Here is a 288,358-nt window from a genome sequence, read left to right as displayed (position 1 = left end):
AAAAACTGAAAAGTGGGGTGTGCAATATTATTCGGCCCCTTTAACTTAATACTTTGTTGCGCCACCTTTTGCTGCAATTACAGCTGCAAGTCATATGGGGTAGGTCTCTATCAGCTTTGTACATCGAGAGACTGAAATTCTTGCCCATTCTTCCCTGGCAAACAGCTCGAGCTCAGTGAGGTTTTATGGAGATCGCTTGTGAACAGAAGTTTTCAGCTCTTTCCACAGATTCTCGATTGGATTCAGGTCTGGACTTTGACTTGGCCTTTCTAACACCTGGATATGTTTATTTGTGAACCATTCCATTGTAGATTTAGCTTTATGTTTGGGATCATTGTCTTGTTCGAAGACAAATCTCCATCCCGGTCTCGAGTCTTTTGCAGATTCCAACGGGTTTTCTTCAAGAATGGTCCTGTATTTGGCTCCATCCATCTTCCCATCAATTTTAACTATCTTTCCTGTCCCTGCTGAAGAAAAACAGCCCTAAACCATGGTGCTGCCACCACCATGTTTGACAGTGGGGATGGTGTGTTTAGGGTGATGAGTTGTGTTGCCTTTACGCCAAACAAATCCTTTGGCATTGTGGCCAAAAAGTTTGATTTTGGCTTCATCTGACCAGAGCACCTTCATGCATATGTTTGGTGTGTCTCCCAGGTGGCTTGTTGAAAACTTTAAAAGACACTTTTTTTGGATATCTTTGAGAAATGACTTTCTTCTTGCCACTCTTCCATAAAGGGCAGATTTGTGCAGTATATGACTGATTGTTGTCCTATGGACAGACTGTCCCTCCTCAGCTGTAGATCTGTGCAGTTCATCTAGAGTGATCATGGGCCTCTTGGCTGCATTGCTGATCAATCTTCTCCTTGTTTGAGATGAAAGTTTAGAGGGACAGCCGAGTCTTGGTAGATTTGCAGTGGTATGATACTCCTTCCATTTCAATATGATCGCTTGCACAGTGCTCCTTGGGATGTTTAAAGTTTTGGAAATCCTTTTGTATCCAAATCCAGCTTTAAACTTCTCTACAACAGTATCACGGACCTGCCTGTTGTTTTCCTTGGTCTTCATGATGCTCTCTGTGTATCAAACAGAACCCTGAGACTATCACAGAGCAGGTGCATTTATAAGGAGACTTGATTACACACAGGTGGATTGCATTTATCATAATTAGTCATTTAGGACAACATTGGATCATTCAGAGATCCACAATAAACTTCTGGAGTGAGTTTGCTGCACTGAAGGTAACGGGGCTGAATAATATTGCATGCCCCAATTTTCAGTTTTTGAATTTGCAAAAAAATTTAAAATAACCAATAAATTTTGTTCAACTTCATAATTGTGTCCCACTTGCTGTTGATTCTTCATCACAAATTTACATTTGGTATCTTTATGTTTGAAGCATGATATGTGGGAAAAGGATGAAAAGTTCCAGGGGCCGAATACTTTCGCAAGGCACTGTATTTAAAAATTAAAAACAAAAAGGTGTACTCTCCTTACCGCTCACCTCCTGGCCAACACCATTCCCTGTCCGTCCTTGGCACTTAAACAGATTGAGAATAGTTAGGAGCGGAGGGTCTGGTGTAGTGTGTGGTAAGGTAAGAATAAGTGGGGTTTTTTTTACCCATTAAGCGGTGCTTTCTGGTTCAGAAAAATGGGCTGCCCGCTGGGCATGAAAGCATACCACAAAAAATACACATTGTGGGAAATGTGTATTTTCTAAAAATTAGAGTAGACTTTAATTCTACCAGATGATATTCACTCATCTCAAAATTCAGGAACAATAATTTATGCTTATCACAATGTAGGATACATATCACACTACTTAGCTTCCATGCTTATGTAGTCTATTGTATCATGTCTGCATGGCACTTCAGCAATTTACTGAAATGACTTCATCAGAATGAGTGTGGTCATAGTTATATTTAGATATCGGATGAAATGGAAGGCTTTTCTCAAATGAATGAATGTTTTATGGAGACATCGCTGAACTTGACAATCTAATCGCTTTATGTGTTCTGGCTTTTACAATACTGTATTACAACATCAGGAATATTGTGTTAAACATCTTTTGAGGTTTATTGGGGACAAAATATGGAAATGTAACTAACCAGTGATTCATACTGATACTGATCATGATGCAAACAAGTGGATGAACTTGATTGCCCTATTTTATTTTTTATCTACGCCTTCTACATCCTTTAGAAGCAACTCTGTACTGTTCTGTCGTTTAGCCCATTATGCATACAGGTATATATAATAAATAAGTCAAATAAATAAATCAGTAAATAATCAATAAAAAATTGCAAATTATTTAAAAAGAGGATATTTAAAATTAGGACACTCTACAATGTCATATAAATTGTAAAAACAGTAAGTAATTTTGAAAAAAAAAAAGATAAAGTAAAGTAAATGTTTATATTTGGTGGACCTATAATTATAATATTACCATACAATAAACACGTTTACCATAATCATAGGATGGCGTTCATAATAAAACAATTTCTGTTTATAGATTGCTATAGAGACACATGGGAATGCATACAAGCTGCAAATGCAAAAAAAACAGAAAATATTTAAGTTAATCTCAATTTATCATATTAGAGGATTAATGATAAAAGGCTGTTGGCAGTTTCCAACTGGAGTGTCTAGGGCCTATGGACACAAATGGCTCTTGGGCCCACAATATCGCTACATGATACCTGATAGGTGTTATCCTAGTTAGATTGGAGCATCATCTGCAAAATACTGATGACTGCTGCATATGTACTGTACCCACACCTTAAAAAGAATATTCGAAACATTAGAAGAAAAGGTATGTGGTTGTGAACAGAGGCAACTACCTGCCTTTGTACCTGACAGCGGACATTCATCTGCTCCCTGTCAAAAGAGCAGCAACTGTTGTCATGCTAAGTAAGGCTAGGCTAATATTTATCATGCACTAAACACTGGGAGCATAAACAGGGGTTTCCATGTAAATCTTTGAAATATGTAATTCGGACAGAACCTCCAGAGGAAGATTCCCTATAATGAGGCCGATGGAGACACTGTGGAAGCCATCTGGCCTATGATCCAGCACGGCAGTGTTTGTCTTTTTAGGCATGCATAACCGAGGCCAAATGGAGTCCCAAGTAACTGTTTCCTCATTATAGTACATGGATCCCTGAAGGGTTTCATCTGAATCTCGTCACTAGGAGATTTAGAGGTAAACAAAAAAGTAAGCTCTCAGTATAGAGCACAGGATAAATGTGATCCACAATGTTATGTAAAATGTTTTGTTTCCAAAAAAAGCTTCAAATCAATCCACTTAAAAAGCAAGTTACCACTTAGGTCCGTCATCTGTTAACAGAAATGTAGGGGTCTTCCACGTTACTGGTAGTATAAATGCTCTGGAAAGACAAAATAGCTCCTCATATCTAGAAAGAAATTCAACAAATTCTCACTCTCAAATCCAAATACACCTCTTACCTTCTTGTCCGCACAGTGTGCCTAAACCATATTTAGCATCCACATGTTTGACATTTCTGTAGCAATGAAAGCCCACCTAAGTTATGGGTGCATGTCTCCAAAAGCATTATCTTGGCATAATGTACTGTGCACTACAACATATTTGGCACTACAATGTACTGTGCACTACAGTGTATGGGCACTACAATGGCAGATTTTCAATTTTCACTCAGCAATGTCCACGGCTACTTTTTCCTGGAAAACACCCATGGAGTCAAAATTGTCTCTACATCTATAGATAAATTCCCATAGGAGTATAATTAAAAAAATGGAGTCACTTGAGGGGAGTATTTTGCTCCTCTAGCACTTAGGGTCTCTATACGGATTCTTCAAACTATACTAACAAAATCTGTGCTCTATATATGGATTTCTCATACTATTCTAGGAAAATATGTGCTTCAGGAGGCAAATAGCCCTCTATCCCTCCTGGGTCTCACAGTGTGGCTAAGCAATACTATACAGCCACAAATAGAGTATTTCCATGTGCCATTTTTATCCATTTTACAGTGTGAACATGTAAAATCTGGGGTTAAAACAAAATTTTTGTGATAACAATGTCATTACTTTTTCTTCAATACTCAGTGGTATAAAATTCTATGTGGCACACATGGTGGCAATATGCTCACTCTAAAAGACTAATATTGGTAAAATCATAAAATATATAGTTATTAAGAAATAAAACATGACGAGAGGAAAAACAATCATATTTAATGTCAAATATAAATATGTTACTAGGTATTAATTCTAGAAGTATGGAAGCAATTCCTCTGGCAGGGTAATATAGTATTTTTTGGCTTCATAGTGGATGCTTGCCCACAGTTGTTGGGTTGCCCAGTGCTGGTTATCAAAAATAGAAGAGGCCCCTAGTCATTTTTTTACTATAATTTCTTTATTTATAGCACAGGTGCCAGCTGATGAATACTCTCTCATTAGCTGATGCCTGTGACTAGAGAGAACCTCCTTACTGCCGGTCACAGCTGCAGGCTCATGCTGTCATTTGACAGCATATGAACCGCAGCTCTCTCAAAAGCAGTAACTAACTTACAGCCAATCAGAATTGCCGGTGTTCATCGTGCTGTCACATAGAGGACAGCATGAGAAACAGCCGATATTTGGGATGCCGAACCTAAGAAGTAACACTGCCTTCGTGGAAAAGTCCATGTTCAGGGTCCGTGTACAGGTGTACAGTACAGACCCTGAAGTTTACTGTTCGAATTCGCCCTTCTCTATTCACCTTCATTTTCCAATGAGAATGCATCAGTTGTAATATTCATGGGCAATTATTGGAGTTGTAACAATCACAACCATTTCTGGTGAGCAGCTCCATGATTCCCTTCTCATATGCACCTTCAATATCACCCTATATGCACTTCTCTCCCCTTTTTTTCTATGCAGCTGAAAATGTCACTTTCACCAGTAAGCTCCCCTCCACTAGAGATGAGCTAATCTTTTAAGATTCGGTTCGACTATGTTCAGCAAACTCCCCGATCAATGGGATTCAAAACCAAACACATAGACAACACCTACAGGGGGGTCCAAAAGCTGCTAATACAGCTCAAATTAGCGGAAGACACCAGGAAAAGTTTTATCAATTGACCCATCAATTGTGCTAATAATAAATAGTTTTAAAAAAATGACATGGATTATCCTGTTTTTTTTCATAACCAGCCAGGCAAAACTGAGAGCTGTGGGATGCAACTCTCATCTGTCAGCTTTAGCAAGGTTAGTTATCAAGAATAGGGGTCCCCACACTGTTTTTAAATGATTTAAGTAAATAATGTAAAAAAAACATTGTGGGGTCCACCCCATTTTTGACAACAGGCCAAGCTAAAGCTGACAGCTAGGGGCTAGTATTCCAGGCTGCTAAGGGGTCATGGATATTAGCCCCCCAGCCTAAAGATAGCAGCCCACAGCCACCACAGCAAAGGTGCATCTATTAGATGTGCCAATTCAGACACATTGCCCAGCTCTTCCCACTTGCACTGTGGAGAAGGCAAGTGAGATTCATATTTGGGGTTGATGTCACCTTTGCATTGTTCAGTGACATCAAGCTTAGATGTTAATAATTGAGAGGTGTTTATAAGACACCCCCATTACTAACTCCATAGTGATAATATATTAAAAAACACACACCCCAAATAAAGTCCTTTATTTGAAATAATTACAGGCTCCTTTATTGAACCTAAATTTAAACCATACTCACGTTATCGCCCAGTCCACTGAAGCCAATGTCTCCTGCAAATGAATTAAAATAATAAACAACAATATTCCTTATCTGTCTGAAGTGAAGAAATAATCCATAATGTCCCACGATGATCCTGATGACTTTGAATGTAGTCACTAATGTGACTGCTCTACCCGGCAGCCAGCAACACGCTGACAGTAGCGTGTAATCACTCCTGCAGTGTGTGACACTGAGCTGTGGTGAGAAAATTCACCAGAGTTCATCAGCTGATGAGCCTCGGATATTTCACTTACGGCACTTCAGATACGTGAGAACTGTTGAACTGTTTCCCATGGATGGTAAAATTTCACCCAAGTTTAAATATTAACTTATTATGAAAAACATCCAAACCTACAATACCGCAGTCCATATTTCGTTTGCCAAATACACAGGAGGAAAATATCCCAACTCACCAAAGCAATTCCACTTAGCGGTTCAGCAAATAGTAGTTGACTGGATAAGAAGGCCAGACCGTATTTTTTGTTGTTTTTACAAGAAAAACTGGAGACGTTCTCCCTGAAGAAACTAGTGTTTTCAGCCCCTGATCACTTCCTAAACTACACTACCTAATCTTTTTATCGCTAACTTGACAGATCTGGACTGAGGATTTCAATTAAAATACAAGATAGAGAGCTAATTTTTCAACCCAAGCCTCAAAAGCACCAGATTTTCATTAACAACCTTTGACCATCATTATCATGTGGGATATTGTCATTACTCCCAAGCATAAGGAACTTGCAAAACTGCTTACAGTAAATTAAACAACTGAAATTTTATTAAATTCAAGTGATTATATAAACCTATCTCACTGAAATCTGCTTTATATGGACCCTTTAATTAGTTGGAAACGAATAGAGCAGATACAAAAAATACTTAGAAGAGAACAACTTCATCAGCATGGGAAATGGAGTTAAACTGAAAATGTGCCTCAAAACATTAACAGCATTGTAATTACTCTTGTAAAACTTTAAAAATATATTCTCCAATCAGCTTTTGGAAATGTTAATAGTAGACAGATTTGCATTTCCAAATAAAGTGGTCCTGCCCTGTAATCCTACTGGTTCAAAATTATTCAGTGTGCTGCTCATATCACAGGGATGACTTCTCTTGTAGCTGTTTTAGTTCTGACCCAAAGTCAGATATGTCAGATCACCAGTGAGGCCGAATTAAGAGATTACGCCCCCAAATAACAAGGGCTTAGAGAAAAGAATGCACACTGGTTGTGAGCAAGTACTGTTCTGCTTTTTCATCCAAGAATGCTGTCACTTATACCATTTACAGCAATGTAACTCGATGCAATTCATGTAGCCCCCCCCGTTACCCAGGTCATGATGACTTTATTTACCATGTTACCAAAATATGTTTTTTCAGTCTCTTGAAAACATTGCACATGAGATAAGAAGTATAAAATCCTTGAATTGAAGACTATAAGGCTATAACAATATAAAAGCAAATTGTAGCAAAAGAGGGAAAAACATTAACCCTTTTATCTCACTTCCAGCCTCTATAGCTGGATTTTTAGATTTTCCTTCAGAATATGCATAAAACACAAATCTGTTGCCAATTGGACACTTAATTGTGTCTGCTACGATTCTTATACTTACAGGATATTGGAAATAAAAATCGCCACCAACAATCAATTAATGGATAAAAAAAGTTATTCATGTTTATCTGTATGACAATTGAGCCAGAAGGCAAAATAGAAGGGAACTTTTTTTTTGTGCTGTTGAGTTTTTTTTCCCAGGTTCAAGAACTCCTAAGTACCATAATCGCAAAACACTAACTGTACTGGCACTAATAACAGTAATACAAACTGATGGGGCAACTTTAATATTAAGCAAGAGCAAATCAATATCATGCGGTAGGGGAATTTTAGAATAAGTCTTCCAAGTAAGTAAATATTTTCCAGATCGATATTTATTTTGTTTATAAGGTATTCCATTTTGCGGACTTATTTAAAGGGTACCTGTCACCAGGAATAATTATGCGGTCCAGTGCCTGCAGGCAGCCAAATGCAGCTAGGAGAAAATTAACTTTATTCTCACCACCATTATTCATTAATCAGCCAAAGAGGTGGGGGTGGCACCAGTTCAGTCACACCCTGACTGACAGTCAGCTTCAATGTCGAACGTCAGTCAGGGCTGGGGGCGTGGTTACAGTGACTGCTCTGTATACTCAGAATAGTCTCAAAAGAAAAAGCGCACCATAAGAATTCAATGTACAAAATGAATAATAACTTTATTAGATAACTAATTATAAAAACATGCAATAAAGAAATATATGCTGTATATAAAGAGATGTGACAGTGGTAAACCGAAAGGTGGAACCACATTAGGATCCAGATCTATAATAAGTCTTATATGTGCAAAATCACAAAATCAATACACACAAAAGTGCAAGTGCATAGATATACATATAAATCTCAAAAGCCCATATAACAGACCACAAAAAATTGGTCACACTATAAAAACAATGTCAGTGAAGGCTGTATGCCAATACAGAGACAGAAAGTAGAAGGCACGGCGCCAAAACGTGCGTTGGGGTGAGTGGCAGCACTGGGTCTCAGGTATGATTCTAGGCTAACAATAAATTACTATGTACACAAATTTATGAGATTATTTCTGTTATACGGGTTTACCACTGTCACATTTCTTTATATATATACTAGCTATGAACCCGTTCTACGCCCGGGTGGTGACCATTTTTATTGATATAAGGTCTCCCATCCTGGTATGTGCTGCCCCATCCTATCCTGGAATGCATGGCACCCTTCATCCCTATCCTGGTATGCATGGTACCCCTCATCCCAATCCTGGTAAGCATGGTAACCATTCATCCCTATCCTGCTATGCATGGCCCCCTTATCCCTATAATGGTATGCATGGCTCCCTCATCCCTATTCTGGTATGTATGGTCTGCTCACCCTCCCCCAATCCTGATATGCATGGCATCCCATTCCTCATCCTGGTATGCATGGTCCCCCTCACCCCCCAATCCTGGTATGCATGGTACCCCCTCATCCCTATCCTGGAATGCAAGGTACCCCCGCATCCCTATCCTGGTATGTATGGCCCCCTCACCCCCAATTCTGGAATAATGGTCCCCTCACCTCACAATCCTGGTATGCATGGCTCTCTCACCCCCCTATCTTCTTATGCATGGTCCTCTCACCCCTCTATCCTGGTATGCAAGCTACCCCTCACCCCCCTATCCTGATATGCATGGTCCCCTCACCCCCAATCCTGATATGCATGGTCCCCTCATCCCCCAGTCCTGATATGCATGCTCCCTTCACCCCCTATCCTGGTATGCATGCTACCTCTCTCCCCTTATCCTGATATATATGGTCCCCCTCACCCCTATTAAACTGCACACATACAAAAAAAATCATTTATACTCACCTTTCTTTCCTGTGCTCCAGCAGTGCCTTGCTTTGCCAGAGGCCGGGGGAGGAGTATGGCTCCGGAGTACGTGCATGCCCATACAGCGCTGTCCGGCACCATATTGCTGAAGACACACTGCAAATGTGTCTTCAGTAAAATGGCGCCGGAAAGCACTACGCACATGGGTGATTCCGATGCCGAACTCCTGCCCAGTCTCTGGCAAGAAGAGAAGCGCTGCGGCAATGCTCCTCCCTGTCAGGTAAGTATGTTAGTATGGCGCCAGAGATCGCGGTATGCATTCAGTGTCTACGTGTACCGCGATCTCCGGCGCCATACACACTCCTCTTACCTCTTTCTGCCGGATGTCTTCTTCTGTCTGGAGCCAGACTGTGCAGGTGCATCGCGCTTGCGCAGTCTATAAAGGCTTCGGACAGAGTGAGGCTTGTAGCGTTATATTATATATTTCTTGATTGCCTGTTTTTATAATTAATTATCTAATAAAGTTATTATTAAATTTATACATTGAATTCTTATGGTGCGCTTTTTCTTTTGAGTCTAATACTTATGCACAGAATTCTATTATTTTGCACATTTGTATTAATCTTTTGGCCTTTACATTTTTGGGTGCTATCCTTTTTATAGGTTTCATACTCAGAATAGTGACTGAACCAGTGCTGACACACACAGGGAGAAATGCAAAGTACTACATCTGGGCAATAAAAATGAAAAAAGCAGATATAGAATGGGAGGAATAGGGCTAAGTGACAGCACATGTGAAAAAGACTTGGGTATACTAATAGATCACAGACTGAATATGAGTCAACAGTGTGATGCAGCAGCAAAAAAGGCAAATGCAATTCTAGGATGTATTAACAGAAGCATACAGTCTAGATCACGTGAAGTCATTATTTCCCTCTACTCCTCTTTGGTCAGACCTCATCTAGAATATTGTGTCCAGTTTTGGGCACCACATTTTAAAAAAGACATCAACAAACTGGAGCAAGTTCAGAAAAGAGCGACCAGAATGGTGACCGGTCTGCAAACCCTGTCTTATGAGGAAAGGTTGCAGGATTTGGGAATGTTTAGTTTGCAAAAGAGAAGACTGAGAGGAGACTTAATAGCTGTCTACAAATATCTAAAGGGCTGTCACATTGTAGAAGGATTAACTTTATTCTCATTTGCACAAGGAAAGACTAGAAGCAATGGGATGAAACTGAATGGGAGGAGACACAGATCAGATATTAGAAAAAACTTTTTGACAGTTAGAGTGATCAATGAGTGATCAATGAGTGGAACAGGCTGCCACGAGAAGTGGTGAGTTCTCCTTCAATGGAAGTCTTCAAAAAGAGGCTGGACAGACATCTGACTGGGATGATTTAGCGAATCCTGCTTTGAGCAGGGGGTTGGACCAGATGGCCCAGGAGGTCCCTTCCAACTCTACGATTCTATGATTCTATGATTCTATGACACTGCCCCATATGACTGAATACTGATTGCTGCCGGAGGAATAAAGATCATTTTCTACTCGCTGCATTTGGCTGCAATTAGGTGCTGGACAGCATCATAACGCTGTAAACTTGCAGATTAACCTCATGTCTGCAGGTTAACAGCGTTATTCCTGGTGACAGGTTTCCTTTAATTCTTGATTACAGTTTTCTCCAAGAGATTGCTCTACTAGTGCTCTACCATTATAGGGATATTTTAATCTGCCACTATTGTAATCTGAAGAGCAATTATTTTACTATCTTATTATATAATATATATATAAAAACATCTATCTATATATATAAATTTGAATGCATGTGTGTGTTTATCACCAATCAATCACGAAGCAACGTTCATTTCACCAGAGATGTTTAAAAGAAGCTGACCTGTGATTGGCTGCTATGAGCAACAGTTTTCCTTGCAACCAATCACTAAGCATCTTTCATTTCACCAGAGCTGTTTAAAAGAATCTGAGCTGTGATTGGTTGCTATGAGCAACAGTTTTCTCACTCCACGACAACACCTCAGCAGACAGTAACCAGGTGGGAAAAATCTAGCATCCCCGTAAATATAAGTTCCCAGCCATTATCTGCCCTCCAGAAAGGAGCAGAGAGCACATGACAGAAATGAATCCCCCCTCCCTGCCCATACTCCATCACACATCCTCCATCCCATATGCACATCTTCCCTCTTAAAGGGATCTCCGGTATGGAAGTTAGGACCGTTCCACTCAGCTCTGTGGTTCTGACCCCTGGCCTCTCTTAAAGGGATCATTGGTATGGAAGTTAGGGCAATTCCACTAAGCACTGTGGTTCTAACCCAAGGCTCCTATTAAAGGGATCCCCGGTACGGAAGTGAGGGCAATTCCACTCTGCACATTGGTACTAACGCTATGCCTCTCTTAAAGGGATCATTGGTATGGAAGTCAGGACAAATCCATTCAGCATTTTGGTTGTGACGTCAGACCTCTCTTAAAGGGATTCACAGTATGGAAGTTAGGGCAATTCCACTAAGCATTCTGGTTCGGATGCCAGGCTCTCTTAAAGGGATCTCCGGTATAGAAGTTAGGTCAATTGCCTTCAAATGCTCTGCAACTGACTCCAGGCCTCTATTAACCCCTTTACCCCCAAGGGTGGTTTGCACGTTCATGACCGGGCCAATTTTTACAATTCTGGAGGTCATAACGCTAGAGCCCTTCCATGGATCCTGGTGATTCTGACATTGTTTTCTCGGGACATATTGAACTTCATGGTACTGGTAAAATTTCATTGATATGACTTGCGTTTATTTGTGAAAAAAGACGGGAATTTGGTGAAAATTTTGAAAATTTCTCAATTTTCCAAATTTGAATTTTTATGCCCTTAAATCACAAAGATATGGTACACAAAAACTTAATAAATAACATTTGCCACATGTTTACTTTACATCAGCACAATTTTGGAACCAAAATTCTTTTTTGTTAGGAAGTTATAAGGGTTAAAAGTTGACCAGCCATTTCTCATTTTTGCAGCACCATTTTATTTTTACGGACCACATCACATTTGAAATTAATTTGAGGGGTCTATATGATAGAAAATACCCAAAAGTGACACCATTCTAAAGACTGCACCCATCAAGGTGCTCAAAACCACATTCAAGAAGTTTATTAACCCTTCAGAAGCTTCACAGGTATTTTTTGAATGTTTAAAAAAATGAATATTTAACTTTTTTTCACAAAAAAATTACTTCAGGTCCAATTTTTTTTATTTTACCAAGGGTAACAGGAGAAACTGAACTGCAAAAGTTATTGTGCAAATTTTCCTGAGTATGCTGATACCTGATATGTGGGGGGAACCACTGTTTGGGCGCATGGCAGAGCTCAGAAGGGAAGGAGCGCCGTTTGACTTTTTCAATGCAAAATTGGCTGGAATTCATATCGGACGCCATGTCACATTTGGAGAGCCCCTGATGTGCCTAAACAGTGGAAACCCCCCACAAGTGACCCTATTTTGTAAACTGGACCCCCCAAGGAACTTATCTAGATATGTGGTGAGAACTTTGAACCCCCAAGGGCTTCACAGAAGTTAGTAATGTACAGCCGCACAATTAAAAATTCATATTTTTTCCACAAAAATGATCTTTTAACCCCAATTTTTATTTTCCCAAAGGTAACAGGACCGCAAATGTTATTGTGCAATTTGTCCTGAGTATGCTGATACCCCATATGTGGGTGTAAACGACTATTTGGGCGCATGGCAGAGCTCGGAAGGGAAGCAGCGCCATTTGATTTTTTTGTCTGGAATTGAGTTCGGACGCCATGTCGCGTTTGGAAAGCCCCTAATGTGCCAATATAGTGGAAACCCCCTAATTATAACTCCAACCCTAACCCAACACACCCCTAACCCTAATCTCAGCCCTAACCCTAGCCTTAACCCTAACCCTAGTCCTAACCCTAGCCCTAACCCTAACCCTAGCCCTAATGGGAAAAAGGAAATAAATACATGTTTTTTAATTTTAATATTTTTCCCTAACTCCCTAACTAAGGGGGCGATAAAGGGGGTTTGATTTACTATTTACAGCGGGTTTTTATGTTTGGCAGCTGTCGCACGCTAAAAGACGCTTTTTATTGTAAAAATAGTTTTTGCATCACCACATTTTGAGAGCTATAATTTTTCCATATTTTGACCCACCGAGTCATTTTAGATCTTATTTTTTGCTGGACAAGTTGACGTTTGTATTGGTACTATTTTTGGGCATGTGACATTTTTTGATCGTTTTTTATTCCAATTTTTGGGACGCAGAATGAACAAAAACCAGCATTTCATGAATTTCTTTTGGGGGTGCGTTTACACTGCTCCGCGTGTGGTAAAACTGATAAAGCGGTTTTATTCTTCGGGTCAGTATGATTACAGCGATACCTCATTTATGCTTTTTTATGTTTTGGTGCTTTTATGCAATGAAAACTACAGTATTTAATATAAAAAATAATTATTTTTGCATCACTTTATTCTGTGAGCTATAACTTTTTAATTTTTTTCGCTGATGACACTGTGTGGCAGCTCGTTTTTTGTGGGACAAGATGACGTTTCCAGTGGTACCATGGTTATTTATATCGATCTTTTTGATAGCACGTTATTGCACTTTTTGTTAGGCATTATGATTACAAAGAATTGTTTTTACTTTGTTTTTTTTTCTTAGGGGTTAACTTAAGGGGTTAACTAGTGGGAAAGTTTTATAGGGGTGTCGTTACGGATGCGGTGATACTAAATATGTGTACTTTTATTAGTTTTTTTTTATTTCCAAAAAAATTAATTTATTGGGGAATTTTTTTTTTTAATTATTTAGCGATTTTTTTTTTTTATAAATTAATTTTACACTTTTTTTTTTTAACTTAATTACATTGTTCCAGGGGGGGCATCACTATAAGATGTCAGATCGCCGATCTGACAGTTTAGACAGTACTCTGTCAGATCGGCGATCTGACTGGAACTGCACAAGGCTTTCTCATGCCCGCTTTTAGCAGGCAGTGAGGAAGCCGGCCCCCTGAAGGCCCCCGAAGGACTCCATGGCCATATTGGATCACGGAGCCTGCAGGGAGGAGGACCCTTGGAGTGACACAGCACATCGTGTCGCTCCGGGGGTCGCAGGGAAGCACGAAGGGAGCCACCTCCCTGCGCGCTTCTATCCTATGCCCCGGTACACTGCAATCATGTTTGATCGCAGTGTGCCAGGGGTTAATGTGTCAGGGGTGGTCTGTGACTGCCCCTGACACATATTGTCGGGTGTCAGCTGTGATAATCAGCTGACACCCAGCCACGATCAGCCGCACTCCCCCCAAGGGCGCCTCTAATCGCTATGACGTACTATTCCGTCCTTGGGAGTTAAGTCCCAGGGCACATGGACAGGATAGTACATCATATGGCAGAAAGGAGTTAAAGGGATCATTGGTATGGAGGTCAGGGCAAATCCATCCAGCTCTTTGGTTTTGACCCCTGGCCTCTCTTAAATTGATCTCCAGTATGGAAGTTAGGACCGTTCCACTCAGGGCTGTGGTTCTGACCCCAAGGCCTCTTAAAGGGATCATTGGTATGGAAGTTAGGGTAAATCCCTCATCGCTCTGATTCTCACTCCAGGCTTCTATTAAAGGGGTAATTGGTATTGTCGTAGCTGCTTTTGTTCTGACCAAGCGTCAGCTGTCCATATCACCAGTGAGTCCGAATTGTGAGGTTTCTCGCCCTTCTGTTCACAAGCGCTTGAAGACAAAGTGACACACACACTGGTCGTGGCTAAATCACTTTATCTGACGTAATGAAATATAAGACATGTTTTTATACCAATTACGACAATATGTGACTCTATGGAGCTCATTTGGCCCCCACCATCACCTCAGGGTCGTACGTACCTTGTTATCATAACAAGTATAGTTTCCTTGAAGACAGAGACTACTAGTCTACATAAGAATAATTCTAGCAATAATAAGGCAAAAGGCAATTGAAGGCATTTAAAGGGATATAAAAGCAAACCATTAACTCTTCTATATCAATTTCCCCCTTTTGTAAATGGTATAACCTTTGCCACAGGGTCAGCTGATGTCCACAAAGAAGCTACTGTCTCATGGGTCTAGTACCCATAAGGGGGCTTCCTACCTGCTTCGCCCATCCACCCTCAGTGTGGACACTCACCTTCCCCATCAGCAATGGCCACCTGGGGTCTATGACACACTACAGAAGGTTCAGCCTTAGATTCTTTTTTTCACACATACATTATTCAGTAGCTTAAGTAATACATATATTAGCGCTTTTACGGCTACATAAAATAATAAGCAAAACAACCAAATTTGCATACAAGTCTATATAATGCCAAAAAAAAAATCCATCCTGCAAGGCCATTAACCCAATTTGCTGGATTTAGGAAAGAGAATGTGTTACCCCACCAGGAGTCTCTCTTTGCACTGTGTTGCTTTAACCATTGGTCTCTAAGTTCACCCATTTTGTCCATACTGGCCCTGATCTGGAGATTGCCAGCAGGGCCGATCTAATTACAACAGGTGGGACAAATTATCTGACACATTCCTCCTTCTTTTGCTGTCAGGTAATCTAGTACTTTAGTATGTTGGTTAGTAACTACGATTAATTGTCTCTGTATTGTATTAGTTTCATTAAGAACTTCAAGAATCTGGAAAATCTGATCGTCCAGGTAGTCGGTAGCTTCCACTAATTTATCCCACATTTGTGTTATGAAGGGGTATATTAGCATACTACGGAATATTTTATTTGTTATCCCCATTTCTACTAGATACGACCAGTGTGTGTGTCACTTTGTCTCCAAGCGCTTGTGAACAGAAGGGCGAGAAACCTCACAATTGGGACTCACTGGTGATATGGACTGCTGACGCTTGGTCAGAACAAAAGCAGCTATGACAGTTTGGCGCCCGACGGGGACCGTGGAAACCAGTCTATTCGGAATCCGTATGTGGGAGCTTCCTGGAAGGTTGAAAATGCAGAATCCAGGCTGCAGCAGGTGAGAACATTTATTCTTACATTGATTCTGCATCTGCAACCTTTCTAAGGATGTCTACATATCTCTGGGTAAGACTGTAACAGCATGGTTCAAAAGAACCCACATCACCAGTGAGTGGTGAGTATGTCTGTATGAGAGTTGAATAATAGAATAATAAGATAATAATTGTCATCTGTATTATCTGTTAAACTGTTCTGGCAATATACTAATATACTAACTGGTTGTGTACTGTGTCGCACAAAGCCTGGGATAGACTCTATGCAGTGGTTATTTTGGATTGCCAGTAAATTTGTATAAGGCTGTGGTTTGTGGTTGCTCTGGTTTTCAATGTTTCTTGTGTAAGAAGTGGGCTTTGGTGTTCTCGGAGTGTCAGTGGACACTGCTGTAGGTTAAAGTGTCAATCAAATCCAAAGTGCAAGATAGTCAGGCTGTGTGAATCCTTGTATATATGTCTATGAGAACCTCTGAATAAGATGAGAGATGAGTAATTGAGTATAAAAAAATCCGTGAATGAGCACGTATGAATGAATCATCACACATCATTTTTGTGTCAAGAGATTTGTTACCTTTCTAGTTGTGGTGGAATCCCGGACAGATGCGTTATAGATATTTCAAATCTACATCTGAGACTGAATGAATTGAGTAATGATATAGCTCGTGTTATATGTGGCATTACATTGTAAAGTTTCCTGAATGCATTTGGCCAGAAAAAGGGCAAGGCATGGTTAATCTCATTATACAGTTATGTACTCTTACAGTGAAATCCCATGATTTTGAGTTTCTTTGTAGAAATTGATTTTGCTAACTCTAAAGAACTAAGGAATTCTGTGAAGAACGCTGCATTCTGATGGGGGGGGGAAGGATGGCGCTGCGCAGTTTTTCTTCTCCCTTCGCTCTTATCTATGCTGAGTGTGAGCTGTGCTCAAAATTCTCTGTAATTCTATCCGTAAGGTACGCGCTGAAAGATTTGTGCATTTTAAAGCAACAGTACTTAATTAAAGTTGGAAGTTAAAAGTAAAATATGGTGCCTAATTTAGAAGGGAATTGTAAGTGATTGTTTTGTCATTATAAGTGATTGTTTGGTAATTGTAAGTGATTGTTTGGTCATTAATATGTTTGAACCTGCTTCTAGTTGTGTGATTGATTTGTATAGCAAATTGTGTATCAACAGAGGAGGTAGCCGACTGTACGGCTGATAAAGTAGGTCAGAGGCCTATCACACCTGGGCCTTCTTACTTTAGTCAGCGGGTTTTTTGTTGTGGGTGAGAGGCGAGGGCGAGGAGCCCTCTGGATATACCTTGGCAGGTTCACTCTGACTTGCTATGTGTGGGCTGTAAGACAGAGGTCCAGACACACAGAAGGGCATTTCAGAAGAAAGGTGAGCTGTCTAAGTTGAAGTAGCCTTCCCACAATCCATGGAGCTGGGCTAGAAGGAAAAAGGCCTATTCCTATCTAGTCAGCTGATCTAGCGGGTGAGAGGCAGAGAGCATTCCCGTTACATCCTGTAGGTCTACCGGGTGAAAGGCAAGGAGCCTTCCCGCTACACCTTGGCAGGCTCTCTCTGACTTGCTAAGTGTGGCCTGTAAGACAGAGGTCCAGGCACACTGGGAGGGCATTTCAGAAGAAAGGTGAGCTGTCGGCAGAAAAAGGTTGAAGCCATGGCAACTTTTTCTGTGTACAGTCGGTGCCCCCAATGAGATCCAAGACAGCTATGCAAATTGTAAAAGACAGAGAAGAAAGGAAGCAGTAAAACAGGTTGGACAGACATCTGACTGGGATGATTTAGCGAATCCTGCTTTGAGCAGGGGGTTGGACCAGATGGCCCAGGAGGTCCCTTCCAACTCTACGATTCTATGATTCTATGATTCTATGATTCTATGATTAATATTTAAAAAAAGGCAAAAATACCAGAGTGTGAATGTTTGGATGTACAAAAAGGCGCAGACAAGGGAAGAAAATAGCAAGTGAATAAATGATGCTTGAGAATGAATGTGCAGCAGTGTGGAAGGTGTATTATGAATGTTTTGATTGACAAAGTGTAACCAGAGACCCAGACAAAACAGATGGACTTGTAAACACTGTGATCAGACTCAGACAAACCCAGACTGAATAGCTACTTGTGTGACCTGTGCTACTGACCTAAGCGAGTTGCACTAGATCCTGTCCAGACAAGATTATAAGAAGCTGACATAATAGTGTGGATAGTGGGTAGTGGGGACATTGACCTTTGAGGAGTAAGCTGACAGTAGACATCAGACGACCAACCCCATCAGGACCTAGAAGTGTGACTAGAATAAGAAAGATGCAGGTGTATTATCCCTGGAGCCCCTCTGACCAGCTAGCTTTGCTGAAGCAGCTGCCTGACCCTGAAGACCAACCATTCCCGTTTTACAGACACATAAAGGAAGTACAGCAGACATATAAGTGTACCTGGGCAGACCTAGAGAGGTTGGTGAGTTTAAAGGCAGGTGACGCACTAGGACATATAATTAAGACACACACAGATGTGACAAAGAATCAGGCTTGGGGCATGGATGATAAATCTGCACTGTCTGGGGAGATGTACTGTGAGTCACTAAAACAATGGGCTATAGTGAAACAATCAGAGCAGTCCATACTCCTGACTGATGTGACACAGCCAAGAGGAGAGAGGGTAGAGATGTACTTTGGACAGTTACAGCTGAAATGGGCAGACATGGGGTACATTTGCATAAACCCATTTGATGTTAGAATACTGGTGAATGCATTCATTGACGGTATGAACAAGGACTTACGAGACGCAGTACAGACAGCCAGACCTGAATGGAGATATGTAGATCCGAAAAGACCTCCTTAGGGTAGCTAAAGAAGTTGAGCAAACAAGGACAATAAGACGACCTGTCATGTATGCTGGAGCACAAGGAAAAAAGTGAAGACGTAATAAGGGAACTAAGGACCTAGAAACAGTGAGGTGCTGGAATTGTGGTACTTACAAAACTTATTGTTAGTGACAATACCCCTATGAAATTACTGGGAGCAGATGTGCTGAGTGCGATCCCGGCCATCATACAGTACTATCCTGAGGGTATTACAGTCACAAGTCTCCTCTCAGATAAACATTTGTGTAAGATTGCGGCAATGGTGTATATGACAAAAGCGGTGAAACTAACACCTGACACCAAAATGCCTGAGGATGAGGAAATGGGACAGGTGCCAGACACTGTTTGGGCAAGGGGAAAAACTGATGTGGGTCGACTGCCCATTCCCCCTGTCATGATTAAAATGAAAGAAAGAACCACTCCTCCTTGTTTAAAGCAATACCCCTTGAGCCTAGCCAAATCAATTGCCCCGAGCAGAGATATTAGAGAGTATGTTAAGGCAGGGGTTCTGGTGCAAAGAAACCCCCCTCCTGGACTGCAAAGATCTTCCCCCTGCGACACCACTTTGTATCCCATTAGGAAAAAAAAGGACTCAAGGGTTTGCTGACACTTACAGAAAGGTTCATGACTTAAGGGCTATTAATGATGATACAGTGAGTGTGACCTCAGTCGTCCCTAACACACACACACAATACTGTCACAGATCCCAGTAATGTCAAAATGTTTCACAGTCATTGATTTAGCAGGTGCATTCTTCTCTGTACCCCTGCACCCTGACTGTCAGTATCTTTCTCCTTTACTCATAAAGGTGAACAATATTGTTGGACAGTACTCCCACAAAGGGGGAAAGAAATCCCCTGCCATCTATTCAGCAGCAATGGCAGGGATCCTTGAGTAGTGGCAATCACCTCATCCGCTGATTGTACTATTACAGTATGTGGATGACCCTAAGGGTTGCAAGCTCTCACGTGACAAATTACAGTATTACAAACAAAAGGTGACATTTGTTGGGACATTATATTGCCGAAGGTACCAGACACCTGACAGGAAACAGGCAATTCAAGATCTCCCTCTACCCAGGTCACATCAGCATCTATGCACTTTCCTAGGTTTAGTGACCTACAGTAGGCCTTGGATAAGGTCCGCTTCACAAATATTCCAACCACTTTATGACTGCTTGTCATCAGACCCGGGACCTCACACAAAATTGATTGTGTCTGTGCGGTAGGAGCAGCTGCACTACTACTAGGAAAAGCATGTGAGATCACACTGACGTTTCTTTTGACAATCTATTCCCCACATGACATCCATGCCATACTCGTACAAGTTCAACCAAAACATCTGTCTATGGCCAGACAGCTCCGACTTGAGTGTGCTCTACTAATTCCTGAGTATGTCACCCTCAAAAAATGTAACGTTCTGAATCCAGCCACCCTCCTGCCTGTGGATTCAGAAAAACGGGGAATTGGTGACCGTATTAGTGAGTGAGGAAGGATACTTTGACATGACACATGAACATGTCTGCATAGAACTGATGAGTCAGGAGACAGTTGGGTTTGCACACGTTCATGAAAAACCTGTTCCTAATGCAGACTTTGAGTTTCTTTTTTGTAGATGGCCCCAGATACCACCAGGATGGACGATTCTACACTGGATATGCAGTAGTATCCTCACATGAGGTAATCCGAGCGGAACCACTCGCTCCTCACATGTTGGCGCAGGAGGCAGAGTTGAAGGCACTCACTGAGGCGTGTAGAGCCGCTGCAGGTAAAGTCGCTAATATTTTCACAGATTCGAAGCCCATTAAAAATGCAGAGCTGGTGAAACAATTGATGGAGGCATTGATGTTACCAGTCCAGGTTGGCATTGTCAAGGTAAAAGCACACACAAAGGTGACTCCGTGGAGGTAGAGGGCAATAGAAGGGCGAACGAGGCTGCTAAAATAGCACAAGGCGGCCTAGAGAGAGCAGTGGACGGTGGTGGGGAGTCAGCGTATTCCAGCCACATTGGGTCTAGATGTCCTGAAATCCCTCCAGCAAAAGGCTGCCCAAACAGAGAAGGTACACCGGGGGAGACTGGGAGCTGAGCTGAACTCAAATGGAGTATGGGAGAATAAGGATAAAATGTGCCCACCAAAATCCCTGTTCCCAATCATGGCGCAAGCAGCACATGGCCCCACTCAAACCTCAAAAAGTCACATGTGTGCCATGGTAGATGCCTTCTGGATCGCTCCTGGTTTCAGTTACGCAGCCGCGAAACCTGTACAATCATGCCTCATCTGTGCACAGCACAACCCAGGTCCCTAAGAAAGCGACATCTAGGCCTCTCTACCCGTTTCAGAGACTGCAGATTGACGACATACAGCTACCAAGGTAGGAGTGTATGCAAATGTCCTAGCATGTGTAGATCTCTTCTCTGGTTGGCCGGAAGCCTATCCGGTAAAATGTGCAAATGCTAAAATGACTACAGACAAACTGATGAAAGAACTGATCTGCAGGTATGGTGTCCCAGAAGCCACAGAAACAGATAGGGGTACACACTTCACGGGAGAAATAATGAGGGAAGTCATGCAGGCCCCGGGTGTACAGCAAACGTTTCATACACCATATAGGCCACAAAGTAGTGGGAAAGTGGAAAGTGTTATGATTGAGTCACCGTAGGAGGCAAAAATTGAAATGCTAGCTAAGTCCAGAAAACCAGAGAAGTTGGCAGCTATCGGATTGCAGACCCCTGAACCTATCAACACAACTAGCAGTAGCCGTGGGGGGCTCCTACGATGCCCTAGGCCCCTCGATCACAGCCGGAGGACTACATAGCCTAAAGACAGAAAGGGAAGTCTAAACTGCCCCAGAGCAGACCCCAAAGCAAAAGGCAGCCCCCCACATATAATGACGGTGAAGCAAGAAGAAAGAACAAAACACAGACAGAAAGATAGACTGAGCAAAGATGGGGCCCCAGCTAGCTTAGATAGGAAAGGACAGGAAGGCTGCTGTCTGCAATCCGTGAAAAAACCCTATGAAAATAAGAGCCAACAAACTGACAGTAAAAAAGGCCCTGAAGACGCTAGGCTTCAAAAAAGGCTATGTCAGTACTCAGGAATATTCTGAAGACAGAGCAACAGGCAAAAGGAGATTCAGCTCACCCCAGCAGGGAATGGCAGAATCCAGAAAAGCAAGGAAAACAAAACACTAATGCAAAAAGGCAAAGCAGAAATCTTAGCTTTAGATGAGCAGAAATCAGACTGTTTTCCTAGAAGTCCACAGAGAAATCACCCGCAGGCCAGAAGGGCGTCGGCAGCCTTATATCCAGTCACTAACTCCACTCAGCCAGTCATCATCATCAGCCCCAGGTGTTTGACAATCAGGCTCACTACCTTTCTGCACCAGAAGAGGGAGTTCCTCGGGCCTCAGTAGTGAAGGGGAAAATGAACTCACAACAGTACCTCCCCCTTGAGGAGGGGTCACCGAACCCTCAACCACGCCACCAGGGCGATCAGGGTGAGCCCGATGAAAGGCACGCACCAATCTTTTTGCATGAATATCAGAGGCAGAGACCCAGGAATTATCCTCCTAACCATAACCCTTCCACTTAACCAAATACTGGAGTCTCCGTCTAGCCAGACGGGAATCCAGTACTTTCTCTACCTCATATTCCATGTTACCTTCAACCAATACAGGGTCTGGAGGTGCAACCCCCGGAACAACAGGTTCAACAAACCTCTTCAACAAAGATTTATGGAACACATTATGGATTTTAAATGTGACAGGAAGAGCCAAACGAAAAGAGACCGGATTAATAATCTCCAAAATCTTGTAAGGTCCAATAAATCTAGGCTTAAACTTAGGAGAAGCCACCTTCATAGCAATATTTTTTGATGATAACCACACCATATCACCAACCTTAAACTGGGGACCAATGGTCCTATGTTGGTTGGAAAACCGCTGGGCCTTTTCCTGGGAGAGAGATAACTTATCCACCACTTGGTCCCAGATCTGGTGCATTCTCTCCACCACAGTGTCAACACCTGGGCAGGCAGAGGGCTCCACCTGCCCTGAAGAAAATCGAGGATGAAACCCAAAGTTACAAAAAAAAGGTGACATCAAAGTGGCAGAAATAGCTCTATTATTTAAAGCAAATTTGGCCAAGGGAAAAAATGAAACCCAATCATCCTGATCAGCAGAAATAAAACATCTCAAATATGACTCCAAGGTCTGGTTTGTTCTCTCTGTCTGCCCATTGGTCTGAGGGTGAAAAGCAGAGGAGAAGGACAACTGAATTCCCAGCTTGGAACAGAAAGTTCTCCAAAATCTAGACACAAACTGGACTCCTGTCAGATACAATGTTCTCAGGAATCCCGTGCAAGCGAACCACCTGTTGTAAAAACAGGGGCACCAATTCAGAGGAAGACGGCAACTTAGGGAGTGGTACAAGATGAACCATCTTAGAGAACCTATCACAAATCACCCAAATAACAGTCATCCTTTGAGAGACAGGCATATCAGAGATGAAATCCATTGAAATATGGGTCCATGGCCTCTTGGGGACAGGCAAAGGCATCAACAACCCACTAGAGCGAGAACACGATTTAGACCGGGAGCACGTCCCACAGGACTGCACAAAATTCCTGACATCACGAGACAAGGAGGGCCACCAAAAAGACCGACTCACCAGATCTCTAGTACCAAAAATACCTGGATGACTAGCCAAAGCAGAGCAATGAACTTCAGACATCACTCTCTTCTTCCACTGGTCAGGAACATACAACTTTCCACTGGGACAACGCTCAGGTTTGTCCTCCTGGAACTCTTCCAGAGCACGTCTCAAATCGGGCGAGATGGCAGAAAGAACTACCCCTTCGCCTAAGATGGTAGCAGGCTTGGTCACCACAGGAGAATCAGCAAAGAAGCTCCTAGAGAGGGCGTCAGCCTTGACATTCTTAGTTCCAGGAAGAAAAGAAACCACAAAATCAAAACGTGTAAAAAACAAGGCCCACCTAGCCTGTCTAGGGATCAAGCGCTTAGCCGACTCTAGGTAAATCAAATTCTTGTGGTCAGTGAGGACCACGACTTGATGCTTAGCTCCCTCCAACCAATGTCTCCACTCCTCAAATGCCCATTTCATGGCTAACAGTTCCCGATTCCCCACATCATAGTTACGTTCAGATGGAGAGAACTTTCGGGAAAAGAAAGCACAGGGATTCATTTTAGATGTTAGAGGATCCTTTTGGGACAAAACAGCTCCTGCACCAATCTCAGAAGCATCCACCTCTACCTGGAACGGAAGTGAGACATCAGGTTGCAGCAAAACCAGGGCGGAGGTGAATCTTCGCTTCAGCTCCTGAAAGGAAGAAACAGCCTCCGGAGACCAATTTAACACATCAGCACCCTTCTTAGTCAAATCAGTCAATGGCTTGGCAATACTAGAAAATTTTGCTATAAATTTCCGATAAAAATTAGCAAAACCCAAAAACTTCTGGAGGGCCTTCAAAGGAGTGGGCTGAACCCAATCGTAAATGGCCTGTACCTTGGCCGGGTCCATTTCAATAGTTGACGGGGACAAAATAAATCCCAAAAAAGAAATCCTCTGTACTCCAAAAAGACATTTAGATCCTTTGACATACAGGGAATTCTCCCTCAAGATCCAGAACACAGTCCGAATATGTTCCACATGAGAATCCCAATCCTTGGAGAAGATCAAAATATCATCCAGATAGATAATCAAAAATTTATCGACAAAATCTCGGAAAATATCATTCATGAAGCACTGGAAGACAGAAGGGGCATTAGTGAGCCCAAAAGGCATCACCAGGTACTCAAAATGTCCCTCCGGAGTATTAAACGCCGTCTTCCATTCATCCCCATGCTTAATGCGAATAAGATTATACGCCCCCCTGAGGTCAAGCTTGGTAAACCAGCAAGCACCTTTAACTCTGGAGAATAGATCAGAAATCAGGGGTAACGGATACTGATATTTAACAGTAATTTTGTTGAGAGCACGATAATCAATACAAGGTCTTAATGATCCATCCTTTTTGGCTACAAAAAAAAACCTGACACCTAAGGGTGATGAGGATGGTCTAATATGACCCTTCTCCAACGCCTCCTTAATATAGGATTGCATAGCCTCGTGCTCGGGTACAGATAAATTGAAGAGCCGACCCTTGGGAAATTTACACCCCGGGCTCAGTTCAATTGCACAGTCATAACTCCTATGAGGAGGCAGAGACGCAGACTCATTCTCACTAAATACATCATAAAAGTCCGCCAAATAATCAGGAACATCATGCGACTGAGGAGAGGTGGAAAACACCGGAGCCTCACTAAAGGCACACCGACAACCCTAACTCACCACAGACACAGATTTCCAATCCAAAACTGGATTATGAATTTGTAACCAGGGAAACCCCAGAACAATAGTATCATGCAGATTATGTAACACCAAAAACCTGCAATTTTCTTGATGGTCTGAGGCGACCCGCATGACCACCTGGGTCCAAAACTGAGGTTTATTTTTAGCCAAAGGAGTAGCATCAATCCCCCTCAAAGGGATAGGCGTCTGCAGAGGTGTCATCGGAAATCCACAACGTTTAGCAAAATCCAAGTCCATTAGGTTTAGAGCTGCTCCCGAATCCACAAAAGCCTTGGTGGAAAATGTGAACAGGGAGCAGATCAGAGTAAGAGCCAGAAGAAACTTAGGTTGAACACCACCAACAGAAAACGTGTGTGCAAGGCATTTCTCGCGTTTAGGACAGACAGAAATAATATGCGAGGCATCTCCACAGAAAAAACACAACTTATTACGCCTTCTGAACTCCTGACGCTGCTCTCTGGAAAAAACTCTATCACATTGCATAGGTTCAGACATCTGTTCAACAGGTGGCAACACCTCTAGTGCAGCTCTGCGTTCGCGCAAACGCCGATCAACCTGAATAGCTAAAGACATAGAATCGTCAAGACCAGAGGGAACAGGAAATCCCACCATAGTATCTTTTACGGCTTCTGACAACCCCTTCCGAAAGAGAGCAGCCAAGGCATTATCATTCCAGGTAGTAAGTACTGCCCACTTTCGGAATTTTTGACAGTACAATTCTGCAGAATCACGACCCTGGTTCAATGCCAGCAGGGTCTTTTCAGCCTGATCAATGGCATTAGGTTCGTCATACAACAACCCCAAGGCCTGAAAGAATGCGTTCACATTAGTCAGAATAGGATCATCTGGTTTCAAAGAAAACGCCCAATCCTGGGGATCGCCACGCAGCAAAGAGATGACAATTTTAACCTGCTGCGCGGAGCTCCCTGACGAGTTAGGCTTCAAGGCAAAAAATAATTTACAATTATTTTTGAAATTCAAAAATTTAGACCGAGCCCCAAAAAATACATCAGGTGTAGGAATCTTTGGTTCAGCAGCATGTGAATGAGCAAGGTAGGCGGAAATTCCCCGCACTTCTGCAGCGAGCTGCTCCACACGATCAGACAATTGCTTTATTTCCATTGAGAGAAAAAAAAATTCCCCCTACGGCCTCAGAGATAAAGAGGAAAAAATATACACACTTTTTTTTTTTTTTTTTATACAGTTCTTTCCTGCAATTGAGTACCCTAGGATCTGCGGTAAGGCGGGTGATTCTGTTATGATTGAGTCACCGTAGGAGGCAAAAATTGAAATGCTAGCTAAGTCCAGAAAACCAGAGAAGTTGGCAGCTATCGGATTGCAGACCCCTGAACCTATCAACACAACTAGCAGTAGCAGTGGGGGGCTCCTACAATGCCCTAGGCCCCTCGATCACAGCCGGAGGACTACATAGCCTAAAGACAGAAAGGGAAGTCTAAACTGCCCCAGAGCAGACCCCAAAGCAAAAGGCAGCCCCCCACATATAATGACGGTGAAGCAAGAAGAAAGAACAAAACACAGACAGAAAGATAGACTGAGCAAAGATGGGGCCCCAGCTAGCTTAGATAGGAAAGGACAGGAAGGCTGCTGTCTGCAATCTGTGAAAAAACCCTATGAAAATAAAAGCCAACAAACTGACAGTAAAAAAGGCCCTGAAGACGCTAGGCTTCAAAAAAGGCTATGTCAGTACTCAGGAATATTCTGAAGACAGAGCTACAGGCAAAAGGAGATTCAGCTCACCCCAGCAGGGAATGGCAGAATCCAGAAAAGCAAGGAAAACAAAACACTAATGCAGAAAGGCAAAGCAGAAATCTTAGCTTTAGATGAGCAGGAATCAGACTGGTTTCCTAGAAGTCCACAGAGAAATCACCCGCAGGCCAGAAGGGCGTCGGCAGCCTTATATCCTGTCACTAACTCCACTCAGCCAGTCATCATCATCAGCCCCAGGTGTTTGACAATCAGGCTCACTCCCTTTCTCCACCAGAAGAGGGAGTTCCTCGGGCCTCAGTAGTGAAGGGGAAAATGAACTCACAACAGGAAAGACTAAATGGAACACTTAAACTGAAAATTCAAAAGGCCATGGCAGACACAGGAAAGAGCTGGGTGGGGTGCTTGACTCTTGCACTCTTTCCAGACACACTCCAAATAGAAACACAGGCTTGTCTCCTTCTGAAGTCCTGTTGGTAGTGCACCAAAGACTGGTCTGTACTTCCCACAGGTGCTACAAATGCAACACGGTGCTATGACAGCCTACGTCCAGGCCTTGCAGGAAAGACTTAATGTGGTGCATAAACATGTGTTCTCATACATTCCAGATCCTAATGCCAGTGCAGATGTGCATCAGCTGAATCCAGGTGATTGGGTGGTTATACGCAGAGACGTGAGAAGGAGCCTGGACCCACGATTTGACGGCCCCTTCCAAGTCCAGCTGAACACATCCACTTCAGTAAAACTTGAGGGAAAGCCCACCTGGATCCACGCCAGTCACTGCAAGAAGGTCCTGTCAACAGCAGAATGACTGTACTCCTCATCACCTTGCTGGCAGTGACAGGATTACTGCACTCTACAGAGACACAGGACAAACTCTTAAATGCTGATTGGGACAACAAACTTATTCGGCATCATGCTCTTCTTATAAAGGACATGGAAGGACAGAAACCGAAGGACTGTTGGATCTGTACACACAGCCCAGTATCTGCGAGGACTATGCCATACTTAGCCTTACCTCTGGAGCCATGGGAGGTATTAAGCCCACACTGCATACACAATGAGACTTGGACTCAATCTAGGTGTGCCCCGTGATATATCTGCCTCATTGGCTATAGTCGAATGGGCCGCTAATCCCTGGTTTCAGTTTAATATAACGTGGCCTAAAGGTACAAATGTGGTGGCGAGAATATGACTCAGATGTCGGTAATATGGTCACCAGGAGGAGGACTGAAATCCCTCACTCAGACCCTATTCCCAATGATGGACTGTAGTTCAGTCTTCAACACACTGGAGCAAATACCTGTGGTGAGGACAATAATTGCTTCCGCATATACACTCGCGATCAAACACAGGTTAATGATACGGTGTACCAAGATGGTGTTGAAGGATGTAAATCATCTACGGGTAAAATAAAAAGGAAAGAAAGGGGTAAATGTACATCTGGTGTAAGTGGAAAACAAATGAATAATACTTTGTGTGCCCATAAGCCTATGTCAGGAGTTTTGAGTTTATACCAATGTATACAGAACCCTGGTCACGTTTGTGTTCTCCCTGACTGAGTATTCTTGGTTTGCGGACATCGTGCCTACAGGTGGGTGAGCCCGCACATAAGAGGGGTTTGCACTCTTGCTAAACTGACACCAGCCACTTTCATAGTTCCTCATAGTAAAATAGACACCGCAGCAGTTCCAATTCACACCTCGTATAGAAGGGCTGCAGACAATAAGCCACATGGTAGGCCGCATCTAGTAGAAATGGGGATAACAAATATCATAACAAGTATAGTTTCCTTGAAGACAGAGACTACTAGTCTACATAAGAATAATTCTAGCAATAATAAAGCAAAAGGCAATTGAAGGCATTTAAAGGGATATAAAAGCAAACCATTAACTCTTCTATATCAGTATTGAAGTCAGGGCAAATCCGCTCAGCGCTCTGGTTTTGATGCCAGGCCTCTCTTAAAGGGATCGCCGGTATGGAAGTTAGGGCCATTCCATTCAGCGCTCTGGTTCTGACCCCAGGCTGAAGGGATGATGTGGGATATTAGGGGTAGTAGTCAGGTGGCTCTGGCTGATGGGATGATGTGGGATATTAGGGGAGTAATCTGGTGGCTCTGGCTGACGGGATGATGTGGGATATTAGGGGTAGTAGTCCGGTGGCTCTGGCTGACGGGATGACGTGGGATATTAGGTGTAGTAGTCTGGCAGCTGTGACGGGATGATGTGGGAAATTAGTGGTAGTTGTCCGGTGGCTATGGCTGACGAGATGATGTGGGATATTAGGGGTAGTAGTCCAGTAGCTCTGGCTGATGGGATGATATGGGATATTAGGGGTAGTAGTCCTGTGGCTTGGACGGGATGATGTTGGATATTAGTAGTCCTGTGGCTCTGACTGATGGGACTGTTGTGAGTTTATTTTCTGGTCCTCCAGTTGTGAGTTCTCCTGCCAGGCTCCCTCTGGTGGTAACAGGAGGTAGTGAGGCTGATTTAATCAGTAGAGATCTGCCACCTGATAATGAGGATGACGATTGGACCTCAGGAATCTCAGACTGGATTTAAGACAGCCGACTCCCTATTCTGGTGCTGGTGATTCCTTCTGGCTTGTCATTTCTTGGTTTTCAGCTCTGTTCCAGTCATCTAAAGCTAAGTTTTTCTGCTAATGTTCACACTTGATTTTGTTGGTATATTCAGTTTTTTGTGTGGTCAGCCAGCCCCGGCTGGGGCTGTGCTGAATATCCACTCTTATTTACCTGTATTTGCCAATTTTCTTTTTGCCCCTTATTTGATTGGCCTCTTTTTGCTCTGTCTCAGAATATTTCAGAGTGCTGATATAGTGGGAGAAGTCTAGTGAGTTCAGGGTCAATTTTGCTGTCAGAAGTTTTGGACATTATTTTTGTAGGGTTTTTTGCAGATTGCAGACACTGTCTTTCCTTTCCTATCCTTTCTAGTTAGTTTGGGCCCCATTGTTTGCTCAGCCTATTTTCCTGCCTGTGTTTGTGCTTTCATCTTGTTTCACCGTCAATACATGTGTGGGGGCTGTCTTTCCTTTGGGGTCTGCTCTGGGGCAGTTAGTTTTCCCCTTTTCTTGCTTCAGGCTTATGCAGTTCTCCGGCTGTGACGATGTATCTAGGATCATCGTAGGTACGCTCCATGGCTGCTGCTAGTTGTGTGGTTAGGATAAGGGATCTGCAATCTGCATAGTTACCAACCTCTCTGGTTTTCTGTGACTTAGCTTGTTTTGTTTTTTTATCCTCGGTGACCCATTCATAACATGGGACTATGTGGGATATTAGGGGTAGTAGTCCAGTAGCTCTGGCTGACGGGATGATGTGGGATATTATAGTGAATGTGGCTATGCGGAGTGGGCAGGGTTATAAACTCATCTTTATATATATATAGATATAATCATTATAATTTGTTATAACTAACCGTAGTTAGTTACTATGACCGGTGTTATGATTGGATCACCGAGGAGGAGAGCAAGCCCAAGCTAAGCCACAGAAAACCAGAGAGGTTGGTTACTAAGCGGTTTGCAGACCCCTGATCCTATCCACACAACTAGCAGTAGCTTAGGAGCGTGCCTACAATGATCCTAGACACCTCAGCACAGTCGGAGAGCTAACTAAGCCTAAGGCAAGAAAGGGGAAATCTAAACTGCCCCAGACAAGACCCAAAAGGAATAGATAGCCCCCAAACATATATTGCCGGAGAGACAAGATGAAAATACAAATGCAGGTTGGAAAATAGACAGAGCAAACGATGGGGCCCACACTGACTAGACAGGACAGGAAAGGAAAGACACTGTCTGCAATCACGCAAAAAACCCTGCAAAAAAGTCCAACACGTCTGATGCAAAAAATACTGAAGTCGCGCGATTTCGCCCACTATATCAGCAATCTGGTATATTATGAAAGCAGAGCAAAAAGAGGCCAATCTAATAAGGGAGAAAAAAAAACTGGCACAAGCAGTAACATATGGATGGTGATTCAGCACAGCCCCAGCTTGAGCTGGCTGACCCACACAAAACTCAAATAGACAAAACCAGATCAAATGTAAACAGAATAGCAAATGAACACTTAGCTGAACATGCAGGGACTGAGCTGGAAACTAAGACCTCAGGAGGCAGGAAGAAAATCACCAGCAGGGATATAGGGAGTCGGCTGTCTTAAATCCCAGTCTGAAACCCCAGATCTCCAATCGTCGTCCTCATTATCAGATGGCAAGCCTTTGTTAATCAGATCAGCTCCATTACCTCCAGTAACCACCAGAGGGAGCCCAGAAAGAGAACTCACAACCCCTCTGTCAATTTGACCAGCTCCACTACCTTCAGTAGTAACCAGAGGTAGGCCAGAAAGCGAATTCACAACAGCCCAGGCAGCGCCGGGCTCTTCAGGTTGTATATTATAAAGCTGAGTGTATGTATGTGTGTATGTATCACTCCACATAGCCCCACCCACTCCACCTAGCCACACTCACTCCACACGCCAAGCCCTGTATATTAAATATCTAATATATTTACATTTATATATATACTGTATATATATATATATATATATATAATTACAGTATATATATATATATATATATATATATATATATATATATATAGTAAATATCTAATGTATATATTTAATGGGTACATCTTGACCACAACAGGTTTCACTGCCTGTGTTGCACGTAGTAACCAATCACTAAGCATCATTCATTTCACCTTAGCTGTTTAAAAGATGAAAGCTGAGCTGTGATTGGTTGCTATGAGCAACCGTTTTCCTTATAGACAGTTGTGGTAACTGAGGCCTTTTATTATTATCATTTCTATGGCCTTTCTGAAAAGCTAAAATAACACAATTAATTACCATGCCGACACAGACCACTCTCTTACACAGACTGCAGGCGGAGCCTAGAATCAGGAACTTCTTTGTCTGGTATGAAGTTTCTCATTAACTTAAAAATTCAAACACAGATAAAAAAAGAAACACAAGACAGATTTCTCCAACCCAGGTATCATTTTAATCGATTTAACAGCGCCAACCTGACAATGCCTGGTTAATTTTACACTTATTTATACAGCTACAACTAATGTCACTCTAAAGGCCCCGTCACACACAGCGAGATCGCCAGCGAGATCGCTGATTTTGTGACGCCACAGCGATCTCGCCAGCGATATCACTGTGTGTGACATATATCAGTTACTGGCCCCCCTGCCGGTTATCGCTGATCGCACTCGAACGTCCTGGGCCATTTTTTGATCGCAGGTCTCCCGCTGGCCAGCGCGCATCGCTGCTTGTGACAACGAGAGACTAACGATTAGAGACGCTGGGGGCTGGTTTCCAATGTAAACAGCGGGTATCTAAGAGCCATGAGGCTCTTAGATACCTGCTGTTTACATTGGAAACCAGCTTGCTCGCTGGTCCTGATCGCTGGTGGGTCTGTCTATGTGACAGCTCACCAGAGATCAGCTAGCTATGTCCCAGGGATCCCATCCACGTTGGATCATTGGTGGGATCGCTAGGACATTGAAGCGTGTAACGGGGCCTTAAATTACACTGTGCAAATTGCAAGGTCAAACTGCTTCCTCTACTCTCACCAAGAGATCCCCTTAAGTCTCTCACAGGCACCACTGCAATATCAAACCATTTCTTGGCCATCAGAAAGTACAACTCCTGCTTCCAGATGACATCATTTGGAGCAAAAGAGAACTTTTTTCAACTGGATTTATGCCCACGTTCAAAGTTCAAAGACAGATTTACCACTGAATTGGCTCACTGCTTCCATTACAAGGAAAAAAACCTCAATTTCTTCAACTCTACTTCATGGGAAATGTAGAAGCAGAGGCTCAGCAGAGATGCTCTTTAATTCCGAACACTTGCCTTGATATTGTCACTAACTTGCAGCAGTTCATTCACTTAAACAATTCATGTATTCAACTTTTGAAGATTGCACTTAAATGCATGCCAAGTGATGATTAAAAAGTTGTACTCAGAGCTGACAAAACACCACAAGGTGAGCATCAGCGGTGTTTCAATGCCCCCACATTTGATGAGGTAGCCATTTTGTTTGTGGGTAATGAGTTTCACAGCCATGACATTGTGCTTCAGAAAAGGAACAATGGTTTGCAATGAGTGGCAGAAACTCACACATCCTATGATGCACTGCAATATCCAATTATCTTTTGGCAGGGACAAAATGGCTATCACTGAAATTCCTCAGACAAATCCTGCAACAGGCAACCATTCAGGTAAAAAGTGTCGGCCATGGACTTCTATGCCTATAGTATAATGAAAAAAACAAAAACAGGCAGAGATGCTTACCTGTATAGACAGGCCTCAATGCAAATGCAGTATCAGGGTGCAGCGGACCCAAGTAAAATGGCAGCTGCACAGGTGCAAAAATACCTAATGAAACAGCCAGCTTACATTCAGGGATTGGCCGTGTGGCACGCCAGTGCAAAAAAATATAATCCGTATGTGGCAATGTTCACACAGGGAATGCAGAGTGTTGTGAACTCATTTTCTGGTTTACCTCTGGCTTCTGGTGAGGGTGGTGGAGCTGGCTGTGTTGACAGAGGAGTCGTGAGTTCTCCATCCGGGCTCCCTCTGTTGGTAATAGCAGGTAATGAAGCTGAACCAAATGGCAGAGACCTGCCACCTGAGGAGGAGGACTGTGATTGGATATCAGCAGTCTCTGACTAGATTTAAGACAGCCAACTCCCTAATTTTGTGCTGGTGATTTTTTCCTGCCCTGAGGTTCTGGTTTCCAGTTCTGTTCCTGCCTTCTCAAGCTAAGTGTGCTCTGTTATTTTTTCACATGAGACTTGGTCTGGTTTACTCAGTTTTTGTGGTCAGCCATCCCCTTCTGGGGCTGTGCTGAATTTCCATTCTTATGTCTCTGTTTATGCCAGTTTGCTTTTTGTCCCTGATCAGATTGGTCTCTTTTTGCTCTGTCTTCAGAATATACCAGAGTGCTGATATAGGGAATTGAAGTCTAGCGACTTCATGGTTTTTGCTATCAGAAAGTGTTGGACATTTATTGGCAGGGTTTTGTGCGTGATTGCAGACAGCATCTTTCCTTTCCTGTCCTTTCTTGTTAGTGTGGGCCCCATCGTTTGCTCAGCCTATTTTTCTATCTGTGTTTGTGTGTTCATCTTGTCTCACCGACAATACTTGTTTGGGGGCTGTCTATTGCTTTGGGGTCTGCTCTGGGGCAGTTTAGATTTCCCCTTTTCTTGCTTTAGGCTTATTTAGTTCTCCAGCTGTGACGAGGCGTCTAGGATCATCGTAGGTACGCTCCACGGCTACTGCTAGTTGTGTGGATAGGATTAGGGGTCTGCAATCCGCTTAGTTACCAACCTCTCTGGTTTTCTGGAGCTTAGCTTGTTTTTGTTTTTCCTCCTCGGTGACTCATTCATAACAGCAGAGCATATGGTTCACAGCCTCTTAGTAACACCATATAGGGGAGCTGCCCAGTGCTAACTATAATGCATCCCGTGTGAACAGAGGCCACAGTTTACAGAACCATTTGGGCCCAACTGCACCCTGAAAAGATAAAAAGTGCACAAAAACATATCAATATATGTAAGGTATTGGTTAATATTATGGCCATAATATGTAAGCTGGCAAACTAACGTCAAAGTTCCTTACACTTGCCAGTCCTACTCTAACATGAAAACCACAGAACAGAGGAAAAATCCTCCAATATTTAAGAAAAAATGATATTGTCACTAATTTGCAGCAGTTCATTCACTTAAACAATCCATGTATTCAACTTTTGAAGACTGCACTTGAATGCATGCCAAGTGATGATTACAAAGTTGTAATCAGAGCTGACAAAACGCCACAAGGTGAGCATCAGCGGTGCTTCAATGCCCCCACATTTGATGAGGTAGCCATTTTGATTGTGGGTAATGAGTTTCACATCCATAATATTGTGCTTCAGAAAAGGAACAATGGTTTGCAATGAGTGGCAGAAACTCACAGGTCCTATGATGCACTGCAATATCCAATTATCTTTTGGCAGGGACAAAATGGCTATCACTGTGAAATACCTCAGACAAATCCTGCAACAGGCAACCCTTCAGGTAAAAAAGTGTCGGCCATGGACTTCTATGCCTATAGTGTCATGACAAGAGTTGGTGAGGAAAATCACATCCTTAATTGCAGACATCTCTTCCACCAATTCATCATTGACATGTATGCAAAAATTGAGAGTGAACATCTTCTGTATATCCAATTAAATCAAAAGAAGCAAAGAGCTGATGAATACAAATGTGGCGCCCCAGGAGTCCAGTTGAAACAGTAGCATTGCCTCCCTCACAAAGAGGAAAGTCATGCCTGGAAGCAAGGAGGGGTCCCCTTACCAGGTGTCAGTAGGAGAGAAGTCGAGCAGAGCCTAGGGAGTGGAGCTGTGATTAAACTCGCCCCAGAGCTGGCGTTAGGAACCGGATATCGGAGTCCGTGGTTGCGTGAGTACTGAAGTCCCAACAGCTATATTTGGAGGGCAGGGGACTGCAGGTCTCCTGGCCTGATCTAATACCTGGCAGCACAGCAGCATACCAGAGCCTGGAGCTAACACAAAGGAGCGGCACCTGTGATAGGCTTGAGCTGCCTGTCATGTGGGCAAAGGTTTGCTTTTAAAAACAGAGAGAGACAGACAGCAGCAGGAGGGTGAGCTGTTAGGCAGCGAGGAAAAAGGGAGGACAGCGCAGAAGGAAGGCCTCTGTATCTACCTGGCCAGGTGTATCCAAAATTGCTTCCAGGCTGACCCGTTCTCCATTATGATCTGTTACCAGTGCCCCGGTCTATACTATCAGCCATCAAGTAAAGGTAAACAAAACTACAGCCCTTGTGTCCTCCAGTGATGTCTTGCGCCCTGAGTCCTGCACCACAAGGTACACGAAGCCTGACATAAATGGAACCGGTAGCCCTGGGGCCCAGCTCCACCGGTGGGGAGCAGAACCATCCCAGCTGCATCACCATCAGCCCCAGCGGTCTCCTTTAGCAGCGTCAGCCATCCATTGCCGAACAACACAGGTGACATCACGTTTAATCCCATACACATAATCCCCATTTTACGGCACAGCCAGGGCCCCGGAGTTGGGTCACGGCCCCGTGACTTCCCCAAAGAACTGTCCGACCCAGTTCTGAGTACCCCACGGCCCTGCTGGGCGTGTCACATTCACCTTACAGATGCTGTGGCAAATGATGCTTGTTATAACTAACTAGACAGTTAGTTACTATGCCCGGGCAACGCGTTACTAAGCAAAAATACATAGCAAAAAATACTATTGAATAAATATATGTATGCATATGTAATTTGCTTTTTACCAAATGTGAATACAGAAACTTTGTAATTTGGAATTGATTAGAAATAGCGCTAATTGTACAGTACTTCTTAATTTTACTTTTGAAGCAGTTATTAAATGAAATAATTTTTAAAAATATAAAATGTTCAATATCAGTTTACATGCTAATAATTATAGAATTAATAATTGAATTACCCTGGAGTTACCTTTGCTTAATTTTAGACTATAATATTTTGTATTAAATGAAATCATACTAAATAATGTTTAATTTCACAGGATTGCTAACTTAATTCAAAATATATTTTTTAACTTCATGTTACCTGCAAAGCAAAAATAGTTTAGTTTATTCATTTAATATGTATGCGCACATTTTTAGTTATTTATGATGACAAAATTTTGTGCTTCACTCTGAATTCCAGACATCAAAGGAAAAAAAGTCCTTCACTGCAGGGAAGATTAGTGGAAGTTCCATATACTTCTAGATAAGTGAACTGGAGTAAAACAAATTATTACAACACCATCATGGGAAGCTGCAATTGCTACAACTTAACTATAAAACTTCTCTCACCAAGAATCCATCAACATTTGAAAAGCTTAATTAATTTCTTAAACAGCTATGTCTGGTAAGAATATATCTCAGGAGAGTTCAGTGAAAACATAAAAATATTATTGATATTGTTTTGGGGTATAATATGAAGTATGGGCGGCACAGTGGCTAGCACTGAAGCCTTGCCGCACTGGGGTCCTGGGTTCAAATCCCACAAAGGACAACATCTGCCAGGAGTTTATGTTTTCCCCATGTTTGCATGGGTTTCCTCCCACATTCTAAAGACATACTGATAGGGAATTTTGTGAGCCCAATGGGAGACAGCAATAACGTGTGCAAACTGTAAAGAGCTGCGGAATATGTTAGCGCTATATAAAGATTACTATTATTATTACTTCTGATTGGAGTATAAAAAACGTAAATTGAGTAATATGTAGGAATGCTGCTTTTGGAAGCATTTATTAGAAACAAAATGCTATAAAATGCTGTAAGTGGAATATACTACCATAAGTCTTTGCCTCCTGTCACTTTCACTATTTATTGTAACTGCAATAATATTGCGTTCTTGTGGATGAGAGGTTGTAGAACTGTGCTACGTAATCTAACTAATAGGGCAGGAAGAAAGGGAGAAAGGAACTACATGCTTCTGAAATGGGAGGAGTATAACACCCTTCCTTTATAAAATATTCATTGGAGTGTCTGCCTGACCAGTCCATAAGAGCCGGTGATAAACAAAATCCCAATCAGAGAACAATAAAACATCCGGACTCCATATCTATGAACTGGTCTAATATTTATGTTTCTCCCTCTCCCATAATCATAATTCTGCTTCACGTCACTTGTCTCATCTATTGCATTTTTTCTGTGCTGTTTTGTGCATAAATATGTGACTCTTCAGATTTTGTATTAGTCTATGCCTGATGAAGAGACCTGAGTAGTCTCGAAAGCTTGCAATGTGTTACCATCTTTTCAGTTAGCTATTAAAAGGTATCAACCACTGAGGACTCTCAATTCTGAAGATTTTTCATTGGAGTGGTGTTTTTTGCTCATATGGCTTATAGGGAATGTCAGCATGATTTCACCCCAAAAACTATTTAAAGTTGACCTGACAGTTGATACATGCTGCAGGATCCACGCACAGCATGTATTACACAGTGGCTGCAAGATCCAATCCGTATATGTTTAACCCCTTAAGGAGCAAGCCACTTTGTAGGTTAATGACCAGGCGTAGTTGTGAAATCTGACCACTGTCACTTTATGTGGTTGTAACTCTGGAACCCTTCAACGGCTTCCACTGATTCTGAGAATGTTTTTTTCATGACATATTGTACTTTATGATAGTGGTAAAATTTCTTCAAAGTTTCTTGTGTTTATTTGTGAAAAAAATGTAAATTTGGCAAAAATTTTGAAACTTTCACAATTTTCAAACTTTTAATTTTTATGCCCCTAAATCAGAGCGTTAGGTCACACAAATAATAATAGTTAATAAATAACATTTCGCACATGACTACTTTACATCAGAACAATTTTTGAAACATAATTTCTTTTCGTTACAAAGTTAAAAGGGTTAAAATTTGACCAGCGATTTCTCATTTTTTCAACAAAATTTACAAAACCATTTTTTTTAGGGACCACCTAACATTTGAAGTCACTTTGGGGGCCTATATGACAGAAAACACCCAAAAGTGCCACCATACTAAAAAGTCAAGGTGTTCAAAACCACATTCAAAAATTGTATTAATCCTTCAGGTGCTTCACAAGAGTTGAAGCAATGTGGAAGGAAAAAATGAACATTTAACTTTTTTTCCACAAAAAATGTTAATTCGGACACATTTTTTTCATTTTGTCAAGGGTATCAGGAGAAAAGGAACCACAATATTTGTTGTGCAAGTTCTCCTGAGTACACCGATTCCCCAAGTATGGAGGAAGACCACTCTTTAAGCGCACGGCAGGGCTCCGAAGGGAAGGAGCACCATTTAAGGTTTTCAATGCAAAATTGACTGAAATTGAGACTGGATGCCGTGTCGCATTTAGAGAGTCCCTGATGTACCTAAGCAGTGGAAACCCCACATAATTGACCCCATTTTGGAAACTAGACCCCTAAGGAACTTATCGAGATGTGTAGCGAGCATTTTAAACCCCCAAGTGCTTCACAGAAGTTTATAACATAGAGCCGTGAAAATAGAAAATCATAAATTTTACAAAGGGTAATAGCAAACAGGAAAAATTGTCCTCATTATATGGGGGTAAACCACCACTCTTTAGGCACACGGCAGGGCTTGGAAGGGTAAAAACACCAATTGACTTTTCACTGCGAATTGGCTGGAATGTCCCATTTGGAGAGCCCTTGATGTGCTTAAACAGTGGAAACCCCACACAAGTGACCCCATTTTGGAAACTAGACCCCTGAAGGAATGTAATTGGATGCATGGTGAGCACCTAGAACCTCCAGCTGCTTCACAGAAGTTTACAACATAGAGCTGTGAAAATTAAAAATCAATTTTTTTCCTCAAAAATCATATTTTAGCACCAATTTTTTTATTTTAACAAATGTAGCAGGAGAAAATGGACCCCAAAAATTGTTGTGCAATTTCTCCTGTGTTCGCCGGTACTCCACGTGTGAAGGAAGACCACGACAGGACCCGGAAGGGAAGGAGAAAGGTTTGACTTTTTTAACACAAAATTTTCTGTAATCGAGAGCGGATGCCATGTAACTTTTGGAAGGCCCCTGATCTGCCTTAACAGTCGAAACCTCCCCACAAGTGATACCTGTCACGTGGACCCATCCTGTGTGACACGACACGAAGGCCGATAACTAAAATAACAAGACGGGGCACGTGATACTGTCCTGTGTGACACGGCCCGCAGGCCGGTAACTAAAACAACAAGACACGGGGAAAGGGGAAACAGTGCAATGGTGGGCCCTGCGATAGGGGAAAGGGACTTGGAGACCTCCTGCACCTGAGTCAGTGTCCCTAACGCTCCTAACGTTCCCTATGCTGGTTCCGCACCGGGTGCCGCTCAGGATACCTGTCGCCCTAGCACATCCTACACCTATCCCTTGCTAGGGAGCTGGATGGCGCAGGCACTGGCCCCACCGCTGTACTAATACACACTAAGGAAAAACACAAACAGGGAAACACCACTTAGCTTTACTCTGTTGCACTTGCTCCTGGCAACAGAGTCCACCACCAGAATGCAGCTCTCCTCCTGAATCACTGTCACCAAGCTCTGTCAGAGCTACAAGGAAATCCCCTATGACTCCTTCCAAACCAGGACTAAGACAGTGCTGCAAGGAACATTCTCCAGCTCCTTCCTCCACCAAGGATGGTTGAAATTAACACTATCACCACCACTGATTGCAACACCTGTGACTCTTTTTTAGCAGAGCCAGCAATCACACCTGCATTATAAACATGTGCACTTAACTAAAGAAACAGAGTGCAATGACGCTCACCACCATCGGGGGCAAGCTTAGAACAAACGACACCACAGTGCAATAATCCTAATGGCCACCGGGGGAAAAAACCACACTTAAGCACAGCTTAAGAAAAAAAAAAGGTTACCTGTGCTTTATATCAGTCCTGATCCAGCATGGATCATGACAATACCACTTTGAAAACTAGACCCCTCAAGGAACTTATCTAGATGTGTCGTGAGCACATTGAACAACTAGGTGCTTTACAGAAGTTTATAACAGAGCTAAGAAAATTAAAAAAGAAACATTTTTCCCACAAAATTTTTCTTTTAGCCCCCGTATTTTTTATTTTCTCAATGGTAACAGGAGAAAATTGACCCCAGATTTTGTTGTGCAATTTCTCCTGAGTGTACCAATACCCCGTGTGTGGGTTAGAACTACTTTTGAGGCACAGTGCAAAGCTCAAAAGGCAAGGAGCACCATAATATAGTGCAGATTTTACTATTATTACTATTATGGTTTGAGGGTTTCATGACCCTCTGGGAGAGCCTCTGAGATGCCAGAACAGTAAAACGCCCCATAAGTTACCCCATTTTCCAAACTATCCCTCTCAATGAATTAATTTAGGGGTGCAATGATCATATTGATACCAGAATTTTATACCATTGGGCAATGAAGAAAAAATGATTACATTTTTACCACAAAAAGTTTTGTTTTAGCCCCAGATTTAACATTTTCACACAAGAAGTTGGTCTACCTTGAGCACATACTTTGGGGTTTCCATCAAAATCTCTGAGCTACTTGACAGATGAAACCCCTGAGGGATCCATTCACTATAATGAGGTAGCAGAGTTACTCTGGGCTCCGTCTGGTCTCTGTTCAGCATCATCATTACTTTCAGAGGTGCACAAAACTATGTTGGACTGCGTTTTTATGCATGCCGAAAAAGATGGACACTGCCGGATCACAGGTCCTATGGCATTCACAGTGCCTCCATCTGCCTCATTATAGGGAATCTTCTGCTGGTGGCTCTGTCTGAATCACTTATTTCACAGATATATGTGGAAACTCTGATTCAAGCGCTCAACGTAGAGCGCAGGATAAATGTGGCTTGTTGCGATCTTTGGAGGCAGAATGAACAAATCCACAGCAGGTGAAGAATTGGTTTTATTTTTATGACGTTCCCCGTGCAGTATATGTAATTAGGCGACTGTTCGTCAGGTCTGTGTGATTACAGCGATACCAGATTAATATTTTTTTTTATGTTTAGCTTCTGTCACACACTAAAAGATGCTTTTTTCGCAAAAAGTTTTTGCATCGCCATATTTTGAGAGCTATAATTTTTCCATATTTCGGCCAACAGAGTCATGTGGCACTTGTTTTTTGCAGGACAAGCTGACATTTTTATTTTTACCATTTTCGGGCACAAGACAGTTTTTGATCGCTTTCTATTCCAATTTTTGTGGAGGCAGAATGAATAAAAACCAGAAATTCAGGAAGAATTTTTTTATCCATTCTGTGTGTGGTAAAATTGATAAGGCAGTTCTATTGTTTGCGTCAGTGCGATTACAGCGATGCCGCATTTACATCTTTTTTAATGTTTTGTCGTTTTTACACAATGAAAAAATTATTTTTTCTATAAATTATTTTAACATTTCTTTATTCTGAAAGCTATAACTTTTTTATTTTTCCGCTGAGGGAGCTGTATGGCCCCATGTTTCTGGAGGGACAAGATGGTGGTTTCAGTGATAGTATTTTTACTTACATTCATCTTTTTGATCGCGTTTTATTCCACTTTTTCCAAACAGTATGATGATAAAGCATAATTTGCTACTTTTTTTAGTTATTTTACGGCATTCACTCAAGGGGTTAACTAGTGTGACAGATTTTTACAGACGCGGCGATACCAAACATGTGTATTTTTTTGTTTATTTTTTTTTTTTACACAAAAATGTGTATTTATTGGTGGATTTTATTATTATTATTATTATTTAATTTTTTTTTGCATACTGTATATTAAAAAAAGTTTTCTTTTTTACCTAGTCCCTTTATGGGACTTTCACTCTTTTCTCTTTGATTGCAGGTACAATGCATTGCAATGCACTAGCATTGCAGTGCATTATACATACACTCACTGGCCACTTTATTAGGTACACCATGCTAGTAAGGGGTTGGACCCCCTTTTGCCTTCAGAACTGCCTCAATTCTTCGTGGCAGAGATTCAACAAGGTGCTGGAAGCATTCCTCAGAGATTTTGGACCATATTGACATGATGGCATCACACAGTTGGCGCAGATTTGTCGGCTGCACATCCCTGATGCGAATCTCCCGTTCCACCACATCCCAAAGATGCTCTATTGGATTGAGATCTGGTGACTGAGGAGGCCATTTGAGTACAGTAAACTCATTGTCATGTTCAAGAAACCAATCTGAGATGATTCGAGCTTTATGACATGGCGCATTATCCTGCTGAAAGTAGCCATCAGATGTTGTGTACATTGTGGTCATAAAGGGATGGACATGGTCAGCAACAATACTCAGGTAGGCTGTGGCGTTGCAACGATGCTCAATTGGTACCAAGGGGCCCAAAGAGTGCCCAGAAAAAATTCCCCACACCATGACACCACCACCACCAGCCTGAACCGTTGATACAAGGCAGGATGGATCCATGCTTTCATGTTGTTTACGCCAAATTCTGACCCTACCATCCGAATGTCGCAGCAGAAATCGAGACTCATCGGACCAGGCAACGTTTATCCAATCTTCTACTGTCCAATTTCGATGAGCTTGTGCAAATTGTAGCCTCAGTTTCCTGTTCTTAGCTGAGAGGAGTGGTACCCAGTGTGGTCTTCTGCTGCTGTAGCCCATCTGCCTCAAAGTTCGACGCACTGTGCGTTCAGAGATGCTCTTCTGCCTACCTTGGTTGTAACGGGTGGCAATTTGAGTCACTGTTGCCTTTCTATCAGCTCTAACCAGTCTGCCCATTCTCCTCTGACCTCTGGCATCAACATGGCATTTCCGGCCACAGAACTGCCGCTCACTGGATTTTTTTTCTTTTTCGGACCATTCTCTGTAAACCCTAGAGATGGTTGTGCGTGAAAATCCCAGTAGATCAGCAGTTTCTGAAATTCTCAGACCAGCCCTTCTGGCACCAACAATCATGCCACGTTCAAAGGCACTCAAATCACCTTTCTTCCCCATACTGATGCTCGGTTTGAACTGCAGGAGATTGTCTTGACCATGTCTACATGCCTAAATGCACTGAGTTGCCGCCATGTGATTGGCTGATTAGAAATTAAGTCTTAACACACAGTTGGACAGGTGTACCTAATAAAGTGGCCAGTGAGTGTATATTGAAAGCTTCTGACACCATGCATGTTTTCAGAGACTTTCCGTAGCTTGATGACCCAGGGATCGTCATGAAGACCCCAGTTCACCATGGCAACGATCGGGCCTCGCGATGATGTCACAGGGATGTCGATCTGAAGGCAGAGGGAGCTCCCGTCCCTCTTCCTCCCTCATGAATGCTGCATTTGCACTTGATCGCATCAATTGGGGGGTTAACAGCCAGGGGTGGCGTGGACATTGCTCCAGGCTGCTAGTGCAGAAGCACAGCCACTGGCATTGCTGAGCTCCTGCACTGATTGAGCGGGAGGTGCTGATATTTCAGCATCTCCTGCACAATCATGCTGTTAGCGGTCAGTCAGATTGACTGACCGATCACAGCGATCTGCGTGCGGGGACTGACAGCATGGGTCCCTGCACTTCTTGCCATGCCTCTCAGCTGTCACAGACAGATGTTGGCACTGAACTGTCACTGCATGTTTACACGCAGTGATAATTTAAATGCATGATGGACACAGTCCATCATGGTGCGGGAACTGACACCTGGCCGTGACGGACTGTGTCCGTCTTTGAACGTTAAGGGGTTGACTTTGAAACACTGCAGTGCTTCAGAGAAAAATAGTTCAATAGCCATCATGGACTGAGCCACCCTATGGACTACACAGACAGGAGAGTTCATGGCTGGCTTCAGGTTTTTGTGGGCCCTCGAAGAAAGATTCTCAGTGGGCCCCTTTAACACATACCATGATTCATGATGCACAGATAAAAAATATAGGTATAGTACAATGCCAAAGATTTCATTTATTTCTTACATTACATGAGTGATATCCATTGTAAATTCTGCATTAGCTCATAAATAGGCTAATCCTTTCAATGCAGTGTGTGTACTTGGGTATTCAAATGTGTGCAGTCAAATGTGGTATAGTCCTTCATACAGTATTATGAGAACCACATAGTTCTCCATACAGTGTTTTGGCACCACAAATTCTTCCATACAGTACTGTGGGCACCATATAGTCTTCTGTACAGTATTATGGGAACCACATAGTCCTCCATACTCTATTATGGACACCACATAGTCCTCCATACACTATTATAGACACCACATAGTCTTCCAAACAGTATTATGGACACCACATAGTCCTCCACACAGTATCATGGGCACCACATAGTCCTCGATAAAGTTTTATTGGCACCAAATAGTCTTCCATACAGTATTATGGACCCCATATATTGCTCCATACAGTATAATGGACCCCACATAAAGCTCCATACAGAAAAAAGGGTACCATATAATGTTCCATACAGTATAAGGGGCCCCATATAATGTTTCATGTAATATAATGGCCCCATATAATGTTCCATAAAGTTTATAATGGCCCCATATATTGCTCCATACAGTATAATTACCCCATTTAATGCTCCATATAGTATATAATGAGCCCATATAATGTTCCATATTGTATACAATGGCCCCATGTAATGCTCCATAAAGTATAATGGCCTCATGTAGTGCTCCATATAGTATATAATGGCTCCATATAATGCTCCATACAATATAATGGCACCATATAGTGCTCCATTCATAAAAAAATAAATAATCAAATCCTCACCTTTCCTCGATCATGCGGCTCCGGTCTCTGCAGTATCTTCTGGCGCTCTGTACTGCTCAGATGAGGGTGTGTTTTAGTGATGTCAACGCGCCCTCTGCCCAGAGACGTCAGAGAGAGTCAGAAGATGCTGAAGATATCATAGCTGTTGGAAATGAGAAGTATTTGAGGAGGGTTGGTGCCAGCGCTGGCATGGGGCTCCCAGGACTCACAGGTCCAATAGCATGGCAGTGTCCCTGATGGCGCTGGATGAGTCCCCGGCAGCTTCTCTCTGTCTGCTGCCCTGAATTGTAAAATCTCTGCCTATATGCTGCTGGCGGGGGCGCAGTCCATTTCGGCTATTAAAATATGTTTTTCTCTGAAGTACTGCAGCGTTCCAGAGACAGATTTATATGGCAGGAATTTTACAGTCACTGTCTGATATATGGTTACCGTAGATTGGGCAGCATATATCAACTGTCATGTTCATTTTAAATGTACATGTAGCTTTTCCAAAGAAAAGTCCAGCAATACCTTTAACTACAGAGTCCATTTCTCCAATACTGAGAAATCAGCATCTGAATTGCTGTGCAAATGAAGCTAAAAGTTCTATGGTACACCGGAAGCCTCTGTCACTCCAACTTCATTCCCTGCCTAGTGGTAATCCTCCTGCATGACTTATGTCTCATATGCATTAAGTCACACTGCATACAGGCTGTTAGTAAAGCAGCAGGAGGTAAAACTGGGTGTGTAATAGAGCTGGAGTGACAGAGGCTTTAAATATACTGTAGCTCTTCAGCCCCATTTACATGTCAATTTCCTGCTGGTAATGTGTTTATTTTCATATAAAATACAAATAAGTGGCCTTATTTGTATTTTTTCCTTTTACATATAATGTATTAGTGCTAAATTTCTCAAGGATAGAATACATTTTCTTGTAAGCACAAACATACAGTAAAATGCAATAGATTTCATGATTTTCTATTTCACAAAAAAATCAAATGATCAAATGCAGTCTATGACTCTTTTCATATTAAGCTTGAAAATTAATTAGAGCATTGCGAACAAGAATTTTGTGGATGAATTACTATTATTATGAGTATTTAGTTATTCATGTAGAAATTGTGTAGTTTAACCTTGGATATACAGATTTTAATATATTATGGTTTATTTTGTTAATATAGTGAAAATTTTTGCTGATATGACTTTTTTTTCTTAGAGAAAAAATTTACCTTAATGGTTTTCAGTACAGTTATAATAACTAAGTGAATTTCCAGTATTTACCATATACATGATTTAAGCTTAATATTAATTTTTATCACATTATTATAAAACTTTTAGAGATCATATTTTTTAAATTAAAATTTGTCAACTTTGATTAATTTTTTAAAAAAAGTAGATTTAAGGCAAATTAATTTCTTTTGAATCTCAAGTTCCTATCAGCCTATGATTGTCCATTAAACATATGTAACACTTTGACCAAGGACTGTATTGAACCTCTTTATGGTTAGTCAATGCAAACACAGCCTACTTCACATGTCCTGATATTTCCAATACTAGAAAAACCAGAAACGGTTTTCTCCGTGTCCGTGTACCCTCCGTGTCTTCCTTATGCTCCAGCCATGTGACACATACTGGAATAAAATGCAGAATAGAAATTACACATTTTTACATGTTAAACATGTGCAAAGATAGCAATAGATAGTAGGGATGAATGAGCACTAAAATGCTTGTGTACTCATTTCTCAAACCAAGCAATTCCTAATGCTCGAATGCTCATTTCAAATAACGAGTATAGAGTCAATGGAAAATACAAGAACTTTTCCAACAGACCTCACAATGAGGTCTGGGGGGCAGGGAAAATGTTGAAATGGATGGAAAAAGTGCTGAATGGACAGAGAACAGCATGGAGAAGACCCTTGGAAGCATCTATGACTCTCAGATTGCTGTTGAGAACAATAGTGTCACACTTTTATTCCACTTCAAGGACTGACAATAAAACATTCAAAATTTGAGAAATTGGAGTTTACAGGAAAAAAATATTAAGAAACATTCTTTCCTGTATAATGACTTGTTTATAAGACAAAATGTTAAAGAGAATTTAACAAAATAATAATTTAAGTAAACCTCAATTGAATTTAGTATACATTTTTATTAATTTATAAAAAAAATTCAGTGTAATTTATGAAGGAAGCAAGAAGTGGTAGGGCATTCCACAGTCTGACTGCTCTAAGTGTAAAGAACCCTTTCCTGTTTATCTGCTAGAATCGCCTTTCTTCCTCCCGTAATGAGCGCCCCCTAGTCCTCAGTATAGTCTTTGGAAGGAATAAGTCATGTGCCAGTGTTTTGTACTGGCCACAAATATTTATAGTGGTTTGAAAAAACCACTATATTGTAATCCGAACGCTGCTAACTTATTATAGTGGTTTGAAAAAACCACTATATTGTAATCCGAACGCTGCTAACTTATTATAGTGGTTTGAAAAAACCACTATATTGTAATCCGAACGCTGCTAACTTATTCTTCTTCTTCTTATTTTCCAGTTGATTTCCGCAATTAATGCGGCCCGAACCGCTACACGCACAGACGCCGTTGAGGTGTCGTTTCGAAGCCAGCGTCCACGAGAGGTGTGCTAAGTATTTTTCGTGTCGATCGGATTTGTAGTTTTTGCGCAATTTGCGTTTGAACATTTTTTTTCCCGTCATTGGAATGCACTGTCTCCAATGCTTTTCAATGGGAAATGGTAAAACGTGCCCTGAGGCGATTGAAATGGCAGTTAAGCTCATTGATATGCGCAGGCAGACCCAGTTACTATGCCAACGCCTACGAACGTCACATGACATCCCAAGGACAGAGATTCTGCCACATAATATCAGCTCTTAAAGCGAAACCCACAGCACAAATGCAAATCTAGCTTCATCACATGACACATGCCCCTGAGAGAGAATGTGCGCCAAAGTGGATTTAGAAGCCCAGTGAGCCACCCTGGCTCTTAAAGGGCCGACGCGCCAAAGTGATTCTTAAAGAGCCAGCGCACCAAAATGAGTCTTAAAGGGCCGGCGCGCCAAATCGAAAGCTGAGTGACCCAAGGCTCCAAATCGGAGGCTGATAGACCCTGGCCTACAAAAAGGAGGCTGAGCAACCCTGGCATCCAAATCAGACCCAGAGTGGCCCCGCCCACCAAATCAGACCCAGAGTGGCACAGCCCACAAAATCGGACCCTGAGGGGCCCCACCCACAAAATCGGACCCTGAGGGGCCCCGGCCACAAAATCGGACCCTGAGCGGCCCAACCACAAAATCGGACCCTGAGGGGCCCCGGCCACAAAATCGGACCCTGAGGGGCCCCAGCCACAAAATCGGACCCTGAGGGGCCCCGGTCACGAAATCGGACGCTGAGGGGCGCAGGCCACAAAATCGGACCCTGAGGGGCCCCAAACACAAAACCAGACCCTGAGGGGCCCCAACCACAAAATCGGACCCTGAGGGGCCCCAACCACAAAATCGGACCCTGAGGGGCCCCGGCCACAAAATCGGACCCTGAGAGACCCCGGCCACAAAATCGAACCCAGAGGGGCCCCACCCACAAAATTGGACCCTGATGGGCCCCGCCCACAAAATCGGACCCTGAGGGGCCCCGCCCTCAAAATCGGACCCTGAGAGGCCCCGCGCACCAAATCGGACCCTGAGGGGCCCCGCCAACCAAATCGGACTCTGAGGGGCCCCACCCACAAAATCGGACCCTGAGGGCCCCCAACCACAAAATCGGACCCAAAGGGGCCCCGGCCACAAAATCGGACCCTGAGAGACCCCGGCCACAAAATCGAACCCAGAGGGGCCCCGCCCACCAAATCGGACCCTGAGGGGCCCCGCCCACAAAATCGGACCCTGAGGGGCCCCGCCCTCAAAATCGGACCCTGAGAGGCCCCGCCCACCAAATCGGACCCTGAGAGGCCCTGCCAACCAAATCGGACTCTGAGGGGCCCCACCCACAAAATCGGACCCTGAGGGCCCCCAACCACAAAATAGGACCCTAAGGGGCCCCGCCCTCAAAATCAGACCCTGAGTAGACCCGGCCACAAAATCAGACCCTGAGGGGTCCCGGCCACAAAATCGGACCCTGAGGAGCCCCAGCCACAAAATCGGACCCTGAGGGCCCCCACCCACAAAATCGGACCCTGAGGGGCCCCGCCCACCAAATCGGACCCTGAGGGGCTCCACCCACCAAATTGGACCCTGAGAGGCCCCGCTCACCAAATCGAACTCTAAGGGACTCCGCTCACCAAATCGGACCCTGAGGGGCCCCGCCCACCAAATCGGATTCTGAGGGGGCCCTAACAACAAAATCGGACCCTGAGGGGCCCCGGACACAAAATCGGACCCTGAGGGTCCCGACCCACAAAATCAGACCCTGAGGGACCCCAACCACAAAATCGGACCCTGAGGGGCCCCGCTCACCAAATCAGACCCAGAGTGGCCCCCGCCCACCAAATCAAACCATGAGGGGTCCTGCCCACCAAATCGGACCCTGAGGGGCCCAGCCCACCAAATTGGACCCTGAGGGGCCGTGCTCACAAAATCGAACTCAGAGGGGCCTCGCTCACCAAATCGGACGCTGAGGGGTCCCGCTCACCAAATCAGACCCAGAGTGGCCCCCGCCCACCAAATCAGACCAAGAGGGGCCCCGCCCACCAAATCGGACCCTGAGGGGCCCAGCCCACCAAATCAGACCCTGAAGGGCCGTGCTCACAAAATCGAACTCAGAGGGGCCCCGCTCACCAAATCGGACGCTGAGGGGCCCCGCCCACCAAATCGGATTCTGAAGGGCCTCAACCACAAAATCAGACCCTGAGGGGCCCCGGACACAAAATCGGACCCTGAGGGTCCCCACCCACAAAATGAGACCCTGAGGGGCCCCAGCCACAAAATCGGACTCTGAGGGGCCCCACCCACCAAATCGGATCCTGAGGGGCCCCGCTCACCAAATCGGACCCTGAGGGGCCCCGCTCACCAAATTGAACTCTGAGGGGCCCCGCTCACCAAATTGAACTCTGAGGGGCCCCGCTCACCAAATCGGGTTCTGAGGGGCCCCGCCCAGCAAATCGGTTTCTGAGGGGCCCTGCCCACCAAATTGGACCCTGAGGGGCCCCACCCACCAAATTGGACCCTGAGGGGCCCCGCCCACCAAATCGACCTCTGAGGGGCTGTGCTCACCAAATCAGACCCTGAGGGGCCCCGCCCACCAAATCGGACCCTGAGGGGCCCGCTCACCAAATCGGACCCTGAGGGGCCCCGCCCCAAGAAATCGGACCCTGAGGGGCCCCGCCCACCAAATCGGACCATGTGGGGCCCCGCCCACCAAATCAGACCCTGAGGGGCCCCAACCACTAAATCAGACCCTTAGGGGCTCCGGCCACAAAATCGGACCCTGAGGGGCCCCAACCACAAAATCGGACCCTGAGGGGCCCCAAACACTAACTCGGACCCTGAGGGGCCCCGACCACAAAATCGGACCCTGAGAGACCCCGGCCACAAAATCGAACCCAGAGGGACCCCAGTCACAAAATCGGACCCTGAGCCCCAACCCACAAAATCGGACCCTGAGGGGCTCCACCCACAAAATCGGACCCTGAGGGGCCCCGGGCACAAAATCGAACCATGAGGGGCCCCGCCCACGAAATCCGACCCTGAGGGGCCCCGCCCACAAAATCGGACCCTGAGGGGCCTCGCCCACAAAATCAGACTCTGAGGGACCCTGCCCACAAAATCGGACCCTGAAGGGCCCCACCCACCAAACCGGACCCTGAGGGGCCCCGGCCACAAAATCGGACCCTGAGGGGCTCCAACCACAAAATTGGACCCTGAGAGACCCCGGCCACAAAATTGAACCCAGAGGGGCGCCGGCCACAAAATCAGACCCTGAGGGGCCCCAACCACAAAATCAGACCCTCAAGGGCCCCGGCCACAAAATCGGACCCTGAGGGCCCCCAACCACAAAACCGGACCCTGAGGGGCCCCAACCACAAAATCGGACCCTGAGGGGCCCCAACCACAAAATCGGACCCTGAGGGGCCCCGGCCACAAAATCGGACCCTGAGGGGCCCCGGCCACAAAATCGGACCCTGAGAGACCCCGGCCACAAAATTGAACCCAGAGGGGCCCCAGTCACAAAATCGGACCCTGAGGGGCCCCACCCACTAAATCGGACTAAGAGTGGCCCCGCCCACCAAATCGGACCCTGAGGAGCTCCACCCACCAAATCGGACCCTGAGGGGCCCCACCCACCAAATCGGACCCTGAGTGGTTCCGGCCACAAAATCGGACCCTGAGGGGCCCCGACCACAAAATTGGACCCTGAGGGGCCCCGGCCACAAAATCGGACCCTGGGGGCCCCGCCCACCACATCGGATCCTAAGAGGCCCCACCCACCAAATCAGACCCTGAGAGGCCACGGCCACAAAATCAGACCCTGAGGGGCCCCGGCCACAAAATCGGACCCTGAGGGGCCCCACCCACCAAATCGGACCCTGAGGGGCCCTGGCCACAAAATTGGACCCTGAGGGGCCCACCCACAAAATCAGACTCTGAGGGGTTCCGGCCACAAAATCGGACCCTGAGGGGCCCCGGCCACAAAATCGGACCCTGAGGGGCTCCACCCACCAAATCGGACCCTGAGGGGCCCCGGCCACAAAATCGGACCCTGAGGGGCCCCACCCACCAAATCGGACCCTGAGGGGCCCCGGCCACCAAATCGGACCCTGAGGGGCCCCACCCACCAAATCGGACCCTGAGGGGCCCCGGCCACAAAATCGGACCCTGAGCGGCCCAACCACAAAATCGGACCCTGAGGGGCCCCACCCACCAAATCGGACCCTGAGGGTCCCCGGCCACCAAATCGGACCCTGAGGGGCTCCACCCACCAAATCGGACCCTGAGGGGCCCCGGCCACAAAATCAGACCCTGAGGGGCCCCACCCACCAAATCGGACCCTGAGGGGCCCCGGCCACCAAATCGGACCCTGAGGGGCCCCACCCACCAAATCGGACCCTGAGGGGCCCTGGCCACTAAATCGGACCCTGAGGGGCCCCACCCACAAAATCGGACCCTGAGGCCAAAGTGGCGCCTGAGATGCACTCACAGTTAAAACGGATCCTGAGTTGAAAGTCTTGCAGGGGCAGCAGGCAAGTCTCTCTTAAAGGGGCAGCCCGGGCACCATTTCAAACCACTATCTGTACTTCCTTCAGGAAATACACATCTAGTTATATATGTCAATGGGATCTCCTCTGAGGTGTCTTTTTTTCTAAGCTAAGGAAGCCCAACTTTTCCAACCTCGCATCATATGAGAGGCCTTCCATCCCTTGTAATAATCTAGTTGCCCGTTGTTGAACTGATTCTAACTTCTGAATATCCTTTTTGAAATGTAGAGCTCAAAACTGGATCCTGTATTCTAGATGTGACCTCACCAGGGATTTATAAAGGTGTAATAATACATTGGGATCACAGGATTTTATCTCTATTTATAAATCCTAACATCTTGTCTGCTTTTGCGGCTGCTGCTTGACATTAAGTGCTGCTGCTCAGCTTACATGTAACCCAAATTCCCAAGTCCTTCTCCTGTTCTGTGGTCCCGAGTATACTCTCATTTAATGTATATGCAGCAATAGGATTACTCCGGCCTAGCTGCATTACTTTACATTTATCTACAACAAATCTTGTTTGCCAAGAGTTTGCCCATTCAGTCAACTTATTCAGATCGTTTTGCAATATTGTAATGTCTAGATCAGATTTTAATATCCTATACAGTTTGATGTCATCAGCAAAAACTGCCACCTTACTCTCAATTCCATTCACAAGGTCAATAATAATGAGGATAAAAACAATCGGTCCTAGCACAGATCCCTGTGGCACCCTACTGCTGATTATATCCCATTTACAGAGCGTATAATTTATGAGAACTATTTGTTTCCTGTCCTTTAGCCAACTTCTTAACCATCGGCATATAGTTTCCCCTAGTCCTTGCCTCTGTAATTTCAGTATAAGGCTATTATGTGGAACAGTATCAAATGCCTTCACAAAGTAGAGGTAAATCACAGCCGCGTTGCCAACATCCAGATTTGCACTTACCTCCTCATAGAAGCCCAACATGTTAGTGTCATGTCGGACACTGTTCACACCAGGGTGTCCGGCAGACAGCGGTAATACCCTATTCCACTACAGTATTGTCATGTCAGACACTGTTCACACCAGGGTGTCCGGCAGACAGCGGTAATACCCTATTCCACTACAGTATGCTCAGGGACTTTGTTGGGTATTCTGTTCCAGTAGGGATAGGGTTAACCAGGTTGTCATGCTGGCTGAGGGCTGGGCCACGCCCTTGGTCTTTAAATAGTCCGTCCTGACTATGGGCGTCGCCGACTATAGCTTTTGCCTTGTGCTAGCAATACCGGTCAGCAGTGGTGGTTTTGGAGCGTCTGATATCTGGTGCAGTATATCTCTCAGTTGTTCTTTCTCCTATCTGTTATATATATATATATATTTGGTTGCCCTTGCACATTATTGTATTCCCTTGTGTATTAACGGTGTGGTGTTTCTTTTTCCCCTGTCCATACGTATTTGTGGGGTCTGGTGTCTGGTCCCCTCACCGGGTGGAGGGTGGTGGGTTCAGCTTAGGGCTGGACAGGAGACAGGGACAGGGTGGAGGCCCAGGCAGGCACACCTTCAGTGTAAACCCTGGGTTGAGGGACAGACAGGGTTTTCCCTAGTCTGAGGGACACTGCAGGGGTCCCGGGGTTTTAGCCTAAAGAAGCCTAGGCATGCCATGACAGTTAGTTAGACATGACTTATTCTTCATTAATCTATGCTGATTGTCAGTTATTATATTATTATCTACACTATATCTCTACAGGTCATCTCTTATAATGCTCTCTATTAAAAGAGAGTCTAAGATCATGAATGAGATACAGCAGTCTGTCAATTATTGAGCTCAATTCCCTCAGTATCCATGGATGAATACCATCTGGTCTGGGGGATTTGTTAATTTTGAAATTGCTAAGACGTAGATGTACTTCTTTTCATGTTAAACTAGTTATATCAGATGGTGAATATTGATTCTTGCCTTGTTGATTGATCCCTGTAGCAGACAGTTCATAGGTGAACACGGTTGAAAAGTGCCCATTTAACATCTCAGCCTTTTCTTTATCCTCTGTAATTATCTTGTTATTGTCATCTGTTAAAGGGCCAATAGCATCTGTTTTTTCTTTTTGGCATTGATTTATTTAATTTTCCAAAATTTTGGGATTTATTTAACTGCTTAGTGACCAAGCCAATTTGATACATTTAAGACCATGCCAATTTTTACAATTCTGACCGCTGTCACTTTATGAGGTTACAGCTCTGGAACGCTTCAACGGATCCCACTGATTCTGAGAACATTTTTTTGTGACATTATTTACTTCATGTTGGTGGTAAAATGTCTTCGATATGATTTGTGTTTATTTATGAAAAAAATGGAAATTTGTAAAAAATTTGGAAAATTTTGCAATTTTTAAACTTTTAATGTATGTGTTGTGAGGTAGCGCTGTCATTTAAGTAGGGGATCACTCGCTTGGCAGCCACAAAATCAGATCCAGCACAGGTTTTCCATAAACCAGTATAGTCCATGCGGTTTATTAAACATCATAAACCATGACCAGCAATATATAAACAGCATAGCGTCAATGACAGAGCTTCACTATGTTAGCAATGTCCAATATACAGGCTTTTCAGCCTCACAGTTATATCTCACCCCATCAGGGCTCTCTCATGGCTGCTTCTCCATACTGCAGACATTCATTCCCTCCAGGAAACTCTCAGGCACTTGCAGCCATTACTCACAGCGTCCACACGTGCTGTCAGGCAGGAAGCCCCATCTCAGCGGGACCTTCCACACTGGACCAACCGGGTCCAAGCATTCACCCCCATGTGACCTACCCTGGCCACATTATATGGTTCATAGCCATGCCCACTGGGTCACATAACTATGACCTCATCACAGGTCCTTCACACACACATATACACTTTACAATAGCGGTATTAAACACACCCCCTAGGTGGGTTTGTAGGTAACTAGTCCCTGACACATTGAACCAGCACCTCAGCAGTATCACTGCTGATTAACACACACATAAATCTCTATCTCAAGGCCACCCACCTTGAGATACATAACGGTCATTCAGTATCTTGCCATTCATCCACTCTCCTGGGACATCCATACAGTGCCACCTAGTAGAAACAGTGGTCACTACACCACATACCTCCCCCCTCTGTTCAAACTTGTGGGGTTGAACACACAACATTACACCAGGATCTCGAGACTGGGCACTCATTACACCTTGCCCCACAGGTCGAGAGAACCATCTTCTTCTATCATACGACCTCATCTCTACCTTAGGCCTCCCCGCTCCCAGCGGTCAGGTCAGAATATTGGCCCTGATCTTTGGCCCTCCAGTTACAGTCTGTCTGCATCATCAGACACTGTCTAGTCACCACATTCCTCTCCCTGTTTGTTCCATTCCCCGACCAGCTCCCCCCGGTTGGTACGGTCATCAGTCTTAGTTGGGCCTACTGTCTGGCCTGAGTCTGACCCATTCAGCGTCTCACAGGAACTAATGTCTCTCAGCATCATACTGCCAGTCGAACTACCACTTGCTGACATTCTTCGGACATCTGCCCTGTCACTTCTTGGTGGAACCCTTCGGGTCCTTGCATCTTGGGTTGAAGGCGGCCGCCACTTGGTGTTCCGAACCTCTTTATTGATTTTCCAACGGTCCAGCCTCAACTGCTCAATCTCTTGCAGGTACCCCACTCGATACTCCAAGAGCATCCGAAAGTTTCTCAGGCTTTCCACAGAGCCAACCACCAGGACGGGAATCCTACCCTCTTCACTGGATACCTGGTCTTCATCATCACGAGGGATCCTCACCTCACCACACCAGAGCTATTTACAAGGTCTTGCATTACCTTCCCGAATCTTCCAATGATTCTCCCAATCAGACCTTTGGGAACCGGAACTACCTCTTTCCTCAAACCCAACCGATCCATAGCCTCTCTTGCTAACTCTAGGCGTCGAGCAGCTTTCATATTACTCCGCCTAACCAACTATTTGACATGGAGACACTGCAGATGCATGTTTTTCAGGACAGACACCTGCTTTGCTGTGTCTTTCCTGGCTGACATTATCACCAACTGCCGAGTCTCAGGCGCCCAATGCACCTTACACGCTTTGACCGCTTCTTTGAAAGCCTCATGCACACCTTCCTCAGCACAGGCCTCTTGCATGTCTTTTGGTGCATCAATCACAAACTTGAAGTTCGTGGCCTTGCTCTCTTCCTGGCAAGGAGGCTTTGGCTTTACCACGGACACTTCCCTCACTACAGTTGACCCGACCGGGTGACTGTCTTCTTCAGTTCTTAGCTCCCCAACTTCATGAGATCTCATCTCTTCATGACCATCTGCCAAGACAGGCACCAGCAGCTCCGTTCCACCACCAGTCGGACCCGGCCGCTGTTCATCACTGTCAAAGTTCTTCTCCTGCAGAAGACCACTTGCAGTTTCTTTGAGCTCCAAGATTCTTTCTCGAGCTCCTCAACCCTGTGCTAGGCCATTTGTCTCAGGACTCTTTCTTGTTCGAGATGTCCTTCCACTGTCTCCTTTATCAGCTTTATCTCACGATCCTGTTCTCTTTTGGCCAGCACGTGTCTCACCACTACCTCTTTAATTATATTGTCAAAGGGTACCACTGGGTCAGTCCCACCAGGCGAGTGAACCGTCCCGTTACCGTTTAACCGTGTTTTCCCCCCAGTCGTCTCATCTCCCAGCCCACCATCCATCATATCACGAGACGTCAAGTCCGTAAGTTGGGCAGATGTACTTCTTCTTGCGGTCAGTTCTACCTCTGACCTGTCTATGTCAGGAGCCGTCACTGTCTCAGTGTCTGCTGGCCCCATTGTCCAACCATACATCATCAAACAAAACAAAGTCCCGGCCACTCTCCAAGGCATAGACTGTCACATGGTATCCCGCCCCCTTGGCACTCACCACCTTTGGTCCCCTCGAACATTACTCTGTCTACTGCATAGTTTACCGTGACCCCGTGTTTTCAGCGAATCCTGGCATTTTTCTCGGTCAGAGATAAAACGAGAGGAGTTCCTGTCAGAGTCACCTGACTCTCTGAGTCCAGTCTACCAAAGAATCCTTCCCGATGCAGCATCACGGTACACACCTGTGGCCCGTCATTATCTGGAAAATACATGCTGCACTCCTCAAAACTCATACAGACACACTGCAGTTCCCCAGACTTACCCACTGAGGCAACCAGTGCTGCCATTTCCTGAACATCCCTAATTTGGGTCACCGCCCCCTCCTGGGACTTCACCCCTTTTTGGGTCACCGCCCCCTCTGGGACTCCACTCCTTTTTGGTTACCACCCCAATTTAGGTCTCCGCCCCCTTCTGGGACTCCACTCCCTTTTGGGCTACCACCCCAATTTGGGCCACCGCCCCCTTTCGGGACTTCCCCATGTCCATTATACCGGTCTTCTCAGACCACAGTTCGCACAATACAGTTTGTATCTTTTACGATACCACACAAGACTTTGTTGGCACCACCACAGCTCCTGCTGTCACCGATCACAGACACCACCGGCTGCTGTTCACACACACAGCGGCTGTTGTCCTCTTCATAACCCTGCCAAGTTATAGGAAGCCGCTTGTCCCCTTTGTAACCCCACCGAGTTACAGGAAGCCGCATGTCCCCTTCGTAACCCCGCCGAGTTACAGCAAGCCGCTTGTCACCTTGACTCCCACTGAGCCACCGCAGGCTGAGTTGAGAAAAGAAAAAATACACCACACAAAAAACTCACGTGTCCTTTCTGTGTGCTATTCAGGATGTTCTGTCTCCTCTCCTGAGACCATCCAACACACAGGGCGCACCAGGTGCTATTCAGGGAGTGGCCCTCCTCCTAGGGTTTCCCAACACACCGGCCTCACCAGGTCCAGGGACTTAGCGGGTGCTCTTCAGGACACCCATCTCCTCCTGAGACTGCCCAACACTCACGCCTCACCAGGTCCAAGGTCATACCACATGCTCCAGGGATACGATTCTTCTCCTAGAATCTCCCAACACTGACCCTCCAGGACCTTGCTCACTGAACCCTCCAGGTGCACAGTCTCTCTCACTGACCCAGGTCAGTACAACATGAACACCTGTCCATTACCTGTGTCGGCCCCACAGGTCCTCGGATAACTCTTCTCCACAGAGACACCCTATCAATCACCAGTCTCTTTCTCACTGACCCCGGTCAGTACAACACGGTTTTCATGACCGTCACCTACTAGCCGCACAGGTTCTCGGACCCCTCTACCACAGAGGTATCCTATAAGTCTCTTTCTCCTGGGGAAACGGCCGCACTGGGCTCACCGATCCGGACAGTGCCTTACTCACTAGGCCGCCCCACGGTTCCAAACCACAGTGGCTTCGCCAACCGTCAGCCCTTCTGGCTGAGCGTTGCCCTTAGCAACCGACTTTGCAGTCCTCTTCCTTCGCTCCCAGCAACAAGGCTACAACAATGTCCATAGCTTTCTCCACCAATTGTGAGGTAGCGCTGTCATTTAAGTAGGGGATCACTCACTTGGCAGCCACAAAATCAAATCCGGAACAGGTTTTCCATAAACCAGTATAGTCCATGCGGTTTATTAAACATCATAAACCATGACCAGCAATATATAAATGGCATAGCGTCCATGACAGAGCTTCACTCTGTTAGCAATGTCCAATATGCAGGCTTTTCAGCCTCCCAGTTATATCTCACCCCATGAGGGTTCTGTCATGGCTGCTTCTCCATACTGCAGACATTCATTCCCTCCAGGGAACTCTCAGGCACTTGCAGCCATTACTCACAGTGTCCACACGTGCTGTCAGGCAGGAAGCCCCATCTCAGCGACACCTTCCACACTGGACCAACCAGGTCCAAGCATTCACCCCCATGTGACCTACCCTGGCCACATTATATGGTTCATAGCCACGCCCACTGGGTCACATGACTATGACCTCATCACAGGTCCTTCACACACATATATACACTTTACACTTTATTAAACACACCCTGGGTGGTTTTGTAGGTAACTAGTCCCTGACACATTGAACCAGCACCTCAGCAGTATCACTGCTGATTAACGCACACATAAATCTCCATCTCAAGGCCACCCACCTTGAGATACATAACGGTCATTCAGTATCTTGCCATTCATCCACTCTCCTGGGACATCCATACAGTCCCCCCTAGTGGACACAGTGGTCACTACACCACAGTGTTCTTAAATCCTTAAATAGTTATTAAATAACATTTCCCACATTTACATCAGCACAATTTTGGAAACTTTTTTCTTAGGACATTATAAGAGTTAAAAGTTGACCAGCGATTTCTCATTTTTCCAACAAAATTTACAAAACCATTTTTTAGGGACCACGTCACATTTGTAGTTTGGGGGTCAATATGACGGAAAATACCCAAAAGTGTCACCATTCTAAAACTGCGCCCCTCAAGGTGCGCAAATCCAGATTCAAGAAGTTTATTAACCCTTCAGGGGCTTCATGAGAACTAGAGCAATGTGGAAGGAACATTTTACTTTTATACAAAATTTTTAATTTGGAACCATTTTTCTATTTTTACAAGGGTATCAGGAGAAAATGGATCACAAAATTTGTTATGGAATTTCTCCAGAGTACTCTGATACCCCATATGTGGAGGAAAGTCACTGTGTGTGTGCATACTAGGTCTTAGAAGGCAGGGAGCACCGTTTGACTTTTAGAAACAAAACTTGTCTGGAATCAATGGTGGGCGCCATGTCGCATTTGTAAAACCCCTGATTTAACGAAACAGTGGAAACCCCCAATTCTAACAGCAACCCTTACCCCAACACACCCCTAACCCTAATCCCAACCCTATCTATAACCCAAAGCAAAACTCTAACCCCAAAACCATCCTAATCCCAACACCACAACCCTAACCCCAACACAACCCTAACCCCAACCCTAGCCCCAACCATAACCCTAGCCCCAACCTTAACCCTAGCCCAACCCTCATCCTAGCTATAACCCCAACTATAATCCCAACCCAGCCCTATCCCTAGCCCCAACCCTAACCCTAGCTACAGTGGGGAGAAAACTATTGTCATCCATCAATTATGCAAGTTGTCCCACTTAAAAACCTCCAAACATTCTACAAAGTATTGTCAAAGTCTATCTATAATCTACAAGAAATGGAACTTGGGGGCAAAAAAGTAAATCTCTGAAAAAAGCAAAATTCCTCAAAATTTGATCTTCGTGGGTTAAATATAAACTCTTTTCTAATACAATATCACACTTTTGACAAAGCAAGTAAAAAAAAATTTATTTGAGGAGAATTTTTATACTACACTGAAACAAACATGTCCTATCTCCCTGACTGTAAGCATAGCATTGTATCCTTTATTTGTTTAGGCCTAGAGATAAAAGATCCCCAAGATGACTTTCTGCCCACTTTACAGACTCCCCACCACAGTAGTTTAAAATTTCCTTTTATCTTCTTTTTAGTCGTGTTTAATCCCTTCATGACATCTGCCATACATACACGGCAAAGCCGTAAGCTCGTGTATGGAGTGGGCTAACAGGGTGAGCTTGTCCCATACTCAGCAGGTAAGTCCTGTATATTATAGCAGTGACTTGCCTCTAACCATCTTGGGTGGCATGATTGTTAACCTGTTAAATGCTACTGTCAAACTCTGACAATGGCATTAACAACATGCTGGCATGGAGGTGCTCCGTCTAAGAGCCCATCATATGACGTGATGTGTTGCTATGACAGAAAGGGGTAAACTGAAGGCCTCCATGCTTGTAATTGCGGAGCTTCCTTGAAACCCAGCCTTTGGCTTCAAAGAATACTGTAGTTTTTGCTACATGCTCTATTTACCTGCAACAAAAAAACATTGTCACAAGTGTGTCACGTCTTCCTGGGAAATCTGGGGTTAGGTGATCCTTGCATACTATGAATCACAGGTCTTCCATTTAACCTGTGTTTTGTTCCTCATATTAAATGGACTTTGTATCCTTTGATGCTGAAGAGGTTAATGACTCTGGTTTGAGACATACAGCTCTATCTCACAGCTGCTCCTGACCTGCTCGTTTTCTTTCTTTAAAAAACCTGGCTGCATCTTCTCATCCCTGCCTGTGAAAGTTTTACTTTCTGGCTTGCTGGAGTTGGTGTGAATAAGTTGGAGTGCATAGTTGCTACTGGAGATTGTTGTTTGCTGTTTTTGGGTGTATGCTTTCTCCATTATCCTATTCTCATTTCATTTGTATCTTCCTATCCATCCCTTTATTCCTCCCTAACCTTGGTGAGTGGTTTTGTATGCAAGTTGCTTTTGCTATCCCTGTTGGTCTTGCGTATATATACACTAACATATCCGTCGCAGGCCTCCTATTGGACATGGAGGGAACTGCTTAGGACGCTATCAGGAGCATAGTAAAGTCAGAAACTTGGGCCTCTCTACCTTTAAGAGTACCCATGGGACTGGGATAGTTAGGGTCCCAGTTCCAGGGACAGTTTTAAGGCCCCTCCTTCCTTACCGTAGACCATCACAGCGTGACACATCAGCAGATAAATACTATTTTTGACATGTGACAGGTTCCCTTTATTGTAAATAACTACATGTATTCATCAAATCTCTGTAACATTTTTTGAGTAAGGGAAACTGTACAGATATTTCTTCTCAACATATGTTTTACTACCATCTGTTGACTTTTACTTTTTTGTTAATGAAAAAGCCTCAAACAAAAAAAAGGATAAAAAAAAATATGCATGTTTCTGTATTGCTTTTCAACTCACCACAGGAATTAAATGGCTTGGCATGTAGCAAACTATGTGAAATAACTTCATGAAATGATTATGTGCTGGAGGTTTTTTTTTACAATTCAATTGGGGAAGAAATCTACAGTTTCTGCTGAAGTAGAAGAAATATTAAATTAAAACAATACTGTACGTCGCTGAGAGGTGGGCCAAGAGTGAATTAAGGCAATTCGTTCACAATGAGTTTGGCTGAAATGTTGCTGACTGCCAAATAAAAACAGTGCTATCCAGGCTATTGAACTTGGCTGGATCTGTAACAATCATTAAATTGGAAATCCTACAAAGTTTAGATGTAATGATTTTTTTTCAAGTATTCGAGTACATCTCTCCCAACCTTTTCATTTGCTAGTAATTGTACAATTGTGTGTCATTTCATGTAAATACATGGGTCACTAGTTCGTGTAATTGTCAAGTTTACTTTGATATTAAAGAAAAATAAGAACACTTTTTTTCGAATGATGTTCAAACCTAAAGCTATAATAAATAGAACAGCCGCACTGGGAAATGTTGATCTAACAATTAAGATAGAGATTAGGCATTACACAGTGTATCTCATAAGATATAAAGCTTTAATCATTTTCCTTTGTAACACAGCTTCATGGCATGTCATAGTTTTTAAAACATTTGCAAACCTGTTTTGACAGTAGGTTGCTTCAGACCAAACTTTGAGTGATCAAAGGTGGCATGTAAATGTAGTAACAAAAACTACTAATGCGCAATAAAAGGGGGATATTTCTGCAAGCAGATAACTAGTTTCAGGGAAAATGAAGCAAATATTTATGGAGATAGCGCATTTCAAATTAGTGATAGATGAGAAAACTGAAATTAACATGGGAAATAAAAGCAAATATAATGTTACTCAATCAAACTAGAAACCGTTGTAGCAGCAAGCTGTCTGAAATATACACAATTGACATTGCTTTTCATAGGCATGACATTGGAAAGGACAAAGAAGCAGACAGACCGAATAGTTCTTCAATATTTGTAAAAGCATGAGATGCAATCTTCCCTGTAATGGCATGGGCAGTTATTCTTTTTATGACATTTTCGTAAATATCTGTGAACTTGCAAAAAAAGTAGGCAGCGGACAGCATTTGTGCAATAGCATACAATTCACTGATTTACTAAAACTGTCTAATTTTAAATAGGGCAGTTATCTATTTTTTAAGTGTTTTGTCATGTTTCATTTTGTTTTTTTTTTCTTGCTTTTCATTACGTTTCATTACAAAACGGTCACAAATTCCCTCCAATCTAGGTGATGTTCAAATCAGTGCACTAACAGCCATGACGCTAGATTACATCTATCAAGACTTTTCTAACTATTCTATGTAATATTCAACTTGTCAACACATAAGGGGGTTTACAATGAACCTTTTCTAAACAAGTATTAAAGAAGCACTCAAATAAAAAAAATTCCTACTAATAAATTGCAAACAGAAAAAAAAACTGACCGACATATCCAAACTAGTGTGAACAGGTGCAAGCTAGTGACAAACAAGTCAATTAAGTCTTAGGCGTCGGGTTCCTGCCTCTGCACAGGAGGAATCCCGAGCCTTGTCCTCTGCGGTCTCCCATTCCTCTCCGGCCACAGAGGAGCCTGCTCAGCAGAGACGTCACTCAGTCTTGCTCTGTCTACTGCTGTTGGCTTTGTTGCTGCTGCCAATCGGGGTTCAGCTCTTGTAGCTTGCAATAGTCAGCAGTGAGTAGCTCTTGGGACTAAGTCCTTCTTTCAGCCCCCTGAGCATGCCTGTGGGAATTCCTCTCATTGGAGGTCTGAGGTGACATGCTCAGGTCCTATTGCTGCTCCCATTGGACCACTAGGAAGGTCCTGGAGGGACGCTGCTATAAAAGAGCTGCATGGCCCCACGGACATGCGCTAGTATAGACAGTAATTGGTAATGATGCTTGTGAACCGCTGAATGACTCATTATGAAAGCCCTTCCCTTTGATACGCATGTTGGTAGGGTTTAGAGTTCTGAGTCAGCGCCAAGTTGTGGCACTGCCTAGCGCCGCAGTGCTCTCAGCTACTCACACATGCTAGCGCCAGAGTGCGCCACTCTACCCAAGGCACTGCACTACTGCAGGTACTGCAGCATCCGTTAGAGCGGCGCAGTGCCTGTCCTATGTGCTTTGCAGGCCTGAGCTTAGGCTGGTAGGTGACATCCACCAGAGCTGCGCTGTACACACATAGTGCAATGGGCAATATTCAGCTGTGCCCTGTGACTGCTGGCAGGGCACGGTATTCTATGGGTGTCTGTCCACACACTGCTGTTGTGGTGCTGAGTGTTAGTGGGACTAGAGGAGCTCTTACCCTATGTCCTTGGGGCAGAGTCCTGTGTCTTAGCTCTAGCTCTCTCCTGCCGAGTCCTGTGAATTGTTCCAGTGGCTCAGTGAGGTAACTGAGTTCGCTCCTGTACACATCGGATAAGCGGTTAACCCGCCGGTGTCTAGTTAGTGCTCCACCATTACCAAGCGGCAGTTAACATCTCTGCACGGTGGACCCCCTGCAAACGCACCTCTATACCATCTTATATTATTTGGTGAGTTCCAAAAGCCCATAGCATAAAGTTAAGAAAAAATACCTGCACTCTGAAATGCTAAAAGCAATGAATTTAGAATATTGGAACGGTGTTACTGCCATAAACAATATGTGAATACTAGAATATGCAAATCTGAAATACGAAAAAATGGAACTGCAATATTTCTACAGAGAAAATGGAATGAAATGAAGGTATGTAGTGCATAAATAGTCCAATTAATGAGAGTCCAACAGCCACCGACAAGTCATACCTTATTGTTGAGAACCTAAACTGATATGATGCCTGTGCTAAAAGCCTACAAATTATAAGGCAGGAAGGAGCCAGATATTTAAAACTGTAATAGCCTGATGGGTGTAGGAGTGCTCTTGTTGGAGATTACTAGAAGCTTAAAAAAAAACTGACCGACACAGCCAAACTAGTGTGACCAGGTACAAGCGAGGGCAACCAAATCAATAACGCCAAATAAAAATTGCTACACTCTAAAATGCTAAAAACAGTGAATTTAGAAAATTTGAACTGCATTTCTATTTTTCTTAATTCATTGTTTTTAGCATTCCAAAGTGTAGCTATTTTTCTTAGCTTTATCAATTTGGTCATCATAGCTTGCTCCTTTTCACACTAGTTTGTATGTGCCAGTTAGTTTTTTCTGTTTTTATTAAACTCCTCTTTACTTGATCATTTCTATACCCATCAGCCTAAGGCTGTTTTAATTAGCTGTATCCTTCCAGCCCTATAAATTGTAGGCTCTCAGCCCAGGAGAGGTATCACATCAGGTTAGGGTCCCTGGATTTTGGGTGGCTGTTGCGCACTCATGAATTGACCAACTTATGCTCTAGGTACCTTCATTTTGTTTTGTGCAGCAAAATTGCAGTTCCTTTTTTCTGTGTTTCATATCTGCATTTTCTAGTATTCACATAATTTATATGGCAGTAATGCAGTTTCAATTTTTTTAATGGTTTAGCATAAATATATTGCAGTCATCATATGATATAGCACTTTGTATCCTTCTAACCAGTTATTTCATCTGTTTTGCATTAGGTCTATGACATCATATCATTAAAAACTGATGAGCTGAATCCTTCTATGCTCTATGTAGAAACAGGAGGTCAATTTCCTCTGCATGACTCATAAGTAGAGTTGAGCGACTTTTGGTTTTTTAGGGTCGCGTTTCGTTTCGTGAAACCCGACTTTTCCAAAAGTCGGGTCGAGCAAGATCGTCCGATTATAGGGAAAAGTCGGGGTCGTCCCGAAACACGAAACCCAATGTAAGTCAATGGGGAATAAAAGTCGGCAGTGAGAGGAGGACAGGAAACACACCTACAGTGCCCATTTGAATGCCAAAAGCATCAATTCTTCTTACTTAAGCTTGTCAACCTTAATTAACTTCATAATACAAGTTACGCACTGAAAAATGGGGGTTATTTGGCTAAAGTTGTGGGGGGGGAGGGCTGGCTGCAGGTTTTCATGTGCCCTGGGCAAAAGAGCGCCCCTTTAACACATACCACAACTCATCATGCTCCGATACGGCAGAGAAATAGCGGTATAGTACAATGAAAAATACCTCACTTTTTACATCTCATGACGAGGCCCATCTATTTCTCCATACAGAATCATTGGTCCCATATAATGTTTGAAACAGTATATGATGAGCTCCACATAATGCTACAGTATATGTTGGTCCCCATGGATGAAGCTCCACTGTCTTATGGGCCCAAATAATGCTCCAAACATAATGGGCCCCATTTCTAATGCTCTAGTGTATAATGGGCCCTGTAAATGCTGCTCCAGTGTCTGATGTCCACCTTTGGAATGTTCCAGTGTATGGTGGGCCCCATCTATCATTCTCCAGAGTATAGTGCTCCCCAAAAATTGCTGTCCCAACATTGAAAACAATCAAATAAGTCTCCTCGCTAGGGAATCCCTGTACTAGTCTAGACTCCTCGTCGTCCCCATCTTCCATCTCACTGCACAGTATTTCAACTTTGCAAGTGCTGTGATCCTGGGCAAGCAGGGGTGGCCTACTCATTGGCGACGGCACTGGCACAGGGCCCCTGATAGTACGGTGGTGTGTCTGATGGCGGGTGGGCCGAACCTGCACTTTCATCTGCAGCTTCCTCTTTGTCACCGTGTAAGATGGAACTGTATATGGGAAGGGTAACCTGAGTTTCATCAGGGTCAGATTCAGGCCGGGTAGCGTGCGAGGGGAATGTAGTGGTCTGGGTCAATGTACCAGCAGATTCATCGAGCAGTGGCTGGGCATCAGTGCACTTGTGTCGTCCCCAGGAGTACGGTCGCCACAGTGGCATTACCTTCTTCCTAGGGAGTGTGATGTCATGCTTGGGAGCAACGAAGGATCTCTCTAGCAGGTTAACTGATTGGGCGGCATTATTCCCACGAGTCATGACCCTCCAAACAGCGTTCATGAAGGCAAAGTGTTTGTTTTACGTGGGCAGTATGGTTGCAAAGCTGAACCTTAAAGGAATGTCCAGAAGGGCACCACCAGGAGTGGAGCCTACGGTTAAATTCGACTCCACCTGGGAAACCTCAACCATGCCAGCTACAGAACAGATGCACACATTGCAAGCTTAATTCCGTTAATGAACGAGACTCCGTCGTGCCCCGCGGTCCGAGTCCGGCTTACTAGAGGGACACGTGAGGCTCTGGCACATGAGATTGGCCAATAACTGGTGTGTCATGCCCTTACATGTCCGTGGCTGCATGTGCGCTACACTGAAAAGGCCAGCGTTTGCCGCTTACAGGTGCAGATAACCCGCTGAACAACGTTAGTGATGGGGATCACTGATTACAATTATTACCCGCAAACAATGATTTCCCAGTAAGTGCAGGTCAACCGCAGTTCCGGAATTAGGCCTAACCGTCATTCCTGAAAAAATGAAAAACTTACGTGTGCAAACCACAGGTGCTGTAGCTTGCTTAACAGCTCGCCAGCCGTTCTCACGCCCAGTATGGATTACACGTTATTGCACAAAGGTGAAAAAGGGTACCGTATCCCCGGATAACATGTATGGATAGCGTACACATTCAAAATATATGTCTCAGGAGGCAGGCTCAGACGGTGTTAGGCCCAGTATGGATTGCACGTGATTGCACAAAGGTTAGAAAGGGTACCGTATCCCCGGATAACATGTATGGATAGCGTACACATTCAAAATATATGTCTATACATCAGGAGGCAGGCTCAGACGGTGTTAGGCCCAGTATGGATTGCACGTGATTGCACAAAGGTTAGAAAGGGTACCGTATCCCCGGATAACATGTATGGATAGCGTACACATTCAAAATATATGTCTCAGGAGGCAGGCTCAGACGGTGTTAGGCCCAGTATGGATTGCACGTGATTGCACAAAGGTTAGAAAGGGTACCGTATCCCCAGATAACATGTATGGATAGCGTACACATTCAATATATATGTCTCAGGAGGCAGGCTCAGACGGTGTTAGGCCCAGTATGGATTGCACGTGATTGCACAAAGGTTAGAAAGGGTACCGTATCCCCAGATAACATGTATGGATAGCGTACACATTCAAAATATATGTCTCAGGAGGCAGGCTCAGATGGTGTTAGGCCCAGTATGGATTGCACGTGATTGCACAAAGGTTAGAAAGGGTACCGTATCCCCAGATAACATGTATGGATAGCGTACACATTCAAAATATATGTCTCAGGAGGCAGGCTCAGACGGTGTTAGGCCCAGTATGGATTGCACGTGATTGCACAAAGGTTAGAAAGAGTACCGTATCCCCAGATAACATGTATGGATAGCATACACATTCAAAATATATGTCTATACATCAGGAGGCAGGCTCAGACGGTGTTAGGCCCAGTATGGATTGCACGTGATTGCACAAAGGTTAGAAAGGGTACCGTTTCCCCGGATAACATGTATGGATAGCGTACACATTCAAAATATATGTCTCAGGAGGCAGGCTCAGACGGTGTTAGGCCCAGTATGGATTGCACGTGATTGCACAAAGGTTAGAAAGGGTACCGTATCCCCAGATAACATGTATGGATAGCGTACACATTCAAAATATATGTCTATACATCAGGAGGCAGGCTCAGACGGTGTCAGGCACAGTATGGATTTGACGGCCCAGATTGCACAGCGGAGGAGCAGGGAGAGGTAAAGATTGCAAATGCTGGGGCCCTGCCCAAGCAAGGGGGGCCCACTCGTGGGCGTCGGTACTGGCACTGGGCCCCTCATAGTACAGCGGTGTGTCTGACGGCGGGTGTGCACCACCACCGTCAGAGACACTTGATTGCACTATGAGGGACCCTGTGCCAGTGCCCACGCCCAAGAGTCGGCCTACCCACCTGTCCAGGGCAACGGCACTCGCACGGTGTCGTGCGCTAGGTGGTGACCCCGGCCATGGGGGGGGGGGCAGCACAGTTAGGGAGTTTTAGAAAGTGGCATATGTTGATGTTGGACATTCAGCTGATGCAAAAGGCGAAATAGGTGAAGTCCCAGGAAGAGGTGGACCAAAGCAAGCCATTTTTCTGTCACCCTATGTGTCATCAGGGGAAGGTTGGACAAAATCCTTGGAAACCCATGCATGGTTCATTTTAATGAAGGTTAGATCATCCACATTTTGGGTTGACAGACGGGTCCTTTTTTCTGTCAGGATTGATCCAGCTGCACTGAAGACTCTTTCCGATAGCACACTTGCAGCTGGGCAAGCGAGCTCCTGTAAGGCATATTGGGCCAATTCAGGCCAGGTGTCCAGTTTAGCGGCCCAATAGTCAAAGGGGAATGACCTGTGTGGGAGAACATCGATATGGGAGGAAAAGTAGTTTGTAACCATAGTTGACAACTGCTGTCTCCTGTCACTTTCCATCAATGCAGTATTACCAGTTGTGTGAGCGGTATTTGAAAAATCAGTCCACAACATTGTCATGAAACCCCTGTCTCCAACGCCACTTCTGCTGTGTGCACCACGAACACCTCTGCCAAGCTGCCCCCGGCCCGTACGGCTCGTGTGAGAACCATCACCGCTGCTGTGTGCTGGGAATGCCTCAAGCAACCGATTTACCAGAGTTGCTTGTTTATTAGCCAATATTAGGTCAAGGTTCTCCTGTGGCATGATGTTTTGTAATTTGCCTTTATAGCGTGGATCCAGGATGCTGGCCAACCAGTAGTCGTCATCGTTCATCATTTTGGCAATGCGGGGGTCCCTTTTTAGGATCTGCAAGGCATAATCTGACATGTGGGCCAATGTTCCCGGTGTCAATGATGCACTGCGAGTGCTGGGTGGAGGAGCACTTTCTGGCAAATCCACATCCCTCCAGTCACGCACAAACCCTGTACCAGACCTTGCCACGCCAACATTTTCACTTGCCCCACGAGATGCATCCTCCTCCCCTAAGTAATCATCCCCATCATCATCCTCCTCCTCCTCTTCTTCCTCCACCTGGTCCAGGAGAGGTCCCTGAGCAGACAATGGCTGAATGTCATCAAGGATTCCCTCCTCCTCTTCCTCCTCATCAACATTGGCTGCAGACGCCTGCTCCTTAAGGTGCGTCAAAGTTTGCATGAGCAGACGCATAAGTGGGATGCTCATGCTTAGGATGGCGTCGTCTGCGCTTACCAGCCGTGTGCATTCCTCAAAACACTGAAGGACTTTACAGAGGTCTTTCAGCTTCGACCACTGCACACCTGTCAACTCCATGTCTGCTTTCAAAGTGCCTGGCCGTGTATCCTCCCACAAATGCATTATGGCCTGCCTCTGCTCGCACAGCCGCTCCACCATGTGCAGGGTGGAGTTCCACCTTGTTGCAATGTCGATAATGAGGCGGTGGTTGGGAAGGTGGAGCAATCGCTGCAGCTTCTGCATACGAACGGAGTGTACAGGCGACCGGCGGATGTGCGCGCACAGTCTTCGCACCTTCTGGAGCAGGGCTGTTAACTCCGGATAATTTTTGAGGAAGCACTGCACCACCAGGTTCAAGGTGTGAGCCAAGCAAGGTATGTGGCTGAGTTTTGAAAGGGCTATGGCTGCCGCAAAATTACGGCCGTTATCACTAACTACCTTGCCTGCCTCAAGATGTACACTGCCCAGCCATGACTCAGTTTGTCGCTTCAAGTACTCGGCCAGCACCTCGGCGGTGTGTCTGTTGCCCAAACACATCATCTGCAACACAGCCTGCTGACGCTTTCCACTAGCTGCTCGATAGGGGGACACATCGTGTGCAACAGTGGCAGCTGCAGATGGAGTGCTCGTACGACTACGCTTTGTGGACGAACTTTCGCTTCTGGAGGAGGAGGAGGAGGAGGAGGGTCAAACGCCTACAGCCAACTGTTTCCTATACCGTGGGCTAGGCAGCACTGTCCCACCACCGCTGTTCCCTGTGGACCCTGCATCCACCACATTAACCCAGTGCGCAGTGATGGACACGTAACGGCCCTGGCCATGCCGACTGGACCATGCATCATTTGTGAGGTGCACCTTTCCGCTCACTGACTGCTTGAGTGCATGGACAATGCGGTCTTTCACATGATGGTGGAGGGCTGGGATGGCTTTGCGAGAGAAGAAGTGGCGACTGGGTAGGTCATAGCGTGGTACTGCATAGGCCATGAGTTCGCGGAAAGCTGTGCTTTCCACCAACCGAAAGGGCATCATCTCAAACGAGATTAGTTTTGGCAATGTGGGCGTTCAAACCCAGTGTATGCGGATGAGAGACTGAGTACTTTCTTGACCTACTCATAGTGTCTGGGAGGGTGAGCTGGACTTGAGAGCTGCATATGGTGGAAGTAGCGGTGGACAGGGCGGACTGAGAGAGGGTTGATGATGGTGATGGAGTTGGTGTTCTTTCTGATGGCCTAGAATCAGTCTTTCGTTGATATAACAGTGGGATTCCCTGACTGCTGTGGCCTTGCAACGACACCTCAACATTTGCTGCTGTGCTAACCGGTGGGCTTACAGTGGGGGAAACAATGTAGCGTTGCAGACTACCTTCGTTGTGATCAGTTGCACATGTGGCACTTGAGGTTTGGTGTTGTGTCCACGCTTGCAAGTGCATGCTGGTTAAATGTCTAAGCATGCAACTGGTATTCAAATTTTTCATTTTTTTCCCTTGGCTAAAGGTCTTTGCGCACTTCTTACAGATAACCTTGGCCTGATCATGAGGATTTTGTTCAAAAAAGTGCCACACTGCACTCTTCCTACTTTGGCAGACATTTTGTGGCCTAGCACGCTGTGATCTTTTGACCCTCTGGACAAGCTGTCCAGCAACTCTTTTGATGTTTGGAACCTGTCTTTGGAGTGCTACGGGCCTGCCAGATAACAGCTGTTGCGATGTCGATGTCTGCTGTGGATGCTCCTCATCTGAGCTATTGGAAGCAGCACCCTCTTCCCCCAATGGATGCCAATCTGGGTCAACAACTGGGTCATCCATCACCTCCTCTTCTATGTCATGTGCACCTTCCTCTGTGTCACCGTGTATGGTGGTATAGTGTGCTGGAAGGGGCACCTGAGTCTCATCAGGGTCAGAATCTGGCTCCGTACACTGCGAGGACAATGTAGTGCTCTGAGTGAATGTACCAGCAGAATCATCCATCAGCGGCTGTGCATCAGTGCACTCCATGTCAGATTCATCTTGGCCTGGGTAATTCACCATTTGACTTGATAATCCAGGCATGGTATGTGAAAACAGCTCCATGGAGTAATCAGTAGTATGGCCTGCGTCATCCTTCAATCTTGGTTGGGGTGAAGGACACAAGGAAAGGTGTGGTTCATGAACATGAGCCTCCAATGACGACTCAGTGCTTTTACTTTTTACAACTGAAGAAGAGGAGGCGATAGAGCTGGAGGCTGAGTCAGCAATGTAAGACAAAACTTTTTCCTGATGCTCTGGCTTTAAAAGCGGTTTGCCAACTCCTAGAAAACTAAGCGTTCAAGGCCTTATGTAGCCAGACGATGATGCAGGCTCAACACCTCCTGCATTCGGTCCTATTTTGCTCTTGCCACTACCATCAGATCCACCACCAACACCATCATTACCAGCTGCCAACCCCCGCCCAATTCCACGGCCTCTTCCACCAGCCTTCCTCATTTTTGGTAGAAATGTAGACAAAATCCAACAAACTATATAGTAATGTAAAACAAGGTACAAGGTGTCTATAGGACAGGGGAGATTTTGAATTTCTGCAGACACTTGTGGACACTGGACACTTTTGGATTGTGTGAGGCCAACTGATATCTGAGCGCTATGTGACAGGCTCGATGGCACAGCTGTGACCAAAGTGACTAGAGGATAAGGGAGATTTTGAATCTCTGCACACAATTTTGGACACTGGACACTTTTGGATTGTGTGAGGCCCACTGATATCTGAGCGCTATGTCACAGGCTCGATGGCACAGGTGTGACCAAAGTGACTAGAGGATAAGGGAGATTTTGAATCTCTGCACACACTTTTGGACACTGGACACTTTTGGATTGTGTGAGGCCCACTGATATCTGAGCGCTATGTCACAGGCTCGATGGCACAGCTGTGACCAAAGTGACTAGAGGATAAGGGAGATTTTGAATCTCTGCACACACTTTTGGACACTGGACACTTTTGGATTGTGTGAGGCCCAATGAATATCTGAGCGCTATGTGACAGGCTCGATGGCACAGCTGTGACCAAAGTGACTAGAGGATAAGGGAGATTTTGAATCTCTGCACACACTTTTGGACACTGGACACTTTTGGATTGTGTGAGGCCCAATGAATATCTGAGCGCTATGTGACAGGCTCGATGGCACAGCTGTGACCAAAGTGACTAGAGGATAAGGGAGATTTTGAATCTCTGCACACACTTTTGGACACTGGACACTTTTGGATTGTGTGAGGCCCAATGAATATCTGAGCGCTATGTGACAGGCTCGATGGCACAGCTGTGACCAAAGTGACTAGAGGATAAGGGAGATTTTGAATCTCTGCACACACTTTTGGACACTTTTGGATTGTGTGAGGCCCACTGATATCTGAGCGCTATGTCACAGGCTCGATGGCACAGCTGTGACCAAAGTGACTAGAGGATAAGGGAGATTTTGAATCTCTGCACACACTTTTGGACACTGGACACTTTTGGATTGTGTGAGGCCCACTGATATCTGAGCGCTATGTCACAGGCTCGATGGCACAGCTGTGACCAAAGTGACTAGAGGATAAGGGAGATTTTGAATCTCTGCACACACTTTTGGACACTGGACACTTTTGGATAGTGTGAGGCCCAATGAATATCTGAGCGCTATGTGACAGGCTCGATGGCACAGCTGTGACCAAAGTGACTAGAGGATAAGGGAGATTTTGAATCTCTGCACACACTTTTGGACACTGGACACTTTTGGATTGTGTGAGGCCCACTGATATCTGAGCGCTATGTCACAGGCTCGATGGCACAGCTGTGACCAAAGTGACTAGAGGATAAGGGAGATTTTGAATCTCTGCACACACTTTTGGACACTGGACACTTTTGGATTGTGTGAGGCCCAATGAATATCTGAGCGCTATGTGACAGGCTCGATGGCACAGCTGTGACCAAAGTGACTAGAGGATAAGGGAGATTTTGAATCTCTGCACACACTTTTGGACACTGGACACTTTTGGATTGTGTGAGGCCCAATGAATATCTGAGCGCTATGTGACAGGCTCGATGGCACAGTGTGACCAAAGTGACTAGAGGATAAGGGAGATTTTGAATCTCTGCACACACTTTTGGACACTGGACACTTTTGGATTGTGTGAGGCCCAATGAATATCTGAGCGCTATGTCACAGTCTCGATGGCACAGCTGTGACAAAAGTGACTAGAGGATAAGGGAGATTGGATTGCTTTTAAAAAAGCAGTTTGCGGAGCAGTGGGTAAACAGAAATGCAGGAATGTCAGGAAGCCTTAGAAGGCAGCCCAACAACCAACACCACTGATACACCACTATATAGCCTCCCCTTGCACTGCACACACAGTGACTGGTGTGTTGTGCAGGCCAAATCGCTAGCAGCAGAAGCAGTTTTTTTGTCTTCTTCCCTGCCTAACGCTCTCCCTACAGAATCAGCAACCTCTCCCTATACTGAGATCGGCAGAAGTAAGATGGCAGTCGGCGTGCACGCCCTTTTATACCCCCTGTGACGCCCACCAAAGCAAGCCAATTACTTGCATGCCCTTCTGAAAGATGGTGGTGACCCCTGCCTATGTCATCACGTTGCCCACAGTGTCCGTGGATCCTGATTGGCTGAAAAAGAGCGCAAAACAAACTTTTGAAACGCGACTTTGGCGCGTAAGTCGCGGACCTCGTGGCCGACCTCATCCTAGGGTCGGGTTTCGTTTCATGAAACCCGACTTTGCCAAAAGTCGGCGACTTTTGAAATTGTTCGACCCGTTTCGCTCAACTCTACTCATAAGTGATTGCAAAAGTTCCTGGCGGGGGGAGAAGGGAGCAGCTGGGTCAGGAGTCAAAGAGGGCAATGATAAATGCAGGGAAAAGAGACTTCCTGTTTCTACACAGAGCAGAGAAAAGAAGAATTACCTGGTAGAGGAGAAAAAATAACAATTATAAGTACACTCTGCCATATAATATGATTACTGCAATATATTAATAAGATTTAAACTTTAATGGAAGTGCTTCTTTAACACTATGCAAAAATAAGCTAAAACAAATGTATATATTTTTCTCAATAAAAACCTTTCGTTAAATTTTAAACATGTTTATGCAAAAGATTATGTAATTTTATATTAATGCCATATCTTATATTTTAGCCAAAATTTAGATGGCTATAGAAACTATCAAGCAGTCATGTCAAGCAGTCGAGTGTGCTTGACAGGATACATGTGCTTATCATGTGCTTGTCCATGTCACACAGGTGCAGGAACTCCCACTTCTACATGTACTATTCTTGTCTGAGCAACGGACAACGGACTGTATCCTGCAACTTTTCCATACAAATTGCTTTTGTGGCGCCCCTGAGGCTCAGTCGCCACAGAGGTACTGCACCTTCTCCTAAGGTGTGGTGCCCCACCATCCAGGTAGGTTGGGAGTTCCTGACCACGCTCCAAAACTCGCACCCCACGCAATAGAGTAGTTCAGCATAACCACATTGTGGCTCCTTGCTTAGAGAGAAGCAGAGCACCTTTGGTGGTTCCCTGCTTGGAACACTAGACGTGCCGGGAGGCGGGTGGAGTTTAGAATACATAAAAGAGCGGAATGGTTTAGGATTACAGGTCAGTCTGACAGGAGGTCAGTCGGAGGGAGGAAGTCACTCAGAGAGGAGTGAGGAAAGGAGATCCCTGGAAGAAGGGATGGAGGAAGGAGTGCTGCAGCTGCCTCAGTGACCTATGCCAGCTGGCACGGGAAAGGAAAGGAAAGAAGGAGAAGGACATTGACCTGAAGCCTGAGCTTCCATAGAAGGGAAAGACAAGTGCGGAACGTAGGAGAAAAAGGGAACACAGAGGACGTGGTTTAGAGGAAGAACCCTGCCTAGAAGTTCTAAGTGCAAGGCCGGGGCCCAGTCCCTGAGGTTGTATGAACACTAATGGTTCTGCAGCAGACACCGGTGGAGTAGTGGGCTGTAAGTGCACTACTCCCATCTAAGACTTGAGGGCACAACAGCAACACGGATAGAGAGTCGGGTGTTATGAATGGGAAACTGAGGAGGAAAAGCAAGACAACAAGCTAAGTCTCAGAAAACCAGAGAAGTTGATAACTATGCAGATTGCAGATCCCTGATCTTAACCGCACAACTAGAAGCAGTTGTGGAGCGTTCCTACGTTGATCCTTGACGCCTCATCACAACCGGAGAACTACAGAAGCCTTAGGCAGGAAAAGAGGAAAACTAACTGCCCTAGAGCAGACCCCAAAGGAAAGACAGCCCCCCACATGTATTGACGGTGAAAAGATAAAAATACAAACAAAGGCAGGAAAATAGGCTGAGCAAACGATGGGCCCGGCTAACTAAAAAGGACAGAAAAGGAAAGACACTGTCTGCAATCTGCCAAAAACAACCTACAAAAATATTGTCCAACACTTCTGACAGCAAAATTAACCCTGAAGTCACTAGACTTCAAAACCTATATCAGCACTCTGAAATATTCTGAGACAGAGCAAAAAAGAGGCCAATCTAATAAGGGACAAAAAGCAGATTGGCAAATACTGATTAATAGGAGTGGAATTTCAGCATAGCCCCAGCAGGGGCAGGCTGAATACACAACAAACTGAATTGACCAACAAGCGCAAGTGTGAACATTAGCAAAAAACAAACTTAACTTGAGAAGACTGGAAGAGAGCTGAAGTCCAGGACCTGAGAAGCAGACTGAATGACCAGAACCCGGATAGGGCGTCGGCTGTCTTATATCCAGTCTGATACTCCAGAGATCCAATCGTTATCTTCCTCATCAGGTGGCAGATCACTACCACTTAAACCAACCGCACTACCTCCTGTCACCACCAGAGGGAGAACAGAAGGGGAACTCTCAACAGGTGGAGCAGAAAATGAGTTCATGACAGCCGGGACTTAGGAGTAGAGAGTCCCCGAAGCAGGCTACAGCTGTCTGCCGTGCAAGTAGAGTTCTTGGGAACATCTGTCAGGAGGAACTCCAGTGTAACACAGTATTAGGAGATCTTCACACTTAAAGGCGCTATAGAGGAGACGTTCAGAAAAGGCACATAAGTTGACGGAGTGTGGAAGGGAGCTTTCCATCTTGCCTGGAGGTTGGCTGAGTACCTGACCCGGAGGACACGGCACGGAAGCGAGCACTACAGACTGTGAGTAAAGCTTTGGAACTACATGCCCTGGTGTCCTGAATTCCTTCCTGCATCCGCCCGCCTGACACTGCTACATCCCCTGCGCCGGACACTACACCATCTAAGTGTCCCCACATCTACACTGCCCTGGGACATCAGCCCTGCCTGTGGAGGGCTATACCATCACTGCTGCACCACACCAACAGTCCCGAAGGATCTGTCTGCAGCGTCGGCTTAACACCTCCCTTGCCGAACGCCACAGGTGGCGTCACAAACTATTCACCATTCACATATCGCCATTACTTGGGTGCCCAGGGCCACGATCCGGGTCACCGCTGCTGTGACACATCCCACTGACACCGGCCCAATACCGAGCACCCGCGCAGCCCTGGGAGGGTGACCCAACTTGGCGTCACAAACAGGATGATGAGACCCTATGCCATCAGGTTCTGTGTGACTAGGATTTGTTGGTCTTATAACTTGTGAGAATGTGCAGAAGACCTAATTTAATAGACTGTGAAATGAACATTAAAAATTGCCGTTGGCGTGGAGAAGAAGGGCGTGAAGAGATGGGAGGTCCTAGGAAAAGACCGCAAAGAGTCTTGGGCCTCCCCTGCCTGAATTACTATGTGACAGCAATATGGCCCACCCCCCGAGGGGTTCGTATACTGGCTTGGTATAGAGGTGCTGGAATAAGACGCCGCCCCCTGAAGGAGGGGCAGAAGCCAGTGGCGGGATAGGGGCCGAGAGAAGAGGGAGAAGAACGCCAGAATGCCATCTTGAAGAGAGAGGGAAGGAGGCCTGCGGATCGTGGGGAAGCGAATCTCCCTGGCGCCATGGCTGAAGGCTCCAACCCTGTAGCAGAGATGAACCGTCAGCAGCTGGAGGACAAAATCGCCCGGCTGACCCAATGTCTGCGGCTGAGGCAGGAGGCCTTGTGGAGGCTGAACTGGCAGCGCACCCAGGAGGGGCCTACACCTGTGGTACCTGCGACACCGGTACCCGTCGCTGCTGCACCGGACCTCTTACAGGCAGGCCCTGTGGAGCCTGGAGCCGCTGCAATGCCACCGGCAGCGTACTTTGTTCCCTCCCTGCCGCTACTACCGGAGGAGTTGTACACAGCACAGGGAGCTGAAGCAGCGGAAGAGAAGCCCCCATCTGGACCTGACGCGGCTGTGCAGGTCCCTACAGAGATGCCCGCAGACCCAGAGTCGCCGGTGGTTCCACCGCCATCCCCGGTGTTCCACCAAGCAGCGTCCACCGCCGCTATGCCTTCATCAGAGCAGGGACCAACACTAAAAATTTGTAGTAACTCTCGTGACTAAGGAGGGTTTGTTTGCACCGTTGTGCCTTTTAGTTCCATTTTTTGACCATCATGGTTAGTTTTGTTTTTCCCAGTGTTGCCCTGTGTTGTTGGCAGCTTCCCTAGTGAACTAGCGATCATGAACTTGGAGTGATCCAAAAACTTTTACTTGTAAATAGTTGCACCTCTTTAGGTGCCCTCTCTTGATTTCACATATGGACACTTTGCGAAGATGATGTCTACCTCAAAGGACACTGCAAGAGATCCCGGCTGGGAGCGGTGTCCAGCACTTACAAGAATTATTGTTGAAAGTTTTAATGTGAAGTATGTCATAATGTGTCTTATGATAGCTTTTATATAGAATGAGAAGTGTTTTGATATAGAGATGAGAGATTTGAATAAAGAGTTGAAAATGTACATGGTGAACCAAGTATTATGGTTGTCTCTTGAGAGAAAGTAGAAAATGTGCACTAGAGAGAGAAAAGGAAATATGTACTAGAGAAGGAAATATGAAGAATACTGAAGTGACAGTGAGTAACAGATAATAGCACTTAGAATTACGTATGGTATGAAAAATTGTACTTTTTGACTTAAGAATTTTAGGTAGTTAATTAATAACTGTTTGCAACGTTCAAGAATGAGTGCCTCTCATATTGGGAAGTATAGTATAAGAAATGTTTATTCAGCATTGTAAAAATTTGTATGTTCCTGTACTGTCAACTTTGTTTGCCTTGCAGCTCGCGGATGTGCTGTGTTTAACAGGGGGGTATGTGGCGCCAATGAGGCTCAGTCGCAACAGAGGTACTGCACCTTCTCCTAAGGTGTGGTGCCCCACCATCCAGGTAGGTTGGGAGCTCCTGACCATGCTCCAACACTCGCACCCCACACAATAGAGTAGTTCAGCATAACCACATTGCGGCTCCTTGCTTAGAGAGAAGCAGAGCACCTTTGGTGGTTCCCTGCTTGGAACACTAGATGTGCTGGGAGGCGGGTGGAGTTTAGAATACATAAAAGAGCAGGATGGTATAGGATTACAGGTCAGTCTGACAGAAGGTCAGTCGGAGGGAGGAAGTCACTCAGAGAGAAGTGAGGAAAGGAGATCTCTGGAAAAAGGGATGGAGGAATGAGTGCTGCAGCTGCCTCAGTGACCTGAGCCAGCTGGCACGGGAAAGGAAAGGAAAGAAGGAAAAGGACATTGACCTGAAGCCTGAGCTTTCATAGAAGGGAAAGACAAGTACGAAACGTAGGAGTAAAAGGCAACACAGAGGATGTGGGTTAGAGGAAGAACCCTGCCTAGCAGTTCTAAGCGCAAGGCCGGGGCCCGGACCCCGAGGTTGTATGAACACTAATGGTTCTGCAGCAGACACCGGTGAAGTAGTAGTCTGTAAATGGACTACTCCCATCTAAGACTTGAGAGCACAACAGCAACATGGAGAGAGAGCCGGGACTTAGGAGTAGAGAGTCCCCGAAGCAGGCTACAGCTGTCTGCCATGCAAGTAGAGTTCTTGGGAACATCTGTCAGGAGGAACTCCAGTGTAACACAGTACTAGGAGATCTTCACACTTAAACATGCTATAGAGGAGGCGTTCAGAAAAGGCACATAAGTTGGCAGAGTGTGGAAGGGAGCTTTCCATCTTGCCTGGAGGTTGGCTGAGTCCCTGACCCAGAGGACAAGGCACGGAAGCGGGCACTACAGACTGTGAGTAAAGCTTTGGAACTACATGCCCTGGTGTCCTCCATTCCTTCCTGCGTCCGCCCACCTGACACTGCTACATCCCCTGCACCGGACACTACACCATCTAAGTGTCCCCACATCTACACTGCCCTGGGACTTCAGCCCTGCCTGTGGAGGGCTATACCATCACTGCTGCACCACACCAACTGTCCCGAAGGATTTGTCTGCAGCGTCGGCTTAACACCTCCCTTGCCGAACACCACAGGTGGCGTCACAAACTATTCACCATTCACATATCACCATTACTTGGGTGCCCAGGGCCATGGTCCGGGTCACCGCTGCTGTGACACATTCCGCTGACACCGGCCCGGTACTGAGCACCCCCACAGCCCTGGAGGGCGACTCACTTGTGTATATTTGCTAATAGGCCAACATTGACCACCCGGGCTGTCCACTGAGCAAATGGACAACACATGGACAAATAACATGGTTGTATGAACAAATCTTCAAATTAAGAATCGACTTTTATCAAAAATAGGTTGAGATTTTGCAGTCTGAGATAATTTTGGCTTAGCCAACATTCGGTTTTACATTTCTTTCAGGTTTCACGATCACTGGTAATAGTGACATAGTTGAACGGAAGGTAATGTTCACACCTTTAGTCTGTTAGACCACTCTTGTCAAATGTTTAACTTCCTGTGGAATGCATTATCATTTTTAGTGGCGATAAGATGATGCAGAGTGCACAGGTATGGGAACCTTATGACCAAGAAGCAGGAATTACACTGATTATTTGAAGTTACTAAGGCTTGTTCCAATAGAGGAAGGTGCCTTACATACCACGTTTTAGCAGAGTGAGCGCGGGCCCTTTAAAAGACAGCTCTCTCCCAGGAGCCCTGCTTGCCATGTGCAAGTCTTGGGAGGAGACAGATGCTGAAGGAGCAGTACTCCTTCTTTACATCCCATCTTCTTCAAACCCACTAGGAATCTCAGTAGAAATGGAGTGTTGATATTTTCTAAGGGCTTCCATGAACTTTCTTCAGGTTAAGTCAACTAAGAAAAATGTATTTCCTCTCACTTTCTTCAAGGCAAATATATTCTTTACTTCAAAGATATCTTCGAAGCCTATGGGAGCCCGCATGACACTCAGATCCTTGAAGAAGGGAACAAGATGACTGACTTCAGGAGGGACACATGTAATGAGCTGGGTATCTGTAAGGAGGCTTTCAACTTAAACTTATAGCATTAGGATACAGCATTAATTTGCATGACTACTTCAAAGAGACCGATGAAGTGAAGGTCTAACTTACATGCTAGGATTTTAAGATGGATGTATTTAGAAGAAGACCACATCTTATCTCCTGGATGATAACAAGATGGATCCAAGCATTTCTTGTCCATATGCCTCTTCGCATGCTCAGATGACATCTCTAGAGTGGATTAAGTGTCCTCCCATATCTTCAAGAAATCCTTAGTAAGACCATCAACTGCTGGTACACCAGAATCAGCAGACACTGGTAGGGGAATTCCAGGCTGTTGCCCAAAAACAATAAAGAATAAAGAACTTGCAGAAGACTCACTTACATGGTTGTTATAGGAGAACTCTGTCCATGGTAACAGTTCTACCAAATTGTCATGATGTGCGTTTGTGAAGTGCCTCACGAAACTAGCCAGAATCTGGTTGATTCTCTTTACCTATCCATTAGTTTGAGAGTGGTATGCAGATAGGAAATCAAGGACAACATTCAGAAGCTTACACAGAGCTCACCAGAATCTGGATGTAAACTGGACTTCACAGTAGTACACTATGTGGCGAGGGAATGTTTGGAGATGAAAAATGTACTGGATGAATTTCTCCCCAAGTTCCGAAGTAGATGGAAGACCTGTTATAGGGTTGAAATATTCGAGAAGCGATCCACCACTACCCAGATGATGGAACAGCCTGAGGACACAGGAAGATCTTTAATAAAGTCCATAGCAATATGCTGCCAGAGCACAAACGGCACAGGGAGTGGTTGGAAATTGCCCGGAAGGTAGTTTCTAGCATTTTTGTTATATGCTTAGGAAGGTCAGTCGGAAACAAACTCCATGATTTCCTTTCACATGGTAGGCCACCAATAATGATGTGTCTTTTTCTGCCCAGCATGGCCAGCCAACTTGGAGGAGTACTCTCATTGCAGAACCCTCCACTTGTCTGATTACTGCACAAAGGTCCTACCTAGCAGAATTTTGGATAGGTCTACCAGAGCCACAGTACCGACTTTGGATGGCTCAATGATAGGTTGATGTTCTTCCTCTTGGTGGTCAGGAAGGAGTGGGAAAGTGCATCAGCTTTGATATTCTGGAAGGACTGCTCCCTTGAGAAGGTGCGACAAGTCGCACAGGGGAAGGGGGTGTCAACTTTGCTCACCTCGGGGGAGGGGAGAGAAGGACTCAGCAGAGGCTGGCTCTCTGGTGCCACCACTTGCCCCAGGTCAATCAGGGAACTGCGCTGAGGGCAAATAGTCACCAAAAAAAGACTTCCCTTATACGTAAGAGGTAATGAGGTGCTCCCAGTGTGGGGGGATATTTATCACCAGTCCAGGCTGGGGATATATATAAAACTCCTGACCGTCACTGCCAGAGTTCCCACTAAAACAGTTCATTTTGGTGCCACAAGTTCCTCGTTCGAAATAAGCCCCATCCGACAGCAGGCTTATATCAGGTCAGAAACTTACTGGGGTAGTAGCATATAATAACCAACGGAGCATGCAGATGTGGGGATTCGTGTTTTTAAGATAAAAGAGCAGCCCAAGATTATTTTTAAATTTAATCACCGAAAAGGCACACTAGAAACATACAGGTATATATTTACAACAACAATATACAGGTGTACAGTCAGGAGTGTAGTACAAGGGTAGGGTATAGATAGGTTGCAATTACCATGTTATGTAGCATGTGACCACAGGGAGGCATTGATGGATAACAGGTCCAAATCTTAGTTACAGGCTTTCCTGGCTGCGTTATCTAACGTATCCTCCTGCCAGTAGAAAACTAAGCTCAAAATGAGGAGCTACCTCTTATCTCCTAGGCTTTTCCCTCCCACATTCTGTGCCCACCCCTGGGCTGGGCTGCCTTCCTCCTCCTATATCTGAGAGTATGATTTTCCAGGCAGAATTTTGGATGGCCCATAAGTTTCCACCCGTAGCTCCAAATGGGTCGTTGGCGCCACCACTGTGTTCTGCTGGATTTTATCTATGCAGGGAGACCAAATAGGCCTACCATATGTAATTCCTGTTAGGTATGCTTCATAACTCCATAACACAGGGGTCTACAGGTGGCTGCCGAGCACAGGGTATGGGGGAAGAAATGCCGGTTCCAAGAATGTGCTCGGCTAGGCTCAGAGATATTTCATTCTGTTACTATAGGTCATTTTCCAGATTCAATACCTCAAAGCCTTGCTGTCACCTATGGTGCTAAAATGTCTCCATGTGCTTGGTCAGACAAAAGAATCTAGTTTGGCTGTAGCTGCACTAGAACTCACTTCCTTATGCTAACTGCTAGTCACCGGGCTTCAAAGAGCTTGTTCTTGGAGTTATTTAAAGGAATAGAATGATCCTGTGGAATCCCAAGGGTGGGAGGCACATTTCAGGAGTGGAGTGAAATGTCCTGAACGTATAATTCGAAATGGAGTTTCCCTTGACCCTCACAGAAGGTAACTGCCACTCCTCTCGAGTCATTTTAATTTCTAACAACTCTTGGTCATCAATAGAGTAGTTATGATCTGGAGCATAGAAGACCTCGAAGAAGAACCGCAGGTCACCATACGACGGGAAGGAGACTCCTGGGAAAGAACTATTCTAGCTCCAGAAGATAAAGTGTCTTCTTCCAAAAAGAATTGTTTGTTAAACTTCTGGTCGATATAATATGCTTTCTCAGCCTCTGGGGTCCGTACCTTCAGATCAGCAGTCTAACAGAACAAAGTAGAGATGAGAGAGCTCCGAGATGAGAAATGCGGAAGGAATTGTCAGTAATGGTTGGCAAATTGCAGCTAACCTTTTTATTAAATACAATACACTTCTCCCTATCTAGCTAATCCCTAAATGTGTTTTTTTACTTCAGATACTGTGACATATCATTTGAGAGGAGTATCAAACAGGATGTTACAGGAGGCTTGAGTTGCACTCGCTTCGCTGCAGTGTCTATCGCTCCTCCTGGAAGAAGATGCCATCAGGGGGAGCACTGCCATTACCACAGTTTGAAGCAGTTTGTGACACAGTGCTGCCCCACAGCTTCTATAACCGCCCTAAAACAAATTATCATTGGTAATAGAAACAGGTTACTCCAGCTCTGCACCTGGAGTGCATGCAAGTTTCTGCTCCCCTTAGACTTACAGTAGATTGGTACACTTGGACCCAGAAACCTGTGCATTGCTTCTAATCCAGATGAGGGTTGCGGCACCGAGCTTTGTGTTCCACGAGCTGCATCTCTCAAGTCCTGCAAAGGGGGAAGTAGTGACATAACATGTGCTATCACAATAGGTGGCTTCATTACATTGCACTCATATGACCATCTCTTTGTCTTCCCATTGGGCTATTAGGTACATTTAATTACATGTCTTCTGTCTCCTCAACATATTTCATGATGAAGTGTGAAATTATATCTCCTACTTTTCACCGAGAAGGGGAAAAACCCTAAAACACTCGTCTGCAAATGAAGTTTCTTGTTTGACATCTTATCCTAAATCATGAGGTAAGACTCAAAGCAATTAAAGGTTGATATTGACTAGTGTTGAGCGATACCTTCCGATATTGGGAAATATTCGATCGGATTGGATTGGACCGATACCTGAAAAATATCGGATATCGCCGATTCTGATACCGGAAACCAATGCAATTCAATGGGACACAAATATCGGAATGCAAATAAACCCATACTTTCCTTGTAGGTTAATTCTACATGAAGGAAAACAACTAAAAATAATGTAGAATGTATTGGGGGAGGTGTAGAAGACATTAAAGGCATAGAGGTTTAGCCCAGTCAAATGGAATAGCAGGAATTAATTTTTTTTAAAGACGTTCGGACTTACAAAGATATTGACTATGTTAAGCTTTTTTATAATTTGTCAGATATTTATGTTTCACTACTACCATGCTCTTCACCTTCCTTTTTACTTCTCCCACACTTTCTCCATCATCCTCTTCAGGGTCATATTCTTGGTCTTCTTCGGGGTGGTCTTCAGGGTCGTCGTTTTCGGGGTAGTCGTCTTCTTCGGGGTGGTCTTCAGGGTCATCGTCTCCAGGGTCGTCGTTTTTGGGGTCGTCATCTTCTTCGGGGTGGTCTTCAGGGTCGTCGTCTTTAGGGTCGTCGTCAGGGAGATCCAGAGTGATTACCAAAAACCTTTTCAAAAAGCTTGAACTTGGAAATGTAGCAGAAGGTATAAGTAGGCTGATGGAACTGCTGAGAACCAGCTGACGGTACTGGAACCAGGATGGGTAGCCGAAGATATAAGAGCCAATGGAACTACCGAGGACCAGCTGATGGTACTGGAACCCAGTTACTAAGCAGGAGGTACCTGTGCCAGAAAGCACTACCAAGGACCAGCAGACGTTGGTGGAACTTGGATATCGAGAAGGAGGCACCTAAGCCAAAGGTTCTGCCTGGAACCAGCTGACGTTATTGGAACCCAGGGGGACGTATTCAAGATTGACTTCCAAAGAACCAGCTAATGGTACTGGAACTCAGATAGGCAGCAGAAGGTACACATGAAAAAAAAAGTTGGAAGGCCGCGAGCCAGCAGGAGTTGCCAAAACACCCAGTCCTACAGGGGGAGCTTATTCTATTGGCTCTATGGAACCAGCCTTCATTGCCAGATCCCATAGCCCACATAGGAAGCACCTAAACTGCAGGCACCATAGAGTCGGCTAACCCGACCGCAATACAACTGGACAACGTATTGGAGGCAAAGTGACGTTGACACTACCTGTAAACAGCTAGCATGCTGGAACTAGGCTAGGCAGGAGGGAGTACCCGTGCCAAAGACACTTCTGAGCAGCAACTGGCGATGTTGGAGCCCAGGGTAAATACTAGAAACAGAGTGGAGACAGAGGCGTAATTGGAGCAAGTTTAAAATCTGTAGTAGTGTGAATGTGGACAGAGGAGGCAAAATTGCCGGACACACAGCCGGGGATCAGCTGACGTTACTGAACCCCAATAACACAGGAGCAAGTGTTGACTGTGCAGACGGCACTTCTGAGCAGCAACTGGCGGTGTTGGAGCCCAGGGATTACAGGAGAAACAGGTGGTAGAAGCATGAACAAAACAGGAGACCTGGATACTGTTGCCAACCAATTATTTAATCTGGAAGAGGACTGGCAAATTCCTGCGAGATCCAGGCCTTGTTCATTTTCAGAAAAGTAAGCCGGTCAACGTTATCGGAGGATAGTCGCATGCGACGGTCTGTTAGTACACCACCTGCGGCAGTAAAAACGCGTTCCGATAATACACTAGCAGCAGAGCAAGCCAGCACCTCCAATGCATACTGGCTAAGCTCTGGCAATGTATCCAGCTTAGAGACCCAAAACTTGAAGGGGGAAGAGCCGTGTGGGAGAACACTGAGAGGGCAAGACATGTAGTCTGTCACCATCTGACGGAAACGTTGCCTCCTGCTGACTGGAGCCGTCTGTGATAGTGTAGACATTTGTGGCGGGGACATAAAACTTTGCCACATTTGGGCCATACTGGTCTTGCCTTGTGCTGAGGCACTGCTTCTGCTCCCTCTTTGTGCAGAGCTTCCTCCATTGCCTCGACGCACTGAGCTGCTTTGTAAAGCACTAGAAGCACTGCTCTCGGGTGGAATGGAGAACATAATGGAATGCACCTGTGTGTCTTGGTACTACCGCATTTTACGCTCCCGGTTCAACGGTGTTATGAGGCTTTGTAAGTTGTCCGGGTAGCGAGGATCTAGGAAGGTGTACACCCAATAATCAGCCATGTTGAGAATGTGGGCGATGCGGCGGTCGTTTCCCAGGCACTGCAGCATGAATTCAACCATGTGCTGCAGACTGCCAACTGGCCAAGAAACGCTGTCCCCTGCTTGAGGCATCATCTCTGCCTGCTCTGCATCACCCCACCCTCACTCTACATACTGACTGCTAGAGCATTGTGTACCTCCCTCCTCTGGACAGATGTCTTCCTCCTCCATTGACTCCTCCTCATCCTCCTCTCAAAGTGTCCCCTGCCTAGGCCTTTGTGAGGAACCATGTTGCGCAGACTGTCCAGAGGCAGATGGCATTTGTGACTCCTCATCCTCCACCTCTTCCACAACCTCCTCCTTTAGTGCTTGCAGTGTTTTTTGAAGCAGGCAGATAAAGGGGATAGTCATGCTGACTAGTGCATCATCTGCACTCGCCATCCACGTGGAATCATCGAAGGCAAGCAAAACGTGGCAGATGTCCTTCACAGAGGCCCACTCAGTGGTGGTGAAGTGTGAACGGTGCGCAGTGCGACTTGTTTGCGCCTGATGCAGCTGGTGCTCCATTACTGCTGCCTGCTGCTCACACAACCTCTCCAACATATATAACGTTGAATTCCACCTGATGGGTAGGTCACAAATGATGCGATGTTCCGGAAGGCGGAATCGGCGCTGCAGAGCTGCAATGCGTGATCTTGCCATGCTGGAACGCTGCAAATGAGCGCACTCTATGCAGACCTTGTGCAGCAGTGCATCAAGATCCGGATAGTCCCTCAAAAAACTCTGCATGACCAAGTTAAGCACATGTGCTAGACTTGGGATGTGAGTGAATACAAGTGAGTGGGCACCATCCAGCTATACCTGAACAATATACTGATGCAGGGATCACCACTTGCAAGTAGATTAGATCAATGAAAAAAAGAAGAAGAAAGACTCTGCATATATGTGGGATCACCACGCATGAAACAATTATATGAAAATATAAATTTTTATTGATTTCACTAAAGCAGCAAAAAACACCACACATTAAAAACAATTAAAAACAAACTAATCAGCATGTACACCGCTGGCTGCAAAATGTAATGGCACTAAATGTAGATCAATCAAGCTATTAGTGAAGCTCCATGTAATACAGACAATCCAATGGGAGCAATAGAAAGACAAAATGACTGAACAAATTGTTATGACCCTGTGGTAATATAATGTGCTGACTGTATAAGAAACAGCAAGAAAAACCAATCAATAATCCCTGATAAGAACCAAGCAGTGTTTGGTAAATGCCTGATGGAGAGAGGTACAGAAGAGCCGGTATAGAAAAACCTAGATAACAAGGGAAGCTCCTCATAGAGTGAGATCCTCTATTTAATAAAGCAACTAAAGCTCAAAAAATATTTTTTGGAAGAGCTCATAAATTGCAGTAGTTCCAGACCCCAAACTGGAGTGCAATACATCACCCAGGAGCAGAACAGTCAAAGAGTCCAGTCAGAGTCGCCCCAATGTCTGTGTAAAAGGCCAGCAGCTACAGCGGGATACAGTGACCCACGCGTTCCGACACCGCAGGTGTCTTTCTCAAGGTGAGTGCTAATGTTGCTTAGTAGAGCAGCTATTTAAGTCAGAATAATCAATGATAAAACCTTGCCAGGTGGCAACTAGAGGCGTGCAGACGCGCAGGTAGGCGGACATGGCGTCATGAGTTTCAAATATACTGCGCAGGCGCCGTCGCATCATGACAAACAAGCATTAAGATGTAAGTCGACATCTCGTGAGAGTTAGATGTCACGCACATGCACAGTAGAATCAGACAGGTAACCATAACGCTATTTGAAAGCGCCATCACAAAGATGCAAAGCGGCGTTAATTTTAAGTCAAAGTCTCGCGAGATTAACAGATTTTGCACATGCGCAAAAAAGCCCTAAGGTAACCATAGCAATACAACCAAGTACTAACACATCATACACGGCGATAAACCAAGTACCATTGCGCCCATACGTAACCTGTAGGCACAAATCGGCTGAACATATGACTAGAGCGATAGAGGCTAGACAGAAATATGAACATAGTCATAGTTTCCGCTACGTTGCAAAAAACAATGGCTAATACACAGGTGTGCAAAAAGGGGAGGGGGCGGCATTTGATAGAAATTGAGTCTCATGGACTTAAAGCAGCCCGTGGATACGTTGTGTATTTGAAACTGTGGATCAGCATCTTATTACAAAATCACGCGCAGACGTACTGCAATCAAGTAGGTAACCATGGTGCAATTTATAAACATTATCACAGGCGTCCGTTTTGAGTCAAAGTCTCGTGAGATTTACAAATCTCACGCATGCCCAATAAGGCCCTGAGGTAACCATAGCGATAAAAACAAGTGCTGGCACGTCATACAGGGCGATGGACCAATATCTCATAGAAACCATACATCACATATAGGCACAGTTCGACTGGACATATGTCTAAAGTAATAGAGGTCAGACACATATATTTAGAATATAAGCGCTGTCATAGTATCCGCTGAATTGCGGAAAGACAATGCATAAAATTGAGAAAAACAGTTTAATATATACATATTAATGCAACAGAGATGGCGGCGCTTAATAGAAATTAATTCTCATGGACTTAATGCAGCCCGTACTACAGGGTGGTGCTTGGTGTGAGTCAAAATGCGACCAGAGGGCGGCGCTTAGTATAAACTAGTTCTTATAAGACTTACAAAGCCCTTACAGAAATAGTGTGGGTGTAACCATGGGCGACAATGTAGCCCATATTCCGACAGCCCAGACGATCAAATACTCATGACAGTTAAAGATACATCTCATATAAATGCATCAAAAAAAGGTCGACATTTAATGGACAACTTGCATGGACACAACCTATAACAATGATGTTAAGTAAGATTAAGTCAGATATAGAAAAAAGTTCTAGTTTAATATAACAAAGACCAGGCCTAATACTATAATACAAGCATATACACCCCCACTTGAGATAGTCTGGTTGTTGGATCTATACCGTCAGACTACAGGTGTAACAGTACCGAACAGCACACCAGAATTTTATAAGAGATCGAGACAATAATAGAATTGAGGCACCTAATAGTGGCCCGTATGTAAATCAGTGTCACAAAATAAAAGACAAAAATGCATACCAGAGCCATCAATGGTGGTACTAAGGTCCAAAAATATACAAATGTTTTTAAGTCAAGCCTGATGTCAGATTACTGAACATATATAAGATAGATGCAAAGCATAGATAAACAGACGCCCGACCAATACAGGCATAGACCAAACACTGCTAATGACCCATTGAACCCAAATATGGGAAAGAGTGGACCAATTTGAGTACCAGCAAATCAGAGTTTACTGACATAAACATAATGTCTAACAACAAATCTTAGTGTAATACATTTGGGTGCTGATTTAAGAAAAGGAGATAATGTTTGGAAAGACAGTGTACAGGGGGTGAATACATAATCCAGATGTTGATGTACCAAGGTACCAAGATAACCTATACACATTATAATCTCCCACTTTTTTCAAGCATTCACAATGTATCTGAGAAGACATGATAAAGAGTCCCAAAGATGAAGAAGGAGGAAGGCAGATTAACACCATCCTCCTATATTCAGCGTGGTTCCCAGCCTCATGATGAAATGTCATTAGCGATGTGCAAATTGAGTACTTCGAAGCGGGACGTCTCACAGTCCAGCCAAATGCAGGAGAGACGTCCCGAGGTCCGGTATATGGTAAGAGCCAAGAGCTAGATGCTAAAAGAAACAAAAAGCAGGAGACAAAAATATAAATTAATAAAATGATATAACACGGTTTATGTCTTCTTGTAGAAGCCGTTATACAGCAACTCCTCATTAAGGCCTAGAGGCGATAAACAATCCAGGGCATAGATCCACCTAGCTTCCCGGCGGAGAAGCTCATCTGAAATATTGCCCCCCCTGATGATAGCACGGACCCCCTCTAGTCCCATAACCTTGAGGGAGTCGGGGGAACCCCCATGAATATCAAGGAAGTGGGTGGCCACAGAAGTCAACGGTTTACCCTTACCCCTGTCTGACCGTGCTGTCATAATATTCGAAAGGTGCTGCTGAGTCCTCCGTCGTAGTTCTTGCGTTGTCTGCCCCACGTATATTTTCTTGCAGCCACAAACTAGGGCGTAGACAATATTGCCAGAGCGGCAGTTGAAATACGCCTTCGGCTGTATCTGTGTGGGCAGACAAAGCATAGAAATCAATCGATTAGACAGAATTCGAGGACAAATAGAGCAAGCACCACATGGGAAAGTGCCCTTGTTGTCATTACCGGTACGTATCTTGGTAGTGGGGCGTCTAAAGTGACTATTAGACAAAATGTCTTTAAGGTTCTGCGCCCTTCTAGCCACCACACTAGGGCGTTCATCCACAAACCGTCGTAACTTTGAGTCACTTAACAGAATACCCCAGTTGTTCCCAAGGATTTGATAAACATCACTCCACTGATTGTGGAACCTCGTAATGAGGCTGATCCGGTTTCGGGCATCCCTTACCCGTGGGGTTAAAAATTCCTCCCTGCGACGGTTCCTGGAGAACTCAAAGGCTCCAGATATAGTCCTCCTTGGATATCCTCTCTCACGGAATCTATTAGATAGTTGGCGTGATTCCCTCATGAAATCTTCTGTACGGCTGCAGTTTCTCCTGATTCAAATAAATTGTCCTTTGGGAATTCCCTTGCGCAAATGTGCAGGGTGGAAGCTGTCAAAGTGTAATACGTTGTTGGTTGCTGTTTTTTTACGAAACAGTGTTGTGGTGATACGGTTGTGGCAGATTTCAATCGTAAAATCCAAAAAATCCACCGAACTGGAAGAGAAAGCACAAGTAAGCTTGATATTCCATCAATTCTCATTTAGTGTTGAAATTAAATCCATTAACTGAGTTTCAGACCCCGACCAAATGATGGCAATGTCATCGATGTATCTAAACCACTTGATCACCCATTTAGAAAAGCTGTCTTGTTGGTAAACATTTGTATATTTTTGGACCTTAGTACCACCATTGATGGCTCTGGTATGCATTTTTGTCTTTTATTTTGTGACACTGATTTACATACGGGCCACTATTAGGTGCCTCAATTCTATTATTGTCTCGATCTCTTATAAAATTCTGGTGTGCTGTTCGGTACTGTTACACCTGTAGTCTGACGGTATAGATCCAACAACCAGACTATCTCAAGTGGGGGTGTATATGCTTGTATTATAGTATTAGGCCTGGTCTTTGTTATATTAAACTAGAACTTTTTTCTATATCTGACTTAATCTTACTTAACATCATTGTTATAGGTTGTGTCCATGCAAGTTGTCCATTAAATGTCGACCTTTTTTTGATGCATTTATATGAGATGTATCTTTGACTGTCATGAGTATTTGATCGTCTGGGCTGTCGGAATATGGGCTACATTGTCGCCCATGGTTACACCCACACTATTTCTGTAAGGGCTTTGTAAGTCTTATAAGAACTAGTTTATGTCCAGTCGAACTGTGCCTATATGTGATGTATGGTTTCTATGAGATATTGGTCCATCGCCCTGTATGACGTGCCAGCACTTGTTTTTATCGCTATGGTTACCTCAGGGCCTTATTGGGCATGCGTGAGATTTGTAAATCTCACGAGACTTTGACTCAAAACGGACGCCTGTGATAATGTTTATAAATTGCACCATGGTTACCTACTTGATTGCAGTACGTCTGCGCGTGATTTTGTAATAAGATGCTGATCCACAGTTTCAAATACACAACGTATCCACGGGCTGCTTTAAGTCCATGAGACTCAATTTCTATCAAATGCCGCCCCCTCCCCTTTTTGCACACCTGTGTATTAGCCATTGTTTTTTGCAACGTAGCGGAAACTATGACTATGTTCATATTTCTGTCTAGCCTTTATTGCTCTAGTCATATGTTCAGCCGATTTGTGCCTACAGGTTACGTATGGGCGCAATGATATCTTGGTTTATCGCCGTGTATGATGTGTTAGTACTTGGTTGTATTGCTATGGTTACCTTAGGGCTTTTTTGCGCATGTGCGAAATCTGTTAATCTCGCGAGACTTTGACTTAAAATTAACGCCGCTTTGCATCTTTGTGATGGCGCTTTCAAATAGCGCTATGGTTACCTGTCTGATTCTACTGCGCATGCGCGTGACATCTAACTCTCACGAGATGTCGACTTACATCTTAATGCTTGTTTGTCATGATGCGATGGCGCCTGCGCAGTATATTTGAAACTCATGACGCCATATCCGCCTACCTGCGCGTCTGCACGCCTCTAGTTGCCACCTGGCAAGGTTTTATCATTGATTATTCTGACTTAAATAGCTGCTCTACTAAGCAACATTAGCACTCACCTTGAGAAAGACACCTGCGGTGTCGGAACGCGTGGGTCACTGTATCCCGCTGTAGCTGCTGGCCTTTTACACAGACATTGGGGCGACTCTGACTGGACTCTTTGACTGTTCTGCTCCTGGGTGATGTATTGCACTCCAGTTTGGGGTCTGGAACTACTGCAATTTATGAGCTCTTCCAAAAAATATTTTTTGAGCTTTAGTTGCTTTATTAAATAGAGGATCTCACTCTATGAGGAGCTTCCCTTGTTATCTAGGTTTTTCTATACCGGCTCTTCTGTACCTCTCTCCATCAGGCATTTACCAAACACTGCTTGGTTCTTATCAGGGATTATTGATTGGTTTTCCTTGCTGTTTCTTATACAGTCAGCACATTATATTACCACAGGGTCATAACAATTTGTTCAGTCATTTTGTCTTTCTATTGCTCCCATTGGATTGTCTGTATTACATGGAGCTTCACTAATAGCTTGATTGATCTACATTTAGTGCCATTACATTTTGCAGCCAGCGGTGTACATGCTGATTAGTTTGTTTTTAATTGTTTTTAATGTGTGGTGTTTTTTGCTGCTTTTGTGCAGACTTGGGATGTGAGTGAGATTGCCTAGGCCCAGAGCTGCCACAAGATTTCGGCCATTGTCACACACTACCATGCCTGACTGGAGATTCGCTGGCACAAACCACATGTCGCAACTACACGTCGCTCTCCTGCTTGATGGCATTCCAGAGCTCCTGCGCTGTGTGGCTTCGATTCCCCAAAGAAATTAATTTCAATACGGCCTGTTGACGTTTGGCCACGGCTGTGCTCATATCGGTCGTAATAGGTAAGTGTTCACGGGTCCATGTGGAGGTAGACTGTGACGGCTCCTGCAGAGTTGATTCAGAGGAACTGGAGTATGAGGAGGAGTCAATGTGTACAGACTGGATTCCTGCAATCCTTGGAGTTGGCAGAACACGTACAGCGCCACTCTCAAGATCTGTACCCGGCTCCACAACATTTACCCAGTGGGCAGTGAGGGAAAGATATCGTCCCTGTCCATGGTTACTGGTCCACGCATCGGTGGTCAGATGGACCTTGCTACTGACGGCGTTTAGTAGCACATGTTTAATTTTTCCCTCCACATGCTTTTGCAGGGCAGGGACGGCTTGCCTGCTGAAATAAAAGCGGCTGGGCACGTTGTATTGTGGGACTGCCAATGCCATGAAATTACGGAAGGTGTCAGTCTCCACCAGCCTGAATGAGAGCATTTCAAGGGACAGTAGTTTTGCAATGCCAGCATTCAGAGCCTGTGCTCGGGGATGGTTTGCCGAGTATGGGCGCCTTTTCTCCCATGCCTGCGCTATCGATGGCTGTAGACTGGCCTGGGAGTGTGAGGATGACAGGGATCGTGGTGCTGTGGGTGGAATGACACTGTGTCTCTGTACAACAGTGCCAGAGGTTCTTCCATGGCGATCCTGTGAGGAAGACGAACCAGCTGTGTATGAGCTGGAGGAGGAGGCTACAAAACGAGCTGAAGAGATGGTAGGTGGTGCTGTAGGTTGGCCTAGGTCTTCAGTGTGTCTTTGTAACTCCACCACGTGCTTTGTCCACATATGTTTCCACATATTTGTGGCATTGAGGTTGCTGACACTTTTCCCTCTTTTCACTTTCTGATTACACAGCTTGCATTTGACAAATCAAATGTCATCTGCAACTGTGTCAAAAAAGGACCAGGCACTGCAAGTCTTGGGAGCCCCCATTTTGGGTTTTGGAAGAGGCATGCTCCTAATGGGTGCCAAAGTGGAGGCTGCAGGCAACCGAGTCTGCCCCTCCCTCTCCTTCCTTTTTTGGCCGTTTGGGGAATCTCTTCCTCAGAGCTACTCCCACCACCTTCCTGTACCTCACGCCATGATGGGTCAAGGACCTCATCACCTACACTACCCTCTTCAAACGACTGCTTCTCCTGGGTAGTCTCGACAGCACAGTATGCACCAGAAAGTGGCACCTAAGTCTCATCATCAGATGCATACTGAGGTTTGTTGACCATAGGCACTGCCCCACCGCCTCTTCAGATTCAGAGAGACAAAGCTGTTGCGCATCACTGCATACTACCTCTTCTTCAAATTCTCGAATGCTGCTTGGCTGGCCCTCTCTTTCCAAGCCAACAGATTCAGAGAACAGAAGAAGAGATGGCTCCTGTCCAGGGCTCTCTGACTGCCTGGGGAATTTGGCAGGTGGTGAAGAGACAGATGGGTGCTCTTCAGTGCTCTGGACCTGGGAGGATCTGGAACTAATTGAAGTTGATGCGTTAGCTGCCATCCATCTGACAACGGCTTCAATTTGTTCGTCCCGCAGCAGTGGGGTACGGCGAGCTCCTACAGAGCTTGGCATAAAGGACTGTTCCCTGGTTAACACTAGAAGTCTCAGAAATTTCGAGCGCCCCCTGAAGTCCTGAAAGAGGGTCAAATGACCCTTAGTCCAAACTGACAACTCTGATGGCTCCAATTAGCATCCTTTCTTTTGTAAATGTGGCCATTGCCTGAGGAATCTGCAGGGGGCAATTATGTTGATCCACCTCAACAAAGGTCGTGTAAGAGAGTGTAAACAAAAGAATGTAAGCTGCTCCTGAGTGTGTCTCCCCACCCCCCAGCTGCATTGTCCTTTTGTGCTGTGGGGGATAGATAGGTGACTGCTTCACCTTTTTTGTTCACAAGAAACAAAATGCAGAGAAGGCACACCATTCAACAGGCATTGGAACTGATCCTGAGCAACACCAACCCTTCAACCGGATTCGGACTCTGAGCTGTCTTCAGGTTAGATTTTTCAAATTACCCATTTTTATTTCCTGACTATCTTTTTCATTTATTATTATTATTATTATTATTATTATTATTATTATTTATATAGCACCATTGGTTCCATGGTGCTGTACATGAGAAAGGGTTACACACAGATTACAGATATCACGTAACGCAAACAAACTAACAATCACAGACTGATACAGAGGGGAGAGAGGACCCTGCCCTTTTGCCCTTTCGGGCTTACATGCTACAGGATGGTGGGGAAGGAGACAGTAGGTTGGGGGGTTACAGCAGTTCCAGTGATGGTGAGGCAGTAGCTCCAGTAGTGGTGAGGAGGCAGCGGGATCACTGCAGGCTGTAGGCTTTCCTGAAGAGGTGGGTTTTCAGGTTCCGTCTGAAGGATCCGAGTGTGGTTGATAGCCGGACGTGTTGGGGCAGGGAATTCCAGAGGATGGGGGCTATTTGGGAGAAGTCTTGGAGGCGGTTGGGTGAGGAGCAGAGCCTTGGGGGACTCCAACAGAGAGAGAGTGGGATGAGGAGGTAGTGTGGGAGTGGGAGACGCTGAATGTGCGGTTTGAAAGGTATGAGGAGATCCAGGATAGGGCTAGGTCTTTGATGCCAAAGGAGGAGAGGATCTGTAGTAGGAGGCAGTGGTCAACTGTGTCGAAAGCAGAGAACAGGTCTAGAAGCAGGAGTATAGAATATTGTCCGTTTGCTTTGGCTGTAAGTAGATCATTAGTGATTTTGGTCAGGGCTGTCTCAGTAGAACCAAAACAAAATGTTAATTTGAAATTATTTATCTTGCAGATGATGAGACTCCTCTACCAAAAAAGAGAGCTCGGTTGGCGAGTGAGCCGACAGAGACAGCAAAAGATGGCACAGTGTGGCGTGAAGTACAAATGGGGAAACGTCTCCATTTCACCCCAATAGAACCATACCCTACAGATGGAGAGCCAAGTGCTAAGGCCAGACAAAGTGTCCGGAGTCGCCTTCAGAGCTTCCTCTGTTTTATCACTCTTGACATGGTTCATAGCATTCAAGAATGGACTACTCAACATGCACGTCACACGGAGCAGGTGGATTGGTTCATGGGTCTCCCGGAACTAATGGCATTTATTTCAGTCATTATCTTTCGGGGGGTGACCAAGGTTCCATCACTACGTGACAGCTGGTCAGCAAACCTGGTAAACCCAAGGATCAATGCAACTATGGCCCGAAACCGCTTCCAAGACATCATACAACACCTACGCTTTGATGACATGTTCACACGCAGTGAGCGAGCGGAGACCGATAAGCTTGCTGCAATCTCCGATGTGTGGAGATCGTTTGTCACCAACTTCATCGCATCCTACAACCCTGGTCGACACATCACTATTGATGAACAGCTTTTCCCGTCAAAGACTCGTTGCTGTTTTCTGCAATACATTGCAACAAAACCAGACAAGTTTGGCCTCAAGTTTTGGGTGGCTTGCGACTTGAAATCAAAGTACATCTGTAATGTCCTCCCATATCTTGGCAAGGACCCCAGTCATCCCAGCGGGGAGAGACTGTCCAAAACTGTAGTGATGAGGCTGATGGAACCATTCATGGACAAGGGCAGAACTGTAACCACGCGCAATTTCTTTACATTATTGTCACTTGCACAACGACTGCTTAGCCGGAAAACCACTATCCTTGGCACAGTCAACAAGAGTCACCGGGAAATTCCTCAATCTACTAGACAGATGGACCGCACTGAATTCACCACTCAGTTGTTTTCAACCACTGGTGCCACACTGACAGTGTATGCACCAAAACGAAAGAAGGCCATCTACATTCTCAGAAGCATGCACAGCGTGGTTGAGACTGAGGATACCAACAAAAGGAAGCCAAACACGGTCACACAATACAACCACACAAAGTGCGGTGTGGATGTAATGGACCAAATGGTGCGGGAGTACAGCGTGCGTGCAGGAGCACGGAGATGGCCAGTCGCCGTGTTCTACAACATGATTGACATGGTAGCACTGAATGGGCATGTTCTTTATCAGGCATGCACTGAAGTGCAGGAGAGACGGGTGGACTTCCTGGTTGAGCTTGCAAAAGAGTTAGGTGGCGCTCATGTGAGTGAAAAGAAGGCATGCAAGGAGAAACTCCTTCGGCAACAACCTTCCACACCCAGCACCTGGCAAAAGGGCGACGTGTCAGGTCAACCATCGATGCACGAACAATTGTGCAACTGAGAGATGTGTTGACTGCTACAAATACACGAGTGGCAAATGTACCAGGGACATACCCAGGCAGTGCCAGGTATGTTCCGACAGTGCAGACAGACTGCTTGGTGAGTGCTGAAATGCAAGTCACACAAGAAGGACATGCCACTTACACACACACATGCAGCCCCGCCACTGTAGCCTATTGTAAATATGTGTGGAATTGTTTTATTCCTTGTATTTTTTTTATTATTTTTATATAAAAAATAAAAAGCATGGAGATAAATAACAGTTGTTCTTTTGTATATTTTTCACACTGAAATTTCAGTCCTCTTGACTTAGACACAAATGCTTCTGGTCATTACTCACAGCTGTACCTTGCTCTAAAATTTTTAATTCTCTATTTAAAATATATAAAGAATGATTCATTGTTTCAGTGCTTTTTTGCTCAAATGACTGTGCGCTATATGGCGGTACAGACACCTTACAGCTGTGTGACTGTGCACTATATGGTGGTACAGACCCTCATAGCTCTGTGACTGTGCACTATATGGTGCTACAGGCCCTCATAGCAGTGTGACTGTGCACTATATGGTGCTACAGGCCCCTCATAGCAGTGTGACTGTGCACTATATGGCGGCACAGGCCACCCATAGCAGTGTGACTGTGCACTATATGGTGGTACAGACACCTTACAGCTGTGTGACTGTGCACTATATGGCGGTACAGGCCCCTCATAGCTCTGTGACTTTGCACTATATGGCGGTACAGGCCCCTCATAGCTCTGTGACTGTGCACTATATGGCGGTACAGGCCTCTCATAGCTCTGTGACTGTGCACTATATGGCGGTACAGGCCACCCATAGCAGTGTGACTGTGCACTATATGGTGGTACAGCCCCTCATAGCTGTGTGACTGTGCACTATTTGGCAGCACAGGCCACCCATAGCAGTGTGACTGTGCACTATATGGTGGTACAGACACCTTACAGCTGTGTGACTGTGCACTATATGGCGGTACAGGCCCCTCATAGCTCTGTGACTTTGCACTATATGGCGGTACAGGCCCCTCATAGCTCTGTGACTGTGCACTATATGGCGGTACAGGCCTCTCATAGCTCTGTGACTGTGCACTATATGGCGGTACAGGCCACCCATAGCAGTGTGACTGTGCACTATATGGTGGTACAGCCCCTCATAGCTGTGTGACTGTGCACTATTTGGCAGCACAGGCCACCCATAGCAGTGTGACTGTGCACTATATGGTGGTACAGACACCTTACAGCTGTGTGACTGTGCACTATATGGCGGTACAGGCCCCTCATAGCTCTGTGACTTTGCACTATATGGCGGTACAGGCCCCTCATAGCTCTGTGACTGTGCACTATATGGCGGTACAGGCCTCTCATAGCTCTGTGACTGTGCACTATATGGCGGTACAGGCCACCCATAGCAGTGTGACTGTGCACTATATGGTGGTACAGCCCCTCATAGCTGTGTGACTGTGCACTATTTGGCAGTACATGCCCCTCATAGCTCTGTGACTGTGCACTCTATGGTGGTACAGGCCCCTCATAGCTCTGTGACTGTGCACTATATGATGCTACAGGCCCCTCATAGCAGTGTGACTGTGCACTATATGGCGGTACAGGCCCCTCATAGCTCTGTGACTGTGCACTATATGGCAGTACAGGCCCCTCCTAGCTCTGTGACTGTGCACTATATGGCGGTACAGGCCACCCATAGCAGTGTGACAGTGCATTATATGGCAGTACAGGCCCCTCATAGCTCTGTGACTGTGCACTATATGGCGGTACAGGCCACCCATAGCAGTGTGACTGTGCACTATATGGTGGTACGGCCCCTCATAGCTGTGTGACTGTGCACTATTTGGCTTTACAGGCCCCTCATAGCTGTGTGACTGTGCACTATATGGTGCTACAGGCCCCTCATAGCAGTATGACTGTGCACTATATGGCGGTACAGGCCCCTCATAGCTCTGTATATATATATAAAAAATGATTCATTGTTTCAGTGCTTTTTTGCTCAAATAAAACTAAACTAAAAACAATATGTATAGTATTTCTATTATCAAATACAATAAACTGAATAGAACTAACTAGAAACTAAATGGTTAATCTCAATGGAAAACAACCTCCTGTGGTGCTACAGTAGTGGCCTTAATCACATAACAAAAGAAGGTGATTAAAATGGTTAAACTCAATGGAAAACAACCTCCTGTGGTGCTACAGTAGTGGCCTTAATTACATAACAAAAGACGGTGATTATAGGATGTTAGATAAAATCCTTCAGGTCATTTGACCTGTCTCTGGGTTCCAAAGGTAGAAATGTTAAATGACCCCTCTCTGGGACTTCTAGTGTTAAACTGGGGGATGCTGAGTCACTGGTGCCCACAGCAGGCACAGAATCCCCATGTCCTCTCCCTGCAGAAACTCCACGCTCACGACCACGTACCTTACTCCCTGCCTTCTTCATCTTGGTAGACTGATAAAGATAGGCAGAAAAGTACTAAGGGCTTAGTGTGCTTATTCCTGAACAGCTACTCACAGGTATAAGAAACACTAATTTTATAAAGTGTGGACTAGACTTTAATATGAGCTAATGTCGCCTACACAACTGTAAAGTGGAGTGTTTGGTGAACTTTATTAACTATTTTTTTTTCACAAAAAGACACTGGATGTGCCCAAAGATGTAAAACCGATAGTATCACAAACTTTTTGAAGCTATTACAATGCAGGAAGGTAACTTACAATGCAATAGATGAGGCTCCAAAAATAGGCTAATACTAATCTGGCTGGGGCTGCAGGGCACAAGTCAGGAGAAAGGTTCCTCTATCTACTCCTATATAGTGTTTGCAAATATTCTAGCTGGATACAGATGGAACCACACTAAAAGGAGAAATCTGGAAAAATGAGCAGCACTAATGCAAAAAAGAACAATGTATGAGGCAGTGACGCACGCTGAGCGGACTACAACCGGAGGTGGCTGCAGAACACACTTCAGTGTGAGCTTGCTTGGACCTTGCTGCAGCATCAATGAGTGGTGAGCTGAACTAAATCCTTTTTTTTCCCCAATGTGTACATTTTTCCACTTGTTTTCGTGCTCCCCCTGGTGAAGTGAAGATACGGTCAAGATAAAACCAATCGCATCTGACTACTCTTGCTCCTACACGGCTATATGTTATTACTTTTGAAAGCCGTCCAGACTCTGCCCTATTTAAAGGATTTTATAACAGCACTTGTACATTTTTTTTTTTTGGCACTATGGACTCTGATTGATCCCAATAGAAGGGAACGTGCGGTGCAGGTGTTTCAATCTGTTAATAAATCAATGGATACTCCACCAGATATATTGAACCTCATGCATGAAGTAGAAAAAACGTCACTAAGTGAAACCAGAACATGGTGGGATAAAACGACACTGGAAAATTATATCCAGCGGAATATCATTCCTTGTGGTCTAAGGATCAAAAAAATACCCACCACTGTGTTTAATGGCGACTTCACTGAAGCTTGGAATACTATTTTATCCAACTGCTCGCTGCAATTAATTCAATTCATCGTGAAATATGAGAGCCAGGAGTTGATTCAAATACCAGCAGATCTGAACAAAAATCTCTTATCCTTGAAGTCCACTATGTCTTCAGACACATATGAAAATTTCCAAAAGGATTTAAAAGCAAAAATGCTTTCTTTGGAGGATTCTATGGTGGAATTCAAAAACAAAAAATTCAATAGAGAATTATTTGACTATTCAAATAGCCAAGTTTATGAATGGGGAAGGTGGGAAAGACCAATACAGTCTCCTAAATCCATCTTAAAGAAACGCACTCGCACTTTCTCAAATGCCTCTCGTCAGAATCAAGTTACATTTTCCTCTTCTGATTTGGAATCATCAGACACATCTGTGGATCCACCATGCGATTTTTCAAGTGATAATAGCACTAAAATGAACAAGTCTCAGTCTAATTACTATAGAAAACCTCGCAGACCTAATGACGCTCCAAATAACGGACAAGGAGGGGGAGCAGGAAACACAATAGGCACTCCAGCCTTTCTAAAGAATCGATTGAGGAGTTCCCAAAAAATGAATCATTAGATGTTGTCAACCTTTCATCATTTTCTTTGTCTCCATCTGAAGTCAAATTGTTATCCAGAGGTCTGAATTTTGTTCCAACTATTTTAAATCTGGATGTTTTTTCAACATTAAAGGATATTAATAAATTTATAAGAGATCTCTTCCCTCTCATCCTGTACCAGTCGTGACTTGTATTGTTTAAGATTACTGTACTTGTATGTATTATGTATACCCCTCCTCACATGTAAAGCGCCATGGAATAAATGGCACTATAATAATAAATAATAATAATAATCTCACAATCAAGAGACACTTTTTTCGGACAGTCACTCTCAGGTTGCATATGTGATTCCTTTGGACAATCAATTTTTGAGAAAGAATTTTTTGGAGCAAACTTGTTTGCTGAGTCTATCTGATATGGAGACTCCTAGCAAGTCTTTCGATTCACTAGCCTCTTATTTTCCTTTTAGGTTAAAAAACCCACAGTTCTATCCAGTACAGGCTAGAACTAATGAGATGGAAAAATTTCAGGAATGTGTTGAGAACGATATTAAAAAACTATCAATTAATTCTGACAATGAGTTACCTGGATTTAATCTTACATTTGCTGAGAGAAAAGCTTTGAAAAATTTGAAATCTAACCCTGATATCATAATTAAAATGTCTGATAAAGGGGGTTCGGTTGTGATTATGAATTCAGGTGATTATCTTACAGCAGTGAATGAGATGATCTCTAAGGATACTATTTACACTGTTTTACAAGGAGATCCTACCGCTCGTTTCCTCAGCAAATGTAAATCAATCATTGATGATGGGGTTACACAAAGTTTTTTTTACTGAAAAACAGTCAGAATATCTTTTGATTGACAATCCTGTCATTCCAATTTTACATGCACTACCTAAAACACACAAGAATGTATTTCCCCCTCCCATGTGCCCAATAGTGGCAGGCATAGGTTCAATGAATGAACGTTTGGGTCAGTGGTTGGATTCGGTTCTCCAGCCTTTAGTGCATCGTATTCCAGGGTTTGTGAAAGATACAAAAGACGTCTTAGGTATTTTTCACAATGTTTCTTGGCACACTAATTGGACATGGCTTACATGTGACATAGTTTCCCTATACACGTGTATTCCCCATAACATTGCAATGTCAGCAGTACATTATCATCTATGCAAATATAGTTCATATTGTATGGAACTACAGAACTACATTGTTGCGGTGTTACAATTTTCGCTGTCCAACATTTACTTCTTATTCAATGAGAAATTCTATCTACAGAATAGTGGTGTGTCGATGGGGGCCAAGTTTTCCCCTTCGGTCGCTAACTTGGTGATGGCATGGTGGGAGGAGCTGTTTAATTTTGATGTAAATAATCCTTTCTTGGAAAACATTGAATGGTATATAAGATACATAGATGACCTGCTCATCATATGGAAGAGGGACGTCTGTCTCATTCCCCTTTTTATTGATTATATTAATGTTAATCAATTTAATTTGAAATTCACACATAGTTTTGATAGGTCTACAATTTGTTTTTTAGATCTTCATTTAATTGGGATACCGCAACAGTGCATTTCCTCCTCCACATATCACAAAGAGGTTGCTGGCAATACAATCTTGCATGCACATTCTTTCCACCCTGCTCACAAAATTAAGGCGATTCCTGTGGGTGAATTAATTAGAGCAAAGAGAAATTACAGTGAAACTTCGTCTTTTGACAGGGAATTTATTTCTATAAAAAATCATTTAAATAAACGTGGCTATCCAAATTGGACTATAAACAGAGCAGCTAATATCGTAAATAACAAAACAAGGGAAATATTACTCAAACCGAAATGTCATAATAAAAATAGAACTCATTAAAATGATAGTCCCACACTGGTTCTTACCTACAGTCCATACTTCAAAGAAATCAGTCAAATAATTAACAATAATTTACATTTACTCCGTAATGATGATGTTATGGACAAGCTATTAAAAAATGGGATCAGGATTGTCTCTAGGAGAGCCTCAACTTAGGGGAATTTTTTGTCTCCTAGTTTATACAATACAAATAAAAATAAAAATTGGTTATCGGTAATGAGCTACCAAAGATGTGATTCCTCAACCAACAAAGAATATAAAATAAAAAATTTTTTGAACTGTAATTCAAACTTTGTTGATTATATTGTGGAATGTACACATTGTAATTTAAAATATGTGGGTTCGACCATTCGTAGATTAAAGGATAGGATTAGGGAGCACCTGCATGACATTGTTCAGCCCACAACCCGCAATATATCCAATGTATTGAGACATTTTGTGTCTGTTCACAATAGGGATCTTTCTTTCATTAAAATTTATGCTATAGAACAAATCAAAAAAAGAACCAGAGGTGGAAATAGAGAAAAATTACTAAGAGACAGAGAGGCATTTTGGATTTACCTTCTTGAAACACGAACACCTATGGGTATGAATTTGAGGAAAGAGTTTATGCTTTATTATTAATCATTTTCATATAATGATTTTTTGTTGTTTTATTGTTGATGTGATATATTAATTTAATGCCATGTATACTTCACTTATATTTGTGTTTTTGTCCTTTTTGGATATATTCCTGTTTATTTTTTTTCTCTTTCTGTGCCTATTTTAAGTAACTAATTATGTGCACCTGTGCACTTTCTTGATATTCTGCTGTTAACTCTTTGGGGTTATTCTGAGTCATAGAGTGTATGCCGCTCTAAATGCGTACAGAAACTCCTGGGCACTTTCTCTGCGGCTATCCCATGCCAGGGTAAAAACCGCAATGATGACTATAGCAGCCATGCTTGTATTTTAATGAAACAAAAAAAGAAAATTCTGGATTTTACTCCTTGAGCTGGACTTTCCTTTTTCTGTGAAGACTTCGAAAAAACACTGAGAGGTGGAGGTGGGAGGGGCCTTTTATCCTCTCTGTGATCCTGTCAGACTATAGGTGAAGGAAGGACTACCTCCATGGTGCTGTCCTGAGGGCTTACCTGGAAACAGAATTACCAGTAGGACTAATTCCCTTTTTTTCACATGACTTCAGATAAAAATCAAAAACAAAATCTTAATTTGGAGACATTGTTTTTGGGCACTACTCCTTGTCTGTGCTAATTGTGAGATCTGGGTTGGCTGGTTGAGAGGTGTCTGATCAGAATCAAAGGGGTAAAATTTCTCCTTGTGGAGAGTGACATGTCAAGCCACAATGCTCATTATGTCACATTAGATGTTGAGAGCAAGCCACTTGAATTTTAATATTTTAACATTGTGTTCTTTTTTAATTAATAAAACTATTTTGTTGCTGTAACATAGGATTGTAATATTCATATCTGACTCTGCTCCAGCTACGTCTTCATCTGTCATCAGCTGACAAGTATAGAGAAGGTGAGGATGTACAGCTTGTAAATGCATGTGACACCCAGCTAGTCATAAAACACTCTAATGCTGGGCAATCCATGCTACTCATTTAAGTATTTTATTATTACAGGTTGTAGTGGCGCCATGTCCTCAATTGACATTTCTTTTGACCAGCTTATCGTTGGATTTGTCAGCAGATGTGATTAGTTACTCATTTTGTGACAAATAGGACACTACATTGCTCTATTTAAACTCTTGGAAGTCTCCTAGTTGGCAGTTTTTTTTTTTATTTGTATAACTTTCATATGTTCTTCCTGCTGTTTTGATCTTGATCCTATCCAGATTTATCACCATCAATTTATCTGATTTTGTGACACACTCTTACCTTTATGTTGACCACAGCTGTCATTCTTACTTTGTCATATGTCCTAATTTTGTCCCTGTTCTTCACTCTCCAGTTATTGATCAGTAGACACTCCTTTAATGCAACATGAAGGACCATGTTAGGCCTACTCGAATAAGTCATTAAAGGATGAATACCGGGGTGTCCTTGGAAAATGCCAAATTGATTTTCTTATGCCAAGTCTCTCCAATGTATCTTCTTTGAGTTCATGGCCTCAGATAAATCATCATAAGTATTTACTAATTGACTGTGCTGCCAGGGATAGTTTTTTCAGTGGTACAATTGATGAAGAACTCTGATAAATGATAATTTTATCACGTATCAGTATTTTTCATCCTTATTTGCACTAGAAAATTTTATCTTTACACATAATTAAAATGGAGGAAACTTAATTGACAATTGGCCCATGTCAATAGTTCTTAACATTTGATCTCCATGACTTGACCACTTAAGTCAAATGTGACAAAACTTCTGTTACCCGATGGGTCCTATTATGTATTCTATATCAAGTAGTTATGCACAGGGTGGGACAGAAAGTTAAACATGCTTGGACTTTGGTAAACTATCTTAATTGATTAAATTATGTACACTTGATTTTACAGATGATATCAAGGAGCAACTTTAGGTCAGTAAATATGTGTTTTTGGAAAGGGAAAGCAAGGATCTTCTGTAGCAATTACTATTCACGAAAGAAATAACATTTGTCGCATGGTGGCCTTAATATTGTATGTTACATTCAATGGTATTTACAAGTATCAAAAATTTATAAGTAATGTTTTCAACTCTTCACTTTTATATCTGGGACTCAATATTGAAGTGTTTAAGCTGTTAGTGAGTGCAGTTAATCACTGCTTTGTTTATTTCTAGTAATCCCTAAAGGACAGACATTATTTTTTACAATAGTAGTGTTTGAATCAATTCTAAGTTGCTATAAATGTTTTCTGATGTTCACTGTTCACATAAGATTTTCTATGTGATTCTGGTAATCACGCTGCTAATTCTTTATTTGTATAGTGTTGACTTTAGGGCAAGCAGTCTATAGATATACTACAATAGAAAAACAGAAATGTACATTACTACTTATGATGGAGTGGAAAATGTTACAAAATCATACACAGGTTTATCACAATAAAATACATGGCATAAACATCAGTCACAATGTTAGAGTTGGCGGAACGCACCAAATATGAAATAATAATAAGGTGCTGTCACAACCTGGGGTCCAACGTGCGGAGATGTAGAAACTGCAGTTAGCACAATGGTGGAGGCTGCAAGAAAACACTTTATGCATGCGGAGTTAAATGTCACTCAGTGTGCACAGAGCGCAAAGTAACAAGCTCTGTTACACCACAGAGCGGTATAAAGAAACAACGCAAAAAGGACTATACCCTTTTAGACTGCACAGGCATATAGAAAAATACTAATTGGGGTCCCTATAACTTAACCCCCCAGGAACACTAAGCTGATTGTTTACCCTGCTCTGACACACGTTGTGCTTTAGCACGCATGCCTCAGAATGCCTGGTGCAGATGCGAAGTTCAAGCGGGGGTTCCCACCCTACACTGCCTGTCTAGACAAACACTCTGTAACGTCCGTCTGCGGTTCTGGGCTGCAGCCAGGCAACACCCGGAGAAACACTGATACCGTTTACCCCTATACAGGGATCTGGATTTACAACAGAGCCCAGGAGGTAGCTGTCTGAATATGAGCAGCGGCCAGAGCAGGACGGTCATCAGAGTGAAGTACAAAAACGGCAGGCAAAAGCAGAGTCAAATTCAGGCCAAGGTCAGAGTCAAAAACCAGGAGGGCGGCAGAGGTACAGAATCGTTAGGAAGTAGCAGAGTCAGAATATCCAGGCCAAGGTCACAAACCAGGAGAGTAGCAGAAGTACAGAATCGTCAGGCAAAAGAGAGGTCAGAAATCCAGGCTGAGGTCAGAGTCAAACAGAAATCAATCACTAAGTAACACACAGGGGAACCAAGAATATATCCGGCGGCTTGCAAGACCAGTCCCAAGGTATTTGAGGGATCAGGTCATCCCTCACAGGTTCCTGAACTGGTGATGTCATTAGGGCCGCACCCAGGACCAGGCCAGGCGGTGATGCAGTAACCCCCTGATGACTGACAGAGGGGCGGAGCCTGCGCCCACCAGATGACTGCGCAGGAGCCACTTCTCTGTCACCACCATAACTCACGGGTGGACCATGGCGCCTCCCAGTGGCCGAGGCAGGAACAGCCGTCCCCGAGTCTGACGGTGAAGTGGCGGTCCGGCGCCTCCTAGTGGCCGTGACCGGAACAGCAGGCCTCGAATCCAACGGTGACGTGACAGACCGGCGCCTCCTAGTGGCTAAAGCTGGGACCATAGGCCCTGAGTCTGACGGCGACATAATAGAACCACGGCGCCTCCCAGTGGCCGAAACAGGAACAGCCGTCCCTGAGTCTGACGGCGAAGTGGCGGTCCGGCGCCTCCTAGTGGCTGCGACCGGAACAGCAGGCCCCAAATCTGATGGAGACGTGACAGTACCCCCCTTCCAAGAGGGGCCTCGGGACCCTCAAAACCTGGTTTGTCAGGGTGAAGGAGGTGAAACCTTCTAATTAGTGCTTTTGCATGGATGTCCCTCGCAGGGACCCAGGACCTCTCCTCCAGGCCGTAGCCCTTCCAGTGTACCAGATACTGTACGGACACTCTTACAAGGCAGGAGTCAAGGACACCCTGGACTTCATACTCCAAGGACCCTCCGAACGAAACGGGAGGAGGAGGGGATGGGACAGGGTGAATTGGGGAGCGATACAACTTGAGGAGAGACTTGTGTAAGACATTGGGTAATTTGAAACACTGAGGGAGTTTTAAACGGAAGGCCACCGGGTTAATCACCTCTATAATCTCGTATGGACCAATAAATCTGGGACCCAGTTTGGCAGACGGTACTTTAAGCTTGATGTTTTTGGTGGAGAGCCAAACCTTGTCTCCAACTCCCAGGTGTGGTCCTTTGGATCGCCGTTTGTTCGCTGCCAAGGTCTGTCTAACCTGGGCCCCTTTCAAGTTCGAGTTTACCTCAGACCAAATGGTTTTTAAACGATGTATATTTTTCTCTACTCCAGGACGCTCCGACATTCTGGCCGAGAATGAGCCAAAGCACGGATGCAGCCCGTGGTTGTAGAAAAAGGGGGTAGACTTAATGGAGTCCTGATACTGATTATTTAGCGCAAACTCGGCTAGTGGCAGATGTTCTGCCCAATCGGACTGGTGTTCTGAGACGTAGCAACGAAGGTATTGCTCCAGAGCCTGGTTGACACGTTCGGTTTGACCATTGGTTTCAGGGTGGTAAGCCGAGGAAAAAGATAGCTCAATACCAGTGCGTTTACAGAACGCCCTCCAGAACTTTGACACGAATTGGGTACCCCTGTCAGACACAATATTGACCGGGGCACCGTGTAAACGTACCACATGTACAATAAACAGTTTACTCAACGTTCCCGAGTTAGGTAACCCCGACAGGGGGACAAAATGACATTGTTTACTGAACCTGTCCACCACCACCCAGATACACGTCTTTCCATCTGAGGACGGTAGGTCCGTAATGAAGTCCATGGAGATGTGGGTCCATGGACTCTCGGGGGTGGGCAAGGACTGGAGCCAGCCGGCAGGGCGATTATGGGAGGACTTGGCGTGGGCACAGACCTCACATGCTAAGACATATTCTTTGCAGTCCTTAACCACCGTCGGCCACCAAAAATTCCTAGTTATCAATCTGGTGGTATTATTGAGACCAGGATGGCCTGCCAAGACAGAGTCATGTGATTCTCTAAGCACTTGTAGGCGAAACGCAGGCGGAACGAACAATTTGTTGGGTGGCGTAGTGTCAGGGGCTTGTTCTGGGGATTTACGGATCTCCTCCAGAAGGTCCAATGACACTGCGGACACAACGATCCCAGTGGCCAATATCGGAACTGGTTCACAGTCCTCAGCTTGTGAGGGGCAGAAACTGCGAGAGAAGGCATCGGCCCTCACATTTTTTGTACCAGGGCGGAAGGTGATTATAAAATTAAACCTAGAGAAAAACAATGCCCACCTTGCTTGTCTAGGATATAACCTTTTTGCTGATTCTAGGTATGTCAGGTTCTTATGATCGGTAATTACTGTGATCTTGTGTTTGGCGCCCTCGAGGAAGTGACGCCATTCCTTGAAGGCCCATTTAATTGCCAATAGTTCCCGATTCACTATATCATAGTTTTTCTCCGTGGAAGAGAATTTGCGGGAAAAAAAAGCACATGGACGAAGCTGAGTGAGGGATGTAGTGCCTTGTGATAGCACTGCTCCCATTCCGACTTCAGAGGCATCCACCTCCACAATAAATGGACGGTCCAGATCCGGCTGAATCAAAACTGGGTTGGCCACAAAGCACTCTTTTAACGTAAGAAACGCCTGAATTGCCTCAGGATTCCAGTTTGCCACATCCGCCCCTTTCCGGGTCAGATCCGTGAGTGGCTTGGCAATCTCTGAGAAACCTCTAATAAACTTGCGGTAATAAGTAGCGAACCCCAAAAATCGCTGCAGCGCTTTCAGCGATTTGGGTTGCACCCAAGCCTTAATAGGCTGGACCTTGGCAGGATCCATGCGGAAGCCTTTACCTGAAACCATGTATCCTAAAAACTGTATCTCCTCAGCAAAAAAGACACATTTCTCCAGTTTAGCAAACAAGGAGTGTTCACGTAGTCTTTGTAGCACAGAAAAGACGTGTTGAGAGTGTGTCACAGGGTTAGCAGAGTAAATCAGAATGTCATCTAAATACACCACGACATACACCCCACAAATGTCTCTAAAAATATCATTAACAAAGTGCTGAACTACGGAAGGTGCGTTACTGAGTCCGAACGGCATTACCAGGTACTCAAAATGGCCAAGGGGTGCATTGAAGGCCGTTTTACACTTATCTCCTTTTCTTATGCGGACCAGATTATATGTCCCCCGGAGGTCAAGTTTAGTAAACCAACGGGCTCCTGTTAGCTGATTAAAAAGATCAGTTATGAGTGGAAGCGGATACTGTTTTTTTATAGTAATTGCATTCAACTCTCGATAATCAATGCAGGGTCTGAGACCACCATCTTTCTTCTCCACAAAGAAGAACCCGGCCCCAACTGGAGAAATGGACGGTCTGATAAACCCTTTTCTTAGGCTATCTGCAATATAGTCATTCATGGCCTGACGCTCTGGGCCAGAGAGATTAAATATTCTTCCCTTAGGGAGACGGGCATCCGGAATCAGATCAATAGGGCAATCATACTCTCTGTGAGGGGGTAGCTTTTCAGATTCTACAATAGAAAAGACATCCTCAAAATCTCTGAAAGCAAACGGTATGTGGGGGGTTTTAACCTTAACTTGGTTTACTGCCAAGGATATGCAATTTTTCTGACACTGTGGGCTCCAGCGTACAACGTCACCCAAGTGCCAGTCGATGACAGGATTGTGCTGGTGTAACCATGGCATACCCAGAATAACTGCAGAGGTTAAATTGTCCATCACAAAAAATGACACAAGCTCAGTGTGTAAGGCTCCCACAGACATAGCAACCTTGGCAGTAACAAACTTAACCCCCTCCTGAATAATGGATGTGCCATTAATAGCCGTGGTTTTAATAGGGGCGTTGAGTTTTAGTAGTGTTACACCCAGATTCCTAGCAGTCAAGGAATCCATAAAATTTCCTTCAGAGCCACTATCCACATACGTGTTTAAACACAGTGTTTTCTGACCACATGAAACTGAAATGGGTAATAAAACTTTAGCCGCATCTGCGGGCAATACCTGAACCTCTGGGCAACCATAGCCAGAGTAGTTGCCCAGAGGTCGACGTGCCAGGAGCATGAATCTCTGAGGTGCAGCTCTCTCCCTGAAGACTCCAGACTGCCGTATAGTTGTCCAGGAAAATGAGAGTGATCTTCCAGGCTGGGCATTGCAACAGGTGTTCAGGCTAAAAATCGGCTCAGTCAGAAGAAGGGAAAAAAAAAAAAAGTTCAGGGAGACTGCTTTTGTATATGTTGGGTATATACACAAGAAGCAGTTAATTTTATGGCCGGATATAATGTAACATCCGTCTGCGGTTCTGGGCTGCAGCCAGGCAACACCCCGAGAAACACTGATACCCTTTACCCCTATACAGGGATCTGGATTTACAACAGAGCCCAGGAGGTAGCTGTCTGAATATGAGCAGCGGCCAGAGCAGGACGGTCGTCAGAGTGAAGTACAAAAACGGCAGGCAAAAGCAGAGTCAAATTCAGGCCAAGGTCAGAGTCAAAAACCAGGAGGGCGGCAGAGGTACAGAATCGTTAGGAAGTAGCAGAGTCAGAATATCCAGGCCAAGGTCACAAACCAGGAGAGTAGCAGAAGTACAGAATCGTAAGGCAAAAGAGGGGTCAGAAATCCAGGCTGAGGTCAGAGTCAAACAGAAATCAATCACTAAGTAACACACAGGGGAACCAAGAATATATCCGGCGGCTTGCAAGACCAGTCCCAAGGTATTTGAGGGATCAGGTCATCCCTCACAGGTTCCTGGACTGGTGATGTCATTAGAGCCGCCCCCAGGACCAGGCCAGATGGTGATGCAGTAACCCCCTGATGACTGACAGAGGGGCGGAGCCTGCGCCCACCAGATGACTGCGCAGGAGCCACTTCTCTGTCACCACCATAACTCACGGGTGGACCACGGCGCCTCCCAGTGGCCGAGGCAGGAACAGCCGTCCCCGAGTCTGATGGTGAAGTGGCGGTCCAGCGCCTCCTAGTGGCCGTGACCGGAACAGCAGGCCTCGAATCCAACAGTGACGTGACAGACCGGCGCCTCCTAGTGGCTAAAGCTGGGACCATAGGCCCTGAGTGTGACGGCGACATAATAGAACCACGGCGCCTCCCAGTGGCCGAGGCAGGAACAGCCGTCCCCGAGTCTGACGGCGAAGTGGCGGTCCGGCGTCTCCTAGTGGCTGCAACCGAAACAGCAGGCCCCAAATCTGACGGAGACATGACACACTCGCAGTGCTATTAGCCGCATATGTGCACACAGGATGCTAAAGTAGCTACCAATACACCAAACACACAAAACACTAGCGCACAAGCATGTGCCATTGACAGTCTTTTATACCTTAATCTTAAGTCCTGACAGACAGGACCTTGCCTGTGGACCAATCTGAAGCTGCCACCTCTCCAGAGCAGTTGACGTCCGAGCACCATTGAGAAGGCGCCACATCATGGACATGCTCAGTAGGGTGAAATCTGTAACTTAAGCTCCAGAGTACATCGCCACACGTTTATACCAATAGTCACCATAGGCTTAGTTGGAGAGCCAGCAGCAGCTACAGAAGCAGCATGAGCTTGGGCAAGGCACTGGGTCCAGAGTATGTGCTGAGCAGTCATCCCAGTGCCTGAGCCTGAATGGGAGACCACTGCACCAGTCAAGGCTCAGGATCTATCCCATGCAGTGGAAGAATCCCGGCGCCTATAGGGGCCTTTACACATAGCGATATTGCTAAAGTGTCACTGATTTTGTAATGCAGCAGCGATATTGCTATGTGTGATACTTAACTCCGACCGGCTCCCCCGCTGCCTCTCGCTGATCACGTGAGATCGTGCAGCTCCATTTCTCATCGGGCGCTTGCCGCTGGCGCCGACGAGCGATGCGCGGACGCGGGTGGGAGGACATCAGGATCGTCTCATCTGAAAGGTAAGTAATGACCGCTGCTGCATCGCTGTGAGATCTGCCTGTTTGGCAGCTCACTAGCGACCATTTAGCGATGCACCAGCGATCCTGACCGGGTCATATCTTTGTCGGGATCGCTGGTGCATCGCTAATTGTAAAGGGGCCTTAATACACAATATACTTTATAATGACTACATATACTTTTATGTTTGGTCTTTTAACCTTATCACATTTGTCATGTTCGTTTGCACAGTCACATATCAAATGAGTGATTGTTAAACATTTTTAAATACAAAGTTCTTAACTAGGGCACAATGTAGAGTGCATTAAATAGCATTTGGTGCTTGGACGATTTAAAAATGTTAGGCTAAAGGTTAAAGAAGCACTCTCATGAAGAATATTTCATTTTATAAACCTGTGTATATGTGCATGTTGTTTTATATCCTCACTTAACACTACCTTCATCCTGATCCAGCGCCATTTTGATCCTTTTCTCAGTGATGTCACCACTCTTCAAACACAGATTTATAAATTAAAATCTCAATGGGAGTGCTTTCCTTAAAGTATTTTTGTTTGATAAAAAAAACAAAGAAAACATTATCAAATAAGAAAAGGCATTGTGTGTAATAGACAAAAACCCTAATCAGAACTTAACTTTATCCATAATGTATATTCATTTTATTATACATTTATACCAGACCAGGCATAACACTAAAAACAATTAAAAAGTATGCAACTAATGGTGTCCAAAAAATGACTAGTTTCAACTAAGTAAGGCTGCATCCCCCTAAATTATATTGTATTAGCAATATATAGCCTTATACTTAACACATTTGATATAAAAAAACAAGTACATGTGAGATATATGAATAATAATCTAGTCAAGGGTATGCAAAATAAATATATACGTAAATCCATACAATACCTAATAGAAGATCAAGGCAATATCAAAAATTAATATAATACATAAATACGTAAGGAAATACTAAGAGTATCAAAGAAGCATGTGATAAGAGTACTGATTTGACCACAGAATGTTAGACAGGGGGATAAGGAAAAACAAGCCACACGTATCACCTCTCTAATATGCTGTTTTCACACTAGTCACTAGTGAAAGTCACTTCACAATATTCTAATGCTTCCTGTTCTGTAGAATTACTTTTTAGCAATCATCACATTATCATTATGCCAGGATTAAAATTAAAGGTAATAACTATAATTAGTTAACACAATATCCATCAATCATGATATGTGATAATCACAACTCTTCTCCACCCTCTTCCTTCTTAATGACCTCTACGCAGGTCACAGGACATGCCTACAACCTAATCCAGTAGAAGTTAATAGGCATCTCCAATTCCATATTTCCATAAGGGCAGCACGGTGGCTCAGTGGTTAGCGCTGCAGCCTTGCAGCGCTGGAGTCCTGGGTTCGAATCCCACCAAGGACAACATCTGCAAGGAGTTTGTATGTTCTCCCCGTGTTTGCGTGGGTTTCCTCCGGGTACTCCGGTTTCCTCCCACATTCCAAAGACATACTGCTAGGGAATTTAGATTGTGAGCCCCATCGGGGACAGTGATGATAATGTGTGCAAAACTGTAAAGCGCTGCGGAATATGTTAGCGCTATATAAAAATAAAGATTATTATTATTATTATTATTATTGTTACTGTCCCAATAATAATTACAGAAACTAAAATAAATATCTACAGTATTGTATTATCTCTTGAAGCCTGATATCCTCATTGCATTCTTCTGTTAGTAGGAGGAGGCGGATAATAAGCAGCTACTAAACTCCTTTTCTTATTTCACTGGCGTTTATCGCCCAATATAGGCCATTGGCATTCATTATCTCATCAATCATCACTTGGTAATACTTTCTTTTTATGTGGATGAAGCAATTGGACATTTTAATTGATTAAAATTAAAAGTGTAAATTGCAAATTTAAATTAATTAAATAACTGAATTAATATGTTTTAAAAGAATATTTAGAGATTAAAAAAAATAATTTGATCTGAACCGAATTTCTTCACATTTCTAGAATTTCATTGAAAATGACAAATCGCAGAAAATGGTAGCAGCCAAAAAAGAATTATACAAGCTCGGATGTGGCTGGGAAGTGAACTCTATATTGCTTTGCAGTTATTGTATCACATTGTTTAACACAGCTATTAAGAGGGACTGAGACTATCAGAGCCTGTATAAAAGGAAAAGCAGGAAATGCAGCAGCCATTTGTGGTGAACTTGAATAGTGAAAGAATGTCACAAATTACAGGTTATGCGAAGGGATAGTGAGCGAAAGTCGTAAAATGCTAATCAAAATATATGAATAGCATGCATGTCTTCACAGCAGTGAAGAAGATTAGTGTGTAAGGAAAAGAGAATAATACAGATTGAATTGATATGGAAGAAGATATAAGAGTAGATCAAGTCTGTAAGGTAGGGCCAGTAAGAGGTAAATAACCGAAAGCAGCTGCTGCTGCTTGCAAGATTAGTGTCATTAAAGTGCTGCTGAATTCACTCTTTTTAAAGAACTAAGCCCCTAATATAGTGAAAAAAAACCTATATTCAATGTTTAACCACTTCACAAACTGTTCACATCACACACAGTGCTGCTGATTGTTTGCATTCATCTTTTATTAGTATACTTTGACACAACTATACACAACACCAATACTATGGTCTGTTGCCACAGTTATTTTTGGGGTCTTGTACCAAACAATTCTGGCTCTCTTTTTTGGAAAAACTGCAAAAGAGAAAAAAAATAGAGATATTTAACGCTGTGACTGTCTGCCTCACATGTGTGTCACAAAGGTAACTGCTGATATTCTGTAGATGTTTTAATAGTCTAATTTGCCATTTTGCTTGGGCATTTAACATTTATTGGTTGGTCTTTTTTGAGAAGAGGGGAATTGTTTTTCAACCACAATAGTTAATTCTAGTATGGTAAAAGTGTAAGGTGAAAGGAAATACAGCAATGGAAGGGATAATACAAAAGAAAACTTACAATATCACTGCATCTGGCAATAAAAATTTGGGAGCCACCAGTGTCAGCATTACCACAAAAAGGGATAATTTTTAGAACATTATTTAATTTACAAAGGAAAAAAGTCAGATAGACCAGTATGGTTATGAAATGGGATATTCATTGCCATTGGTTATCATTTTACCTATGGCCACATAGTTGAGGCCAATTTGAATTTATTAGGGCTTTGTTTGCACTAAAGTATAGGGTGGGAGAAGAGGGTTGCATTGACAATCCAACACAATGGGCAGCTCTTTGAACACATTTTAAAAGTGGTCATAAACTTGTAAATAACTAATGAAAGAATAAAGTTATGCTAAAACCAAGGACACCATTGTTTTTCTTGTGAAATTCACAATAAGTTTGATGTGTCACATGACCCTCTTCCCATTGGAAAAACAAAGTTGGATCCAAAATAGCCGACTTCAAAATGGCCGCCATGGTCACCACCCATCTTGAAAAGTTTCTCTCCTTCTATATACTAATGTGCCACAAACAGGAAGTTGATATCACCAACCATTCCCATTTTATTTAGGTGTATCCATATAAATGGCCCACCCTGTATTTAAAAGCAGCTGGACACAGATCTAGCTGTTCCCTTAGTATTATACAAGACTTTTCAAGGCAATTGTAAGCTTTGCATTATTTTCAATTTGCTGCGAATTAAAATTCCTGTAAAAATTCATGGAAGCTGTCAAATTCAAATGATAAAATATTTGCTAATCTCTAATTATAATTATATGAAATTTGACGCACATTTGTCTTGTAGTCTTCCTTCAAGGGCCCTTCTAGCATTTTTTAACAGAAGAATAGCCACATTGCTATTGTGATGAATAGTATTGTTTTTATAGGAAAATATGGATAAATATCTCATAAAGCTATTGAAAGAAAAGAAACAATATAGTTCTATAGTTGTTATTCTCATTATAAAATCGTGACAAATTAATACAGATGCATAATTGACATTTTGATAAATGAAAACATCTTTTAATGAATAACTCCTGAATGCTTTAGATAATTAGGTAATGTACACATGCATCGTCCTTAGGCATCACATATGGTGTTATATAGTTCTAACATCTGCATCACACATTAGAATTCATAACAATATCCGGTGTAATGGTGATTACAAAATATCACATTTATAGTTGTTTAATTCATATTAATAAAAACATTTTTCTAGACTTGGAATGTTTCATTTCAAATTAACATATATAGTGATGCAGGGCTAGTTTTACTGTTTATTGCATAGAATTTTGTTTTAAAAAAGTAATGCAGTTAGTGAACTAAAATGTCTTTTATGCCCTGTTCAGACGTTAGTTTTTTGTGTCTGTATGCGGTCTGTTTCTTAAGGACCGCACATACATTTTATTCCATGGTGGTGCTCACATGACCATGTGTCCATGTGAAAAATCCGCAGACATGTCAGTTTTTTATCAGCAGCATGGACAAAACGTGTGCTGCATGCGGGCACAGCTGATGAAGGCAGCTATGATCAGCGCGACCAGGCAACAATGATGGGAATTGTATTCAGCACCCGCTGTCTACATCCTGTGTAAAAAAAAGAATTAGATAAAAAAATGATGTGGGCTCCCACGTAATTTTCAAACCAGCAGAGGGAAAGCCCATGGCTGGGGGCTGATGTTAACAATCTGGGAAAAGGGACAATATCCCAAAAGGTTTTCAGGCTATTAATAACAGCTAACAGCTGCTTGGTTTGCCTTTACTGGTGAATTTACGGGGGGACCCCAGAAAAAAAATGACGTAGGATCCCCCTATAAATTTAAATCAGCAAAGGCTAAACAGACACTTGTGGGTTGATATTAATTGCCTGGTAAGGGGCCAGAGATATTGTCCCCTCCGGACCCCCCAGACTACTAACATAGCCCTCAACAGTCCCAGAAATTGCACATCGAAATGATGCACCAAATAGGGTGCTCAGCCTTGTTCTTCCCACTTGGCTTGTGGTGGTGACAAGTGTGGTAATAAGGCTGGGGTTGATGTCAGCTTTGTATTGGCAATTGACATCAAACTCAGGGGTTAGTAATGGAGAGGCATCTTTAAGACATCCCCATTACTAACCCAATAGTAAGTTTGAAAATAGACACAGAGTAATAGTAAAATCCATTATTTGAAATATCAACTCAAACGCAACACCCTGTTTTACACATTTAAAATGAAAAACAAAGTTATACTTACATTTTCTCCTAAAATCCATTGAAACCCATGTCTCCTGTGAAAAAAAACAAATAATAAACAAACAACCATATCCCTCACTTGTTCAATATGAGGATAACCCATTTGTCCTTTGACGAATCTAGCTAGAGTTCTGCCTTCCATCCATGGGAGACATTGAGCTGTGCATTACAGCGCAGTATCAGTGTCTCAAAGGTGACTTGAATAAGCTGATAAACACCATTCAGCTCACTGACGTCACCGCTAGCATGAGAACTTACCATTTTTAAGGGAGTTTCCAAGACTATTTTATGCACATAAGTAAAAAAAAAAAAAGGGCAGCTGCAAAGACGCCACAAAAAAAAAATAAAACAACTAAATAGACGCCCAAAAAGTCACTTCTGGAAAAGCCCAACCAATGTTTTCGTGAAGAATCTTCTGCTTGCAAAACTCTGAGCGTGCCAGTATCCAAAAGATGTTAGGTGCACAAACTCTAGCAGTGATATTAAGGCCAAGCTTCAATAGCTTCTGTTATATTATTTAAATCCCACTATCAATCACTATTTATTTTACTTACTTATAAAGCACCATTAATTCCACAGCCTTTACAGACAATATCATTGTTATTCCCATTGGGGCTCACAATCTAGATTCCCTATCAGTATGTCTTTCAATAATTGCAGCACGGCCTTCCTGCATGTAACTATATATTGTAATGTTGTAAAATTGCTTTATAAAATGTGAATAATTAAATGATCAGATGTTTATGTTCCTTAATAAGATTAAAAAAATAGAGAAAAAAACTGAAAAATGTAATAAAAAATATAAAAGATAAACATATACAAGTTTAAGTTTTTCTTTTTAGAGTTTTAAAATAAATAAAATATAAAAATTATTGCTATTGCCATGTCTAAAATTTCAGTTTATCAAAATATAAATTTTAACTATACATTGAACGGCAAAAAAAATAACTCAAGATTTGACAGTTTGTATGGAACATTAAAAAAAACTGCAGCAAAAAAGTGAACTAAAATACAGTACATCGCATATATCCAAAATTGAATAAAAAAGATCAGCTTAAAATGCAAAGCACAAGTCCTCTGGTAGCTTTATGGATGGAAAAATAAGAAACTTATGTAACTCAGAAAACGGCACCACAAAAAACATTTTTTTCACAAAGTTTTGGATTTTTTCATGCTCCTTAAATGCTCGGTCACACTGCCGTATAACAAGAGTGAGTCCTTTCTGATGTTTTATGGGATAGCACTCGTCCCAATGTTATATTATGGGTCAGTGTAGATCTGCAATTATTTTCTCACGTTGATTCAGCATAAGAAAAAATTACAGCATACTGCAAATTGCACCAATATTCGGATCAATTTCAATGGCTGCATGTAAAACATTGGACTTTATTTGGATGTCATTCAAGTATAATCTGATGTACACATGCAGAGATGATAAAGAAGATTGAGGAATTATGTTCTTCATCTTGTTTACACCTGTTTACACCTGGGCTCCAATTATCACACAAAAGAGTTGAATCACACTCAATGATGGTCGGATCAAACTTTGAGGCCCCTTTCACACGTCAGTGTCTCCATTACGTGTGGTAACAGTTTTCTCATGTTGCAGAGACACTGACACAAGTAGACCCATTCAAATGAATGAGTCTATGGACATGTCAGCATGTTTTCACACACCGTGTGTCCATGTGCAAAACATGCCGGTTTTCATCTGGACACACGGGCCGCAAAATGTGCCGCACACGGCGAACAGTGCACACTGTCCTCCGTGTTCATGGACGGCCTCCGGGAAGAAGCACTACTGTAAGCGCTCTTCATCGGCGGCAGGTGATGAAGATGGCTGCCATTCTCCCCCACACTGCCGCCAGGAGATTTCCTCCAAGAATTCCTGGCACAGAGCTCAGCGAGTCCATGCCCAGCTCTGCCCCCTGTTTGCGGGACTCCATGACCCACAGCAGTGATGGAGTTGCCTGGCTCAGAGCTCCTGCAGCTGGAGCCCTCCCGGTATCCTTCACTGCATGCTCTCCTCTCACGTTGTGCCAGACACCAGCCCTGTCCACCAGCCCCGGGCACCCACACTCACCCACGGACTCCCCAGTCTCACTTCTCAGATGGCCACCGGTAGGGCAGGGGAGAATGAAAGCTGGCTTCAGCACCTGCCACCAGGGAACAGCGCTTACAGTAGCGCTTCTTCCCCGGTGGCCATCTATATGGTACTGATGCGCACACGGTTGCCACACGTGTGCTGCACGTAGTACACACACAGACACATGGACACTGATTTCTCCAGTACCATTTTTTCCAGTACCAGAAATATCAGGATGTGTGACCGGCCTGACAGAGTTTGAGCTAAGTGTCATTGGTTTAATCGGCCTGATGCTCTCGCAAGAGAGAATATGCGCCAGTGTGATTGAACCCTAAGTAAGATTAAAAAATATATATGTTTGGTATCATCATATGTGTAGTGACCTGGAGAGTAATTTTGCAAGGACATTTTTACTGCACTATGACAAAGCCTAAAAAATAGTGGTGGGAATGAAAATTTTTCACAATTTCACCCCATTTAGAATTTTTTCTCAGTTTTCAATGCATTATTTTGTAAAATAATAACGTCATGCAAAACCACAACAATCCCAGAAAAAAATGATCCCAATACAGTTGAGTTGATTGAAAAATACACTACCGTTCAAAACTTTAGGGTCACTTAGAAATTTCCTTATTTTTGAAAGAACACAATTTTTCCAATGAAACTAACATTTAATGATTCAGAAATACACTCTATACATTGTTAATGTGGTAAATGGCTATTCTAGCTGCAAATGTCTGGTTTGTAATGCAATATGTTCATAGGTGTATATTGTAGAGGCCCATTTTCAACAACCATCACTCCAGTGTTCTTATGGTACTTTGTGTTTGCTAACTGTGTAAGAAGTCTAATGGACAGTTAGAATACCCTTGAAAACCCTTGTGCAAGTATGTTAGCACAGCTGAAAACAGTTTGGCTGATTAGAGAAGCTATAAACCTGACCTTCCTTTGAGCTAGTTGAGAATATGGAGCATTATATTTGTTGGTTCCATTAAACTCTCAAAATGGCCAGAAAAGAAAGCACTTTCACGTGAAACTCGACAGTCTATTCTTGTTCTTAGATATGAAGGATATTTCATGTGAGAAATTGCCAAGAAACTGAAGATTTCCTACAAAATCTAGATTACCTAGCCTAAGCTGCACATATAAAAATCTAGAATAGAATTTTTTCCCTTGGGACAACCAGTGAGGGAAAGTGCAGGGCATGTTTAACATAGGGTTAGCTGTGGACTGCCCTTGTCAGGGCGGGAGCTTGGGGATGGATGGCTGCTAGGCCCATAGGGATTGACCAGGGATTGTCTTTCTCACACTGCCTATCAGGGATCCATTCCAGCACTTAAAATTCCTGATGACTCCTGTTCCTGCTCTTCATTGGCAGTGAGATTGTTCCTATTTTCTCTTCACCCCATTTTTGAATTTGCCATGATATGTTGTGGTTTTGTTCTATTCTACATTTATATATGTGCAATCTAGGTTATAGCTTCTTATATGGGGGATAATCTTCAGTGATACCCCAGTGACTGTGTCCTGGAACACATTGATATCACTTTAGTAACTGTCTAAGTGGTTCATACTTGTACCCTGAAAATTCTGTGTCAGCTTCAACTTACATGGATATTTTGATTGAGTTAGCGACACTGCCTATTTATTTTAATTCACTAAGAGTGACACACCTATATTGGTTATACTTTTATAGATAATATTAAAAGTTATGTTTTATTTTTCACCTGTTGCTGTACACAACTGAGCAACAAGACAAGTACATTAGAGTCTGTAGTTTGAGAAATCGATGCCTCACAGGTACTCAAATGGCAGGGTCATTAAATAGTACACACAAAACACCAGTGGCAATGTCTACAGTGAAGAGGTGACTCCGGGATGCTGGCCTTCAGGGCAGAGTGGCAAAGAAAAAGCCATATCTGAGACTGGCTAATAAAAGGAAAAGATTAATATGGGCAAGAGAACACAGGCATTGGACAGAGGAAGATTGGTAAAAAGTGTTAGGGACATGCGAATCCAAGTTTGAGGTGTTTGGATCACACAGAAGAACATTTGTGAGACGCAGAACAACTGAAAAGATGCTGGAAGAGTGTCTGACGCCATCTGTCAAGCATGGTGGAGGTAATGTGATGGTCTGGGGTTGCTTTGTTTTTGGTAAAGTGGGAGATTTGTACAAGGTAAAAGAGATTTTGAATAAGGAAGGCTATCACTCTATTTTGCAATGCTTTGCCATACCCTGTGGAGATTGTGATTGGAGCCAATTTCATCCTACAACAGGACAATGACCCAAAGCACACCTCCAAATTTTGCAAGAGCTAATTAGAGAAGAAGCAGGCAGCTGATATTCTATCTGTAATGGAGTGGCTAGCGCATTCACCAGATCTCAACCCCATTGATCTGTTGTGGGAGCAGCTTGACCGTATGGTACGCAAAAAGTGCCCCTCAAGCCAAACCAACTTGTGGGAGGGGCTTCTGGAAGCATGGGGTAAAAATTCTCCAGATTACCTCAGCAAATTAACTGCTAGAATGCCAAAAGGTCTGCAATGCTGTAATTGCTGCAAAGAGAGCATTCTTTGACGAAAACAAAGTTTGAAGGAGAAAATTATTATTTCAAATAAAAATCTTTTTTTCGAACCTTGTCAATGTCTGGACTAGATTTTAAATTCATTTGGCAACTCATTTGAGTAATAAAAGTATGAGTTTTCATGAAAAATACAAAATTGTCTGGGTGACCCCAAACTTTTGAACAGTAGTGTAATAAAAAAAATCATGTCTCCTTGAAGAAAAGGAGAAAAGAATGAAAATTGCAAAAAAGATAATAATAGAAGGGTGACTGAAATGCTTCTAGTCTCAGCAAATAAGAACCTGCTCTTTTATTTCACTTTGTTAGACTGTGTTCATATGCAGCGGTCTTGCTGCTTCTTTTATCTGCAGCTGCACTGTCCTGCTGCAGTCTTTTTACATTTCTTCTACACAATCAGTTAATGTTGGAGGGAAACAGCTATTTCACCTGCAAAACTAAGTGCCTGTGCTAGGAAACTAAAAAAAAAACCTGCTGTGGAACAGGGCTGATGCTGTTAAAAGATGCAGCATGAGTGCTATATGTGAACGCTGTCTTAGAATATATTAACTTGCTGAAAAGTAATCCTTACATAAAATACGGTACTGAGGGGTAATCCATAAACAAAATACGGTACTGAGAAGCAGTAAATATGTCAAATGTGTTCTATTCAGAAGCAGTACAGATACTCTTCATACCTTGTCTGTTCAAAATGTAGTTATTCATACTATAAAATAATTAGTCAATTAATCATCGTTATGGCATATCATGTTATGAGGAACTTAATAGGGAATAGGGATAGCTGTCGGAAGACATACTGCATATATAGGATATATAGGTTGCTTTGGATTTCCATTACTTTGCTGCTTTCTCACAGGAATCATATGTTTCCCAGCTGGAGTCCCATCAACAAGCCGTAAACTGTGGGGGATCTGGCAACCAGCGTTAAATTCCCCTGCAGCGCTAACACACATAAGTATTTAACATTAATTCCTACCACCTTCTACTGCAAATTGGAGAGATATCTACACATTTCATTTATTTTCAACGTGAACCAAATTTAAACTATTTTAATTTGCCAGAGAAATGTGGAACAGAACGTGTGTGGCCATCGATATAAAGAGAGAACTGGATAGGAAGGATCTAGGTTGATATTTGGATCTAGCCAGTATTTTATTAAATGTAGATGAAGCTGTTTCAGGAATTAAAAGTGTGACCTCTGCAGAAGTTGCCCTTTGTGCAGTGGCTGGGCCATGGCTATTCTTGTTTCCTGCAGATTCAACACAGGGAAAAACTAAGAAGAGCAATACTGAGAGGCAATCTGTATAATGAGCTCATCAGGATGGCGCAGAAGCTGTTCTTAGGCCGGGATCACACTACCCGACGAGAAATATGGTCCGTATTTTACGGGCGTAATACGGACACATGTTCCCTAAATAGTGCTCTATATGTCATTTGTTGTCAAGGTGTGGCCGCGTATTTAGGGCATGTTAGCATCCGTATGACATCCGTATTGCATCCATATGTCGAGATTTACTCGCAGGCTTGCAAAATGGAGATATAATGGAGCCCAATGACAGGTTAACCCCTTCCGTAACCTTTGACACCACGTAGGCGTCATGAAAAGTCATGGCACCCCCCTCACTCTCCACGGTGCCTCTGACGTCCCTCTGGCTGTTCCGGTGTCCCGCCATCCCGTATCATGGGCGCCGCCACCTTGGAAAATGGCAGGCGCATGCGCAGTGCACACGCTGGAATCTGCTGGCTGCAGATTCATTCTTTTATTTTGATCACTGTGATTAACTCTCACAGTTTTCAAAATAAAATAAAATGTAAATCACTGCCCCCTTATCACCCCATAGGCAGGCACAAATAATAAAATAAAAAAAATATTTTTATTTTTCCATTAGGGTTAGAATTAGGGTTAGGGTTGGAATTAGGGTTAGGGTTAGAAATAGGGTTAGAGTTGGAATTAGGGTTAGGGTTGGAATTAGGGTAAAGATTAGGGTTAGGGGTGGGTTGGGATTAGGGATAGGCTTGTGGTAGGGTTAGAGTTGGGATTAGGGTTAGGGGTGTGTTTGGGGTTAGGGTTATGATTAGGGTTGGGATTAGGGTTAGGAGTGTGTTAGGGTTAGGGTTGGAGTTAGAATTGAGGGGTTACCACTCTCCAAACGCAACATGGCGTCACAATTTATTGCAGCCAATTTTGCGTTCAAAAAGTCAAACAGTGCTCCCTCCATTCCGAGACCCGACGTGTGCCCAAACAGTGGTTTACCCCCACATATGGGGTATCAGCGTACTCAGGAAAAATTGCATTATAAACTTCTGTGAAGCACTTGGGGGTTCAATGTGCTCATCACACATCTACAGTTGTGGCCAAAAGTATTGACACCCCTGCAATTCTGTCAGATAATACTCAGTTTCTTCCTGAAAATGATTGCAAACACAAATTCTTTGGTATTGTTATCTTCATTTAATTTGTCTTAAATGAAAAAACACACAAAGAATTGTCCTAAAGCCAAATTGGATATAATTCCACACCAAACATAAAAATGATGGTGGACAAAAGTATTGGCACTGTTCAAAAAATCATGTGATGCTTCTCTAATTTGTGTAATTAACAGCACCTGTAACTTCCCTGTGGCACCTAACAGGTGTTGGCAATAACTAAATCACACTTGCAGCCAGTTGACATGAATGTGTACCACATTGAGCATGGAGAAAAGAAAGAAGACCAAAGAACTGTCTGAGGATTTGAGAAATCAAATTGTGAGGAAGCATGAGCAATCTCAAGGCTACAAGTCCATCTCCAAAGACCTGAATGTTCCTGTGTCTACCGTGCGCAGTGTCATCAAGAAGTTTAAAGCCCAAGGCACTGTGGCTAACCTCCCTAGATGTGGACAGAAAAGAAAAATTGACAAGAGATTTCAGCGCAAGATTGTGCGGATGGTGGATAAAGAACCTCGACTAACATCCAAGCAAGTTCAAGCTGCCCTGCAGTCCGAGGGTACAACAGTGTCAACCCGTACTATCCGTCGGAGTCTGAATGAAAAGGGACAGTATGGTAGGAGACCCAGGAAGACCCCACTTCTTACCCCGAGACATAAAAAAGCCAGGCTGGAGTTTGCCAAAACTTACCTGAAAAAGCCTAAAACGTTTTGGAAGAATGTTTTCTGGTCAGATGAGACAAAAGTAGAGCTTTTTGGGCAAAGGCATCAACATAGAGTTTACAGGAGAAAAAAAGAGGCATTCAGAGAAAAGAACACGGTCCCTACAGTCAAACATGGAGGAGGTTCCCTGATGCTTTTGGGTTGCTTTGCTGCCTCTGGCACTGGACTGCTTGACCGTGTGCATGGAATTATGAAGTCAGAAGACTACCAACAAATTTTGCAGCATAATGTAGGGCCCAGTGTGAGAAAGCTGGGTCTCCCTCAGAGGTCATGGGTCTTCCAGCAGGACAATGACCCAAAGCACACTTCAAAAATCACTAGAAAATGGTTTGAGAGAAAGCTCTGGAGACTTCTAAGGTGGCCAGCAATGAGTCCAGACCTGAATCCCATAGAACACCCGTGGAGAGATATAAAAATGGCAGTTTGGAGAAGGCACCCTTCAAATATCAGGGACCTGGAGCAGTTTGCCAAAGAAGAATGGTCTAAAATTCCAGCAGAGCATTGTAAGAAACTCATTGATGGTTACCGGAAGTGGCTGGTCGCAGTTATTTTGGCTAAAGGTTGTGCAACCAAGTATTAGGATGAGGGTGCCAATACTTTTTTCTGGCCCATTTTTGGAGTTTTGTGTGAAATGATCAATGTTTTGCTTTTTGCTTCATTCTCTTTTGTGTTTTTTCATTTAAGACAAATTAAATGAAGATAGTTATACCAAAGAATTTGTGTTTGCAATCGTTTTCAGGAAGAAACTGAGTATTATCTGACAGAATTGCAGGGGTGTCAATACTTTTGGCCACAACTGTACATAAGTTCCTTGGGGGGTCTAGTTTCCAAAAAAGGGTCACTTGTGAGGGGTTTCTACTGTTTAGGCACATCAGGGGCTCTGCAAACATAACATGATGCCCGCAGACCATTCCATCAAGTCGGCATTTCAAAACATCACTAACTTCCCTTCTGAGCCCCGATATGTTCCTAAACAGTGGTTCCCCCCCACATATGTACCAGCATACTCAGGACAAACTGGACAACAACTTTAAGGTTTCAGTTTCTCCTGTTACCATTGTGAAAATAAAAAATAGCGGGCAAAAAAAAATCATTTTTTGAGGAAAAAAAATATTTTTATTTTCACGGCTCTGCATTATAAACTTCTGTGAAGCACCTCGGGGTTCAAAGTGCTCACTATGCATCTAGATAAGTTCCTTAGTGGGTCTAGTTTCCAAAATGGGGTCATTTGTGGGGGAGCTCCAAAGTTTAGGCCCACAGGAGCTCTCCAAACACAACATGGTGTCCATTAAAGATTGGAGCTAATTTTCCTTTCAAAATGTCAAAGGACTCTCCTTCCCTTCTGAGCCCTGCCGTGCGCCCAAACAGTGGTCCCCCCACATATGGGGTACCAGTGTACTCAGGAGAAACTGGACAGCAACTTTTGGGGTCCAATTTATCCTGTTACCCTTGGGAAAATAAAAAATAGCGGGCTAAAAAATCATTTTTGAGGATTTTTTATTTTCATGGCTCTGCGTTTATAAACTTCTGTGAAGCACTTGGGGGTTCAAAGTGCTCACTACACATCTAGATAAGCTCCTTGGGGTTCTAGTTTCCAAAATGGGGTCACTTGTTGGGGGTTTCTACTGTTTAGGCACATCAGGGGATCTGCAAATGCAACACTCCATCAAAGTCTGCATTCCAAAATGGCACTCCTTCCCTTCTGAGCTCTCCCATGTGCCCAAACAGTGGTTCCCCCCACATATGGGGTATCAGTGTACTCAGGACAAATTGCACAACAACTTTTTTGGTCCAATTTCTCCTGTTAGCCTTTGTGAAAATAAAAAATAGTGGGCTAAAAAATCATTTTTGAGGAAAAAATGTTTTTTTTTATTTTCACTGCTCTGCGTTATAAATTTCTGTGAAGCACTTGGGGGTCAAAGTGCTCACCACACTTTTTTTTTTACAGATCATTTTGTGAAGCACCTGGGGGTTCAAATTGCTCATTATGCATCTAGATAAGTTCCTTGGAGGGTCTAGTTTCCAAAATGGGATCACTTGTGGGGGAGTTCCAATGTTTAAGCACACAGGGGCTCTCCAAACGTGACATGGTGTCTGCTAACGATTGGAGCTAATTTTCCATTCAAAAGTCAAATTGCGCTCCTTCCCTTCTGGGCCCTGCCGTGCGCCCAAATAGTGGTTTATGACCACATATGAGGTATCTGTGTACTCAGGAGAAATTGCCCAACAAATTTTAGGATCCATTTTATCCTGTTGCCCATGTGAAAATGAAAATACTGAGACTAAAATAAAATTTTTGTGAAAAAAAAGTACTTTTTTTATGGATCAATTTGTGAAGCACCTGGGGGTTCAAAGAGCTCACTATGCATCTAGATAAGTTCCTTGGAGGGTCTTGTTTCCAAAATGGGGTAACTTGTGGGGGAGCTCCAATGTTTAGGCACACATGGACTCTCCAAACGCAACATGGCAACCGCTAAATATTCCAGCATATTTTCCATTCAAAAAGACAAAGTGAGACTGCGCAGAGTCCCCTGGCTGACCTGAGGTGAACTAATGAGCATGGGAAAAAATCCAGAAACTTTCCCACGCTCACTGGTTCATCTCTGGGCAGCCAGGGAGGCTGCGCAGAGATGAAATAATTCACTCTGACAGTGGTTTACATGGGGCTGGTCGCATTAGCACCAGTGCCTGTGTAAACCACTTAACCCTTTCTGATGGATTGCAGCGGGGGACATGACTGAGCACCGGAGAGGTAAAGATATAGTTGTTTTTTTGTTTTATTTTTGTATCAGGTCGATGGCTTTTATTTGGATTAGCAGAAGAATAAATATGGTCAAAAGCTTGGAGTCTTTATTTCACTAAAATAATTTTTCATTAATGTCTCTGTGTGTTTTTTAACCATTTAATAGTCTAGGGTTAATAATGGATCGGTGTCTTATTGATACCTCTCCATTATTAATTGGCTTAATGTCGGCTTCCAAATGCAAGGTGACATTAACCCATTAATAAACCCATTAGCCACCACTACAGGGCAAATTGGAATAGAGAGGATAAGTGCCAGAAAAGGCGCATCTTATAGATGCTCCTTTTCTGGGGTGTCGAGGGGCAGATTTTTGTAGCCGGGGGTGGGGCAAAACAATGGTCTCTCTCAAGGTTATTAAAATATGCCCTCACTCTTTGCTTTACCTCTCTGGTTGCGATTTAACCGCGGGAGCTCACACATTTTTTTACAACGAATTAACCCCTTAATTTAACACCTACTGTAGACATCCCAAATTTTACACACAAACCCTAATTTAATTATTACTCAGGGACATACAAAAAAATACATGAAATGAAATGGTTTACTGTATGTAAACCATGTGTCATTTCATGTCAGGTTTTGGAATGATTTTACAGAAGCCGGCAATTGAATTAGCGGCTATTATGCTATGTAGAACTCTGTGAAATATATATATATATATATATACATATTCAGTATATTATACATATGTGTCTCAATGACTTGTGTGTTTATATATATATACATACTGTATATAATGTATATATGTATTCTATGTGTATATATCTATTCTTTTGTTTCTTTATTAAACATGTCAGTATGATTTTACTGTCTAGCAAAATGAATTGCCAGCTTTTGTTGAAGGACACCGGGTACGTATTTCTCACAAGTCACACGTCTGGTCCGTGTGTAATGCGTATGTTTTTGAGCACCCATAGACCTGCAATGGCGTATTTCGGCCGTAGTATGCTGACAGTATATTTCTCGGTCCATAAAATACGGCCGGGAAATATACGGCTGTTGGGAGCTGCCCCATAGACAATCATTGGTTGTTGGTTAGTGCGAGGTTTTTACGCCTCTCACTCTTCCGTATTTCTCTCTAGTGTGAACCCGGCCTTAGGCCCACATTCACAAGTTCAGTATTTGGTCAGTATTTCACTTTAGTTTGTGCAAGCCAAAGCCAGGACTCAGTGAAAAATACACAACTGGTGACCTGTTTCAGTTATACTTTTCCTCTGATTGTTCCTCATCTGGTTTTGGCTTTCAAATAGTGAGGTAAAATACTGACCAAATACTCAACATGTGCACGTGGCCTTATTGAGACACTGGATTTCTGTCTTTTATACTATTGTATTAGAAACATGACAACTTGTCAACTACTGAACCTAAATAAAATCTGTCCACGCAATGGCAGTAAGCAGTGATACTGAATGAGGTGAGCATTCAAAATGCAAAGGAAGTACTGTTTATTAAAAAGTTCTTAATTTGTCATACAGGAAAGATGTATATCTTTGCACCGCGTTAACCAGTAGATAGCAAAATATTCAGAATTGAGAGTATTCAGTCTTTGAAGCTTTCGAGACTACTCAGGTCTCTTCATCATGCATTGACAATTTGTTACCATCTTTTCAGTTAGCCATTAAAAGGTGTCAGCCACTGAGGACTCTCAATTCTGAATATTTTGCTATCTACTGGCTAACATGGTTGTCATAATGACAAATGCAACACAGCGCGTTTTTGTGCAATGGGCGCAGCGCCAAAAAAGGGCAGCGCCAGCAAAATCATACCAGTGCATGACCAGGGCACGGTCAGCGTACCCAACGCTAAATATAGAGTACAATGATTGCATGCAGCGTCATGCGATCAGAGGAGGAACTGACCGGAGGGGGAGCGGCCAGGGGCAGGGCTTAGCGGCAGCCCTGTGCTGCACCTGAGAACGCTAGTGTGAAGCTAGCCTTACTGCAGGTTACGCAGGGTTTCCTTACTTTTGACTGACAGAGAGATATTGCCTGACAGACCTACAGATCATCGGAGTTAAGAAAAAGCGAAATTATTAACCCCTTCACGCCGGAGCCCATTTTCATTTTTACGTTTTTGTTTTTCGCTTCCCTTATTTCCAGAGCCATAACTTTTATATTTTTCAGCCAATATGACCATGTGAGGGCTTGTTTTTTGTGGGACAAGTTGTATTTTTGAAAGATACCATTGGTTTTACCATATTTCAAGTGCTGTGAAATTGTTGGTAGTCTTCTGACTTCATAATTCCATGCACACGGTCAAGCAGTCCAGTGCCAGAGGCAGCAAAGCAACCCCAAAACATCAGGGAACCTCCGCCATGTTTGACTGTAGGGACCGTGTTCTTTTCTTTGAATGCCTCTTTTTTTCTCCTGTAAACTCTATGTTGATGCCTTTGCCCAAAAAGCTCTACTCTTGTCTCATCTGACCAGAGAACATTCTTCCAAAACGTTTTAGGCTTTTTCAGGTAAATTTTGGCAAACTCCAGCCTGGCTTTTTTATGTCTCGGGGTAAGAAGTGGGGTCTTCCTGGGTCTCCTACCATACAGTCCCTTTTCATTTAGACGCCGACGGATAGTACGGGTTGACACTGTTGTACCCTCGGACTGCAGGGCAGCTTGAACTTGTTTGGATGTTAGTCGAGGTTCTTTATCCAACAATACAAATTAAATGAAGATAATAATACCAAAGAATTTGTGTTTGCAATCATTTTCAGGAAAAAACTGAGTATTATCCTACAGAATTGCAGGGGTGTCAATACTTTTGGCCACAACTGTAGAGGTGATGCTCAGTTCTCCTCTATGTAGCTGCTGAATTATTGCTTTGCTATTAGCACCGACCATCGGATGGTGCTCATAGCAATCCGGCATCAACAACCATAGAGGTCTCAAGGAGACCTCTGTTTGTTTTGCCGATGCACCAGAGTTTGACAGCGGCATTTAACTATTTAATAGCCATGGGCAGATCGCAATTCCACCTGCAACTTTTGAGGGCACATGTCAGCTGTTGAAAACAGCTGACATGTCCCGGCTTTGGTGTGGGCTCACTGCCGGAGCCCACTTCAAAGGGGGTGATGTGACATGAGCAGTACTAGTATGACACATGTCGCAAAGGGATTAATTAATCAGTGAACTCTTATAATAGTATTGGCTATATAGTAATAGAAACACCTCACCACTTCAGTATTTTTCACCCACTGTGTGGGAACACTAAAAGGATTCACTAAGAGCACAATATCTATGTGTAGTCAAATAAGGGACTGGACAGTGCTAGGGAAGAGGTTTAAAATAAAAAAAATGTTGAAGCACACTGCAGTAGGTGTACCTCCTTTCTAACTTTCAAAGTTTTAAGGTTTAGTGAAAAAAAGTGTTCATGCTTGTCTGATTTTTAATTTCATATTTACTGCAAAATCAAAAATAATGCAAAAAGAAAAAAGAAAAAGCAAGTGAAAAAAGTATTCCAGTTTCTTTGCCTCTCTCTTTTAATCCACATTTGGCTATGAATTTAAAAATGTGCATCATAAATAAAGATGAGCGAACATGTTCAGAAAATGTTCGCCATTCTCAATTTCGGCACGAACATAACTCATTTTGATTTGTGTTCAGATTCCCAAGCATTTTCCCTCAAAGTTGGATAATGGACTAATATTGGGGTTCAGGGAGGAGACCCCATTTCCTAATCAAAATTGGTAGGGTTAATATTGGTGGGCAGGCACCAGGCTCCATTACCTAATCAAAAAGGTTTGCGCCAATATTGAGGAACAGGCAGGAGTATCCATTTCCTAATTAAAATCGTCTGAGCTAATATTGCTGTGCAGGCACATTCTCAAATAAATACTGAGAGTAAATTTAGTTACAGGTGAGTGACAGGTCTGGGGCTAGGATTGTGAAGTAGCTTGTTAAAAGAGGAAAAGGGTACATCCATCATGAGTGGGAAAAGCTTGGTCATGGTGGAAAGGGGAATATGCTTGGAGTTCGAGGTGTACGTGGATTAGGTGGTAATGTTACTGAAAGCTCTAGTGAACAAGCACCATCTATTCCTATCCAAAGACCACTGACAACATCTATTACTGGACAAACTACTCAGCTCCCTTTCTTTGGCGGCTCAGTTCCACAATCTGGTGGTACAGCAAGTTCTTCACCACTATCCCAGACTGGATGCACTGCTGCAGAAATCACAGTTGCTGTGTGCTCAGTTCTGCCGCTCGCACCCCGCAGGTCATCAACTTGCATCGCTACAGAGGTCCTTTGGCATACCATTTAAATGTTTGATATGCAATGTGCTGACATGTTGGAATTCCATTCTGCACATGTTGCAATAGCAATGAGCCCTGGCGCAGTATGTTCTTTTGCATAGCCTGGGCCAATGCAATATGGACGTGGTGCAAATCATGCTTGCGGAGTGGGCACAGCTTAAGGACCTCTGCATCCTTCTGTACAGTTTAGAATTGTATTCTAAGATGGTAAGCGTTGAAGATGCCATCATCAGCATTGCTATTCCAGTCATCTACATGCTGGAGTACACTTTAGGTAATCTGCGGGAGGAGGTGTTGGTCCCAGAGGAAGAGGTGGAAGCAAAGAAGGATGTTGAAGGAATAACAATATCTCTAAGATCTGGACTGTCTTTGCACAGGCGTGTGCCCTGGAATGGTGGACAACAGTAAATGAGTGGGGCTAATGGTACCAGACAAACTGGTAGTGAAGGTGCAGCAGCCAAGGACTAAATGGAGTAGGATAAGGAGGAAGAGGTGAAGGGCAATCAACAGTCAGGATATTATGAGGCTAATGATTCCCTTCTCTGTTGTTTGTTGTTGGTGGAAGGGACAAAAGAAGCAAACTTGAGTTTTACCCTACCATCAACATACCATGGATTTTAATGTCATAGAAGATCGCGCCTTTTTTGCTGCAACAATGATGCTCTTGTTGTTAGAGTTAGAAATAGTGCTGACTACTGGGTTGCCATTCTGTTAGATCCAGGTGTAAGAGTAAATTTTGTCAGATGCTTCACACATGCTGCGCCCATGCTGGAGTATCGAAACATACTTGTTAACGGTCTGAAAAGTTATTTTCCCCAACATAGCAGTGAGACACACAAAGTTATAAACTTCCAACACCAGGAATATTGAGTTGTCAATGCAGAATCATTAGCAGTATCAGTGTAAGTGGCATAAGCAATTTCTATGAGTCATTTCACACTTTTTTAAAGCATCCTGGGCACCAGCAGAGCAGAGTACTCATCAACACAAAAATATTAGCAGCATTAGCAATGTAAGTGTCAGAATCTATTTCTGTGAGTCATTTCACACATTTTTTAGACCAGCTTAACAGAGTACAAGTCTGATGCGTAGATGACTGGAAATGATGGCACTGGAGTATCTTGAGCTCAATTTCAATGCTATCAGGAGGAATTTGGAACCTTTTGCTTAGTAGTAAAGCCACAGAAGAGGACTAAAAATACTCAAAAAATTCAAAAATACAGCTGAAACAAAATGCACTGCAGGATGCAGCCAACCCATATAGCAAAGATGTTGCATAACACAGGTGCAAAATTCTAAATAGACAACCACTCACAACCTACCAGTTTATGGAGGGGGTGACTGCTTAGTATTATATTCGCACAATAGAGGCCTGTATAGGGTGCTGTTCACATGTAGGTAATGCATAGTGGTTCTCAGCCTATTAGTCACACCCATACTATTCAATCAGGCAGGCTGGCCAGCACTCTCTTAATGCATCCCATGTGGACACCCCTTTATAGAAGACCTAATATGCTGGGCTTGGCTGCACCCTGTAAAATGAAGTGCACAAAATACATATAAGTATGTGAGGTATTGGTTGATACTTTGGCCAAGATATGCAAGCTCGCAACCCAGCGTCAAGGGTCCTCACGCTTGGGAGTCCTAACAATAAACTTAGTAGCAAAGCCACCGAAGAAGGCTATAAATCCTCCAAAAATTAAAAAATACAGCTGAAAAAGGGCAGCACCGCTTACCTGCCTAGGTCTCTGAATAAATACACTACAGGATGCAGCCTATCCATATGGCAAACATCTTTGCTAAATGGGCTGGCTGCATCCTGTTCAGAGACCGCCATTTGTTCAGAGACCTGGGTAGGTGGAAGGGGTGTCAGATGCCCATTATACTATTTCTACTCTGGAGAAATTTATGCTACTTTAGTCATGTGTGACAATTTTTGGAAATGCATGGATTTCAAGCTTTCTCCCCTTCATGTGTGTTGCCTGTAGCAGTAGGGCTTCCAGACCAGCAATGCTGCACATACTCTCAGTCAACTACTTGTGTTACTATCCTTAAATTTTCGTTATTTGTGCCACCTGAATGTGGCTGCGCAGAAAAGCAGTTTGAGCTGTTGCATGAGGTATCAGGGGCTCCAGCACAACAGGCCTATACCGGTCCCTCACCCACCTCATCTTAACTTAAACTTAAATTCAAAGCTGTAAATGCCTGCCAAGACCCTGATACATCATGCAGTGCCCATGGCTGACTGCTGCTGTGCCATTATCAAATTTCTACCATGGTTCAAATGATGCCACATATCCTGAAGTCTGCCCCTAATTTTTGGAAGTGTTTTGACTCCAACTTGGGTCTCATTCATAAGTGTTGCATGAAATTGACAGGGCTTTCAGAGCATCATGCCTACACCTGTCACTCATCCACCTGTTACTGATCAATGTTTAAGCTAGAAATGCTGGTTGAAGCCTTGTCCCATGCATCCATGCTACACTTTTATACTATTTGTACTCTGGGTTAATTTATGCCACTTTTCCTGGCGTTTGCCCTTAATTTGAGCTGTTATGGCAGCTTTTTGCCTCCCTGAAGGCACTATCTATGCGTTTGGTTTGCCTCTCATTGAGTTCAATGGGGTTCGGGTATGTTCAAAGAAGTTTTGGCTAATCGAACCTTGAAGGGTTCGCTCATCGCTAATCATAAACTTCATCCAATATGAATATATAGTATTCTAATATTATTAGATAGGATTAAATATACTTGTCAGAGGGTTCTATTGGTTGGACAATTTTCACAATTGCATTATATACTCCTAACAGTATAACATTTCCTGATATATGGAACACTGTGTGGCAATGACTTGATTTTGGCATACAAAAGTTGTGGCAGTATATGCAAGTACCTTATGTTACTCAGACCCTGTAATCATGCCAGGGGGTATGGCATTATTGGCTTCCATCACACATTGATTTCATTGTTATTACACTGAAAATCTTACACACTAGGTGAACTATTTTGCCAGTCTTGGAATGCATTGTGAAACAAAGGGGTATAAGCTCTTTTACTTCATTGTACATTATGCATTACCAGACTGTTAGGCGTCAGGCTCCTGTTGCTGCACAGCAGGAATCCCAAGCCTTGTCTTCGGTGGTCTCCCATTCCTCTTCGGCCGCAAAGGAGGCTGCTCAGCAGACTTGTAAATCCCGGCGCTCTACTCAGACTAGCACTGTGTGTTTGATTGCTGCTGCCACCTCTAGTCCAGCTATAGCAATGCATGCTAGTCAGCAGCAAGCTACTCCAGGGACTAAGTCCTCCTTTCGGTCTACTGAGCATGCCCTTGGGAAGATCTCTCATTGGAGATCGGAGTTCACATGCTCACGTCCTTCTCCAGCTCGGATTGGACCATCAGGAAGGTCCTGGAAGGACGCTGCTATAAAAGGCTTGCATGACCGCTCAGCCATGCACTAGTGTACACAGTATTTGGTAGAGGTCTGTGTGTTGATTGATGCTTGTGAAATGCTGACTGACTTATTATGAAACCTCTTCCCTTTGATACGCATGTGGTTAGGGTTAGAGTTTCCAGTCAGCGCCGAGTTGTGACACTGTCTTGCGCCGCTGTGCTCCCAGCTCCTCACCCATGCTAGCGCCAGTGGGCACCAGCTATAAGGCATCACTGTACCCCCTCAAGTAGCTGCAACCACCAGTAGCAGCTCTGTGTGCAAGCTGTGTGCTTTCCTTGCCCTAATCTAGGAGGTTAGTGGCATCTGTCAGAGCGGTGCAGTGCACACCTAGCGTACTTATGTTTCTATTGCTCTCTCCGGCACTACAGCTGCAGCACCAAGCGCTAATGGTCTAGAGGGACTCTATCCCTGTGCCTCTGGGGCAGAGTCCTGTGACCGTATTCTAGCCCTCATCCGACCAAGGCTTGTGAGTTTTAACAGGCTTCGGTAGTTGCACTCTGCGGCAAGGCGGTTCTGTGAAGCAACAGAACTCGCCACTGTACACACCGGTGACTTTAACCCGCGTGTGTTTATCTATTGCTTTGCGAATAGTCTCTGCCATTACAGAGCAGCAGTTTACCATGTCTGCATGGTGGATGCCAGGCTGCGAATGCACCTTATTATCATTTTATTATTTGGTGCGTTCTGCCAGCCTAACACAGACAATAGAGTGTAGCGCAAATGTGTAAGATTTGTATAAGGCTACTTTCACACATCAGGTTTTCGGCGTCAGGCGCGATCCGGCGTCGTGCCGGAACGCCGGATCCAGCAAATGTTTAGTAAAACCGGATGTGACGGATCTGGTTTTCTGCCGGATCCGTCTTTTTCTTGACAGACAAAACCGGATCCGTCTCATCCGGTTCATCCGTTTTTCTATCCGTTTTTCGACGGATTACGCCGGATCCGGTTTTTAAAATTGACCCTTGTGGCCTTCCGAACGGGATTGGCTACTGGAAAACTATATATAGCATGTTCCTACAGCCCTTCTTTGACAGGTTGTAGAGGAGAAAGTGCAGGTTGGAGAGAAGAGCAAGTTACTGGCGAAGATGGATGTTGTCATTGGAAATATTTTGAAGAATTTGGCGGATTTTATAGCGGAGGCGAATCGTTTGAGGGTGATTGTTCTGGAGAAGGAGAGAGCGAGACAGCAGCGCATCAGGCATCGTAGACGACGTTTGTGGATCCACCCCATCACAGCCAAGAGAATGACGCGTGGGGTCTATTCTACACTCTGCATGGACCTTCGACGAAACCCGGATAAATTTTTTGGATATGTTAGGATGAAAATGGAGAATTTTGATTACTTGGTGGAGCGCATTGCACACCTCATAAGAAAAGCGGACACCTATTGCCGCTTCTCTGTTTCACCCGCAGAGCGTCTGATGGTGACTAAGGTAAGCCACATTTATTGGATGTGATCGCATCAGAGCACACTTTCACTGCAATCTTGTTGGTGGTAGTTTGTATCTCCAAGTGTTATAGCTCAGTTTTGGTATGTAATGCTGTGATTTAAAACTAATTTATTGTTTTTTAATTCCCCACAGATTTCTTGCAACTGGAGAATCCCTTTCGTCACTGCATTTCCAGTACAGACTCGGGATTTCCACCATATCTGGAATTGTGAAGTACACATGCCGTGCACTGTGGGACTCCTTAGCTGAAGAGTTTTTACCAGAGCCCACAACAGAGAGGTGGATTGAAATTGCTGACAAGTTTCAACAGATATGTCAGTTTCCCAACTGCTTGGGCGCTGTGGACGGGAAACATATCCGCATTGTAAAGCCAGCTGGATCGGGATCGGAATATTTCAATTACAAGAAATATTTTTCAATTGTCCTCATGGCCATCGCTGACGCGGAATACAAATTTATTGCGGTTGATATTGGGGCCTATGGCCGCTCCAATGACTCTCAAGTTTTCAAACTGTCTGCCATGGGGCGTAAACTGTATGGAAACACCTCAGTTCCCACCACCTAGACCGCTGCCGCAAACATCTGGTCCACCTATGCCATTTGTCTGTGTAGGGGATGAAGCCTTCCAGCTGTCAGAACACCTTTTGAAACCGTACTCTAGCAGAGGATTGACAAGACCAAAACGCATTTTTAATTACCGCCTCACAAGAGCAAGAAGAATGGTTGAATGTACCTTTGGTATTCTGACAGCCAAATGGCGGGTCCTATTGACTGCGATCAACCTCAAGACAGAAACTGTGGACGAGGTGATCAAAGCGTGCGTGGTACTCCACAATTTTGTTATCTGCAAGGAACCCATTTCCATTGAGGACACCTCTGAAGAAACCACCTTGCAAGATTACCATGACATTACCACTAGAAGTTCTGTGACGGTTTCAGTAATGAGGGACAATTTTGCACTATACTTTATGTCACCTCAAGGCAGAGTACACTGGCAGGATGACAGAGTGTGAAAGATTTGTGCCCTAACCAAACTTGTGTACCTTCTGTACCAACAGTATATACCTTTGCCAACCAAAGTTGGCTATCTTGTCATGGTCTCTATTTTTAGCTTTAGGCCACAGGTGTGTACCTGGTTGTGTTTTATGCAAAGTATTTCACCTTTTAACAAAAGTTGTGTACATTGTTAGGAAATCACCAACAATAAACACAACTTTTTCGGTGAAATACTTTGCTTCAAACACAACCAGGAACACAACTGTGGCAAAAAGCTAAAATTTACCCACAGTTATATACCTAGTTTTGAATACCATTTCACCTTTTAAATACCCTGTATTTAACCTTTTTCGCCGCAGAAAGAAATGACAGACAACCAGTGTAAAATAATTTAACTTTTATTGAAAAATGTTTTTTTTAGTAAACTTTTTTAAAATTTTAATAAACTTGTTTAATAAAGCTTTGAAACCATAAAACTGGTCATTTTTATTTAAATACACACATTATAAATCTGTGTAGTGTGTGGTGGAAATACTGCTGGAGGGGCTGCGGGACACTTCGACACTGGGAGTGTGGAGAGAGGACTGGGATCGTGGTGGGGAAGGAACAGTTAGAGGTGAAGGTGTGGAAAAAACTACAGAATGGGTGGACATGTGGGAAGCAGAAGAGGTGGTGGGTGGTGGAGTGGAGGGTTGGGCAGGGACTGTAGGAGCAGATGATGTTGATGGCAAGTTGTATGGGGAAGGAGTTTGGTACGGGGCAGGTTGCTGGAAGTGGGGAGATGTCTGGTACGGGGCAGGTTGCTGGAAGTGGGGAGATGTCTGGTACGGGGCAGGTTGCTGGAAGTGGGGAGATGTCTGGTACGGGGCAGGTTGCTGGAAGTGGGGAGATGTCTGGTACTGGGGAGGTTGCTGGTACTGGGGAGTTTGCAGGTACTGGGGAGGTTGCTGGTACTGGGGAGGTTGCTGGTACTGGGGAGGTTGCTGGTGCTGGGGAGGTTGCTGGTGCTGGGGAGGTTGCTGGTGCTGGGGAGGTTGCTGTTGCTGGGGAGGTGGATGGTGCTGGGGAGGTGGATGGTATGTAATAGGAGGGGGAGGATGGAAAGTGGCTGGAGGGGGTGTAGATGTAATAGGAGGGGGAGGATGGAAAGTGGCTGGAGGGGGTGCAGGTGGAGGAACTACTGTGGTGGGAGGAGGAGGTTGGGAGGTAACTTGCTGGAGAGCAGCGTGGCATGAATGCATTACATGCATCTGCTGGGCAGGAGAGAGCGTTTCCATGCGCTCCACAACAGACCTGAAAAAGGTGTGGTTTGGCGAAGATCTTGCTTCTGAATGCATGGTTTGCAGAAGTGTCTTCACCTCCAGAATGCTGGAGTTGATCTGCTGATAGCCTGCGGAGATTTGCTCTGACAAGACTTTTAGACAGTTCTGGAAAGATGCATTCAGATGCAAGAACTCTGGCGCATAAGTCTTTTCCTGACCCCTCTGCCGCTGCCGCCCAGTACCCGCAGGTGTACTAGAGGTGGCAGGGGCAGAAGGGTGGGGTAAAGGGAAAGCGATCTCCTCACCAGCAGCTTCATGTAATGTAGGCGGCCACGATGCTCCTGTGCTGGTGGATGGGACAGATGGGTCGAATGTGTGGGAAGGCTGGGAAGGTGCAGATGTACAGGGGCGGTTGAAGTGTCCCTCGGTGCCGGTCTCCTCAGGGATCGCCTCAGAAGGGTCCAATCGTGCAGGCTCCCGAGTGCTGCTCACCGTGCTGTGGAATAAAGAGAAAAAAAAACAATTAAAATAGTGACATGGTATGGCCCTGGCTGAAAAAAAAAAGTTACATCTAAACATTTTTTTGTCACATGTGGTGTGTAATATTTACCTTCTGGTGAGCATTGTCTCCCGGAGGAACGACAGGGCTCGTGCGTACTTGTACTTGCTCCTGCGTCCTCCAGATCCACTCGGGGCCCGCATCTCTTTATTGAACTCCTTCTTGAAACGATCCCTCACAGACCGCCACCGCTTCACAATTCTCTCCCCTGAAACGAGAAAGGACAAAGTGGTTAGTATACAACATCAGTGTTTCCCAAACTCCAGTCCTCATGGTCCCCAGGGGTCATGTTTTCAGGATTTCCAAAATAAATAGAAATCCTGAACACATGATCCGTGGGGACCACGAGGACTGGAGTTCGGGAAACACTGGTTTAAATCAAGCAACCGGTACTGTATATACTTACGCTCTTTAATCTGGGCCCGAGCTTCGAGGTCCTCCCAGCGGTCCACAAGGAGCGAACAGATTTCCTCCCAGAGTCGTCGGATAACGATCAGGTCAGCGTGGCGGCGGTCAGCCATATTCCAGAGCGGCTCCCTTTCTCTGACGAGATCGATGAGGTGGTCCACATCAATCCCTCCATCCTCACCGTCAGAGTCGGGAGCACGCTGTGAAGGCTGTTAAAGAAAAAGACAAAAATAACATAATTAGCCTCCACAAAAGAAATGAAATAAAAAGTGCAAAAAAAACAAAGCAAAAATATTTATACTTACACGCTGGTGACCGCCGCGTTGCTGTCGCCGACGACCCTGGGAGGCACTTCGAGGACCTCTTGGCCGAGCACCAGATTGGGAAGACTAGAGAAGAAAACAAAAAATGTTATGTCTTTGGATGTAGGCATTTGTTTGCTGTGTGTGGTCTGCAGAACATTGTTTTCTATGTGTTGTGTGTAGTGTGATGTTGTGTTTCTGCGTTTGATGCAAAAAACTTACCAATTGTGAGCCCACTCCAAGTGTCTGTCCACCCCTTCCTTCTTCTTCTGGGAGCTCCTCTTCATCTTGTGATTCCTGTTTTGAAATAAAAGGCAATGAATACACATATATTACAGAGATGATGGATTTTGGAAATAAAAACTTACCGTCAAACGCTGACGATGCGAGGGAGGGCTCCCAGAAGATGTGCTGTCTTCCTCATGGCCAGACTCCATGGCTGTGGGTGGTGTTTCTGCTGCTGCCATTGCTGCTGCTGCTGCTGCTGCATCTATTGGGCGGCTGTTGAATAAAGAGAAACAAAGGGCCAATGAATATCTTGATATTCCATAGCCCTAGTTTGGAGGAATGGGGGATTTGATAATTACCGTCTCTCATCTGCTGCTGGACTCCCCTCCCGTTGTTCAGCATGCTGCTCCATTTGGGGTGGTGCTGATGGTGCTGCTGCTGCAGATGTCTGCTGCCTTCTCCTGCTCCTGGTTCTTGGCTTGGGTGGCATGTTGGGTGTGGCTGAGGGTCCCATTGTCTTGCTTTTATATATGTCCTGTGGGCAGAGCTACTGAGCATGCTCAGACCAAAGAAACCAGATCCGGCCGCCGGATCCGGCTATCGCCATATCAGGCACATTGCGGCGCTCATAGGCTTTCATTGTATGAAAAAGCTGGACACGCCGGATCCGGCGTGTCCGGCTTTTTCGCCGGAGACAAAAAACGTTACAGTAGCCGTTTTTTCCAGACGCCGGATCGCGTCACATTGCCGGATCCGGCAAAAATCGGATGAAACGCATGGCCATCCGGCTCGATCCGGCTCTAATGCAAGTCAATGGGGGGGAAACCGGATCCGGCATTGCATTTCGCCGGATCCGGTTTTAGTCAAAAGCGCCGGATCGCGCCTGACGCCGAAAACCTGATGTGTGAAAGAGGCCTAAGCCTGCCAATGAGGGCAATGTATGGAGGATGTCTGTTACATCCTCATGATTATTGTGTCTGGGGCAATCACCACCATATTATCTTTGACTCACTTACATATGACAAACAAGGCTTAAAAGTTGCTTATAAAAGTGAGAAACATTTATTATGCACATAATGTACTTTGTTGCAACTCTGTAACAGACCTATTTAGAATTATAGTGGCAGATTATTAAGCACTGGGAAGCTGAATGTTCCTTTAAAAATACAAGAATAATTTAAAAAGAATATGTATTCATTCATGGAACTGGCTATAATAAATAAATGTTGGCTAAGGTACACTTTAGGCAAGTTGTTCAATATGTTCAAATATATTTGTTTAGTGGTTAGATTACATTTGAAGGTACAGTATTGCAAATGCTTCAGGGGAAAAGAAGGTTTACAAGTTGTTTGCTCAACAAAATGTAAATTACTCTCTGAGGCCAATTTCCACTCTCTCGAACAAGAGGCATTTCTGCGTGCATAAATAATATAAAGAGATGTGGGCACAATAGAATTGTTTATATCACATGTATATGCCCTTGACTTTGAAATATAGTAATCTTGCATAATAAAAACACTTGACAATAAATGTCCTAAAAATGTTTAAAGTTATTCCTGATATGTAACAATATGCACACATGTCCTTGTTCTAGCACCACTTTCTTCCAGTATTGGGGACCGCCACTCTGACTGGGCAGCTTGATCACCAGTTTGTACTGCTATCCAGTACTACAGATATTAGAGCGTGATATATTTCTGCTGACTGGGGCACACACTGTCCAACCAAGCATCCCTAAAGTCCTTAACTACTTAAAGAATGTTAGTAGTGAAGTGTCCATATGTTTCGTCAAACTCAATCTGACAGGTGCCCCGCCCCTATCGAGTTGATATTGAACGGTGTAACTATGCCCTTCGCAGTAGTGTATCTGATTGATCCTCATATATCAAAATGAATCGTTTTGATATGAGCTTAATATTGTTATCAGAGTATTTAGTTTTTATTTGATAGTGAATCTCATTTTTACATACAGAGCAGTGTTATTTTTATTTGATAGCAATGCTTCTCGTTTTATATTAGGTTTATAACACAGCAGTCAATGAGCCTGTGTTTCTACAGCAATTTATATGTTTTTATACCCTATCAGTGTATTTGTTACTGTGATTCTCATTTATATGAGGTTTATAACACAGCAGTCAATGTTCATGTATTTTAGTATCTGCATGTAGAGTGAAACTTTTAGTATCTGTCGCATTATCTGAAGTGCCGAAACAAGATACTAGCAGGATGCTAACTTCTTGATGAGATATGAGCAGATATCCTGGTAGTAAAACTCACATGCGAAGTGGGTAAATTCCACATTTCTGAACACAAAGGCACAATCAAATTGATATCAAAGTGTATTAAATAGATATCATACGAATATCGCAGTGAATCAAAGTGTATTACAGTAAATTGATTACTGACACGATTTCCACAAATTGATAACAAATTGATATTAAAGTGAATTAAATAGATATCATACGGATTTCGTAGTGTATTAAAGTTTATTAAATAGATATCATGCGAATATCGCAGTGAATCAAAGTGTATTAAATTGATTACTGACATGAATCCCACAAATTGATAACTAAGTGATATCAAAGTGTATTAAATAGATATCATACGGGTATCATAGTGTATCAAAGTGTATTAAATTGGTTACTGACACGATTCCCAGTAATCAAAGTGAAACAAAGTGCGATATCTCTTTAATAAGCCAATTGATAGGTTTATCAGAATTGTTTCATTGTACCAATTATTTATATAGGACCTTTCATTTATAGTCCCAATAATATTTATTCTCTTTTATAGACAATTTGATACGATAACCGGTACTGATTTTTGGACCTTGAGCGATACCTAGTGGTGAAGAGTGTAAAGGACGGATCGCACGGCGTGGTGTGAATATAGTTTGAGGCATAGATGTTTCATTCATTGATATTTTTAATCGATCTAATTGTTCTCTAGTAGTGGAATTACCCACAACAGTGGAGGGCACATTTAATTCCGCCATAGCCTGCATAAACATATCCCAGCCGAGAGGTAAATTCCTGCTGGACATAGCATGATTCTGCGTTGTGTTACGTGCCAAATCCAGCATGTTAGAGCCAGGAATTACAGTTCCTTTGAATATAAATTCATTTTTATCATTCCACGATGTAATATTTTGGTTCTGTAACAGTCTGCTTAGTAAAAATTCTTCATTCTTTTTATATCGCAGATTTAGGTGACTTACAATTTCATTAACATCTGTATTTTAATCAGGTTCTGAATTCAACAATTGTTGGTAATCAGATTCAGGAGTGCTAATGATCTTTAAAGTTGATAGTTCCTCTCCATCATGTTTAGCATGAGCCAAGTATCACTGTAGTACATCACTATATTTTTTAATTTTCACATCATCTGGTATACCACAATGTTGTAGATTCTCAGCAATTTCACCTTCAAGACGTTGGATAGCACTCTGGCGTATGTTGGCTGTAATAGGGGGTCTTAGTTTAATTAGTTCTTGCTTGGGAACAAGATGCATGTTCTTGGTATGTTCCATTAATTACTGCTGAGAAGGCTTGTTAATATCAGAATCGCAAAGCCTAAAAGAGGACCTATAAATCCTCCGGGTCGATTTAGTAGACGCTTCTTTTTCTTTATGCTGTGGGATTTATTATTCATGGTTCTTATAGCTTTACTCCCCTTTTTTTAGTATATTTTTTTGCCACTCTTTCAGAGGAATTCGACCTTTTAAGATATTGAATGCGATTTCCCTGGCATACGCTGTTGTAAAGCAGGCTATAAAAATGTTTGTGATTTTGTTGACGGTGTGGTGCCTTTCTGTATATTTCCAATCTATTGTTGCGGTTTCATCATCAATAAAATGTAACATTGAAATATCATAGTACGGTAAAAAAAAATGTTGAAAAAGCTCTTCAGGATTGCTAATAATGCTGGTACATGATAAATTAGATCTCTGGGCAAACTTTCCCCATAAAGAATTTAAGAAAAGTTTAGAGATCTGTCTCTTAGCAGGATTCAATCCTATATTTTCAGGTCGTAATTGTATACTTTCTTTTTCAAGAAAGGCGTCAATGTACTGTTGTTTCTTGTTGTCACCAGTGCACCAGCTAGGATAACCCGAGGCCCCTTCTTATCCCTAAGATGTAATTTAATGTATGGTGCAAACAGATCATCACTGGTATTAGGAAAATCCCATATTTCATAGATGTGGGCTATCCTATACCCTTTTTCTATGGCCATCTCAAGCTCTATTGTACACCATGTATCTGTCAGAGATCGCTCTTCATCACTTTGTGTGCAATCCTCTGTCTGTTAATTTACAGTACATGTATAGCAAAGGGGGAACATTAATTTTTTGTTGAGCTTTACTGGAAAAAAACAGAGAAAAAACATCCCTCAGTGGGTAGACCTTGACTTTGGCAATGCCAGAATAATTTTTAATGAACCCAAACCCCTCATAGGTAATGTATAGGTTACATATACCCTCACCTACTGTATCCTCACCCATCCCTGTAGACTGTGAGCCCTCGCGGGCAGGGTCCCCTCTCATTATGTACTTGTGTCTCCGTTGTCTTAGACATGTTTATTATACTTGTCTATATTTCCCCTTTTCCCATGTAAAGTGCCATGGAATAAATGGCGCTATATAAATGCATAATAATAATAATAATAATAATAATAATAATAATAATAATATAGGATGGCCTACATGGCATGTTTTAGTTTTGTTTACAAAGGGGTACAGACTGGTGAAATCATAATAATGTAGGGACTCTCCAGATTTCAGGCTGTGATAGAGTTTTATGGCATTAGTTCGGCCTCCGTAAAGTGCATCGTGGGGGTCTAATGGCTTGGGGAATTCCATTTGGAGGAGAAATGTTTGAAGATTAGAGTCTTTTTCAACCATTTCATTCCACTCATGTTCCCACATAACTCTGACTGTGTAATCGCACCACTGCAAGTAACGCTTTTTAGCTAAAAAGATGTAATATAACTGACCATAGGTAGTGTTTGTGACCTTATTTGCATCATTTTCATTATAACATACAGGACACTCATGGTAAAAACATCCCTGAAATTCAAAGGCAATGTGTCAGCTGTTAACATAGGCATAACTATCTAAAAAATATTTCCCTTATTGTTTTTCACCCCCTCTCAAAACATATTGAATGACTATGTTCTCTGTCTGGGCTACATACATGAGCCACTGTATAGAGGGTGATGAGAAGCATTTTTTGTCTTGTGATAATTATCACCCTTTAAAATGCCGATGGTCTTTTTTGGTAGAAATTTAAACCTATATATTGTCATACAAACAGATGCCAGGGTAACGAGTTGAAGAGGATCAATGCACTGGATACTTCAATTTATTTATTTTCTTGCTTATAGTATATTTTAACATTTTTCCGCGTCATTTCCATAGCACGCTCCCTATAGAGTACACGTGAGCGTCCCCGAATCTCAACATCTTGTTTGCAATAAGCTTTTAGTTCAGACTTAAAGTCAAAAGTTGTATTTACCTGGGTCTCATACCACTCCATGAACTCCTCTTTCTCACTAGGCGACATGTACTCTACCTCATAATATTTTACAGCAGGTAGAGGACCCACATAGTTTTGATTTTCTTCAGTGTTAAAAAAGTGTGGAAAATGCCCTTTTTAACCTGAAAATCTCATAGCCTGTGGCAATTTACTAAGTTTCATGGGTGTGAAATTTAGTGACTCTATAAATCTTATTTCCAAATCAGGCAGTTTCATACACAAAAGACAACCACCTCGGGATATCAATTTCACGCTGAGTTTTTCAGAAATCAGTTCCTTAACAATAAAGTATGAGTTGTATCTTCCAGCATTGTGGGGCAATAAATGTATGACCTGAAAATTTAACACTTGTAAAGAATTGTACAAAGTCATGAGTGCATGATTTACCTGATTGTTTTTGAAGGGGTTCACTATAGGGCGGGTCGTTACGGACGCGGTGATACTAAATATGTGTAATTTTATTGTTTTATTTTATTTTATTTACAAAAAAAGAATTTATTAGGGAATATTTTTGTTTTAATGTTTTAATTTATTTAGGAATTTTGCAAAAATTATTTTTACACTTGGTTTTTTTTTACTTTATCACTTGGTGTGGGACATTACTATATTGTGTCAGATCGCTGATCTGACACTTTGTATAGCACTGTGTCAGATCAGTGATCTGACAGGCAGTGCAGGAGGATTTCTCAGTACCTGCTCTCAGCAGGCACTGAGAAATGCACCTCACTGCAGGACCCTGAAGGCCTCGGCAACCATCCTGGATTCAGGGGCCTGCAGAGAGGAGGTCCTCGGAACAGCGCGAGCACATCGCGTTGTTCCAAGGGGCTCAGGGAAGCACGCAGGGAGGCCCCTCCCTGTGCGATTCTTCCCTATGCCTCCGGTACACTGCGATCAAATTTGATCGAAGTGTGCCAGGGGTTAATGTGCCAGGAGAGTGGTCCGTGGCTGCTCCTGGCATATAGTGCCGGGTGTCAGCTGTGATAATCAGCTGCGCTCCCCCGTGAGCGCAGCCAATCGCTATGACCTACTATCCGGTCCATGGGCATACGGGCCAAGGGCACGTGGACGGAATAGTATATCAGATGTCAGAATGGGGTTAATGTATCCTCCTGGCATTTGACTCCAGACTGTTAGTTGACCACAAATTTGTATTGCCCGTCTGTACTGCGAGCTCTTCTGGTGTCTTGGACCTCCTGACTATCAGTCTCATCGCTAGTTCATTAGCTGTGGCTTAGTGTCATATATAGGTTGCTTGTGTCTGAGATGACGTTAAGGGTACATTTTGCAACAAAAAGCTAAATAAAAATTATGTATTTGCTAGCATAAAATTGTGCAGTCAGGCTCCACAGCACTGTTCAGTTTCACAATAAAAACAGTTTGTCAAAACTTGTGCAAAAGAAGAAGTCACTAAAAATTCCTGGTTAGATTTTTGAAAAGCTGGACCCTTTTCAAGTTGTAGACCATATAATAGCAATTATAGTAATCCATAGCTGTTTGTTGTCTTCTTGTAAAATTGCATAAAACTATACATACAGTGCACTGCACATGTGTAATACATGGAAATGAACAAATCGATTCAATGTGGGAATTCATAGGACCTGTAAAAATTCAAAAAATTTGCAATTCACTACTCAGCATTAACAAAAGATGCCCACCAACATTTTATAAAATTATGAAGATTGCATTATCTTAAAAAGGCTCACAAAACCTGGAGAGTTGAGCTTCCCTATAATGTATTGCAGCTATCACATTATCAGGTACAGCACAGCCAAACAGATTGGACTATCATTGCCTAGGCAGGGAATGTAGCATCTGTTTTGGGATGAATTTGTATTAGAAAAAATAGCTCTCGGCTTCATAGTACTGAAAGGAAGAAAAAGCCCCCCCAAAAAATTAGCAACTTTTTCAGATGGTGTGTACTGTAGAACAGACCACATATAGAAAACTATTGTGAGCTTGCAGCACACCTCTCAAATACTTGGAGAGATCCTTGAAAAGTACTCAAATGAAAAATTCCAGTTAAGAAATGGATGGATGGGACACAACGTATTGGATTTTTAGTAACTTTTTAAGTTGTAGAACAGAAGAAGTGAAAAAGATATTTTTACTCTGAAGAAAAAAGAATAATGCAGAGATTTAATTGATAAGGAGAGGAAGATATGAGAGATGGCAAGAGTGATCAATCAAAATAATGCTGCATCTGTTACATTTAATTTAACCTTTTTAAAAAATCTTTATGCAGCAGCAAGCCAACAATATTGCTGAAAAAGAAAAAAAAATTCTAAATTCAATCTACTACACTTTTTGCACATTTTTATATTTGATATCCACATACATCACCCCAAAAACTGCAGCCTGTGTTGCTGTTTTTTTTGAACATGTACCTAACATTTCTTGCTTGGTCTTTTTTGAGATGGAGGAAAAATTGTTGCTAAAATAATTAAAAATTTTAAACAGTTCAGAAATTTCTTTTTTTTTATTACTATTATTATTACTATTATTTATTTATATAGCGCCATTAATTCCATGGTGCTGTACATGAGACAGGGGTTACATACAAAGTTATAAATATCGTTAACAGGAAACAAATTTACAATGACAGACTGGTGCAGAGGGGAAGAGGACCCTGTCCTTGCAGACTTAAATTCTATGGGATAGTGCGGAAGAGACAGAAGGTCGGGGGTGCAGCAGCTCTGGTGGTTTTGAGGCAGCGGCTTGGGCGGTGGTGAGGCGGCAGAATGGTTATTTCAGGCTGTAAGCTTTCCTGAAAAGATGGGTTTTCAGGTTCCGTTTGAAGGATCCGAGGGTGGTGGATATTTGGACGTGTTGAGTCATGGAATTCCAGAGGATAGGGGATATTCGGGAAAAATCTTGGAGGCGGTTAAGTGAGGAACAAATAAGTGTGGAGGAGAGTATGAGGTCTTGGGAGGATCGAAGATTACGTGAAGGAAGATATTGGGAGATTAGTTCAGAGATATAGGGAGGGGATAGCTTGTGGATGGCTTTGTAGGTCAGTGTTAGTAGTTTGAACTGGATGCGTTGGTGAATTGGTAGCCAGTGGAGGGATTTTTTTTGACTGTCTACTTAGCAAAGTGTGAGTTGCAAATCAATGTTTCATTGCACACCTGTTTTACTCAAATTTTCCATCCCTATATGCAATACCAATACCTTTTGCTGCTGCTGTTTTTTTGGACATAAATCGAGCATTTCTTATTCAATCATTGTGAGTAGGGTGTGACTGTGACAGCGATTAATTCTAGTGTTGTAAAAAATGAATGGCTAAAGGAAAAATATGTCAGATAACAATGTAAAGAAAAAAAACAATTTCACCACATCTTGTAATAATCTGGTAGCTGCAACCAGCAGTACCACCAAGCAACAGCAATTCATGACTTAAATATTTGATAGATTCTCCTAAAGAAAATTAGAACACTGCAATGACTTGCAAATTTTTAGAACAGTATTACAATGAAATACAGGTCACAATTTTTTACTATGGGAAACATATTATTCAAGTGTAGAGACAGTTGAATTAGTTTCAGTGGAACTGAAATCTGCTCAAATTTTACAAAAATTCATATTCACAAGAATACTTATTTTTTGCAGCTGCAAAACGCTGCCAAATGCTTGCAGCTGTTGCCCCCCATTTTGATGAGTTGTAGAGCGAAAAGAAAAGGTTAAATATATCTATATATCTATCACGGGTCACTTATGCTGGCATCACCACCCGCTGACCACTGTCTGGCCCCTCAGGACTTTTTTTTGCAGTCACAAAAACCTATTATTTTCTTTGAGGTTTCATCATATCTCATGTCACTATTCATGACTACCATCAACAGGATCGACTTATATACAGTATATACAGTGGCATGTAAAAGGTTGGGCAACCCTGGTCAAAATTACTGTTATTGCGAACAATTAAGTAAGTTGAAGATTAAATAACTTTCTATGCATTTTAAGCCAAAAAATATATACATTTTCATATTTCACATTTTAAAAATTACAAAAAGGAAAATGGGCCTGTGCAAAAGTTTGGGCAGCCTGAATGGTTAGTACCTGTTAGCACCCTGTGTGAAAGTATTACAGCTTGTAAATGCTTTTTGTAGCCGGACGACAGTCTTTCAATTCTTTTTTGAGGGAGTTCTGCGAGATTCTTGGGTCATCTTGCATGCACTATTTTGTAAAAATGTACATTTTTATAGAAAAACTTTCATTTGGAGCTTTCTGAGGCATTTTTGTGTATTTTGACATGTGTCTAAGATCAATATCCATTTGTAGAAGTCGAACTCTTTTCAACTTAAGTTTTTTTTTTACAGATGGTGTTATGTTTGCATCAATAATTTGTTGAAGTTTCTTTTAATCTATTTTTCCCTCCAGCCGTAAAATGTTCCCCATGTAATGGGTTGCAACACAACCCCAAAGCATGATTGATCTACCCCCATGCTTAAGGGTTGATGGGATGTTCTTTTCCTGAATTTCCGTGCCCTTTTTACTCCACACATACCTTTGATCATTATGGGCAAAGAATCCTATTTTAACCTCATCGATCCACAGGACTGATTTCAAAAATATATCAGGCTTGTTTAAATGTTCTTTTGCTTACTTATGATGCTGAATTTTATGGTGAAGCTGTAGTAGAGGTTTTCTTCTGGTGACTCCTTCCATGAAGGCCATATGCAGGTGTGAGCAGTGAACAATGTCCCACAACTTCAGAGTCTGCTAAATCTTTCTGAAGGCCTTTTTGCCTCTCTAACAATCCTATGAGCAACTCTCACTGAAATTTAGCTTGGTCTTCCAGACCTTATCTTGACCTCAAGCCATAGCCCTAGCAAGGTAATTAATTTCTGAAATTTGCCCAAAGTTATCTAAGCACAAACATATAAATTGACCAATTTCCCTTTTTTAAATGAAAAAAAGTGACAATATATGTATATTTTTTGCTTAAAATACAAATGAAATATGTCATCTTTAACTTTAGGAATTTTAGATATTATATCATTAACTTGCTTAACTGTTCAAAATAACAGTAATTTTGACATGGAGTACCAAACTTTTACATGACACTGTACTTAAATCAACCTTATATACTGCATAAGATCTTATTATCCCAGTTATTGTGACGCGTATGTAGGTTTCCCTGTTGAACGTGACTAATGGGCAGGTGAAATGCTTTGGTATCACTTCTCATTGGTACTTACAGTGGTGTGAAAAAGTGTTTTCCCCTTTCTGGATTTACTATTCTTTTGCATGTTTATCACACTTAAATGTTTCAGATCACCAAACAAATTAAAAATTAGACAAAGATAACACAAGTAAACACAAAATGCAGTTTATAAATGAAGGTATTTATTGTTAAGAGAAAAATAAATTCTAACCTACAGAACCCTGTGTTAAAAAGTGATTGTCCCCTAACTCTAATAACTGGCTGGCCCACCCTTATCAGTAACAACTGCAATCAAGCATTTGTGATAGCTGGCAATGAATCTTTTACATTGCTCTGCAGGAATTTTAGCTCACTCATCATTGCAGAACTGTTGTAATTCAGCCACATTGGCAGGTTTCTGGCCATGAAAGCCTTTTTGAGGTCATAATACAGCATTTCAATAGGATTAAGGTCGGGTCTTTGACTAGGCCACTCCAATGTCTTAATTTTGTTTTTCTTAAGCCATTCAGAGGTGGACTTGCTGGTGTGTTTTCCTCTTGGATCTCTGTTATGCAGGCTATTTTTGCCCAGTCTCTGTCTTACAGTGGAGTCATGAACATTGACTCTAGCTGAAGCAAATGAGGCCTGCAGCTCTTTGGATGTTGTTGTGGAATCTTTTGTGACCTCTTGGATAAGTTGTTGCTGCACTCTTGAGGTAATTTAGGTCAGCCGGCAACTCCTGAAAAGGTTCACCACTCTTCCATATTTTCACCATTTGTGGCTAATATCTCACTTTCATTCATGTGAGTCCCGAAAGCTTTAGAAATTATTTTGCCTCTTGTTTGTTCCAGAATATCTTTGGATAACGCATGATTTCTAGCTTTAGGATCTTTTGGTTTACTTCACTTTTTCAGGCAGGTCCTATTTAAGTGATTTTTTGATTGAGAACAGATGTGCCAGTTATGTCATGGGTGTGGCTAGGGAATTTGAATTCTGCTTCCCAAAGATGTGCTAAAGCACAGTTAATTTATAATTTAAGGGTGGCAGGCAATCGTTTTTTCACACAGGACTTTCCTTTCCCCAGACTATTCAGCCATCGCTCCATGTTATCATGCCCCTATGGGTGCAATAACTAGCAGCAACTGTTAACACCAACCCCTGCAAATTTCATGTGTGCATGCTGTACATTTCAGCAGTCACTGCACCTCTGAAGTCTCGTGAATTTGCTCCAGCTTCAGAGGCACCCTGCACATGACTGGAAGCCATCTTCTGAACTTCTGATCATGCACTATACACCTTTAAAGCTCTGGGTATACTTCCCAGTTTTAGAGGCACGCACTACATACATCCTGAAATTTTGAAGATAGCTTTCGGCTATGCGCAATGCGCGCCTCTAAAGCCAGGAAGTGTACATCTGGCTTCAGAGCTACAGTGACAGAATGAGCGGCATGCATGCACCAAATTTGCATGAGCTGCGATTAGACCACTTGTGCAAATCATGTTCTCACACCAATATGGACGTGAAAGCATGGAAAGAGGGCAGACTAATCTAGGGCAACTAATGCCCCATCGACTAGTCAAAACTTTCATTAGCTTTGGAAACATGGCAATATAAATGCATTTTTAAACCTTACTTGTAAAGAAAAACATTAGAGGGATGGTTAGGCAGAGAATTTAGTCATGAATAAGTGAATGCTGCTGGATTGGATGCAATGGGAGACCTGACAGGTTCCCTTTAATATTTTGCAACCCTCAAACCCCATTTCTCCTTTGCCAAATCTATTCATGCACTTAATAGCTTTAAAAGGGAACCTGTCACTGGACGTAATATTATAAACCTGCAGATATGTGGTTAATAGAGTTATGCTGTCCAGCGCCTTTATGCAGGCCAAATGTAGCAGGGAAAAAAATTTACTTTATTCTCTCTGCCAGCATTCAGGTTTCAGTCATGGGAGCAGAGGCACTGCTGGTTCAGTGACTGCTCGGAGAATACAGAGTGGCTGCTCTATCCACACGCCTGGTTTTGATTGACATTAGCTCTGCATTGGGCTCAGCCGTCAGTCAGAGCCATGGGTGTGGTTACAGCATCCACTCTGTATTCTCAGAGCGGTGACTGGACCAGCAGAGACCTCGCCTCCATGATTGAAACTGAATGCTGATGGGGAGAATAAAGTTAATTTTCTCCCTGCTGTATTTGTTTACATGCAGGCACCAGGCAAGTTAATATCATTATTTCTGTTGACAGGTTCCCTTTAAGAATTGATTATGGAAAGTATAGGATCAGGCGATTTCCATTTTATAAGAGACAAATTTACTTTATTTGGTTCATATTCCAAATATTCCCAATTTCACTTAATTTACTTTGAGATTAGTATAATTTTTTTGCCTAGTTATGGTTAAGTTTTATTGGTATTTTTTGCATATGTCCACTGTCTATATATCGCAGAGTTTTCTACTGTAGTATTTTTGCTAGTTCTTTCTCTGGAACTAGAGCTGGATATGCATGTCCTATATCTCATGTGCAAATAGTTCTCCTGGATTTGTAGGCACTGAAAGAACAATAAAAGAGGGATAATTTTGGATTGTTTTATTTTACTTTAAAATGTCTATAGGTGCACTGTGCTATTAAATTGGCTGTTGGTTAATACAGTTAACACATGTTTCTATGGTGACATCATTTTTAGATTACTAAGGCTTACATTACTTTGATTGCATCAAAGAGCATGAAAGAAGTTGGATAGAGTCCCAAGAGACCTCAGATTGTCATAAATGTCTTTTGAGATCAATTTGAGGCTTTGCAATATTTCCAATCGGCAGGAAATCAATTTTCAGCAGTTCAAATTTTGGCGGAAAATAAGGCAAATTCAAAAGATTTGCTTATACTTTGGAGCTCAACATTTACATTTTTTGCCGGTATGAAAATGTAGATGGTGAAAATTATATTCTGAACTAATTTAGTGCATTAATAACATAACTATTTATTGTGTATTTTATCAGGAATGCCAAATAATAAATTCCAGTGGAGCATGGACACATTGCGAAGTACCATATTTCGAAGCCATCTCCTTGCAGTGTCAATTTGCATTACTCTAGGAAGATTTAGGTATTAATCTATTTTGCCATATGTCCATCCAGTTATTGCATAAGATTCGTTTTTCTGCCCTTTGTTCCTATTTTTTGTTACCAACTCTGTCACTACTACTTATAAATGTAACACCCTCTGTGGAAAGCTGTCTAGGTAGTTTAAAGGTTTATACAGCTTAAGTGGTGATGGCAAAATCTTCTCGAAAACTATATTTACATCAGACAGATTTTCATTTTGGTATTGCAAAGGAAGATTGAAGTGACAACTTTGCAAACACACAACATTCTTCCCTGGCACAATGGACACTTTTATTTTTATTTCCTTAACTTACTTCCAGATTTCTACAATAAAGGTTTCTAGTTCTAAGCAAAAAAACAACTCAATGCAAAATAACTTTTTGTCTCAAAATGCAATAGTTTGAAATTAGCCTTGACTACTATTTTCATGTATATGCGAGAGGAAGGTGATTCAGAATTTAACGTTAGTACATTAGCAAGTCCTTGTTCACATCTGTGATGGATCCATTAGTTGTCGCTGTTGAATAATCTGAAAAAGAAGAAGAAAAAGCTGATAAAAATAGCTTTTCATTCCAGTAAAATAACAGAATAGGATAAGAACTCAACAGAACACATTGTTGTCAAAGGGGTCCATAGCATGTCATTGGCATCAACCATATCACAGATCTATTATAGCTGTGAATTTTGTGTTTCTGATTCTATAACAGAACAGAAAAATGGATTTTATAGTGCATGTGGGAACATAAAATATTGAGTCACTGGATTGTATCTATGAAAACAATAAAGTACTGTATACTGTCTGCCTATGGAGAACCGATATGCTGTACACAAAAAATAACTAAACTAATAATGTAACGTAAAGTTCCTAAGCCACAATGCAAAATTTACAACACAGATCCCAATTTATCATATGCCATTTACCGTCTTGTGCTTTCTTGTGTTTCCATATGACAGAACTCAGAGAACAAAGTCCTAGGTTTGGTTGCTACTTATTCTTTAGTGGGTATCGGATAATTTTGGGGTCACATTGCTTTGTGCAACACTGAAATCCTATCCACAAAAGCTGAGCACATGAGCAAGTCCATGAATGACTGAAAGAGCTGCCACTTATGAAAGAAATTTGCTGTATTGGAATAGGAAATTCTCAACATATTTATCCTTAATTTGTGGTGGTATCTCTCAGCCTGCTGGCAGTGTAATGTCCTTAGATAGTATAATATCCTGCATGTACCTGCAATTAATATAATTTTTAATGGTGAACTGTTACGCTCCATCTTTCCATACTTTTATTCTTTCATTTTGATGACAGTTGACTACTTTAACTCCTTATTCTTTCCCATTTATTCCCTTCCACCCTCCTCTGCCCTTTCCCTTCACTTAGCCTTTGTTTTAAGTTAAAATTTGGCTATCTTGTTATAGCTTTATACTTTTATGGAAAACCTATTAAAAGCTACTTGACTAGGAATCTGATTATTATGAACCTTGTATTATAAATTTTGCACAGTTAATAATCCTGAAAATTTCACTACTGAACTTAGAAATCGTTTTCATCTGTTTTATTATTGTTTTCTTCTTTATAGGTTGCAAGTCAAGTTGTTATATTTCAAAGGCTGACCAAGTTTACATGTACATTATGTTTTACAGTCTTGGTTTTGTTTCTGCTGAAAGTATTCAACATCGGTGTCTTTGTGATCTTAGTTTGACTTGATATTTTTCAGAAGTGCTACTGACTCTTCAATGTTCTCATTTTCTCTGTTCACTGTTCGATCAGCCAATCTCCATGTTAACATTAGTGTTACAGTAAATGACAAGTGATATTGATTACTTGAAAAGGACAACATTTCCAAATGCATTTTACACTGGGGAAAATTAGGAAAAAGGAGGCTTTTTTCTTTTTATGGCTTACCAGATTTAGTACTTGCAAAAAGCATGGAGTGGACTATGCTTGATTTCAGTATGATAATATCAAGAAAATGTTTGTCCCAATTAATCATTGTTCTATTTGGAGTAGACCCAAAATTAACTGTTAGATGTACTACAGCATACAAGTCATTTTGTTGCTTCTCTCCACAACATTTAGAAGCTACAGTAAATGAGAAGTGAAAAAATTGGTGTTGGGATTTTTGCAATTGGGGCCTTGTTAAAGGCTCCTACATTGGCAGCAATCGTCCCTTCAGCCTTTTGTGCACATCAACACAGTCTATTATTCTAGATCAGCATATTGCTTCCCACAGTAGCTACTGAAAAAGAGTAACGGTCTCAGACTGTAGCTACTTTTCCAGCAAATTGACACCTATCGAAATCCAATCAAAATTCAATGGCCCTTATTCATCAAAAGTGTTTACACCAGAAAAATAATTTAAACACTTTGGGAAAAAAACAACATTTTTGCTCCATGCAAAGTTGCATAAAGGTTATGCAACTTTTGCCATTTATATGTTAGCTTTAGGTAGTTATGTCCAAATGGGCAGAACTGAGGAGGAGCCAGTTTTGAAAGGGTGTGACAACACTCACCCATTAAATTCAACAGAAGTGAAGGCGAAAGTTATGAGAGAAATGTTACTCCAATGCTGGACTGTATGAGCATTTCTAGCATGGATGCGCATGCCACTGATTTGATCTACCTAATAAATAGAGTAAAACTATCTATATAGGACCATGTATAATTAAAGATGTCATGCAGCATATCATAAAGACTAACACCATATACAAATGCAAAAGTAAACAAGCCTATTGGAAAATAGATAAAAACAAAAAATGCAGTACAAGGAATCCATACAAGGTTATTAACTAAACAAAATTAAAAATGGGCATGCCAGTTACTATCCCAAAGGAATGGCACAATGTAGAAGGGCACGTATGAAGAAATAAGTGAATGAAGTATATATAAATAAAAAGAAGGTGCCATAGTCAAAGGTGAATGATACAGTAATAATAAGGTAAACATATACATATAGTGGTGCCAACTATCTTCATCAGGGTAATGGTCCTTATCCTTTATGGGTTCCTTGTACTCTACTCTATATTTTTATATATCTTTCAATAAAGGAGTTTATTTTTGCATTTATATATGGTCCAAATCAAGCTGCTCATGTAAGGGTCTACATAATTTGTAGAGTAGCGTGTTCCTCTTAATGAATTTGGTGCATCTTATCCCTGTTGGATCAAGTCCTTAGAGGCGAGTACTCCCACTTTCAAATTACCAGTGCTGCAGTCTTTTCTTTATTCCTGCATGGCACTCAGGAAGATTGTCATACCAAATGCCAATCTTAATGAATCAGGGCCTGTATTTTTTGTGCAGCTTTACTACAAAGTGGTTTGTTCTTCTTAATAAAGTAATAGTAAATTTGTATGCTCTGAATGTTGCCTGTTGTGCTTGATACCCTGAAAAAATGAGAAAAGTCAGGACAGTGTAGGAAATGCACATAGATATTGTTTTGTTATGTCTATTACAAAAAGTAATGTTATGTCTATTGCAAAAGTTCAAGTTTTGATTCTACATTTTGACACGTAACAAGCTAAGTACTTTGACATGAGTTACTCAGAAGTTGGAAAACCACACATACCTGTTAACTTGGTTGCATGAAATCAGTTTGTCAAGTTTATTGAATGGAAAAAAGTTTTTTGTTAAATGTGTGGCAGCTATGGAGCTTTTTTCTCTTCATACAGCATAAAAAGAAAGGAAATTACTTGTGAAAAAACAATGATACTGTTAAAAAACGTACGGTATAATACCTCTGTTACTTGCATGTCACCTTTGAGGAGTTGTTTTAGTTTAGCCTTTTAAGGCGCTTTGCTACCATAAACCACCAAAGACTGATCAAATGCTATCACAAATTAGGAAGTCAGATGTTTGGCTGATTGTGGTCAACTCTATGGTTGCTTGTAAAGAGCAGATGACCCCAAGATAATTGGGCACTTCAGTTCTGCTTTTAATTTTTCAATCAGTGATCTAACAATTAGACATTGGTAAAACACCTTAGAAATTGCAGTATATACACAATACCTGAAGACTTTGTACTTCCACTAAACCAAACTTAACAGACTTTTACCTCAATTTAAGGCATCATTCAGACATTGTTTTACTCATTTATGAGAAAAATGGAACAATTATTTTGATCAAACTTTGATTAGCATTTGAGCAGTATTTCATCTGAGTGTCATCTTTTTATCTTGTATGTGGAGAAAAAAAGAGGCTCTTCACATTCTCCTATGTTAGAGTAATTGAAAAGCTGATCACATTCAGAAGGCAACCGAGTGCAGTCCAAGTTTTTACAGATCAATAAATTTTCATTGATGATTGTGATCTGATCTTAGGAAAAAAATTGGACAGTTCTCTGGGATTTTCCATGGCCCAAATAAAGGACAAGTAAATGAACCCTAAAAGGCCCGTTACACATAGCGATATCGCTAGCAATATCGCTATAACGTCACTGGTTTTGTGACGCAGCAGCGATATTGCTACATGTGATACTTACCTCTGACCGGCTCCCCCGCTGGTTATCGCAGATAGCGCGAGAATGTCTTGGGCCATTTCTCGTCATCTGCTTCCTGCTTGTCTTCCTGGGAACGATGCGTGGATGCGGGCGGGAGGACGTCAGGATCGCCTCGTCTGACAGGTAAGTAGCGACCGCCGACCGCTGCTATGTCACTGTGAGATCTGCCTGTGTGGCAGCTCACTAGTGACCACTTAGCGATGCACCAGCGATCCTGACCGCGTCATATCGTTGTCGGGATGACTGGTGCATCGCTAAGTGTAACGGTACCCTTAGACTGTGACAGGTATGAGTGCTATACAAGTTTTTCACAGATAACACTCATACCTGTGATGGTCTTAGGATCCATTCACATATCCATGATTTGGGCTGTGGAAAATCACGGAGACATATCTAACTTTGATCTGAAGGTGAGATCAAAATTTCTAATGCAATTTTAAGGATCGGTGAAAAAATTGCATAACTTGCATATGGAACGTCTGATAAGGTCTAAGTAAAAAAAAAAATAATTGGAAAATACCATAACTGTGGGTACAATATTCCACCTATGGTGTCCCTTTTCAACATTTTGCCACAATCCTAAAATGACTAATATTTTTTACTTAAAGAGTCTTAGCCATTTATGTATATGCTGTCTTTAGATTTGATGTAAAATAGTATATCAAGCAAAACGTTGTAAGTAGCTTTTAAGTAGAAAGCTTTTGTGCTAGTGAAGCATGGAAATACTTGTCATTTTAACATACCACTTCTTCACAGTTTAGCAACTTCATTAGATTCAATGGGCAACCTGATGGAAATGCAAGTGGAGGTATATTATATCTGTGCAAGAAATACAACAGTATTACTTCAGGAGCAATCTCACGGATGATTTGTTCCCCTTTCTGTAAGTTGACCCTTGGAGCACAGCCATTTGTCTGTATCAAGTTTCCTCTAGACAAGAATATCTAAGGTGTAACTTGTCATTGTAAAGAGGCTGGTTAATAAATAAACTGCTGTATGTCTGCAAAGTGGATATCTAAGAAAACTAAGTGGAGTTGGATTAGAAAATATATAATGGAAGGACCATTTAAATAGATTTAAAGGGATTGTTCAGACTGAAATGAAAAGTCAGCAGTTACTCGAATGGAAAACACTGCTGAATCATGAGTGTGTGACGCGCACACTGTCAGGATCACAGGCATGTGAGTGGTCACATGACTGCAAGTCTGCAATGATTTGCATTCTTTCAGATATATGCCTATTAGTTTCCTACACTTCTCTTAATAAAAAAGAATTGAGGGAAGACAGATGAGTCTAGCTGGCACTTAATAGCAAGTATGCAAATTTCATACATGCACTAAAGTGAGGGCCTACCCAAATGGGAAATACAGAGGAATCATGACAGTAACAATTCAGTAGTCTGCAGTCAAATAGTGACTTTCATTCAACCTAGACAATGTTTTTAATTAATAACTAGATATCCACTTTTCTATCATCAAAATTGCAAATAGTTTGGTATATGAAATTACATATACTGTATATCTGTGTTGATCTCAGTTTTATATTCAAACTAGCTGAAGAGCCCGGCGCTGCCCAGGCACAGTAAGTAACTATGATTAGTTATAACAAATTATAATGATTATATCTATATATATAAAGCTGAGTGTAGATCCCCACCCATTCCGCATAGCCACATTCACTATAATATCCCACATCATCTCGTCAGCCAGAGCTACCGGACTACTACCCATAATATCCCATATCATCCCATCAGCCAGAGCCATCGGACTACTACCCCTAATATCCCACATCATGCCATCCTAACTTCCATACTGGGGATCCCTTAAAGAGAGGCCTGGCGTCAGAACCAGAGCGCTGAGTGGATTTGCCCTGACTTCCATACCAATGATCCCTTTATTAGAAGCCTGGGGTGAGAATCAGAGCGCTGAGGGATTTACCTTAATTTCCATACTGGAGATCCCTTTTAGAGAGACCTGGGGTCAGTACCAAAGCGCAGAGTGGATTTTCCCTCACTTCCGTACCAAGGATCCCTTTAAGAGGGGACTTGGGTCAGAACCAGTGCGCTGAGTGGATTAGCCCTAACTTCCATACCAGGGATCCCTTTAAGAGAGCTTGGGATCAGATCCAGAGCACTGAGTGGATTTGCCCTGACTTGCATGCCAATATCCCTTTAATAGAACCCTGGGGTCAGAATCAGAGTGCCGAGTGATTTGCCCTAACTTCCATACAGGAGATCCCTTTAAGAGAGCCTGGGGTCAGTACCAGACCATTTGAAGGCAATTGCCCTGACTTCCATACCGGGGATCCCTTTAAGAGAGGCCTGGGGTCAGAATTAAAGCACTGGATGGATTTGCCCTGACTTCCATACCGGAGACCCTTTAAGAAGGGCCTGGGGTCAGTACCAAAGTGCAGAGTGGATTTGCCCTAAATTTCATACCAATGATCCCTTTAAAAGACCCTGGGGTCAGAACCACAGAGCTGAGTGGAACTGTCCTAACTTCTATACCAGGGATCCCTTTAAGAGAGGCCTGGGGTCAAAACCAAAGCACTGCATGGATGTGCTCTGTCTTCCATATCAATGATTCCTTTTAGAGGAAAGATGTGCCTACAGGATGGAGGATGTGTGATGGGTATATAGGCACGGGAGGGGGGATTAATTTCTGTCATGTGCTCTCTGCTCCTTTCAGGGGGGCAGACAATGGCTGGGAGCTTATGTTCCCGAAGATGCTAGATTTCTCCCACCATGTCAGTGTCTGCTCAGGTGTTGTCAAGTGGGAAAACTATTGGTCATAGCAAGCAATCACAGCTCAGCTTTTTTAAACAGCTCTGGTGGAATGAGAGATGCTTAGTGATTGTTTGCAAGGAAAACTGTTGCTCGTAGCAACCAATCGCAGCCCAGTTTCTTTTGAACAGCTCTGGTGAAATGAAAGATGCCTCGTGATTGGTTGGTGATACACATACACACACATTCATTTTTATATATAGAGCTTCTTAGAACATAAATAAAGCATGAGGATTACACTTTAGATCATTCTGGATAATTTATATACTTCCTTGATCATAAAGATCTGTGCAATATTGTCCAAGTTTCCCAGGTGAATGTACTTCAGGAGACCTCTGGAGGTATCCTGTTTCTGGTAGAATTAGCAGCAGATTAATTAAATCCTCTAAACCTGTAATGCATTATCACATTAGAATTTGGGGAATCTGTGCTCCAAGTCAACAAGGTGAACTTTTTGTCACAATCCATTCTGGAACAAATTTTGCAGTGTTGCAGGGCTCATTATCCTGCTGAAGGATGCAAATGTTATAAGGAACACTATTGCCATATATGGCTAGACTTGTTATTAACAATAATAATGTATAAAAGTAATATCCACATGAATGCTTGGACCCAAGGTTTTCCAACAGAACATTGCCAAGAGCATCATACTACCTCTGCCAGCTTCATTCTGATGCCATCTCCTTCTCTGATAAGTGACAATCGCATACCTGAATGTTTATATGTTGTAAAAGAAAAAATGATTGCTCATTGAAGGTGCTTCCAGGTAAGGACAGGGATATAGCAGTAAGTTTGGCCTTTGTCAAAGTCACTGAGATGCAAATACCTTTTTTCTAATACAACGCATCCATTTCAGAAATTGACTGCTAACTTGATGCTTAATATATCCAACAGTTTGACACTTTCCATTGTCAAGAGCTAATGAATTATTTTTATTTTCTTTTCCAGTGGCTCTAACCCCTTAACCCCCAAGGGTGGTTTGCACGTTCATGACTGGGCCAATTTTTACAATTCTGACCACTGTCCCTTTATGAGGTATTAACTCTGAAACGCTTCCATTGATCCTGGTGATTCTGACACTGTTTTCTCGTGACATATTGTACTTTATGTTAGTTGTAAAATTTCATTCATATAACTTGCTTTTATTTGTGAAAAAAAGGAATTTTGGCAAAAATTTTGAAAATTTCGCAATTTTCCAACTTTGAATTTTTATGCCCTTAAATCACCGAGATATGGCACACAGAAAACTTAATAAATAACATTTCCCACATGTTTATTTTACATAAGCACAATTTTGGAACCAAAATTTTTTTGTTAGGAAGTTATAAGGGTTAAAATTTGACCAGCGATTTCTCATTTTTGCAACACCAATTAATTTTTAGGGACCACATCACATTTGAAGTCACTTTGAGGGGTCTATGTGATAGAAAATACCGAAAAGTGACACCATTCTAAAAACTGCACCCCTCAAGGTGCTCAAAACCATATTCAAGAAGTTTATTAACCCTTCAGTTGTTTCACAGGAATTTTTTGAATGTTTTTAAAAAAATGAACATTTAACTTTTTTTCACAAAAAAATTACTTCAGGTCCAATTTTTTTGTTTTACCAAGGTTAACAGGAGAAATTGGATGGCAAAATTTATTGTGCAATTTCTCCTGAGTACGCTGATACCTGATATGTGGGGGGAACCACTGCTTCGGCGCATGGCAGAGCTCAGAAGGGAAGGAGCGCCGTTTGACTTTTTCAATGCAAAATTGGCTGGAATTCAGATTGGACGCCATGTCACGTTTGGCGAGCCCCTGATGTACCTAAACAGTGGAAACCCCCCACAAGTAACCCCATTTTGGAAACTAGACCCCCCAAGGAACTTATCTAGATATGTGGTGAGAACTTTGAACCCACAAGGGCTTCACAGAAGTTTATAACGTACAGCCGTACAATTAAAAAATCTTATTTTTTTCCACAAAAATGATCTTTTCACTCCCAATTTTTATTTTTCCAAGGGTAACAGGACCCTGAAAGTTATTGTGCAATTTGTCCTGAGTATGCTGATACCCCATATGTGGGTGTAAACGACTATTTGGGCGCATGGCAGAGCTCGGAAGGGAAGCAGCGCCATTTGACTTTTTTGGCTGGAATTGAGATCGGACACCATGTCGCATTTGGAAAGCCCCTGAAGTGCCAAACCAGTGGACACCCCCCACAAATGACACCATTTTGGAAGCTAGACCCCCCAATGAACTTATCTAGATGTGTGGTGAGAATTTTGAACCCCCAAGGGCTTCACAGAAGTTTATAACGTACAGCCGTACAATTTTAGATCATATTTTTTCCACAAAAATGATCTTTTCACCCTCAATTTTTATTTTTTCCATGGATAACAGGACCCCAAAAGTTATTGTGCAATTTGTCCTGAGTACACTGATACCCCATATGTGGGGGTAAACCACTATTTGGGCGCATGGCAGAGCTTGGAAGGGAAGCAGTGCTATTTGACTTTTTTTGCTGGAATTGGGATTGGACGCCATGCCGCGTTTAGGAAGCCCCTGATGTGCCTAAACAGTGGAAATCCCCCACAAATGACACCATTTTGGAAACTAGACCCCCGAAGGAACTTATCTAGATGTGTGGTGAGCACTTTGAACCCCAAAGGGCTACACAGAAGTTTATAATGCCCGGGCTTGAAAATAAAAAAATCTTACTGTTTTCCACAAACATGATCTTTTAGTCGCCAATTTTTTTTATTTTCCCAATTGTAACAGGAGAAATTGGACCCCAAAAGTTGTTGTACAATTTGTCCTGAGTACACTGATACCCCATATGTGGGAGGAAACTACTGTATGGGCACACATCGGGGCTCCAAAGGGAAGTAGTGACATTTTGGAATGCAGACTTTGATGGAATGGTCTGCGGGTGTCATGTCACGTTTGAAGAGCCTCTGATGTGCCTAAACTGTTGAAACTCCCCACAAGTGACCCCATTTTGGAAACTAGACCCCCTACGGAACTTATCTAGATGTGTGATGAGCACTTTGAACCCCCAAATGCTTCACAGAAGTTTATAACGTCCAGACGTGAAAATAAAAAAACATTTTTTTTACAAAAAAATTATATTTTTGACCCCAATTTTTTATTTTCCTAAGGGTACCAGGAGACAATGGACCCCAAAAGTTGTTTTGCAATTTGTCCTGAGTAGGCTGATACCCCATATATGGGGGTAAAACACTGTTTGGGCGTCTTGCAGAGCTTGGAAGGGAAGGAGCACTCTTTGACTTTTTCAACGCAGAATTGGCTGAAATTGAGATCAGATGCCATGTTGCATTTGGAGAGCACCTGATGTGCCCAAACAGTGGAAACCCCCCAATTCTAACTCCATCCCTAACCCCAACACACACCCCTAATCATAATCTCAGCCCTAACCCTAGCCCTAACCATAGCCCTAACCCTAGCCCTTACCCTAATGGGAAAATGGAAATAAATACATTTTTTTAATTTTATTATTTTTCCCTAATTAAGGGGGTGATAAAGGGGGGTTTGATTTACTATATATGGCGGGTTTTTATGTTTGGCAGCTGTCATACGCTAAAAGATGCTTTTTATTGTAAAAATACTTTTTGCATCACCACATTTTGAGAGTGATAATTTTTCCGTATTTTGATCCACCGAGTCATGTGAGGTCTTATTTTTTGCGGGACGAGATGATGTTTTTATTGATAACATTTTCGGCCCTGTGACATTTTTTGATCGCTTTTTATTCCGATTTTTTTGGACGCAGAATGAACAAAAAACCAGCATTTCAAGAATTTCTTTTGGGGGTGCATTTACACCATTCCGCGTGCAGTAAAATTGATAAGGCGGTTTTATTCTTCGGGTCAGTACGGTTACAGTGATACCTCATTAATGTTTTGGTGATTTATGCAATGAAAACAATTTTATATAAAAAATAATTATTTTTGCATCGCTTTATTCTGCGAGCTATAGCTTTTTTTTTTTGCTGATGATGCTATTTGGTGGGTTTTTTTAAGGGGTTCAATAAAGGGGTTAACTAATGGGACAATTTTATAGGCCGGGTTGTTACGGATGCGCCGATACTAAATATGTGTACTTCTATTGTTTTTTTTTTTATTTCCAAAAAATGAATTTATTAGGGAATATTTTTTTTTCAATTTAATTAGCGATTTTTTATAAATTATTTTTACACTTTTTTTTTTTTTTTTTACCTTTATTACAATGTCCCAGTGGGAACATAACTGTCATGTGACAGATCGTTGATCTGTCACATCACAGATCACTGTGACAGATCAGCGATCTGTCACAGGCACTGCAGAAGGCTTCCTCGTGCCTGCAATTTGCAGGCACTGAGGAAACCGGCTGCCTGCAGGCCCCACGAAGGTCCCAGCTGCCATTTGCGATCCGGGGACCTGCAGGGAAGGAGAACCACGCAGTAGCGCTGCACATTGCGCTGCTGCGGGGGTCGCAGGGAAGCACGGAAGGAGCCCCCTCCCTGCCGATGCTTCCCTAAACCCCCGGTACACTGTGATCGTGTTTGATCGCAGAGTGCAAGGGGTTAACATGTTGGAGGCGGTCCGTGACCACCTCTGACACATAGTGCCAGGTGTTAGCTGTGATAATCAGCGGACACCTGGCCGCGATCAGCGGCACTCTCTACGTGAGCGCCGCTGATCGCTGTGACGTACTATCCCGTCCATGGGCATAGGGGCCCATGGACGGGATAGAACGTCAGATGGCAGAAAGGGGTTAATATATTGTTTATTATAGCTCTGTGTAGTATATAATAAGTTTAGACATTATAATTAGAGTTGGATGAATTTATTAAAGTGGTATTGAATTCTACTAACAATTTTCGAAAATCTCTTGAATGTGGTTTTTAGCAATTTGCTCATCCCAAAGTCAGCAAAATGGCAGCTGGATGGCCACCATTTTGGTGAACAATAGAAGGCCAGCAAAAGTTTTTTAAAAAATAAGCTAATACCTTACCATTCATTTCTGGCCACCACTGTTGATCACTCTCCCTAATATGGTCATAGGCACCTCTTCTTACAGCCACAGTGGGCTGGCACTTGACATCTCCTTGATGAACTGTGACCAGGAAATTTATCTTTGACATCTGCATGCATAGGGGAGTCGGGCCTGGAGTGATGGTGCCTGGGGTTTTGAGTGTGGACGGAAAGAAGAGATGCTGAGAACAGTGTGGAGGGCAATTAGTAGAGGAGGTGAGCAATCAGGTGAGTATTATTTTTTTTTTGTTTTCTAAATGTTATGTTTATTAAACCCAGAAGTTTCAACAGACCTTCAAAGCAAATCAAATCAAATTTCCCATTAAAATCCACATAATTAGATGAATTTGAATCTTCTAAGATCCGCACATCCTTAATTATAATTTTTCTAACTAATATATAAAGCTCAAGTGTGTGTATGTGTGTATATCCGGGATTGGCATCTGCACCGTCGCAGCTACAGCCACAAAATTTGTCACAGTCACACGTCTGGACCCCGATAGTGTCCTAAGCTATGTTGTGAGGTGAAATTTTAACCCCGAGTGTTCCAATTCACCAAACAATTTTGCCCCCATCTACATACTAGGGAAAAAGTGCGTGTGTATCAAGCCCCGCCCCTCATTATGATGTCACAATGGTTGCCATGGCAACGCTGATGTTATCATAGGTTGCAAGCCCCGCCGCTCATTATGATGTCATAATGGTTGACTATGGGATGGAGTATGTGTGATGGGTATATGGGCACTGGACTATGGAATGGAGGATATATATGACGGGTATATGGGCATGGGACTATAGGATGGGGGATGTGTGATGGGTGTATGGGCACTGGACTATGGGATTGAGGATATGTATGATGGGTATATGGGCACGGGACTATGGGATGGAGGATATGTATGATGGGTATATGGGCAAAGGACTATGAGATGAAGGATGTGTGATGGTATATGGGCACTCGACTATGGGATGATGAATATGTATGATGGGTATATGGGCACAGGACTATGGAATGGAGGATGTGTGATGGGTATATGGGCACTGGACTATGGGATCGTGGATATGTATGATGGGTGTATGGGCACGGGACTATGGGATGGAGGATATGTATGATGGGTATATTGGCATTGGACTATGAGATGAAGGATGTGTGATGGGTATATGGGCACTCGACTATAGGATGGAGGATATGTATGATGGGTAAATGGGCACGGGCCTATGGGATCGTGGATATGTATGATGGGTATATGGGCACAGGACTATGGGATGGAGGATAATTAAAATTTGCTATAACTAACCACAGTTAGTTACTATGCCCGGGCAGCGCCGGTCTCTTCAGCTAGTTATAACTAAAATAAATTACTATGTTTTCACATATAAACTATCATGCAAGGACTCCTGCTTGAGGAATGTCTTTCAAAAAACACAGTTTGTCATAATTTTGAGGAATCCAGTATTTCAAGTCTGTTAAAAAGGACATTTCAGTTTCCCTGACATATCTAATTCAGTAAATACTTGTACTGCTTATGAAAATAACACTTCAGTTGTCTGTTTTTTTAGAACTCTGTTATAGGCCATCCCACAGGTACAGCTTAGATTCACACAAGGCAATTTATTGAGGAAGTTGTTTAAAGTCGTACTCCCATCAAAGCTTTTATCCTCTTTTTGTATTGCAATCATATTATATAGATCTGTGTACCTACAATTGCTCATTTTGCCTTTCTATCCAGCTAATTCTTATCTTTTCTCTGCTCTTTGTAGAAACAGGAAGTGTCATGTCCCTGAAATCATTCTTCAACTCCTGACCCAGGTGCTTTGCCCCTCCCCCTGACATTGACTTTTGCAGTGATTATGACTCATGCAGGGAAAATTGACCTCCTGTTTCTAAATAGAGCTTAGAAAGATTCAGATAGTCAATATTTAATCATATTATGTCATAGACCTTATGGAAAGCAGAAGAATTAGCTGAGCAGAAAGGCAAATTGAACTATCGTAAGTAAACAGTGTTAGGGTTTGCGGATCGCACCAAATATAAATTATAAGAAGGTGCGATCGCAACCCGGGGTGTTATGATTGAGTCATCGAGGAGGAAAGCAAGACCAAGCTAAGCCACAGAAAACCAGAGAGGTTGGCAACTAAGCGGATTGCAGACCCCTGATCCTATCAACAAAACTAACAGTAGCCATGAAGCGTACCTACGATGATTCTAGATGCCTCGACACAGCCGGAGAACTAAATAAGCCTAAAGCAAGAAAGGGGAAATCTAAACTGACCCAGAACAGACCCCAAAGGAATAGATAGCCCCCAAACATATATCGTCGGTGAGACAATATGAAAACACAAATGCAGGTAGGAAAATAGGCTGAGCAAACGATGGGGCCCACACTGACTAGACAAGACAGGAAAGGAAACACACTGTCTGCAATCACGCAAAAAAACCTGCAAAAAATGCCCAACACGTCTGATAGAAAAAATACTGAAGTCACTAGACTTCACTCACTATATCAGCACTCTGGTATATTCTGAAAACAGAGCAAAGAGAGGCCAATCTAATAAGGGACAAAAACAAACTGGCACAAACAGTAACATAAGGATAGAAATTCAGTACAGCCCCAGACGGGGCTGGCTGAAGACACAAAGCTGACATAGACAAAACCAAATCAAATGTGAATAATAGCAAAAGAACACTTAGCTTGAGCATGCAGGGACTGAGCTGGAAACTAAGACCGCAGGAGGCAGGAAAAAAAATCACCAGCAGGGATAGAGGGAGTCGGCTGTCTTAAATCCAGTCAGAAACTCCCAATGTCCAATCGTCCGCCTCATTATCAGGTGGCAGGCCTCTGTTAATTAGATCAGCTCCCTTACCTCCTGTAGCCACCAGAGGGAGCCCGGAAAGAGAACTCTTGACCCCTCTGTCAATGCAACCATCTCCACTACCTTCACCAGCAACCAGAGGTAGGCCAGAAAGTGAATTCACAACACCGGGGTTCACTGTGTGGTGATAGAGTAACCGCAGCTAGGAAACCATGGCGGAGCATAGCGAGCACCGAAAACACACCGAGTAAAACATCACTCGGTGTGGACAGTGCTAATCACCTGACTATTACTCCACATAGCAGCACCCAAACCAAGAGCACTCTAAGTTATGCCCTGTTAGACATCACAGGAGCATAGTGGAAGTGACTCTAGTTGGGGTGCCTATAACTTGGCCCCCCAAGGAAGACTAAGCTGGTGGTTGAGCCTGCTGTGACATATGGTTTGTGCGAGTCAGCACATGCGATGACACCCGGTGCAGATGCTAAACTCAAGCGGGAGTTCCCACCCTACACTGCCTGTCTAAACATTTACTCCAAAAGCTAGTAGCAGAACACGCGCACACAGGGTGGTAATGCTTCCACCAAGACCTCAGGAGGCAGGAAAAAATTCACCAGCAGGGATTGAGGGAGTCGGCTGTCTTAAATCCAGTCAGAAACTCCTAATGTCCAATCGTCCTCCTCATTATCAGGTGGCAGGCCTCGGTTAATTAGATCAGCTCCATTACCTCCTGTAACCACCAGAGGGAGCCCGGAAAGAGAACTTGCGACCCCTCTGTCAATACAACCATCTCCACTACCTTCACCAGTAACGAGAGGTAGGCCAGAAAGTGAATTCACAACAGTACCCCCACCGAACCCTCATCCACACCACCAGGCCAATCAGGATGGGCCCAGTGAAAAGCACGAACCAATCTATCGGCATGAATGTCAGAAGCAGAGACCCAAGAATTATCCTCCTGGCCATAACCCTTCCACTTGACCAAGTACTGGAGTCTCCGTCTAGCCAAACGAGAATCCAATATTTTCTCTACCTCATATTCCACATTGCCTTTAAGCAATGCAGGGTCAGGAGGTGCCGCTATAGGAACTACTGGCTCTGCAAACCTCTTCAACAGAGATTTATGAAACAAGTTATGGATCCTAAACGTAACTGGAAGAGCCAATCGAAAAGAAACAGAATTAAGAATCTCCGAAATCTTATAAGGTCCAATGAATCTTGGCTTGAACTTTGGAGACCCAACCTTCATGGGAATATTCTTTGATGACGACCAAACCCTATCACCCACTTCAAACCGGGGACCTATGGTCCTATGATGGTTGGAAAACCGTTGGGCTTTTTCCTGAGAGAGGGACAAGTTATCCACCACTTAGTCCCAAATCTGCTGCATTCTGTCTACCACAGTGTCCACACTTGGGCAGTTCGAAGATTCCACTTGCCCTGAAGAAAATCGAGGATGAAACATAAAGTTACAGAAAAAGGGTGACATCAAAGTGGCAGAACTAGCTCTATTGTTTAGCTCAAATTCGGCAAAGGGCAAAAATGAGACCCAGTCATCCTGATCAAAAGATATAAAATATCTCAAATAGGACTCCAAAGTCTGGTTTGTTCTCTCAGTCTGCCCATTGGTCTGAGGATGAAACGCAGAGGAGAAAGATAACAGAATTCCCAGATTGGAACAAAAAGTTCTCCAAAATCTGGAAACAAACTGGACTCCTCTGTCCGACACAATGTTCTCAGGAATCCCATGCAACCGAACCACCTGTTGTAAAAACAAGGGCACCAACTCTGAAGAAGATGGCAACTTTGGGAAATCACCCAGATAACAGTCATTCTCTGAGAGACAGGAAGATCAGAAATAAAATCCATTGAGATATGGGTCCATGGCCTCTTGGGCACCGGCAGGGGCATCAACAACCCACTAGAATGAGAACAGGGTTTAGACCGAGAACAAGTCCCACAGGACTGCACAAAATTCCTGACATCACGAGATAAGGCAGGCCACCAAAAAGACCGACTGACCAAATCTCTGGTACCAAATATACCTGGATGACCAGCCCACACGGAGCAATGAATTTCAAACATTACTCTCTTCCTCCACTGGTCAGGAACATACAATTTTCCCATAGGGCAAAGCTCAGGTTTGTTCTCCTGAAATTCCTCCAGGACACGTCTCAAATCGGGAAAGATGGCGGAAAGAACTACCCCCTCACCTAGAATGGCAGTAGGCTCGGTCATAATAAGAGAATCCGCAAAGAAACTCCCAGAAAGGGCATCCGCCTTAACATTCTTAGTGCCCTGAAGAAATGAGACCACAAAATTAAAACGTGTGAAAAACAAGGCCCACCTAGCCTGTCTAGGATTCAAGCGTTTGGCCGATTCAAGATAAATCAAATTCTTGTGGTCGGTGAGGACCACAACATGATGTCTAGCTCCCTCCAACCAATGAATCCACTCTTCAAATACCCATATCATGGCCAACAATTCCCGATTCCCCAAGTCATAATTACGTTCAGATGGGGAGAATTTTCAAGAAAAGAAGGCACAGGGATTCATTTTAGAAGTCACCAGATCTTTTTGGGACAAAACACCTCCTGCACCAATCTCAGAAGCATCTACCTCCACCTGAAATGGAAGTGAGACATCAGGTTGCCTTAGAACCGGAGCAGAAGTGAATCTCCGCTTAAGCTCCTGAAATGCCGAGACTGCCTCTGGAGACCAATTCACCACATCAGCGCCTTTTTTCCTCAGATCAGTCAGTGGTTTGACAATACCAGAAAAATTACCTATAAATTTACGATAGAAATTAGCAAAACCCAAAAACTTCTGGAGAGCCTTCAAAGAAGTGGGCTGAACCCAATCATAAATGGCCTGTACCTTGGCCGGGTCCATTTCTAAAGACGACGGAGACAAAATAAATCCAAAAAATGAAATCCTCTGTACACCAAAGAGGCATTTCGATTCCTTAACATGCAGGGAATTTTCCCTCAAAATTCAGAATACAGTCCGGACATGTTCCACATGAGAATCCCAATCACTGGAAAAGATCAAAATATCATCCAGATAAATTATCAAAAACTTATACACAAAGTCCCGGAAAATATCGTTCATAAAAGATTGGAAGACAGAAGGGCCATTAGTGAGCCCAAAAGGCATCACCAGGTACTCAAAATATCCCTCCGGAGTATTAAATGCTGTCTTCCATTCATCCCCGTGCTTGATGCGAATAAGATTATACACCCCCCTGATGTCAAGCTTGGTAAACCAGCAGGCACTTTTAACTCTGGAAAATAAATCAGAAATCAGGGGTAATGGGTACTGATATTTAACAGTGATTTTGTTAAGGGAACGATAGTCAATACAAGGCCTTAATGAACCATCTTTCTTGGTCACAAAAAAAACCCCTGCACCTAAGGGTGAAGAGGATGCTCTAATATGATCCTTCTCCAACGACTCCTTGATATAAGATCACATAGCATCATGTTCGGGTACTGATAAGTTGAAAAGCCGACCCTTGGGAAATTTACACCCAGGCATCAACTCAATTGCACAGTTATAACTCCTATGAGGAGGCAAAGATGCAGACTTACTCTCACTGAATACATCAGAAAAATCAGTCAAATAATCAGGAATATCATGAGACTGGGGAGAGGTGGAGAAAACAGGAGTGTCACTAAGAACACACTGACAACCCCAACTCACCACTGACACAGATTTCCAATCCAAAAAAGGATTATGAGTTTGCAACCAGGGAAAACCCCGAACAATAGTATCATGCAAATTGTGCAGCACCAAAGATGTACAATTTTCTTGATGGTCCAGGGTGACCCGCATTATCACCTGGGTCCAAAACTGGGGTTTATTCTCCACCAAAGGAGTAGCATTAATAACCCTCAAAGGGATAGGAGTCGGCAGGGGTGTCATGGGAAAACCACAATGTTTAGCAAAGTCCAAATCCATCAGATTCAAAGCTGCTCCTGAATCCACAAAAGCCTTAGCAGAAAATGTAGATAAGGAGCAGATCAGAGTAATTGCCAAAAGGAACTTAGGTTGTACACTGCCCAAAGCAAATGTGTGTGCAAAACGTTTCTCTCGTTTAGGGCAGACAGAAATAGTATGAGAGGTGTCTCCACAGAATAAACACAGCTTATTACACCTTCTAAACTCCTGACTTTGCGCCCTAGACAAAACCCTATCACATTGCATGGGTTCAGACGTTTGTTCAAAAGGTGGCAACGACTCTCGTGCAGTTTTACATTCACGTAGGCGCCGATCAGCTTAAATGGCTAATGACATAGAATCATCAAGACCAGAGGGAACAGCAAATCCCACCATAACATCTTTTACAGTTTCTGATAAACCCTTCTGAAAGAGAGCTGCTAAGGCACCGTCATTCCATGTAGTAAGGACCGCCCACTTTTGGAATTTTTGACAGTATAACTCTGCAGAATCCTGACCCTGGTTCAATGCCAATAGGGTTTTCTCAGCTTGATTAATAGCATTAGGTTCATCATACAACAACCCCAAGGCTTGAAAAAATACATCCACATTAGTCAGAATAGGATTTCAAGGTGTCAGAGAAAAAGCCCAATCCTGGGGATCGCCACGCTGCAAGGAGATGACAATTTTAACCTGCTGCACAGAGCTCCCTGATGAATTAGGCTTCAAGGCAAGAAATAGTTTACAATTATTCTTAAAATTCAAAAATTTAGACCGATCCCCAGAAAACACATCAGGAGTAGGGATGTTTGGTTCAACAGCAGGTGATTGAGCGAAATAGGTGGAAATTCCCCGCACTTAGGCAGTGAGCTGCTCAACACGATCAGACAATTGCTTAATCTCCATTAAAGAAAAAATCCTACGGCCCCAGAGAAAAAGAGGAAAAAATATATCTAAAAAAAAATTGACCCTTTTTTTTTTTTTTTTTTACAATTCTCTCCTGCTTTTGAGTACCCTAGAATCTGCAGTTTAGGCTGGTGATTCTGTTATGATTTGGTCACCGAGGAGGAAAGCAAGACCAAGCTAAGCCACAGAAAACCAGAGAGTTTGGTAACTAAGTGGATTGCATACCCCTGATCCTATCCACACAACTAGCAGTAGCCGTGGAGCGTACCTACGATGATTCTAGACACCTCGACACAGACAAAGAACTATATAAGCCTAAAGCAAGAAAGGGGAAATCTAAACTGCCCCAGAACAGACCCCAAAGGAATAGATAGCCCCCAAACATATATTGTCGGTGAGACAAGATGAAAACACAAACTCAGGTAGGAAAATAGTCTGAGCAAATGATGGTGCCCAAATTAACTAGACAGGACAGGAAAGGAAAGACACTGTCTGCAATCGCGCAAAAAAACCTGCAAAAAATGCCCAACACGTCTGATAGAAAAAATACTGAAGTCACTAGACTTCACCCACTATATCAGCACTCTGGTATATTCTGAAAACAGAGCAAAGAGAGGCCAATCTAATAAGGGACAAAAACAAACTGGCACAAACAGTAACGTAAGGATGGAAATTCAGCACAGCCCCAGCCGGGGCGAGTCAGCACATGCGATGACGACACCCGATGCAGATGCTAAACTCAAACCGGAGTTCCCACCCTACACTGCCTGTCTAGACATTTACTCCAAAAGCTAGTACCAGCACACGTGCACACAGGGTGGTAATGCTTCCACCAGCACATATTATCTTAGCGTGCCAACGCACGCTCAAGAGGACCTTTTATATGTCCCTGTTCAATTCCAGTCTGACAGAACCTTGCTCGTGGACCAATCTGGAACTGCCACGTCACTCGAGCAGCTGACGATCAACCACTAATGAGAGGTTGCCTCACGAGCATACTCAGTAGAGTGATTTCTCGACTTAGGTTCAGGAATGTCTGATCGCTGCTGCCTATCGCTAGATACGTATAACACAGCTCCTGCACCAATGGAAGAGGCATCCACCTCCAGAATAAAGGGCTTATCCACATCTGGCCGATGAAACACAAGAGCCATAGCGAAATGGGACTTTAAGGAGACAAAGGCCTCAGAAACCTCATTAGACCATAGCTTAGGGTTAGTTCCCTTCTTAGTGAGAGCTGCTAAGGGAGCTGACAGAGCAGAGAAGTGGGGAATGAACTGGCGGTAGTAGTTAATAAATCCCATAAAGCGCTGCACCGCTTTAAGGAAATGTGGCTCCTGCCAGTTCAACACCGATTCTACCTTGGCAGGATCCATAGCCAAACCCTTGGCTGAGTTGATAAAGCCAATGGTAGGGACTAGACATGAGCGACTTTGCCTTTTTTCGGGTCGAGTCGGGTTTTATGAAAACCGACTTTCGCAAAAGTCAGGTCGAACGCAATCGGCCGATTATCTTGAAAAGTCGAAGGCCAACTGAAAAATGAAACCCAATGCAAGTCAATGGGGAAGAAAAGTCGGCAGGAAGTGGAGGACAGGAAATACACCTACAGTGCCCATTTTAATGTCCAAAACATCAATTCTTATTACTTAGGCTTGTCAACCTTAATTTACTTGATAATAATAGTTAGGCATTGAAAACTGGGGGTTATTTGGCTAAAGTTGTGGGGGGGTAGGGCTGGCTCCAGATTTTCGTGGGCCAAGGGCCAAAGAGTGTCACTTGGCTCCTTTAGCACATGCCATAATTCATGATCCTCTGATACGGCAGAGAAATAGCGGTATAGTACAATGAAAAATTCTTCACTTCTTACATCACATGACTGATAACCATTTTAAATTCTCCAATAGCTCCAAAAACGGACAGTATATTACTCCATACAGTATTATGGCCACCGCGTAGTGCGCCATACAGAGTAATGAGGCCCATATAATGTTCGATACAGTATATGATGAGCTCCACATAATGCTACAGTATATGTTGGTCCCCATGGATGAAGCTCCAATGTCTTATGGGCCCAAATAATGCTCCATATATAATGGGCCTATTTCTAATGCTCCAGTGTATAATGGGCCCTGCAAATGCTGCTCCAGTGTCTGATGTCCCCCATTTGGAAAGCTCCAGCATATCATGGGCCTCACGGATGATGCTCTAGTGTACGATTGGTCCAAATAATGCTCCATATATAATCTGCCCCATTTACAATGCTCCAGTATATGATGGGCCCCATGGATGATTCTCCAGTGTCTTATGGGCCCAAATAATGCTCCACATTTAATGGGCCCCATTTCGAATGCTCCAGTGTATAATGGGCCCTGTAAATGCTGCTCCAGTGTCTGATGTCCACCTGTGGAATGCTCCAGTGTATGGTGGGCCCATATATCATTCTCCAGAGTATATTGCTCCCAAAAAATTGCTCCCAACTTTTAAAACAATTAAATAAGTCTCCTCACTAGGGAATCCCAGTACTCTGGACTCCACGTCGTCCCCATCTTCCATCTCTCTGCACTTGGACTGTTTAGGCAGAGGGTGTAGAGACGTGATGTCATCACGCTTTCTGACCAGAATGTCACTGTCAGGAAATGCGGAAGATGTCACGGCAATGGATCAGGGAGAGGTAAGTATTTCAACTTTGCAAGTGCTGTGATCCTGAGCAAGCACGGGGGGCACTCGTTGGCGACGGCACTGGCACAGGGCCCCTCATAGTATGGCGGTGTGTCTGACGGCGGGTGGGCCCTCCCACCGGCAGACCCTCCCACCAGCAGAGACACTTTTGCATACTATGAGGGGCCCTGTGCAAGTGCCGTCACCCATGAGTATGCCCCCCACCTGCTCAAGGAACCTGCACTTTCACTTGCACCTTCCTCTTTGTCACCGTGTAAGGTGGTATAGTGTGCGGGAAGGGGAACCTGAGTTTCATCAGGGTCAGATTCTGGCTGTGTAGATTGCGAGGGGAATGTAGTGGTCTGGGTCAATGTACCAACAGAATCATCTAGCAGTGGCTGGGCATCAGTGCACTTGTGGCGCCCCCAGGAGTACGGTCGCCACAGTGGCATTACCTTCCTCCTAGGGAGTGTGATGTCATGCTTTGGAGCAACAAAGTATCATTCTAGCAGTTAAACCAACACACCACACAGTTCCCACTCCAGGCCAGCAGGGAGAGGTCTGAACCTGACTGCTGAGGAGCTGCTCTCTGTGGTCGGGAGGAGGGAAGTTAGGGCAGTCTGTGAAGGGAAGGGGAAGTGTGTGGACGTGAGAAGGTGAGCTGGAGGATGAGCAGAGCTAAGGCTCACTCCTAGCTGGAGCGCATGGTCGGGATTCCGGTCTCCGAGTTTGTAGGGACACTGACGGTCCTGCAGCAGAAACCGGAGGAAGTAGCAGTTGTAAATGCTCTGTTCCCAAATAACGCTCGGAGGCCCCAGCAGCAACATGTGTGAGCCAGAAGGAAAAGACTGTGGCTGCCTGCCATACGAGAAAGTTTCAAAAGAGAGTCAACAGGGGGAACTTCAGTGAACTCAGTACTGCGAGTACCTCAGATAAGCGCTAGAACAGAGGCCACACTACCTATCTGCAGAGAGAGAATTCCTAATTTGCTTCCAGGCTGACCAACTCCTTCTCCATCTGTACTCTGGATCCTGGACGGCACTTACCAAGTACAGGTAAAGGAACTGCACGACTGTGTGTCATCTTTCTCCTGCGCCTGGCGCACGGCTCTGCTACATCCTACACTGCACACCATCTACCAACTCTTTCATCTGCTCTGCGACTATGGCCCTAAATGTGCAGGGCTTCTACATCTTAGCTGCACCACAACATCTGTCCCAGAGAAGCAACACTGCAGCGCTGGTCAATCTGATCAGAAACCACAGGTGGTGTCACGTATCATTCACCTATAAACGTAATTCACCCCTTTGCATGGACGCTCAGGGCCACGGACCAGGTCACCACCACCGTGACACATCCCTCTGAGACACAGGCCCGGTACCAATTAACCCCACTGCCCTGGCTGGCCACCCACACTCCATGTCAGATTCATCTTGGACTGGGGAATTCACGATTTGACTTGATAACCCAGGCATGTTATGATAGAAATAGCTACATGGACTAATGTGAAGTGTGGCCTGCTGCATCATTCACTTTTGGTGGGGGTGAAGGACACAAGGAAAGGGTTTCTTCCTGAGCAGGAGCCAGCACTTGACAACTCAGTGCTTGCATTTTTTGAAACTTCAGAAGAGGAGGGCATATTAGCTGGAGTGTTGTGAGTTCATTTTCTGGTCTACCAGTCAGGCTCCCTCTGGTGGTAACAGGAGGTAGTGAGGCTGATTTAATCTGTAGAGATCTGCCACCTGATAATGAGGATGACGATTGGACCTCAGGAATCTCAGATTGGATTTAAGACAGCTGACGCCCTACTCTGGTGCTGGTGATTCCTTCTGCTTGTCAGGTCCTGGTTCTCAGCTCTGTTCCAGTCAGCTCAAGCTAAGTTTCTCTGCTAATGTTTACACTTGATTTTGTTGTTCTATTCAGTTTTTTGTGTGGTTAGCCAGCTATGCTGAATTTCCACTCTTATTTATCTGTATTTGCCAATTTGTTATTGGTCCCTTATTAGATTGGCCTGTTTTTGCTCTGTCTCAGAATATTTCAGAGTGCTGATATAGTGGGAGAAGTCGAGTGACTTCAGGGTTAATTTTGTTATCAGAAGTGTTGGACATTATTTTGTAGGGTTTTGGGCAGATTGCAGACAGTGTCTTTCCTTTCCTCTCCTTTCTAGTTAGTTTGGGCCCCATCGTTTGCTCAGCTTATTTTCCTACCTGTGTTTGTGTTTTCATCTTGTTTCACCGTCAATACATGTGTGGGGGCTGTCTATTCCTTTGGGGTCTGCTCTGGGGCAGTTAGCTTTTCCTTTTCTTGCTTTAGGCTTATTTAGTCCTCCAGCCATGACAAGGCGTCTGGGTTCATCGTAGGCACGCTCCATGGCTGCTGCTAGTTGTGTAGTTAGGATCAGGGATCTGCCATCTGCATAGCTACCAACCTCTCTGGTTCTTCTGGGCTTAGCATTTTTAGGTTTTTTCCTCCTTGGTGACCCATTCATAACACTGGAGTCTGTTTTGGCAATTTAAGCCAAAACCAGTTCCTGATGCTCCGGCTTTAAAAGCGGTTAACCTACTCCCAGAAAAGGTGGCCTTCCGGAGCCAGACCATGATGCACGCTCAACACCTCCTGCCTTAGCTGCTATTGTGATTTTGCCACTACCAGCAGATGCACCACCACCATCAGCAGCAGCTGGCTCCCCCACCCCCACATCCGCAGCCTCTTCCACCAAACTTCCAAATTTTGGAGAAAATGTACCCAAAATAACATCAGATATAAGGTACTGTATCAGAAGCATACAGCTGTATGCAGTCAAAGGATATTTGTAAATCTCCGTATATATTTCATGAGTCACACAGAGACGCTCACAGGCTCAGTATGGATTAGTCAAGAATATAAAAAGTAGAACAAGGGTACAGTATCATCAGATAGCAGGTATATATAGTATAGTTTAAACATTCTAAATCTCCATATATATTTCAGGAGGCAGACACAGACGCTCTCAGGCTCAGTATGGATTACAACACAATATAAAAGCTGTAAAACGGTAATGGATCTGAAGCGTACAGCTGTATACAGTGTAGGGGTCATTGTTAATCTCAGTATTTATTTCCAGAGTCAGAAACAGACTCTCACTTGGTCAGTTTGGATTAGACCAGAATATAAAAACCAGTAAATGGGTAATGTATCACAAGCGTAGAGCTGTATACAGTGTTGGGGTAATTTTTAAATCTACATATAAATTGCAGGAGTAACCCACAGACTCTCACATGCTCAGGATGGATCACACCACAATATAAAAGAAGATCCGCAAGAAATAATCACACATGTGGGCCAATGTTCCAGGTGTCAATGATACACTTAGAGTGGTGGGTGGAGGAGGACTTTCTGGCAGAAAGGGTACAGTATCACCAGACACCAGGTGTATATGTAGCATAGTTGAAACATTAAAAATGTATGTCTATATATCAATAGTAGTGTTGAGCCACCCCGCTAGTGTTCGTGTTCGGTCCGGTTCGTCGAACAGGACGCAAGTTCGTCGAATGTTCGTCGAACATTCGACGAACACCGTCAAACCCCATTGAAAACAATGGCAGGCAAACACATACAAACACATAGAAAACACATACAAAACACCTTAAAAGGTGTCCCAAAGCAGACAAAATGCTCAGAAGACTCAAATTACATATGGAAAAGGGCAACTACATATAGAAAAGAGGTGGAGGAGTAAAAGGAGGAGGAGGAGACACCAATATAGGCATGTCATGCCCTTATAAAGTCAAGAAAGGCTGGAATAAAAATCTAAAATACAAAAAAATTCTAAAATTCTAAAATCGAAGACGATCATATACCGTCGGACTTCCCACCATAAACTATGCCAACTGCTGATCGGGCGGCGATATTCCCATGACCCTCCGAACAGCATCTATGAAGGCAAAGTGTTTGGTTACGGGGGCAGTATGGTTGCAAAGCTGCACTGGAATGTCCAGAAGGGCACCACCACAAGGAGTGGAGCCTGCGGCTTAATTGGACTCCACACGGGCAACCTCCTCCATGCCAGCCACGGAAAGGATGGACAGATTGCAAGCTTTCTCAATACTGTGGGTGGTGGTGCATGGCCATTTTTAGTTGTGCTAGCAATTTGCCAGCTTAATTCCGTTAACGAACGAGACTCCGGCATGCCCCCGTGGTCCGCGTCCAGCTTACTATAGGGGCACGCAAGGCTCTGGCATGTGAGATATAGCAATAACAGGTCTGTCATGCTCTTACATGTCTGGAGCTGCACGCGCGCTACACTGAAAGGTCCAGCGTGTGTTGCTTACAGGTGCAGATAACCCGCTGAACCCCGTTAGTGATGGGCATCTGGGATTCCAATTATTCCCCGCGAACGAGGATTTCCCAGTAAGTGCAGGTCAACCGGAATTCCGGAATTAGGCCTAACCAGCATTCCAGAACAAATGAAAAAATTAAGTGTCCAAACCACAGGTGCTGTAGCTTGCTTAACAGCTGGGCTCCTATGCTGAGTAGCATGCAGTTCTTACATAAACATGTGGCATAGCTTGGTTCACTGGTGAGCTCCTCTGCTGTGTGTCGCTTACAGGTGCGGATAACCCGCTGAACCCCGTTAGTGATGGGGATCTGGGATTCCAGTTCTTCCCTGCGAAAGAATATTTCCCATTAAGTGCAGGTCAACCGGAATTCCGGAATTAGGCCTAATCGGCATTCCAGAAGAATGTGCAAAATTACGTGTCCAAACCACAGGTGCTGTAGCTTGCTTAACAGCCGGGCTCCTCTGCTGAGTAGCATGCAGTTCTTACATAAACAGGCGGCATAGCTTGAGTCACGGGTGGACAACTCTGCTGAGTAGCAGACAGTGCTTACATAAACAGGTGGCATAGCTAGGTTCATGGGTGGGCTCCTCTGCTGAGCAGTAGACACAGGTACTAGGCCCAAAGTATTGACTGGGCTAAATGGAGTTAAAAAATGGTTCTTACATAAACAGGCTGCACAGCTTGGTTCACGGGTGGGATCCTCTGCTGAGTAGCAGACACAGTTACTATGCCCAAAGTATTAACTGGGCTAAATGCAGTCAAAAACTGGCTCTTTCATAAACAGGCGGCATAGCTAGGTTCAGGGGTAGGCTCCTCTGCTGAGTAGCAGACAGTGCTACAAGGCCCAAAAGGATTTTCTGGACAAGATGCGGTAAAAAATTATTAGAAACACACACGGTGTAGCTCCATGACAGGTGTAATACACCGCTGGCTACCAGACACCGCTACTATGCCATGAAACTGTCTATTAACATTGAAAACCATTATTAATGTGAAAATAAAGTTACGCTTTTGGTGAAAGAACAGTTCTCGAACGGAACCTCGAACAGCCGAATTTTAAGCAAAGTGTTCGAGTTCGAAGAACGGCTCGAACACCGCCCAAAACAGCTCGAATTTGAACTTGGCGAACAGTTCGACTCGAACACCGCTCATCTCTAATCAGGTGGCAGACTCAGATGGTCTCAGGCCCAGTATTAATTCGACAAGATTGTAGAGAGTTGAGAAAGTGTACAGTATCACCGGATAACAGGTATAAATAGCATAGTTTAAACATTAAAAATCTGCGTGTATATTTCCGGAGTCCGACAAAGACACTCACAGCCTCAGTATGGATTAGATAAGAATCTAAAAAGTAGAAAAAGGGTAATGTATTCGAAGCATACACCAGTATACACTGTTGGGGTATTTTTAAATATTCAAATATATTTCAGTCTCAGTAAGACAGTCCAGACTCTTCGCAAGAGGAAACGAGATGGATACAAGTACAGACGAAAAGTGGAGTGATTGCAGAAATTTTGGAATTACTAATCACGGGAAAAACTCCCGGGAGAATTCTCAGAGGCGATGCTGACCCTCAATTACTTTGTCTGTGGAGACAGTGAAAACAGTTCTTTGTGACGAAAGGGTTGCTGTATCGCAGTACCGTGGATCCCATCACCGTTACTCATCTCCATCAAATTGTGATCACAGGGAGAGATGTGGACATGATCCTCACTGCCTATCATGATCTGTCAGGTAACTTTGGAGTGCAAAAGACAGAAGCCACAGGCCGTAGACGATTCTATTGGATTGGCATAAGAGGACACATTTAAAAATGTGAGCAGGAATGTCACACATCTGTGAGTAGGAAAACTGTGAAAGCTAATGATAAACCACCACTGCATCTCATTGTGAGTCGACATCCATAAGAAATGGAAGCCATTGATCATCTGAAGATAGAGCCCAGCAGGACAGGCATAGCTACGTCTTAACCATCATCTATCAGTTCACCAAATTTGTAGTGGCAGTCCCAGTGAAGGATTTAACAGCCCTGACTACACAGCGGTGGAGCAGGCAGAGGTAAGTATTGCAAGTGCTGGGGCCCTGAGCAAGCAGGGGGGGCCCACTCGTGGGGGCGGCGGTACTGGCACTGGGCCCCTCATAGAAAGCCGGTGTGTCTGATGGCGGGTGTGCACCCCCACCATCAGAGACACTTGATTGTACAATGAGGGACCCTGTGCCAGTGCCGTCGCCCAAGAGTGGGCCCACCCACCAGTCCAGGGCAACGACACAAGCACGGGTGCATATGCCAGGTGGTGACCCCGGCCCTGGGGGGGGCAGGCCAGATAGGGAGGTTGAAAAATTGGCATATGTTGATGTTGGACATTCAGCAGCTTCAAATGGAGGAATTGGAGAAGTCTAAGGAAGAGGAGGACAAAAGCGAGCCATTTTTCTGGCAACCTATGTATCAGCAGGGGAAGGTGGGACAAAATCCTTTGAAACCCATGCATGGTTTAATTTTTAATGAAGGTTAGATCATCAACATTTTGGGTCGACAGACGGGTCCTTTTTCTGTCAGGATTGATCCAGCAGCACTGTAGATTCTTTCGGATAGCACACTAGCAGCAGGGCAAGCGAGCTCCTGTAAGGCATATTGTGCCAATTCAGGCCAGGTGTCCAGTTTACCGGCCCTATAGTCAAAGGGGAATGACCTGTGAGGGAAAACATTGATATGGAAGGAGAAGTAATTTGTAACCATAGTTGACAACTGCTGTCTCCTGTCACTTTCAATCGATGCAGTATTACCAGTCGTGTGAGCGGTACTTGAAAAATCAGTCCACAACATGGTCATGAAACAACTGTCTCCAACGCCACTTCGTATGTGTGCACCGAGAACACCTCTTCCATGTTGCCCCCTACGGCTCGTGTGACAACCATCACTGCTGCTGTGTGCTGGGAATGCCTCAAACGGTTTACCAGAGTTGCTTGTTTGTTAGCCAATTTTAGCTCTAGGTTCTCTTGTGGCATGATGTTTTGGAAATTGCCTTTATAGCGTGGATCCAGGATGCTGGCCAACCAGTAGTCATCATCGCTCATCATTTTGGCAATGCGGGGGTCCCTTTTTAGGATCTGCAAGGCATAATCACACATGTGGGCCAATGTTCCAGGTGTCAATGATGCACTGCGAGTGCTGGGTGTAGGAGCACTTTCTGGCAAATCCACATCCCTCCAGTCACGCACAAACCCTGTACCTGACTTTGCCACGCCAACATTTTCTCTTGCCCCCTGAGAAGCATCCTCCTCCCCTAAATAATCATCCCCATCATCCTCCTCCTCCTCCTCTTCCTCTTCTTCCTCCACCTCGTCCAGGAGAGTTCCCTGAGCAGACAATGGCTGACTGTCATCAAGGTTTCCCTCCTCCTCTTCCTCCTCAGCTGCAGACGCCTGCTCCTTAATGTGCGTCAAAGTTTGCATGAGCAGACGCATAAGTGGGATGCTCATGCTTATGATGGCGTCATCTGCGCTTACCAGCTGTGTGCATTCCTCAATCACTGAAGGACTTTACAGAGGTCTTTCAGCTTTGACCACTGCACACCAGATAACTCCATGTCTGCCCTCAAACTGCCTGCCCGTGTATCCTCCCACAAATGCATTACAGCCTGCCTCTGTTCGCACAGCCTCTCAACCATGTGCAGGGTGGAGTTCCACCTTGTTGCAACGTTGATAATTAGGCGGTGCTTGGGAAGGTGCAGCAATCGCTGCAGCTTCTGCATACGACTGGAGTGTACGGGTGAAAGGCGGATGTGCGAGCACAGTCTTCGCACCGTATGGAGCAGGGGTGTTAATTCTGGATAATTATTGAGGAAGCACTGCACCACCAGGTTCAAGGTGTGCGCCAGGCAAGGTATGTGTCTGAGTTTTGAAAGGGCTATGGCTGCCACAAAATTCCGGCCATTATCACTGACTACCTTGCCTGCCTCAAGCTGTAGACTGCCCAGCCATGACTCAGTTTGTCACTGCAAGAAGTCGGCCAGTACCTCCACGTTGCTTCTGCTGTCGCCCAAACACATCATCTTCAACACAGCCTGCTGACGCTTACCACAAGCTGCTCGATAGTAGGATCACCTCGTGTGCTACACTGGCAGCTGCGGATGGAGTGCTCATGCGACTGCGCTCTGTGGATGAGCTTTCGCTTGTGGAGGAGGAGGAGGGTCGAACGCCTACAGCCAACTGTTTCCTATACCGTGGGGTAGGCAGCACTCTCCCACCGCCGCTGTCCTCTGTGGACCCTGCATCCACCACATTAACCCAGTGCGCAGTGATGGACATGTAACGGCCCTGGCCATGCCAACTGGACCATGCATCTGTTGTGAGGTGCACCTTTCCACTCACTGATTGCTTGAGTGCATGGACAATGCTGTCTGTCACATGCAGGTGGAGGGCTGGGATGGCTTTTTGAGAAAAGAAGTGCCGACTGGGTAGGTCATAGCGTGGTACTGCGTAGGCCATGAGTTCTCAGAAAGCTTCGCTTTCAACCAACCGGTAGGGCATCATCTCTAACGAGATTAGTATGGCAATGTGGGCGTTCAAACACAGTGTATGTGGATGAGAGGATACTTTCTTGTCTTACTCAGAGTATCTGGTAGGGGGAACTGGACTTGAGAGCTGCAGATGGTGGACCTAGCGGTGGACATAGCTGACAGAGAGGGTTGGTGATGGTGTTGGTGGTCTTGCTGATGGGTCTGTGGGGGTCTGTGCGGGCTGCCGGGGGTCTGTGCGGGCCTGCAGGGGGTCTGTACGGGCCTGCCAAGGGTCTGTGCGGGCTGCCGGGGGTCTGTGCGGGCCTGCCGGGGGTTGTGTGTGTGCAGGCATCGTCCGATGGGACTACAAGTCCCATCGGGTTATGCTTGCTGCAATGACAGTGATTGACACATTAGCCAATGATGGGACAGTAGTAGTCCCATCATCAGGCTAATGTGTTGAATGTAAAAAAAAACATACTACATACATACTACATATATACAACATACATACATACTACATACAAACTTCATATATACTACATTCATACAACATACATACATACTACATAATACATACACTGTGTTCCAAATTATTATGCAAATGATATTTTTCTATGATTTTCCTAAATAGTCGGTGCAAATGACAGTCAGTCTAATAAAAGTCCTCACCTGTTAGAGTATACATCGAATTTTAATGAAGAAACCTCCCAATGATAACAGTATAATCTCCAAAATGAATAAAAACTCAAAATGCACTGTTCCAAATTATTAGGCACAGTAGAATTTCTAAACATTTGATATGTTTTAAAGAACTGAAAATGTTCATTTGTGGAATTTGCAGCATTAGGAGGTCACATTCACTGAACAAAAAAGCTATTTAACTCCAAAACATCCTAACAGGCCAAGTTATATGTTAACATAGGAACCCTTCTTTGATATCACCTTCACAATTCTTGCATCCATTGAACTTGTGAGTTTTTGGAGAGTTTCTGCTTGTATTTCTTTGCATGAAGTCAGAATAGCCTCCCAGAGCTGCTGTTCTGATGTGAGCTGCCTCCCACCCTCATAGATCTTTTGCTTGATGATACTCCAAAGGTTCACTATAGGGTTGAGGTCAGGGGAAGATGGTGGCCACACCATGAGTTTATCTCCTTTTATGCCCATAGCAGTCAATGACTCAGAGGTATTCTTTGCAGCATGAGATGGTGCATTGTAATGCATGAAAATGATTTTGCTCCTGAAGGCACATTTCTGCTTTCCATACCATGGAAGACAGCTGTCAGTCAGAAACTCGATATACTTTGCCGAGGTCATTTTCACACCTTCAGGATCCTTAAAGGGCCCTACCAGCTGTTTCCCCATGATTCCGGCCCAAAACATGACTCCTCCACCTCCTTGCTGATGTCGCAGCCTTGTTGGGACATAGTGACCATCCACCAACCATCCACTACTCCATCCATCTGGACCATCCAGGGTTGATCGACACTCATCAGTAAACAAGACTGTATGAAAATTAGTCTTCATGTATGTCTGGGCCCACTGCTACCATTTCTGCTTGTGAACACTGTTTAGGGGTGGCTGAATAGTAGGTTTATGCACCACAGCAAGCCTTTGAAGGATCCTACACCTTGAGGTTCGAGGGACTCCAGAGGCACCAGCAGCTTTAAATATCTGTTTGCTGGTTTGTAATGGCTTTTAGCAGCCGCTCTCTTAATCCGATGAACTTGCCTGCCAGAAACCTTCCTCATTCTGCCTTTATCAGCACAAACATGGTCTGTGCTCAGAATCAACCACAATCTCTTAACAGTACGATGATCACGTTTAAATTTTTGGGAAATATCTAATGTTTTCATCTCTTGACCAAGGCATTGCACTATTTGATGCTTTTCAGCAGCAGAGAGATCCTTTTTCTTTCCTAAATTCCTTGAAACCTGTGCCCTGCTTAATAATGTGGAACATCATTCTTAAGTAGTTTTCCTTTAATTGGGCTCACATGGTAAACTAATTATCACAGGCATTTGAGATTGATTTCAGTGATCCAAAGAGCCCTGATGCACAATACTATCCATGAGTTTATTTGAAAAACAAAAAATTACATCTTTATGACACTTAAATCCAATTTGCATAATAATTTGGAATACAGTGTACATACTACATACATACTTCATTCATACAACATAAATCATACATACTACATACATACTACATATATACTACATTCATACTACATACATACTACATATATATTACACTCATACAACATACATGCATACTACATAATACATATATGCTACATATATACTACATTCATACAACATACATACTAGAGTTGAGCGACTTTTGGTTTTTTAGGGTCGCGTTTCGTTTCGTGAAACCCGACTTTTCCAAAAGTTGGGTCGAGCAAGATCGTCCGATTATAGGGAAAAGTCGGGGTCGTCCCGAAACACGAAACCCAATGTAAGTCAATGGGGAATAAAAGTCGGCAGTGAGAGGAGGACAGGAAACACACCTACAGTGCCCATTTGAATGCCAAAAGCATCAATTCTTCTTACTTAAGCTTGTCAACCTTAATTAACTTCATAATACAAGTTACGCACTGAAAAATGGGGGTTATTTGGCTAAAGTTGTGGGGGGGGGCTGGCTCCAGGTTTTCATGTGCCCTGGGCGAAAGAGCGCCCCTTTAACACATACCACAACTCATCATGCTCCGATACGGCAGAGAAATAGCGGTATAGTACAATGAAAAATACTTCACTTTTTACATCTCATGACAAGGCCCATCTATTTCTCCATACAGAATCATTGGTCCCATATAATGTTTGAAACAGTATATGATGAGCTCCACATAATGCTACAGAATATGTTGGTCCCCATGGATGAAGCTCCACTGTCTTATGGGCCCAAATAATGCTCCAAACATAATGGGCCCCATTTCTAATGCTCTAGTGTATAATGGGCCCTGTAAATGCTGCTCCAGTGTCTGATGTCCACCTTTGGAATGTTCCAGTGTATGGTGGGCCCCATCTATCATTCTCCAGAGTATAGTGCTCCCCAAAAATTGCTGTCCCAACATTGAAAACAATCAAATAAGTCTCCTCGCTAGGGAATCCCTGTACTAGTCTGGACTCCTCGTCGTCCCCATCTTCCATCTCACTGCACAGTATTTCAACCTTGCAAGTGCTGTGATCCTGAACAAGCAGGGGGGCACACTTGTTGGCGACGGCACTGGCACAGGGCCTCTGATAGTACGGTGGTGTGTCTGATGGCGGGTGGGCCGAACCTGCACTTTCATCTGCAGCTTCCTCTTTGTCACCGTGTAAGATGGAACTGATATATGGGAAGGGTAACCTGAGTTTCATCAGGGTCAGATTCAGGCCGTGTAGCGTGCGAGGGGAATGTAGTGGTCTAGGTCAATGTACCAGCAGATTCATCGAGCAGTGGCTGGGCATCAGTGCACTTGTGTCGCCCCCAGGAGTACGGTCGCCACAGTGGCATTACCTTCTTCCTAGGGAGTGTGATGTCATGCTTGGGAGCAACGAACGATCTCTCTAGCAGGTTAACTGATTGGTCGGCGTTATTCCCACGAGTCATGACCCTCCAAACAGCGTTCATGAAGGCAAAGTGTTTGTTTTACGTGGGCAGTATGGTTGCAAAGCTGAACCTTAAAGGAATGTCCAGAAGGGCACCACCAGGAGTGGAGCCTACCGTTAAATTCGACTCCACCTGGGAAACCTCAACCATGCCAGCTACAGAACAGATGCACACATTGCAAGCTTAATTCCGTTAACGAACGAGACTCCGTCATGCCCCGCGGTCCGAGTCCGGCTTACTAGAGGGACACGTGAGGCTCTGGAACATGAGATTGGCCAATAATTGGTGTGTCATGCCCTTACATGTCCGTGGCTGCATGTGCGCTACACTGAAAAGGCCAGCGTTTGTCGCTTACAGGTGCAGATAACCCGCTGAACAACGTTAGTGATGGGGATCACTGATTACAATTATTACCCGCGAACAATGATTTCCCAGTAAGTGCAGGTCAACTGCAGTTCCAGAATTAGGCCTAACCATCATTCCTGAAAAAATGAAAAACTTACGTGTGCAAACCACAGGTGCTGTAGCTTGCTTAACAGCTCGCCAGCCGTTCTCACGCCCAGTATGGATTACACGTGATTGCACAAAGGTGAGAAAGGGTACCGTATCCCCAGATAACATGTATGGATAGCGTACACATTCAAAATATATGTCTCAGGAAGCAGGCTCAGACGGTGTTAGGCCCAGTATGGATTGCACATGATTGCATAAAGGTTAGAAAGGGTACCGTTTCCCCGGAAAACATGTATGGATAGCGTACACATTCAAAATATATGTCTCAGGAGGCAGGCTCAGACGGTGTTAGGCCCAGTATGGATTGCACGTGATTGCACAAAGGTTAGAAAGGGTACCGTATCCCCGGATAACATGTATGGATAGCGTACACATTCAAAATATATGTCTCAGGAGGCAGGCTCAGACGGTGTTAGGCCCAGTATGGATTGCACGTGATTGCACAAAGGTTAGAAAGGGTACCGTATCCCCGGATAACATGTATGGATAGCGTACACATTCAAAATATATGTCTCAGGAGGCAGGCTCAGACGGTGTTAGGCCCAGTATGGATTGCACGTGATTGCACAAAGGTTAGAAAGGGTACCGTATCCCAGGATAACATGTATGGATAGCGTACACATTCAAAATATATGTCTCAGGAGGCAGGATCAGATGGTGTTAGGCCCAGTATGGATTGCACGTGATTGCACAAAGGTTAGAAAGGGTACCGTATCCCCGGATAACATGTATGGATAGCGTACACATTCAAAATATATGTCTCAGGAGGCAGGCTCAGACGGTGTCAGGCACAGTATGGATTTGACGGCCCAGATTACACAGCGGAGGAGCAGGGAGAGGTAAAGATTGCAAATGCTGGGGCCCTGCCCAAGCAAGGGGGGCCCACTCGTGGGCGTCGGTACTGGCACTGGGCCCCTCATAGTACAGCGGTGTGTCTGACGGCGGGTGTGCACCACCACCGTCAGAGACACTTGATTGCACTATGAGGGACCCTGTGCCAGTGCCCGCGCCAAAGAGTCGGCCTACCCACCTGTCCAGGGCAACGGCACTCGCACGGTGTCGTGCGCTAGGTGGTGACCCCGGCCATGGGGGGGAGGCAGCACAGTTAGGGAGTTTTAGAAAGTGGCATATGTTGATGTTGGACATTCAGCTGATGCAAAAGGCAAAATAGGTCAAGTCCCAGGAAGAGGTGGACCAAAGCAAGCCATTTTTCTGTCACCCTATGTGTCATCAGGGGAAGGTGGGACAAAATCCTTGGAAACCCATGCATGGTTCATTTTAATGAAGGTTAGATCATCCACATTTTGGGTTGACAGACGGGTCCTTTTTTCTGTCAGGATTGATCCAGCTGCACTGAAGACTCTTTCCGATAGCACACTTGCAGCTGGGCAAGCGAGCTCCTGTAAGGCATATTGTGCCAATTAAGGCCAGGTGTCCAGTTTAGCGGCCCAATAGTCAAAGGGGAATGACCTGTGTGGGAGAACATCGATATGGGAGGAAAAGTAGTTTGTAACCATGGTTGACAACTGCTGTCTCCTGTCACTTTCCATCGATGCAGTATTACCAGTTGTGTGAGCAGTATTTGAAAAATCAGTCCACAACATTGTCATAAAACCCCTGTCTCCAACGCCACTTCTGCTGTGTGCACCACGAACACCTCTGCCAAGCTGCCCCCGGCCCGTACGGCTCGTGTGAGAACCATCACCGCTGCTGTGTGCTGGGAATGCCTCAAGCAACCGATTTACCAGAGTTGCTTGTTTATTAGCCAATATTAGGTCAAGGTTCTCCTGTGGCATGAGGTTTTGTAATTTGCCTTTATAGCGTGGATCCAGGATGCTGGCCAACCAGTAGTCGTCATCGTTCATCATTTTGGCAATGCGGGGGTCCCTTTTTAGGATCCGCAAGGCATAATCTGACATGTGGGCCAATGTTCCCGGTGTCAATGATGCACTGCGAGTGCTGGTTGGATGAGCACTTTCTGGCAAATCCACATCCCTCCAGTCACGCACAAACCCTGTACCAGACCTTGCCACGCCAACATTTTCACTTGCCCCACGAGATGCATCCTCCTCCCCTAAGTAATCATCCCCATCATCATCCTCCTCCTCCTCTTCTTCCTCCACCTCGTCCAGGAGAGGTCCCTGAGCAGACAATGGCTGAATGTCATCAAGGATTCCCTCCTCCTCTTCCTCCTCATCAACATTGGCTGTAGACGCCTGCTCCTTAAGGTGCGTCAAAGTTTGCATGAGCAGACGCATAAGTGGGATGCTCATGCTTAGGATGGCGTCGTCTGCGCTTACCAGCCGTGTGCATTCCTCAAAACACTGAAGGACTTTACAGAGGTCTTTCAGCTTCGACCACTGCACACCTGTCAACTCCATGTCTGCTCTCAAAGTGCCTGGCCGTGTATCCTCCCACAAATGCATTATGGCCTGCCTCTGCTCGCACAGCCGCTCCACCATGTGCAGGGTGGAGTTCCATCTTGTTGCAATGTCGATAATGAGGCGGTGGTTGGGAAGGTGGAGCAATCGCTGCAGCTTCTGCATACGAACAGAGTGTACAGGCGACCGGCGGATGTGCGCGCACAGTCTTCGCACCTTCTGGAGCAGGGCTGTTAACTCCGGATAATTTTTGAGGAAGCACTGCACCACCAGGTTCAAGGTGTGAGCCAAGCAAGGTATGTGGCTGAGTTTTGAAAGGGCTATGGCTGCCACAAAATTACGGCCGTTATCACTAACTACCTTGCCTGCCTCAAGATGTACACGGCCCAGCCATGACTCAGTTTGTCGCTTCAAGTACTCGGCCAGCACCTCGGCGGTATGTCTGTCGCCCAAACACATCATCTGCAACACAGCCTGCTGACGCTTTCCACTAGCTGCTCGATAGGGGGACACATCGTGTGCAACAGTGGCAGCTGCAGATGGAGTGCTCGTATGACTGCGCTCTGTGGACGAGCTTTCGCTTCTGGAGGAGGAGGAGGAGGGTGGAACGCCTACAGCCAACTGTTTCCTATACCGTGGGCTAGGCAGCACTGTCCCACCACCGCTGTCCCCTGTGGACCCTGCATCCACCACATTAACCCAGTGCGCAGTGATGGACACGTAACGGCCCTGGCCATGCCGACTGGACCATGCATCAGTTGTGAGGTGCACCTTTCCGCTCACTGACTGCTTGAGTGCATGGACAATGCGGTCTTTCACATGATGGTGGAGGGCTGGGATGGCTTTGCGAGAGAAGAAGTGGCGACTGGGTAGGTCATAGCGTGGTACTGCATAGGCCATGAGTTCGCGGAAAGCTGTGCGTTCCACCAACCGAAATGGCATCATCTCAAACGAGATTAGTTTGGCAATGTGGGCGTTCAAACCCAGTGTACGCGGATGAGAGACTGAGTACTTTCTTGACCTACTCATAGTGTCTGGGAGGGTGAGCTGGACTTGAGAGCTGCATATGGTGGAAGTAGCGGTGGACAGGGCGGACTGAGAGAGGGTTGATGATGGTGATGGAGTTGGTGTTCTTTCTGATGGCCTAGAATCAGTCTTTCGTTGATATAACAGTGGGATTCCCTGACTGCTGTGGCCTTGCAACGACACCTCAACATTTGCTGCTGTGCTAACCGGTGGGCTTACAGTGGGGGAAACAATGTAGCGTTGATGACTACCTTCGTTGTGATCAGTTGCACATGTGGCACTTGAGGTTTGGTGTTGTGTCCACGCTTGCAAGTGGATGCTGGTTAAATGTCTAAGCATGCAACTGGTATTCAAATTTTTCAGATTTTTCCCTCGGCTAAAGGTCTTTGCGCACTTCTTACAGATAACCTTGGCCTGATCATGAGGATTTTGTTCAAAAAAGTGCCACACTGCACTCTTCCTACTTTGGCAGACATTTTGCGGCCTAGCACACTGTGATCTTTTGACCCTCTCGACAAGCTGTCCAGCAACTCTTTTGATGTTTGGAACCTGTCTTTGGAGTGCTCCGGGCCTGCCAGATAACAGCTGTTGCGATGTCGATGTCTGCTGTGGATGCTCCTCATCTGAGCTATTGGAAGCAGCACCCTCTTCCCCCAATGGATGCCAATATGGGTCAACAACTGGGTCATCCATCACCTCCTCTTCTATGTCATGTGCACCTTCCTCTGCGTCACCGTGTATGGTGGTATAGTGTGCGGGAAGGGGCACCTGAGTCTCATCAGGGTCAGAATCTGGCTCTGTACACTGCGAGGACAATGTAGTGCTCTGAGTGAATGTACCAGCAGAATCATCCATCAGCGGCTGTGCATCAGTGCACTCCATGTCAGATTCATCTTGGCCTGGGTAATTCACCATTTCACTTGATAATCCAGGCATGGTATGTGAAAACAGCTCCATGGAGTAATCAGTAGTATGGCCTGCGTCATCCTTCAATCTTGGTTGGGGTGAAGGACACAAGGAAAGGTGTGGTTCATGAACATGAGCCTCCAATGACCACTCAGTACTTTTACTTTTTACAACTGAAGAAGAGGAGGCGATAGAGCTGGAGGCTGAGTCAGCAATGTAAGACAAAACTTTTTCCTGATGCTCTGGCTTTAAAAGCGGTTTGCCAACTCCTAGAAAACTAAGCGTTCGAGGCCTTATGTAGCCAGACGATGATGCAGGCTCAACACCTCCTGCATTCGGTCCTATTTTGCTCTTGCCACTACCATCAGATCCACCACCAACACCATCATTACCAGCTGCCAACCCCCGCCCAATTCCACGGCCTCTTCCACCAGCCTTCCTCATTTTTGGTAGAAATGTAGACAAAATCCAACAAACTATATAGTATGTAAAACAAGGTACAAGGTGTCTATAGGACAGGGGAGATTTTGAATTTCTGCACACACTTTTGGACACTGGACACTTTTGGATTGTGTGAGGCCCACTGATATCTGAGCGCTATGTGACAGGCTCGATGGCACAGCTGTGACCTAAGTGACTAGAGGATAAGTGAGATTTTGAATCTCTGCACACACTTTTGGACACTGGACACTTTTGGATTGTGTGAGGCCCACTGATATCTGAGCGCTATGTGACAGGCTTGATGGCACAGCTGTGACCTAAGTGACTAGAGGATAAGTGAGATTTTGAATCTCTGCACACACTTTTGGACACTGGACACTTTTGGATTGTGTGAGGCCCAATGAATATCTGAGCGCTATGTGACAGGCTCGATGGCACAGCTGTGACCTAAGTGACTAGAGGATAAGTGAGATTTTGAATCTCTGCACACACTTTTGGACACTGGACACTTTTGGATTGTGTGAGGCCCACTGATATCTGAGCGCTATGTGACAGGCTTGATGGAACAGCTGTGACCTAAGTGACTAGAGGATAAGTGAGATTTTGAATCTCTGCACACACTTTTGGACACTGGACACTTTTGGATTGTGTGAGGCCCACTGATATCTGAGCGCTATGTGACAGGCTCGATGGCACAGCTGTGACCAAAGTGACTAGAGGATAAGGGAGATTGGATTGCTTTTAAAAAAGCAGTTTGCGGAGCAGTGGGTAAACAGCAATGCCAGTCTGTCAGGAAGCCTTAGAAGGCAGCCCAACAACCAACACCACTGATACACCACTATATAGCCTCCCCTTGCACTGCACACACAGTGACTGGTGTGTTGTGCAGGCCAAATCGCTAGCAGCAGAAGCAGTTTTTTTGTCTTCTTCCCTGCCTAACGCTCTCCCTACAGAATCAGCAGCAACCTCTCCCTATACTGAGATCGGCAGAAGTAAGATGGTGGTCGGCGTGCACGCCCGTTTATACCCCCTGTGACGCCCACCAAAGCAAGCCAATCACTTGCATGCCCTTCTGAAAGATGGTGGTGACCCGTGCCTATGTCATCACGTTGCCCACAGTGTCCGTGCATCCTGATTGGCTGAAAAAGAGCGCAAAACAAACTTTTGAAACGCGACTTTGGCGTGTAAGTCGCTGACCTCGTGGCCGACCTCATCCTAGGGTCGGGTTTCGTTTCATGAAACCCGACTTTGCCAAAAGTCGGCGACTTTTGAATTTTTTCGACCCGTTTCGCTCAACTCTAATACATACTACATACATACTACATATATACTACATTCATACAACATACATACATACTACATATATACATACTACATTCATACAACATACATACATAATACATACTACATACATACTACATACATACAACATACATACAACATGCTACATACATACAACATACATACAACATGCTACATACATACAACATACATACTACATACATACAACATACTACATACAATACGTTCATACATTCATACAATACATACATATAGACATACAGTACATATAACATAGAGTACATTCTCACCATCACTTGTCACTTTGATCCCTGAAGCCAGTGTCATCTGTAAAAAATATTAAAATAACAACCAATATACTCCCTGATCCGCAGAAATCCACGAGTGTCCTACGACGATCTGCCATGGAGAACAGCAGAATCAGCTGATGCGAACGCGCTCTAAGGGCTCCAGGAATACAATGATGGGAGGTAGGTATCCTTCCGCACTGTATTCCTCCACCACTGTAAAAAAATAGTCCCTAGTCTCACTTTTGGCATTGCTGTGTGAGAAAGATCCCATGCAGCTTTTGCCATAAAGTGAGACCAGTGAACTATAGCAACCTCTCAGTGATGCACTGCAGGAGATCGTCGTGGGACACTCGTGGATTTCTGTGGATCAGGGAGTATATTGGTTGTTTGTTATTTAATATTTTTTACAGATGACACTGGCTTCGGGGATCAAAGTGACAAGTGATGGTGAGTATGTACTCTATGATAGATGTACTGTATGTCTATATGTATGCATTCTATAAATGTATGAATGTATTGTATGTAGTATGTATGTAGTATGTATGTTGTATGTATGTTGTATGTACTGTATGTAGCATGTTGTATGTATGTTGTATGTATGTAGTATGTATGTTCTATGAATGTAGTATGTATGTAGTATGTATGTATGTATGTTGTATGAATGTAGTATATATGTAGCATGTATGTATTATGTAGTATGTATGTATGTATGTTGTATGAATGTAGTATGTATGTAGTACGTATGTATGTTGTATGAATGTAGTATATATGAAGTATGTATGTAGTATGTATGTATGTTTTATGAATTTTGTATATATGTAGTATGCATGTAGTATGTATGTAGTATGTATGTTTTTTTGTTTTTTTTACATTGAACACATTAGCCGGATGATGGGACTACTACTGTCTCTTCATTGGCTAATGTGTCAATCACTGTCATTGTAGCAGGAATAGCCCGATGGGACTTGTAGCCCCATTGGACAATTCCTGCACACACACTCAACCCCCGGCACGCCCACACAGACCCCCGGCAGGCCCGCACAGACCCCAGGCAGGCCCGCACAGACCCCCGGCAGGCCCACACAGACCCCCGGCAGGCCCGCACAGACCCCTGGCAGGCCCGTACAGACCCCCCGCAGGCCTGTACAGACCCCCGGCAGCCCGCATAGACCCCCGGCAGGCCCGCACAGACCCCGGCAGGCCCGCACAGACCCCCAGCAGCCTGCACAGACCCCAAGCAGTCCCACACAAAACCCTGGCAGGCCCACACAGACCCCGGCAGGCCCGCACAAACCCCCGGCAGGCCAGCACAGACCACGCATCATGATGACATCAATTCAGCAGCCAATCACAGCCATGCCATTAGTTAACATGGCTAACACAACTGGCTCATTACATTGTGGGAACTTCCGATTCCGGTATTCGATATTGTAAAAATATCGAAACTCAGTATCGGAACTCCGATACAGCGAATATCGGCCGATACCCGATATTTGCAGTATCGGAATGCTCAACACTAGTCCTGGAAGACGGCGGTGGCAGTACAGAGACTGAATGGCATTACCAAGTATTCATAATGCCCATCCCTAGTGTTAAATGCTGTCTTCCATTCATCACCCTCTCAAATACATATTAGATTATAGGCGCCTCGCAGATCTAATTTGGTAAATATCCTCACACCCTAAAGTCTGTCAACCAGTTCAGAGATGAGTGGCAGAGGATATTTATTTTTAACGGTTATTGCATTCAGAACCCCTATAATCTATGCAAGCCCTTAGTTGCCCATTGATCTTTTGGACGAAGAAGAACCCATCTCCAGCAGGAGACACTGACTTCCTAATAAATCCCTGTTATGAATGAGTCACCGTAGGAGGCAAAAACAGAAATACTAGCTAAGTCCAGAAAACCAGAGAAGTTGGCAGCTATCGGATTGCAGACCCCTGAACCTATCAACACAACTAGCAGTAGCCGTGGGGGGTTCCTACGAAGCCCTAGACCCCTCAGTCACAGCCGGAGAACTATATAGCCTAAAGACAGAAAGGGAAATCTAAACTGCCCCAGAGCAGACCCCAAAGCAAAAGGCAGCCCCCAACATATAATGACGGTGAAGCAAAAAGAAAGAACACTAACACAGACAGAAAGATAGACTGAGCAAAGACGGGGCCCAAGCTAACTAGATAGGAAAGGACAGGAAGGCTGCTGTCTGCAATCCGTGAAAAACCCTATGAAAAATAAGGGCCAACAAACTGACAGTGAAAAAGGCCCTGAAGACGCTAGGCTTCAAAAAGCTATGTCAGTACTCAGAAATATTCTGAAGACAGAGCAACCGGCAAAAGGAGATTCAGCTCACCCCAGCAGGGAATGGCAGAATCCAAAAAAGCAAGGCAAACAAAAACAAAACACAAATGCTAACAGGCAAAGCAGAAAACTTAGCTTTAGAGGAGCAGGAATCAGACTGGTCTCTTAGAAGTCCACAGAGAAATCACCCGCAGGGCAGAAGGGCGTCAGCAGCCTTATATCCAGTCCGTGACTCCACTCAGCCAGTCATCATAATCAGGCTCAGGTGCCTGATAATCAGGTTCATTACCTTCCTTTACCAGAATAGGGAGTTCACCAGACTTCAGTGACGAAGGGGAAAATGAACTCACAACAGTACTTCCCCCTTGAGGAGGGGTCACCGAACCCTCAACCACGCCACCAGGGCGATCAGGGTGAGCCCGATGAAAGGCATGCACCAATCTTTTGGCATGAATATCAGAGGCAGAGACCCAGGAATTATCCTCCTGACCATAACCCTTCCACTTAACCAAATACTGGAGTCTCCGTCTAGCCAGACGGGAATCCAGTATTTTCTCTACCTCATGTTCCATGTTACCTTCAACCAATACAGGGTCCGGAGGTGCCACCCCAGGAACAACTGGTTCAACAAACCTCTTCTACAAGGACTTATGGAACACATTATGGATCTTAAATGTGACAGGAAGAGCCAAACGAAAAGAGACCGGATTAATAATCTCCAAAATCTTGTAAGGTCCAATAAATCTAGGCTTAAACTTAGGAGAAGCCACCTTCATAGCAATATTTTTTGATGATAACCACACCATATCACCAATCTTAAACTGGGGACCAATGGTCCTATGTCGATTGGAAAACCGCTGGGCCTTTTCCTGGGAGAGAGATAACTTATCCACCACTTGGTCCCAGATCTGGTGCATTCTCTCCACCACAGTGTCAACACCTGGGCAGGCAGAAGGCTCCACCTGCCCTGAGGAAAATCGAGGATGAAACCCAAAGTTACAAAAAAAAGGTGACATCAAATTGGCAGAACTAGCTCTATTATTTAAAGCAAATTCGGCCAAGGGCAAAAATGAAACCCAATCATCCTGATCAGCGGAAATAAAACATCTCAAATACGACTCCAAGGTCTGGTTTGTTCTCTCCGTCTGCCCATTGGTCTGAGGGTGAAAAGCAGAGGAGAAGGACAACTGAATTCCCAGCTTGGAACAGAAAGTCCTCCAAAATCTAGACACAAACTGAACTCCTCTGTCAGATACAATGTTCTCAGGAATCCCGTGCATGCGAACCACCTGTTTCAAAAACAGGGGCACCAACTCAGAGGAAGACGGCAACTTAGGGAGTGGTACAAGATGAACCATCTTAGAGAACCTATCACAAATCACCCAAATAACAGTCATTCTTTGAGAGACCGGCATATTAGAGATGAAATCCATAGAAATATGGGTCCATGCCCTCCTGGGGACCGGCAAAGGGATCAACAACCCACTAGAGCGAGAACAAGATTTAGACCGGGAGCAAGTCCCACAGGACTGCACAAAATTCCTGACATCATGAGACAAGGTGGGCCACCAAAAAGAGCGACTCACCAGATCTCTAGTACCAAAAATACCTGGATGACCAGCCAATGCAGAGCAATGAACTTCAGACATCACTCTCTTCTTCCACTGGTCAGGAACATACAACTTTCCACTGGGACAACGCTCAGGCTTGTCCTCCTGGAACTCTTGCAGAGCAAGTCTCAAATCGGGCGAGATGGCAGAAAGAACTACCCCTTCGCCTAAGATGGTAGCAGGCTTGGTCACCACAGGAGAATCAGCATAGAAGCTCCTAGAGAGGGCGTCTGCCTTGACATTCTTAGTTCCAGGAAGAAAAGAGACCACAAAATCAAAACGTGTAAAAAACAAGGCCCACCTAGCCTGTCTAGGGTTCAAGCGTTTTGCCGACTCTAGGTAAATCAAATTCTTGTGGTCAGTGAGGACCACAACTTGATGTTTAGCTCCCTCCAACCAATGTCTCCACTCCTCAAATGCCCATTTCATGGCCAACAGTTCCCGATTCCCCACATCATAGTTACGTTCAGATGGAGAGAACTTTCGGGAAAAGAAAGCACAGGGATTCATTTTAGAAGTTACAGGATCTTTTTGGGACAAAACAGCTCCTGCACCAATCTCAGAAGCATCCACCTCTACCTGGAATGGGAGTGAGACATCAGGTTGCCGCAAAACCGGGGCGGAGGTAAATCTTCGCTTCAGCTCCTAAAAGGAAGCAACAGCCTCCGGAGACCAATTCAACACATCAGCACCCTTCTTAGTCAGATCAGTCAATGTCTTGGCAATACTAGAAAATTTTGCTATAAATTTCCGATAAAAATTAGCAAAACCCAAAATCTTCTGGAGGGCCTTCAAAGAAGTAGGCTGAACCCAATCATAAATGGCCTTTACCTTGGCCGGGTCCATTTCAATAGTTGACGGAGACAAAATAAATCCCAAAAATGAAATCCTCTGTACTCCAAAAAGGCATTTCGATCCTTTGACATACAGGGAATTCTCCCTCAAGATCCGGAACACAGTCCGAACATGTTCCACATGAGAATCCCAATCCTTGGAGAAGATCAAAATATCATCCAGATAGATAATCAAAAATCTATCGACAAAGTCTCGGAAAATATCGTTCATGAAGCACTGGAAGACAGAAGGGGCATTAGTGAGCCCAAAAGGCATCACCAGGTACTCAAAATGTCCCTCCGGAGTATTAAACGCCATCTTCCATTCATCCCCCTGCTTAATGCGGATAAGATTATACGCCCCCCGAGGTCAAGCTTGGTAAACCAGCAAGCACCTCTAACTCTAGAGAATAGATCCGAAATCAGGGGTAACGGATACTGATATTTAATAGTAATTTTGTTGAGGGCACAATAATCAATACAAGGCCTTAAAGAACCATCCTTTTTGGCCACAAAAAAAACCGGCACCTAAGGGTGAAGAGGATGGTCTAATATGACCCTTCTCCAATGCCTCCTTAATATAGGATCGCATAGCCTCGTGCTCGGGTACAGCTAAATTGAAGATCCGACCCTTGGGAAATTTACACCCCGGACTCAGTTCAATTGCACAGTCATAACTCCTATGAGGAGGCAAGGATGCAGACTCATTCTCACTAAATACATCATAAAAGTCCGCCAAATAGTCAGGAACATCATGCGACTGAGGAGAGGTGGAAAAAACCAGAGCCTCACTAAAGGCACACTGACAACCCCAACTCACCACAGACACAGATTTCCAATCCAAAACTGGATTATGAATTTACAACCAGGGAAACCCCAGAACAACGGCATCATGCAGACCATGCAACACCAAAAATCTGCAATTTTCTTATGGTCTGGGGCGACCCGCATGACCACCTGGGTCCAAAATTGAGGTTTATTTTTCGCCAAAGGAGTAGCATCAATCCCCCTCAAAGGGATAGGCGTCTGCAGAGGAGTCATCGGAAATCCACAACGTTTAGCAAAATCCAAGTCCATTAGGTTTAGCGCTGCTCCTGAATCCACAAAAGCCTTGGCGGAAAATGTGGACAGGGAGCAGATCAGAGTAATTGCCAGAAGAAACTTAGGTTGAACACCACCAACAGAAAACGTGTGTGCAAAGCGTTTCTCTCGTTTAGGACAAACAGAAATAATATGCGAGGCATCTCCACAGAAAAAACACAGCTTATTACGCCTTCTGAACTCCTGTTGTTGCGCCCTAGACAAAACTCTATCACATTGCATAGGTTCAGACGTCTGTTCAACCGGTGGCAACACCTCTCGTGTAATCCTGCGTTCACGTAAACGCCGATCAACCTGAATGGCTAACGACATAGAATCATCCAGACCAGAGGGAACAGGAAATCCCACCATAGTATCTTCTGACAAACCCTTCCGAAAGAGAGCAGCCAAGGCATTATCATTCCAGGTAGTAAGGACCGCCCACTTTCGGAACTTTTGACAGTACAACTCTGCAGAATCTCGACCCTGGTTCAATGCCAACAGGGTCTTTTCAGCCTGATCAATAGCATTAGGTTCGTCATACAACAACCCCGAGGCTTGAAAGAATGTGTTCACATTAGTCAGAATAGGATCATCTGGTTTCAAAGAAAACGCCCAATCCTGGGGATCGCCACGCAGCAAAGAGATGACAATTTTAACCTGCGGCACGGAGCTCCCTGACGAGTTAGGCTGCAAAGCAAAAAATAATTTACAATTATTTATGAAACTCAAAAATTTAGATCGATCCCCAAAAAATACATCAGGTGTAGGGATCTTTGGTTCAACAGCATGCGAACGAGCAAGGTAGGCGGAAATTCCCAGCACTTCCGATCAGACAATTGCTTTATCTCCATTGAGAGAAAAAAAATTCCCCCTACGACCTCAGAGATATAGAGGAAAGAATATACACACTTTTTTTTTTTTTTAACACAATTCTTTCCTGCTATTGAGTACCCTAGGATCTGCGGTATGGCGGGTGATTCTGTTATGAATGAGTCACCGTAGGAGGCAAAAACAGAAATGCTAGCTAAGTCCAGAAAACCAGAGAAGTTGGCAGCTATCGGATTGCAGACCCCTGAACCTATCAACACAACTAGCAGTAGCCGTGGGGGGTTCCTACGAAGCCCTAGACCCCTCGGTCACAGCCGGAGAACTATATAGCCCAAAGACAGAAAGGGAAATCTAAACTGCCCCAGAGCAGACCCCAAAGCAAAAGGCAGCCCCCAACATATAATGACGGTGAAGCAAGAAGAAAGAACACTAACACAGACAGAAAGATAGACTGGGCAAAGACGGGGCCCAAGCTAACTAGATAGGAAAGGACAGGAAGGCTGCTGTCTGCAATCCGTGAAAAACCCTATGAAAAATAAGGGCCAACAAACTGACAGTGAAAAAGGCCCTGAAGACGCTAGGCTTCAAAAAGCTATGTCAGTACTCAGGAATATTCTGAAGACTGAGCAACCGGCAAAAGGAGATTCAGCTCACCCCAGCAGGGAATGGCAGAATCCAAAAAAGCAAGGCAAACAAAATCAAAACACAAATGCTAACAGGCAAAGCAGAAAACTTAGCTTTAGAGGAGCAGGAATCAGACTGGTCTCTTAGAAGTCCACAGAGAAATCACCCGCAGGGCAGAAGGGCGTCGGCAGCCTTATATCCAGTCTGTGACTCCACTCAGCCAGTCATCATAATCAGGCTCAGGTGCCTGATAATCAGGCTCATTACCTTCCTTTACCAGAATAGGGAGTTCACCAGACCAGTGACGAAGGGGAAAATGAACTCACAACAAATCCCCTTGCCAGATTCCCCTTTATATACTCAGACATCAACTCAGTCTCTGGGAGAGATAAAGGGTAAACACGCCCGCGAGGAGGCTCTGCCCCGGTATGAGGTCAATAGGGCAATCATAGGGACGGTGGGGAGGAAGAGTCTCCTTGGTCTTTCTAGAGAACACATCAGCATACTGCCAGTAATGCTTGGGAAGCAAGGTTAAATCTGCAGGAAACTCGGACGACCAAACCAGGACTTGGGCCTTGAGACACTGTCCCTCGCGTGACCTACTCCATTCCCATATACTACCAGTAGCCCAATCAATATGGGGTGAATGGTGATGCAACCAAGGTATACCCAGCAACACCTCATCAATACCCTCGGGGAAGACCAGCAAAGAGATTATCTCCTGGTGTTTTGGAGAAATCCCGAGGGTAAGCAGAATGGTCTGATGGGTGATTTGGTAGGGTAGCACAGAGCCATTAACCACTTGGATGGTAACGGGCTTAGAGAGCATCACTAGTGGTATTGCGTGCCATTGGGCGAAGGAAGAGTACATAATATTACTCTCTGCCCCGGAATCCACGCAAGCATCTCCAAAGAGTGAGGTCGATCCATAGGACAGGGTCACCTTAAATGTTAATTTGGAGGACAAGTCCGATGAATCTAGAGCGCATCCTCCAATAGCCACTAGAGACAGACTCTCTCCCTGATGCTTGGGGCACCTATTGATGACATGACCAGTTTGCCCAGAAACCTGACAAACCAGAGGAGGATGTCTCCCTGATGCTTGGGGCACCTATTGATGACATGACCAGTCTGCCCAGAAACCTGACAAACCAGAGAAGGATGTATAGGACGGAATTTAGCCTCCACCCAGAGGTTCCCTAAGTACGCTAGTCTGAGTCGGACACCCAAAGGATTGGTAAAATTTGGTGCCAACCGAATCCTTTGCCTACACTGGGCTTGTTCAGCCTTTGGTCGGCATACCAAAGGTTTATATTAGTGGATACGGATATTAGATCATCCAATGTAGTTGGAATCTCCCTAGTGGCCAGAGAATCCTTAATCCACGGTCTGCAAGACCCCTCCAAAACAGCGGGAACAAGACCTTATCTGGCCACTCCAGCTCAGAAGCTAACATCCAAAACCGAATAGCAAACTGGCTGGTTGGGATAGAGCCTTGCGTCAAGGCCAAGAGTTGGAGTGCGACGTCATGGGTAACCTGGGCCCCTAGAAAGTCCTGTTTCAGAGCTCTCAAAAAACGAGAGGTGCTCCGAACCACCAGGCCCTTACGTTCCCATAATGACATAGCCTACTTCAGCACCCTGTCCATCAACAGAGAGACCACAAAACCCACTTTGGCCCATTCAGACGAGAAACGTGAACTCAGTAGCTCCAGCTGGATCGAACACTGGGTCACGAATCCCCTGCAAGTCTTGCTATCCCCAGAAATTTTATTGGGGAGTGGGAAGTGTGAAAATAGTGGCACAGGAGTCGCAGTAGAAACCCCAGTAGCAACTTCACTGGCTGCCTGCAACGCTACTGCGGATCGATCCACAGCTGAAGTTGCGCATTCTAACATGGACAATCTGCTCTCCAGCCACTGGATATTCTGTGGAAGCTGCTGCTCGTCCGCCATTGCTAGCCAGACCCTGGTGCTAAGATACTATTGGGGTTTGCGGATTGCACCAAATATAAATTATGAGAAGGTACAATTGCAATCCGGGGTCCACCGTGCGGTGATGGGGGAACCGCAGCTAGGAAACAGTGGCGGAGTGTAGCTGGAGCAACCACAAAAAACACACTGAGCTAAACGTCACTCAGTGTGAACAGAGTGCTAAGTACCTGACTGTTACTCCACAGAGAAGCACACAAACTGAGAGCACTCTAAGTTATGCCCTGTTAGACGTCACAGGAGCATAGTGGAAATGATGCTAGTTGGGGTCCCTATAACTTAACCCTCCAAGGAAGACTAAGCTGGTGGTTGAGTCTGCTCTGACACACAGTTTGTGCGAGTCAGCACATGTGATGCAGCCTCCCGATGCAGATGCTAAACTCAAGCGGGAGTTCCCACCCTACACTGCCTGTCTAAACATTCGCTCCAAAAGCTAGTAGCAGCACACGTGCACACAGGGTGGTAACACTTCCACCAACACACATATTATCTTAACACACCGATGCGCTCTCCAGTGGACCTTTTATATATTCCAGTCTGACAGGACCTTGCTTGTGGACCAATCCGGAACTGCCACGACACCCGAGCAGCTGATGACGGACCACCAATGAGAGGTCGCTTCACATGCATGCTTAGTAGAGTTATTTCTGTTCTTAAGCTCAGGAACCTCTGATTGCTGCTGCATTTCACTAGATACTATAGCTTTGGCTGGAGGGCCAGCCATGACCAAGTGAACAGCATGAATCTGAGCAAGATGCTGGGACTGATGTCTTTGCTAAGCAGCATCCACTGTGGCTGAAGTTGAGTGGGAGACTGCAGAGGATGACACAGCTTGGGATCCACCCTGTGCAGTGGAAGAATCCCAGCAATTAACACACAGTATAATATGATGACTGCAATACATGGTTTTTTTTTTTGCATTATTAAGGGAATCTGTCTGGAATTTATGTTGTCCTTTCTATGGGTATCATAACATGGGCATAAATTCTTATTTTACTGATATGTCACTTACAGTCATGGCTGAAAGTTTTGGCACCCTTGAAATTGTTGCAGAAAATGAATTTCTCCCAGAAAATTATTGCAATAACACAGGTTTTATTATATACATGTTTATTTACTTTTTATGTATCCGAACACAAAACAAAACAGGAAAAAAAAGGGAAATTGGAAATCATATTACACATAACTCTAAAAATTGTCCAGACAAAATTGTTGACACCCTTAACTTAATATTTGGTTGCACACCCTTTGGAATCAATAAATGCAATCAATCGCTTCCTATAACCATCAACAAGCTTCTTATACATAACAACTGAAATTTTTCGATCACTTTTGCAAACTGCTCCAGGTCTCATTCCTGAAGGGTGTGTTCTCCCAACAGCAATTTTAAGGTCTCTCCACAGGTGTTCAATGGGATTACAATCTTGACTCATGGGCTGTAGTTTTGCATAACTTGCAGTTTAATTGGTGGACCCTGATGTGAGCCTTGTGAGGCAGGACTTCCTGTGCAGGGGAAGCCTGCAACTCACATGTACATCATGCTCTGAAACATAATGTATTTATATCAATCTCCACGCTACGCTGACTATGGCTGCTCTCCGCAGACAAACCATTGCTAGTGACATACCTGCAATTGCTATTAAAGGGTCAGTGCTTGTTAAATTTATATGTATACAGTTAATTCCAAACTTTTTAGGACCAAATCCTTCATCTTTCTTTGCTTTAGTAATTTGGTTTATTTGATGCATCATCTCTGTGAAGGTCTGCTCTCTGTGCTATACAAGAACCTTATATTGACATTATACCTGATAAAAATTACCTTTATTAAATCTATATATAACCAAGACAATACCACACAGAAAACCAACCAACCATGCTGCCTACCATGGCCCTGCAAGGAGCCCTAATTGCAGACTACCTGACAGCGGAGGTTGGCACCCTAAACAAAATCGAGATTGGCGCCCCCGCCCCACGAAGGCTGAACCCTAAAACTCCTATATGTCTCCGGACTGGTGCAGCATGCGGTCACTCAATTACCCTGGAAAGGAGCATATAGAGGTTGCCGATAAAGGTGGTTGGGTAGGCAACAATGAAACAGTGTGCAAAAAAAGTGCTAATGACACAGACAATAAAGTGACATGTGCAAAAAAAATGAGTACCTGATTATACTGTTCCCTGTATCTGTAAATCTTCCTGTCAGCGGATGTTGGCACCCTACTGGTCATCGGAATTGCTCCCCCGCTCCACAACGGCTTTCCCTTGAAATCCCTGATATAGCTGATAACCATTAACAAGGGTAGCAAAACAATACAGAAAAACAGGGAAGGCATGAATCATGCCACCAATCAATTGTCAACATATGTGTCAAGAAAAATCATAACACATAGTATTGATAACAGGAAGTAAAAGGTACTCAAGGTTGGTAGCTGATAAGGAAAACCTCAACGCGTTTCTCCCAACCGTTTCATCAGGAGTTAGATAGTCAGATGTTGTATGATAAAATGCTCAATTCCCCCTATATATAGATGCTGCAGTCACTCAGCAATCACATTTCCTCCATGTTGTAGAGGTTCCCAGGTCAAAGCTTCTCACAATGGGGTCAAGCCCTAAATTAACATTACACAGTGGCCTGAGTTTTGACCTCTAGCAATCAACATTGTGAGATGTCAATCAAAATCCACCGCTCATGATAGGTGGAGGGGTTAACCATTTGCCCACCTACCACGTGATAGACGGGAAACTGGGCGGCGATATAGTCGGCGTGCATTCCACATGGAACGCCATTGCTTCCTGATTACCTGTCAGCCCATGCTGTGCATGACCGGACAGTTACTAGGACACGATGACGCAGCATGCATTCCACCTGGAACGCAAGTGCTTCCTGTCTTGAAGCAAGATAGCACAGTGCATGTCCAAACTTTGCAGGAAGGACTGTATGTGTGCTCCAGTTGGAGCACGGGTACTTCCTGCTTATATAATTGAGTGGTACGGCGCATGTCAACAGATTTTAAAAGGAAATAATCCCTATTTAGTTCATCTAAATGCGCAAGGGGCATTATACCAATGATACCAGTATAAGACCCTTCATTGGAGTCCATAGACGAACAAGTGTATGTTCAATCCCGGGGTGAATACCTGTAGTTACAATATGATATGTTTAACTCAATTTTTCTTCAACTCATATTATTCAAATAGGAGGAATTATAAAAAAGATTGAGAATTAAAAAATATTTAATGATGAGGAGCAAAATAGAAGCTAATTTTAATCTTCACAATGATTTGTGAATCCCCACACATATGGGGATTATATCTGGGATGGCAAGAAAATAATGCCCTACATATAACGAAAGAATAATAAATTACAAGAAACACGCATATGATAAACTTTCATTTAGGCCATTCAGTGTCATTGATTCTAGGCGGTGAATCCATGCACATTCCCTTTGTAATAATAATCTATCAAAATTCCCACCTCTAGGATTCTGCTTGACCACCTCAATGACACTAAACCGAATTGTGCCCATGTCACCCCTATGTATCTCATTGATATGTTTAGCCAAGGGGGTATCACGATTGTCCCTAATGTCGCCAATATGCTCCCCCACTCTACGTTGGAATTCCCTTATTGTCTTGCCCACATTGTCTTTTGGGCAGCTACAGGTAGCCATCTAAATAAGGCCAGCGATTTTGCAATTAGAGAAGTCCCGGTGGTAAAACCTTTTACCATTAAAGGAGCTAGTAACATGTTTACATGGTTTCAATTTACAATTGACGCAGTTGCCACATTTGAAAAAACCACAGGTTTTACGGTCCAGCCATGTACCCGCTGGTCTTGACCTCCTGAAGAAGCTATGCCCTAGATTATCCTTAATTGACCGCCCCTTTTTGAAACTTATCATTGGGCGGGGTCCTATAATGCATGTCAAGTCAGAATCTGATGTTAAGATATCCCAGTGTTTATTTAGGATCTCCACCACTACAGTATCTTATTCTGACAATCATAATTGCCAATGATTCTAGTTACATCAGGTACCTCTGTGGATTTTCTCGATTGAGTTTATAAAAGAGAAATCCTATCCTGAGAAGAGGCATAGTTATAGGCATGTTCAATTATAGCCCTAGGGTATCCCTTGTCCAAAAATCTCCTTTTTTAATATCCGCTGATTAATGTTTGAAGGCACCCATGTCCGAGCAATTCCTCCTCAGTCTCAAGAACTGGCCCTTGGGAATACCACATTTTAAGGCTTCTGGGTGATGGCTATCCCATCGAAGCAAACTGTTTGTACTTGTTGGTTTACGATAGATTTGAGATAATAATTATCTTTATTTATATAGCGCCAACATATTCCGCAGCTCTTTACAGTTTAACAGTTTCAAAACACAAGTCATAAGTAACAACGTTAACAATACAATAATTAAAGTAAAATAAGATGACCCTGCTCATGAGAGCTTACAATCTACTATGAGGTTGGGAGATACAAAGTACAGGTGTGTATTTACAATGATGTATTTACAATGATGGTCCAGCCATCTTGAGAAGGTAGGGGACAGAGATAGTGAATGGGCTACATAGTCACACTTACACATAAAATGAGTGATTAGTGAACGTGATAGGCTGCTCTGAATAGATGTGTTTTGAGAGAGCGCCTAAAACTGTGCAAATTTTGGATAGTCCTAATTTCTTGGGGTAGAGCATTCCAGAGGATTGGCGCAGCGCGGGAAAAGTCTTGGAGTCGGGAGTGGGAGGTGCGGATTAGTGCAGAGGTTAGTCGAAAGTCTTTTGCAGAGCGCAGCAGTCGGCTAGGCCGATAGACAGAAATGAGGGAGGAGATGTAGGGGGGTGCCGCACCATGGAGAGCTTTGTAGGTGAGAACAAGTACTTTGAATTGGACCCTATAATGAATGGGCAGCCAATGTAAGGACTGGCGAAGAACGGACGTGTCCGAGTACCGATTAGCCAGGTAGATGACCCTGGCTGCTGCATTAAGTATAGACTGGAGAGGGGAGAGTCGAGTAGCGGGGAGGCCAATTAATAGAGCATTGCAGTAATCCAGGCGGGAGTGGATCAATGCTACAGTGAGGGTTTTTGTTGTTTCCATGGTGAGAAAAGGGCGAATTCTGGAGATGTTCTTCAGGTGTAGGCGGCAAGAGCGGGCAAGACATTGTATATGGGATGTGAAGGAGAGGTTGGTGTCAAACATAACACCCAGACAGCGTGCCTGCTGCCGGGGTGTTAGTATGGTGCCACCCACGGAGAGGGAAATGTCAGATTTAGGGAGGTTAGTAGATGGCGGGAGCAGAAGAAGTTCAGTTTTTGAGAGGTTAAGTTTCAGATAGAGAGCGGACATGACGTTGGAGACTGCAGAAAGACAGTCACTGGCGTTCTGTAGTACAGTGGGGGTAAGGTCGGGGGATGATGTATATAGTTGTGTATCATCAGCATAAAGATGGTACTGAAAGCCAAATCTGCTGATGGTCTGTCCAATTGGGGCCGTGTAGAGAGAGAAGAGAAGGGGGCCAAGGACTGAGCCCTGAGGTACCCCGACAGCGAGAGGAAGAGGAGATGACGTGGAGCCAGAGAACAAAACACTGAAGGAGCGGTCAGAGAAATAGGAAGAGAACTAGGAGAGAGCAGTGTCCTTAATGCCTAGTGACTGGAGCCTATGGAGTAGGAGACAGTGGTCAACAGTGTCGAAAGCTGCAGAAAGGTCGAGAAGAATGAGCAGAGAGTGTTCACCGTTACATTTTGCTGTCAGAAGGTCATTGGTCACTTTGATGAGTGCAGTTTCAGTTGAATGTAGGGGGCGTGAGCAGAAGAGAGGAGTCTGGAGACTTCTTCTGTGATGGGATCAATTGTGGAAAGTGAGCCAGGGGAGATGCAGGAAGGGATGGGAGTCAAAGCACTTGGTGGTTGGGAGCGGATTTCCTGACGGATATTATCTATTTTCTCTATAAAATGGGAGGCCAGGTCATTTGCACAAAGGAGGGAGTAAAGGGTGTCAAAAAGTTTCTTGGGGTTGTTGGCTACTGAGGAGATCAGGGTGGTGAAGTAGGTCTGTTTGGCGAGGTGAAGGGCAGAGTTGTAGGTTCTTAGCATAAATTTGAAGTGGATGAAGTCTTCTGGTGTGCAGGTTTTTCTCCATTGGCGTTCAGCACTCCTAGAGCATCTTTGGAGAAATTGAGTTTGCGATGTGAGCCAGGGCTGTTTTACTCTGAGTTTGGAGGCTGTGAGGGTGAGGGGCGCTACCTGGTCAAGGGTGGTTGTAAGAGTGTTGTTGTAGTGATGAACAGCCAGATCAGGACAGGAAAAAGAGGAGATTGGGGACAGGGAAGATTGTAGGGAGTCTGAAAGTGTTTGAGGGTTAATGGCTTGTAGATTTCTGAATGTGTGATAGGTGGGAGTGTGCTGGGTGGGCGAGGATTTGTGAGCGTGAAGGAGAGAATGTTGTGGTCAGAGAGGGGAAGCGGTGAGTTATTTAAGTAGGACATTGAGCAAAGCTGGCCAAAGACCAGGTCAAGGGTGTTACCGTCTTTGTGTGTCGCAGAGGTTGAGAGGTGTGAGAGGCCGAGAGAGGTGGTTAGTGATAGAAGCTGGGATGCAGATGTGGAAGTAGGGCTGTTAATTGGGATGTTGAAGTCTCCCAGGATAAGAGTTGGTAGTTCTGAGGACATGAAGTGCGGCAGCCAGGCTGAAAAGTGGTCAAGGAAGTGGGTGGGTGAGCCTGGGGGCCGGTATATGACCGCTACTCTGAGGGAGAGGGGACGGAAGAGCCTGATGGTATGGACCTCAAAAGATGGGAATGAGAGTGATGGAACTGGGGGGATGACCTGGAAAGTGCATTGTGGGAACAGAAGTATGCCGACTCCACCACCAGGTCTGTTTGTGGGTCTCGGGGAATGAGTGAATTGTAAGACACCGCAGGAAATGGCAGCAGGAGAGACAGTGTCAGAATCTTGAATCCAGGTTTCAGTGGGGGCCAACAGATTAAGAGAGTTGTTCAGAAAGTAGATATGCAGGAAAGGAAGCTTGTTACATACAGATCGTGGATTCCAGAGGGCACAGTTGAAAGAAGGAGATGAAGGAGTGCATTTTAATGATCCATCATTTTCCTTACTAATCAGAACATCAAGAAATGGTAAACTGGTCTTATTGATTTAATGTGTAAATCTCATACCAATGTTATTATTTAGCTCATTAATGAACTCAAGGAAACAAGATTCTGTCCCCTGCCAGATGATAAAAATGTCATCGATGAACCTATACCAAGTTCAAACATGTTGTTGCCACCATTTTGGTTCATCAGAAAAGACTATGGTTTCCTCCCAACAGCCCAGGAGCAACCCAGCATAGGATGGGGCACAGGAACTGCCCATAGTGGTGCCCCTGAGCTGGTGGAAGTACTTCCTGTCAAATAGAAAAATTTTTTTAGTATGGGTAAAGCGCAACAAATCCAGTACAAATTGATCATGGGCCTTATACTGGATGGCTCTTGACTTCAAAAAATATTCAATCGCCCCAAGACCCAGTTCATGTGATATATTGCTATACAGGGCCTCAACGTCTATTGAGGCCAGTAAGCAGTTCTCAGTGACGTGGATGCCCTCCAGCTTCAATAGGATATCTGAGGTATCCCTGATATATGAAGGAAGGGCCAAGACAAAGGAGCGGAGTATTTTATCAACATAGACACCACAATTTTGAGCAAATGAGTCAAATCCAGAGACAATTGGGCGTCCTTTAAGGGGATCAAGCCTCTTATGAACCTTTGGTAAGGTATAAAAAGTAGCAGTCAAAGGTTGAAAAGGACACAGACAATCAAATTCATTTTTAGATATTAAACCATCTGTCCTTGCTATTTCAAGCATGTCTTTCATCTCAGCTTTATAAACAATCAGGGATCAGAGCTTAGGATTTCATATGTATGGGAGTCCTTCAAAACATTATGACATATCTTAAGATATTCTTGTTCTCCCATGGTAACAAGGTTGTCACCCTTGTCCGAGAGTTTAATTATCAAAACATTTTGGTCCATTAGTCTTGTGAATGCTTCTTGTTCATTCAGTGTAAGGTTGGAATCTGAGAAGACCGATGGAACCTTTCTTAAATCCTTTTCAACAAGTCAGAGGAAGATATCAGTACTAGAGATATCAGTCTGAGGAGGCATCTTGGTTCTTTTGTTCCTAAGATTTGCAAATGGACCAAACCCCTCCCTGGTGTCATTTTCCTCTAACAATCCTACAAATGCTCTGTACCCTTCAAGTTCATCATTTTGTAAGCCCAATAATTTTTTTCCCTCAGAATTGAGTGACTCCATAATTTTTTCCCTATGCTTGGTTTAAAAAAGTAACCATTACTGACTACTACATTTTTTTGTCCTTGATTTATTTTACTGTTTCTTAAAGCCAGAAAATTGGCATTTGAAATGACTTTAGATTTGTGCCATGTCTGTGATCTGCTTTTTTTCTACAAAATTAAACAACTGAATGAACATCCTCCAAAGCCAGTGATTACATAATTTTTGCCAGGGGTTATATCAGCCCACAGCTGTCTGCCTAGCCTTTGCTGGTTCAATTTTATAGCGGGACCCCATGTCAATTTGAAAATTATGCCGAGCTGAAGAGTCTGAGATTTGATCCTTATCTCTCAACGGGAGATCTTTAGATATACCGGATGGCAGCCAGATTGATAGCATGTTGCCCGGACAAGGTGACAGATCAACACAGAGGCAGGTTATGTATCTGCAAGATGCCACGCTGCGCCTGGCCAATTTTAATTAGGTCAAGCTTATATACTCATTTGAGTAGGCGGTTACATAACATCATCATATTCCATTGGACAATTGATTATTCAACAGTAAGCATAAATGGTTTCAACCAATCATATTCATATTCAGAAACCAATCAGATTGTATTCGGCTGTTAATTATTAGATACATTCGGGAATTTGCAGAAAAAGGAGAAAACAGGTGTTGGTTATACAATACCCTAACATTACCCTCATTAACCTGTCTTACTAAGGGTTCATAGCCCCTTTATCTATAGTGATTCATCTATTTCTAAGACTATGTACTCATTAGGCCTACGTGGAACTCATGATATATCCTTCAGTTACATGAATCATAAGTGTTATAGAGGTGAGAGGCGAGAATAACAGGATTAGGTGAGAGTTGATTTCTTCTCTGTTAGCTAATATCATAGAAGTATGGAGTGTGAGACCCTTTGAGTGAATGAAGGGACCCCATAGATTCATGGTTTCCCTATCAGAGCCCTTGAAGTGCCATAACAGTAGAGAACCCCCACAAGTGACTCTATATTGGAATTGATCAAGTGTTTTCCTTGTATATGAATTTTATAATATGGTGGCGTATATGAGTTGTGTAGAGTACATCAGGTTGACACTTGTTAGTTGTGCAGAGTACATCAAGTTGGTATATGTGATTTGTGTTGTGTACATCAGGTTGGCATATATAAGTTATGTAGGGTACTTCAAGTCATGCAATATATTAGAGTAAATCAGAAATGAATTTAGAAATCCATGGATGAGTGGTACACTTTGAAACAATCATTTATGCAATGCCGGGGCAGATGTCTCACTGAAAATGGTGTTCATTCTTATCCCCTTCTGTAACACACTTTGCACCTTTTCTGTGTCCTTGCTGTCTCTGTAGTTTGAGACATTTCACGTGGGAAATGTTGCCCTAGTTCCATATGGGCACCTTCCAGTCCAGAAGCACTGGGACCTTCCCCTTCCTTACTTCTAAATATTAGGGCCTTGATCACTACCTCTTAAAACTGAAAGAATGCACCAGTCTAATCTGTCCGTAGTGATAGCACAGAAGTGTTATATATTGTCACCTGTACAATGTGCCTGGCCATCTTTTTGTGCCACACCTTAGATTTCTGCATGGAAATGTGGGGCTGCAGGACTTGATCAGAGAAATCAACTCCTCCATGTTCTTATCTTACCCTAGGACACACTTTGGTTTGGGGACATGTGTAGATGTACCTCGTATAGTGGTGAGGGTGCAGTCATTACCATGTATTGTAGTCAGAAAGACATCACTCTTGTCCTTATATTTGATCACCAGCATGTTGTTGCTACAGTGGGCTCTGTTCTGACACTTTCTGAGCAGCTGAGTAATTAGAGACTGAGGGAGTCGTCTCTGTTTTTTGCTCACAGTACCACATGCTGAGGTAACTCTGACAGAGAGACATATCAAGAGGGGAATTCTGGTGTAGAAGTTATCTACGCAGAAGTGATAATCATGATCCAGCAGAGGATACACCAATTCCCACACAATTGTCTCTACTCACTCCCAGGACAGTGGGGCATTCACGGGATGAATTTGGTGACTTTCCCTTCATAAATCCTAAATCTGTGGGTGCACCCTAATCTACTCTCTGCACAATTTTATTACGTACCTTGCCCTCTTACTGAACAAACATTGTCAGAATTTTAGCCTCCATTTGAAGTGTATAAGAGACTCATCTACCCAGATGTCCTTTTAGGGAATTTACAACTTAGCAAATTTGCTTCTGAAGTTAACAATGACCGGCCTAATGTTGAAAACTTGGTCAAGGTTGGGGTCATTTTGCACTGGACATTGTGTATTATCGTTGAAATGCAAAAATGTATGAATGGCCTGAGTTTCCGGGTCATAGTCATAATGAAAACTGTAGTGTTATAAAAACATCCACACTCCAATATTGCCAAAGTTCTGGCTTTACTATATCCATGTAAAGCACAAGACCCCAAAAAGTCATAATATCTACTGCATCTATAGGGGTCCAATTACATGAATGTTGGTAAACCAAATTTTATTTAGGTGTGTGTGTGATGTATATTTATTTCATTAAGTGTAAAATAGAAGAAAGAAAAGAAAAAATAAAAGAATCTAGAAATAAAAAGATATAAATAAATGAAAAAGAGAATATAAAAATACGTTAAAATAGAAAAACTTACTAAATGGATGACAGTAAAACCAATTACAAAACCCTGCAACTAAGTTACTCTAATCATAATTATGTGCAGTAGAAAAAAAACTGTAGTATAACTACAATCATTTTCAACTGAAATTCATAAATTACAATTAGTAAACTGACGTCAGTGAAAAAAAATTACACTAATTTTGATTTTATATATATATATATACACAGTGGGGCAAAAAAGTATTTAGTCAGTCAGCAATAGTGCAAGTTCCACCACTTAAAAAGATGAGAGGCGTCTGTAATTTACATCATAGGTAGACCTCAACTATGGGAGACAAACTGAGAAAAAAAAATCCAGAAAATCACATTGTCTGTTTTTTTTCATTTTATTTGCATATTATGGTGGAAAATAAGTATTTGGTCAGAAACAAGCAATCAAGATTTCTGGCTCTCACAGACCTGTAACTTCTTCTTTAAGAGTCTCCTCTTTCCTCCACTCATTACCTGTAGTAATGGCACCTGTTTAAACTTGTTATCAGTATAAAAAGACACCTGTGCACACCCTCAAACAGTCTGACTCCAAACTCCACTATGGTGAAGACCAAAGAGCTGTCAAAGGACACCAGAAACAAAATTGTAGCCCTGCACCAGGCTGGGAAGACTGAATCTGCAATAGCCAACCAGCTTGGAGTGAAGAAATCAACTGTGGGAGCAATAATTAGAAAATGGAAGACATACAAGACCACTGATAATCTCCCTCGATCTGGTGCTCCACGCAAAATCCCACCCTGTGGGGTCAGAATGATCACAAGAACGGTGAGCAAAAATCCCAGAACCACGCGGGGGGACCTAGTGAATGAACTGCAGAGAGCTGGGACCAATGTAACAAGGCCTACCATAAGTAACACACTACGCCACCATGGACTCAGATCCTGCAGTGCCAGACGTGTCCCACTGCTTAAGCCTGTACATGTCCGGGCCCGTCTGAAGTTTGCTAGAGAGCATTTGGATGATCCAGAGGAGTTTTGGGAGAATGTCCTATGGTCTGATGAAACCAAACTGGAACTGTTTGGTAGAAACACAACTTGTCGTGTTTGGAGGAAAAAGAATACTGAGTTGCATCCATCAAACACCATACCTACTGTAAAGCATGGTGGTGGAAACATCATGCTTTGGGGCTGTTTCTCTGCAAAGGGGCCAGGACGACTGATCCGGGTACATGAAAGAATGAATGGGGCCATGTATCGTGAGATTTTGAGGGCAAACCTCCTTCCATCAGCAAGGGCATTGAAGATGAAACGTGGCTGGGTCTTTCAACATGACAATGATCCAAAGTACACCGCCAGGGCAACGAAGGAGTGGCTTCGCAAGAAGCATTTCAAGGTCCTGGAGTGGCCTAGCCAGTCTCCAGATCTCAACCCTATAGAAAACCTTTGGAGGGAGTTGAAAGTCTGTGTTGCCAAGCGAAAAGCCAAAAACATCACTGCTCTAGAGGAGATCTGCATGGAGGAATGGGCCAACATACCAACAACAGTGTGTGGCAACCTTGTGAAGACTTACAGAAAACGTTTGACCTCTGTCATTGCCAACAAAGGATATATCACAAAGTATTGAGATGAAATTTTGTTTCTGACCAAATACTTATTTTCCACCATAATATGCAAATAAAATGAAAAAAAAACAGACAAAGTGATTTTCTGGATTTTTTTTTCTCAGTTTGTCTCCCATAGTTGAGGTCTACCTATGATGTAAATTACAGACGCCTCTCATCTTTTTAAGTGGTGGAACTTGCGCTATTGCTGACTGACTAAATACTTTTTTGCCCCACTGTATATAGTAGCTACGAACCTGTTCTACGCCCAGGTGGTGAGCATTTTTATTGGTATATGGTCTACCATCCTGGTATGTGCTGCCCCCCTCCTATCCTGGTATGCATGGCACCCTTTATCCCTATTCTGGTATATATGGTCCCCCCTCATCCCTATAATGGTATGTATGGCCCCCTCATCGCTATCCTGGTATGCATGGTACCCCCTCATTCCTATCCTGGTATGCATGGTCCCTTCACCCCCCTATCCTGGTATGCATGGTCCCCTCACACCCCAATCCTGCTATGCATGATACCCCTCGCCCCCAATCCTGGTATGCATGGTCCTCTCGCCCCCCAATCCTGGTATGCATGGTCCCCTCTCCCCCCTTTTCGTGGCATCCATGGTCCCCTCACCCCCCATTCATGGTATGCATGGTCCCCTCACCCCCCCTTTCTTGGTATGCATGGTCCCCTGACCCTCCTTTCATGGCATGCATGGTCCCCTCACTCCCCTTTCATGGTATGCATGGTCCCCTCACTCCCCTTTCATGGTATGCGTGATCCTCTCACCCCCCTATCCTGGTATGTGTGGTCCCCTCACCCCCCTTTCCTTGCATGCATGGTCCCCTCACCCCCCTATCCTGGTATGCGTGGTCCGCTCACCCGCCTTTCCTCATATGCGTGGTCCCCTCACTCCCCTTTCGTGGTATGCGTGGTCCCCTCACCCCCTAACCTGGTATGCGTGGTCCGCTTACCCGCCTTTCCTCATATGCGTGGTCCCCTCACTCCCTTTTCGTGGTATGCATGGTTCCCTCACCCCCCTATCGTGGTATACATGGTCCCCTCACCCTTCTTTCATGGAATGCATGGTCCCCTTACCCTCCTTTCATGGTATGCGTGGTCCCCTCACCCCTTTTGTCGTATGTGTGGTCCCCTAACTCCCCTTTCGTGGTATGCATGGTCCCCTCACCCCCCTTTCATGGTATGCGTGGTCCCCTCACTCCCCTTTCATGGTATGCATGGTCCCCTCACTCCCCTTTCGTTGTATTCATGGTCCCCTCACCCTCCTTTCATGGTATGCATGGTCCCCTCACCCCCTTTCGTGGTATGCGTGGTCCCCTCACCCCCCTTTCGTGGTATGCATGGTCCCCTCACCCCCCTTTTTTGGTATACATGGTCCCCTCACCCTCTTTTCATGATATGCGTGGTCCCCTCACCCTCCTTTCGTGGTATGCATGGTCCCCTCACCCCCTTTCCTGGTATGAGTGGTCCCCTCACCCCCTATCCTGGTATGCATGGTCACCTGTCCCCCTTTCCTGGTATGCATTGTCCCCCTGACCCCTATTATACTACACACATACAAAAAAACCATTTATACTCACCCTTCTTCCCTGTGCTCCAGGACTGCCTGTCACGTTCTGCTGGAGGCCGGGGGAGGAGTCTGGTACCAAAGTACACGCATGCCCATAGCGCTGTCCGGCGCCATATTGCTGAAGACACTGCAAATGTGTCTTCAGTAAAGTGGCGCCGGATCGCGCTATGCGCATGTGCGATTCCCGGTCAGGTAAGTATGTAAGTATGGCGCCGGACATAGCGGTATGCAGTGTGTACGCATACCGCCATCTCCGGCGCCATGCACACTCTCACCGCTGGCTGCCTCATTCTGTCTGGAGCCAGACTGCGCAGGCGCGTCGCGCTTGCGTAGTCAATAAAGGCGTCAGGCAGAGTGACGCTTAGCCGGTTATATTATAGATAGATATATATATATATATTGGCGAGGATGTACGAGGACTTTTTTTTAGGGACAAACTGTAGGGATTTTTGTATATAATTTATTATTTTTAACACTTTTTCTTCAGAGAGTACTTCCTTTAATTTCAGGCAAAGTAAGCAAAGAACAGCAGTGCTGTGATTTAGATTTTTACTCATGGAACATTTTAAAACAAAAAAAACGTACTTTTTTCCTGTTTTATACTTAAGGAACTGAAAATTTTTACACTTTGACTGTCGTAATTCACCCATCAATTTTACACTGACACACATAGCTATTAAGCTCAAAGCCTGTTTTTAGGGACTTTTTGACAGTATAAAATACAGTATAGAATATATATATATATATATATATATATTTCTCTTAAATTTTTAAAGCAGAAAAAAATGTTTTTACAACAACGGTTTAATTTTTGAGTGGATTCTACAGTGTTGGTGTTAGGCGCTGAGATTCTCCCGCTGCATGGATGGACTTCAAGCCTTGTCTGGTGCTGTTGTCTCCCATTCAGGCTTGGCTGCTGGGATGATTTCTCAGCACAGACTTCAGTCGCAGCACCTTGCCCAGGGTCATGCTGTACGTGTAGTTTCTGCTGGTTCTCCAGCTGAGCCTATGGTGACTACTGGTTTACACATGCAGCATTGTACTTTGGAGCCAGGTTTCATCCTACTGAGCAAGTCCAGGATGTGGCACCTTCTCATTGGTGCTCGAACATCACCTGCTCTGGTTATGTGCCAGCTTCTGATTGATCCACAGGCAAGGTCCTTTCTGGACTTGAGCTGTATGTATAAAAGGTCCTCTAAGCACACACCTTTGCGCTAGTATCATGTGTGCTTAGTGTGTTGGTGGCTACTTTACCACCCTATGTGCCACTAATAGCACTGCGAGTGTTGGTCTAGACAGTCAGTGTAGGTGGGAACTCCCACTTGAACTTAGCATCTCACTCGGGCGTCCTCAGGCATGTGTGCTAAAGCACACCATGCGTCAGAGCAGGGTCAACCACCAGCTTAGTCTTCCATGGGGGTTAAGTTACAGGGACCCAATTAGTATTTTTCTATATGCCTGTGCAGTCTAGCAGGTTAGAGTACTTTTTGTGTTGCTTCATAGTACCGCTCTGTGGTGTAACAGAGCCTGTTACTTTTCAATCTGTACACACTGAGTGACATTTTACTCAGTGTGCTTTAAGTGTTTTCTCGCAGCCTTGCTATGCCTTTGTGTTAGCTGTGGTTTCTCCATCAAAGCACGGTGGACCCCGGGTTGCGAATGCACTTTAGTATAATTTATTTGTTGCATTCCACCAATCCTAACAGTTGGTACCTAGACAAATAAAATAGTGGCCAAACAACCACTTTGCTTCTGTGTAAATAATCCACAAGTACTGTATCAAGCTCAGTGTGGCTCTTTTATAAATAGTCTATTTGGAAATAATAGTGCATATACCGTATTTTTCAGATTACAAGACGCACCCCAAATTTTGGGAGAAAAATAGGATTTTTTTTTATAAAATGATGGTGCTTCGTATAATTTTTGCTTCTTATTGCTTACTGGGGTGGTGGCTGTGGTGAAGCGGGGTCCCAGGGTCGCTGCTGGAGGAGGCAGGAGTGGGGTGATGCTGCAGGCCACAGGCTGGGATGAGGGGGTATCCGATCTGCAGTGCGCCGCTGCAGGTGTCTGAAGCTGCGGGGGTGTCCAGCGCTGCAAGTGCCCAGGTGTGCTGCAGGTGTGTCTGATGGTGCTGCGGGGGTCTCCGGTGCTGCTGTGGGGGGTCTCCAGTGTTGCGGAGGGCTCTGCTGACATTTTGTGAAAGACCAGAGCCCCTGCAGTTCGGTGATTTCCTTTGCGGTTGACTCTGAGTAAATGGCTGCCGGAGGGTGGAGATCTCGACATCAAGATCGCGGGAAATGAGATTTCAGTGCTGAAGTCTCATCTCCTGAGATATTGATGCCGAGTCTCCATATGTGCAAGCGACGCCCCCCTGCGGCCATTATCCCAGAGTCCACCGCACAGGAAACCACCGAACTGCGGGGACTTTAGCCTTTCACAAAATGCCAGCAGAGCCCCCAGCAGCACCATCGGACACCCCAGCAGCACCACCGGACACCCCTGCAGCACCGCCGGACACCCCAGCTGCACCGCCGAGCACCCTCTCATCCCAGCCTGCAGCAACAGTACAGGTAAGGTATATACGCATTATAAGACGCACCCCTGTTTCCCCCCAAAATTTTGGGAAAAAAAGTGCATTTTATAATCCGTAAAATATGGTAATTTATGCACTTGATTATTTATGTAATGTACTATACTGATTCTCCAATGAAATAAGGGACAATATAACAAATGAATAGTAGTATTTATTTACTTAGATTAAACAAATGGTATGCATCATTAAAATTGTTTCAAAATAAACTGTGCAGCAGTCTCAATAGAAATTAAGGATTACACAAAATAAAACCAAATTGATACATGTGAGCTTATAGAATAGCTAGTCTGTGGCTTCACTTTTTATTTAAGAAAACAGTGGGCAGCCACAAAATGATGAATTTCCTAGATACCACTTCGCAAAAATGTTTTCCCTAATGCCCCCCAAAAGACCTAACTTTCTAGGAAACGTTACTTAGAACCTCTAGGTGATGAAATCTCAGCATGTAGAGGAGTATCCCACCACTCTCAGTGCCCATCTCACTATGAAAATGTTATCGCCAAATCTTGTAATTTTAACTAAACCAGTACTGCTGCATTTTTCACTAAGCCGTTTATCAAGCAGTAACATTAGAGGAGTCAATATTTGGCAACCTCTTAGTAAGGAATGAGGCAGCCCCGGTTTAGTTTAACGTGCAAGATCTCATAATAGCACGCAAGAAGTCACACTTTCACATTAACATTGGCTGCGGAGGGTTGTGAGATCCATCTGCGTGCAGGGAACTCATGTCCCAGAACTTTAAACCAGACTTTTTCTACAAAGTCAAGTCTGTTAGGATGGCATTAGGTAGTGGTTTTTATTTACAGACCGGCATCTTTTTCAAGTGTATAAACTGGTCAGTGGTGAAACACGTCATGGAATAAAAACGGATTAATTTATTTCATTTCAGCAACAGAGCCCAATATTGTGCATTCATCTGATATAAGGATTTGACTAAAGTTGTGCCATAGACAACTCACTCAGATGAGCCCATTAGCTTGTTCTTTATTGTCTCCTCAATAGGGTATCACACCATGTTTTTTTGCGCTCTGGTTACAGTTCTCAGGATAGCATTAGGGACACTGCAACATTTTTGCTAATAAAAGTGTGATTTGTAAAAAATCATCAGTCTGTGACTGCTGTAGAGATCTGTGCTCACTCAGCTGCGGTTGAGGTAGGCACAGGTAGCGGTATTTCTGAAATGTCCAAGCAAGTTTATTAAAACTGCATAAACCGCTCTGGATAGAGAAACAAATCAACAGCCTTTTCCTGCACAAAGTGAGAAACAAACAGGAAACAAGTAGTCCATAAAGTACTGTGGTCAGTGTCTTTAGCAACACACATTGGAGGTCTCCACACCTCCAACCACAGACACTGAATGAGAAACTCGACCTCCATTTTATTTGCCAGACCACGCCGTGGGGGTTGGGATATGTGAGCAGTCATTCCCACCTATATCTTTTGACTGCTTGTAAAACCTGGCCCTGGAATGGCCTAATAACTCTCTCTGCACTATATGTGCTGGAGCATGCTTCCGAGCTCACATCACCACAGCTAATAGCCATGACACATATCGCCGCTCAAGGACTCATCTGGTGGCCATCTTACAACCCCCACTGCCCAAAGCTCTGGGGGCTTGGCAACTTATGCCAACAAACAGTGGGCTCTCAAAAGAGCATCAGCATTGCCATGCAGTTTCCCTGGCCTATACTCCACGTGGAAGTTAAAATCCTGAAGTGCTAGGAACCACCTGCTCACTCGGGTATTGTTCCCTTTCATTTCCCTCATCTACTTAAATGGGGCATGGTCTGACATTAGTTTGAACCTCCTGCCTACCTTAGAGAGTCCAACACCCACTTGATGGCTAAACATTCCTTCTCCACCATTAAATATTTTTTCTCGCAGGATGACAACTTACAGCTATGATTCATTATGGGCTTCTCTTCCCCTTTCACTTCTTGAGATTAGACAGTGCCCAGCCCAACATCCGATGCATCTGTCTGGACCACAAACTTGGAGAAATCGGGTGCTACCAGCACCGTCTGTTTACACAGGGCCCGCTTCAGTTATGGGAAGGCCGTCTCCGATTCTAGAGACCACTTGGCAATAGCCGACTTTGTTCCTTTAAGGAGGTCTGTCAGAGAGGCAACTACCATGGTGAATTTTGGGATAAATTGGCTGTAATAGCCCACAATGCCCAGGAACATCCTGACCTGCTTCTTTGAGAGGGGTTATGGACAGCACTGAATCACCTCAACTTTATTTATCTGGGTCTTTATTTCACCAATGCCTACAATGTAGCCCAAGTATTTAGCTTCCTCTGTTCCCAAGGCGCCTTCCGTAGAGCATCAAATATAGCATGGACCTTGCTCAGATGGCTTCCCCAAACCTGGCTGAAGATCACAATATCATTCAGGTAGGCTGCTGCATATCTCTTGTGGGGAGCTAGGATCCGATCCATGGCTCTCTGGAATGTAGCGGGAACGCTGTGTAACTCAAACGGCATCCTAGTATATTGGAAACATCTATTTGGATGGCAGTCTTCTCATTGGCGTCTTGGGACATGGGGAATTGCCAATACCCTTTCGTGAGGTCAAGGGTAGTAAAGTAATGAGCCAGCCCTAGCCTCTCAATTAATTCATCGACACGGGTCATCGGGTAAGCATTTGTCTTAGAAACCTAGTTCAGCTTCCAATAGTCATTGCAAAATTACCATTCCCCATCTGGTTTCGGCACTAGGACTATTGGACCTGACCAGCCACTCTTGGATTCCTTGATATCTCCCAGGTTCAGCATCCTCTATACCTCCTTTGAGATCACCACTTGACATGCTTCGGGAATCCGGTATGGCTTCAAATTGACCCGGACATGAGGTTTGTCAGAACATCATTTTCTATGACCTTCCTACAACCTAGAAGTTCTGAGAACAGGTCTCTGTTACATTGTAGCAACTCTCGGCACTGCTCCTTCTGCGAGTGAGACAAGGTGTCTGCCACCTTAATATCCTCCAAACTGACAGCGGACTTGGCCAGCGCGCTTCCATCGGTTCTCGGTCCTGCCACAGTTTAGTCAGGTTCATGTGGTACACCTGGTAGGGCTTCCACTTGCCAGGTGGATTTTGTAGTTACAATCCCCAACTCTATCCACTACCTCATAGGGACCCTGCTACTTGGCCAAGAATTTGGTCTCCACCGTGGGTACCAGCACCAGTACTTGATCCCCTAGGTTGAATTGTCTTACCCTGGCTAACCTATTATAAACTCTGGACTGGGCTTCCGGAGCCTTGAGGAGGTGCTTTTTCTCCACATCCAGGTGTCCTTGAGGGTGTCATCCATAGAGCAGTTCAAATGGGGAGAAGCCGTTAGAAGGTTGGAGAACTTCCCTGATGGAGAACAGCAGGTAAGGAAGCAGACAGTCCCAGTCTCGGCTGTCCTCCTCTATTGTTTTTATTAGCATCGCCTTCAAGGTTTTGTTAAACCTCTCCACCAGTCCATCAGTCTGGAGATGGTATTCTAAGATTCTGAGCTGGGAAATTTGCAGTCTTGCACAGCTTCATCATGACCTTTGATATTAAGGGGGTCCTTGGTAGCCCGGTTTGGGAGAAGAGTTGGGTCAGCTCCTTAGAGATACACATGGCAGAGGCAATTCTTAAGGGTACTGCCTCTGGGTACTGGGTAGCATAATCCAAGACCAACAATATATATTGATGTCCTCTTGCGGATCCCACCAGGGGTTCCACCAGGTCCATCGCTACCTGCTCAAAAGGCACCTCGATGATGGGCAATGGTACCAGAGGAATGCGCATGTGGGCTACTGGGAAGGTCATCTGGCACGTGGGGCAGGAACAACAATAGTTCTTAATTTCTTTTAACACCCTGACCAGTAGAATCTCTGCAGAATGCATTCCTGGGTCTTATCTGCCCCTAGGACACCCAACACATGGCAATGAGCCATGCCCTACACCCTGCATCTATATGGTCCTGCTAGCAACACCTGCTTAATCAACTCACCTCTTGGCTTGGTTACCCTATAAAGCAGAGATTACCAATCACAGCAAAATGAGGGAACCAGCTGTCGGCTCCCAGCTGCAGGCACACCATTTAATACAGTAACATTTTTAAATGCCCATTTAAGAGTAAGGTCCCTGAGCTGGGTAGTTCCAAAGTTTCCCCCGGACACCTCCAGCTCAGGGACATTGGCTTCAGTGGATGCTGCCTCTTCCTCATCGCCAACCAGCACACAAAATTGAAACCTGTCATCTGCAGCCTGCGGCAAGGTTTCTTTTGGAGCAACCTGGCTGTTGTCTGGACAACCTGACGTCCTCACTTTTCCCCACAAGTCCCAAAATTATAAAAAGTCCTCCCCTATTATAATAGGGTGCAATAGGTCCTTGACTACTCTGACCTTATGGGACTCAGTGCCACAGTTTGTATTTATGACCACTTGGACCACAGGGTAGTCCTTAGCATCACCATGGATACAGCGGACTCCCACCTTCTTTCCAGGAATCAACTGATGGGGAATGGTGGCCCTCACTTGGGTTACTGAACTCCCTGAGTCCAGCAATCCAGTCATTTGCACCCTGTTTAATGTCACGGGGCATGCCTGCTGCCCCTCACATGGTTGAGGGTCAGCACTGCAGGTGGAATGTGCAAAATACAAGCGGCGCCGTCCTGTGCTGCAGTCCATTGGCCGAAAGGTAATGGGTAGAGTTGAGCGATACCGTCCGATACTTCAAAATATCGGATCGGAATGGATCGGCCGATCTTTAAAAAAAGTATCTGTATCGCCGATGCCGATAACGGAAGTCCCATTCAAGTCTATGAGACTTCCGGTATCGGAATTGGAAAAACCCTTTCCTGCCCTTGTACAGCCTCTCGGGGGTCTGTACGGGCCTTCCGGGGGTCTCTGCCGGCCTGCCGAGGGGCTGTGCCGGCCTGCCGGTGGGCTGTGCGGACTGCCCGGGGTCTGTACCGGCCTGCTGGGGGGCTGTGCCGGCCTGCCGGTGGTCTGTGCACCCTGTGGGGGTCTGTACCGGCCTGCCGGGGGGCTGTGCCGGCCTGCCGGGGGGCTGTGCACCCTGTGGGGGTCTGTACCGGCCTGCCGGGGGACTGTGCCGGCCTGCCGGGGGGCTGTGCTGATGTCCGGGGGTCTGTGCAGGCATCGTCCGATGGGACTACAAGTCCCATCGGGCGATGCCTGCTACCATGACAGTGATTGACACATTAGCCAATGATGGGACAGTAGTAGTCCCATCATCCGGCTAATGTGTTAAATGTTAAAAAAAAAAAAAAACTACATACATACTACATGCATGCTACATACATACTACATGCTACATACATACCACATATATACTACATGCATGCTACATACATACTACATGCTACATACATACTACATACTACATATATGCTACATACATACTACATGCTACATACATACTACATGTTACATACATACTACATATATACTACATGCATGCTACATACATACTACATGCTACATACTACATACATACTACATGCTACATACATACTACATATATCTACATGCATGCTACATGCTACATACATACCACATATATACTACATGCATGCTACATGCTACATACATACCACATATATACTACATGCATGCTACATGCTACATACATACTACATATATACTACATGCATGCTACATACATACCACATATATACTACATGCATGCTACATACATACTACATGCTACATACATACCACATGCTACATACATACCACATATATACTACATGCATGCTACATACATACTACATGCTACATACATACCATATATATACTACATGCATGCTACATACATACCACATATATACTACATGCATGCTACATACATACTACATATATACTACATGCATGCTACATACATACTACATACATACTACATGCTACATACATACTACATACATACTACATACATACTACATACATACTACATATATACACTACATGCATGCTACATACATACTACATGCTACATACATACCATATATATACTACATGCATGCTACATACATACCACATATATACTACATGCATGCTACATACATACTACATACATACTACATATATACTACATGCATGCTACATACATACTACATGCTACATACATACTACGTACATACTACATGCATGCTACATGCAATACATTCATACAATACATACATAGACATACAGTACATATAACATAGAGTAACATACTTACCAATACTTGTCACATTGTTCCCCGAAGCCATTGTCTTTTACGGAATAAATATTAACATAACAAACCACAAAAATACTCACCCATGATCCGAAGCAGTCCACGAATGTGTCCCACGACGATCTTGGGTAGAGAACTGCAGCATCAGCTGATGCTGCCGCTCTCTACGGGCTGCAGGAATCCAATGACGGAAGGTAGGTATCCTTCCGCACTGTATTCCTCCGCCACTTAAAAAAAAAAATAGTCCCTAGTCTCACTTTTGACATTGCTGTGTGAGAAAGTTCCCACGCAGCTTTTGCCATAAAGTTAGACTAGGGACTTTTTTTTTTAAGTGGCGGAGGAATACAGTACGGAAGGATACCTACCTTCCGTCATTGGATTCCTGCAGCCCGTAGAGAGCGGCAGCATCAGCTGATGCTGCAGTTCTCTACCCAAGATCGTCGTGGGACACACTCGTGGACTGCTTCGGATCATGGGTGAGTATTTTTGTGGTTTGTTATGTTAATATTTATTCCGTAAAAGACAATGGCTTCGGGGAACAATGTGACAAGTATTGGTAAGTATGTTACTCCATGTTATATGTACTGTATGTCTATGTATGTATTGTATGAATGTATTGTATGTAGCATGCATGTAGTATGCATGTAGTATGTAGCCTGTATGCAGTATGTATGTAGTATGTATGTAGCATGTAGTATATATGTAGCATGCATGTAGTATGTATGTAGTATGTATGTAGCATGTAGTATGTATGTAGCATGCATGTAGTATGTATGTAGTATATATGTGGTATGTATGTAGCATGTAGTATGTATGTAGCATGTAGTATGTATGTAGCATGTAGTATGTATGTAGCATGTAGTATGTATGTAGCATGCATGTAGTATATATGTAGTATGTATGTAGCATGTAGTATGTATGTAGCATGCATGTAGTATATATGTAGTATGCATGTAGTTTGTATGTAGCATGTAGTATGTATGTAGTATGTATGTAGCATGTAGTATGTATGTAGCATGCATGTAGTATATATGTAGTATGTATGTAGTATGTATGTAGCATGCATGTAGTATATATGTGGTATGTATGTAGCATGTAGCATGCATGTAGTATATATATGGTATGTATGTAGCATGTAGTATGTATGTAGCATGCATGTAGTATATATGTAGTATGTATGTAGTATGTATGTAGCATGTAGTATGTATGTAGCATGCATGTAGTATATATGTGGTATGTATGTAGCATGTAGCATGCATGTAGCATATATATGGTATGTATGTAGCATGTAGTATGTATGTAGCATGCATGTAGTATATATGTAGTATGTATGTAGTATGTAGCATGTAGTATGCATGTAGCATGCATGTAGCATGTAGTATGTATGTAGCATGCATATAGTATATATGTAGTATGTATGTAGTATGCATGTAGTATGTATGTAGTATGCATGTAGCATGTAGCATGCATGTAGTATATATGTGGTATGTATGTAGCATGTAGTATGTATGTAGCATGCATGTAGTATATATGTGGTATGTATGTAGCATGTAGTATGTATGTAGCATGCATGTAGTATGTATGTAGCATGCATGTAGCATGTAGTATGTATGTAGCATGCATATAGTATATATGTAGTATGTATGTAGTATGTATGTAGTATGTATGTAGCATGCATGTAGTATGTATGTAGTATGTATGTAGCATGTAGCATGCATGTAGTATATATGTGGTATGTATGTAGCATGTAGTATGTATGTAGCATGCATGTAGTATATATGTGGTATGTATGTAGCATGTAGTATGTATGTAGCATGCATGTAGTATGTATGTAGTATTTTTTTTTTTTTTTTAACATTTAACACATTAGCCGGATGATGGGACTACTACTGTCCCATCATTGGCTAATGTGTCAATCACTGTCATGGTAGCAGGCATCGCCAGATGGGACTTGTAGTCCCATCGGACGATGCCTGCACAGACCCCCGGACATCAGCACAGCCCCCCGGCAGGCCGGCACAGCCCCCCGGCAGGCCGGTACAGACCCCCACAGGGTGCACAGCCCCCCCGGCAGGCTGGCACAGACCCCGGGCAGTTCACACAGCCCCCCGGCAGGCCGGCACAGCCCCCCGGCAGGCCGGCAGAGACCCCCGGCAGGCCCGAAATGACGGCGCATCATGATGCGCACACACCGCGCATCATGATGACGTCATTTCGGCTGTCAATCAACTTTGAACTTCCGATTCCGATGCCCGATATTGAAAAAATATCGGATGTCGATATCGGAATTCCGATACAGCAAGTATCGGCCGATACCCGATACTTGCGGTATCGGAATGCTCAACACTAGTAATGGGACAACGGGCGGCTATTTGTCCAATAGAATGACACCTCCAATAAACTACACTATGGGAAGGAACCTTGGACACTACCTCTGGTGCTCTTGGACCCCCCCCAGATGTGGCTCTAACTCCCCTCTTTTGGTTGTCAGCCCCACTTTGGGAACCCCAGTATGGATATGCAACAACCCCTTGATTCCCCATGGCACTCTCGACCACCTGGTAGCTTAATAGTCAAGCTCAATAGGTAATCAGCATTACTAGGATCTCCGTGGTCAACCCAGGGTTGCATCGTTCTTGGTAGGGAGTGTATTAACCTGTCCATAATCACCCTCTCCACCATCTGTGCTGGGGAGCAAGATTCAGGTTGCAACCATTTTTGGACCAGGTGTAGGAGGTCAAACATTTGGGACCAGGGAGGTTTGTCACTGCAATAGGCCCAGTGGTGCACTCACTGCTCAATGACAGTCAGTCACTCCAAAGCATGCCAAGATCTTAGCTTTCAACTTGGAATACTCTTTAGCATCCTGCAAGGCCAGGTCATAATAGGCCTTCTGCTGTTCACCTTCTAAATATGGCACCAGAACCTACGCCCACTGCTTCAGAGGCAATTTCTCCCATTCCGCCACCCTTTTGAAAACCATCAAGAATGTCTCAACGTCATCCCATGGAGTTATCTTTGCAACACTCTTCTTACTGTCTTCCTGACATAGTAGTCGTCACCTGGAGTTGAGAAGGAGACAGCTGGCCTCACACAAACCGCCTCTGTGAGGAGATCCATTTGTTGTGTTAGCGCTTCCTGCTGCTGCTGGTGTTGAAGCTGCTGTGCAAACAACTTATTTGTTTCTTGTTGTGCCATTGCTGCTGTTGACTAGTGAGCTGTTGCTGTGGTTGCACATGGACCAAATGTTTTACAAGCTCTTCCCTGCTGTCAGCATTCCCTCCTGCAGACACTTTCACCCAGGACATGCATTATCGGCAGTCACACTGCCTCTTGGAATTCACGCCCTTGCTTCCAGCACCAAATGTAGAGATCTGTACTCACTTGGCTGCAGTTGAGGTAGGCACATGAAGCGGTATTTCTGAAATGTCCAAGCAAGTTTATTAAAACTGCATAAACCACTCTGGACAGGAAAACAAATGAACAGCCTTTTGTGGCACAAAGTGAAAACAAACAGGAAACAAGTAGTCTATATAGTCCTGTGGGTCCACCCACTCAGGTCAGTGTCTTTAGCAACACACACTGGACGTCTCCACACCTCCAGCCACTGACACTGAATGAGAACCTCGGCCTCCATTTTATTTGCCAAACCACTCATCTTGGGGTTGGGATATGTGAGCAGTCATTCCCACCCTTCTCTTATGACTGCTCATATGGAGGACATTGTAACCAGAATCGAAATATTATCCCAGGTTAAGTGACATAAGAGGGCCAGAATGAGATACATTATTACAAGATGGGGGCCAGGAGAAGACATTAACACAGAATTGTGTTCAGAGCAGGAGACATTATTGCAGGACGGAGGCCAGGACAGGGGATATTATTACAGGATAGGAACCAGTACAGAGGACATTATTACAAAATAGCAGACATTATTAAAGGATGGAAGACATTGTTAAAAATAGGAGCAAGCATGGGACATAATTGCAGGTGGGGGGACATTACTATAGGAGTGGGCTAGGAGAGAGGACATTATTACAGAATAGGAAACATTATAACAGGACAGAAGATATTACTGAAAGATGTGGGCCAGGACAGGACATAATACAGGACAGAGGCCAAGATTGGGGACATAATTACATGATGGAGGAAATTATTATATGATAGGGGCAAGGATTATAACAGAAAACATGTCAGGACAGGAGACATTATTACAGATAGGGAGACATAGGATGGAGTACATTATTAAAGGATAAGGGCTAGGACAGGACATAATTACAGGATCGTGGGCATTTTTAGTGGATAAGTGCAAGACAGAGGACATTATTTCAAGATGAGGAACATTAATACAAGATGGACAATTTGTAGCCAAAGTAGATCATTACGTGATAATAATATAAGGTTATTGTGCGATGGTATTTAACCCCTAGGTCAAGTCTAAATTTTTTTACTGGGACCCATAGGACTCCAGTTATGCCTCTGGATTCACTATAAATGTTTGAGGACAATGTGAGATCTGGATGAGCGAAAGTGCTCAGAGATACTCAGTTATCACTCGAACATCACAATGCTCGGATGTACTCATTACTCGACGAATGTTCTGCAGTGCTCAATGAAAAACTCTAAACCTTACCATGTTTGGCTTCTGTTACAAACCCAATAAGCATGCAGTGATTGGACTGTAAAGCCGTAGCCATCTTGATTGTGGCATTACTGTGACTGACTGGCCATGTGACATCATCTGGAGGTATAAAGAATAGACATTGCTCAGCTCAGCACACTGAAGCCATTGCACAGCTCTGTGACACTTCATATTGCAGGTAGAGAGTGCTCGTCTAAGTGTGTGTGTGTACAGCATAGTGAATCAGAGTTCTGTAGTGTTGATATTGGTGCTGAAGCTGAATCATTGTGATAACAGCCCTTCTAAGAGCTAATCGTTTGCTTTGTTATTTGTATCAAATGCATTCGGCATTTAGAGTAGGGAAGGCAAGAGAGTCGTAGAAACAGGGACAGTGGAAGAACGCAATCTGTAGACAGGGATTAGGGTTGTGCAGTCGCTTGCAAAATATATAGCTGCACTCTTTTGGGGGAGTGAATTTTTTTTATATTTTGTGTTCCATTGAAGATTATGTGCTTTGTATTACTTTTTTTGTGTTATATAACACACAAAAAAATTGTTTAAACATTTTTCTGGGTTAAATTTTTTACCCATACCCTATTCTGGCATCTGAGGTACATTTTTTTATTTATATAACACCTCTCAAAAAAAGCATTTAAAAATTAAGCAGGGTTACATTTCTCACCCATGCACTATTCTGTGGTGTGGGGTAAAATTCTGTGATCTACAGAGCTGACAAAAAGCATTAAAGCATTATGATCCATTACATTTTTCACCCTTGCACTATTCTGTGGTCTAGGGTACATTTCTGTGATATCTAGCACTAATAGTGATAGCGAGTGTGCTCTTCACTGCTTGTTACTCGCTCGTGCATCAATGTGCTCAGGATGCTTGCTACTAAGTGAGTATTTTTTGAATGCTCATGCAAGCACTCTATTTCCTGCCCAGCATGTTTTGTGGTTTTTAGGCAGACAGTGAACATGTGGGGATTGCCTGGCAATCACTGTAATTCCGTAGCCATCTTGGTTGGGACATTACTGTATTTGTCTGGCTACATAGCGTCATCAGCTCTACTGTATAGAAGACACTTGACGCCTTTCTCGGCATTCTATACCCCAGACCCAGGCAAAATAGCGAGAGGTGCTGATAAAAGAGGGATATAATTGTAGCTGTGTATTAGCGAGGAATTTAACCACATTTATATATATGTTAAGTATAACAACAGTCCAACAGTCCTTTTTAGGACTAATTATATTCAATATTAACCCCTTCCCGGCATGCGCCGTACATACAGCTCTGGCAAAAATTAAGAGACCACTTCAACTTGTTCCGTTTGTCTGATTTTTCTCTTTATAGGTATATTTTTGAGTAAAATGTAAATTGTTCTTTTAGTCTACAAACTTGTGACAACATGTCTCCAAATTTCCAAGCAATAAATTTTGTTTATTTTTTTCTGAAAATTAGAAATGGTCAAAATAAAAAAAACAGTGCTTTCAGACCTCAAATAATGCATAGAAAACAAGTTCATAATCATTTAGAAACAACAATACTAATGTTTTAACTCAGGAAGAGTTCCGAAATCAATATTTTGTGGAATAACCATGATTTTAAAAACAGCTTTCATGTGCCTTGGCATGCTTTCCACCAGTCTTTCACACTGCTTCTGGCACAAAAATTTAAGCAGTTCTTCTTTGTTTGATGGCTTGTGACTATCCATCATCCTCTTGATACAATCCAGGGGTTTTCAATGGGATTCAGGTGTGGAAAATGGGCTGCCCATGACAGGGTTTTAATGTGGTGGTCTCTTAATTTTTGCCAAAGCTGTACACTGTTCTGCAGGAGCTACGTTACCTCAAACAGGGAGTACAGTCATGGCCAAAAGTTTTGAGAATGACACAAATATTAATTTTTACAAAGTCTACTGCTTCATTTTTTCTAATGGCAATTTGCATATACTAGAAATTAGGGGGGGAAGCCAGCACTGCTTAAGGTTAGAACGCATAAATTGAAGTGCATATGCACATAATATCCAGCTGTATTCAAAAATGAGATATTTAGCAAAAAAATTGATCAATTTAATTGAGCCACCCCGCCGCGCCAAGGCAATCTCATGTGGGGGGTCCTACTCTACATTTATAATAAATACTGTGCCATTACGGCCTCCTAAGAGCATGACCACATCAAGTGCAATCTGTACCTGAACATTACTGGATCGCTCCCATGAAGCCAGACGAAGCAAGTGCAGATGAAGGCCAACCAGGTCTGAACACAGACATATCAGGATTGACCTCCACACATTGCCCGACCAGCAAACATAGATGAAGGGCGATGTTGGCCCAGACACAGGTGCACAATTAAATAAAGCTTGGGGCAGGGCGGGGCTGCCGTGTGTGTGCACAGCAGCCTAGATCCATCACAATGAACACAGAAAAATTATAGCGGACATAGCCAAGCGTGCACGGCAACAGTGGTGGTGAGCCACAAACCAACAACAAGAAAATAGGGGGGGAAGCCAGCACTGCTTAAGGTTAGAACGCATAAATTGAAGTGCATATGCACATAATATCCAGCTGTATTCAAAAATGAGAGATTTAGCAAAAAAATTGATCAATTTAATTGAGCCACCCCGCCGCGCCAAGGCAATCTCATGTGGGGGGTCCTACTCTACATTTATAATAAATACTGTGCCATTACGGCCTCCTAAGAGCATGACCACATCAAGTGCAATCTGTACCTGAACATTACTGGATCTTAGACCAGCAAGCGCCAGGACCGTCTCTTAAAAGTGTTTCAGCTGCGGGATCGGGCTACCAGCAGTGCAGAGCTTGCTCAGGAATGGCAGCAGGCAGGTGTGAGTGCATCTGCACGCACTGTGAGGCGGAGACTCTTGGAGCAAGGCCTGGTCTCCAGGAGGGCAGCAAAGAAGCCACTTCTCTCCAGGAAAAACATCATGGACAGACTGATATTCTGCAAGAGGTACAGGGAGTGGACTGCTGAGGACTGGGGTAAGGTCATTTTCTCTGATGAATCCCCTTTTCGATTGTTTGGGACATCTGGAAAACGGCTTATTCGGAGAAGACCAGGTGAGCGCTACCACCAGTCTTGTCTCATGCCAACTGTCAAGCATCCTGAAACCATTCAGGTGTGGGGTTGCTTCTCAGCCAAGGGAATGGGCTCTCTCTCAGTCTTGCTTAAAAACACAGCCATGAATAAAGAATGGTACCAGAATGTCCTCCAAGAGCAACTTCTCCCAACCATCCAAGAGCAGTTTGGTGATCAACAATGCCTTTTTCAACATGATGGAGCACCTTGCCATAAAGCAAAGGTGATAACTAAATGGCTCAGGGAACAAAACATAGAGATTTTGGGACCATGGCCTGGAAACTCCCCAGATCTTAATCCCATTGAGAACTTGTGGTCAATCATTAAGAGACGGGTGGACAAACAAAAACCTTCAAATTCAGACAAAATAAAAGCATTGATTTTGCAAGAATGGACTGCTATCAGTCAGGATTTGATCCAGAAGTTGATTGAGAGCATGCCAGGGAGAATTGCTGAGGTCCTGAAGAAGAAGGGTCAACACTGCAAATATTGACTTGCTGCATTAACTCTTTCTGTCAATATAACCTTTTGCTACTCATAATATGATTGCAATTATATTTCTGTATGTGATAAAAACATCTGACAAACACACATAAAAACCAGGGGCCAGCAGATCATGTGAAAATATAATATTTGTGTAATTCTCAAAACTTTTGGCCATGACTGTATATGTATGGCGGCACGATCGTGTGGTCTCATGATGAGCGCTGCAACGATCGGGTGCAGGTGTCAGCTCTGTGTGAGAGCTGACACCATGCAGCAATGCCGATGATCAGTGCTCGCAGGAATTTAACCCCTCTGATGCCGCTTTCAGTGGAGACAGCAACATAAAGGAGCATCACACTGGGAACTCATTCCCTGCTCACTTCCTTCAGGACAATGTGATGCAATCGCGTTGTCCTGATGGTCTCCATGGAGACTCCCAGCTGCAAGATGGCCACAGGGTCCTTCAGGGTGATACAGAGAAGGTGGCTTGTGAGCATGCCTCCTTCCCTGCCTGTCAGATGCTGATGTGATATTCTGCAGTGCACAAGCATAGCCGTGTATCAGATCAGCGATCTGACACTGTACAGTGATGTTCCAGTATGGGACAATGTAAAAAAGTTAAAAAAAATTAAAAAGTGTAAAAATATTTTTTTTACGATTGCATAAAAGTGCTGTTGGCCACAGTTTATGCACTTCTGAAAAGAAGAACACTGCTGAACAGAGGCCAGACAGAGTCCAGAGTAACTCTGCTGCCTCAATATAGTGAATGGATCAATCGGGGGTTTCATTCCTCATGCATGGCCCATGGATGACTGCTGCTGTGCAAACTGTAAATTTCTACTGTGGGTCAATTGATACCTACCACTTTTTCTGCTGTATGCCCCTAATTTTAGCTGTTTGGGAAGCTTTTTGTCACCCCTTAAGGTGTTGTTTATACTTTTGGTTTGGCCTCCCATTAAATTTAATGGTGTTCAGACACATTAGTCGAACTGTTCTGCGAACATGTTTGGCAAACGTCTAAACGTTTGGAGATTCAAACCTGAACCAAACCTTGAAAGGTTTGCTTATCTCTAGCAATAATTGCTACTCTGTTACTGAGACAACAGCATTTGAATTAGTATGCAAGTGGTTAGACAGGTGCACCTCACAAAATTAGAATATCATCAAAAAGTTAATTTATTTCAGTTCTTCAATACAAAAAGTGAAACTCATATATTAGAGTCATTACAAACATAGTGATCTATTTCAAGTGTTTATTTCTGATAATGTTGATGATTATGGATTACAGCATGTTAGCATGGGTGGTCTGGAGCAGAAAACCCCGGGAATGGACCCTCTTGACCATAGCACCGAGGGACTGTTAGCGTGGGTTGTCTGGAGCAGGAAACCCCGGGAGTGGACCCTCTGGACCGTGGCACCGAGGGGCCCCGGGCGAGCTGCCAGGTGGAACTGACCCCTATACAGGGACCGTTAGGAGCAGGCCCAGGGTTTCGAGTACCATGGTAGCCGGTACCAAGAGGGGCGGCTCAGGATGGACCGGAGTAAGACTGAGACTGGAGTAAAGAAAGACAGAACAAGACTGGAACCAGGAGGCCGGAAAGAAGTGAGACAGAAGACTGGAACAAGAAGGAATGACAGGAGTAGGAACACTGGAGACAGGACTGGAGAACGACGACAGGAACACTGGAGACAGAACTGGAGTAGGACGGCTGGAACACTGGAGACTGGACTGGGGTAGGACGTCAGGAACAATGGAGGCAGGACTGGAGTAGGACGGCAGGAACACTGGAGACAGAAATGGAGTAGGACGGCAGGAACACAGGAGGCAGAACTGCGGAAGAGAACAAGGAACACGGGTAGCAGGACTGAGATGCTGCTGCAGAGAGCAGCCGAGAACAGAACTGCAGGAGCAGAGAGCACACGATGAAGCGAGGCCAGAGTGCTAGGAAACACAACGATCAGGCGCCTCTGTCAGGGGGAAGCGGCCTGATATGGCCCTGTCTGGTCAGCCATTGGTCCAAAGGTGCTTCCGGGTCAGGGCACAGCCGGAGCATAAGAAGCAGGAAGGAGGAGGCACGGCCGCGGCCTATGGCGCATGCGCATAGCATGCAGGGAGGGCATCGGTCGTGAGCCCGTCTCAGGTGACTGCCGCGGCCGTCGGGTGAAGAGAGGCTGTGGCGTGGGAGCGGAGGCCGGGTGAGTATGGCGGATTGGTGTAACAGAGAAATCGAAAACCCAAAGGTCATTATCTCAGTAAATTATAATACTTTATAACACCAGCTTGAAAAAATGATTTTCTACGGGCGCATCTCACAAAATTAGAATGTCATCAAAAGATAAATTTATTTCAGTTCTTAAATACAAACGTGAAACTTATATATTATATAACAAAATGATGTATTTGAACTGTTTATTCCTATTAATGTTGATGATTATAGCTTACAGCCAATGAAAACCCAAAAGTCTCAGTAAATTAGAATACTTTATAACAGCAGCTTGAAAAAATTATTTTAAGACCCAAAATGTTGGCCTACTGAAATGTATATTCAGTAAATGCACTCAATACTTGGTCGGGGCTCCTTTGGCATCAATTACTGCATCAATGTGGTATGGCATAGAGGTGATTAGCCTGTGGCACTGCTGAGGCGTCATGGAAGCCCAGGATGCTTTGATAGCAGCATTCAGTTCATCTACATTGGGGATCTGGTGTCTCTCATCTTCTCTTTACAATACCCCATAAATTCTCTACGGGGTTAAGGTCAGTTGAGTTTGCTGGCCAATCAAGCACATGTTAGGAACGGCGGAACGCACTAAATAAAAATATAAATAAAGTGCGTTCGCTGCTCGGGGTCCACCGTGCAGTAGGTGAAATAACCGCTGCTAAGTGGTGGCAGGAGCAATATGGCGGAACTGCAGACAGGGTTAAACTCCACCCAGGTGCGCAGAGCAATCTCAGTTAAACTCACGGAGATGCCAAAAGTACAAACACAAATAACTGAGCCTGTTGTAGTCATAGTACTCAGTAAAAACGCACACACGGTATGTGGTCTCAGGAGTAGCCCAAGACGGCGGCACTACATCCGTCTAGACCTACTGTGTGTGCGGCGTTGCAACTGCGAATGCAATGGAGGCTGCTACTGCAGCGCGGCGTGGGCACTGCCGCCAAACGACAAAGGCAAGGCGCAAGCGCAATGTCGGATGCTAGCAGCTGTGCAAGTTGAAGCAGAGAAGCGCTGGCGCTGATACTAACTCAGTCCCTATTCACATGCGTAATATCAGAGGGAAGGGGTTTCAAATGAGTCAGTCACCAATTTCATGCGTCCGTCCTCATACACACAGCAGCAAGTATGACTATACTGGCACATGGCGGAACAGCCATGCGCACCTTTTATAGCAGCCGGGACCTTCTGCACGCTTCCAGATCTCTGAGATGGACCAATAAGAACTGGAGCGGGACCAGAGCACATGACTCCCGATCTCCAATGGGAGATCGTCCCATGAACATGCCCAGTAAGAGAACAGAAGGACTTAGCCTCAGGAGAGACTTGCTGCAAGGCTATCTCCTCTGCAATCTCCTCTGCAGTGGAAAAATAGGAGGAGGTGCAGAATGTGAGGCTCTGGATCCCTACTGAGTAAACGCAGGAATCCGACTCCTAACAGCACAGTGATACTGTTGTTCTTAAATCAGGTATTGGTACTTTTGTCAATGTGAACAGGTGCCAAGTAGTGATGAGTGAGTATACTCGTTGTTCGGGTTTTCCTGAGCATGCTGGGGTGTCCTCCGAGTATTTTTGGCATGCTCGGAGATTTATTTTGTGTCGATGCAACTTTACGGCAGTTGGACAGCCTGAATACATGTGCGGATTACCTGTTTGTTGCTGTCTAGCAGCCCCAAATCATGCAGCTACGTCGACACAAACTTTTACTCCGAGCACGCCACACACCCGAGCATGCTCGGGAAAACCCAAGCAACGAGTATACTCGCTTATCACTGGTGTCAAGTCCTGCTGGAGAATTAAATTTCCATCTACAAAAAGCTTGTCGGCTTGGTCTTGTCGGCTTATCGGCTTGGTCTTGATAAAACACATACCAGCAGATGACATAGCTCCCCAAACCATCACTGATTATGGAAACTTCACACCTACTTCATGCAGCTTGGATTGTCTGTCTCTCCACTCTTCCTCCTGACTCTGGGACCTTGATTTTCAAGGTCTAGTTTGAAGTATTCACAATCAATGGTAGTTTAGGGAGCCTTGTCATCTGCTGTGTAGGTCCACTGTGTTTTATCAAGACCAAAGATGTCTCAGTCATCTATTAGGAAATTTTAGAGCACTTCATGCTTCCCTCTGCTGACCAGCTTTTTTGGAGATGGTAATTTCATTCTCCAGCACTTGACACCTGTCCACACTTGTCAAAAGCACCAATACCTGGTTTAAAAACAATATCATTGTGCTTGATTGGCCAGCAAACTCGCCTGACCTTAACCCAATAGAGAATCTATAGGGTATTGTAAAGAGGAAGATGAGAGACACCAGACCCAACAATGCAAACAAACTGAAGGCTGCTATCAAAGCAACCTGGGCTTACATAACACCTCAGCAGTGCCACAGGCTGATTGCCTCCATGCCACGCTGCATTGATGCAGTAATTGATGCAAAAGGAGCCCCGACCAAATATTTAGTGCATTTACTCAACATACATTTTGGGTTTTTAAATCATTTTTTCAAGCTGCTGTTATAAAGTATTCTAATTTACTGAGACTTTTGGGTTTTCATTGGATGTAAGCTATAATCATCAACATTAATAGAAATAAACAGTTCAAATACATAATTCTGTTTGTAATGACTCTATATAATATATGAGTTTCACTTTTTGTATTTAAGAACTGAAATAAATTTATTTTTTGATGACATTCTAATTTTGTGAGATGCACCCGAAGTAAATTTGAAGCCTTTGCCACTCCAACTCTATTCTACAACTAGAACTGCCTCCTTCTGCTTCACTCTTTTGCTGGAAGTTACACAGCATGGAGACTGTCAGTCAAGTAGGTGGTGGCAGCTGTGGGTGAAAAAAATAGTGCATGAATGACAGAGTCTTAAGATCTACAACTGTCATTTGCATACCAATTTAAATACTGATTTCTCAGTAACAAAGGAATGAATTGGCCATAAAAATGTATTGCTGGAGTTGTCTTTGAAAGAGCTACACACATATATAGGGTACATAGAACATGGACATGACATGGACATAGTACATGCAAGATTCCCTTTAAAGTAATGACGGACTGTCATTTCTCTTTACTTAGGTGAGTGCTTTTTGCCATATTTTGACTTAGAACAGTTGTTGAAAAGGTCACAGCACCGTGAGGAGCTGTGTCTCATATCTGCCTCTGCAAAACACACCTGATTATCGCAAACACGTTCTGAAAGCTTGTGATTTTATCAATGGAAATTTGATGAGGCATGCCTGCTCATTGGAAACCATTCCAGGTAATACCTAGCAAAATTTCTTAAGAAAATGCCATGGGTGTGTAAAGTTGTCATCAGTGCAAAAGGGGGTACTTTGACGTATCCAATGATTAAATAAAACATGCTCAGTTTTTTTGTTGCTTTTTTTCACGTTTCTTTGCTCGTTAATTTCATGTCTTCATTCTTGGTTTTGCTTACTACAAACTGAATCTACAATATGCATATTTTAATAACAAGAAAAAGAATAGCATGAACAGGTGTGTCCAAACTTTTGACTGCTGCAAAATTGGCTGTCAGTCAAGTTGGAGGGAGAGTCAGAACAGTGCTCTCACTGTAGACCGAGCATTAACTATTACTGCCTAGACTGGAGGTGATCGGCCACAGCAAGAATATAGCTTAATTTTCACCTTGCAACCGTGTTTCCATATAAACTAATCTGATATGATTTTGGAGCGCCCTGACTCACCAGGGCCGTGGGGTACTCGGTACTGGGCCGGTTGATCTTCTCAACTGGGGGTCATCACGGCAGCAGTGACCCGGTCCGTGGCCCTGTGGCTCCATTTCAAAGGGGGGTTGTTTCAGTGTGCTTATGGTGGTGAAAGTTTATAAGTGATTCGTGACGCCACCTGTGGTGTTCGGCAATAGAGATGTAAGCCGACGCTGCAGACAGATCCTCTGGGACAGATGGTGTGGTGCAGCAGTGGTGTTATAGCCCTCCACAGGCAGGGCTGTAGTCCCAGGGCAATGTAGGTGAAGTGACACGTAGTTGGTGTAGTGTCAGGTGCAAGGGATGTAGCAGTGCTGGGCAGGTTGGCACCAGGGCATGTAGTTATAATAATAATAATAATTTTTATTTATATAGCGCCAACATATTCCGCAGCACTTTACAATTAAGCGGGGACATGTACAGACAATAAATTCAATACAAGTTAAGACAATTCAAACAGTGACATTAGGAGTGAGGTCCCTGCTCGCAAGCTTACAATCTACAAGGAAATGGGGGGACACAGTAGGTGAGAAATGCTTGTTAATTCAGGTCTGGCCCAGATCACTGTGGCCTGCTGGCAGCACTTCCTTCTTCCATCCCTCTCCCGGGGATCTTCTCTGTCTCACACTCCGTCCATCTACATCCTCACTCTCTGACTGAGTGACTGGACTGACTGACTCACTGAACGCAACTCTTCCCGCTGTTTTAGGTGAACTAAACTCCACCCACCTCCCAGCACATTTTGTGTTCAAAGCAGGGAGCCACCAAGGAGTGCTATCCTTCACTCCAAGCAGGGAGCTGCCGAAGGTGCTTTGCTACACTACTTTGTGGTGTGGGGTGCAGGTGTTGGAGCGTGGTCAGGAGTCTCCACCTTACCTGGATGGTGGGGTACCACACCTCAGGAGGAGGTGCAGTACCTCTGTGGTGACTGAACCCTCAGGGGCCCCACATACCCCCCGTTAAACACAGCACATACACGGGCTGCAAGGAAAACAAAGTTGACAATACAGGAACATACAATATTTTGTAATGCAAAATAAACAATTCTTATCTAATCTTCTCAATATGAGGCACAGTTTCTTCAACGTTGCAAACAGTTTTTAACTAACTAAATTCAAAGTTATGCTACCTAATCCAAAGTGCTATGAAAGCAAACTCACTACTCATTCAAGTAACACATTTTCTTTCTGTCATTTTTCACATTTTCTACTTTTCTTCTTCTTACCCTTAAGTGACAACTGCTGGTGTCTGGTTCATCATCTGCATATCTTTATCCAATCTTTATTCAAACATTGTAACACATTATTTATTTCTCAATGAAACTCTATAAAATCTGTCCTATCACTATCTAGGTTCTAGTAGTGCAATGGTAGACACTGGTCCGGCCAACGTGTCTGGAAATGTCCTTATAACGAGGTAGTCTTTATTTCAAAGAAAGGTTCCTATGTAAAACCAAGAGAAAGCACCTAAAGAGGTGCAAACTATTTACAATTACAGTTCTGGATCACTCAGCAACCATGATCTCCATAGTTCAAGTGTAAAGGCTGCCAATCAAACTGGGCAACAACTGGGAAGAAAAGAAGAAAACAAAAACATGATAACCAAAAAGTAGGCACAACAGTGCAAATACCCTCCTGGGTAACGAGAGTTAGTTTAAGTCAACATTATGGCTAGTTGTCCCCTCCTGGGGTTCTGGAAGCTGGTTGCTTGGGCTGCTTCCAGGGGAGATGGTCTGGGTGTCCACCTCCTGGTAGGTTGATGAACTGCTGGTTCTCATCTGGCGTGGCTGCTGCCTGAGGTACAGCTGGTGTTGCGATTTGTACCATGGGATGCGGTTCCACATTTGCGGGTGATACTGCTGCTGTGGCCCTTGGTCTAACATCTGATGATGCCGCGGCCTTTTGGCGTTGGTAAGAGGCTACACGGGGGTTTTGCAGCTGCAGCCAAGGGAACCCACGATGCATTTCAAGATCCCAAAGCTGCCGAGGCCTTTCCAACTCTTGAAGGTGTCGGATAGTATGCGCCTGCTCCAACCGTACCTTTCTCAACAGAGCTTTCTTCCACTTCCCCATCTCCGTCAGCCTGGTGCTCCCGGACGACTTATCCTACACCCCCATTTCGAGCTCCAGCAGGCCAGCCTCCGACAAGAATTCAGGGGGTAGTCCGTTGGGAGGGCAAGCATCCATACCTGGTGCCTCCCGGCAGTGCAGCCTCAGGTCCGGCACAGGCCCGGTGCGGGCCCTGGTGGCAGCAGTGGTAGTGGTGGCTGTTCGGGTAGATATCGGAGACGGTGGTGGCGCAGATGGTGGCTCCGGGTCCGCGGGGATCTCCGGTGGGACCTGTGCGGCCGCGCTAGGTCTAGACGGGAGCTTCTCTTCCTCAGCTTCAGCTCCCAAAGCTTCACACAGCAGCGGTGGCAACGGAGAGATGACACTAGATGCTGCCGGTGACATTGCAGCAGTGTCAGACGCTACAGTGTCTTCCTGGTGGAGATCCGGTGTAGCTGTGGCAGGTACCGGTGACACGGGTACCGTGGGTGTAGGCCCCTCCTGGGTGCGCTGCAGATTCAAGTCTTGTGTGGGAATAAAGTGGTCACTACTTCTATTCCTCCGGTGTCTGCTGCAGGACCATTAGTATCCGTACAACCTCGGGGACCGGACCCCGGCCTTGCGCTTAGGCTGGTTTCACATTTGCGTTTTTTTGTGCAGCGTTTTTGCGCATACGTGCGCATGTGTTTTTCCCCCCTATATTTAACATGGGTGCGCATACGTGCGCATTGGCATGCGCACCTATGCGTTTTTTGTGCACTGCGTTTTTTTATGGTGTGCGTCCTTATTTTCTGGATGCTACATGTTGCATTTTTTGGTTTGCCCAAATGCTTTAAAAAAACGAATGCGAACGTATGAGCACGTTTTGTGCAAAAAATGACCATTATGGTCTATGGGTGCGCATACGAGCGCATTGGCATGCGCATGTATGCGGTTTTTTGCGTATGCATTTTTTTAGGTGTCCACTGGTTCGACTAGTTATAAAATTCCCCACCCAAAAAAAACCATGTCTATATAAAGGAGGTGTCTGCCAGCACTGTACCACAACTATAGAGACAGACTGGTGAGCAGAAAGACTGCAAAAAAAGAACCCATCTTCAATTCCAGCTTCAGCGTCAAGAATGTGAGTATTATTACATCTAAAAATGTATGCCTGTCCTTTTAAATTGTATATGCACTAATGCGTTTTATTATTTTTACATGCAGTATGCCTTCGGAATCTGAATATTCCCCATCCCGGCAGGAACTGGCACAAGCAGACCGTGAGGTGATTATTTTCGTACGTTTGTTAAGTATATCTGCTGCTTCTCCAAATCTTTCAACGTTTGCTGTTTTTTTTTCAGACATCGTCATCTTCTGCGGATGCGACAAGTGAGGGCGAACAGCAGGAGCAGCCAAGTTCCGCTGGTGATACGGAATATAAGTATCAAATGATTTGTAATGTTCTTTATTTTTTATCTTCTATATTTCCTCTTTTCTGGATCTTTTTTGTAACTTTTTATTCACACAAAATTCAAATATTCTAATGAATGTGTTTTGTCTAGGTTCCACAATGGAATGAAGACATATACCTGGATAATGAGCACCTTATCCGCCTGGTCCAGGAGGTTCCCCATTGTGGGACAGCCGTGACCGGCTGTACAAGGACAATGTGGTGAACCGGCGGCTATGGAATGAGGTGGCCGCAGAGTTGATGGATGGCTGGGACAGCGCCACTGCATCCTCCAAAAAGGCGTTTAGTAAGTATTTCCCTGCTCTGTTATGCCGCAGTGACTATTGTCCTTGATGGCACTGTTGGGTTTTGTGCTAGATAAATTCTAGCAGGAAACCCAACAGTGTCATCTGGCTCAACAGTCACTGCTTTGGGTATTGTATTGCTGTATTGTGCCGCAGTGACTATTGTCCTTGATGGCACTGTTGGGTTTTGTGCTAGATAAATTCTAGCAGGAAACCCAACAGTGTCATCTGGCTCAACAGTCACTGCTTTGGGTATTGTATTGCTGTATTGTGCCGCAGTGACTATTGTCCTTGATGGCACTGTTGGGTTTTGTGCTAGATAAATTCTAGCAGGAAACCCAACAGTGTCATCTGGCTCAACAGTCACTGCTTTGGGTATTGTATTGCTGTATTGTGCCGCAGTGACTATTGTCCTTGATGGCACTGTTGGGTTTCGTGCTAGATATATTCTAGCAGGAAACCCAACAGTGTCATCTGGCTCAACAGTCACTGCTTTGGGTATTGTATTGCTGTACTGTGCCGCAGTGACTATTGTCCTTGATGGCACTGTTGGGTTTCGTGATAGCATATGTCGTGCATCAAACACAATTGTTGCATGTTGTTTGTTTGTTTTTCCAACAGTGGACAAAGTCCGAACACGCTGGCGCTCGATCAAGGACCGCTTCAACAGTGATGTTCGTGCTGAGGGCCAGGTTCGCAGTGGTTCTGCATCAAGGACAAGAACAAGATACCGATACTATCACACGTTTCAGTTCCTAAGACCGGCCCTTGCCACCAGATCGTATGTACTATAATTTTTTGATTTTTATTTTTATTAATCTGTGTTTTTCTAATCCACAGCTGATGCTTCTTGTAAAGGCATGATAGTAATGATTTTCCTTTCTTCCACAGCACCTGGAGCAGCACCCTGCAACCTGGCCCTGGAGCGGTCCTTCATTGGACGTCCTCTGACCCGTCCCAGCCATCTGACAGCGAGGAAGCACCTTGCAGGTCAGCCACACAGACAGCTGGTGACCAGGAAGCTGGTCCATCAGGTGTTCCCCTGTCCCAGGTCTCTGCCACTGGTTATGCGGGCACTACCCGCCAGCGGCAGAGGGCCTTGGACAGGAATGTCTTGCCCAAGTTTATGCACTTGAGCGAGGCCTTTAATGCCAGCCTCAAGTCCCTGTCAGACAGAGTGGAAAGCAGTTTTTCACTCATGGAACGTGGTTGTAACCACATGGAATACCGCTTCCATTCTGTCGAACAGCGCCTTGACCATCTGGAGGCCGACTTCAACAGACCAGCACACCATTTTTTAGTAAGATTGAAAAGGGCATGGTGGAACACCTTAGTTCTGAGCAACAGCTGAATGTGCTGCAGGCCTGCAACAATGCTTTCTTGCAGGTTATGCAGCATAATCAGTACTGGCAGCAGTCAGTGGTGTCATTTCCACCTGTGCCACCATTGACTCGCTTCACCTTACTACCGACTTGTGCTGCATACCACTGCATGGACACCTCTATTCAAAGCCCGGACACCCACCGTTACACCACCATAAGTCAGAGTGCTGCTGTTCACTTCACCGACACCACCATGGCAAGCGCTGCTCCTGTCTGGAGCACCACCGCCACCCCAATGCATGCTTGGAGCACAGCCACAGTAACCACTCCGCAAACGTGGAACAGCCCTGCCGCAAACACTACAACATGTAGTAGCCCTGCCACCACCACTCCGCAAACCTGGACCACCACTGCCGCCACCAGTCCTCCTGCAAGGACGAGCACTGCCACCGCCACCACAGAGCATCAGCAGCAGCCACAGCAGCAGCAGCCACAGCAGCAGCAGCAAGCACAGCAGCAGCAGGCACAGCAGCAGCCACAGCAGCAGACGGGGGACCCACATTCATTATTTGCCCCAAGTTCCAGGTGCCAACAATCAAGGCGGGCATTGGGCCCAAGTAGGTCCAGGCAGGCCAGTTTAAGACAAGCACTTACAGTATTACCAATGTAGCTGAACCTCTTTCCTCTCCTCCTAGTGTGTCTAGTTCAATTCCTATAACTGGACTCCCTTCCCCCACAAGTTTTGTTGCCCCTTCCCCTAGTACACCATCTTCAACTATAAGCTGTGCATCTTCACTGCACACCCTCAACTTGCAACCATCTGCCCCCAAACGCAGAAAAAAATAACGTTATTTATAATTTTTGTGGTTAAAAATTAATTTAAATTTCTGATTCACCATAACAAAGTTTGATTAATGTTTTTGGCGCCGCCTACACACACTGCGCCGTACACACAATGCGCCTTAAACTTTGCAAGGTGTCATAAAAAGTGTTTTGAGGATTGGCTGTTTTTACCATCCTCATTTCACTTATTGTTATACTATGCAAGGGGGATTATTGATATACCTTGTAATTAACAACATACTCTTGTGTGTTGAATCCACTGATGGGTAAAATACACGTCATATGTTAAATACCAAGGCCTAGTATAATAACTAGAGTTTACCGACTAGGATCAGGTTTCATGAAACACAAACTGGTGAAACTCGGGCCAAAAAAAGGCGAGTTTCATTCGAAACACTACCACAATGTTAGTTAATGGGAAATAAAAGTTGGAATTGAGCTGATTACATTCATCCACTTAATGCAGACTTTTATTCCCCATTGACTTGCATTGGGGTTGGATTTTGAACCAATCTTCGACTTTTTTTCCACTAGTTGGACCAGTTTCATTTGAAACAAATTTGGGTTCATGAAACCCGATCCTACCAAAGTCGCTCAACTCTAATCATAACTATTTATCAATCATGGCCGGGTTAATACACATATCATATTTAACCTGCAGCTTTGCTTACGTACCAATATATTTCACGCAGACTAGCGATGCTGCAGTTTAACTCATATGTGTATTTACCTACCCAGGTGTGAGAACATCATGAATTCACAGGTATACATGGGAAGTTTTTTATTTTATTGGAGTGTAAAAAACAAAGTGCACTCGGTACTGGTATCAAATCAGGTTTTTTAATAACATACACACACGAAAACATTCTTACATCATTTCATCTTGCCAGTGCACCCGTCCTACATCAGAGATAAAGTAGGCCGCAAATTGGTCCCTCATTTTACCAACTTCAACGGATGACCTGAGAGGGTGCTGAGTGAATTCAGGCAATGAGTTAGGAGCAGCATCATCGAGTTCAAAGGTCAGGTGCTCTTTAGCCATCACAAAATTATGTAGAACCACACACGCCTTCACCACCTCATCAACTGTTTCAAGTTTAAGATTAATGGCTGTGCTGAGAATTCGCCATCTGGAGACAAGAATCCCAAAAGCACACTCTACAGTTTTTCTGGCCCTGGTCAGCCTGTAATTAAATATTTTTTTGGTGTGGTCCAAGTCACGGCTGGAGTAGGGTTTAAGTAGGTTTGCGCACATTTGAAAAGCCTCATCCCCAACCATTACAAAGGGCAGTGGCGGATCTTCAGTGTGGGGAAGAGGCCATGGTATAGGGAAATTAAATTGGTTGCCATACAACCTCCGGCCCATGTCTGAGTTTTTAAAAGCCTGTGAGTCATTACCACGGCCAAATGCTCCAATGTCCACTGCTACAACCATACATCCGGCATCCGCAATGGCCATGAGTACTATTGAAAAGTACTTTTTGTAGTTATAGTACTCAGATCCAGTTCTTTTGGGTTTGATGATCCATATGTGTTTACCATCAACAGCTTCCAAACAGTTGGGGAAAATGCAGACTGTCCAGAATTTGTCAGCAATTTCCATCCACTTTTCAGCAGTGGGCAGGGGCATAAATTCTGGACAAAGATTGTTCCAGAGAGCCCGGCAGGTGTCCGCAACAATTCCAGACAAGGTATAGATTCCAATACGGTACTAGAAGTGTAGTGAAGATAGGGTTTCTCCAGTCGCCAGGAATCTGCGAAACAGAAAGAAGTAAAATTAATATTTCTGTATATGGTTTTTTAAAACTATAAAATAAAAAATTAGTACATTCACAAAAAATAATTATCCCAGGTTTTGAATAGTACATGTAAAAAAAAACCCATCAGACTCCACCCCTTGGTTTTTAAATATTACGTACCGTAATGTCACCAGGAGCCGTTCCTCAGGAGGAATCTCACGACGGAGCTGTGTGTCCTGTCTCCGGATAGATTCTTGGACACGAGCAAGCAAATCCCTGAAGCTTTCTTGGGACATGCGGATATAATCTGTAAATTTCTCCTGGTTTGACTGTAGCTCACTGTAGAGGGTGTGGTATGCCCCACGGCTCTCCCGGAGTTCAACAATCAGATGTATCCACATACGCCGCCGCTGCCGTCTTTGCTGTTTCTCTCTCTTCCTTTGTTCATGGCAAGCAACTGCATATGCCCTAGCCATCGTGATGTCCAAATCCAAGTTGAAGTGAAAACTCTTCCAGTGCAGATCCATGTTGACAGGAGAAAAATCAAGGAAATGTGAAGAATACTGTAGACAGGGTCTATATATTAACATACCACACCGCCACTGACGTCCCATTGGTCGTGTGTGTTGCCAGATTGTTATCTAGATTTTTTTTTGGGTGAGTACAAACAATGTGCAAGAAAACACAAACGCACTAAAAACGCACTAAAAACGCATACAAACGCATACAAACCCTGCGTTTTTTCCTGCATGCGCATAAAAATGCTTGAAAAAAGCACAGCGTTTGTATGCGGTTTTTTCATGCGTTTGTGTGCAAAAAACGTGCTGCAAAAAAACGCAAGTGTGAAAGTAGTCTTAGAACTTGAAAAGGGTTCTCCTCTAACCCTGGTCCTTGTTCTCTTATTCTCCTCACGTTCCGTGCTAATCCTTCTTTCCAATGCAGAATCAAGCTTCCTTTCTCTGTCTCTTTCCTGTGCCAGCAGACCCAGATCACTGTGGCCTGCTGCAGCACGTCCTTCTTCCATCCCTCTCCCGGGGATCTTCTCTGTCTCACACTCCATCCGTCTACATCCTCACTCTCTGACTGAGTGACTGGACTGACTGACTGAGCGCAACTCTTCCCGCTGTTTTAGGTGAACTAAACTCCACCCACCTCCCAGCACGTTTCGTGTTCCGAGCAGGGAGCCACCAAGGGGTGCTATGCTACACTCCAAGCACGGAGCCGCCGAAGGTGCTTTGCTACACTACTTTGTGGTGTGGGGTGCAGGTGTTGGAGCATGGTCAGGAGTCTCCACCTTACCTGGATGGTGGGGTACCACACCTCAGGAGGAGGTGCAGTACCTCTGTGGCGACTGAACCCTCAGGGGCGCCACAATTTAACTGCTACTTCTGTATAGATTGGCCAGTAAATAGAATATTTCTAAGTCACAGGTTCCCTTTAAAATTTTAAAGACAGTGAAAATATATTAGGCTAAATAATGTAATGATAAGGTGTTTACTATAGAAAGTAGACAATCTTTCATTTCCATATATTTATTATATGATAAAGCAATATGTAGCTATTGCTATATTGTAGCTAGCAAAATATAAATGTTTTAGTCTCTTGCTTATTGCTTTACTTAGATAACAAATTTATAGATATTTGCTGCCATCATGTGGTAAACAGAAAATATAAAAATGCCTTTAACTAAAAGCATAACACTCTTATTTTAAAAACTGAAATACTTATGTTATTGCGAACATAATACACAGATAGGTACAATTTTTGCTTAGACATAAAATTGCTCTATACCTACACATACGTAGCAGCCTTGTTTTCTACATTACTCCTTTTCTTGCTTTTATTGACTTGGGTTACATGAAATCTGATGATAAAAAAACAAGTAATAGTTTATTATCCCTCTATGGTTCAAATAATCCACTAGGGGTGAACCTCTACAGGGATTGTAAGCCAAAGTGAGTGAAATATCAGTGATAAGTAAACATGTATGATGCCATAAATCATAAGTGCAAATAAAAGCATTACTAGTGAGATTGAAAAAGAGCTGAAGCTTTTGTTGTGATAGGAGCCCTAATCTTATATTCAGAAGACTATATTTGATCTTTGATAAATCTACCATTATTTACAGTGCACATTGATTGATATTGTCTACCGACATGCTGTACATATTCTGAGGCAGTGACCGGTGTTATATGTGAGGGTCGCTATGTGTCCCCCAGGATGTGCAAAGAAGCGTATAGAGGCCGGGGGAGTGCATTGCTATCACAGGCATAGCTATGATTGCTAAGTAGAATAGAAGTGTCAGTCTTGGGCAAGCTTTTTGTCCAAGGCAGATTTAAGAAAACCCGCCATGGGCTTTTATTTTTAAATGGACTACAGGATGGTAGTGGTGCAGTCCATTTCCTTCACGGCCCCAGGTTTTCCATTTGGCCTAAGGTCACAGCTTTGATGGTAAAAACCCCTGCACCAGAGGGTTGGGTGTGTCAGTTTTGGTCTGCAAGCAGGCAGAACAGAAGGGGTTACAGAGCTCAACCTGTATGAGGCAACACAGGACTCAGTGGAGCCAAAAGGCCTGACACCTTCAGCATACACGGCATTGCAGTCACTCATGGCAACAGGTCACAGACTGTCTTTGTTTTCCCGGTTGCGATCAGGAGGATGTGATTTACTTTCTGTTTATGAGTAAACCATGCATTAAAAGATACTTTACTTTGAACTTTCCTGGGTCACTGCCTCTTCACTTCACAGCGTGGATACCGCTACATCACAATATCCCTACATATGCATAAATGAAGGTACTACATATCTTAAATGCTACTTAGAGGAAACCTGACCCAGTGTAGATGATCCCCAAGTAATTATGATGTTGGAGCCAGAAATTTTATATCTGCTTCTACTTGCCATAGAAGCTGTAGTGACCTCAATACATATGCAGCCATGTGTGAAGAATATTTATATGGTATTTATGACGAGGTTATATTTGGCTATCATGAAAGTCTTTTTTCCAGACACACTTTGGACTTTGCAAACCATGCACTGGGTACACAATAATTAGGCAAATAAGCATTTTGACCATATCATCACTTTTATGCAGATTCTCCAAGTTGTATAAAGTTGAATGCTTATTGGATGAAGCAGATCAGCTGATATGCACTTTATAAATGAATGAGACTGTGGCCTAAGGATATCAACACCCTTTATGAACATGTACAGAATTATTAGACAGCTTCATTTCCTCAAAATGGGCCAAAAAGGAGATTTAACTGACTCTGAAATGTCAACAATTGTTGCTAGTCTTACAGAGGGAATGCAGCACTTTTAAAATTGCTTCCATATTGGAGCATGATCATAAAAGTATCAAAACGTTTGTTGTAAATAATCAACAAGGTCTCAAAAAACATGTTGAGAAAAGAAAGATACACATTAATTGTTGAAAATTTGTGAAGAATCAAATGTGAAGCTTCCAGGTCCAGGAGCCCATTATCCTCCAGTGCTCTAATTTTCCAGAATTGCATCCTATCTGTAGAGCCTAGTAGTTCAAAGTGTTCCGTGCCCAGAGACATGGCCAAGGTAAGGAGGGCTGAAACTGGACTACCACTGAACAAGACTCTAGCACTGCTTCAGGATCCTCTATTACCTCTCTCTTCTCCAATCAATTGATTCTTTGAATATCTGGATTACTACAAGACTTTCTACACTGCTGCAGCTACACAACACATTACTGCCTGAAGTTTTTGCGCAATGTTTATGGACTTTCTCTTCCTATTTCTATGAGCTACGATAATACATAACTCACTCGATACCTGTCTGTAACACAATCAAACCGTTAGAAGGAGATGTGCTGTGTGGACCTCTTTTGCTTATGATGAAGGAAGTAGCAATATTAAATTGGGAACTACTTCATCACTTGCGGTCATAACAGGTCCAAGTCTGTTGATTAAAAGTTTAATTTTCAATGCAAAAAGCAAAAATATAGCTAATAAAAAATCAGTAGAGAAATATCTCCTTCCAAATCCATGTTTGCCTTCACTAAATAAAAAAAGGAAAGAAGTAGTAGGGTCTGATTCTCATAAGAGCTCGAGAAAAATAGGATCTTCAATATGTTGTTAATTACTGTGCATGAAACTACTTATAAAGCCCCCGTTACACTAAACGATGTCCCAGCGGTCCCAGCGATCCCACCAACGATCCGACATGATGGGATCGCTGGGATATCGTTAGGCTGATTGCTGGTGAGCTGTCACATAGACAGGCCCAGTGATCAGGACCAGCGACGCTGGACGCTGGTTTCTAATGTAAACGTCGGGTATCCAGGAGCCGCGCGACTCCTGGATACCCGCTGTTTACCTTGGAAACTGGCATACACGCTGGTTTCCAAGGTAAACATCGGGTATCTAGGAGCCGCGCTGCTCCTGGATACCTTACGTTTACATTAGAAACCAGCATCCACCGTCGCTGATCGCTGGTCTCTCGCTGCCACACGCAGCGATGTGCGCTGGGCAGCGGGAGACCAGCGATCAAAAAATGGCCCTGGCCGCTCGAGCATGATCAACGATAACTGGCAGGGGGGGCCGGTCGCTGATCCCCGTCTCACACACAGCGATCTCGCTGGCGAGATTGCTGATGTGTCACAAAATCAGCGATCTCGCTAGCGAGATCGCTGTGTGTGACAGGACCCTAACTCTATCAGTTGTCATAACACGGTGATAAAAAATGAAGATGTTAATTTTTTTGCCAACTTCAATAAAATGGGGACAATTGAATGTGCCTCACAGGCATTACAGAACTATCAAATGTTTTGTTGCAAAAACTTTTAACGTACACAAGATGCTGCATTTCTCACAAACTGGACCCTCAGCCTATTAACAAGGAATTTATTAGGGCACCAGACCCTCCATTGAAAGATGAGTTAGGAACACATAGTAGAGGTGTTTCCAATTTCTCTTATTTAGATCTCCCCTCCATTCTCTCCCCACCCCAAATTCACTTGCAGTGAAAAGAGTAAAATAAAAAAAATTTACACTTTCTGAAAAAGATAATTAAAACAAAAGGAAACAGAGGGGGGCAGAAAAGGTGCATCTATTAGATTCTGGTGCTTTGCTCGGCTCTTCCCACTTGCCCTGATGCAGTGGCAAGTGGGATGATAGTTGGAGGGGATGAATTCACCTTTGTTTTGTCAGATGACATCAGGCCAATATGTTAGTAATAGAGAGGTGTCTATAAGACACCCCCATTTCTAACCCAATAGAGATATTGTATAAAAAAAAAATCACACACAGAATAATGTCCTTTAATTGAAAGAATAACACAAACTCCTTAGATAAATCTATATTAAACCATACTCACATCATCACCCAGCCCACTGAAGCCAATGTCACTTGTAACAGAATTAAAATAATAAACAACAATATTTCTCACCTGTCCGCTGAGAAGATAATAATCAGAGATGAGCAAATATTTAAATGTTGAGAGGCAAAAACAAATGCATATACAACACCTTCAGACAGGCACAAAAGCAGCCAAAATGCATCAAATGAAGGGCAGACATCAGGAAAGTGGTCTCTATTCACCCACGGTACAAATTTAAGAATGGCACAGCAGCAATCAGCCATGCATGAGGTATCATGGTCTTGGCCAGCATTTACAGCTTTGAATTGAGGGTCAAATTAAGATGAGGTGGATGAGGGATCGGTGTGAGCCTGCTGTGCTGTCAGCCCTGATACCTCATGCAATAACTCAGCCTGCTTTCATGCTCAGCCACACTGATGTGGCAAAAAAAGTAGTTTCATTACTACTATTGTAAGAAACATTTATGGCTAGTAACAGGGGTAGTTGACTCAAAAGGAGTGGAGGCCTGCTGGTTTCGGATGCCTACTGCTACAGGCAACACATATGAAGGGGACCATAACAGGAGTCTACACGTTTACGAACATTAGTGGTAGATACAAACAAAGTGGCATCAATTTCACCACAGTATAAATAGTATAATAGCAACCGACACCTCTTACACTGCAGCCAAGCCAGCAGATGGAGAGACCAAATCAGGAGTGTTGACATTTCAAACAATTAGTTGCACACACCACCAAAGTGGCATAAATTTCACCACAGTGGAAATAGTATAATAGGGACTGACAAGTATTCCACTACAGCCAACTCATCAGATGGACACCCAACCAGGAGTGTACACATTTACAAAAATTAGTGGCAGACACCAATAAAGAGGCATCAATTTCACAATATTAGAGATAGTCTTATTGGGAGCGATGTCTCTTCCCACTACAGCCAACCCAGCAGATGGACACCCAACCAGAAGTGTACACATTTCCAAAAATTAGGGCCTGATTCCACTGAAGTGGCTTCAATTTCACGAGAGAAGAAATAGTATAATAGGGACTGACACATCTTCTACTACAGCCAACCCAGAAGATGGAGACCCAATCGGAAGTTTTCAAATTTAAAATAATTAGGGGCAGGCACCACCAAAATGGCATCAATTTCACCAAAGTAGAAACAGTATAATGGGGAGCGACATCTCTTCCACTACAGCCAACCCAGAAAATGGACAACCAACCAGGAGAGTTCACATTTCCAAAAATTAGTGTCATACACCAATAAAGTGGCATCAATTTCACCACAGTAGAAATAGTATAATAGGGAGCGACATGTCTTCCACTACAGCCAACCCAGCAGATGGAGACCAACTGTGACTGTTCACATTTCCACAAATTTATGTTAACATCTGCAGCAGCAGAAGCAGCAGCAGCAACAGCAGGTCCCGAAGCCACACTAAAGATATCACAGAGTGTAATTACGTGAGATCAATGCAGCAAGCTGAAAACTTCAGCATCGCCTAGTCTGTACAGTCTGCCACAAAAGTCCTTAGAGATCCATGACTTGCACTCATATTTCAGGCTCTTCCATGAGGTCCAAGCCCATACGGTGTTGGTGGCTGTGTAACACTAATGCTTGTTTCCGCTGTACCCTCCTGCCAACCATGAACAATAGAGAGGCGATGATTATCCTTTTCATCTCCTGACAGTTGCTCGCCCATCATCTCTTCCTCCATCATTTGTTCCTTGGATCTTCATTAAAAGTTTGTCTGTTATCACCAGACAAAAAAACTGCTTTAACATCGATTTCACACTAGCTAGCTAAACTATCTGACTAATAAACAACCACCTAGCTAACTACCTAAAGTCTAACTACTAACAGTGCCAGCATCAGGAACAGCCTCTCTGCGCTGTTACAGTGTAAAAATGGTGCTAAAACAAAATGCCCTCTCTTTATATGGAGAGGGACATGTGATTTCAGCAGCCAATGACACAAACCGCCATGTCAGGACATTGTGGATGTTTCCTGCTGGGCTAGCCGCAATGTGCACACAAAGTTAGAAGAAAAATACAGTACTATTTGGAAGCATGCCGCTCCTCTGAGCTCTGCAAACCCCCTACCCTCATCAAATACGTGCCCCACGCTCATCATACACCATCATTATTGTAGACAAAGTGCTGAAAATACTTTTGTGGCAACTCTAATATTTTCCCACATTTTTTGCCAAATAGTTCAGATTTTTCCCAATATGATAAAATTTTTCTTGTTTCCGAACACGAAACAAAATGTGCCATATTCGTGCCGAATTTATGTTTGGCGATCATTTTTCGAACAAATTTGCTTATCACCACTCCTGACTGGGTCTCCATCTTCTGGGTTGGCTGTAGTGGAAGACATGTTGGTCCCTATTATACTATTTCTACTCTTGTGAAATTGATGCCACTTTGGTGGTGTCTGCCCCTAATTATTTTATGTTTGAAGACTCCTGCTTGGGTCTCAATCTTCTGGGTTGGCTGTAGTGGAAGAGATGCCGCTCCCCATTATACTAGTTCTACTTTGGTGAAATTGATGTTACTTTGTTTCTGTCTTCCACTAATTTTTGGAAATGTGAAGACTCCTGATTGAGTCTATATCTGCTTGGTTGGCTGTATTGGAAGAGGTGTCGCTGACCATTATACTATTTTTAGTCTGGTGAAATTTATGCCACTTTGTTGGTGTCTTGAACTAATTTTGGAAATGTGTACACCCCTGGTTAGATGTACATGTGCTGGATTGGCTGTAGCAAAAGAAATGTCACTCCCCAGTATACCAATTCTACTTTAGTGAAATTGATGCTACTTTGGTGGTGTCTGCCACTAATTTTTGGAAGCGTGAACACTCCTGGTTGGGCATCCATCTGTTGGGCTGGGTGTAATGGAAGACATGTTCCCTGTTATAATATTTCTAGTGTGATAAAATTGATCTCACTTTGTTGATGTCTGCCATTAATTTTTTTAGAATGTGACCACTCCTGGTTGGGTGTCCATCTGCTGAATTGGGTAGTCCATCTTTATTTCACTCCCAATCCATTCGAAGCCATCGTTCTCCTGTAAAAATCCAAAATAAAAAACAACAATATCCCATACCTGTCTGCCGTACAGTCAATTCCCATGCCACAATCTATCTGAAGGGGTTAAATAGTTTACAACTGTGACCAGTGCTAATGCGACCGGCCTGGCTGCAAACCACAGAGGAATGAAGGAAAAGCTGCCTGCGCAGCCTCCCTGCCTGACAGGAGATGAACTGATTAGTGTGGGAAAGTTTCTGAACACTTTCCCATGCTGTCAGTTCACCGCGGATCAGGCAAGGAGTCTGCGCAGGCAGCTTCTCAGTCATTCCTCTGTGGTTTACAGCCAAGCTGGTCGCATTAGCACCGGTCACCTTCAGATAGATTGTGGCACGGGAATTGACTGTACGGCAGACAGGTATGGGATATTGTTGCTTTTTTATTTTGGATTTTTTACAGGAGAACGATGGATTGGGAGTGAAATAAAGATGGAAAAAAATGTGTGTTTATTTATTTCATTAAAAGACCTTTTTTCTAAATGTGTGTGTTTTTTTACCCTTTCAGACTAGTAGATTAATAATGGATAGGTGTCTTATTGGCACCTCTCCATTATTAACCAAGCTTAATGTCACCTTACAATAGCAAGGTGACATTAACCCCTTATTACCCCATATGCTACCTCTACAGGGCAATGGGAAGAGAGCGGGTAAGTGCTGGCACATTTTTTTTAGCCGGGGGGGCAAAAACAATGGTCCCCCTCTGGGCTAATAATTTCTGCCCTTAGTCACTGGCTTGCCCTCTCTGGAAGAGAAGATTGCGCGTGAGCACATGCCAGTTTTTTCCGCAAATTAATCCTTTAATTTAACACCTTACAGCTCCAAATTTTAACACACATACACTACTAACATTATTAGTGAGGGACATATAAAAAATAATGGATATACAATTGTTTACTGTATGTAAACCATGTCTCATATCCTGTCGGGTTCTGTAATGATTTTACAGATGCTAACAATTGAATTTATCTATATCTCTAGGAAATATATATGTATATGTGTCTCACAAAAAAAAAAAAAATAATAATATATATATATATATATATATATATACAGTATAAAAGGAAAAAAAAATAGGCAGCACTCAAATTAAATGTGAAAACAGTGGATACTTTACTGATCCTCAGGTGGTAACTTATACAAGTGCTCCATTAAACATATGTGCATAAAACCAAAAATCTAGATTACAAAGTGCAACAGTGCATATACAGTGCTTTAAAAAGACTCAACTTGCCTATAAAACTGATAATGACACAACCTATGAGGGTACTAAGACTTATATAGAGAAAAAAAAGTTAATATACTTTACTTATATCCTTGCAGCTCTCTGTCACTGCTGGCTACTCGCTGTGGTCAGTGTTGTTTGTTACCACCCAGCTCCAACATGTGACTCATCACTGCATAGCTGATCATTGCAGAGTGCCTGAACATGCTCACTAGACATACTATTCAGAACTGCCATTTTGCTTTAGGGCATCACAGCCCTATTGCTGACATGCATATATTAGTGCCTGGGGTTGCGGTTTTACACCTGGAATGGTCACAAACCTTAGAGGCACCCATCAGGTGACAATGTGGCTGTGTTGCTATTTTAACAAGAGATGACAACATCACACAGTTAGGGATGGGCGAATCTTCTCGTTAGGACTCGTTACTCTGCGAGTAGTAGGGGACTCGCAGGAGTCGGTACTCTGCGAGTTTCCAAGCGATTACTCGCACAGTAACGAGTCCAATGCAAATAAGGCTAAGTGCACACGTACCGGAACTCTCGCGGAAATTACCACGAGAATTCCGGAATTCCATTCCGCGGGAAAATCGCATTTTAAATTCCCGCGATTTTCCCGCGGAAAACTAGCGATTTGCAAGCGTATTTAGCTTGCAAAATGCTAGCGTTTTCCAAGCGATCTGTAGCATCGCTTGGAGAACTGATTGACAGGTTGGTCACACTCGTCAAACATAGTGTTTGACAAGTGTGACCAACTTTTTACTACCCGCGCAGCCTTCCCGCCTCTCCACGCATCCGTTCCCAGTAATCCTTTGCGAAAATGCCCGCGATGACGTCCGCTGCATTTGGCGCACAAGGGCACACCTTCAAAAGTGCACAGCACACTGTAAAATCCTGCCAGCGCACCATCTGCGCACCCCATACTAAACATAGGGTGCGCAGATCCCAAGCGTCCATGTGCGCTAGTAGGCGGCGATGACCGGATGGGACGGGGATTAGTGCAAATGTGAAACTGACCTAACTGGTATTGTATGTGGTGTAATTGGGCCCTGACATCTGGCAACAGCCACACTGAAGACACCGAACCAGACATCAAACTCAGCTGCAAATCTTCCACCTGCAAAAGTGTGTGTGTGTGTGTGTGTGTGTGGCCTGGCTGTGTGGGTTTTTTTATTTTATTTTCAGATTTGCAATTGTGTTATTAATGTATCTGTTGTAAATTGGTGTTTTTTTATTTTTCATTTATTGTGGTATTTAAAATAAAGAGCAGAGGAGCTCCTATTTGTTGGAAAAAAAAAATTATAAAAAAAAAATAAATAATAAACTGTTTTGAAAAAATCTCCTTTTGTATCATTTAAAAAAAAGGTAAAATTAAGTTACCATAAAGGTACATAAGTACATAAGTGTGGTTAAAAGTGAGATTGCAACATGAAAATAATCTGGGTATACACAGCTGAGTTTTTAAGGGAATTCAAAAACATCCAAACACAGTGTGGGTATACACAAAATAAACACCTTCCATCACTGGTTACACTCTCGGTGAGAGTTTGAGGGAATGCAAACACTGGTTTACACACCTTAATCACTGGTTACTCTCGGTGAGAGTTTGAGGGAATGCAAACACTGGTTTACACACCTTAATCACTGGTTACACTTGGTAACACCTTCAATCACTGGTAACACTACACTGGTTTACACACCTTCAATCACTAGTTACACTTGGTGACACTTTTTCAGGGAATTCACATGCAAAAAAGGGGTTTACACAAAATATTACACACCTTCAATCACTAGTTACACTCGGTGAGAGATAAGGAAATGTAAACATGAAAGCACTTAATCATTTTCTTAATACTTACAGATCACTAAATAATGAAGAACCAAAAAAGCAGAGATGGTCAGCCAGACGGCAGAAGGGATCTTCAAAGACAGCGCAGCAGCGAGGAACGGCAAGAGCGCAGCAGAGAGGAACGGCGAGAGCGCAGCAGAGAGGAACGGCGAGTGCGCAGCAGACACGAACACCCAGGCCGTGGCAGAATACACGCAAGTTTCCCTGTAAGTATAAAGACCTGAAAGCTTATTATGATCATTTCTATAGTAGCTTAGCAATTATCTTTATACTTCCAGATAACTTCAGCAAGCACCACCAACCAGACCGCAGCAGAGACGGTGAGGAATGCAGCAGTGAACACGGTCGGACAGGCCGCAGCTTAAACAGTTGGACAGGCAGCGGAGATGGTCGAACAGACCGCAGCAGAGACGGCCAGCCAACCTTTATTTTCCCTGTAAGTATAAAGGCCTGAAAGCTTATTATGATCCTTTGTATAGTAGCTTAACAAGTGTCTTAATACTTGCAGATCACTTCAGGAAGCACCGCAGCTGCCAACGCAGCTGCCAACGCAGCAGCCACAAACCATAATGTCTTCTCCTGAAAGCTCCCCCTCACATCATCAGCGAGCTGAGGTAAAAAAAATTTTTTTTTTTAATTTAAGCTAATTTTTTTTTGGGTTAAAAACACTATCCTATTATGTTTTAACAGGAAGCTGATTCAGAGGAGCTTCCAGGAGGAGACGTGCAGGGTGGAGAGACGCAAGGAGGGGGTGCGCAGAGTGTAAGTTTAGCACATACACAGATACATAATGCTACACCCAACACAAACATTCATCACAGTGCACACACCATAACTACGCATCCATCGAAACAAAATTTTTTTTTTTTCTTTCCCACAGTCTTCAGAATCCGGTGCCCGTACTAGAGTGACTCCCAGGACATCCCAGGGTCGTCAAGGTGATGCATCTGGTGGTCAGCAAACGGTAAGTAACCCTATTTGGATAATTGTTTAAATGAACATCATGTGTTTGAATAGAATGTAATTTTTTTGTTTTTTCTTTTGTTTTTTATCTTCACAGGTTTCACAGCGTGCTCCCCGCAGACATCTGGAGGAGGGTGTGGTCATCGATACTGATGACCTCATCCGTGAGGTGGAAAACCGGGAGCCGCTGTGGAACATGGCAAACCGTCTACAATCCGACCAACCAACCACCCGACGGCTCTGGGATGAGGTGTGTTCCGAGGTTATTGACAACTGGGAGGAACTCAATGAGAGGGCCAGGGATTTTGTGCGTAAGTATTACAACTTCAGTAACTTATATTTCCAGCATGTGAAGTGTTGAATACTAAACCTTTTTTTTTTTTTGCTTCACAGGTGACAGGGTTATCACACGGTGGCGGTCGCTCCGGGATCGCTTCAAGAGGGACTACAACAAAGAGATTCAGACCCCGAGTGGATCGTCGGGAGGACGCCGGGGACCCCAGTACAAAAACTACAAAGCCCTGGCGTTCCTGCGATCTACAATGGTGTGCAGAAGGTAAATATTCCCCAAACAATTCCTGTAGTAGAAATGTTTAACCAATTTTTTTTTCAGCAGACTTAAATTAAATATCAATATTTTTAATATACATTTTTTTCTCCTTTTTTTTTAGCACCATCTGCAGCACTCGGGAGTCTGCATCAGAGTTGCGTCCCTCTGGAGTGATTCCTAGTGAGACCGCCCCCGGTGACCACATCGAGGTATCCGACCCCTCTGTACTTACCCTCTTGTCTCATCCCTCTATCCCCTCCACCAGCACTGGAGCAGCAGGGCAGACTTCATCACATGAAGCTGCTGGTGATGACTTGTTCCCTGTTCCCCACCCCTCAGACACTGCCGCAACATCTCGACCAACTTTTGGTTCTGGCCGGCAGCGTCTGAGGAGTTAGGAAAGGATGACCTTGTCTGACTGTTTGAGTCTAAACTCAACTGTTCAACACGGTTTCCACACTTATGGACAACGGTTATCTTCTGGGTTGACCATGATCAATCAAAGTATCATGGAACTCAGAAGATACATGGAACAGATGAATTTAGAATCAAACCAGACACCGAGACATACCTTTTTTCAATCTGTTGTCCGGCAAATGGAAGGTTTAAGTACTCACCAGCAGATGCGTGTGATGCAAGCCTGTCAGAATGCTCTAGTGGAAGTGCTTGCTGAAGCATCTCATCCTCCCCCTGTCCATCCTCCCCCTGTCCATCCTCCCCCTGTCCATCCTCCCCCTGTCTATCCTTCCACAGTCCATCCTTCCCCTGTCCATCCTTCCACCACCATCCATCACACAGCCGTCCCTCCTCCTACCACTCCCTCTCCTTTCTCTAGTTCCCCATTCCATTCTTCCCAGTACCTACCTTCCCCATTGCATTATACCCCAATGCCCTCACCATACCCACCCCCACATACACCTTCAATGTACCCACAAACCTCATCTGTCCATCCACTCCCGTCCCAACCACATGTGTTAAACCCCCCTTCCACTTCTGGTCCTCACCAACTCCCTCCCCAGTCCTCTACCCCCCCTCGATGTGGTCAACCCTGTTAACCCCTCCAATACTATCTCCACCCAACATTATCACACTCTGTGATGTTTTCTTATAAAAAAAAATAAATAAAAAATAAAAAAAGGTAATATATACCAAGAAAAAAAGTTACAAAAAGTAATATATACCAAAAAAAATTACAAAAAAGGTAATATATACCAAAAAAAAAAAAAAATTACAATATTACAAATTCAGAAATAAACTGTTTTTTTTTTTCAAAAAACTTTATTGTGTTGTTTTTTTTTTGCTTCTTTCTTTTGAAATATTCAAATTACACCAGTGGTGTAAAAGGTAAACACAACACTTGGTAACACAACACACAACAATATTTCACAGTACACCGGTGGTGTACAAGGTACAAAAAAACACTTGGTAGCACAACATTTGGTACCATTTCAAAGTGTGAAACGCTTGGTACACAACACTTGGTAAAATTTCAAAGTGTCACATTTTACACTTGGTACATTTGTAAGTGCAAAACAACACTTGGTAAAACTTTATGCTTGGTACCCAACAATTGGTACCCAACAATTGGTAACACTAGTAAAACTTTATGCTTGGTACCCAACAATTGGTAACACTGGTAAAACTTGGTAACACTGGTAAAACTTTATGCTTGGTACCCAACAATTGGTAACACTGGTAAAACTTTATGCTTGGTACCCAACAATTGGTAACACTGGTAAAGTGTAAAACTTGAAGAAAAAAAAAAATGGTAAACCAAATCACATGGTAACAATGCTTGGGAAAGCCAAACACTTGGTAACATTTCAGTTAAAAAAAAAAAAAAAAGGTTACTCACAATTGGTATAGAAAATTATATCATGTCATCTTGCCAGTCCACTTGTCACTCTGGGGTCACAAAATAGTCTGCAAAGGTGTCCCTGATTCTTGCCACTGATCCAGTACTCCGAAAAGTTTGTTGCTCATAATCCCACAAGGTGGTTCCAGACAGATTATCATCGATGGAAACTGGTTCCTTTGAAAGGACAAAATTGTGCAGGATTACACAGGCCTTAACCACCTCATCCACAGTCTCTGTTTTCATTTTCATGGCTGTTAACAGGACTCTCCATTTGGCAGTTAAAATTCCAAACGCGCACTCCACAACTCTGCGCGCTCTAGTTAACCGATAGTTATAGATTCTTTTCCGGTGTGTTAATCCACGACTACCGTATGGTTTGAGTAGGTGTTTAGAAAGCTGAAAAGCATCGTCGCCAACGCTCACAAAAGGCATTGGTGGGCCTGTTGTTCCAGGGAGTGGTCTTGGAGGTGGGAAGTTAAAATTATCTCCATACAAGCGACGGCCCATGGTGGAAATCTTGAACACCTGAGAGTCATTAGAACGACCGTATGCACCAATGTCCACGGCAATCAATTTGCAGTTTGCATCCGAAATGGCCATCAGCACAATAGAAAAGTATTTCTTATAGTTGTAAAACTGTGAACCAGATCCCATAGGTTTCACAATCCTGATATGCTTGCCATCCACGGCACCGATGCAGTTTGGAAACTGGCAGATTTCTTGAAACGTCTCTGCAATCTCCAGCCACCTCTCCTGTGTTGGCTCTGGAATGTATTCTTCCTGTAGAGAATCCCATAATGCCCTGCAGGTCTGTTGTACAATTCCAGCAATAGTGGAAATCCCAATCCGGAACTGGAAATGGAGGGAGGTGAAGGATTCTCCAGTTGCCAGGAATCTGTTAAAAAAATTGAAACAGTAAAATTAATACAAACTACAAGCCATAACATAACAATAAAATCCTGCAGAATCAGAAACATTTTAAAATTTAGATAACTTACCGAAGGGTCACAATCAAACGCTCCGCCGGTGATATAGAAAACCGCATTTGTGTGTCCCTTCTCCGGATTTGTTCTCCAACACGATCCACCAATATCTCAAAGAATTCCAGCCTCATGCGTACGTAGTTGAAGAACTTGTGCGGATTCCTCAATTCCAGGTACAATGTGGAAAAAACACCATGGGTGAACCTCTGCGCATTAATGGGATGAATCCACTGGCGCCGTCTCCTCATACGCAGGATTCGCAATCTTCTTTTCTCCGTCTCGAGAGCAATAATTGCCAACTGATTCAAGTGAAGATCCAATTCCACACTGAAGCTGTCAATACTCGCAATAACTCCTTCCAGACTCGCACTAACTCCTTCCATCGCTGCCACTAGCTCTAAAACCTTTCAAAGAAATTGTATCACAACACCCTAGATATATTTCTCCCTAGTTTCCAGCATCCAATCACATTTGAGAGCATTTCCCAAGAGCGAATCATATTTGGGAGCTTCCCATTTTGGAGGTGTGGAAAAACAGATCCGCAAGAAAACGGATCCAACGGATGTACAAAACGGATGCCAACGGATGGAACGGATCCGTTTTGTTGAGGAACCGTAATAAAATCGGTATGGCGGATCCTTAAAAAAACGGATCCGTCCCATCAGCTTGCATACGTTTTATACATTTTTTTGCGGATCCGCCAATTTCAAATTTTGGCGGATTTTGACTGATGGCAAAAAACTGAAGTGTGAAAGAGGCCTTATTAAGAAGTGACAATTGTGAATCAGTTAATACCTTTTTAGATAAATTGATCACTAGTTCTGATGGTTGGATCGTGTCACTGGTCTCCGTGATTGGCTGTAATTCTTCTGTTTTCTGCCTCTTTTCTCTTTTTTCTCTTTTCCATTGTTGCCATATTTTTTAACGTGCAATACCGATTATGTAATATACATGTTACAATGTCCATGTGCACTTTATTATATTGGAGAAACAACATATGATTTAAAAACACGGATGAATCAGCATAGATGTGATATACGGAAAAAAACGTAAAGATCTGCCTGTCCCTACAAGGACACACAGAGAAAGATTTAAGATTTAGAATGATAGATTATGTACATAGACGAGGAGGGAACCGTACGGAAGTTTTAAAAAAATTGGAAATGAGATGGATATATGAGCTGGGGACCAGCAGGATTAAACGTTGATTTTAAGGTGCATATGTTTTGAGATACTTCCTTTGACTATAACCTTCCATGTAGCCTGACTTCTGTGTGTTGTATGTGCTACTGATGTTTTTATATATAAGGATATGTTTATAATTATATCCTTTTTACTTTTTTCTCCAGATATATGATGCTGTGACGAGAGTGACTACAAGATTATAAAGGGTACTTAATGAGAGGTGTTAAGATAAGATATATATTTTTCATTTTTCTATAGAATGAGTTTTTATGGTGATTTCACTGCAGTATACTAATGCCTGGTATGTGTGTAATAGAATGAATGGGAACTGCATAAAGAGTGACCTCTGGTGGTGAAGGGTATTCAGGATTGGTTAATGCTGTAAAGAGAGATTGTGTGATGTTGTCATCTCTTGTTAAAATAGCAACACAGCCACATTGTCACCCTGATGGGTGCCTCTAAGGTTTGTGACCATTCCAGGTGTAAAACCGAAACCCCAGGCACTAATATATGCATGTCAGCAACAGGGCTGTGATGCCCTAAAGCAAAATGGCAGTTCTGAATAGTATGTCTAGTGAGCATGCTCAGGCACCCTGCAATGATCAGCTATGCAGTGATGAGTCACATGTTGGAGCTGGGCGGTAACAAACAACACTGACCATAGCGAGTAGCCAGCAGTGACAGAGAGCTGCAAGGATATAAGTAAAGTATATTAACTTTTTTTTCTCTATATAAGTCTTAGTACCCTCATAGGTTGTGTCATGATCAGTTTTATAGGCAAGTTGAGTCTTTTTAAAGCACTGTATATGCACTGTTGCACTTTGTAATCTAGATTTTTGGCCTTATGCACATATGTTTAATGCAGCACTTGTATACGTTACTATGACAATGGCCATTTTGAATATGTAAAACGGATTAATTACTGGAATATTGTACACGTTTGTTACTACTATTTAAGTTTGTACTGACAATGAGCACATTGCTTGACAAAGACGGGTTGCAGTTGAAACATTGCCACCTGAGGATCAGTAAAGTATCCGATGTTTTCACATTTAATTTGAGTGCTGCCTATTTTTTTCCTTTTGTTAATTTGGCTGTTTGGACACTACTGAATAGGTTTTGCACCTACTATATTATTTTGGTAGTGCTGCCCTTTTTTCTTGATTTATATATACAGTATTTATATGTATGTATACATGTATTCCATCTATTCTATTTTAACCTGTCAGTGTGATTTTACAGTATAGCGCAATGAATTGCCGGCTTTTCTAAAGGACACGTGCGTATTTCTCGCAAGTCACACATATGGTCCCTGTGTAATTCGTTTTTTTCTCGCCTCCATATACTTGCATTGGCGAGTCTCGGCCAAGATACGGTGGAAATTGCAGCATGCTGTGATTTCTCTCGGATGTATAATATGGGCGACAAAAAAACGGATGATGGGAGCTGCCCCATAGATTAACATTGGTCCGAGTGCTATGCGATTTTTTCTCACATAGCACTCCTCTGTATTTCTCTCTAGTGTGACTCCGGCCTTATACTATTACTACTGTGATGAAATTGATGCAACTTTGTTGGTGTCTTCCAATACATTTTTGAAAATGTCCACAAATTGAGAAAATAGATATCCAGCACCGTTGTGTGGAAAAATACCCTGAATGTCTGCACATATATTATTCACATTAATAAAAAGACACCTTAATCCCACTTTGAACGGGTGCTTAATCCCATGTTGAAAAAACAGAACATTTCATTGTGAAGAGAAAGAAAAAATAGGATGGCACTCACCGTTCATGTGAATCAAATCACTTTATTTAACATACATAAGGCATCGGCATAGGCACGGGAGCAATCTGCTGTTTTCCAGTGTTGTGCTGTGGCAGCTTTTGGGTTCGTTTGAAGGTGTGTATGCGTTTGTTTTTGCCTCCCATTGACTTCAATGGCGTTCGGCTATGTTCGGCGAGTATTCGACTAATAAATAGGTGAATATTGCAAATTCGGCAATTGTTACCCAAACCAAATATTAAAATATTCACTCATCCCTACTCATCACTAGCAAAGTCTATAGAAAATTAAAAGTTGTTAATATACTGCATAATATATTTTCTCCATAGCCTCAATATCTTGGTAAAATCTCTCACCGTGTTTGTCACTCACTGATAAGCAAGATGTGAATGTAAGAAATGAATCTTGAAGAATTGAGGAGATTTTCCACCAACTTTTCATAGGTATCTGCTCTTAAGTTTCCCAAAAAATTAGCACTAATGTGATTGCTACCCATGTATCCTTTTCCTTACCCTGCAACAAACAGAAACTACTCATGAAGAACCTTATGAATGAGGTCGAATAAAGACTACTTCCTTTATATTTGCTTCAGTCAAACTGGAATTTTTTTTAATGCGATAGCTGAATGCTTTTGCATTTTTATCCATTGCCTTTGCAAATTTATTCATTAAGCCAAGCTGGATATGCAATGGTGGTAACAAAATCTAAATACAAGATATTTTTACTTCCTGGCTGCATTGAATGTCGGAGAGACTAGTTTCATTTATTGTATTAATATTGTCTTGCACTACTATCCCACTCACAGGGAAAGCAGTAGTACTTCATGTATCTACCCCGGAGACCAAGTAAGAGGACAACAACATTTAAGTCACCACAAAGGGGCTACAAATGTTGGTCATGGTTCCTTCACCTCAACAGCTTTTTTGTGTTGTTATAGGTTTCTTTCATGTGGACTTCACAACCAACATGAATTGAAGTTGACATATTGCCATTATTCAGCAAGATGGATGTTATGCCTGTTTTGGATGATTTCATGAAGAGCCTCACTCTTCTGGACTATTCCCTTATCTTCAGAATTTTCATTAAACTCTTGTTGTTGCATGACACAAGATCACCTCAACAGGATTCTTTCATGTGGACTGCATAACCAACTTGAATTGAAGGTAGTACATTGTCATTATTCAGCAAGATGGTTTTTAGGCTTATTTTGGATGATTTTTCCTTTGGATTATGACTTATGTTCAGAGCTGTTGATTTTTTTGCATACCACAAGATCACCTTCCATGAAGAAGTATTGGACAAGATCTTTATCACAGTTGCAGAACACAAAACTCCAAACATCGCCTGCTAGGAGATTCCACTGCTGTAGCTTGGAACCTAAGAGCTCAGCCTTACTCTTGGGTTGATGCAAATATCTAAAAAGGTCGTTCAATTTTCTTTGTGTTATAAGGTGTGGTTCAGTTGAGGTTGCTGACAGAAAGTCTAGGTCAAGAGAGGAATATGCTTTATGGTAGCAAGCAGCATCATCGTCCTCACTTGACTCAACTGAAAATGTTTCTGATGCCTTTGGAATGCGCAGTTCTTCTGTATGTGATACTGGGCGTATTGATCATGAAATGTTTGGATACTGTAAAGTCCTCTTCTTCCCTGAAAATCCTTTCCTAATGGGGGTCATCATGCAGAAATAGCAATTGGTAGTGTTTTTGATTGGCCCTCTCAATATCATTGGGACTGCAAAAGGCATATATTACCTCTTTCCATGAAACCACTGGCTAAGATTTGATGCACATATATTGCAGCAGATATGTTGGGCCTACCTATTGTCCTGATCTCCTATTTTGCAGACAACATGCAGGTTGTTAGCTTTCCTTATCATGGTATTCAAGTTTCGCACTAGTGACGCAAAAGTGACTTGTGACACATGCGTAGAAAAAACTATCCTCTTTGTTAATACAAGAATGAGACATCTGAAAAAAACACATAGAAACATGTCAATATGCTAAGAATCGAAGCAAATAAATCCTAAAACTGTATACCATACACAGAGAATTAATGAAAGTTGTTGATCCTACTGTAATTAGGATTACATCGTCAGAGCTGAGTTGGCATTTTTTGATCGGCCACCCTGAGATGATAGAGTACTGAAGGGTCAATAGACTAAATAGATGATGCAATAGACCAGCTATTAATAATGCAATGTGATGAAGAAATAATAAGGACGCAATTTTTCTATAAGCCTGCATAAAAAGTGTGATAAGTAACTACAACTTCCTCTGCATCTGAAAAATTAGAGCCAATAAGCAAATGTCAGTATCACAAAGTTAGTTAAGTTCAACTGTTTTTGTCTCTGAACCAATTTGGCTGTTGAACCATATTTCCTTAGAACCTAGAGTCCCATATATACACGATTAGTCAACTCCACAAATACTATACAGTAAATATTAACAATATATGTTAGTGGTAGAATGTATTCTTAAATTAAATTATGAGACTACAGTTAGTCTAAAGCAGAGGCTATTACGGACTTCTCGGGATGTATGGCAACATGTGATAATATTTATCAACTCCTCAAGCACTGTTCAGAAATTTTTGAAATGAGAAGAAATCTGATTTAGGCTGTGATCACACGTGAGAAACTCGGACAAGTCTTGCATCTTAATACCTGACACCGCCAACAGCACTTAAGAGCGGAGCATGCGGATGCATAGAAATACATGCAGCCACACGCTCTGCTCCCGAGTGCCGGAGGCAGTGCCGGGTATTGATGTGCAAGACTCATCCGAGCTTCTCGCATATGTGATCCCAGCCTTACTGTTCACTGTGATCTAAATAGCTGCATTTCAAACAACAGAAATGATGAAATGAACAATTTTACATATAAGTGATTGTTTAAATCTAATTATGACTATAACATTTGAATTTTCACTTGCACTGTTTGCCTTTTTAGAAGATACATTCTTAATATGTCCCAGTTATCACCCGTAATTTGAAAAATATTTTCTGACAGATGTTACCTTTCATCACAAATGTCTATCCTTCAAACAATCCTTTAAACAGCTTTTTCAGCTGTTAAGTGTGTTTCAACTTTCCCTTAGAACATGAAAAAAAGGTTTAAAACACATTTATGTATGTATATGTGTGACTAATTCTATATTGACTTTTGGTTTGTTGAAGGAAACAATGGAGCTTTCATTTATTTTTCCACAGGATACCTTTATCATGCAGTATTTACTTTATAAATTCTGTTTTTGTCAAGAATATCAGCATTTTATAAAAAACAATGTACTCTACCTTGACATTTAGATGCTTGCTGCTATTTTCTTTTATTTTCATATAATATATAGTATGTATCAATGGTAAAATAAAAACTTTTTAACACTTCTACTGCCAGCAGTCAGTGTCAAATTTACTTTGCATGTTCTGCTTTAGCTTACATTTTACCTGTTCTACTTTATTTGCCTCTCCTATTTGAAGCCTTAACTACAGAAAGTAAAATAACAATAGCAATTGAAGACTACTTTGTTTTTATGTTGGCAAAATTGGTTAAGCTAGTTTTTATTATGTGACTGTGAGAAGCTTGTTTCCGGTATTGTTATCATGCACCGATTCACTGTTCTGGAGGCTTGCAAAACACAAGCCGCGTAGACACCATCACATGTTTCTCAACGCAAGCAAGGACTAGCCAGGTCTTTCCCCGGGAAGGAACAACCACGGGAAGGGCAGTCTCCAATGAAGGAAACCACCTATGCCAAAACATGGTATCCATCCACAGACAGCTGTTTCAGGGTATTGCCCCTCATCAGTGTGGAGTAGGAAACTGGCCAGTAGGAGCAATGCCTAGTAAAAGACTGTGAAAAATGAGGATGAATGAACTCATGGAGATCAACATCCAACACTGCAGAGACACCATCACATGTTTCTCAACGCAGTGACTCTAGAGCAATGCCCCCATCCCTTATGAAATATCCAAAAACATGCAAAACACAAGCCGTGGAGACACCATCACATGTTTCTCAATGCAAGCAATGACTAGCCAGGTCTTTCCCCGGGAAGGAACAACCACAGGAAGGGCAGTCTCCAATGAAGGAAACCACCTATGCCAAAACATGGTATCCATCCACGGACAACTGTTTCGGGATATAGTCCCTCTTCAGTGTGGAGTAGGAAACTGGCTAGTAGGAGTGTCTTTGCGGCTTGTGTTTTGCATGTTTTTGCATATTTCCCATAAGGGATGGGGGCATTGCTCTAGAGTCACTGCATTGAGAAACATGTGATGATGTCTCTGCAGTGTTGGATGTTGATCTCCATGAGTTCATTCATTCTCATTTTTCATGTTCTGGAGGCTTGGCATATGCTTCCTAAAGGTCCCTTTACATTTAGCGATGCACCAGCGATCCCGACAATGATGCGACCCGGTCAGGATCGCTGGTGCATTGCTAAATGGTCACTAGTGAGCTGCCAAACAGGCAGATCTCATAGCGATGTAGTGACGCAGCTGCGGTCGTTACTTACCTTTCAGATGCGGCGATGAAGACGTCCTCGCTCGTCGGCGCCAGCAGGAAGCGCCTGACGAGAAATGGAGCTGCACAATCACGCGTGATCAGTGACAGACAGCGGGGGAGCCGGTCAGAGGTAAGTATCACACATAGCGATATCGCTAGCAATATCGCTGCTGCGTCACAAAATCGGTGACGCTTTAGCGATATCGCTATGTGTAAAGGCCCCTTAAGCCATAAAGTTGCAGCATGTGGAGATTGCTAAGTTGGTATTTGCAAATTGCCTCTTCAGAGAGGAAGAGGACTTGAACTCTATAGTGCCACAGGTCATTATTGATCCTTTAATGAGTCTTGAAATATAACTGTGGAAAAAAGCAAAATCAGAACCTCAATTTGCAGGCATGTTATTTCGGGGTATTGCCCTTCGTCAGTGCAAAGTCCTCTTCCTCCTTGAACTCTATATGACTCTCCATAAGGAGAAACGTTACCCCTTAGACCTGAGTTGGTATGGGGAAAAACTGCCGATTTTGAAAGTTTTCCCACCTACAAAGAATGGAGAGGTCTGTATAATTACGTCTCTTCCATTCTTTGTAGGTGGGAAAACTTGCAAAATTAGCAGTGTATCAAATATTTATTTTCCCCACTGTATAGACTGTTTAATGGCAAAATAAATAATCAAATAGCCTGTTCACAGAGGATGACTCTTGAGTCACTTATTGGAAGTAGCAATTAAAAAAGTCAATTTAAAACCTGTAAAGAACCTTGCCTCATTATTAGGATATACTGCCAAACCATTTGCAGATGAGTGTTTTGGATTTTTTGCCCCTCATCAGTGCAAAACAAGAGGACTGGTTAGTTGGAATATTCTAAATCATGTGGATAGGCTATTTAAAATGTTCATATTGACTTTTATGATTATTTCTTCCAACAGGTGGCAGTAGAGTCTCTGTTTTCTTCTTCTGTGAACAGACTATTTGCATATTTAATTTCCAAGAAATGTCCCCATTACTTTGATACAAAATAACAACATTATTTCATTTTAAGAAACGGGATTAGGTAATTTTTTGCAAAAAAATATTAACTATTTGAAATGGTTGTCCAAAATTAGAAATGGAATATAACATTCGGGTATAAAAATCAAGCCATATTTCTACATCATAATTTTATAGACAAAAAGATGAAGTGACAATCTAGACTTCTCTAAGCAGTTATTATCTCAGCATGTGACTATGAACGAAATAGGTTGCAATTAAGAGGATCCATAAGAAAATATTAGAATGTGTCAAATGTATTTGGATGTTAGAAGCACTCATCTCTGTAAAGTAGGATACGATGTTAGATCTCTGCATATGACATGATTGACTTCCATTCATGTATTTACATATCATGAATAAAACACTGAAGAGCATCTGTTTTCACTACATATTAATACCTGGCATAAAAATCACCAGTTGTCAAAGTTCAATGTTAATATAAACTTTTACAGAGCTTTTCACAAAACCTATAATTCACTTTCCATTTGCATGGTTCAATTTAAAAATAGAACTGTACACGTCTTCTCTCTTTTCTTTAGTGTCATTTGACCATTTTATTGCCTGCAACATTTACAACCCTTTGTCCTCATTGCAATTTTAATGAAATAGGATAAAATATAAAATCAGCAAAAAGTAGGAATTTAAAACTTAATGTTTAATGTAGTCACTAAAAGGAACACAGCAAAAGCATTATTAAAATGGTACAAAAGCAGACCTGCTTTCCACAAAACACTATCTAAAATGGTGCAGTAGCAGACCTGCCTTCCACACTTGTAGGTCAAAAAAAAAGGCAATTTGAGTAATTGGCTAGCTATGTACCACTGACATGGAAGATATACAAAGCCTGACACAGCCTGGCAGAGAGTCATATATCAAGGACGATCAATAACCATGGACAACAATGGAATGATCCCACCCAATCCAGGCATATACTGTACAAAAGGTAGATCAGCAGTGAAAGTACATCAATGGAGTGATATCATCCAGTTCAGGCTGGCAAAGGACCACTGACATCCTATTAGGAGTAGTCATGTGAAGCATTCAGTGTCATAATTCTGTATGGATAGCCACATTTTGGACCTTTGTAATGGTGTCAGTTAGATAAAGGAACTGCCTCCTTTTTCACATTTACTGCTCATCTCTAGTAGACTACTTTTTTGTAAAAAAACTAATCAACTGAATATTTTAAGAGATACATATTGTCCCTTCTATGAATTTAGATTTAGTGTTTATATCAGAAACAATACCAGCAATTAATTTAAAATGGGAAATGGGTAGAAATTCCTTTACAGACCTGGGATGACAACTGGTGAAAGATTTTTCCTATCAGTTGTTATCCTAAACAGGTCAATAGAAAGTCTGTGTCCAGGTCCCTTGATCACTGTGGAATGTAAAAAGCTAATCTGTTTGCAATCAAAGTGTAATTTAAACTGTATTTCAAGCCATACTCTGTTCAAATACAGATGAAAATTCTGCAAGGAATCCAATGTGCCACCCCATATGCAAAAAATTTGTCGATGTAGTGACACCAGTAAAGGAAATGTTTAATAAATTCAGAATGAGAACAGACAAATTGCTGCTCAATTGAAGCCATGTAACAATTTGTATATGGAGGGGCTACATAGGACCCCATTGCAGTGCCGTATTTCTGAAAATAATGCATATTCTACAAGAGAAAATAATTTTCATGAGCTACATCTGTCAGTAGATCCATATAGAAGTTAGTAACTATGTCAGTAAAACCTGATATTAGAAGCATGTTATTAACTGTTTTGATACCTTTGTTATGAAAAATCAATGTTTATATCTGATTTTTGGTCATTTTCTATATATGATGTCTTTATCTATATATGATAACTTTAGGGTAGCACATGTTGGCTATATATTCCTTTAGTTTGTGTTGCTAGTAGGATTGTTCATATATGACAGTCTATGAGTCGAATGCATGTATTATACATATCTTTAAGATTTTGCTTTTTTTGTTCTTTTCATCATTATTCTGATGAAGCTCTTGTTTGTACGAAATGTTAATTAATAAAAAATAATTGCTTTAGATCACTTAAATATTCAGTTCATAATTTTTTACAAAAAAGAAGTACCGTGATTTTTTTTTTCTTTCTTGTAGAGTGACATCTTATCAATGCACTCTCCATTACTAACAGTAGAATGACGTGTTCTGTATTGCCATACATCTCTAGCAAAGAATTATTAAGCATAAGATCTTTAGATACATTTAAATATTTCTGGAAATGTGAGGCTACATGCACAGTTGAGTATTTGTTGCGTTTTTTAGCTCAGTATTAGTAAGCCGAACCTAGGATTGGGTAAAAAATGCAAAGTTGTTGCACATTTTTCTATTTTACTTTTCCACTTATTGTTCCTGTCCTGGTTTTTGCTTACAAATACTAAGGTAAAAAACAGGAATAGAAGCGGCACTCCAACCTGGTAAAAAAATAGAAAAAACTTTATTTAAGGCATATTAGCTATGTTTAAAAAAAGAATAAACACCTGACGCATTTATGGCACGTACATAGTGCCCTTAAGGGCATGTCACACTAAGAGATATCGCTAGCAATATCGCTATAACTAGTGACGTTATAGCGATATTGCTAGCGATATCTCTGTGTCTGATACTTACCTACGACCGGCTCCCCCGCTGGTTATCGCTGATCGCACGAGAACGTTCAGGACCGTTTCTCGTCGTCAGCTTCCTGCGACGCTTCCTGCTGTGAAGACGAGCGACGCGTGGAGCCAGGCGGGAGGACGCAGGATCGCCTAGTGTGACAGGTAAGTAGCGACCCCCGTCCCCTGCGATGTCGCTAGTGAGATCTGCCTGTGTGGCAGCTCACTAGCGACCACTTAGCGATGCACCAGCGATCCTGACCGCGTCATATCGCTGGTCGGGATCGCTGGTACATCGCTAAGTGTGACAGCACCTTTAGTCATACGATGGGTATGGCTACATGAGATAGACAACACAAAGACAAAAAGGACCAATCACAGATACTTAGTAGTTACATCAATATGCTTAAGGTGTTGCAACAAACAGGTGCAGATAAACAAGAGAACACTTATAAGACGAGAATTTGCATGCATTAAAAAAAACTTTTTGAAGAAAAATAGTTTAAATTTTTTAATAAACATAAAAGAAGTCATTCCTGAATTTTATACCTGTTGGATATTTTGTGTGTAGTTTTAGTATTCAGAAGGCTTCACGTGTAGTTAAAGCTTTCTGTCTGTTTCCTCCCCGAATGGCATTACAAACTTTCTCTATGCCATAAAATACAAAATGAGAAACATCCCCATTGTGAGAATTTACAAAATGTTTTGCAGCTCCTGAGTATGCTGTGTTTTATTATGAACATTTGATAAATGTTCTGCTATCCTCTTTTTAAGCTTACGGATAGTACATCCGATGTATTTGATTTGACATGACAGGCAGCAGATGCAATAGACCACATATTGAGTATTACAATTAATAAATGATGTAATTTTATACGAATTATTCATTGATTGAAATACCTTAGTTTTATCTAAAGCATATGTGCTGACACTGCATCAGCTGAATGCATATTTGTAAAAACCCAAGGTGATTAGCCATCACTGAATTGTATTAGATTGTCTCAGGTAGCATTTTCTGTGTTAGTCCCAAGTTTTTAATTTTTCTAAGAGCTAATAGGAATTTCTTTTTACACCAAACAGAGTCCATTTTTTCTTTTGTGTGCCCATAGCCTACATGTAATTGGGAAATATTTTTCAGGCACAGTGCAAAAGCTCAGAGAGCAAGGAGAGACAGATTTTACCGTTATGGTTTGCAGGTGCCATGACCTACTGGCTGAGCCCTTAAGGTGCCAGAACAGCAGAACCCCCCATGAGTGATTCCATTTCACAAACTACACCTCTCAATTAATTCATCTAGGGGGGCAGTGATCATATTGACACCACAAGCATGTCACAGAATTTTATACCAATGAGCAGTGCAGAAAAATAACTGCAATTTTACCACCAAAATTTTGTTTTATCTCCAGATTCTACATTTTCACACAAGAAGTGGGTAATAATGGCATCAAAATTTTTCCCACAATTTGTACTGAATGTGGCAATACTCCATATGTGGCTGTACAGTACTACTTAGCCATACAGAGATTTGGGAGGAACAGAGCGCTATTTGACTCCTAGAGCCCAGATTCTCCTAGAAGAGTTTGCAGACTCTATACAGTATGCAGAGTCTCTAATTAATAGAAGAGCAGAATCCCCCCTCAAGGGACCCCATTTTGACAACTCTACCCCTTGGGGAATTTATGTACAGGTGTATTGATGATTTTGACATGGGTATTTTCTAGAAAAAAAGCAGCAATGGATGAGGCCACTTGAAAATTGCAAACTGTCATTGTAGTGACCAGTACACTGTAGTGACCAGTACCTTGCAGTCACCAGTATGTTATGTCCAGCCCATGCTTCTGGAGACATGCACCCAAAGATAGACAAGCTCTCATAATTTCAGAATGCCAAAAGTGGAAGCAATATGTGATTTTAGGTACACTGTGGGGCTCAGAAGGGAGGGTGCATTTGGACTTCAGAGCGCAGAATTTGTTGAATTTCTTTTGGTGGGTGAGGAGCAATTTTGCCTTTCCAGAGCCTTTGTGTTCGTGGAAGCCCCTATATTTTCATTAATAGATGACAGACCTAAGTGTAGACTTGCTTTTTTTATGGATTGAGTTGATTGTTTTATTTGGAACATTTTACATAACATTTGGTATCACATTCATTCGGCGTTCTATGCTGACCACTTAATTTGTAGTTTCCATCTAAATCTCTGAGTGACATGATTCAGATGAAACCCCAAGGGATCTATTCACTATAATGAGGCAACAAAGTTAGGCTGGAGTCACACACAATGTCAAAAAAATCGGTCCGATTTTGATGGACCACAATCGCACAAATGTTTCATGAACAGTGATCCATCTGTCATCTGATTTGAATGCGAGGATGCAATTTTCTCGCATCTGAGCAGCCGTGTGACATCCGTTTGACATCCGTGTGACATCTGTCTGCTGAGATTTTGTTGGTGGCTTGCAAAATGGACATATAATAGAGCCCAATGACAGGTTAAACACAAATGAAAGAATAGATATAGACACATAGAATACATATATATATATATATACAGTATTCTGGACCGTGAAGAAGGCGGGTTCTACCGCTGAAACGCGTAGTCCTATCTGCACGACTTTCCTGTGTTATTGCTGTTTTGAACTGCTTGGACCATTGCATTTTAATGGATTTATGAATAAAAAGAAAAAATTTTTTAACAGCATCCTGGATTGCTCACGTTATTGCTGGACTTTGCTTTGTCGTTGTTCACAGTATATATATATATATATACATATACACATGTCATTGAGACACACATATATATATATATTTATATATATATATATTTCATAGAGTTCTACATAGCATAATAGCCGCTAATTCAATTGTCGACTTCTGTAAAATCATTCCAAAACCCGACATGAAATGACACATGGTTTGCATAAAGTAAACCATTTCATTTCATGTATTTTTTATATGTCCCTGACTAATAATTAGATTAGAGTTTGTGTGTAAAATTGGTACATGTTGGTGTTAACTAAAGGAGTTAATTCGTTGAAAAAAATTGCATGGGCTCCCGCGGTAAAAGTGCAACCAGAGCTGATGTCTGCACTCGGAAGGTGAGAATAAACTTTTTTTTATTTTTTTGGCGTGAGGTGGGTGGCTGCACTGCGCCTGTCCATGATAGCATATAAAACATAGTAAAAAATAGATGGCCATGGGTACCATAAAAAAGAAAGAAAAGATAAATAGATGGCCATGGGTACCATAAAGAAAAAAGATACTCACCTATTCCCCTTCTCTCACCATGCGCCCGGCATCGTGGTCCCAGTTATGCTTTGCAAAAAAGACCGCTGATGACGTTGTGCTCTTGCAAGAGTGACGTCATCTATGGTCTTTAGTGCTAAACATTACCGGGACCGCGATGCTGGCCGCGTGGAGAGGAGATCGGGGGACGCACCCGCGTTGGTGATTGGTCGCAGCCAGAGGGCCGTGACAGTGATTGGTTGGCCATGGACAGAGGGCTGCGACGCTGATTGGTTGTGGCTACTCGGCCACGGAGCTGATTGGTCACGACGCTGAGTGCAATTACTGCTGCATCACTCATTAAACAGGCGCACATGGACGCATCGCTGAGTACCAATGCACAGTCCAGCCGACAGCCGCTAAAGCCATCACTGCTGCATCACTCAAAGCATCACTGCTGCATCACTCATTAAACATGAGCAAACGGACACATCGCCGCTCATGGCATCACTGCTGTGTCGCTCAATAAACAGGTGCACACGGCCACATCGCTTAGTGCCCAGGCACAGTCCAGCTGACAGCTGCTCAAGGCATCACTGCTGCGTCACTCATTGAACAGGTGCACATGGCCGCATCGCTTACTGCCCAGGCACAGACCAGCCGCCAGCCGCTCAAGGCATCACTGCTGCATCTCTCATTAAAGTGTCACACACGGCCACATCGCTTAGTACCCAGGCTGTTGTGAGTTCATTTTAACCTTCGTCACTGAGGTCTGGTGAACTCCCTATTCTGGTGAAGGAAGGTAGTGAGCCTGATTATCAGGCACCTGAGCCTAATGATGATGACTGGCTGAGTGGAGTCACTGACTGGATATAAGGCTGCCGACGCCCTTCTGCCCTGCGGGTGATTTCTCTGTGGACTTCTAGGACTCCAGTCTGATTCCTGCTCCTCTAAAGCTAAGTTTGCTGCTTTGCCTTTTTGCATTTGTGTTTTGTTTTTTGCCTTGCTTTTCTGGATTCTGCCATTCCTTGCTGGGGTGAGCTGAATCTCCTTTTGCCTGTTGCTCTGTCTTCAGAATATTCCTGAGTACTGGCATAGTCTTTTTGAAGCCTAGCGTCTTCAGGGCCTTTTTCACTGTCAGTCTGTTGGCTCTTATTTTCATAGGGTTTTTCACGGATTGCAGACAGCAGCCTTCCTGTCCTTTCCTATCTAGTTAGCTTGGGCCCCGTCTTTGCTCAGTCTATCTTTCTGTCTGTGTTGTGTTCTTTCTTCTTGCTTCACCGTCATTATATGTGGGGGGCTGCCTTTTGCTTTGGGGTCTGCTCTGGGGCAGTTTAGATTTCCCTTTCTGTCTTTAGGCTATCTAGTCCTCCGGCTGTGATCGAGGGGTCTAGGGCATCGTAGGAACCCCCCACGGCTACTGCTAGTTGTGTTGATAGGTTCAGGGGTCTGCAATCCGATAGCTGCCAACCTCTCTGCTTTTCTGGACTTGGCTTGCATTTCTGTTTTTGCCTCCTGCGGTGACTCAATCATAACACCAGGCACAGTCCAGCCAACAGCTGCTCAAGCCATCACTGCTGCATCACTCAATAAACAGGTGCACACGGCCGCATCGCTTAGTGCCCAGGCACAGTCCAGCTGACAGCTGCTCAAGGCATCACTGCTGCGTCACTCATGAAACAGGCGCACACGGACGCATCGCTTACTGCCCAGGCACAGACAAGATGCCAGCTGCTCAAGGCATCACTGCTGCATCGATCATTAAACAGGTGCACACGGCCGCATCGCTTACTGCCCAGGCACAGACCAGCCGCTCAAGGCATCACTGCTGCATCCGCTTAGTGCCCAGGCAAGATCCGCCGCCACACGCTCAAGGCATCCCTGTTGCGTGACTCATTAGACAGGCACAGTCCAACCACCAGCAGACAACCGCATCGTTGATTGGTCGCAACGTTGATTTGTCGCTTAGTCGTCATGTCAATATGGCCACATTGCTTATTGTACAGCCACATTCCAGCCGCTCAAGGAATCACTGCTGCGTCGCTCATTACACAGGCACAATCCAGCCGCCAGCAGACAGTCACATCACTGATTGGTCGCAACGCTGATTGGTCGCTTAATAGTCGCCTCAACACGGCCGCATGGCTTATTGTACAGGCACATTCTAGCCACTCAAGGCATCACTGCTGCAACACTCATTACACAGGCACAGTCCAGCAGACAGCTGCATCGCTGATTGGTCGCACAGCTGATTGGTCACTTATTTGTCGCCTCAACACGGCTACATCGCTCATTTCACAGTGAACGTTCTGTCAGTCACAGTGCGCTGAAGAAGTACTTCTGTACTGAACACTATCATGATTTACACTTACTGTCTTCCAATGGGTCGTAAGCGAAAATATGCCAATGAGGATGACAAAAAAGCAGCAGCAGCAAGGCAAAGACAACGTCGAGACCAAGCGACACTTCAAGAAACTGTTGCGAAACAAAACCAGGATGCCGAATATCACAGACAATGTCGGGAACAGGAGACAACACAACAAACTGCCGCCAGACAAAACCAGGATGCAGAATCTCACGGACAATGTCGGGAACAGGAAACACCACAACAAACTGCTGCTAGACAAGCTCAGGATGCTAAATGTCACACACAACGTCGGAAACAAGAGACACCACAACAAACTGCCGCCAGACAAGCCCAGGATACACAATCTCACACACAGCGTCGAGTGAATGAATCTTCACAATTCAAAGCAAACAGACAATACAATCAACAAATTCATAAAAAATGAATACTCTACCAACTAATGCAAGCTCAGCAAGATATTCAACAACTTGAACGTTACGGAACAAACTACAATTGTTCAACACTACTGTGGGAATATGAATGCTGTTTGCTCTAAATGCAACTCTCTGAATTTCATTAATGAAAAACCATCTGACAATCAGTTTACTCAATGCTGCCAAAAAGGAGAAACTATGCTACCGAGACCTCAGTACTTAGATTTCTTTGAGCAATTGATGAAAGGAACGCATCAACACAGTACAAATTTTATGGAAAATATCGGAAGCATCAACAGTTCTCATGCTTTTGCCACAACAAAACAACCCTTTCGTTCCTAAGACACAACAAATTAACATTTTGCACAGCAACCTTGATGCTCTTCTGTATCCGTTATTTTTTCCAAGAGGTTATCAAGGTTGGCATGAAAACCTACACCAGCAAGGAACTTCAAGAAGAATTACACAACTGCAGTACTACAGTTTTCTTTTGTCTCTCCGAAATTACTTCAGTCCTATTTTAAATGGTAGGAAACTGACACAACAGTACTTAGTCGATGCATACGTTAAAATTGAAGCAAATCGTCTAAATTACATACGAAGAAACCAAAAACAACTTAAAGTTGAAGACTACTGCGTTGTTCAAGAACATTTGCATAAACAATCCATTCAAAAGGGAATTCCAATTGGAAAAACAGTAATTCTTCCGTCGTCCTTTGAAGGTAGCCCCCGCAACATGCAACAGCGTTATCAGATGCAATGGCAATAGTAACAAAGTATGAAAGACCTGATATTTTTGTGACAATGACCTGTAATCCTAAATGGCCGGAAATTACCAAAAATCTAGAACCCTGGCAACAAGTTCAACACAGGCCGGACTTAGTTGGATGATACTGTGAGGACACTAACTTTAGAAGACGCAGTTACCCTACATACAGTATGCCAAAGCAACTTTGCGAATTGTTTGCCTACATTTGCGTATTTGACCAGCCTACAAATCCGGCTCAACTTTGGACAAATTTCAAAGAACATATAATCCAAGATTACTGCTTACGTCTTCATAACAGAAGTGGAAATTGTCAAAATTGTGAACCTTATGCCATGCAAGATGTCCAAAACGTCTTACCACTTCATGGTAAAACATTTTCAGAATTTAATTTGCCCCAGCCTGCAATTCAAGTTACACAAGTTCCAGAGTATGACGAAGCTTCAGAATTATTGTTGGCAACAGAGAAAAGAAACTCATTAAATGCACAACAACGCATTGCATATGACACTATTGTGAGTGCTATAGAAAACAAAGCAGATCCAAGGCCAATATGTTTCTTTATTGATGGTCCAGGAGGAAGCGGTAAAACATACCTCTATGAAGTTTTAATGCATTGCATTAGAAGTTTGGGAAAAGTGGTATTGCCATTGGCTACAACAGATATTGCAGCAAACCTTTTACAAGGAGGTCGCACTATGCATTCACTCTTTGGGATACCAGTTCCAGTCAATGAAATCTCTGTTTCCCAAGTAAAGCAAGACACAATTGCAGGAAAACAGTTAAACAATGCAAATCTTTTGATACTTGACGAGTGAACCATGGCTCCAAAATACACTTTGACCTTAATTGACAGACTTCTGCGTGAAGTAATGACTACAAATGTTGCGGAAAAAAATGAAATTCCATTTGGAGGTAAAGTTTTTGTCATTGGTGGAGATTTTAGACAATGCCTTCCAGTCATCCCAAATGGAACAAGAACAGATGTTATAGCATCCAGCTTAAAAATGGGCAATCTTTGGAAACAGTTTACTAAACGCCAACTAATGAACAACATGCGATCTTCTGACCCAGACTACAGCAACTGGCTTATTAAACTTGGTAACAGTGAACTTAGTAATCAATGCAACCTTGGCGAAGACATTATTGAAATACCAGAAGACATGTTGTGCACTGACTGCATCGTAAGTGATGTTTTTGGACAACATGTTGAAATTGATGTCGATGATCAAAGCAGTGTTGAGAGGGCCTCTTCCTATGCAATTTTCTGTACCAAGAACAATGACGTGGCTGTGCTAAATGACCGTGTAATGTACAGAATGCCTGGACAGTATAAGTTGTACAAAAGTGATGGATGTAGACAATGAAGATGAACGAGAGCATTATCCAGGTGAATTTTTAAATAGTCTTATGCCATCAGGAATGCCATCCCACAGACTACAACTTAAAGTTGGAACAATCGTAATGTTGCTGCGGAATCTAAATGCAAAAAATGGTCTATGTAATGGAACTCGCCTTATTGTTACTGGACTCCATTCCCATGTAATTCAAGCAAAAGTTATCACTGGATCAGCAAAAGGAGACGAAGTGTTCATTCCACGCATTGATTTATGTCCTTCGGACACCGGTCTTCCATTTAGGCTTCGGCGTCGACAGTTTCCAATCAAACCAGCATTTGCCATGACAATAAACAAGTCGCAAGGTCAAAATCTACACCGTGTTGGCATATATCTACCAAAGCCCATTTTTGGCCATGGTCAACTCTACGTTGCATTTTCAAGAGTTAAAATGAGATCCAACGTCAAGGTGCAGGTTCTTGATACTCCTTTACAAGGAAATTTACTTATACATAGTCAAAAAGTATTCACAAAAAATGTAGTGTGCAAAAATATTTT

The 288,358-nt window shown here is 43.6% G+C and overlaps 1 long non-coding RNA gene across 2 annotated transcripts; it reads right to left on the bottom strand.

The window, feature by feature from the left end:
- Nucleotides 1–156,904: 156,904 nt before the first annotated feature.
- Nucleotides 156,905–262,587, bottom strand: LOC141094560 (uncharacterized). 2 transcript variants are annotated; one of them, XR_012233102.1, is made up of 3 exons: nt 262,457–262,587; nt 254,506–254,578; nt 156,905–157,322 (listed from the first exon to the last, which is right to left on the bottom strand). It is a non-coding gene; the product is annotated as an uncharacterized lncRNA (long non-coding RNA). The 2 variants fall into 2 exon arrangements; XR_012233103.1 differs by lacking the exon at nt 156,905–157,322 and adding an exon at nt 254,014–254,149.
- Nucleotides 262,588–288,358: the final 25,771 nt, after the last annotated feature.

The sequence above is a fragment of the Dendrobates tinctorius genome, unplaced genomic scaffold, assembly GCF_039654945.1.
Source record: "Dendrobates tinctorius isolate UK_male_01 unplaced genomic scaffold, ASM3965494v1 ptg000064l, whole genome shotgun sequence".
NCBI lineage: Eukaryota > Metazoa > Chordata > Amphibia > Anura > Dendrobatidae > Dendrobates > Dendrobates tinctorius.
The sequence above is the reverse complement of the archived record's forward strand: the minus strand, read 5'-3'. Positions and strand labels throughout refer to the sequence as shown.